At 41.4% G+C, this 243793-nt stretch overlaps 4 protein-coding genes, 1 long non-coding RNA gene and 1 other non-coding gene across 9 annotated transcripts; 4 read left to right on the top strand and 2 right to left on the bottom strand.

Moving 5' to 3' along the window:
• Window positions 1–3493: 3493 nt before the first annotated feature.
• On the bottom strand, window positions 3494–35360 carry CGRRF1 (cell growth regulator with ring finger domain 1). Of its 2 annotated transcripts, XM_047736857.1 has the most exons (6): window positions 35119–35357; window positions 21027–21166; window positions 13986–14163; window positions 13459–13606; window positions 5237–5344; window positions 3494–4841 (listed from the first exon to the last, which is right to left on the bottom strand). In XM_047736857.1, the coding sequence occupies exons 1-6, from the start codon at window positions 35220–35222 to the stop codon at window positions 4521–4523; spliced, it is 999 nt and encodes a 332-aa protein (XP_047592813.1). In that variant the 5' UTR covers window positions 35223–35357; the 3' UTR covers window positions 3494–4520. The 2 variants fall into 2 exon arrangements, with proteins under 2 accessions (XP_047592813.1, XP_047592814.1); XM_047736858.1 differs by lacking the exon at window positions 5237–5344 and having other exon boundaries at window positions 35119–35360.
• Window positions 35361–35499: 139 nt separating this feature from the next.
• Window positions 35500–61758, top strand: GMFB (glia maturation factor beta). 2 transcript variants are annotated; one of them, XM_047736859.1, is made up of 8 exons: window positions 35500–35583; window positions 39682–39853; window positions 51064–51160; window positions 53627–53676; window positions 54314–54363; window positions 54838–54923; window positions 56379–56452; window positions 58044–61758. In XM_047736859.1, exons 2-8 carry the CDS (start codon window positions 39791–39793, stop codon window positions 58113–58115), a joined length of 492 nt encoding a protein of 163 aa, XP_047592815.1. In that variant the 5' UTR covers window positions 35500–35583; window positions 39682–39790; the 3' UTR covers window positions 58116–61758. The 2 variants fall into 2 exon arrangements, with proteins under 2 accessions (XP_047592815.1, XP_047592816.1); XM_047736860.1 differs by having other exon boundaries at window positions 35509–35583; window positions 54841–54923.
• Window positions 61759–71169: 9411 nt separating this feature from the next.
• CNIH1 (cornichon family AMPA receptor auxiliary protein 1) lies at window positions 71170–85706 on the top strand. Its single transcript, XM_047737358.1, has 5 exons — window positions 71170–71375; window positions 76521–76589; window positions 80573–80685; window positions 82137–82280; window positions 84784–85706. Exons 1-5 carry the CDS (start codon window positions 71295–71297, stop codon window positions 84809–84811), a joined length of 435 nt encoding a protein of 144 aa, XP_047593314.1. The 5' UTR covers window positions 71170–71294; the 3' UTR covers window positions 84812–85706.
• A 5642-nt stretch (window positions 85707–91348) lies between these two features.
• Window positions 91349–113874, bottom strand: CDKN3 (cyclin dependent kinase inhibitor 3). 2 transcript variants are annotated; one of them, XM_047737356.1, is made up of 8 exons: window positions 113722–113874; window positions 104573–104655; window positions 103214–103269; window positions 102656–102700; window positions 99692–99914; window positions 95046–95077; window positions 93269–93372; window positions 91349–91579 (listed from the first exon to the last, which is right to left on the bottom strand). In XM_047737356.1, the coding sequence occupies exons 1-8, from the start codon at window positions 113728–113730 to the stop codon at window positions 91493–91495; spliced, it is 639 nt and encodes a 212-aa protein (XP_047593312.1). In that variant the 5' UTR covers window positions 113731–113874; the 3' UTR covers window positions 91349–91492. The 2 variants fall into 2 exon arrangements, with proteins under 2 accessions (XP_047593312.1, XP_047593313.1); XM_047737357.1 differs by lacking the exon at window positions 102656–102700.
• Window positions 113875–114032: 158 nt separating this feature from the next.
• LOC125103647 (uncharacterized) lies at window positions 114033–123455 on the top strand. Its single transcript, XR_007128455.1, has 3 exons — window positions 114033–114142; window positions 115953–116152; window positions 121119–123455. It is a non-coding gene; the product is annotated as an uncharacterized LOC125103647 (long non-coding RNA).
• A 24122-nt stretch (window positions 123456–147577) lies between these two features.
• LOC125105715 (U4 spliceosomal RNA) lies at window positions 147578–147716 on the top strand. The gene has a single exon (XR_007128998.1). It is a non-coding gene; the product is annotated as a U4 spliceosomal RNA (small nuclear RNA).
• The last annotated feature ends 96077 nt before the right edge of the window (window positions 147717–243793 follow it).

Here is a 243793-nt window from a genome sequence, read left to right as displayed (position 1 = left end):
CCTATTATTTTCACTGCTGTATTCTCATGCCCAAACAATGTGTGATGTCTGGAACTCAGTAATTACTTAATTATTGAAAGAAAAATCAAATGAGTTCAGGGAGCAGATATGTGATCAAGAACACAGGTAGAGGGCGCCTGGGTGGCTCAGTGGGTTAAGCCGCTGCCTTCGGCTCAGGTCATGATCTCAGGGTCCTGGGATCGAGTCCCGCATCGGGCTCTCTGCTCAGCAGGGAGCCTGCTTCCCTCCCTCTCTCTCTGCCTGCCTCTCTGTCTACTTGTGATCTCTCTCTGTCAAATAAATAAAATCTTAAAAAAAAAAAAAAAGAACACAGGTAGAGTGCTGGTCTCAAAAGTAGATAAAAGACACCTCCTCTTTTAAGGAAGAGAGAAAAGAAAGTCCACTGGCTATAAACAAAGCAGTAATAGTAGTACGCAGCACACATAGGGCTTCCTCTGTGCTCTGCCCAGGTCTAAGCACTTTACACATATTAACTGGGCTAATCATTTCAAGAGGCTACAGGTAGGTTCTATTATCACCATTTCTACAGACGAGGAAACTGAGGTGGAGTGAGTAAGTAACTTGGCCAAGGGCCAAGTGGCAGAGCTGGGATAAAAACCCAAGATATAGGACTTCAGGCTCTATCACCTTAACCTCCACACCACACTACATCTTGAAGTTCCTTTGCTGGAAGTGATACAGAACTGGTGGGATACAGAACGTGAGAAAAGTGGAGGAGGTTTGCAATAGCTATTGGGAATTATAGGGGGTCCAAGAGGAAAAAAAATGAAAGGATTGTTGAGCGGCACTGAAGGCCTGAACACAACTAAACAACATGGCTCTGTGGTAAACTCCATTAATTGCTTAGTTCACTTGACCTTCTGTGGTAACAGCAGTAAAGAAACACAGTGAGTTCAGCCAAGTTTGTGGGTTGATGGGGCAGGTAGAACAGAGAGATCAAGAAAGCAAGCTAAGATAAAAACACAATTTGCTTACCCAAAAATAAAAAAATAACAGATTCAAAGGGGCACACACATCGATGTTTACAGCAGCATTATCAACAATAGCCAAACTATGGAAAGAGCCCAAATGCCCATGGACTGATGTGGCATATATATATATGTATATATATATGTAATATGGGTGATATGACTAGTACTCAGCCATCAAAAAGAATGAACTCCTGCCATTTGCAAGGACGTGGATGGAGCTAGAGTGCATTATGCTAAGTGAGATATGTCAGTCAGAGAAAGACAAATACCCTATGATTTCACTCACATGTGGAGTTTAAGAAATGAGACAGATGAGCATATGGGAAGGGGGAAAAAAAAGGAAGCAAACCATAAGAGGCTCTTAACAATAGAAAACTGAGGGTTGATGGAGGAAGTGGGGAGGGGGATGGGCTATATGGGGGATGAGTATTAGGAAGGGCACTTGCTATGATGAGCACTGGATGTTGTATGTAAGTAATGAACCACTAAATTCTACTCCTGAAATCAATATTACACAATATGTTAACTAACTAGAATTTAAATAAAAATTTGAAAAGAAAAAAAAAAAACACATTTGAAATAGTGAGCAGGGAACCCAGGAGCGAGTTAATGAATTATTAAAATAAACTCAGGTACCTGGGAACTAGAGGTCATGCTGACAAGGATGAAGATTCAGGAGGAATATAATACAGAGAGGCAATTTCAAAATCTGGGAAATGGCGTTAGGGAATTATCCAGCAATAGGGCCCGTCTGAGGCAGAACGGGAGGTTGAAATCATCTCCTCCTACCCTTCATAAACCCAGACTATCTATGTTGATGCTTCAAATGGCCACAAACCAAGACAAGGCTCTTCAGACTACAAAAATGGGAAGCCTTAAAAAATACAATAGCCCTAGGGGCGCCTGAGTGGCTCAGTGGGTTAAGCCGCTGCCTTCGGCTTAGGTCATGATCCCAGGTCCTGGGTTCGAGCCCCGTATCGGGCTTTCTGCTCAGCAGGGAGCCTGCTTCCTCCTCTCTCTCTGCCTGCCTCTCTGCTTACTTGTGATTTCTCTCTGTCAAATAAATAAATAAAATCTTAAAAAAAAAAAAAAACAATAGCCCCATGGGAGGTCATTCAATGACTTGTGTTGAGTCCTTGAGTTTTTAGGTTCCTCCTCTAGAACTGGTTTGGACAGTAAAAGCCCTCATAGGCACTAAGTTGGGAAGAAAGGGTCACTGAAGGAGAAGGTGGCCAATCACCTGTCAGGTCTGCTTAATGTAGCCCTGGGTGGGATTTTTGGAAAGTAGCAACTAATCTGTATCAACCAAATATTTTCTCTAATAACCCATTCAAATAAAATGCTTTTGTAGATGTTCTCACAAAACATTACTTGTTCACTGCTACTGGAAGATTCTGACATAAGCCTCTAGGAGTCAGTGTACTTGTTTCTACTTGATTACCTACCAAATTCCTCGTATGTATTACCAGAAAGGGCAGGAAGATCAATTACTTTAGTCACAGTAAGAGAGGCTAACGGCAAATCATCTTTAAGAGTTATAAAAAATGATGGGCGAATAGAGAAACAAATTCCATACCATGGAATATTAGCTTTTAAAGTGAAGGAATTCTGACTCCTGCCATAGCACGGATGAACCTTGAAGACATTGTACCCAGTGAAATAAGTCAGACCCCAAAGGACTAATATTATGTGATTCCAGGTATATGAAATACCTAGAATAGTCAAATTCATAAAGACAGAAAGTAGAAGGGTGGTTACCAGGGGCTGAAAAGAGGGAGAATGGGGAGTCAGCGTTTAAATGGATATAGTTTCAGTTAGGGTGCTAAAACATTCTGAAGATGGTTACTGATGATAGGCACACAACCATGTGAACGTACGTAATGTTCCTGAACTGTACACTTAAAAAATAGTTAAAATGGTAAATTTTCTGGTATGTATATCTTACTACAATTAAACAGTTATGAAGAATGGAGGAAGATTGCAGGCAGGTGGAAATCTATCGCAGATGAGAAAGCAACCCACATGGCTCAGACCGTTTCAGTACGAATGGATCCATAAAGAGAAGCAGGATGGCTGAGATGGACAAAGTGATCTTTGAGCATTCCCCCAATTTACAGCACAGAGTGAGTTTCCCAGATGAGCTGGTATGAGCTAACTGTAGCTTTCCCCGACCCCTGCTTCCAGGGGCAGGGTTGGAGCAGAGGCCCTGGGACTTCCAAGGTGGGGACATGTTTCTAAAATGCTGTTGGTGCTCCTTTGAGGCCAGAAGTCTTGCCCAATTCTCTGTAGCCCAGATTGCCAAGAGGGATCTGACCCCTAGGAGGTATTTAATACATAGCTACTGAACAGAGATGAAAGTTTGATTTGGTTTATAAAATGGAAAATAGGTAATGTCTTTTTCAGTGTTATATTTGATTAGAATAAAATGACACTACGTAGAAACACTGATACAAAGATAAGGTGTTACTCTTAATACAAACAGGACAAAGAAGTCTTGAAAATTTCCCTGAAGTTCAGTTTATTTGCCATGATCTAATTTCTTGGTCAATGGAAGGTAATTTCCCCTGAAGACACAGAAAAGCTCTGATTTACCTTTTTTCTTCTTTGTCATCTTAGAAAGCAGGAGGGATGGGGCTTTTTGCCTATCAGGTTACTACTCTGGAGGATATGGGTTTATTTGGAATAAAAATAGAGTAGAAAAAAATAGTTGTTTCTCTTAACAGCTTTTCTGGCTCTAAAACTTTTTTGGTTTTAGAAGGATTTGCTACACAGGAGGAAATCTAAAGTAAGGCATTACAAGTCTCACAGTTCTTCCCTGATAGGTCACATTCTGCTAAGCTAATCATACTTGACAATAAATTTAATTATCCAAGACATTTTATTATCCAAGTTTTATCTATCTGCTTCCTATAGATGAGTATCATTTTAATCTATGGTACACTGAGAACAGACAAGAATTGTGTCTCACATTTATGATTTAAGATGCTATATTAAAATTAAGACTTGTGTTTATGTGACTATAAGGAAAATTAGATGGATCTTTATAAGAACTGTTATTTTAGGAAAAGATTTAGAGTTAGAAGCACTTTCCAACTCCTTTAGAAACTGGGGAACATACAATTACTTTAGGGAGAATTCAGTTTTTTCCCAATTGCAATCCAGATGACGTCAAAAGCAAAAACATCCAGAGATCTTGACTTTTACCTCCTCAGATTTTAGATGGACTGCTTTTCAGGATTCTTCCTAATCAGCATCATGTGAACTCCGCTAGCTGATAAAAGGCCAAACATTTACATTCTTCCCAAGAGTTGAATACATTTTTTATGTATTAACACAGATGGTATTCCAGTATTTAGCATATGGGACAGGAAGGAATTCATGTCATCATCCATGTACCATACAAAGGTGAAGTTAAAATAGAATTTTCACTGATGGTCAACGCTGTAGATTCCATGTTATGATCAATTCCAAGAACACAAATTTCTCCATCTTCAGTGGAAAGTATACTTTTCAGTCGTAACAACACTCTCAAAGAGCTTTCAGTTTGTCTTTCTCTGGCTCCTTTTGACTACAAAGTGTAAAAGACTCCTGAACGAACTGCCTGCACATGGGGCACTGCTGGAAATAGCGAACACAGCCGTCACACAAACACGCATGCCGACAGGGCAGCAGCACCCAGTTCACAGTTCCATTCTGGCAAACCACACAGTCCTTGCTGTTCTCCTCTGGAGGCTCCGCTTCGCTCTCGGACAGCCCGGCCTTTTCCAGCAAACTGCGCTCTCTGCTTTTTTCTTCTGGAGATGAATTGCTGGAGGGAGTGGAATTATTATTTGCAGACATGAAGAGTTGCTGAAAATCAAAAACACAAGGTTAAGGATAATCACAAATGACAATTACTCCTTTTTTTTTTTTTTAAGATTTGATTTACTTATTTGAAAGAGGGGAGGGAAGCAGACTCTGTACTGAGCGCAGAGCCTGATGTGGACTGATCCCACGACCCCAAGATCACGATCTGAGCAGAAATCAACAGTCAGACGCCCAAATGACTAAGCCACCTAGGCACCTAAACAATTACTCTTTAAATCTGGGAGTCATAAAAACTGCTAAAAATTTGTGAGCTAGCAAACCCAATAGCAAATAACAGCTAGTTTCTGAGATAACTGAAAAATTTTATCTCTTTATACTGGTCATTGTTTGAAACTCTCCAGATAAAAGGGACAGAAATAAGATAACAGGGTACTTACCTTAAGATCATGAAATTGACCTTGAGCCAGGAGTAAATATTGATACAATATTCTACACGAAAGTTTATACGTTTTATCAGGAATATGAATTACTGACACCATGGAAATCTAAAATAAAAATTAAACACTAGTCAGTACTTAACCTCCTTACATTATTTCACAGGTATGTAAAAGAAAAGTAAAAGATGGGGCGCTTGGGTGGCTCAATGGGTTAAAGCCTCTGCCTTCGGCTCAGGTCCTGATCCCAGGGTCCTGGGATCGAGCACTGCATCGGGCTCTCTGCTTAGCCGGAAGCCTGCTTCCTCCTCTCTCTCTCTCTGCCTGCTTCTCTGCCTACTTGTGATCTCTATCTGTCAAATAAATAAATAAAATCTTTAAAAAAGTTAAAATTTAACAAAAATTTTTAAAAAGTAAAAGGTTGATAAATTAGAAAACTTACAATAATTAATTTTTTTTAAAAAAGATTTTATTTTGGGGCGCCTGGGTGGCTCAGTGGATTAAGGCCTCTGCCTTTAGCTCAGGCCATGATCCCAGGGTCCTGGGATCGAGCCCCACATTGGGCTCTCTGCTCAGCGGTGAGCCTGCTTCCCCCCTCTCACTCTGCCTGCCTTTCTGCCTACTTGTGATCTCTGTCTTTCAAATAAATTAATTTAAAAAAAAGATTTTATTTTATTTTTTTTTAAAGATTTAATTTATTTATTTGACAGAGATCACAAGTAGGCAGAGAAGCAGGCAGAGGGAGAGAGAGGAGGAAGCAGGCTCCCGGCTGAGCAGAGATTCCGATGCAGGGCTCGATCCCAGGACCCTGAGATCATGACTTGAGCTGAAGTCAGAGGCTTTAATCCACTGAGCCACCCAGGCGCCACACAATAATTGATTTAAATAATAGTCACTAAAGGGGCGCCTGGGTGGCTCAGTGGGTTAAAGCCGCTGCCTTTGGCTCGGGTCATGGTCCCAGGGTCCTGGGATCGAGCCCCACGTCGGGCTCTCTGCTCACCAGGGAGCCTGCTTCCTCCTCTCTCTCTCTGCCTGCCTCTCTGCCTACTTGTGATCTCTGTCTGTAAAATGAATAAATAAAATCTTTAAAAAAATAATAATAATAGTCACTAAAGTGGAACCAGTTATGGAACACATTTTTGCCAGAGTTATTTTAAATTATACTCAAAGTTACAAATTTAATGCAATCCCAACAAAAATAACAATGAGTTTTTCCATAGAGTTATGTGAGTTGACTCTAAGATTCTCATGAGGAAAAAGAACACATAAGATTAGCTAGGAAAATACTGAAACAAAGCTGTGGGGAAGATCAAGCCCAGTCAGATATTAAGACATAGTACAAAGCCTCTAAAATTAAAATAGTACAGGCACATGAACAGACAGGTGGCTAGACCAGAACAAACAGTCCAGAAACAGACCCAACTATCTATACAAATATGACAAAGTTGCCATCTAAAATCACTGGGCAAACAGTCTTTTTATAAAAAGTACTGGGACTGGATAGCTATTTGGAAAAATATAAAATTAGATGCAATCCTCAGATCGTATGGAAGAATAAACTCCAAAAGCTTAAGAAGCCTATTTATAAAAAATAAAACTATGCAAGTACTAGAAGAAAACATGTGAATTCCTTTTTACTCTCAGTGTAGGGAAAGACTTTTTTTTTTTAAAGATTTTATTTATTTATTTGACAGAGAGAGAGAGAGATCACAAGTAGGCAGAGAGGTAGGCAGAGAGAGAGGGGAAGCAGGCTCCCCACTGAGCAGAGAGCCTGATGCGAGGGCAGATCCCAGGACCATGAGATCATGACCTGAGCCAAAGGCAGAGGCCCAACCCACTAACCACCCAGGCACCCCAGGGAAAGATTTTCTTTTCTTTTTTTTTTTTTTTTGGTTGTTGTTTTGTGTTTTTTGTTTTTTTTTTTTAAGACTTTATTTATTTATTTGACAGAGATCACAAGTAGGCAGAGGCAGGCAAAGAGAGAGGAAGGGAAGCAGGCTCCCCCCTGAGCAGAGAGCCTGATATGGGGCTCTATCCCAGGACCCTGGGACCATGACCTGAGCCGAAGGTAGAAGCTTTAACCAACTGAGCCACCAAGACGCCCCCAGGGAAAGACTTTCTAACAATGACTGAAATCCAGAGGCAGATGCATTTATTTGACTGTGTCAAAATTTAAAGCTTGTATGACAAAAAGCCCCATAGGGAAAGTCAAAAGACAGCTGATGTAATGGAATAAAATATTCACAATATCCATAATTTATGAAAAACTTTTAAATATTGAAAAAAAGTAACCAAAAATCCTATTTAAAAATGGGCAAAGAGGCGCCTGGGTGGCTCAGTAGGTTAAAGCCTCTGTCTTTGGCTCAGGTCATGATCCCAGGGTCCTGGGATCGAGCCCCACATTGGGCTCCCTGCTCAGCGGGGAGCCTGCTTCCCCCTCTCTCTCTGCCTGCCTCTCTGCCTACTAGTGATCTCTGTCTGCCAAATAAATAAATAAAATCTTTAAGAAAAAAAAAAGAGTAAATCCAGCCTTTATGACTGAATTATGATTGGAAATGGAAGTATCCCACAGTCTGAATATTTAAACTTTCAAATAGCAGTTAGTTCTTGAGTTCTTGGTCTAACAGAGTTCAAAAATAAATAAATTAATTAAAATGGGCAAAAGACATGAACAGACAATTCACACAAAATTATAAACACGATCCTCAGCCATATTAAAAGATGTTCAATTTCACTCATAATATGATAAGTGCAAATTACAACTTCACTGAGATATTATTTCCCACTCATTGGATTAATAGATTGCAAATGTTTATCAATATAATCTATGGGGAAATAGTCACTTTCTTATATTTCTGGTGGAAATGTATAAAAAAAGAAAAAAAAGGTACAACTCCAAGGATATAAACCGAATGGAGGGGAATTTGGTAATATGTATCAAAATGACATACCTTTGCCCTTCAACCATGCAACTTCAACAATATAAAAATACATATGCACAGGTTATTCAGTGTAAAATTATTTGTTACTGCAGAATACTGGAAATTACCTGAATGTCCAGCTGCAGGAGATTGGCTAAATAGCTATGGTACCTATCGATACAGTCTACATACCATTGAGTGCTACGCAGCCACGGGAAAACAATGTGAGGAAGAGCTCTATGAACTCATCTGAACTGATTTCCAGAGATATCATGAAGTGGAAAAAAAAAAACCAACAAAAAAACAACAACCCCAGAACATGTATAGTATAAAAAGTGTGATATCTTTTGAGTAAGAAAGAAAATAAAAAATATACATATCTGTATTTTCTCATCATTACAATAAGAAACAGGAAGAATAAACCAGAAAACAATGAACTTGGTTATCTACAAGAATTGGGATATATAAGAATGAGGGGCACCTGGCCTGGGTGGAGATGCAACTCTTGATCTCAGGGTTGTGAGCTTAACCCCCTTGTTGGTGTGGAGATTATTTAAAGGTAAAAGTGTTTAAAAAAAAAAAAAAGAAGGCATTGTGGGAAGGGATGAGAGCAACATCTGAGTACATTTCCTCTTTATATGGTTTTTTCACTTACAGGAGAACTAATCTAAGTAATTTATGGACACAGAATTTGATTATAAATCCTTGGGCAGAAAATAAAGGAGAGGGCAGTTGAGCATCAAAATAATTAAATTCAGTTATGAGTTATAAATCACTGGGGGAAAAAAGAAATTCATGAGGACATATGGATAATAAACAAATAAATGGTTATAGTATGATACTGTACTATAATATAGTACAATACTGCTTATAGTACAATACTTATACTTGCTTATAGTACAATACTGAGGGCTAAATGGAGAGCTGGAATTGGAAAATGATCATTTTGCAACCATCATGGTAAAGATAAAATCTGTTAAGAATTATCAATGGATAGGGGCACCTGGGTGGCTCAGTGGGTTAAGTCTCTGCCTTTGGCTCAGGTCCGGATCTTGGGATCCTGGGCTCAAGAGCAGCATCGGGCTCTCTGCTCACTGGGGAGCCTGCTTCTCCCTCCCCCTCTGCCTGCCTCTCTGCCTACTTGCTCTCTCTGTCAAATAAATACATAAGATCTTAAAAAAAAAAAAAGAATTATCAAAGGATATTAAATCCAGGGGGGAAATGTTCATAAAGACTGGGATTTTGTGTGGTCTTAAACGTGTCCTCTCTGAACTGCTTATCATTTGCAAGGGAGGGGGAAAAATACAGCGGAGGAGAAATGAGACAACCCCTTGCAAAGAGATAAAAATTAACATCACCAATGAGAGGAAAGAACTGCACATGCCTCCAAAGGGGGTGCCCTGAAAAGCCCACATCATCACCCATGCTAAGTGGACTGCCTAAAAACACACAACTCTGATCCAATCATGATGAAATATCAGACAAACAAAATGGGAACTGTCCTATTTTATAAAAAGGGTGTACATGACTTGTATTCTTTTTTTTTTTTTAAGATTTTATTTATTTATTTGACAGAGAGAAATCACAAGTAGGCAGAGAGGCAGGCAGAGAGAGAGGAGGAAGCAGGCTCCCCGCTGAGCAGAAAGCCCGATGCGGGGCTCGAACCCAGGACCTGGGATCATGACCTGAGCCGAAGGCAGCGGCCTAACCCACTGAGCCACCCAGGCGCCCCATGACTTGTATTCTTAAAAAATGCTAATATCGTAAAAGACAAACAGGCTGTGAAAATGTTCTAGATTAAAGGAGGCTAAAGATACATGACAAATAGACTATCTGACTCTAGACTAGAACCTGTACTGGAGGAGGAAACATGCTGTAAAGAACACTGATACATTCACTGACATATTGGAATACAAGTCATAGATTGGATAAAATATTTTATCAATGTTAGATTTATAAAGTTGATAACTATATTGTGTTTATATAAGAGAACATTTCCTATTATTAGGAAATACAAACTAAGGTATTTAGGGATCAAGAATCAGGCATACAACTTATTCTTGATTCATTTAAAAAAATACACACACGCATATGGGCAAATAATAGTGCCAATCTGGAAAATGTCAACAATGAACAACAGGAGATTGGGGTAAAAGGTATAGGGGTGTTCTTCCAGTTTCCTATTTTTGCAAGTTCCTAAAATTATGTCCAAATGAAAAGTTTAAAGAAAGAATCCTACTATGGTTGTAAACATATAATATTCTTTACAGCTTTATAAAGATTTAATAATTTGGCAATGGCTTCAGAAGTTGTAAATGTTGAACCAAAATGACAGGACTGGTAGAAGACAGTAATATCATCACCTCACACAAACAATCCTGCCATTCAATTTACTCTTAAAAGCTTCAGAAGCGGGCGCCTGGGTGGCTCAGTGGGTTAAGCCTCTGCCTTCAGCTCAGGTCATGATCTCAGGGTCCTGGGATCGAGGCCCGCACCGGGCTCTCTGCTCAGCGGTGAGCCTGCTTCCTCCTCTCTCTGCCTGCCTCTGCCTACTTGTAATCTCTCTCTCTCTTTCTGTCAAATGAATAAATAAAATATTTAAAAAAAAAAAAGCTTCAGAAGCTACTATCATGCTAGTTATAAATATATATGTAGCTGTATATAGCTCAACATATATATATAAATATGTGCATATTTATATATATATATATATATATATAAATAGTACGTCTAACAAAGTCATACTCTGAAGGAGCTGTTACATGTATAAAAATCATGCACCTGTACTTCCCAGGTATTCATATTTGATATGGAAAAGATGCTCAAAATACACTAAATGAAAACAGGTCACAAAATAGTACATATACCTTTACCCTGTTTTTGTTTAAAAACTTACATATTATAAAGGTCTGCAAAGATGCAAATATTGACAGTGGTTAACTTTGGATGAAAGAATAGAGGTGATTATGCTTTTTTCGTTTTGGCTTATCTAGATTTTCTAATTCTATTTCCTGCCACAAACATATTATTATTTGAGTAATAGAGAAAATATAATTGAGTAAAAATGAAAAAAAAGTCAAAATCAAAATATTGCAATAATAACCCCTGCTTCTACCTAAAATAAAAAACTGACTACACTATCAAAACATAATTTTTACTGCTACAACGGGAATGGTAGAGCTTAATGTTTTTTTCTTTAGATTTAGACTCTGATCCCCAGATAAAATAGTGAAAAACCAAAAGCTCAGTTTGCTTTTAAAATTAAGAAGGAGAACATTAATACAAACTATGCTAACAAATATGTTATAGTTCCAATATTAGGCCCAATCTGAGTGATAAGAGATGGAGAAGCAAGATTAACAGGAAAAAAGGGAGGGCATATGCCGATGAGAAGAAAAGACCCAGAGAAGGAGACTCCAAAAGGAAAAGAGAAAACGCCTATTAACCTCGAGGACCCACCGCCCCAGCTCCCCTATGGGTTTGCGCCTCCCACAGGTTCAGCCAGGCCACACCGTCTTCTTTCCAGTTGGATGGGGGGCTGAAAGCAAATCTTTCCCTGTTTGTAATGCCATTGACTTATACACTGGAAAGTGGTTAAAATGGTAGATTTGATGTTATATATATTTTAACACACACTCTGCTGTTTAGACTGAGGAAGAAAGTTAGAAAACGAAGAAGACTCTGAGTACCTCAAAGAGATAGCGATCACCCTCAGTGAGGGGGAAAGAAGCTAAGAGGAGAAGCTGAGAGGAAGGTGACAGATCTGACCCTTTCTGTTTTGAATGAGAGGAAGAAAGGAGCTTAGAAGACACGGGTGACATGGTGGTGACAGAAGGGTTACCTTGCTGGGGTAGGCTGGGTAATGAACAGAAGCTGGAAATATGAAACACCAACCTAACAGTTCTTATCTATCTTCAACTGAACAGGGTGAAGGGGAAGAGGGGAGGAGGGGAAGGAAACCAGATCTCTCATATGGGCTCCTCATGCACAAGTAACTGACTTGCTGTCAAGCTCTATGAGGCTCACTAACATTGCTTGGTATGACTTTGGGTTGTTTTTTGTTGTTGTTGTTGTTTTCACTTATCACATTTATTGACCACCTTCTGTGTTCCAGGCACTGTGTTAGGTTCTGGAAATATACTGCTTTTGGTATGACTTACTTAGAAAAACCAAATTGACTTCAGTTCACTGGAACTTCAATTTGGTAAGATTAAAACCCCAAACTGTGTATAAGCAGGGTCCGGATTTCTCAATAAGGGTCTGCACTTTCCAAATGCAAGAAAATGTACATTTGTTTTGAGGAGATATTCCTTTAAATTTTTTTTTTTTTTTTTCTGAAAGTACTGGTACAGGGTTGCAGAGGCTTACTGGTCCTATCTCTTCCTGAATGACTGAGAGTTCTCTTCGGACTCCCATTTCAGTCTTTATAAGAAGAGGATTTGCCCTAACACACAAGGTTGTTGGAAGAAATAAATAAGCTAATGCTAGCCAGTGTACTGTATATGTTAAAAGTATCATAAAAATGTTACCGTATCTTTATTAATGAGCATATCAATACCATGCATTTCAGAAAAGTAGTGAATTGGGTATGATGGCATTCCTACCATGAAATGGTTTTACCAAAAGTTTATTTCATGTACAAGCTTCTACCATACTCAGAGGAATGTCAGGGCTCAGGTCCTCTTAGATCTCTAAGATGCTTTTATCTTACTAATAGGGACAAACTACTAGACTAAAGAAGTAACGAGCACATAATGAGAAAAGGAGATCACTATAATTACTGAAAATACAAAGGATCGAGTACATAGAAGATGTAGGTGCAGCAGGGGCAATGACGGAAACAAGGTGACTTGCAACCATGTAGAGAAATGAGGGAAGATGGTCTTAAAACTGAGCACTTCAGATGATTACAAGGCTTACTCATTCGGTGCTAAAAATGGTAAGAATAAACATGCTTCTCAAGAGACTTTTTTCTATCTAGCAAACATGATAGAATACAGAATGATAAAATTAACTTAATTCAACTATAATGTGCCTTTTATTTTCTAAGTAATATCCTATTCTTGCAACATATATATATATATATAAATAATATGTCTAACAAAGTCATACTCTGAAGGAGCTGTTACATGTATAAAAATCATATACCTGTACTTCCCAGGTATTCCTTCTTCAAGAAAAATGTGTCTGGGCCAAACATATAGCCTCAGAAATTAAAATAAAACTTTTTCTATTCACCAAATAATTATGACCCATCATCCAAATCACTTAAAGGAATGCTTCCAGAATTTTAAAGTTACTTACAATGTCATAAATTTCTCGGTCTTCCTCATCAGCTAGGGTCAACAGCGCTACCAACGGATAGCGAGATCTGGGCACTGTACCAAAGTCTTCAATTTTAGTATCTCTTGGTAACTGGCAATATATTTCTTCTTTGCTGTCCTTCTTAATACTTTTTGAAAATGTAAAGGTAAATTGCCACTGTAACCCAAAATACAATAATACACAAAAAGTGATCAATAATAACTGAGCAAATACTTTCTCCATTAAAAAGTCTTATGTCTGGGGCACCTGGGTGGCTCAGTGGGTTAAAGCCTCTGCCTTCAGCTCAGGTCATGATCCCAGGGTTCTGGGATCGAGCCCCATATGGGGCTCTCTGCTCCGCAGGGAGCCTGCTTCCTCCTCTCTCTGCCTGCCTCTCTGCCTACTTGTGATTTCTATCTGTCAGGTAAATAAATAAAATCTTAAAAAAAAATAAAAATAAAAAAAAAATAAAAAGTCTTATGTCTGAGATTTTCACTGGTTAATGGATGTATCAGATAAAAGGATACAAATACTGCTCTTGATAGAGATATTCACTATACAGAGCATCTTCCAGGGCTCGGGGGGTGCTTATTCGGAAGCAATAAAAGTGCTTCTGCAGAGCTTCATAGAGTTTTTGGACACTACACCCCCAGTAGCATGTCAAGAGGCTATCTTCAAGGCAGTCTGTTGTCAAAGTTACGCCGGCTGTCAAAAACAAAGAAGAAAAGAAGACAAAGAGAAGAAAATTACCGAATATAGTTTTTTATACAGTTATACACAGCGAATGACAAAAGCTTCCTTTCAAAGGCTGGCCCGGCTGATGGCAGTTCAAGGAACTCATTAAAGGGCACGTGCCTGTAAATGAAGGAAGTGGTCCCTAAACAAGTACAAAAAAACCTCAACATCTATACACAATTCTGAAGCACGATCAGTAAACTCTTATTTGTACATTTACACGTGGAAATCATGAAGTTAATTTTTTGGCTGGGACTCAGAGCCTTCTCCCACATAGTGTTTAAAAACTGAAATATAGTTCACCATTGATAACCTACCATTCTAACTGCATATATAATCCTAATTACAAGAAATAGGAGCACTGTCTCTAAACGTGGAACTATACAACCTTGTAACTATAAGAAACAGAGCAGGACTGTCTCTGAAAGTGGATACACTTAACTCATGGGGTCCTCAGATGATCACTGGAGTAGAAAAAATATGAAAAAGAAATCAAGCCTTACTAATATTAATATGCACACTGACAACATTTATACTTTTTCTTTTTAAGATTTTATTTACTTGAGAGAAAGAGTGAGAGAGAGCATGAGAGGGAGCCCGATGCGGGACTCGATCCCAGGACCCCAGGATCATGACCTGAGCCGAAGGAAGTCGCCCAACGGAGCCACCCAGGTGCCCCAACAACATTTATACTCTTGTCACATAGTTAATGTCCCACATGATATGCAAACATCCTAAGGAAAGAGTAGGGATTCCAAAACATGTAGGGCTTAGTAGCAATGTCCTCGTTCATTTATTTGCCTTCAGCATAATAAAACATATTATAATTTGAATAAACCTGATTAAGTGGAAAAATAAATTATAAGTGGGCATACAAATTAGACTACTTTACCTATTTATTAAACACTCACATAGGACTTACTCTTACCACCCATATGATTTTCTTCCCCTTGCTCATGGCAGTTGCAGCAATAATAAGTTCAAGGGCAGCAATATCTAGGATCCTACACCGTTGGCAGTGGAAACTGTAGCATCTGGCGCTCAGAAGCAGCAGCGGACTTGCAAGACCAAAAGTACGTGGTCTGGGGATTGTTCCTTGCTGAACAGCCTTAGTCTCTGATCCTGGGTCTCCAAACCTAACAGCAATTCTGTAATCTACCCAGTATCCTTTGACTGGAGTCATTTTTTTTACTTACTAATAGGAATTCTGATGGATACACTGTGTTCTTTTAAAAAGGTGATCAGTGGGGTGGCTGGGTAGTTCAATCAGTTGGGTGTCTGACTCTTGATTTCGGCTCAGGTCATGATCTCAGGGTCGTGGGATGGAGCCCTGAATTGGGCTCCGCACTCAGTGGGGAGTCTCCTTGAGATTCTCTCTCTCTTCCTCCCTCTGCCACTACCCCCTGCGCTCACTCTCTCTCTGTAAAATAAATAAATAAATCTTTTAAAAATATATATATATAAATCATCCCTTAAGAAAATAAAATAAAAAGGTGATCAAGAGTATGTTTTAGAAGGATACACACAAATACAAGCAGATGCTCTACAGGACACCAAAAATTCAGTTTTTATTTTTCTTCCCCGTAGTTGGTAGTACACACGTAGACTTTCACATCTGGAGTATGTGTAGCAGCAGCGACATAGGATAATTTCCAATCATAGTTAAGCAAAACTTTTAACTGGCAGGAACACTGCACAGGTAATTGGAACAGAATTTGATTTCAAAGTTTTATATGACTCTAATCATCAGGTATTATTCAAGAATGGGAAATGTAATTAGCTATTATTTGTTAATTAGCTATTAAATAGCCAAAGAAAAACACCCCATCAATACAAATTTAAATATATTTATCTATATTTAATATATAATTACATTAATTTATTCATTAAATATCAAAACACATTAATGTCATGTTCATATATACTATTTATATTATGCTACATAACTGTGCTCATATATTTAAAATTAGTATACATATTAAAAATCATACATCCTTTTCTCTATGTCACCACAGAACCATGCAACATGAGGGAAGGAAAAAAAGCTGAAGTAGATATGAAAGGGAGAAATAGAAAAAGCATAGAAAAGAAAGTGGAGGGGTGCCCGGGTGGCTCAGTGGGTTGAGCCTCTGCCTTCAGCTCGGGTCATGATCACGGGGTCCTGGGATCGAGCCCCACATCGGGCTCTCTGCTCAGCGGGAAACCTGCTTCCCCCTCTCTATCTGCCTGCCTCTCTGCCTACTTGTGATCTCCCTGTCTCTGTCAAATAAATAAATAAAGTCTTAAAAAAAAAAAAAGAAAAGAAAAGAAAGTGGAAAAAGAAAGAAAGGAACCCAGAAAATGATTTCTTAATATTTTTGGCAGAAATGTGTAAATGTGAAAAGATGTTATGCATGGAGCTCTAGTTATATCAAAATGCCAGGATGCACCCAAGTGTCCAATGATAGGGGATTAAATGAATAAAATGTAGAACATTCTATAATGAAGCATTATGGAGCTCTTAAAAAAGAACTGAGGCATGGCAAAATACCTGCATATACTACAGTGGGATGATCTTCAGAATAAACACAAATGAAAAAAGCAAGATGGAGGCAAGTACATAGCATATTTCTGTTTATCTCATAGGAGGGGATATCCATATCTATGTGATTGTTTACACTAAAAAAGAACCATGGAAGGATGAGGCCTAAAACATGTAAAACTACCCAGTTTATTTGCTCTGTAATAAGCATCAGAGTTCTAGAGATTCAGAGCTGCATAAAAGGCTTATTTACAGACTGCATATGTGTGACTAAAGTGGGGAGAGCGCCAGAGACTACTGACAACTGGAAACTAATCAGACTTCAACATGTATGCCTCTGAAATTAATAAGTTAATGAGAAGGGAGAATACAATCTGTAAATTCTACTCTCCACAATCTCTCCTACACTTGTCCATGACATAGACTGAAAAGAGAATGTATTGATTAACACTAACTGAGGACAGTTCAAATCCCCCAGGCAAAACTGTTCTCCCTTTTGTTTTTCCCACTTCTTCTGCAGACAGTTCCCATTCCTACATTTTCTCAGTCTTCTAAGATTCAGTGCAAACACAATGCTGTCTCAGATCGACTGCAACAGCAGACTTGGAACACAGCCTTAAACCAGAAAAGTCAGAATCGAAGCTAACTGAAGCAGCACGGGGATGATTTCCCTCAACCTGCCCTTACATGCCTAGTTGTAACAGGCAAATGGAGCCCCGCATATGAGACAACCCTGCAAAAAACTGCAAAAAACAAGGACGAGAGTCAATGAGTTGAGGCATTAAAAAAAGAAGAAACAACAGAGCAGAAAAGCCACAGACTTTCTGGAGGAGAATCCCTGAGAAAGAACTAGAGTACAGGTGATCATGCATGAGGATAATAAATCTGGAGTATTGGGAGATGAAAGTTTTACATCGTAGGTTCACAAACTCCTCCGAAAATGTTATGTGTGTCATTTTGTCTAACCCTTTCACCTTTGTTAGGTCTCACCAGGGTGAATGAGCCAAAATATGAGGAAGCTGTCACAAAGGGACAAGAGAATTTCTGACCCAAAAGAATTAAACTCAACTAGCAAACCCTGAATACCTCCTTTCAATTTCATTAGAGCTTCTTACACTGGGGACATGGAAATACCATAAATCCAAATCCAGTATCATCACATAACAACAAAAGAAATCCCAACAAGCACCCATGCTAAAAAGAACCAGAGGACTAAGATTAAAACTGATTCTCTTGTTCATTTTCAAGTAAATCAGATCTCCAGATATTCCCCTTCCCTCCCTACATGCCAAGCACCTTGGGAACAGTGGTGAAAAAAGACCTGGATTTTTAAACTATCTGCACACCAAATGAAATAACCTTTTAAAATGTCACAACTATTGCTCAGAACATTATTTTAATGGCCTGGTTAGACATCTTTAATGATATCCTCTGTTCCACAGTTTAAACAAATGAATTTTATCCTGCGAAACATAATTCCCAACAAATTCCTTCTCCTTATTTACCCAAAGAAGACATATAATGAATGATAGGCACTGGTCATTTTATTTTTTAAAAGATTTTATTTATTTGATAGAGAGAGAGAGAGAACACAAGGTTGCGGGGGAGGGCAATGGGAGAGGGAGTAGACTCCCCGCTGAGCAGGGAGCCCAAAACGGGGCTTGATCCCATGACCTCGAGATCATGACCTGAACTGAAAGCAGATGCCTAACCGACTGAGCCACCCAAGGCACCCCAGCACCAGTATTTTAAAAATTAAAATACTTCAATAAGCATGTTATAAATCCACACATTTAAAAAAAATTTTTGTGGGCACCTAGGTGGCTCAGTGGGTTAAGCTGCTGCCTTCGGCTCAGGTCATGATCTCAGGGTCCTGGGATCGAGTCCCGCATCGGGCTCTCTGCTCAGTGGGGAGCCTGCTTCCATCTCTCTCTCTCTCTGCCTACTTGTGATCTCTCTCTGTCAAATGAATAAATAAAATCTTTAAAAAAATAAATAAAAATAAATAAAAAAAATTTTGTGTACAGCTGAGAGAGGTCTTCTACTGAGGTCTTCTTCTTTTCATTTGTTTCTACCATTTATAGAGGGGCAGGGGAGATTCTTTTTGATACTATTTCTGCCTGAAAGGAAGATTGGCAGATTTCCTCCCACTTTCTACCTCACAAGTATCCTGTGTTTGTTGGCTTATAATTTATCAGTTCTTACTTTTTCAGCATTTCCCAGCTTGTGGAACTACGTAGCAGAAAGGACAGCTTTGTATTGGCAACTTTTTGTATGGGCAGTCCTACTCAAGAGCCCAGTGTGACATGGCAGCAGGTGCAAGAGCCTGACCACAGAGGTCAGAGGTCACCAAACTACCACTGTTCTCTACATTTTAATTAGGCATGTTTTCTAAATAGGATAATTTTCTCGTCAGATCTTGAAATTTGGTCTTCCCGAGTGAAAAATGTCAGAACAAACCCCTTATCTATCATTAGAGGGGAAAAAAAGAGGTCCTTAGTTCTCTTCAATTCATAGGATAATAATATAGTATTTATAGCTAAAGAAGAATAAGAAATTTTGTACTACTTCATTATGAATCAGTATTTACTTAAGATTGATAAGTCCTATTGAGTAAGCACGCTGATGTTTTTAAAGACTTTATGTATGCATGTGTGTATGTATGTATTTATAGAGCGCATGTGAGCGGGGGAGGGCAGAGGGAAAGAGAGAAGGAAAGACTCTCTAGCAGACTCCCTGCTGAGCACGGAGTGACTCAGGGATCGATCTCACAACCCTGAGATCATGACCTGAGCCAAAATCAAGAGTCAGATGCTTAACCAACTGAGTCACCCAATACACTGATTTTTGATGTGATTCTGGAAGTTAGAGACAGAAAGATGACTAAACAAGAAGAGTCACAGAAGCCAGGGGAGCAGGCTATCAAGAAGGAAGGGTTGGTCAACTCTATTAAACTCTGCAGAAATAGTGTTAACTCAGGCCTACAATGCCTGAGGGTCAGGGTAGGGGGGCAGAAGTGGGGATCGGTGACCTCAGGGAAAGCCAGTTCAGCAGAGAGACATAGGCAAAAACCAGACTGCACTGATTTGAGGAGTGAAAGTAAAGCAGGCTAAGGGAAGAAGGCAAATGCAACCTGCTTTTGAGAAGCTTGACTGTGAAGGGAAGAGGAAGAAGGCAGTAGGTACAATATGATAAAACATTGAGAAAGTTTGGGGTGTTTTTAAGATTCCAGAAATCTGACCAAGTATAAAGGGTGATACGGTCTCAGCCCAAGAATCTTTGTAGAGCCACAGAACTGTACCTAGAACTTCCTACTCTGTGTCTCTACTTACCTGCTACAAGAGCATTTCTAAGTCCAGAAGTTCAAAACTGCAGTCATTACCTTTCTTCCAAAACCTGCTGCTCCTCCTGTATTTTTTATCCTGGTAATAGGATCTGTCTATGGAGGGCCCCTGTGAAGAACCTGTCTTCCCCTACTCTTCTCTCTTACCTGCTCTACCCTGTGTTTTATCCATAACAAACTACTTATTGTTTCTCTTCTGTCTTATTCTATTTCTGTACTGGTGCTTTGTTCATGCTTCTCTCTCTACCTAGAATATCTTCCAACCCCATGTGATAAACACTTACTTATCTTTCAAGACTCTACTCAAAAACAAACAAACAAATAAATAAGTAAATAAATAAGACAGAATCAGCACATTCTTTAATGAAGCTTTTCCTGAATATGTCCGAATTTAATCATTTCTTCCTTCCCTCCCTTCCTTCCTTCCTTCTTCCCTCCCTTTCTTTCCCTCACTCCAATGGTTCCTAGATAGTCTTGCAGACAATTTATTTTTCCAAGTAAGCACAGAAACAAACAATTGTCATCTATTATTACCATCTCCCAGAATAACATCTTATACTAAAATAACTTAGACCCAAAATACCACAATTTCAGATTAAAAACACTTGTTCTGGAGGTTAGCACCCTTACAGTAACTGTTTATGCTATATAATCCATACCTTTTTCACTGCACTCAAGACCCATGAAAATGGCAGTGTCCTAACAAACTATTCTCATTAACAGTTAAGATACTTGATTCCTCTCACACGAATGCCTCTGTTTGCTAGTTGATTAAGTTCCCGAGGAGCAAGTTCGGTGAATTATTAATCTTTGTAACTATAGTACAAAGCACTATGTTGTACAGCGCCCAGAATAAAATAGGTGCTCAATAAATACTTGTTGAGTCTAATGAAGAAAAAGCAATGTAGAAAGAAAAATGCTAGGAAAGGGGCATAGAAAGAAAACGATCTTTGGAAAATAGCCACCAACTTGTAATTGAAGCTGTAGATGGATTGGTGATCTCTAAGCCAAAAGGATTCTTGACTTGTCTCATTTGCTTTTTGAAAACTCTTGTGTTGAACTGGGTCTCTTCTGAATTTCTCAAAATTACTGGAACATCCCAACCAAACCTGAAGAAAAATAAAAATAAAATAATACATAATTCTAGCAAATGTTGAAACTTTGTTATATGTGAAGTATGTTGGGCTTCATTATTATTCCTTTTAACACAAGTACCACAAAAAGAGATTAACTTATTCAGTTTACATTATATTACAGAATTAATCTAGAAGTGACAGATGAGAGGCCCCATACAATATATTGTTCAGCTGGCTGAACTGACATACTCCTGAAACAAAGAGTTCTATTTTAATATTGTTGGTGATAACAAAGTAGTACAGTCATTAGAGATTAATTATACTTAATATGACAGTAAAAACATGATAAGAGTTAGTGAACTTTTTACATGATATAAAAGCAAATTCATATTTAACATGTAGACTATCTGATATTATTTATGGGCCAGGAGAATTTTTATTTGAACACCAAATATAGCACTTCATTTACATAACATGTTTTCTACTTTTAAATTTCAGGTAAAGCTATGAAAATGCACACTGAACAGATGAAAAGGAAAATGAAACGGACCCAACTCAATTCGTTATCAAGTTAGAAAGCAGCTTAGTTCACTCAATTAAGAAAAAGTAATTTAAAATTAATAGGATGGCATTCATACTCTGATGCACTCTCTTCTCTCCAGACACTTAGCAGTGGTGGATAAAAAATAAACATAGAAATCAAAAAGACCCCACTGAAATGAGCAAACAAACCATGGTGTGTTGAAACAAAGGAACAGTAGTATTCAGCAATGAAAAGGAATAAATTATTGCTAGAGCCACATGGACAAATCTCAAAAACAACATCCTGAGCAAAAGAAGTCTTACACAAAGGAGTACACGCTCTATGATTCTGTAATATAGAATTTGAGAGCAGGCAAAACTAATTCATAGTAGAAATATAAAACAGAGCAATGGTTGCATCTGCGGCAGGGGGAAGGGGTATGGACTGACCAGGAAATGGCATGAGGAAACTTTCTCTGGTGATGGTCATGTTGCATACCTTGTGAAGAGGTTTGAGTATAGATGATGCATTTAATAACACTGAAGACTTGTATATTTCATTGTGTATAAATATTACTTCGAAAGAAAAAGAAGGAACTATAAACAAAAATGTTGAGGGACACCTAGGTGGTTCAGTCGGTTAAGCATCTGACTCTTGGTTTTGGCTCAGGTCATGATCTCAGGGTCGTGAGATCGAGCTCCACATCGGGCTCTCTTTCCCTTTCCCTCTGCCCCTCTCTCCCCTTTCCTACTCCCTCCCCCCAAACAAAACAAAACAAAACAAAACACCCAGACGTTGAGCTCCAGCTAATAATACGCAATGCTTTAGTGTTTATGGGAAGAGTAACAATTTACTCTGAAGTGATCAAGAAATAAGATGGACAAATATGAAATAAAGACTCTATACTAAAATACTGATTGTAGAACCTAAGTGATGGGCATATATATATTCATGGTATAATTTTTTCAAGTTTTCTGTATGTTTAAAAATTTTAATAATAAAATGGTAGGAGAAAAAGAGACATAGCGGGTTCAAAGACAATCTTTACGGTTCTAAAAAAGGGAAATAAATATAAAGGAATGAGTAAGGCTGATGCCAGGGTTTGATAGGTCCCAAGTCTGGCAGCAGGCAGTGGCAAGTAAGCCTTCCCATAGTAAGAGGACTTTATAGGTTGTCCATTCAAAATAAGAGCCAGACCGAGGTTCATAATTTGAATCCAGGCGCTGGGTTAGGACAATATCAATATGGATGTCATCATAAGAGGTGTCTGGGTGGCTCAGTGGGTTAAGCCTCTGCCTTCGGCTCAGGTCATGATCTCAGGATCCTGGGATCAAGCTCTGCATCAGGCTCTCTGCTCAGCAGGGCCTGCTTTCCCCCTCCGCCTCTGCCCGCCTCTGTCTATTTGTGATCTCTTTCTCTCTGTCAAATAAATAAATAAAATCTTAAAAAAAAAGGAGAAGAAGAAGAAGAAATGTCATTATAATACCTGTCCTTAACTAGGAGGCATCTAGGAATTGGGTTGGAGACAATCGTAAAATGGTTAAGCAGCAAGGGTGATAACAAAGGGTAGGGAAGAAAACTATTAAAATTAAGTTTGCAAACCAAAATTTCAAACCACTTCAATAAATCTAATGCCAAGAGAAGACCAGTAAAAGTAACACACACTATAAAGTTACACTCTAGGGGCGCCTGGGTGGCTCAGTGGGTTAAGCCTCTGCCTTCGGCCCGGGTCATGATCCCAGCGGCCTGGGATCGAGCCCCGCATCTGCGCTCTCTGCTTAGCAGGGATTCTGCTTCCCCCTCTCTCTCTCTCTGCCTCTCTACCTAATTGTGATCTCTGTCTGTCAAATATATAAATAAAATCTTAAAAAAAAATAACAGCCATGCAAAGAAAAAGGAGAAAATAATCAAAAAGAAATAGACCCTATAAATGACAGGTATACTAGAACTAGTAGACAAGAACATTGAAATAATTGTTATAACTATACTCCATATTTTCAAAAAAGTAAGTAAAGATTGAGCATACTACATGGAGATGTGGAAAATATTTAAAAAGACCCAAATCCATTTCTGAAGATGAAAAAATACAATATTTGAGATGAAAAATACACTGGATGAAATTAATAGCTGACTTACCATTATAGAACAAAAGATTAGTATATTTGAAGACTTATCAACAGAAAGGATCCAATATGAAACAGAGAGAGGAAAAAGGCTAGACAAAAAAAAAAAAAAAACCAAATCACCCAAAACATCACTGAGCTGAAGGACAACTTCATGCAGTTTGCAGAGAAAGGGCAGAGATGCACAAGAAAACTACAGACGTGTATCACTCAGGAAAATAGATGCAAAACTTTTTTTTTTCTCAAGATTTTTTTTTTTAATTTGTTTGACAGACAGATCACAAGTAGGCAGAGAGAGAAGGAAGCAGGCTCCCTGCCGAGCAGAGAGCCCCAATGTGGAGCTTGATCCCAGGACCCCGGGATCATGACCTGAGCTGAAGGCAGAGGCTTTAACCCACTGAGCCACCCAGGCGCCTTGACGCAAAACTTAACAAAATGTTAACAAATGGAATCCAACAATACGTTAAAAGGCTAATATATCATGACCTAATGATGGCTTAACATAACATTAAAAATTTAACATAATTCACCATATTAACAGACTGAAAAAGAAAAACTATATGATCATCTCAATACATGCAGAAAAAGCACTTGTTCAAATCCAATGTCTCATCCTGATAAAAACTGTCAGCAAACCAGGAATGTAAAGGAACTTAACCTGGTAAAGGGCAGTGATAAATATATAGAGCTAACATCGTACTTAATGAAAAACTGCTTTCCTCCTAAAATCAGGAACAAGACACTTAATAGCTATGTGTCCTTAGGCAATCGCTCAACCTTTGTGTAATTGATTTCCCATCTGGAAACCCTTGTAACAGAGTGTGGCACTAAGTAAGTGCTAGCGATGATAATGCCGATGATGGAGTAGACACAGGGGTTGGCAGAAGAGCTAGAGGGAAAGAACAAATCCAGTAATTTCTCCTTTTTGAACCTTAGAATCATTACCCTGCAGCCACTGTGTCCACTGCCCAACACTGCCCCAGTGCCTTTTAGCGGTTAAGTCAGGAATGTGAAATGGTAGGACACAAGATATAATCTTCCCATGAGAGCCATAAGATAACACCTCCCTCTTCTTTCCTTCATCCCTTGGAGTGAAAAAAAACAAGGGGAGAAAACACCATTCTATGCTATATATACTCATTCTATTTCCTGGCCCCTTCATCATTTTAATTCTTCCTACCGTCCACCTACCCCCCCCCCTTTTTTTTTCTTTACCCCCACTGCCTGGCTTCTTACACCCACACTACCAGCAGTAAATACTGGAATTCAGAGCTCATTTTGTCCAGTTCTACTGTAGGTTCAACCATTATATTTCAGATATTTTATCAAATTGTACCTAACATTTTCTTTTCTTTTTTTTTAAAGATTTTATTATTTGACAGAGAGAGAGAGAGAGATCACAAATAGGCAGAGAGGAAGGCAGAGGGGGAGAGGGAAGCAGTCTCCCCACTGAGCAGGGAGCTTGATGTGGGCTCCATCCCAGGACCCTGGGATCATGACCTGAGCCGAAGGCAGAGGCCTAACCCACTGAGCCACCCAGGCGCCCCCAAACCACACCTATTATTAGAAGAAATTCATCTCCCTAGATTTTTTATTTCTCCGCCTCATGCTTTGTCTTGGGTCTGCATTTTTTAATGGCCTAAGGTCCTCGATTTGAGTCGGATATATCTTTTAAAATTGGTGTTATGGATCATGCTAAACCCTTGGCCTTTGTATCACACATAACCTTTTTACCGTGAAGGATAACATACAGAAAGTACATAAAACATAGTTCAATGAATTAGAAAGTAATTGGTATTCAGGTGAAGAACCCGAACAATATTCTCAGAAAGTCTCTGGTGTCCCCTCACAGGCACTATCCCTTCCCTCTCCACTATCTTGACTTCAATTGCTGTAATTTAGTGTACCTGTTTCTGAATTGTTATGTAAGTGGAAGGATGCTGTGTACACTTCTACTTCCTATTTTATAATGTTATGCTTGCAGATTTATCCATGTAGCTATACCTAGCACATCTTTGTAGCTATGTAATATTCTACTGTACAATCAATATGCTATAACTTGCCTCCTCGTTCTACTCTTTTTTTTTTTTTTAAAGATTTTTATTTATTTGTCAGAGAGAGAGAGAGAGAGAGCAAGCACAGGCAGACAGAATGGCAGGCAGAGGCAGAGGCAGAAGCAGGCTCCCTGCCAAGCAAGGAGCCCGATGTGGGACTCAATCCCAGGACGCTGGGATCATGACCCGAGCCGAAGGCAGCTGCTTAACCAATTGAGCCACCCAGGCGTCCCTCCTCGTTCTACTCTTAATGGACATTTAAGTTGTCCTCACTCTGGCCATCACGAATAATGCCTATATCAACATTGTCATACAAAGCACTTGGTGCACATGCATGTACCCCCATTTTTTCTTAGGTCCACATACACTGAGAATGGTATTTCTTGGCCAGAAGGTCTGTGCCTCTTCAACTTCTTGGAGAAGGCTAAAGATCACTCCACGGGGTAACATCAATTTACCCTCCTACGCTCCCCTTGCGCCAAATCCTTGCCAAAACCTTGTTAGCCACCTGGTAGGTATGTGGTGGCAGTGTACTATGGTTTTAATTTCTATTTCTCAGATGACTGATTATTTTTATTTATAGAAATTCTTCATATGTTCTGAATGTGAGCCCTTTGTTGGATATAGCTTCACCCCTCCTGCACCTTACCTTTCACGTTCATACTGGTATCTTTTGATGAACAGAGCTCTTAGTTTTCACACAGTTATTAACTTTTTCCTTTAAGGTTAATGCTCTTGCTCTTTGGCTTTCCATTACTGGTGTATCTGAATTATGTCCTGACACTGCCACATTTCTGAATTAAGATCTCGGACATTTTTGTACTCCTGTCCTCTTAAAGGACTTAGTCAAGCATGACCAGAACGGCCAATGCTGAATCAAGGCTCTGGGTCCATATCTGACTTCACCAGCCCTGTTACCTCAATATCCTTTTTTTTTTTTTTTTTAATTTATTTGACAGACAGAGATCACAAGTAGGCAGAGAGGCAAGTCAGAGAGAGAGGAGGAAGAAGGCTCCCCGCTGAGCAGAGAACCCGATGTGGGGCTCGATCCCAGGATGCTGGAATCATAACATGAGCCGAAGGCAGAGGCTTCAACCCACTGAGCCACCCAGGCGCCCCTTACCTCAATATCCTTACACTTTGAGGGAAACAAGTGTTGGGGAGTGAGGGAGGATAGAATTCACCATATACTAGAGTGACATTGCACACAGTCTGACCACACCTCTCCAAAGCATTATGTTTAATGTAGTCTGAGATCATGTAAGCTGGTTTTGGGGCAGCTGACAACACAGATGACTCATGGCGAACTTTCAGCCTACTATAATCCTAAACCTTTTCACATACCCGACCCAGCATGAAATTCCTCATTTTTGCACAAAAATTCACAACTTTCACCTGCTCGATGAGGATCAATGTTTCTATCCTTAACATATTACTCAAAAGCCTATATGCAGAGATGACCTGAAATAAGGTTAAAAATTGGAGACTGGTCAAATAGTAATCCATGATTGGTGCTGAAAAATAGTTCTGTGAAATACTGGTAAACAGACCCAATGACGTTTCTCTGGCCACCATCCTAACATCTGGTCTTTTCCACATTTTTAAAAAAGATTTTATTTATTTATTTGACAGACAGAGAAAGATCATAAGTAGGCAGGCGGGGGCGGGGAGGGGGGAACAGGCTCCCCGCTGAGCAGAGAGCCCGATGCAGGGCTCAGGGCTTGATCCCAGGACCCTGAGATCATGACCTGAGCCGAAGGAAGAGGCTTAACCCACTGAGTCACCCAGGTGCTCCTTTTTCCACATTTTTAATAAAAAACTAGAATAAAGACGTTGATGCCCTGTATATCAGATCACAGCTGATACGACATTACAAGGAATAATAAAATAGTAAAAGAGAAAACTGACAAGTTTTCTTTTCAATTTCTTTTCAATCTTTTCAATCTATCTTTTCAATGATAAATTCATCTTTATCTTTTTCCACTTGAAGTCAAGATGGCAACTGTTAGTAATGACATACCAACTAAACAAATGCTTCTAAACATTCATTACTTTCTTCTACCTAAACTTTGTCCCCCTTTTTACCTTAAAGAGGATTTTCTATTCTCTTTCCTTTACTGTTACAATTTTATACTTATTCCTCCTGGATTTTTCTATAATTCTGTTTTTCCCCATTTTTAAAAAAGATTTCTGTTTATTTATCTGACAGAGAGAAAGAAAGTGTGCATGCACAAGCAGGGAGGAGTGGCAGAGGGAGAGAGAGAAGCAGACTCCCCAGCAAGCAGGGAGCCCGATGCAGGGCTCCATCCCAGGGTCCCAGGATCATGACCTGAGCAGAAGGCAGACACCCAAATGACTGAGCCACCCAGGCACCCCTGCTTTTTCCTATTTCTAAATTGTTTATTATACTTGTTTATAATGTTTAAACTTCTAACACAGCAATAATCTGTGGACCTCCAATTCTTTTTTTTTTTTTTAAGATTTTTATTTATGTATTTGACAGATAGAGATCACAAGTAGGCAGAGAATTAGGCAGAGAGAGAGAGAGGAGGAAGAAGGCTCCCCGCTGAGCAGACAACCCATTGTGGGGCTCGATCCCAGGAGCGTGAGATCATGACCCGAGCCGAAGGCAGAGGCTTTAACCCACTGAGCCACCCAGGAGCCCCGGACCTCCAATTCTGACCACATTTTTTCTTATTGCTTATATAATGTCTTATACAGCATACACTTCCAAAGCTTTTAATCAGAGGCTGAATGGGTAGACCAGACCTCCTTTCCTTGTGTCTGGAATCTCATAGAGCTCCTCATGAATAAAGGTTACTTTGAAGATAAAATTTTAGGTTTAGCAGTAAACAATTTTTATTACCCCTTCAGCTCTGAGTCCTCAAGCCAATCAGAAAACAGACATGCAATTGTTAATTTGGGGGGCCTTCTCTCCACGGTGATCTCCCAAAGATGGTCTCATGCAGTAGCTGGATACTGACACTGGATCAGGATATAAAAGCCATTCGTGGGTAAACTCAGAGGATTGTCTCTGAGGGAACTGCTGTGCTAATGATAGGACTTTGGGACAATGACCCAGTCTTGAAAACTCCGTGCCTTTACTTGTAAAATGAGGATTTAAAATAAGTGACCTTAAGGCCCTCCGAAGGCTTGAAATGTTGTTTCTAACAGCTTCGTGTTTTCTTCTAGATTCCTCTAAAAAAAACCTTGCCAATGCAAGGGTGGAGTATTGTGCACTCTAAACAAATACAAACCAGTCATGTTCTTTTCCTAAGGAAGAATCTGTACCTCATCACCAACCTCATCATACACAGACATCCTACTGCATTCAACAAGTGAGATGAGAAATAGTCAAGGTCAGTCTATCAGGTAGGGTTGGCAGGAGACAGAAGCCACATCTATTATTTTAATGTAAAGAATCTAATATACAAAGAATTGTTAATCAAGTACTAAAGACTGAAAATGCAAGAAGGAGACACTAACGTATCCTAGCACGAAGCAGTTATCACTCCTAGGGTAGGGAAAAACAAAGGGAAGAGTGGGGATGGGGATGATGATGATGATGATGATGACTATTTAAGATTTTATTTCTTTATTTGACAGAGAGAGACACAGTGAGAGAGGGAACACAAGCAGGGGGAGTGGAAGAGGGAGAAGAAGGCTCCCTGCCAGGCAGGGAGCCCGATGTGGGGCTCGATCCCGGGACCCTGGGATCATGACCAGAGCTGGAGGCAGACACTTAACATCTGAGCCACCCAGGTGCCCCACAGAGTGGGGATTATTACAATTTAGAAGCTTAGATAAGGGATCCCCCAGAGCTGGCATGCAGACTTTTGTGGTAGGAGTGCTGCCAGCTGGCACTGATACCGCTGAAGGAGTGTGATGAGGCTAGTTCTAGGAAAAATTGTCAACTAAAATAAACCGCTGCTACTCAGGTCAACTGCCAGTGCCAGGGCAAAGGGCAGTGCCACAGGAATGCAGACTAGGAAAAGGAAGCAAACTGTTAAGAGGAAGTCCCTTCTTCCTCCTCCAGCCTTCCTGTTTCTTTCTAGCATCGTCTACTGGCAGATTCTAATAGGGAGCAAACGATAAGAGGAACATACAAAGTCCCCGTCCCAGTATTACCACGCAGAGTACAGAAGAGCATGTTTGCTTCTGAGAGACAACAGCTTTTGAGAAAGATCTGGAGGACGATTTAGAGTATGTCCTGTGGCAGCACAGAAGGGTACAGGGTCCTTTCTCTAGGGGACCCAACCTCCCCTTAATCAGACATTCCAGGTCTATGGATTGGCTTATATCTATAAACTGGGTGAAAGGTGGTAACTCGCCGTTGTGACCACTCAAGTCAGGTTTCTGGCTCCAGACATGGAGTTTCTCCTTCGATGTAGTTCATGTAGCATTTAGTAGGCTGCCCATCTATTTTATTCCTAGAGACACTCTAATCCATTAGCCACCGCCAAAAATCCTTGTGAGCCAAAACATTCTCTGCTTTGTCCTCCACTGCCCATTATGGAACATATGTCCAACTCGACTCCGGTGAGGTGCCACTGGACCTCAGGTCAGGAGCTCCCACCATCACAAACAGCCTAGAGAGAACAGAGATTTTCAAGGATACAAGTCTCCTCTCGGCAATTTATTTCTCAGTGCCCTCATGAAAAATGTGTCTTCTGTGAAGTCTTAAAGGATGCAGTAGGGGGATGGGTGTGCAGGTTGCACATAATAAATCCAGTCCAATATTCTTATCTTTCTAAATCGTTAGATTCTTTCCTCCTTATGCCAGGAAAGTTCTAGCACCTTAACCTTATTACATATAGGCCACCACTGAGTCCAAGTTTCAGTCAACCACATCTGAGTTAATACCTTAGATTCAGAATTTCTTTTTTTTTTTAATTAATTTATTTATTTATTTGACAGACAGAGATTACAAGTAGGCAGAGAGAGAGGAGGAAGCAGGCTCCCCGCTGAGCAGAGAGCCCGATGCGGGGCTAGACTCAGAATTTCTTGAGAAGACACCCAGATCAATAAATTTTATCTCCAGCACCCAGCTTGCTCAGTTGGTTAAGCATCTAACTCTTGGTCCCAGCTCAGGTCTTGGTCTCAGGGTCCTGAGTTCAAGTCCTGCCTTGGGCCCCACACTGAAGTGGAGCCTACTGAAAAATAAAGAAAGAAAAGAAAAGAAATAAATTCACTTTTTATCTGATTTACTGTTACATTCTATCCTTCCTGGCCTAATCTATTTATAATCAATTGTCCGCAATGGCACAAATTAGCAAAATTTTGCACATCTTTTAGAGGCTAAGCTCTTTCCAACCAAGTTGGATTTTGTTCCTGTCCTGTGGAACATGAAGAGATCTGGGCCTCACAGCAAAAGGTTATAAAGATAGGTCTTGAGTATAGACATCCTTTGCAAAGCAATTACTCTAGGAAAGGTTATAAAGGAGAGTCAGAGCGACCAGGGTTTCAAGACTCTCAGTTTTATCCAAGCCAATTCAGATGTTCCCATTCCAAGTCTCAGGGGTCTGGTTCTTCCCACTCAGTGTCCTCAACGAGACATCGACAAAGCTGTATAATTCTATTAGCAGCACAATTAAAACTGTGTTCAATGTTTAGTTCTGTGGCTACATGAAATAAAGTGCTTTAGAACCCAGAACCTCTCTGACTCTCTAAGGGTTGCCCTGAGTGTTTTAAGATGTTAGCTTCTCATTTTCTTTCTGTAAGGGCTCCAGTGATCTGAGAAGCAACCATCCCATCCATCCCTCAGTCCTTATAGTCAAAAAGTGCTTTAGCCACATTAAACACTTCAGAAATCATTTTATCACAATCAATCAAAGGTAGTAATCTGATGAATCACTATGCAAATAATTGCCATGGATTACTAGGACCTTATATCATGTTGGCAAGGAGCCAAAGATGTGACCAAAGCAATTGCTGAAGCCCATCTTTGAAAGCTTCTCCCCTCCCTGGGGTTTCCGATTGTAGTAACAATTTCTTTATTAATACCTTTTGTAAGTCCAACCAGGAGACCAAAACTACAAAAGCTATTTTAACAGAGGGAATTTAATATGGTTAATTGTTAACCATATGCTGAAGAACTGAAAACGCTAAAAGGGGACAGTGAGCATCATAGAAGTAGTACCGGTAGGAAGCAGCTATCACTCCAAAACAGGAATAAAGAGAATTACTACAGCTGAGAAATTTGGAGCAAGAACTGCCATGGAGCTGGGACTCAGATCTGAGGAAAGGGTATTGATATCTTCGAAGGGGTGTGATGGGCTGGTTCTAAGAGAGTGGAAAACTACAAATTGGAAAAACTGGGGCCAACTGTTAATGCCAGAGTAAGGCACTATCACTGTGGTGAGACAGACAAGAAAAGAATCACACAGGAAGCAGCAAGCCCTCTTGTCCTCTACCCTTCCACTCACCCTCCCCTGCTGGCAAAGCCTGCTAGGCAGCCAGCTAGCAAAGAAGAAATGTGGTTTAGAGGTGCTGCCCCAGATTCACAAAACAGAATCTAAAGGGGTGCTACGAAGCTGAGGGACAATAGCTTAATAATCTGTAGTCAAGAGGAAGCAGGGGGCAGCTGCAGAGTTAGGGTCCCCGATTATATGAAACTGTTAAAGGATGTATGGCCTTTTTGGTCTCCTTTCTGCACAGCACCTGGCAAATAGCAAGAACTTAATAAATGTGAGCTATTAGAGCTCACAAAACCACCAAGAGTTAAAGAGAAATACCATACTTCAGTGGCACGATTCTTTGCTATTGGGATTCAGATGTTCCTGTTCTTTCTCTACTCCCACACAGTGCAAGCAGACAAGGAGAACAGGAAAAAGAAGCAGTGGAAAAGAAAATCAGAGCAGTACTGCGATAATGGCGAAGACACAAAACCAATAGGGATTATATTTTGGGAGGTTAAAAAAACATGACACAGGTGAAAAGCAAAGTGGATTCATGGGTTTACCTTCTGGCTGGGGTACTATCAGAAAGTTGCTTTTATGAGATCTACATGGTTTTCTTTGTTGCTATTCGATGTACCCGTTGCCTTGGCTTATGTTAGCAAATAAACACTAGTAAAAAGTTTACCTATATAGACAAAGGTAGACCAGCTAAAGGGAATGGTTGAGTTAGGTTCAAGATAACTAGACAGAAAGTGATTGGGACTTACACCGTTTCACCAATACTTAGCCCAGACTTCCAAAAATTCTAGTTATCTGGCCTGCCACCCTTCAAAGTTATACCCAAATGGAGTGGTTAGGCAGTCATTACGTTTTCAAAACAAGTCCTAAACTTGGCAGAGCCAGAATTTGCATCTAGGTCTGTCTGACTCCAAAGTCTGTCTCTTAACCAGTACAAACATGAGGTCATGAGGTTCCTGACTACCCTTACCCACAGATACTGCCATCATTAGCCATGTGGCCCTCACTCATTTTCCTCTTCCCAGTACTATACCTAAGATATCTAATTATCTGGCCTACAGAAAATTATTCTTTTTAAAGATTTTATTTATTTATTTGACAGCACAAGCTGGCAGAGGGGCAGGCAGAGGAAGAGAGAGAAGTAGGTTCCCCGCCAAGCATGGAGCCCGATGCGGGGCTCGATCCCAGGACCCTGGGATCATGACCTGAGCTGAAGGCAGCCGCTTAACCCACCGAGCCACCCAGGCATCCCCAGAAAATTAAAATTTAAGGATAAAATGCAATGGTCAACTAGGTATCAATTTTTCTTAATGGAGGAATATCACATTTCTTTAAGAGAAAAACACTGACATTATAGTCATTAAGAAATCCTGTGTTAAGACTGCTTTACTGACTTAGGCAACCAAGTTGCAAATTCCAATTACAAACTTTATTGAAATGAACATTAAACAGCAGTGAAATTTGGTGAGTCAAGAATAACAAATTGTGGGGGTGCCTGGGTGGCTCAGTGGGTTAAAGCCTCTGCCTTCGGCTCAGGTCATGATCCCAGGGTCCTGGGATCGAGCCCCACATGGGTCTCTCTGCTCAGCAGGGAGCCTGATTCCCTTCCTTTCTCTGCCTGCCTCTCTGCCTCCTTGTGATCTCTCTCTCTCTCTCTTTGTAATAAATAAATAAATAAAATCTTAAAAAAAAAAAAAGAATAACAAATTGTGTAAGACTGGTTTTAGTCTTCTCCCACCCACAAACAAGGAATTTTGTGTTCAACAGCTGGCAGGGTGAGAGGCAGTATGGAAATATTAAGACTGGGCTTAGTTTCTCAAGAAGGCATATAGTTTCAGAAATTAACAAGGGCTTGTTTCCTTTCTGTAAAGTAATCCTATATATGTGATCAAAGGGTATTTTAAGATTCGTTTTACACAGGCAGATCTATTCACTAACACGCTTCCTCTGTCTCTCTGCTCATGCTGTACCCCTGAGATGTCTTCTATTCTCTACCATACAGATTTAACTTCATTTATTTCTCAAAACACTGATTCTTCAAAATCGAGCTCATGTTTCCCTCCGCAATGGATGAATTAGTAAAATGGTTTCAACTAGCTGTATTTATAAGGCTTCTCTAAACATGATACAATGGCATCTCCTCAAAAGAGAAATTTTAGAATCTCTAAGCTAGAACAATTGCTCAAGGATTATCTAACAGTCTATTCTCCCTGTCTCCAATGCGTAAACTGCCCCTACCCGTTAATGTAACTTATCTCAAAGGTCTTTTCCAGCTCTAAAATTATGACTTCACAGTTCCACCGACTAAATGTTACTTCAAAATGCGTGGAATGTATCTAGAAACCATTAAATTCTCAAACGGTAACGGAGTTCAGTTATAAGTTAGGCTCAAAGATCTGAGGCCGAGTCCTCAATTCTGGTGAGAACAACAATCAGCTGTGCTTACTGTCCACGTCTGTGCACTGTACCGCAGGTGACCAATTCACTCCGGGCACACCGTAGGCCCCAATCCGGGACAGAAGCCTGCCGGTCAAGCACTCTATCCCAACACCGAGACCAGGCCCTGACAGACCGCTTTATCTCTTAGAAACAAAGCTGGGTAAAATACCTCGACCCGGCACCACCCCCAGATACCCGCAGCGACGGGGACGACACAGCGATGCAGAGCAGTGATGCAGGTGCACACCGCACCTCGTTGTGCTCCTGGAGCCAGTCGGAGTTCACGACACCAGCTTCCCCACAGCGCCGGGCGCCCCAGCCCCGCTGGATCCCCCGGCGCCGATGCACCCCTCCTCCGCTGCCCTCCGCGACCACCACTACCCCAGCTGTCCGCCCCTACGTCCCTTGTTTCTAATCATGGGGCACTTACCATCCCAATACCAGGCCGGTGGTCACGATGAAGCAAGTAAAGACCACTGCGATGTAGAAAAGCGGCGAATACTCATACAGCGTTACCAGAAACACCGCAGCCATCAGGATGTCCTACACTGACCCGAGCTTCAGTCGCCCAGCCCGGCCCACCCGGCCGGGGTAAAAGCCACTACGGCGCCTCGGAGCTGACAAACTTTGTGGATACGCACTCGCCCGGGGTTCTAGGGCCAGACGTCGGGGCAACCTCGCCGGCTGCGGGAGCCGGAGTGCCAATCACGACGCCGCCTGCAGGGCTCGCCCCGCCCCTCCAGCTCCCGTCCCGAGCTATTGGCTTCGCAGAGGGGCGGTGCCCGGACTGACTCACGGGATTGGTACCCGGAGAGCGTCCGTCTGTCCTAGCGGTGAAGGCTTTTCTGCGGCAAATTCTAAACACGCATCGCGGCCAAAGCTGTCCAAGGCTCAGGTAAGGTTTTTCTGATGACACAGAGAGGAGGCACGGTCCGAAATCCACGTCACAGCGTCTAAATCCTGCATATTGGATCCGCGGCAAATTTGAGAGGAGAAGAGCCGGCATCTTGGGTTCTACAAAGCGAAGTAGTCCCGCACCTGCTCTTGTTTGATCTAGAAAAGTTACTACTAGAGACTAGGAAAGACCAGAAGGAGTCTCACAAACAGTTTATACGAGCCTTGTCGGCCTTCTCAATTTGGATTTAGTGATAGACGAAAATTAGCGTTGCGTATCGGGATTCTCATAGAAGTACATCAACTGTCCGCCCACTCCCCTTCCTTTTCTCCTCCCCCCACCGCCCTCAAATTAGAATTAGATATTTGAATTTTTTCTATCCATTTTTACTTTAACAATAATTTAAAATATGTATGTATGTATGTATGTATTTTTTAGCTAGAAGAAGCCTTTAAATAAAGGAGCGAAATGCTTATTCCTTCTCCTCCTCCCCGTTCAGCCAGCTCCACCAAGGTAGCCTCCGGGGAAGTCTCTCACACCTCCCCTGAGAGCTCAGCGGTTTGCGTTTAGCTCTTGGCCACACCCAGTTACCTCAGAGACAGGGGAACGTAGTCTTTTATTCTGAGCAGCAACACCCCTTGCTACAAATTAGGGTTTTGTTATCAAGGAAGAAAGGGACAGAGGACCATGGGGTAGATAAGTAGTACCCCCTCCACACTCCCAAATCACTAGTAAAATCAATGCTGGAGAAAGAGGAGATAAATTTGTTGTATGGCTTCACAGGTCTTTTGGCAAATGATCCTGTATTGTATGGAGTAGTGTGTGTATATGTTGTTGTATATGTATGTAGTAGTAGTATATGTATGGAGTGACGCTGTGTAACAACTTGGTTCAACAACCTAATTTTTTTTAAATTTTATTTATTTGACAGACAGAGATCACAAGTAGACAGAGAGGCAGGCAGATAGAGAGGGAGAAGCAGGCTCCCCACCGAGCAGAGAGCCCGATATGGGGTTTGATTCCAGGACCCTGGGATCATGACCCGAGCGAAGGCAGAGGCTTTAACCCACTGAGCCACCCAGGCGCCCTCAAAAACATAATTTTTAACAACTACATATATGATAGTATATGGTTTATCACTGGACAATTTTTTTTATCATAAACAACACTGCAATGAACATTTTTTTAAAAAGATTTTACTTATTTATTAGAGAGAGAGAGAGCGCAAGCAGGGGAAGAGGCAAAGGGAGAAGGAGAAGCAGGCTCCCCGCTGAGCAGGGAGCCGGATAGGGGGCTCATCTCAGGACCCAGAGATCATGACCTGAGTGGAAGGAAGATGCCCAACCCACTGAGCCACCCAGGCGCCCCTGCAATGAACATTCTTAAAGCTAAATCATTTCCTTAGGTGAATTCCTAGAGGTGGAACTTTTAGTTCAAAAAGTTTGTACGTTTTAAGCCTTTAGGGAAGCAATACTCCCCAGAAATACTGTGCTGATGTATGCTTCCACACTTTCATCCTCAGTTTTGCGATCATTTGATATTGTCACTTTAAAAACTTGGCCAGTGGCGGAAAAAATAAAAAAATTTAAAAAAATAAAAAATAAAATAAAAAAATAAAAACTTGGCCAGTGGGAAAGGCAATTTTATTGCAATAAACTATCGATAAAGAGTTTTCATAATGAAAACAGGGAATTCCAAGTTAAAGTGGCATATTAAACATATGCCTATAATTTTGCTCTCTCCCCAAACTCTACTAAAACTACAGTAAAGGGATGTAAAAAATAAATCAACAAAAACAAGAACAGGAAATAAAATAACAGCAGCACATACTGGAAGATAGAAAACAGCTGAACAAGGATTATTCACTAACCAGACTCACCTTAAAACCGACTCAACTTGATTTACACTGAAGAATTCTCAAAAGGAACAGGAACTAACACAAATTTGGATATCTGCTTTGGATATCTGGATATCCATTTGGATATCTGGATATCTATTTGGATATCCATTTGGATATCTGCTACAACTATTCAAACTTGTCACTTTACTTCCAACATTGATTCTTTCTAACATATACACAATACACAGTGCTGGCAAAAAAAATTTTTAACATGTATCTTCATTTTATTTTATTTTTTTTAAAGATTTTATTTATTTATTTGACAGAGAGAGATCACAGGTAGGCAGAGGCAGACAGAGAGAGAGAGAGGGAGAAGCAGGCTCCCTGCTGAGCAGAGAGCCCGATGCAGGGCTCGATCCCAGGACCCTGAGACCATGACCTGAGCCGAAGGCAGAGGCCCAACCCACTGAGCCACCCAGGCGTCCCTGTATCTTCATTTTAAAACATTATTTTATTCCACCATCTCAAATCCTTGATTGCCATGCTATATATCCTTGAAGATGAAGTATTGAGTTCCTTGTTTGACATACCACCCACTTACCTCTTACTTACTCACTCACAAAATGTTTATTGAGTGTCAGGTATGTGCCAGACACTGTAGAAGGCATTAGGATACAATAATAAGCCAAAATGACATATCTCTATTCTAATGGAGTTTATCATCTAATGGAAAAGACAAACATTAATCATAGAACCTTGGGGGCGACTGGGAGGTTCAGTGGGTTAAAGCCTCTGCCTTCGGCTCAGGTTGTGATCCCTGGGGTCCTGGGATTGAGCCCCACATCGGGCTCTCTGCTCAGCGGGGAGCCTGCTTCCTCCTCCTCTCTCTCTCTGTCTGCCTCTCTGCCTACTTGTGATCTCTGTCTGTCAAATAAATAAATAATAATTTTTTAAAAATCAAAGAACCTTGAACAAAATATAAAGGCACAATTATAATAAGTGCTATTAAAAAGAGATACATGAGCTATGAAGGCATATAATGGGAGAATGGTGAAACATAAGGAAAATTTGGAAAACCTTCCCTGAAAAACAGATGATTGAGCTGAGAGCTGATGGAGAGAGGAACAAGAGGGGAGGAAAGGAACAGGAGGGGAGAAAGAATTTAGGACAGAGCTCTAGCATGTGCAAAGGTCCTAAGGTGGGAGAAATCATAGCACACCTGAGAAAATGAAAAGCCAATGTGACTAAAGCATGGAGTGAGGAGGAGCATGTGGGGTATGAAAAGGAGAGATAAGTAGGGCCCAGACCATATGTGAGTCTTCCTATTTTAACTACTCAACTGTACCCTTAGAGCAATAAAAATCTACTGACATGATTAAAGAAGGGGCATGTTATGAACTGAGTTATATCCCCCTAAAATTCATATGCTGAAGTTCTAGGCCCCAGTGTAACTGTATTTGTAGATGGAGCCTTTAAGGAAGTAATTAAAGTTAAGTGGGGTCATAAGGGTAGGATGCTAATTCAATAGGACTAGTACCCTTATTAAAAAAAAGAGAGAGAGAGAGAGAGAGAAACCAGAGATTGCTCTCTGTGTGCAAGTGTACTACAGAGAAAAGTCCATGTGGGACACAGTGAGAAGGCAGCTGTCTGCAAACCAAGGAGAGTGTTCTCTCCAGAAAACCTGCTGGCACCTTGATCTTTGACTTCTCACCTCAAGGACTGTGAGAAAATGAAATTCTTTTGTTTTAGCCACTCGGTCTGTGGTGTTCAGTTATGGTAGCCAGGCAGACTAATACAGGGAGTGACATTCTGTTTGCATTTTCAGTCATTTTGGATATTGTATAGAAAACTTATTGGAAGGAGGTTAGGATGGATATAATTGAATATGGGGATATCAATTAACAGATTCTTTAAAAAGTCCAGGCAGTTTCGGCTCAGGTCATGATCTCAGGATCCTGGGATCAAGCCCCACATCGGGCTCTCTGCTCAGTGGGGAACCTGCTTCCCGCTCCCTCTCTCTGCCTGCCTTTCTGCCTCCTTGTGATCTCTCTCTGCGTCTAGTAAATAAATAAAATCTTTAAAATAAATAAATAAAATAAAATAAAAAGTCCAGGCAAAAGTATTGGTAACTCTAACTAGGATAGGGACGGGGACTTGCAGTGAAGTGGATTATTAGTTAGAAATTATTGCATTTGTAAGTGACAAAACTTGAAACAAAACAGTAATTCACTTGAGATAGGGATGTATTTCTCTTTCAGGTGAAAGTCTGGAGGTGGGTCAAGGCAGGACTGATATGGTGCACAGTACAAGAGACCCAGGCTTCTGTTTTCCTCCACCGTGCGAAGCCCCCATTCCCAAGGTCACCTTATGGTTCAAGATGCGTGTTGTAGCTCCAGCCATCATTTCCATACTCTTGCTACCAGCAAAGAGGTAAGAGAGGGAGGAGAGTACTTCTGTTTAAGGAAACTCTAAGGAGGCACCACTTATTCCACTGGCCACAGCTCAGCCTCATGCCCACCTTTAACTGGAAGGAAGGTTGGAAAATACAGTCTCCATTCAGGGCAGCCACCTCTACTGTTGAACGCTATTGCTTCTGTTCAAGGTGGTACAGAGCCAAATGCAAATCCTAGGAGGGGCACAGGGAGAGGGAGAATCTTAAGCAGGCTCCATGCCCCATCAAGGAGCTGAACAACGATGCAGGGCTCTATCTCACAACCCTTAGGTCATGACCGTAGCCTAAATCAAGAATTGGATGCTTAACTGACTGGGCCCCCAGGCGCCCCTCCTTTCCTTCTTTCTTAAAGAGAAAGTGGACTGCCAATTTCAGTCTCTTCAGCTTCTCCAGTACCATACCTATTTGGATGCTTTACTCCAACCCCCTCCAGTACCCACCCCCTTCCCATTCTGAGACTGCAGCCTGGAGGGGAAGCCTACATCGGTACAGTATGGCCTGCTGTACTTAGTCAAGCCCCACTTTCTTGCCATGCTCCAGCACATTGGAAGGGAAAGCCTTCCCCTCCTTAACACTCTGCAAATACAGGCCTTCTGTCCTGGCCTCAGTGTCCTCTACCACATGGCACAGACTGAATGCCACTTTGAATTTTGCCATGGTCTGGATTTTGAATTGTTAGTGGAGTTTTAAAATTTCTCAGTAGTTTCTGGCTTTTTCTAGATTACTGTGTTTCTGGGGATTCAAAAATCCCATTTTGGTAGCCAAAAGCTGCTTGCTTTCTTTTGCATTCCCAGCATCACAGTTCTGTTTATCCTTTGAGGCTTATGCATGCTTCTGACTGACCAAGGAGGAAGTCTCATAAGAGAAATGCAAGTAAATATTAACATGTTTTTAAAAATTATTATCTGCATTATATAATTTTCTTGGAGCTGCTAATCCTTTCATTTTCTATGGTCTCTCTATAGCCTACATTATTTCTTGGAAGGGCAAATTTATGTCTATGTGAAGACACCAGTAGGAACATAATAATCATCATAACTCTGAGTTTCAAACTTTGAGACTATTGCCCAAAAGAATTGAAAGAATGTGCAGTTGGGTATAATCCCATAGACAGGAATTGTGAAAAATCTTGTAGGTAGTACCTCGGCATAACCTGACTCCTAGTAGTCCATTGAACTTCCAAGTCCCTCTAGTAAAAACTTCTCATGGTTTGGGCTTCATCATCTATGTATATACTATGTGACGGGAGGCTACCTGAGACTCATTCCAACTGAGCTGACACTGATGATTTATGTGGTACATGGTCTATGGACCAAAGCTTAGGACATTCATCTAGGACGGTGGTTCTTGACTGGGGTTGCTTTTCCACCTCTCTGCCCTGGCAACATTTGGCAATGTCTGGACACATTTTGGTTCCCAGTGCGGGGAGGTGCTCCTGGCCTCCAGTGCAACCCCCACTCCCCCAAGCCCTGCATGGTATTTGATATTCTGCTAAACACCCTACAATGCACACCACATTGCACCCCACAACAAAGAATTATTTACCTCCACATGTCAGTATTGCTAAGTTGAGAAACTCTGAGACAGAAAATTCTTTTGGTTCTGGGCACTTCTCACCAAATAAATCACTGTTTCCATATTGGTCCAGGCCATGTCTTTCCTGGATTACCACAGTCGCCTCCTAAATGATTTTTTTGCTTCTCTATCTCCCATAGTCTATTCTTTTTAGATTTGTTTTACTTTTTTAAAATTTAATTTGTCATGTACATACAGTAAAATTCATTACATCTCATGTACAGTTCTGTGAGTTCTAACAAATGCCTAGAGGTCATTATTAGCACCATTAGGTCAACATTAGCACCATCAAGGTACAGAATGGCAGCTCAATTTTCCAGGTCTTTATTATGCTCTTTGGGTCTGTCTCTCCCAGGAGCCACTCTGGGGTTAATCTGAGTCTTAGCAATGGCTTATATTGTAGGTAAGTTGTCTAGTCTTCGCTGTGCTTCTGTGGGTGTGTTCTGCACACATGGACCTGGGGGTGTGTGCCTGTTGTCTGTTTCAAACCCTGCTCTTCAGGACTTCCCTTACATACTTGGGCTCCCTTATCCTTTTCTGGTCTGAAAGATGGGGCTCTCCATTTTACACTGTTGCACAGTTCTATGTGACTGAGCTTGTCCTGCAGATGAAATGGCAAGAGAAAAAGAAGAAAAAAAAATAACCGGCACACCTTCTTCACTACGCACAACAGGACCCCTTTCCAAATTCCTCACAGAAAGATGGATTTTCTCTCAGGTTTTAGGTGCTAGTGTTCCTGCCCTGCTGAGACAAAGCTAATGATTTTGGCGGTTGGTGTTGTTCTCAGGGCAGGGCAACGAGAGGGAAAAAGGGGAAGGGGGAAGAATTCCTTCCACATTTCTCCTGTTCCACAGTCTTCCCTGATCCAGCCTGCTCTCCTGTCAGGCAGTGGAGGAGGAAAATGTTGGGTCCATGGTCAAAGGAGTGAGACTGATAAAAAGCGAAGGTCAAGCAAAGCTTTATTTCGCGCCAAGCATCGAGAATCAAACTGACAGGCCAGGGCCGTCTCTTGCAAAGAGGCGACCTCTCTCTTCTTTACAGACTAGCTTTTAAGGGCAAAGGCCATGTGGTTGGGCCTGGCCATGCACAGGTGACCAATGAGATTGTAACACAGAGAGAGCTGCACAGTCCTGCTAGGTCACACATAAGTGAGCAATTGAATTACAATTTACCCTATAGTAGATATTTGAACTAGCCTATCATCTTGGTCAGAATTGGCACCCAAAGGGCGGGGCCCATACACCTTGGTAGCTGGGAAACAGTATGCACCCCCCACCGATCGGATACCTCCACCTGGCCTGACCCACCCTTATATTTGGGCTTTGTTACCTGGGACTGGTTTCCAGGACTTGTTTTTAAGTAAGTTCACTGAAGGGGTGGGGGGCAGGGTCAGGATGGAGCTGCTCTGGCTAAATAGGCCATTACAGAAAAAAGAACAAGAAAATTCACTGACACCCTACTGGTTATGCTTCAGGTTCTACCTTCTTGTGGTGGAAGACCTAAAATTAAGGTCTTCTGTTATGTGCCATCACGACATTTGGTAACATTGGGTATGACCTAATTTCAAGCTCTACTCCCTACTCTGCTCGTGTAGTTAAGGTCCTCTACCCAGACAACCCTCATCGTGGGGACCATGCACAGTGCCGGCTTATTCTTCAGCGACAGGCTTCCCGTGACCCGCCTGGGCACCACACCCTCTTTAAGCCTGTCTCACACAGTCTAGTTTTTTGTTCACTGTGTTCCCATGGGCAACTCCCTGGCCCTGCATGGCATTTGGTGTCTCCCTCCCCCAGAGTATATTTGAGGAGGAAACTGCTGTCAGTCTCATCTGCCTAGTGTTGAGGGTTATATGTTGGGCTATCTCTATAACCCCAGGGCAGGAATGCTCCTTCACAAACAGCAAGAAGAGGAGACCATCAAAACATTTCCTTCTTCAATTCACTGGCTAGTTTGTTATTATTTACTCTTCAGAGTCCTCAGGTAGTTGTGTTTTTACTCTGTCCAGAGATTTTAGTTATAATCAGTGAAAAAAAGGGATTGTAGCTTGGTTATTCCATCTTGCTGGCTCTGGAAGTCCCTCTGTCCCTACAGTCTAACAAAACAGCAGAAAAGGATCTTCCTAAAAGGACACTAAGTCAGAATGTTCCTGTTAAAATGTGTGACAGTCCACATCATTCCCCTGCTCAATGTCTCCAATAACACTATATCTTCACTCTGTAAAAGCCAGAGTCCTTATGATCATTTACAAGCCTGTAAGATCCAGCCCTCCAATCCCTCTATAACTTCATCTACAACTCACCCCAGCGCATCCACTCCAGTCATTTGATTGCTTTTTTTTGTCCCCTGTAATAGCATGTATGCTTCTGCCTCTGGGCCTTTGCAGTGTTGTTTCCTCCATGTGGAATGTTCCTCCAGATATCCTCATGGGTAATCTCCACAGCTTCAAATCTTTGTTCAGACATGACCTTCCTTTTTTTTTTTTTAAGATTTTATTTATTTATTTGACAGAGAGAGAGAGATCACAAGTAGGCAGAAAGGCAGGCAGAGAGAGGGAGCAGGAAGCAGGCTCCCTGCTGAGCAGAGAGCCCGATGTGGGGCTGTATCCCAAGACTCTGAGATCATGACCTGAGCCAAAGGCAGAGGCTTAACCCACTGAGCCACCCAGGTGCCCCAGACATGACCTTCCTAATGAGAAGTAGGACTACTACCCTATTTAAAATCACAAATCCCTCCTCCCCTGCACTCCCAATCTCTCATTTCCTAACCCCTCCACACACTAATCACCTTCTAACATACAATATTGTTTACTCATTTTTTATTCTTGTTTTCTGTTACCTTTCCTCCCCATTAGAATGGTAGTTCCGGGATGGTCGGGATGTTTAATCTGTTTGGATCTTGGTGCCCAGGACAGAGCTGATTACATAACGAGCCCTCATTAATATTTATTGCTGGAATAAACAATGGGAATATATAAATAATACAAATATACTTTAGCAGGCCTGCTGTTACAGAGAAAAAGGACTTAGAAAAAATTCAGGCCAGAAAAGATTTTTCTAATCCTGATCTTCCATTAATTTTTACTTAGAATACCCCTTTACCATTGACCCTGATCTTGTCTTCATGTCAGATGCTTCCCAGGGATAAAACACATTTCAGTGACTTCAACACATCTTAGTATTGATAGGTTCTTCACCATTTTATACAGGTTAACCAAGCAGAAAAGTTTTGGAAAACATTCTGGAACTTTGTGCCATACCCCCACCCACCCCCTTCATGAATAACCCAAGTTGGATGGCATTTCCAAACCCCATTTAAAATAGCTGTAATATTTTTTGTGGTTAAAACATTTGTATAGAATGAGTTAGAAGTTTCTGTACATAGTCTATATTAATTTTATACCTCCCATAAAAGAAAATAAATCACATTTTTACCAGTGTTTTTATCTTGTCAGTATACCCAGTCCAACCTTTCTTTGGTTTGATATAAAACCAGCCATTTCATAGCCAGTAACACTTGGGAAACGTTAAAAAACCAGAATGAAAGGGGAGGGGAAAAAATAACAATGGGTTTTCTTTTTATCAGGTGTGATGTTATGTAGCTTAATGTTAAATTTTTCACCATTTCCTCCAATTTCTCTTATAGATGGAGAGAGAGGAGATCTGGGGGAAAAGGTGCAGAGTTCGTGGGAGAATCTATGTTAAAGTTGAATATAATAAGCTGATGGACCACCAACATCATTTTCTCTTCCATCATTTGTTACAGATAGTATGTGTCAAACTTACCGGTCCCCTTCTCATAGTAAAAAGTATTATGGGGGCAGATCACTATGAGAATGTAGTTGAGCTGTGGAATTTCTTAAAGCTAATACTTTTTTCTAACTTATGAGCAAAGGTAGATATTGTATCAGTTTATGTATTTTGAGCCCTGACTTAATATTATTTATTAACATGCTAACAAGTTATTAAATGATATCCTGCCTCAGGGAGGGTTTTTGTTTTTTTAAAGATTTTATTTATTTATTTGACAGAAATCACAAGTAGACAGAGAGGCAGGCAGAGAGAAGGGAAGCAGGCTCCCCACTGAGCAGAGAGCCCAATGCGGGGCTCCATCCCAGGACCCTGAGCCACCCAGGCGCCCGTAGGGAGTTTCTTTATTGAAGGCAGAACTGCATGAATTTAGAGTTCAAACTTTGCTTCTTCCAAACTAGTTTCCTCACCACATTAAAAAATCAGCTTGCTCTCGTAAGTTCGCATCTCCTACAGAAACTTCTTAAAGTGTCATTAGGCTGTGGTTCATAACACCTACAGAGACAGCAGTCATCATTCAATTACACTTCAATAAACAAACACCGTTGAGAAAAGAAATGTATTCATTCAGTCCTGGAAAATGGTGGGGATCCGGGGTGGGATGTTCAGAGAGGGTGGAGGAAAGGCAGGCATGCCTACGTTTGAGGGTCCTTTGAGGGTCCTGGGGGCTTTGGTTTCAGTTCTGGGACGGGTTGAACTCCATGCTCAAAAATACAGTGGAGGGGCACCTGGGTGGCTCAGTGGGTTAAAGCCTCTGCCTTCAGCTCAGGTCATGATCTCAGGGTCCTGGGATCGAGCCCCGCATGGGGCTCTCTGCTTAGCGGGAAGCCTGCTTCCTCCTCTCTCTCTGCCTGCCTCTCCGCCTACTTGTGATCTCTGTCTGTCAAATAAATAAATTTAAAAAAACACAGTGGAGAGTTAAATTTGGAATGTGGGCTCTGGTCAATGTACATACTTGCCATTGAAACGACTGTCTTGACTTAATTATGTCAGCATGAAATTGCTCTCAGAGTTTGGCTAAAGCAGACAGAATCTCCTTTCCTAAAAGGAGCAGGAACGAGCGGGCGCTCGCGTTTTGGCGAATCTTGAGCCTCGCCTCCCGCCGTCCGCCGTCACGTGGCGGCCCGCGCCAGCCCCGTTGATGGGTGGGGGCGATCTACCCGGCGCCGGGGCAGGAAGGGAGGCGGCAGCCGTGCCATTCTTAAAGGGGCCCGAGGGAAGGCGAGGAGCCGCGGACGGCCGGAAGGAAAATGGTGAGTTGCCGCCGGGAGGGCGGGGGCCGGAGGGCTGGGCCAGCCAGCCAGGCTCTCCCGTTTGCCAGAGCCCAGTTCGGCGGGCAGCGCCCGGGGTGAGTTGGAGGCCGCTTCCGCCCCGGCTGCTGGCGCGTGCCCACAGCCAGGGACTTGGCCTCCCTCCGCCGCCGCTGCCACCCCGCCTAAGGGCAGCATCCTCCAGCCGGGCCTGGGGTCGACCCGCCCAGCGGATCTCGGGACTGGGGTGCGGCCAGTACGGCTAGGTTATTCTCGCCTGGTCTTTTTGGATGGAGGCTTCCAGCTCCTCAACTGCAGGGTCGGAGGACCCGGGGGTCTGGCACCTCGAAGGGCTGCCCCAAACACCAGTTTATTTGCCAGGACCCGGGCCAGGCCTGAGGGCAGACAGGCGCTGAGCTCCTTCCGCCTGGCGGCCTTTGCAGGAAGGGCTCGAAATTTCAGATTCCATTCTCACGGCCTCGCCTTAGCTTCTGTCTCCTCCTTCCCCGGCCTGCCTTTAAGGATTTTTACGTATTGCTTTCTTCCAGTTAGGGCAATTGGAAATCTTTTGACCTACGGTTTTGGTTCTTAGCCTTGAAGTGACCGTCAAAAGCTTTAGTTTGTCCTGGGGGCTTTCGCTTCCGTTCTCGAATGGATTGAACCCCTAACTCAAAAATAAATTGCCTAACTCAGTAAATAAATTGCCTAACAAGAATTTGCTGGATCTTTTCCTACCGGGTGTTTAAATATGTTCCTTTCTCTGATTAGAAACAAAACACAATCCCCCACTGTCTTATGTCTGACCTCCCACTCATTTCTTAACCCACCTCCATCTAATAGATCTTGTCGTGGTCACCAAATCCAAGGGACTGTCTTCAGTTCTTATCTTTCCTGACTTTTCATCTGCATTCTAGGCAGTTGACTACTCTCTCCTTTTTGAAGCATTCTCTTCCTGCACGCTTTCCCTTGGCTTCTCTTTTTTCTCTTACTTTTCCTATTGGACCGTTTGTGTCCCATGCAGACTGTTCTCCTTACCTGAATATCACATGTAGGAGTTCTAAGCTCCAGTCTAATGCTTTGTTTTCCATTCTGTATTCTTTCCATCTTTCCTTACACTCATAGCTTCAGTTAACTCCTATCTGTAAGCAGATGACCTGTGAATTTTTATCACGCTTGCTTCTGAGATCCAGTCCAGATCTATATATCCCATTATTTAGTTATCCTCTAGGAAGCTTTTCTCCACTTGGGTGCCTCAGAGCCACCTCAGTTTGTCCAAAGTAGAACTCGTGCTCTTGCCCTGCAGACCTGCTCTTTGCTCTTCCTCAGTGTTCTTAACTCAGTGAAAGCTATTGTTTGGTCTATTACACAAGTGGGAAGCTTCCCAGTCACCTTGATAACACTTTTTCGTAACTCACCTGTCCAATACCCAATCTGTCACTAGCGCCATCTCCATCAACCTCAGCTACTTTTCATCTCTTCTTTGTACTAAGCTTGCCAAGTAACTAGTCTTGCTTTATTCATCTTGGCACTCTGCCTGTTTCCTGCATGCAGATCCCGTCACGTTTCCCATAACCACTCTGCTTAAAACACTTTAGTGGCTTCCCATTGCTCATAGGATAAAGACCAAAATATGACCCACTGGGCCCTATGTGGTCCAGCCCCTGCCCAACTTCCTGTTATACCGTGTTCCAGCTCATTCTCTGTGCTTGAGTCGTGCAGGCCTTTCATTAACTTAGATGTGCTGTGATCCCTTTAATCAAAGAGTCTATGCATAGGCAGTTTTGGTCCTCCAGATACCTTTTTCAGGCAGATCTTTTGTGGTGGACTTCCTCAGTCGTAAGTTCTTGTAGCAGCAGCCTTTGTTTCTCCTGCCTAGTTCTTATCACAGGTGCAAACAAGTATGTTTTCTTACGTGATCCTTTTGATGTAGGTCTGTTCTGTGTAGACTATATTAGAAGCTCCCTGAGGGCAGACTCATATTATTTATTTATTTTATACGATATAATTTTATACGATTGTATCCCCAGCACTTAGCACAGTGCTTACACTCACTAAGTGTTCCTGACGTGGATAAACCAATAGGTGAGTTCAACACTGCCCTTAACTGTGTGTTAATATTTTCTCATATAGAGTTGTTTGCAGAATGTTACACTTATTCTTAAATGCTTCTACTAAGCAATTAGAATTGACTGAGCCTGGGTCTCTTTTCTTGTAGAAAGGAATCTTATTATGGTATTGGGAGGGGTGAATATGCCCCCAAAAAGAGCTATATAAATTAAATCACAGCATGTTTTTCACTTGGTGCCTGGTCCTTAGAAGGTCAAGATTGCACGAGCAGCTCTGAGTATGAGAGGTGGAAGATAAGACTTGTGATAAATTGGTCTTTGCCTGAAGAGGAATCTAAAATACTTATTCGTTTCACTGATGGGTTCTACCTTTGGTTGAAGAGAGAATGAAAAGTCTAGTTTTTTGACTCTACAGCTTTCTTCAAAGATAGAAAAAAATAGACTAGGATTGAAACTACCTTTAGGAAGCTCCATATGACTTAGCACCTCTTTCTCTAAGGAGAACTAATAGGATGCATGTACTTGACTCCTGCAGGAGCCTTATTCATTGGATAATAATTATTGATGGAATGCCCTTTTTTACTGTAAATAGCATATCCTGGGATATATCATACCTTACATATTACCAGTGTTCTGAGTTTAAAGGACAATTTAAATTGACAGCCATTTCCTGCTTTAACCTATGCTCTCATTTACCCAATATGAGGTTAAAAAAGCAAGCTTTTATTAAATTTGTGTTTTAACTTAAAATTGACAACATTAGTCCTTTCGGGTTATAATGACACATCTGTATTTAGCATTGGTCTCAGAACTCTTCTAATTCTCTTGAAGGAGTGGAGGTGGGGGGTTCGGGGTGGGGGCCTTATATATGAAAAGATTAAAGAATGTGGACCTTGTTTGGCACCTGACTTAATTAAACCAACTGCTGGGGGAAAAAAACAAAACATTGAGGGGAATTTGAATCCTGTTTGTTTGATACTGGAATTACTGTTAGTTTTTTAAGGTGAGATAATGTTTTTGTCCTTATATTCTTAATGTCACATACTGTCATTTTAATGATACATACTAAAATATTTGTAGTTGAAATAACTTTGGGCTTTTGACAGTCCATCAGGCAATGTGGAGAGTGATCATGTGATAAGATTGGCTGTGTGTTGATAATGTTTGAAGCTGAATTATAGGTGCATAGGGTTCCACGATACTATTCTCTTGTATGTGTTCAAAGTTTCACACATTGAAAAAAGGGAAAAAAAAAATCCATGCTTGTATTTACAATCAGTAATACATTTGCATTACTACGAGAAGAGTCCTCTGGTCATTTCCTTGCCACATTTCTGAAGATGAATCTCTTACTTTTTTCGTAATTTGTAAAAGCTGCTTTTAGTTGTTTTGTTTTGTTTTGTTTTTTTAAAGATTTTATTTATTTATTTGACAGAGATCACAAGGAGGCAGAAAAGCAGGCAGAGAGAGAGAGGGAAGCAGGCAGGCTTCCTGCTCAGCAGAAAGCCTGATGAGGGGCTCAATTCCAGGACCCTGGGACCATGACCTGAGCTGACGGAGGCAGAGGCCCCAACCCACTGAGCCACCCAGGCGCCCCTGCTTTTAGTTTTTATATTTGTTCATCTGGTTTTGTTTTCATAGTTCCCCTTTTTTTTTTTTTTTTAAAGATTTTATTTATTTATTTGACAGAGAGATCACAAGCAGGCAGAGAGGCAGGCAGAGAGAGAGGAGGAAGCAGGCTCCCTGCTGAGCAGAGAGCCCGATGTGGGGCTCGATCCCAGGACTCTGAGATCATGACCTGAGCCGAAGGCAGCGGCTTAACCCACTGAGCCACCCAGGCGCCCCTTTTTTTTAAAGTAATCTCTACAACCAATGTGGGGCTTGAACTCATGATCCCAAGAACAAGAGTTGCGTGCTTTACAGACTGAGCCAGCCAGGCATCTCACTTTCATAATTCTCAATAATTCTTTTTTAAAATTCCCATAGTCATTTCATTAAGATAGAAAATGTTATTGGTCTTTACTCTTGTGGTTCATCTTTCATACTTTATTTGTATTTTTTCATAGTTGTGAGACACAAAAATGAACCAAGGTCTTATTAATTCAAAGTATAATAAAGATTACTTTCCTGCCTAGTGCAAAAACGTCATACTTTGTAACAGCAGACAGTGATCCTTGAATTTCCTATATTCTCTTCCTCTATGGTTCTGATGAAGTTGCACATTATTGTATCTAGTTCTTTAAGCTATTTATTAGCCAAAGAGAAACTTAAAGTGTAGCCTAGATGTAAGATGATCAAATGTGTATAATTTAGATACAAACATTGGTAGATTTAAAACCTTTATAAGTTTTTGTGTGTTTCATGTTAACCCACATAACTGTGACATTTGTAGATGTCCGTAAATGTTTTTAAAGGTATTCAGTTTTATAACTTTAACATATACTTGTACTGAAGTTACGGTGTTTTATACATGATTTTTTTTCTTTTCTAGAGTGAGTCTTTGGTGGTTTGTGATGTCGCTGAAGATTTAGTGGAAAAGCTGAGAAAGTTTCGTTTTCGCAAAGAAACGAACAATGCTGCCATTATAAGTAAGCTACACGTGATTGCCTCAGTTACATGGTCTTCATTGATTTTTATCTTGTAGCTACATTGAATAAACTGAGCCATTAGGAAATAATTTGCCTCCTTCTGTTTTAATCTTCCCCCTTGCTTTTATTTATTTATTTATTTTTAAAAAGATTTTATGTATTTACTTGTCAGAGAGAGAGAGAATGCAGGCGCACAGGGGTGTGCACAAGCAGGGGGAGTGGCAGGCTCCCTGCTGAGCAAGGAGAGGGGGAATGGGGACTCCATCACAGGACCCTGGGATCATGACCTGTGCCAAAGGGAGAATCTTAACGGATGGAGCCACTCAGGTGTCCCTTCGCCTTGCTTTTACGTCACTTTAAAAAGTAAGTAACAGCTTTTATCCCAGAACAGAGGTGGAGCGCCCTACCTCTCTCCTCAGCTGCCTGTACAGCTCTGGAGAAGATGATCTTAGCCACCTGGTCATTGTAGTGACCCATCCAACTACAACCTTTAACTTCTCAGGAGGCTAAAAATTGCCTGGTCATTCAATCTGAGCCAGAAACCTTTGCCTGCACCTAAAACGTTAAAGTGTTCAGCATTGTCTTCACAGTGATTTAAGGCCTTATTTCAATTCTTGATTTGAGCTGCTAGTTTTTTTTTTTTTTTTTAAAGATTTTATTTATTTATTTGACAGAGAGAAATCACAAGTAGGCAGAGAGGCAGACAGAGAGAGAGGAGGAAGCAGGCTCCCCGCTGAGCAGAAAGCCCGGGCTCGAACCGGGGCTCGAACCCAGGACCTGGGATCATGACCTGAGCTGAAGGCAGCGGCTTAACCCACTGAGCCACCCAGGCGCCCCTGAGCTGCTAGTTTCATAGAGATTACTTTTAAGTGTCACTGACTTCTGACAGTGGGAAGAATGATTTGCATATTGCCTCTCCCACTGTGAGCTTATCTGATGTTATACAGATTTCTTTTATATTCTTTTTTTTTTTTTTAAAGATTTTATTTATTTATCTGTCAGAGAGAGAGAGGGAGAGAGAGCAAGCACAGGCAGACAGAATGGCAGGCAGAGGGGCGCCTGGGTGGCTCAGTGGGTTAAGCTGCTGCCTTCGGCTCAGGTCATGATCTCAGGGTCCTGGGATCGAGCCCCGCATTGGGCTCTCTGCTCAGCAGGGAGCCTGCTTCCTCCTCTCTCTCTGCCTGCCTCTCTGCCTGCTTGTGATCTCTCTCTGTCAAATAAATAAATAAAATCTTTAAAAAAAAAAAAAAAAAAGAATGGCAGGCAGAGGCAGAGGGAGAAGCAGGCTCCCCGATGAGCAAGGAGCCCGATGCGGGACTCGATCCCAGGATGCCGGGATCATGACCTGAGCCGAAGGCAGCTGCTCAACCAACTGAGCCACCCAGGCGTCCCAAGATTTCTTTTATATTCTTAAGTAGTATTTAATATGTGGGGTAGGGATTTAGAAAGGTGAAAGAAGGGCAAGGGGGTAACAGTGTAGATCTCTGTAGACTGTACTTAACAGAGAGGCATCTGGCAGAGTGAGTTAATGAGGTAGTGACAACTTGTAATGAGTTTTGGGAGCCTGGGTGGCTCAGTGGGTTAAGCCTCTGCCTCCCCTCGGGTCATGATCTTGGGGTCCTGAGATAGGCTCGCATCTGGCTCTCTGCTGGGCAGGGAGCCTGCTTCCCCCTCTCTCTCTGCCTGCCTCTCTGCCTACTTGTGGTCTCTCTCTCTCTGTCAAGTAAATAAATTTAAAAAAACCTCTTAAAAAAAAAACTACAATGTAGGCAAACAGTTCTTAAAAGTGAAAATTCGCGTCCGTGCTTTTGTGCTGTGAAAGGTAAAGCTATTTGAGACCTTAATATCTTACAGAATTTACTATGAAATTAGTGTAAAACCAAAAATGGCCAACTTTTTAGAGTAATAGAAAGAATACAGGCATAGATTATCTAAACATATTTCAGCTTGGCTTTGGATTATGTTACGTATATTGGGAAATGGATCTCACTGCTATTTGGTAACCCACTATCTCATAATAATCCCATTGCTCTATGAAGTCTGGACTCTGGAGAAGCTGGGAATTAGTCGTGGTTCTTCTATCTTAACTCCTGGTCTGCTTGTCCCTTGCAGTTCTAACCATGTTATATAGACCAGTCTCATTTACAGTCACCCTTTCGGACCTTATTATGTAGGAAGTTGCATTTGAGTTACAAAATTCTTCAGATACTCAGAAAATGTAAGGAGTTCACATAAAATTCTAAATATGCAAATCAGGTGATGGAAATTGTGGGTAAAAGCCTTTAAATGCTGACTGCTTGAAAAGCTCAGCTAGTTAATAGACCATAAACGAAACTGCAAATGAGGTTTATGTTTGTGTTTCTTAATGTTTTAATTTTAGATGCCTGAAAAAGGGCTGAGACTCTGGGTTGGGGAGATCAAGGTCCATTAGAATCACAGTTTACTTATACTGTATTTTTATTTTAGTGAAGATTGATAAGGATAAGCGCCTGGTGGTACTGGATGAAGAGCTTGAGGTTTGTTTGATCAGCTAAGTACATTTTTATAGTTAAGCAATTATTATTGCCTAAGAGTTGATATATTAGTTACATGTACTTTTACAATGAGTCTAAATAAACGCTCATTATGCATGAAAAGCCTGTGCTAATTATTAGGTAGCATGTTGTCTTGCTAATTGTATCACCTTCTTTAAAACATTACTGAAATCCAGTGTAATAAGTGATAGAAAATAATGCTACATGTCCGGTGTAACTTCTCAATTGCTTGGCCAGTAATTAAAAATAAAATGCTATAACCTAAACACTTAGTTTGTCAAATTAAGTAACTAATTTAGACTGAAAAGAAATTCACTTTTTCCTCCTAAATCAGACATTGATTTTTTTTGCTGGTTGGCTTATTATCTTATTCAGTTATTTCCCGATAGCTGGAACATGAGCACAACTGTTTTGTTAATAAATGGAACTGAACTAAGTGGGCTTTCAGTGGATTGAGGGTTGAGTAATCTCAGGTTATATACAATTTAGTAACATAAGATTTTATGTTGTGGTATATGGTTATGAATTTATATCTGTTAGTAGAATGGGTGCTTGGAATATTTCTTAAGGATTTAGGGGTCAGAAAATGCTTACAAGTTGTTTTTCTTTATGGTGCCAGGGCATTTCACCAGATGAACTTAAAGATGAACTACCTGAACGACAACCTCGATATCCTTTTCTTAGTGCTTTAAAAAGATTTGTTTTCTTTAGTGGTCAGAATTTTATTTATGAAGTTGGTTTGTTAAAAGTCCTGTATTTTACAAAATTTTCTCCTACACCATGATCACAATCAAAAAGTGCACACATATTGGACTAAGAAAAATGGGAAATTGACATACTAGTGGGATGAATTATTTCCTTTTTAAAAAATTCCCTTTATTATTATGTGTTTACAGTAAAAACTTAGAAAAAATCCATACTTTTAATAAATTTATTTTTGACAGATTATATGTTTTTATACCTTATCTTTGGGGCTCATGTATGCTTTTGTGGAAAGATAATGATAATAAAGGTATGGCTCAAATGGAAAGGACAGAAATTTACCACTCACTAGCTCTCCAGGTGTGTATTTTCTTTCAAAACTTTGTTGGTAAGTACTTGTGTCAAATAGAGCAGTAATTTTAGTTTCTTTAACTTGAGAAAAACCTTCATTGTGTATAGTTATAAATACCAACATGACGATGGAAGAGTTTCATATCCTCTGTGCTTTATTTTCTCCAGTCCTGTTGGTGAGTGAATTTCTTTGAGTAGTGCATGTTTGGTTCTGATCTAATTAAACCATTTTTCTAGGAGACTAATTGTGTGCTTGTTTTAAAGATGTGAAGTGTTGAATAACCTAAATAGAGTTACGTGTGCATGTGCACGTGAATTCATCACTAGAAAGAAGTGGCTATAAAGTGTCGTCTATTAGAACTTGCTTGTTTTCTAGGATAAATTTCTAGAAGTGTAATTGTTTGGTCAAATCATACATACATTTTAAGGAATGTAAAATGTAGTGACATTTTAAAACAACATACATTTTCTTTTTAGGTTTCGTGTATAAGTACGTGAACTTCATGTATAATTTTGATATATATTTGCATTTATCTTTAAAATAGTACTCAATGATGATATGCCTGTAACCTTACAAATAGTCCCAGAGTAGCTAATGTTGAATATTGAAGTCACTTCCTATTATTTAAGATATATCCATTATACCCAGAACTCCCAGTACTACTACCATTTAAGCCCACATTAAACTCTCCAAACTTTACTACTTGTATCATTTACTTAGCACTTAAAATAGCTACAGTACTTTTTTTTTATTTTATTTTTTATAAACATATAATATATTTTTATCCCCAGGGGTACAGGTCTGTGAATCACCAGGTTTACACACTTCACAGCACTAACCATAGCACATACCCTCCCCATTGTCCATAACCCCACCCCCCCAACCCCCCTCCCCCCATCAACCCTCAGTTTGTTTTGTGAGATTAAGAGTCACTTATGGTTTGTCTCCCTCCCAATCCCATCTTGTTTCATTTACTCTTCTCCTACCCCCTTAACCCCCCATGTTGCATCTCCTCTCCCTCATATCAGGGAGATCATATGATAGTTGTCTTTCTCTGATTGACTTATTTCGCTAAGCATGATACCCTGTAGTTCCATCCATGTCGTCACAAATGGCAAGATTTCATTTCTTTTGGTGGCTGCATAGTATTCCATTGTGTATATATACCACATCTTCTTTATCCATTCGTCTGTCGCTACAGTACTTTTTTAACTTAATATGTAAGCAGCCTGTAACTTTTTTCCAGAGCAGATCTCCCTACACTGATCCATCGCCATTCCCAAACCCATATATGTTAGGCATCCATAAAACTGAACTTGATATTTAATGTCAAAATTAAGATTGTGCTGAAAAGTTCGTAAGTATTTACAGAGGTCTAAAAGATCGGCAGAGATCCAGTCACATTTATTTTTATCAACCCCAGGGACTTGTTTGTCATTTAGCTATGGCTCTGTGCAGGCAGTATGCAGTGTTAAGACTCTTGAAATTCACCCATACACAGTTAGACTGAAGCTTTCTCTAAACCTGAGTGCATAAGAAAATCCTGAATGTGTCATTATAGAAGTACAAAATGAAAACCCATCACTTTTTCAAACTCTAAGTCTCATTTCTATACTAATCTCTTTTCCAGGGTGTAAGCCTGAACAACAGATGATGTATGCTGGGAGTAAGAATAAGCTAGTCCAAACAGCTGAACTAACCAAGGTGGTATTTGTGTTTGACTGGCTTGTTGAGATAATATTTTCCCTCATTATTAGAGTATTAGCTAAAGTAAGCTGAAGAGTTAGGTATTTTTTATTCAGGTGAATGTTATCTAGAGCAGTAAACTTAAAAGAGTTTTACTATTTGGAAATAGAATGATAGAAGTCTTTAATCAAAGTATGTTTTTTGAACGGAAATTATAAGTTGATTAGCAGAAATCACGTTTAAAATATAGGCAGCTTGAGAAAAGCCTCTGCCATTATTCAATCTATTGTGAGTTTTTCATTTTCCATAATGTAGTTTCTAGTAGATAAAAGTAAGCATTGAAGCTTCTCAGAGCTCTTTACCATGGGCTCAATGAACCACATTCTGTGCAGGAATTCCATATTATGTAGTTAACTGTATATTGTTCCCAAGTCTGAAATTGTTAAGAATACTTATAAGCTTTATTAAGCTTTCCTTAAAATTTAACATGCCCCCATTGTTTTACGGCATTATTGAAGTTTAACAATAAGAGGGGTACGTATTCTCAAACTTTATTTAACATCCATGTATTAGTTTAGTTGAAAAAAGTATATACTTTTAAGGTTTTGAGATGGGATATTATATCACTAAAATAATATTAAATAACCTTTCCTTTCAGGTTTTATTTTAAGTACAGCATCAGTGTTTTCCCCTTTAATGTTTAACCATGAGCCCATGAGATGTCTTTAAGTGCCCTCTGCCTTTTCCCTTTAGTTCAGGTAATTGTCATTGACACCAACAACTTATAGACACTACTTTTTCTCATTTGTACCATAGGAACACCCTGGAATTGCTCTAAGAGGGTTGGGTGATAAGAAGGAGCTCTGTTAACAGCCTCATTTCCATTCTAATCCCACGGCACACCATCAAGTGCTGGTATTAAGGCATTAAAATTTATAAGTTACTATTATAAATAATCACATCGAATCCTCACCACAGTCCTGAGGTTGATGATGTTATGCCTGTTCTGGAGATGGGAGAACTGAGGTTCAGAAGATGAAAGACTTGCCCAGGGTTGCATAATAGTAAATGACACTGCTGGGTTTCAAACCCATCCTTTCTGCTCTATTACATTGTTTCTGTAGAGCCTTTATACTTCCTGGGCCTGTGTGTGTACGGATTCTTGCAGAGATTGGTGGCTGTGGACCTGTAGTCCATCCTTTTCAGAACAATCTACAGCTTGTCTTTCCTCCAACTGTGGAAGACTAGAGTATGTTCTTCCATTTCCTAACTAACTAGATTGATTTTAGTTTTGTGTACTTGGGGTATCTCTTCTAATGGGTAAGATGTACAGAACTCTTAGAGTTCGTAGATTTGATCCATAGATTCTTTTAGAATATTCATAGCTTTTAAGAGAGTTCTGGTTTTATGCCATCTTACTGCTAAACTTTGGTAAGTCAGTACTTAGCATTTTAAAAAAGTAAAAGTATATCTAATTTACAAAGATAAGTCCTGACCAACATGAATGAAAGGAAGGAGAATTGGGTATTTAATACTCCTATATACAATGTGTTTGATTTTTTTTTTTTTTTTGAGAGTCTCAAAGTATGACCTAACGTTTTTTCTTAAGGTATTTGAAATAAGAAATACCGAAGACCTAACTGAAGAATGGTTACGTGAGAAACTTGGATTTTTCCACTAATGTGAACTTCTGTGTTTCTAAAGTATTTATGTATTAACCTGACCATACTGGAACCAGACATAAATACTTATGCCTAAAAATGCACTGTTACTTACAGTTTGTTTCCTGCAGTAAAGAAAAATTATTCATTTGTTCAAAGTTTGAACAAAGGGGAAATCATCTTCATAGTAATGAAATTTGTAAAGTGTTTCCTTATATTTGTAATTGTTAGGTGGACTACTTCTCTCCAGGGACTTTTTGCACTCTTGTGACTAATTTCTATAACCTATGGTTCAGAATTTGTTACTATTTACAGACACCGTTGGAAAGTGGGTATTAGATTGTGATAGACAACAGTTGCCTCCTTTTGACAAATACTGGATATTAGCAGTTTATATATGAAAATAGCATATTATCACTTGTCAAATCTTTAAAATTAATTTGGGGTAAAAGACTTGAATGACCCAATACAGAGCCATGAAAAATAATTTACTGTAGTGTAAGCTACATTACAGGTACACTTGTCATCAATTCCATACCTTCTGTGGTTTCCTGTATCTTTTAAATCAAGTGCAGAAACTTTGTTCATCAATCATTCATTCTTAAGGTCTGGTATTAGATTTTATAGTAGTTATGACTATTATGTTTTCTTCTTACAGAAAATAGCATCGTAGTCTTGGAAATTGATAGATTGGAACTAATCAAGAACTTCATTCCTGGTTGTGTCATAGCTAGTTTTGCACCTAGGTTAATAACACCTTATTTATAAAGCACCTCTTAATGTTGTCCTGTGAACACAAGTTATTTTAAATGTGTTAATACTGTGCCTTTGATTTGTTAGCTTTAAAGTTAGTTTAAGACTTTTACACTGCCAGTATTCCAGATTTGGTGAAATTAATACTTTTGTAAGGGGTCCAAGTAAAACAATTTTCTAATGTGTTATCTGAAATTTGTAATAAAATCAACTTCATATTTTTAAAAATTCCAACTATCTGCTTGCATTGGTGAATATATGGCAGTTGAAAGTTATAATTTGGGGTATATTTATGATTACCCTTGTGCCATAGGAAAAATTAACTTATCTTAAAATCTTGGCCGGAGTTAATAACATTAACACATCAGTAGAAATTACATCTTCTATCCTAAATGTCAGAAGATATTCTGAACTGGACATACGTCTTGTTGGCATCCTTGGCATAAAACAAGGATTTTAATATATAGTGTACTTTAAGAACAACATACAAGTAACTGTTCAACATTAATTTGACAAAAGGTCTTAGGACTCTAAAGACTAACCAAATTTGGTGAGTGAATTCTTATATTAAGAATATCTTAGTCATTTCAAAACTATAAAGGCATTATTTTATGTCGGTGTATTTTTCATTTTTATATTCTCTGCTTTTTTTTTTTTTTTTAAGGTTTCTGTGCCAGCACTAATAAAGAGGTAAAGATAGTTGGAATTTTCACAATATTGATTCTTTTGTGGCCAACACTGTTTGGCTTCACTAATCTAAAAAACGGGAAGCAATAGGAAGTTAGTTGGAGAAGAGGAAGTGCTAGAGTGGGCATTTGTTTTGGTTAATGAATGGGAAGGATTCTTTATTCCAGTTTTCAGGGGGCGAGAGAGAGAGAGAGAGAGAGAGAAAGAGACACCTTCACCCAGGAAGTTTACAAATTATGAATTCTTTAAACAGCTATTTTGATATTGGAAAATAATGCTTATAATTCTGTGGAAATGCAGATATAACCCAGGTGAATGAGAGTGTTTTTAATGTTTTTAAATGAAGGAAATAAGATTTCATTTCACCATGTTTGCAGCAATAAGAGAAACTAGTGCTGCAAGAATGTATTTTTTAATGAGGTTCTTTATTTTGTCTTGCATGTTTTAGTTGTTTTGTTTAGTTTTCAAATTTGAAAGTCCTCCATATTGTCAGAGGCTACTGACTTCTATAAACAGAACTTAGTTCCCCTGTTCTCTAACAGGGACAAAGAGCTGTGATAAATCATGCATTTTGAGCTTGTTTGACTCCTTATCAATAACATGTATTTTGCAAGACAACAACATGTTTTGGCTCCCTCTGTCCTATAGGGAGATTAGGGAGATTTACACATCCAATGCTCTAGAATGTTCTCAGACTTTTATGTAAACTTCCCTTCCATGTAACCAAATTTTGCATTCTTCTTTTCAAGTATATGTTCAATTTGCTCTCTTTTTCTGCCTTCTCTCATATAATAACTCCAGATTGGATAATTCCAGTTTTTACATTCCATAGCTTTCTGGTGCAGCCATTCCCATTTATGTCACAATCTTTCCCTTTTGGCATCAGCTTTTTTCCTGGGAACCTCCTTCATGGTCTTCTAAGTCAGCATTAGTTTTGAAATTGTTGGCCTTGCATAAGTTCTGCATAGCATCTAATAGAGTCAACTAGTAATCCTAGCATGTTTTTAGTACGGTTTTGGTGGCAACATAAATGACATATGAAGAAAACTGTTCTCAGGTTACTATGCTGAAATTCCAAAATGTCAGAGTTTTGAATAGTCTTCGCTTTGTTCTGGTATTGAAGCAATCATGTTAGGAGAAAGGTTGTTAGACCATTTTTTGTTTAATTGACTTCTAAAATAAATGTTCAAATTGTCTATTTCTAAAAAGTTTACCAAATGCATAGTGCAGTTAAACATACTCTTGTTTAAGAGGGTGTTACTAAATTTTTTATTACCGTTACAACCCTTTGTAGCAAAATGTCTGTCAGCACTTTTCTCTCCCCTTTTATCTCCTATTTTCAGGAGTCAAATGTAGCCATAAACTGTATCCTGGTCTGACACTTTAACTAAAAATTTCCAGTTAGAGGAATTCATTGCCAAATGAAATTTGGCTGTCTTTGTTCCCCACCTATATAGATAGTAAGGAAGGTATACTTAAAAAAACGTTTGGACTACTTTAAAACCTGAGCAATGTCATTAATCCATAATGTGGACTAGTGATGAATAGATATTTTCATGAGAGTTTAAATGCTGATATTTGGTGGAAGTAGAAAGTAACTTGTATTCTGTCAATTCAAATATTCTTAGTACGGTTGCTTTCCCTGTTTGTTCAATGGACTGATAATACTGGAATCTATAGAATTTGAGCCTTTACAACTTGTGTGGAAAAGTGTCTCAAACATTTCTGGACAAATCTATTTTGTATTTCTGGGAGAATGTAAATCTTTTTAGGTGACTTAACACCAATGGTCCCAAGTTGAATATTCTTGAGAAATTTGTTTCTTGTTATGCCGTTTGACATTTCAAATCAGTGACCATGTTCCTATAATATTCAGAACAACTATGTTAAGGTTGTGATAGAAACTGTGTTTTCTTGCTTTTTGGAGTATAGTTCATACACATATATTACTTGAATATTGTTTGAGATCACTAACTTGCCAGGGCAGTTCCCACTGATCTGGATGGTCCAATATAATCTCATTTAGGAGGCTTGAAACATTAATGGTTTAGTCTTGTGAATTTTAACAGTTCCCTGTCATCATTTAACAAACTCAACAACTGGCACAACTTCTTAAAGCTGTGATTTCAGTCTCTGCTAGTTCATATTGCATGTTTATTTTGGACAGTCTTCTGTTAAGCATGGTGCTTGTACTGGTTTAAATAAAATGTTAACATGAAAGGACTTCTGGCTTCTCATTTTTTTTCTCACCTCCTCTCCCTTTTGGAGTTGCCATTACCTGCCTGGCTCAGTTGTGGCCTTTGCGTGAGCCACACAGATTCAACAGTTCACTTTCTCTGGAAAAAACTGAGAGGCAAAATAAATAGGAACCACTTGGCAAAGATCGGAATGGGTGAGGGAGAATTTAACAAGGCTATAAAGATTTCTAAAACTTGTTCTGAGGCTAAAATGATTTGTTTGTAGTGGCAGAGGGCATTATCTCAAATGATGAACCCTTTGCTCTCAAAGGGAAAACCATAAGTTAAAGGGGCTGTGCACTTCTAAGAAATCAAATTGAAGGATCTTTTATTGAATATAGTATGTCACTATTTATTCGACATCGATTGAAGGTCCATCTTGCCTTTGTTTTAGACTATTCTGCATGGTTTGTGTTTCATAGCTGTCAAGTGAATACAAGACACCACTACTTACCTAATTTGTAGAGTCTACCATACACTTCCTGTGATTGAATACGTGCTAAAAGTCATGATTTGTTCATATTTGTGAAAGGAATAGTTTATTGTCTTCCTGTCTTCAAGAATCTCACAAGGAGAATTGCCCAGAGCTTGGAAACAGGTATTATTTCTCAAATTTGTCCATTTACCTATTCAAAACAGCCAGCTCCTAAATTTTTTCACGTTAGTTTTGTTTGTTTGGTTGGTTGGTTGGTTTTGTTTGTTTTTGCTTTTGTTTTTTGGTCTTTTCACTTTTCAGCAGCAAAAAGCATTTCTGACCACTTAATGTCCCAGGGTGGGCCCACTATCATTTGCATGAGGACACACCCTGAGTGGATGTTGAATCCTTTTACAGTATATTTTTCGCTAGGTTGGGGAGCCAAGTAAATTAAAGATCATACTGCTGAGTGTCAGGGAGTTTTCACACCGTCTCTTGTTCTTGATATCTGTCCCCAGGAGACTTGAAAGTGCCCTGCCTCGGTAACCCCCCTTCTCCAATTACAGGAAAGAAAAAGCAGAATGCCTAGGTTGCATTCAAAAGCCATGCTGTAGTCCCCAGAGAAAATACGCGTGTGTGTGTGTGTGTGTGTGTGTGTGTGTGTTTGCGCATGTGCGTGAGTGTGTGTGAGAGCGTGCGTGAGTGAGACACTCCTCTTCACCACCACCTACATGATTAAGCACAGATTCTCATCCTAGAATGTAAAGCCCTTAGCATTTTGGCCCACTTCTCACCTGTGGTGGACAGCCAAGCCCAAATGTTCTGTAGCCCATCGTGAGGTAGAAAGGCCCCAGCCACCCCTCCTTGCCAAAGCCCTTTAGGTCGCCATGACTTGTCCCACATGGCTGTACTTGCTGTCCGCAGCCCCTCTCCATCCTCAAGACGCACAGGGTCTCTCATTCCAGCACCCCCTGGTTGAACTCAAGAGGCTTGCCTCTGAGATGTTTGCCTTACTGGGACCAAACAAGGAGCTGGGCCAAATTCTCCCAGTGTCACTACCAAGAGGTACTTTTCAAATCCTGACTTTGGAAAGAGGTGCCCATTCTCTCCAAGTGGCAACTGAGTTTGGAAGAATGCCATTAGATAGAGAAGAGGGAGAGAAGATGTTGGCTGGGGCAGCCTAGAAGGAAGCAGGCTCACAGAGTAGCTGAAGCACGCTAAAGGCAGAGCCCCACGCTGAAGAGCCACACTCCCGCCTTTTAGCTTCCTAGGGCCTCCTCTGACCCAGGGCCGCTCCTCAGAGTACCTCTTTCTGAGGCCTGGTTGATTGCTTAGCTCTCTCTGGGTTCCTCTGAATGTCCACCCCTACCAGGAATGAAGTTAATGTGGACATGTCTGTTCACTTGCCTGCCAGAGAAGCTAATTCTAGTATGACTTCTGGTTTCACCTGCCACCATGACCAAGCCTAATTAAACACCCTCCTTTCGTGCAAGCATGCTCTGTGTCTCCTGTTCAGCTCCCTTCCTCAGGGTTCAGACTGGCCCTCAAGAAGCATGTCTCTTTGCCTTGCTGCCATAGGGAGGGTACAGTTTGCTTCCTCTGCCATCAGGGGCAGCTCTCAGATCTATCCGTACACGCTTCTCTGACCCTCTTCTGGCCTCTTCTCCTAGCCCACTACACCTGAGCCATTTTTGTTCTTTTTTTAAGATTTTATTTATTTATTTGACAGAGATCACAAGTAGGCAGAGAGGCAGGCAGAGGGAGAGGGGGAAGCAGGCTTGCCCCATGTGGGGCTCGATCCCAGGACCCTGGGATCACGACCCGAGCCAAAAGCAGAGGCTTTAACCCACTGAGCCACCCAGGTGCCCCGCCATTTTTGTTCTTTAAACATGCCGAGCTTAGGCGTTCTCACTAGCTGTAGCTTCTTCCCAGGAAGGTTGCCCACTCTCGCTTTTCTGCACCCACCTCCCCAGTAGTTGTTTGGCTGAGTCCTTTGTTCTGAACTGAGCTTCACTGAGCCCCTCCGGAGGCTCTCCCTGATCCTTCATCCCAAGGTAGCAACACCTTCCACCATGTCCCAGCTGTTCTAATTCTCTGTCCAGCACTGACCACCATCTGATCGTTGTCTAATTTTTGTAACTGGTCTGAAGAAGGACTCTCAAAAGTCATCACATAACAATTTTGGGAGTGTTTTTCAAAAAATGATACCTCCATTCCCCATCAGACCTCTCCTTTTTCCCTCAGGCTAAAAGGCATCCTTGGTGATCTATTCCATAATATTTCAGTTACAAGTGCCTTTTTGTGTTACTAAGATTTGGTTCTGTTCCTTTTAAAAATTCAGTCTCCTGTTAGATTCAAACCTCTTCTCTCCTTCTGTGCACATTAAATTTGTTCTGGGAAGGGCAGGAGGGAGCATCTGTCCTCAAGTTCTGCTCTCTTGTCCTGCTACTGGCGCTTCCCCCATGGTGCTGGGGACATGAGGGCAGAGACAGAAAAGACGTCAGCTTATGTGCCTGCCCAGGGCCACAGACTCTAACCTGCTGAGTCCATTTCCTTTTTCGCGCGTGCACATGTTGCTGGTAAGTAGGTTGCTGTTCTTTTGGATGTTGTTGCTTCTCTATTGAACACTAGGCCTTGAGTTCCCAGAGTAGGGCAAGCCTTCCAACGCTGATTCTTTCCTAGAAGTCATCTTCTGCGTCTTTGTATGGCATTGTAGGGTCTCTTCATGATTCCCCTTTCTATAACTTTTGTTTGACTTGAATTAAACGATGATATTTTGTCCCCGTTTTCTTAGTTTTGAATGTAATTATTGTTTTTTTTCCTCAGATACCTCCAATGGATTGCTCAAATGCCTAGCAATTCTACCAAATGCTTCAACAAATAAGAAAATCTGTCCATTCCAAAGATTTAAAATAAGAAAGGAGAATCGAAATTACGTATGTTTAAGAAATATGTAGTTAAATAATAGTTTCCAGGGAAAAGTAAAAAAGAAAATTTATTAGGTTTTCTTTCTTTCCTCCCCCTCCCCCGTCCTTCCTGGAGACGTCCTTCCCCATCTGTCTTCCCTCTAAAACTGTGCTGGAGGCTCTACAGGCATGAGCGTGTCATCTGGAAGCTTCCCTCCCTTGCTTCTTAGTTGGAGCCTCTTGGTTGGATCTCCCTATTTTATTTTATTTTATTTTTTTTAAAGATTTTTTAAACTTATTTATTTGACAGAGAGAGATCACAAGTAGACGGAGAGGCAGGCAGAGAGAGAGAGAGAGGGAAGCAGGCTCCCTGCTGAGCAGAGAGCCCGATGCGGGCCTCGATCCCAAGACCCTGAGATCATGACCTGAGCCGAAGGCAGCGGCTTAACCCACTGAGCCACCCAGGCGCCCATGGATCTCCCTATTTTATTAACTCATTTTGCTGAAGTCCATGGCACATGGGAGGAGAGGTTTCGTATTCTGGAAAATTTTTTCACTCCAACCTCGCAGTTGATCCATGGTTTGGCTCCTGAGCTGGATGTTTTCCGTTTTCCGTTTGCCTCTCCGGAATCACTTTCCACCTTTCTCCACTTTGGTCCCTGCCCCCAGAAGGCTGAGCTTGAGGAACTACATCAGTGGTTCCCTTGCCTCCCGATTTCTGCTCGAGGTCAGCCAATCTCCAGGGAGGATGGAGAGGGAAGGCAGGTACTTATTCCCTTCATCACTCCGTTAGGGGCTCTGCAGGCAATGGCCTTCCACGGAAAGTCATTCATCCACTTGACGGACTTCTCTTTCTGAATCCTCGTAACCACTATTTCCCCTCCTTCCTTAGGCTTAGTGATGGGAACAGCAGAACGTTGAAGACTGCGGTATCTCTTCCTAGTCTGTAGTCTGAGCCCTTTATCAAAGGCTCAAATTATCCTAATTTTTTTTTAAAGGATTTTATTTATTTATTTTACAGAGAGAGACAGCAAGAGAGGGAACACAAGCAGGGGGAGCAGAAGAGGGAGAAGCAGGTTTCCCACTGTGTAGGAAACCCTATGCAGCTTGATCCCAGGACCCTGAGGTCATGCCCTGTGCTGAAGCCACATGCCCCTAAAGGTCAACTTTAAAGTAATTTAGCTCCAGATCAATTGGGGTGTTGATTACAATCATGGTAATATAAATTAATTTGGGGGAAAATGACATTTTAAAATAATTTCGTTCCAAATCTCATTGAGATATTGATAACAATCGTAATATAAGTTAATTTGGGGAAAATGACATTTTTTAAACTTCAATCAAGGGAAATCTTTAGTTACATCTTTTGTATATCTGAGTGAGGTGGTTTAATTGTTTCCATATTGGTAGCACACACTCCTTGTTGAAATTTCTGGGGATTCATTTTAATCCGTCCCTGTCATGGCATTAGCTCATGACAGAAATGATAGAGCATGGGGATGACTCATGACAAGAGCCTGACCCCTGGACGGCTGTTCACCGGAGCCTCTCTGAAGTCGGAATATGGCCTGAGACCTGGAAGCACCTTGCTCCAGCCACACAGACTGAGTTTTCTGGGTTTACCCCAGAGGGTCCCACGCCTTCCCCGTTAGAGTCCTGCAGCCCAGCCCCCACGGTGCACTTAAAATGAGTACATTTTATTTTTTGTAAACCATATTTTAATAAAGTTGTTTCTTTAAAAAAATGAATTATTGATGCATGCATCAATGTAGAAGAATCTGAAAGAGAAAAGCCCCCAAAAGTTATTCTGAGCCAAGCAAGCAGACACAAAGAATGCAGATGTTTCTATTTCATCAAATTCAAGAACAGGTAAAGCTAATCTATGGTACTGGAAGCAGAACAGTTGTTGCCTATGGCGGTGGGTCATGACGGAATTATGTGGGGTGATGGCAATGTTCTCTGTCTTGCGTGGGGGTGGTTATCATGGACTTATGCATGTATTGAAAGTCCTCATACTCTTAAAATCTGAGTCTTTCACGATCTTTAAATTTTACTTTTATGTGATTTTATGAAAAAAAAAAAAAAAAGACACATAGGAACCATAACAATGAAGACATATTTTGCACACATGGAATTGTTGAGTGAGTCATTTCTGTACATTGATTCTTCTTGCAAATGGTTGTGTAACAGGTATTTCCAGGGCAAAGGGCACGGTGGATGACACAGCCACCTGACACTGAGAAGCCACAACCTGCTGGACAGACCAACGCCCTGTAGGGCATGTGGCTGTAACCCAACGTTTTAGAAATGTGTATAGTGAACAAAAAATTACACCGATAGTCATCAACTCAACTATATATGGAGAGCAACCGGGAGTCAGACATCACTCCGGAGACAAGAGTTGCCTTTTCCCAAAACCTTGGGCTTGGAAGGGCTCTTCCTCTAAGCACATGGCATGGGGGCCATGAATCCTGGACAAAAACCTGTGCTCCAGCAACAAGAAAGAAGTGGGTGGCTTTGGGGGCAACCAATACTTCCAGCTACACCTCACATTCTTCTCAGCTCCATAGTTATTCTTTCCAAGTCCCATGTCGCTGTCCAGATCCACGTGCCACGCACAACTCCCAGGTGACACTGCTTTTCCTTCAAATGTACAAACCTCTTCTGGAAGATTGCTAACTGCTGGCCTACAATTTTCTATGAGCAGGGTTCAATCCTCTTGGAAGTGCCTCATTACTCAGGCCCAGGGCCCAGATGCTCCCAAAGCATCATGGGGACCATATGATCTTTGTAACTAGGATTACCATTCACCTATTATTCCATATCTATGGGAAAGCTCAAGTTGGTTGAGTACAAATTCACGAGAGTCCAAGAGCTTTCCCTTTTATGTTACTATCATGCCTTAAAGTATCCTACTTACTGCTCCCCATTGTGTTGGGGGAAGTGTGTGGTTTATGAGTTTCCTTGGCCATAGAAAGAGGATTGTCTCCCTGGCATGGGCTGGATGGGGTGCTGAGTGGAGTGGCAAACATAACTACCACTTGGATGATGGATGAGCTGAGCTCAGGGGGGAGGACAGGCTACTCCCTGTGGATTGCCAAGGCTGAGGTTGTTCCTGTAGAGGCTTGGAGATATCTTGAGCTCACGTTCTCTTAACTGCTCAGCACCTTCCCTTTCCTTTTCCCACTACTGTTTTTATCTATCTAGTCTAGGGGCCTAGAAAGTTCTTTCAGGTGTGTGTCTGACCTTTTTGGGTCTCATTCTTAGACTGCATGCTTTGTATTTTTTTTTTTTTTCCTAGTTCTCTGGTGGCTGACCTGTGCCCAGCCATTTGGGTCAGGGGCATGGCCAATGTGGGTGTAATGGGACCAAACTGGTGAAAGGGAAGTTGAACAAAGGAAGTCTGAGTGGGATAAGGGGGGTGCAGGAGAGAGAGAGAGAGAGAACATAAGATTAATATTTCTTTGCCATATCATCCAGCTCCAGTCCTAGATACAAGTAGAATCAGGAACTTAATTCAGTATATACTACAAAATTACTCCCACGAGGTAAAAGGGTTAATGCAACTTATGAAGAATGCTGAGAATTGATTGAATGAGGATGGTATCGATTACTTGCTACTTGTAATGGTTCTCTAAAATGTCAAGTAAACCCATTATCTTCCTCACTGACTGCCTCATCTATAGTTGGTTGATCTCATTAGCTCTTTGTCCTCATTAAAATGGGTGTATTCTCTAACCAATCACCGCTGTGTAATATTGTCTAAAGCAGTGTGAACAACACTTTCTGTGGTGATGGAAATATTCTAAATCTACAGTGTTCACCATCGTAGCCACCAGCTACACGAGGCTAGTGAGCATTTGAAGTATGGTTAGCATAGCTGAGGAACTGAATTTTTCATTTTATTTAATTTTATCAATTTAAATTTAAATAGCCCTGTGACTAAATGGCTCCTCTACTAGACTATGCAAGTCCACAATTTACCTGCTTGTTCTGGTAAAATGGGAAAGGACTTCGAACTGCCCCAGCTACTGAGGGAATTGGCATTCCACATAATACAGAATGGGTGCTCAGTAAACCCTCACTGAAATACCTAAATTGTTACCCTTGAGTGGAGTGGAGGGGCTTGGATTTTATATAACAGCACTTATGGGGGTTGGGACAGATGAAATTTCTTTTGCCAAGTCTCTCCATCTCCTTGGGTGAAACTTGGGACGTCCCTTCTAGAGCCAAGGATTTGTTCTTGGGGGGCAGTTCCATTTTGTGTAGTAAGGTGCTGGACATAGTTACCAGGTAAGGGAAAGATATATTTCAAGTAAATCAAGAGAATAATTTGTTGCTAAAAGGTAGGAGGACCTGGAGGTTCTTAGTGATGAACCATCACTTCCCAAAGTGTAGACAGAATTTATGTATAAGAACCAGGCTGGATCTCATAGTCTGGCTTAGACAATCCCCACGCCCCCCCACCCGGCCCCCGAACTTCCCTGACACCAGGAAACTGCATCTACCCCTCATTAGATGATGAACTCTCTTGGACAAATATTGCCCAATGTTGTATTTTGCTGTAGTACCGAACACCTTCATCGAGGCCTTCCTTTCTCTCACCACTGCATCCCATCTATCCTGCTGAGCTTAACTCTCAGATGCTATCAAATCTATCTTTCTTTTCTCTCCTGGTTTCTGTTGCTTTCGCCAGAGCCACAGCAGCTTCTTCTGGGACCATTGCTGTGCACTCCTTTCTGCTGCTCTCGCACTCCTCTAATCAGGACTGTGGTGCACAGTTGGGCAGTTTGTATACTGCACAAACATCCTGCATTCCTGTGCCCTAGTGTGGACCTTTGTTTATCTGGAGAGAATACCTTCGTGATGTGCACGCAGGTGCCATATAATCCTGGTAGTATAGAGCTACTATCTAAGACAGTAGCCACTATCTACATGTGACTACTTATATTTTAATTAATGGAAATAAGTAAAATTTAAAGTTGAATTCCATAATCATACTAGCCACATTGTGAGGGCTCAGTAGCCACATGTGGCTAGTGGCTACTGTATTGAGCAGTGCAGAAAAAGAAAATTTCCACTATTGGTGCCAGTTTTGTTAGACAGCACTGGATGAACTCCACTTCTAAACCTATCTCTATACAATTTGCTAGGGTGAATGAATTTAATACAAATCTAATATGTCCCTCTCTTGCTTAAATGCCTTCAATGATTTCCACTTCCATCAGTAGAGATCAGTTAGCAGGTGGTGAATCAATTTCGTGGGTCACAACCGTGTAAGAACAAAACCAAGCTTATAAGGCCCTCTCTGAGCTAACCCTAGCTAACCCCTAACTCTCAACACTGTTTTTTGCTAGGTTCCACTAATTTAGAACTGCTGGTGGATTCACCTGAGACAGATCTTTCTTTCGTCCTCCTTTACTGCCTTCCTTCCCTCCCTCTCTTTTCCCCTTCCTTCCTCCTCTTTCCTTTCTTTCTTTTTCTTTCTTTCCTCCCTCCATCTCTCCTTTCTTCCTCCTTTCCTTTCCTCAACCCCCCTTCCTTTCTTTTCCTTCCTTCATTCCTTCCTCCTTCTCTCTTTCTCTCTCTCTCTCTGGTCAAGCTGAACCCTCTCTTAGGAGTTCTGGTTCTGCCTTCTCTTTGCCTGGACTTCTACTCATCCCATAAGCCTCAGCTTAAGAAACGGATACTCCAGGAATCCTGCTCTGAACGCTGCAGAACGGGATGGATGCCCTTCTCTGACCTTTCATCACGAGCCGCAGACTTGAGTTAACAGGGTTGTAATACCATAAAGATTTATTTAAGCGTTCGTTTCCGGCACTATACTAAGTTCTATAGGCACTATACTAAGCGCAAGAACTATGTTTCTCATCTTTGTATCTCAAAGGAGAAGCACGGCGCCTGAAACATACTAGGCACTCATTCAATAAATGTTTGTTCAAAGAATAAACGAGGAGAGGAAAGAAAAATCAGTCAGGGGCGCGGACAATGTAAGTGCATCGCAGGCTTTGGCCAACAGAGGGCGCAGGCGCACCTCAGCTGGTGCGCAGGCGCGCAGGGAGGGCGGGCGCCGTGGCGGCGGCAGCGGCGGCAGCGGCGGTCGTGGCTGCGGCCGGGGGAAGTGAATGGTTTTACCCAGAGGGCCCTGCGCTGCCTTTCTCCGCTGGCACCGGCGCTGCTCCCTGCTCCTCCTTCCCGGCCATGGCGTTCACGTTCGCGGCCTTCTGCTATATGCTGGCGCTGCTGCTCACCGCCGCGCTTATCTTCTTCGCCATCTGGCACGTGAGTAGCCGGGGCCGGGGGAAGAAGGGCGAGGAGGCGGCGCAGCCTCTTCTCGCCCCGGGTCGGCGGTCCGGGCGGCGACGGCCCGCCGAGGTGCGCACGCCGGGCGACGGGGCCGAAGCGAGGCAGGCCGCGCGGTGAGGGCTCTATGAGCACTCCTTCTGCGAGCCGGGGGCTGCAGGTCCGGGGGGTGCGGGTCCAGGCTGCGGTGGCCCGATGGATGCGCCCGCTGTGTCCCCTCGCAGGCCGCGCGCGCCGCTTACTCCTCCCTGGATGGGTGGGGCGGCCGCGGTCCTGCGGGGGCCCTTGCGGGACAGCGCTTCTCCCGCGCGGACCTTAGCCGGCCCCAGGCGCGGCATCCCCGGGGAGGATGTCAAGGGCGCACGGAGGCATGCTGCGTGCTTAGCGGGAAGAAGTTTTCCGGTTACTGTTATTTAGTCACATTGTCTTTCTTTCCGGGTTTCTGCCAGAGTGTGGCCCAGATGAGATCGGATAGCCTACTTTAGAGGAATTTCCAACTCTGTTTTCAGCACTTGTTGGGCGCTCTTTGAGTAGAACGCCCCCTTTTCCGGATTCTGTTCCCTTGTGAACTTTGATGCAGATTGGATTCATCACTTTGGTGACTGCGTCTCCGAACTTTTCCCCTAAATCATACTTTGACCGCCAGAGTTTCTTGAGAGACACTCTTCCTAGCCGCCCGTCTTCAGGGTAGCTGGGTTCAGTAGAGGTAGTTTTAATTTGATTTCGAAAATGCTCACAAATCTTAAACTTCCCCAGGGCAGTTTTTTGTTTTCTCTTTTCTTTCTTTTTACTCACATCTTGCTGCAGGTTAGAAGCACATCCTTACTGGTTTCTGTAAGGAACAAGTAAGTTCCTCGTGACAGTTCTACAACAGATTTTTAAGGATTCTTGTTTCTATAGCACAAAATTAGAAGCAGCCTTCTGGAAGTCAGCATTCATTAAAAATGTATCTTATATTTGCTTCGCCCTCCTCATATTCTTTTAGTGGCTTCTGGAATATTAGTCTTTTGAATGATTTTTTTTTTTTTTAAAGATTTTATCTATTTGACAGACAGAGATCACAAGTAGGCAGAGAGGCAGGCAGAGAGAGAGAGGAGGAAGCAGGCTCCCCGCTGAGCAGAAAGCCCGATGCGGGGCTCGATCCCGGGACCCCGAGATCATGACCTGAGCTCATGACCTGAGCTCAAGGCAGAGGCTTAACCCACGGAGCCACCAGGGGCCCCAGTCTTTTGATTGTACATGTTCATTCATGTACATTTTAAGTCAGGTTTCATCATGCCAATAACAAGGATTTCTTAGGGAACATAGCCTGGCGGAATGATTTAAATGGCAGCAGTGTCTTGTGTTAAAAAAAAAAATTCAAATGTAGAATGATAACCATAAATTATTCTCTTTAGATAAAGAGTGTGATTGTGTTTGCAGTTATTTTAGAACCTAACTGCAGTATAGTGGGGAATGCTTAGGTAAGCTGTTCAGTAACTGCTCCCTCAAAACGCTTGTGAGTAGGAACCAATAAATTAAGAGCAGTTTAGGCTCTTTGGTGGAAGAACAATAAATAAAGATAATTTGGAATGCAAACTAGCTCCACTTTAGTAAGCCTGTGGTGGAATTGAAATGTGTGGCTCCCTTCCATTTGTAGATGTGAATTTAAGTCATTTCCTGCTTGATGGGTACTCTTTGTCTTTTTGAGACATGAGGATTCTAAGCCAGAAAGCTGTGGATGGCTTTGTTTACATTTTGAACCTGTTTGTTTGGATTAAGGAAAATCTGAACTGCAAAAAAAAAAAAAAGGGTAATTTGGGGCCCCTGGGTGGCTCAGTCAGTTAAGCATCTGCCCTTGGTTCAGGTCATGATCCCAGGATCTTGGAATCGAGCCCTGTGTGGAGGTCCCTGCTCAGCAGGGAGTCTGCTTCTCCCTCTGCCCCTCACCCCGCTTATTCTCTCTCCGTCCCCTTCCCTCCCTCTCAAATAAATAAAATCTTAAAAAAATAATAAAAAATAAATTTTAAAAGTGGGTAACTTAGTTTCAGTGTTGAAATGAGAGTGTTTCTGATAATTTTAAGTCCTATTATAGAATTTTTAAAAATTCATTTATACTCCACAGATTGAGAGCTTTTATCCTTAGGGATTTCTTCATAGTTCAGATGATTATGCATCCTTTGGGAACAGATTGAAAACTCTAAAGTATATAATTTTGATTTTTCTATTAACTACATAACCTTCAGTTTATTTTCTTAGGTCATTTAAGTATCAGAAAACTCATTTTGGAAATTTCAAATAGAAATTCAAAGAATCCTGTTTACATTAATCATTGTATGGAGGATTTTTTTTGTGCTAATGGTTACATCTGTCAGTTTACTCCTAGTTCATGTGGTTGATACTCTGTGGAGAGTAGACGTAAGAGCATAGGTTTGTTTGAACAGAAGTCATTCCCTAAAGACATGCATCAAATTTGAAGGTATTCTGAATTGCATAGTTTGTTATCTTTAGGTATATATCTGTTCTGCCTTAACACTTCTGTGGGACTTTTGTGAATATCTTTGTCCAGATGCACAGTCACTAAAGATAACGAAAACCAGTAGGTTAATCTTTACAGAAGAGTTGAAAAGTCCAGCTTATAGTGCTCAAACGGAAGCTTATATAGTAACATACCTGTTAAAAGATCCCTTGAGGTCACCTGAAGAAAATGTCTAGTCAAAAGAGTTAGTTTTAAAACATTAGATTTATATTCTGCTATTAAATTGGATCTTACTATAGGCAAGTAATTTTATTTGCGATGAGAGTCCTTACTTTGAACTTTATTACTAAGATGCATTGGGGATATATCACACAGCAAATGTCAGGTATTTGGTTAATAATATCCGTAAGTAATCAGAAATTAGTATCTTCTAGTTGTACATTTATTTATTTTTTCTTTTTTAAAGATTTTATTTATTTATTTGACAGACAGAGATCACAAGCAGGCAGAGAGGCAGGCAGAGAGAGAGGAGGAAGCAGGCTCCCTGCTGAGCAGAGAGCCCGATGTGGGGCTCGATCCCAGGACCCTGAGACCATGACCCGAGCCGAAGGCAGCGGCTTAACCCACTGAGCCACCCAGGCGCCCCTCCTTCAATAGATATTGATTGAACATTTGAGTATGTGCCCCGGCTAGGGACATAGCAACCAGTACAGCAAAATTGTCATGGAGTTTACATCTTGATGTCTAATTATGTTTTTCTATTCCTATTTTAGTTAGAATTTTTATTTGGTCAGGTTGGTTCATTTTGTAAAATTCTAGAAATTAAAAAACAACAACATCTTTTTATGAAGTGAAGAACTTTAACAGGTAAATAAACCAGCATAGTAAAAGCTAGGAATATGGAACTCCATTGATTACTAGTAATATTGAGTAACACAACCTCACACACGAAGATACTATTCCTAATTCACAAGTGGAAAGGCAGACTGAGTTCTCTATCTCCTTCATGACCAGTGACAGCAACTAAAATAATTCTCCTATAAACTTGGTGCCTATGGCTTCTTATTTTGACATCTGACCAAGTACCACAAAGTGGTGTGTTGCCCTTATTTTGATTTTTAATACATTTTGACTTTGAAGTTGTGCATTAAGTGACCCTGTTTTACAGCCACATTTCTCCAGAGTGTAGACAGAAACAATCTTTTCATATTTTTCATAAGTGGATGAGATCTCTCTCCCGTTACCACATTTATAACTGTTTGACTCCTCTTACTGTGAGAAGTTGGTCTTACCTGGGTTATCCTTCTTCAGTCTTTAGTTTGGTGACCTCGGGAAATCATCCTCAAGTGCAGGAGATGTGCATAGGACCCAGAAGGAGGTTAGATGGATGACTTTTATCATGGCCTTGAATGGGGCAGCTCTTGCTTCTATGATGCCATTAGGTGCATTAGAACAAGATGCCTCTTGGGGCAGAAGAATTAGGAAAATCCTCCTGCCCACGCAGACAAGCTTCTCCGTGCAGAGCCTGATGTAGGGCCGATGCCAGGGTGCTTGGCAGCAGGAGCTCGGGCTGGCTTTGAGCTTCCATCCTGGCCTTCTTTCCCATGCAGAAATTGCGCTACTCTGTGTGGCAGTCCAGGCCTGGTATTCCTCTATTCTGAGGCCATTTCTTGTTATTCCCTATTGAAGCAGGACTTTGAAATGTATGTATTTGGGCACAGTGGGAACAAACTGAAGCATGTGAGTCCATCTCTAGTGTCCCACTGAGCTCTGATGTGGGTGGGGCATGCACAAATGATTAAAAATACTTCACCAGGGGGCCCCTGGGTGGCTCAGTGGGTTAAAGCCTCTGCCTTCGGCTCAGGTCGTGATCCTGGGGTTGTGGGATGAGCCCCGTGTCGGGCTCTCTGCTCAGCAGGAGCCTGCTTCCTCCTCTCTCTCTCTGCCTGCTTCTCTGCCTACTTGTGATCTCTGTCTGTCAAATAAATAAATAAAATCTTTAAAAAAAAAAAAAAACAAACTTCACCCCAAGGGGCACACAAACCTGTACACAGATACTCCACTGGAAGAAATGCCATATTGGTAGTATCATAAAGCCCTGTGCTCTGGGGCTGTTAGACATGTATGCAATTATTTCTGCCCCAGGGAGTCAGGGAAACCTGCAGAGTGGAGCTGATGTAGGAAGAGGGTTTTTAGATTACGAATTTTTTTTTTAAGATTTTATTTATTTATTTGACAGAGATCACAAATAGGCAGAGAGGCAGGCAGAGAGAGAGAGAGGAGGAAGCAGGCTCCCCGCGGAGCAGAGAGCCCAGGACCCTGAGATTATGACCTGAGCCGGAGGCAGAGGCTTTAACCCACTGAGCCAACCAGGGCCCCCTAGGATGACGAGTTTTGATAGAAAAGGTCATTTTAAGAAGAGAAAATAATTTGAATAGAGTCACTGAAAAATTGAAAATTGAAGATATTTATCACAGTGATACCAGATCATTTAAATGGTATTAGTTATTTATTAGGACATGGTGAATTTACTGTAAATTGGTACATGTAGTATTGATATACTTTTGCTTTTGTTTTATTAACTTTATTCAATTATCATTTGATGATGAGGCAGGTTTGTTGCTGCTTTTTATTAAAGGTCCTAACTAACTTTAATTTTATTTTAGATTATAGCTTTTGATGAACTGAAGACTGATTACAAGAATCCTATAGACCAGTGTAATACCCTGAATCCTGTAAGTTATAATATAGGATTTTTCTTTAGATTTTTAAACTGTTTTTGCTCTTAATATAATTTGAAAATGGCCAATATAGTCAGTGGCATGACATATTTGTTCTTTTTGAAGTAGGCAGGATTTACAAAAATACTCTTTCTCCTGCTTGACTGTTCTGACTATTATTAATCTGCCAGTGATCTTGTCAGCTGTCATACTAACATTCTTCCAATCTGCTTTTTACATTGTCGGCCAAAGACAGTTGAAAAGGTCAAAAAGATTAAAAGAGTCAAAATTGCATTAAAGGTGTGTACTGCTTTTTAGTTTAATGTTTTAATGCTACATTCATTTCATGGGGAGGGTTAGGGCATTTGTATTTGTAAAATGTTCTGTTTGGTGTGCTTGTTCATATGCCTGTTGAGGATTATGATTTCATGAAATTCTGCATTTTATGCAAATGTTTGCTTGCTGGCCCAGTCAAGTAGGGAAAGCTGTTAAATGCTTATGCATCTTTAAAAATGTTATAGCCATAGGCACTTTTATATTAAATTATTTGGTGCAGTGTTTGAAAGTTGATTAACAGAAAATGACTTTAATAGATGGTAAGATGGTTTTTCTGTTGTGACTTATTGGGAGATAGTCCCAAAGTGGAGTCTTCAGTACCATGTCTGCTTTTATCTTTCGTTATGTCTATTCTGGAATTAATTATTCACTCTTTCAGTGATGTTTATTCAGAACCTTTTAGGTGGATAGCTCTTTCCTTAGGCTCTGGAATCAGTCGTGCTGACCTTTGGACTCACGCTGCCAGAATTTTGTGGATAATAGTTGGTCTACAAATGTCTACATAGTTATTTCTAATATAGATCCATTCTAAATTTCTAAGCCAGATTTGTCTTACACTAAATTCTGAGCTCTGATGGATTTCGTTATAACATGGCTCCATTGTGCTTAGGGATTTATATATATTTTTGGCTTCAGTTTATTCAGTTAGGAAGATTCTCCTTTAACCTGTAGGTTTGATTTTGCCTAATTGGTCGGAAGCTGAAAGGTTGTTTGTAAGAAGACTGTGGGTATGTCTCCAAGAAATAGAATATAATAATTTATCTTAAAAACTACTTAAGATGAGAACTTGTGTAGGCTTTAGTTGTGTAAAACTATAAGACACTAGCACACCAAAGGGATCTTATTTAGAAAGGGGTCTTTAAAGTGAGTGTGCTACTTTATCATTGTTTCCTCTATAAATAGGAGTGATGCGATGGATTTTTAGTTTGTCTCTAGAGAACCACTACAGTAAGACTTGATGTCTTGATGACAATTAAAAGTGTTAACTTACTAGCTGTTTCTCTGTTCTTACGAAATAAAATAGGTGAAGAATCTGCTTTCTCATTGGAAAGTAATAAGGTTGATTGTAAAGTGTCTTAACCTACTGTTGAAACTGATTGTTACCAAGAGAATAAGGAACCAAAATTTCTTTTTTTGACATTTGTTCATTAATAGTATTCTGTCTTCTTTGGCTTCTCATTACTTAAAATAACCAAACGATGATGAGGATGATAAGAGCTAAAATCAGATGAGGGCTTTCCTAGGCAACAGGCGCTGTGCTTTCCTTGAGCTTTTTCATTCAGTGCTCATGATCAGCCTAAAGGGTAGGTGTATTGCCATTCTCTTGAATAGGAGGATAGGCTGTGGCTTAGCAGGGTTGAAGCACTATACCAGCAGGGTCACACAGCTAAGGTAGAACCAGCATTTGAACCCAGACAACTGGATTTTTACACTCATGCTTTGGTATTTCCCTAATTTACGGTAAGTTTAAGAGGGACTAATTTAATTTTTACATATGTGTGATTTCTGACTCTCCTTCATGGAAGGAAATTCTCACTTAAAAAAATACATGTGCTTAGGACCTCCTAATGCTACATAGATTAGAAGGAAGTTTTTGCAACAGCACAAGTTAGTGTTTGGATAGGGTGCCGATAATTGGCTTACTAGCGGTGCATCTGACAGTTTTCCCTATTTAAAATTTGTTTTGACAATTCTGCCAAAGTATGGGGGAAGACAAATATTATTTTTAAAAATGTGAGCCTTAACTAGAGAATATTATGATTTGCATTTAAGTACTATCATTTCAGCCATATTTGCATGAGGAATTTTTTTGGGTACTAGCTTTTGGGTAAACATTGGTTCCTAAATGGAACAATTTTTGTGCCACTTACGGGGAAATTTCACCATTAAAGAATGATTGGAGTGGACTGGTTTTTATAAGAGATGCATTATAAAAGTTTCTGGATGTTTTTGAGGAGAAAGGAGTGTGGCATGTGTTTCATATTAGAACTGGAAGAGTTGCAGATTATCCGTATTCTCACTCTTATTAAAGTATATTGTTTAAGAGCCATAGGTATTGTGCATTCAAAATAATTTTCTCCCCATATCTCAGTCTGGAAGTGTAGGATGAAAACTTGAATGATGATTTGTATTAGCTATCACTTGGCTTTGGAGAGTTGAGATAGACTTATTATATTATAAAGAAAACTCCTGTAATTTAAACTAGCATTATAAACAGCTCTAGTGGAACTCCTACTACAATATTTATTTTTCTTGGTTTATCCTGGTTGTAGTTCTTGTGTTTCAAAGACTTCCTGTGGACATTTTCTTGTTTTCTTGCAGATGTTTGATTTTGATTTAATTACATGGTGGCTTAATGGTTCGTATTATTTACAAGTTTATATACATATGCGGAGTTTATCTTTTGTTATTATATTGCTTAAGTTTGTAGAAGATACCTGGTTAGTAATATAGATTAGTTGGTTTTACTGGAATTTCATTTAAAATATTATTCATTAAAAAACTTTGCTTTACAGCTTTGAAATGGAAAAAGTGACTTGGGAGTATTATAAAGTGGGCTTGAATATGTAGTACAATTGTAATTATACAGCAACGGTTTCCTCTCAGGAATGATCTGATGATGTTGAGGATTCATATAATTTTACTTTGGTATGATACAGTCATTTGAGAAGCTGGCTCTGTGTCTGTGACTTGCAGGAAGTTATTTAGCTTAAACTTGCAATGAAAAGTTTGGGACTTTCATTTAACAGAGTCATTAGGCTGAATGAAGTCTTTAGGATGAAAAAGATTTATTAAAAATAAAGCATGAATTTTTGGTCATATTATAAAAGGCATTTTGCTTGAATTAATTTTTCTCATTTAGTACCACCTACAATAAAAAAAAAATCATTTTGTTTTTGAGTTCTGAGTGTCTCCTGGTCTGCTGTGTCTGTAGATGTCCACTGGAAAGCAGGTTTAAAGAAGCAGGAAGCCATGTTAGAATTGGAGCTCAGGAACCGGGAAAATTTCAATTTTATGGTTCAGAACTGTCTTTTCCCTCCTACATTGCAGAATGCACATTGTTTGCATCTGTGTATATTAGTATTCTTTCCCCCCCGACTGTGCTGAGATTATTGGCTTTTGGCTTTCCATTGAAAAATTACTTTTGTGATAATGTGATGTGGTTTGCTAAATATTGTTTATGTAGCATTCCTGGTTTCTGTTAAAAGCTTTAAAACACTAATGTGTAAAATATTCTGAAAGGGAGTTTTGTTTTGTGGATTTTTTTTATCATGTTGCATGTGACCAGATACCTCCTTTTTGTATTTTTATCATTACTGAATGGTGGAAAGAAAAAGTATTCCAAGTGATCAGCAAATAACTGAACTGTCTGGGTAGTAACTTTGTGTAAATTAACCTGTTACTGTAAGAATATGAGTTTTAAATTTTAGGTTCTATTTATTCTTTTAGGGTAAGCCATATCATCTGGACAGTTTGCTTGTGATTCTGCTTTTGGTAAAAAGTTAAATATGGAAACAGACCTCAGTACCATCTTTTGGGCCTGATTCTTAGAAAGCAGTGAATTTTTTTTCATTATGAACACTTGGTTGCCACCTGCTTTCAAGTTAGCATTTGACATACTGCCAAGGCATTTTGATAACTGGCTTGTATTTTTCTTCCAGCTTGTACTCCCAGAGTACCTCATCCACGCTTTCTTCTGTGTCATGTTTCTTTGTGCAGCAGAGTGGCTTACGCTGGGTCTCAATATGCCCCTCTTGGCATATCATATTTGGAGGTAATATTTAGATATATTTCTAATACTTTACCTAATTATATATATATATATATTTTTAAAGATTTTATTTATTTATTTGTCAGAGAGAGAGAGAGGGAGAGAGAGCAAGCACAGGCAGACAGAATGGCAGGCAGAGGCAGAGGGAGAAGCAGGCTCCCCAATGAGTAAGGAGCCCGATGCGGGACTCGATCCCAGGACGCCGGGATCATGACCTGAGCCGAAGGCAGCTGCTTAACCAACTGAGCCACCCAGGCGTCCCTTTACCTAATTATATTTTAATTATACTATGGTTGATACAGTTATCTTGCATGCTAGTCACCTAAATGAAAACTGAAAATTGGTTGGCATTTATTTTAAAAATCTAGCAGATGAACAAATCACTGTTTCAATACCATTTATGGTGCTTACTTTGTTACCCTTTAAAGGAGTTTTTCAAAAAGTGAGTTTTAATTTACATACAATAGTGTACATAAGTCTGACACCCTATCCCTGTCAGTTACCCCTGTACCTCCCTGGGACAGCAGTGACCTCTGTCAACTTGTATAAGTTTTGCCCATCTTTGAACTTCACATAATTCAAAATGTACAGAGTGTCTAACTTCTTTCTCCATGTTTATGATTTTAAATTTGGTTGTTTATAAAATATATTCACACTTCACAACTACTAAAAGTTATGTCTGATCTATATAATAGAGTTAGAGCTTTTTTTTTTTTTTTTAAAGATTTTATATATTTATTTGACAGAGATCACAGGTAGGCGGAGAGGCAGGCAGAGAGAGAGGGGGAAGCAGGATCTCCGCGGAGCAGAGAGCCTGATTCGGGGCTCGATCCCAGGACTCTGGGGTCATGACCTGAGCCGAAGGCAGAGGCTTTAACCCAGTGAGCCACCCAGGCGCCCCTAGAGGGTTTTTTTTTTTTTTTTTAATAGGAATATTAAAAATCTCATTGCTTTTGGGAAATATACTTAAGAAGTGTTTAGGTGTAAAGTGGTATCACATCTGTAACTGATGGTATCACATCTGTTTTGTAAAAAAATGTGTGCATATTTGGAGGTAAGACTAAGAAGAGGGTAAAGCTGTGTGATTAATGTGAGCATTTGGAATATTTTGGTGACGTTTTCTTGCACCTTTTCTGTAAGCCTGAAATTATGTTAAAAAGTTATTAAAAGGAAGAAAAATCTCACTTCATTTTTACAGTTATTTTTCTTTTTCTTGTGTTTATGAAATTTTCGGGGAGACCAGATAGGACTTGTTTAATTGCCCTGATCTCTTATAGGGGCTCTTGTTTTAAAATTAAGATAAGAGGAAAGAACTCCACCCTAGAACTAAAGTTACTCTTTCCTGTGTGGACCACCTCTCATTGCACCAAATGTTACTGGAGAAGAAAACCCTCCTTCCCATCTTAAAGGTTGTCTTTCCATTTGGAACGGCTAATTGACTGTGTTTATTACAGGTATATGAGTAGACCAGTGATGAGTGGACCGGGACTCTATGACCCTACAACCATCATGAATGCAGACATTTTAGCTTATTGTCAGAAAGAAGGCTGGTGCAAATTAGCTTTTTATCTTCTAGCATTTTTTTACTACCTATACGGGTAAGTTTAAAAATAAAATGAATATATGATTTCCTTTTGCTTCCAAAAAAGTCTGTAGGTATTATGGTCTTAACACCTTAAAATCCACTTAAAGAAGAACTCAGTGTCTTGCATGGTGGAGACTGGTAATGGCGCAGTGCATGCCCCAAATGCACGCACACTGACTATGATTATAAACTGGTACTTGTCAAGGCGGCCAGCTGGTGTGCAATCAGAGGCAAAAATTTTGGGCAGGGGAGCTGCTTCCTAAATTTTCGGACATAGTCAGTCAGTGAAGGATAATCCTCATTCTCCTGGCAAAGTGATGGCCTTGAGAGGATTGCAAAAAAGTGTGAGTTTGCAAAAAAATTTTTGCTTGGCCTCACTGTCTATTTTGAGATGATGTTTGATTTTTTTGTCATTCTTTACAAACTGTATGCTCTTACCCTTTATTTTCTGGCTTGCTTGACCTGAATGGGCTGAATGAAAAACGGATCTGTCCTATATGATGTTGCAGTTATTGATTCTTCTCCCTTTATTCCATGATGGACTGATATCATTCCTCTAGTTCAGGGTTTCTCAACCTCAGCACTATTGACATTTTGGGCTGGATAAATCTTTGTTGTGGGGGCTCTCCTGGGCACTACGGGGTGTCGAGCAGTGTCCCTGGCCTCTACCCACTAGACGCCATCAGTACCTCCTTTGGTCACCAAGACGAAAACTGTATCTAGATGGTGCCAGATGGGGCAAAACCCAGCCCTGGTTGAGAACCACCACCCTAGATGTCCTGTAGATTCTCATTAAAATGAGAAAAGGACACAAGTGTGGAATTAGATTTCTTTAAGCCACATAAATATACCTTCTCGTTTTATTAACATATATTCAACCAGAGGACATTCCACCTGATTCTTTTCTTTCTTTCTTTCTTTTTTAAGTTTTTATTTATTTATTTGACAGAGAGATAGAGTGCACAAGTAGGCAGAGCGGCAGGCAGAGGGAGCCCGATGAAGGGCTCGATCCCTCATGACCCGAGCCAAAGGCAGACGCTTAACCAACTGAGCCACCCAGCGCCCCTCTTTATTTTGAAAAAGCACTTTCTGTGTGTTGGGCACTGTGCAGGTAGCCACACATATACACAGCTGCTGTCTCCAGTTACCGAACAGACTGAGCCACCCAGGCGCCCCTTGATTTTCAAACTATGAAGAAAATTGGCTGTGTAAGATGGAATTGTAATCATTTAGCATCTTCCTATTCCCCTCTCCTTTTTTTACTTGAAAACTTGCTAAGTATTAGATGGTAGGTTTATATTCTTATTTCTTTTTATTTCATATAAGTTTCCATTATGGAAAACAATGAAGTATGAGGCTGAAATTTATGAAAAATGTATGTTTATGCTTTTAGAGGTTATAGTTGTGAAAATGAATAGACTTTAGAGCATTTGCAGATGCTCATTTACGAAACAAAAATAGTAAGTTCTGAAAAGTGAAATGCCAGGTGTCATTTTCATTTCCTGTTAATTTTCATTTTTTCAGTTTTTTTAACAAATGCCTAGAACAGTGCTGGCATATAGCAGACACTTCAGATGTATTTGTTGAGGGGTACCTGGGTGGCTCAGCTGGTTAAGTGTCTGACTAGATCTCAGCTCAGGTCTTGATCTCAGGGTCATGAGTTCAAGCCCCATGTTAGGCTTCATGCTCGCTGTGGAGCCTACTTAATTAAAAAAAAAAAAAAAAGACATACTTGTTGAAAGGAAGAAATGAATCATTGAATAAATGATAATATCGGAGATGTACAGTTGAGGGAAAATGTTCACCAGGAGATGGTGGCACTAGGTCATTTCATTTCTGCTTTAAATTGTTAATTGAGTTTACACAACCCTTTGCTTTGTATTTCCACATAGAGATCCGTGCTTTTGAAGCATGCCTTTCCCACATCATTCTGGTAAAATTGCCCTGAATTAAATGGTTATATTTATTTTGCTCTTTTGTGTACTTAGTCAGCCCCGTTGCTATTGTCTAGAGCCTTTCTCTAATGGGGAGGTTTCTTAATTGACCATTCCCATCTGTAAAATGGGGATAATAATGGCACCCACCTCCTGGGACTGCTTGGAGGACTCAGCGAGGTCATGTACATAAAAGATCTGGTGGAGGGCCCGGCATGACGGGAGCCCTCCGGAGATGCTCGCTGCTATTGTTAGACAACTCCGGAGCAGTGTACTGTTTGGATTGCTTCTCTAAGCTCTGGTCCCCTATTAAGCTTTCAGCTGTGCTGTTCTACTTGCTAAAATTGGAAAAGAAATAGGGGACAACCACAGCACACGCACTGAGCCAAGTCCTACCTTAAGCAGAAGTCCATAAATGCACACTGAGATCATACTGCGAACTGGTGGGTCGTTGGTCTTTTCACTTTCTGCGGCGGCGTGATACTATACACCGGTTTGCTGTGTGAAGCAGACTCAGCTTTTTGGTGTTTTTAGTTTTTCTAGTCAGAACGTTTGAATTAATAGGCTTTTTCTTCTTTTCAGCATGATCTATGTTTTGGTGAGCTCTTAGAACAACACACAGAGGAACTGGCCCAGTAAGTGCATGCAAAAAGCCACCAAAGGAAGGGGTTCCATCCGGCAAGGTCCTGTTTCCAAGAGGAGCCTATGGAATCTGATCAGTTACTTTAAAAAAATGACTCCTTATTTTTTAAATGTTTCCACATTTTTTGCTTGTGGAAAGACTGTTTTCATATGTTATACACGGATAAAGAATTTAAATGGAATTACGTATAAATTAATATAAAATGATTACCTCTGGTATTGACAGGTATGAACTTGCACTCCTTAAGGAACAGCCATAATCCCTTGTATGATTGCATTAATTATTGACTATCCTTAGTCCATTGGAAGCTTTTGTTATATATATAGGAACTTGTAGGGCTCATTTTGGTTTATTGAAATGCTGTCTAATTATAAATTAGCTGTAGATATCAGGTGCTTCTGATGAACTGAAAATATATATCCGACTTGTGGGAAGCTTCATGGGTTTCCTCATTTATCATGTATGTGATTATATATGGACACATTACAAAATAAGAAGAGTGGGATTTTTTTTCCCTTCAACTTGAATATTATCCCTGTATATTGCATGAATGAGAGATTTCCCATATTTCCATCAGAGTGATATACTTGCTTTAATTCTTAAGCATAAGTGAACATGATATAAAAACATATGCTGAATTACTTGTGAAGAATGCATTTAAAGCTATTTTAAATGTGTTTTAATTTGTAAGATATCACTTAATAAGAAATTGGTTATTATACCTACTGTTCTAATCTGGTGGTAAAGGTATTCTTAAGAATTTGCAAGTACTTTAGATTTTCAAAACTGAATGAGAGAGAACATTGTATAACCGTCCTGCTGTTCCTTTAGTGCAATACAATAAAACTCTGAAATTAACTTATTTTCAGTGCATTGTTTTAAGATTACAAATAACTATTTCTTACACTTGCTTAATCCATAATAAAGACATATTACTGTCAGTTTTTTAAAAAAAATAGTAGAGTACGATATCGTGTATGTGCATGTGTTGTTGTTGTTTTTAAAATATCATGTCTGCATCTAAAAAGGAGTATTTTTAAATGGCTAAAAGCACATTACCCTCTGTCACCACTTGACAAGACTTAGAAACACTGATGGCACAGCATCATCATTTTTCTTAACCAATTTAAAAAATTATTGTGAGACTTAAAATGTTAAAAATATTCCCCCCTTTCTGAAACAGCAGGTTTCAAGGAAAAATAACTTGTTAAATTTGACTTTTTATTGCTGCTTATAAGGCAGGTAAATTATGGCTTGCATGTTTGGGGAAGAATTCTTGGGCTTTATTTGGATTGAGGTAGTTAAGGCAATTGAAAATAGTGTAAGTGGTTCAGAAGTTCTTAAAAGATCAGAGAAAGAAAACCACATAATGCTCATGGGAGTTTGATGGATGAGTCTCTGGAATTCTTATTCTGAGAGCTCTTTGAATTAGATGCTGTTGAATTCTCAGCAGAGAAAATGCCTCCCCACCTTTGGGAGAGTAGATGATAACATTTGGGATCGCGTGACAGGGTGAGCGTGCTGAAGAAGAGGATGTAGACTCAGAAGAGTAAGGAGAGCCACACCGTTTCATAATGAGAGAAGCTTTAAAGACCTTATGTTTTATGGTTGGAGGACATCTGGAGGGATCTGGCTGTTGGGTCCGTTCATGTAGAAAATTATTCATTGACCAGTTGCTAGGCACTGAAGATTTGTGCTCAGAGTTTGAGCAGTCATTCAGTTTCTAATCCAGCTAATTATGTCAGCACCCACTCCTCATTTTTCTTTCTGGTTCACAAATACTTCTGATCATGAGAGACCTTGCCAAGTCCAGATAGGTTTCTTGGGGCCATTACTTTAATATTCCTGTCAAAGTATTTTCACAAGCCCTTGCTGTCTCTTAGCAAGCACTACTTTCTTTTATAAGTTTTAACACATCTCCTTGTAATAATGTATTCCAGAATATTCTCCAAAATTCTGCAAGGTTTACTGGCTGCGATTTGTGGAAGCCACCTTCTCATGCTTCCAAAATTAGATACATAGTCCTTAGCTGATTCCTCAAAGGTGGCTGACTGCCAGTGAAGTTTACCCATCTCAGTGGTAGGTTGTTGGTTTGTAGGCATGTAAGTGATTAAAAGATTGAGTACCTGGAAGCTCAAAAAAAAAAAAAAAAAAAAAAAAAACCCTGCCCCCTTTGATATTTTAGGAACTTAAATCACTCACCAGGAGGAAGCAGAAACAAAGTACTTGCATTAGGCATATCCTACTGGCTCTTCCTTGTTTGGAATCTATTTTGTGCCTGCCATTAATCTGGTTGGGGCAGCCCTTGTGTTCTGTTCCTTTAGGTCCAGCTGTGGCATAGTTAGCCTGGGTTCCTAACCCTTCCAGCTTTTACCATCCTGTTCCCTGTGTAGTGACAGCTGTTTACGTAGGTAATTTTTTTTCCTTGTTACAATTGCTTTTGCTCCTTTGTGCTTTGATTTATCTTGAAGAGTTTTCCAGCTTCCAGAAACCATTAGTATACCACACTGTGGTTTGTATCTATACTGACAATTCTTTGTTATGATACTATAGATTCTCCTGAATTAAAAATCTCAAATAATAAATGTAGTCTCTTTACCAGTTTTTCTATGGAGTAATAATAGTATATCAGGAATATGTCCCTTTAGTGCTAAGGAGGTTTAGGGGTAGAAACTTATTAATGATGTTTAATGATTTTCACAGTGCTTAACTGGTATCATCCAGTTGTCCCATGGTTGAGGAAAGTTGGGTCCCAGGTGATGGATGGAGTGCTAATTTGTTTGAAGTTTGGGGTTTTTTTTTATTTTATTTTTTTTTTTTAAGATTTTATTTATTTATTTGACAGAGAGAGATCACAAGTAGACAGAGAGGCAGGCAGAGAGAGAGAGACAGAGGGAAGCAGGCTCCCTGCTGAGCAGAGAGCCCGATGCGGGACTCGATCCCAGGACCCTGAGATCATGACCTGAGCCGAAGGCAGCGGCTTAACCCACTGAGCCACCCAGGCGCCCCTGAAGTTTGGTTTATTTTTCATGGAAGGGGGAAGTGATAGGAAATGACCAGACAGTTGCTTTTGACATGTGTCAAGTATTATGAAAGCATATGAGAAGCCTCAAGGGTTACACCATGAACAGCCTAACCTAGCAGTCAAGATCAGATCTGGGGATCTGTAACACAGTACATGGTAGTTTGTGGTATGTGTCTCCTTTAAAGCCTGTTCAGAGGGGCGCTTGGGTGGCTCAGTCGGTTAAGTGTCTGCCTTTGGCTCAGGTCATGATCCCAGGGTCCTGGGATCGAGCCCCGCATTGGGCTTCCTGCTCAGCAGGGAGCCTGCTTCTTCCTCTCCATCTGCCTGCTACTCCCCCTGCTTGTGCTCCCTCTCTCTCTCTGGCAAATAAGTAAATAAAATCTTAAAAAAAAAAAAAGCCTGTTCAGTATATTTGGCCTGAGAAGCATTCATGCTGATAGCTCTCATAGAGCTCTTCTCTGCTCTTCAGATCAACATGTTTTGAAAATATGTCAGATGTGTGCATGGAGAGGAGATAGACATGTAGATACACTCTGAAACTAGAGAAATATTTTCCTTGCTACAGCATTTCTCTTTTCTTCCAATTATATGTTTATGAACGGTATTCACGGAATATTATTGCCATGGTGCAAATAATGACTTCTGTGTATCTTACACCCTGTGGGGGTGTGAGCTTTCATTTTAGGTGTGGCTACGTCAGCAGGGTGATGTTGTATCACACTCAATCTGTATTTAAAAGTATTCATGTCATTTATTATTTATATGTCATTCAACAGGCATAGATGTGCATCTCAATAATCAGTTGTATGGTGTAATTGTAAGTTAGAAATTTTGACAGCAAAAATACTTTTTTTTTTTTTTTTATTTGACAGAGAGAGATCACAAGTAGACGGAGAGGAAGGCAGAGAGAGAGAGAGAGGGAAGCAGGCTTCTTGCTGAGCAGAGAGCCCGATGTGGGACTCGATCCTAGGACCCTGAGATCATGACCTGAGCCGAAGGCAGTGGCTTAACCCACTGAGCCACCCAGGCGCCCAGACAGCAAAAATACTTTAAACCAACTCTATTTTCAAAGGGAAAAGATAAATATATTGATACTTGTCAAGCATTGTTCATTAAAGTACTCATATTTATCCTTTTGGGAAACTACTAATGTTAGTCCCAAATTATTTAAGCTGTTTTGCTGAAACCAATCTCCGATCTGTGGTCATAGCAGCATCTAGTGAGTCCCTCGTTCCAGCGTTATAGCTCAGAAGATGATTCTGAACGAATGCTTTAGTGTGATGCCAAGAGAAAAAATGTGGCTCTGTTTCTGGATATGTTGAATAGCTTTCTTAGAACAAATTCCCTTTGATTAAAATGAAGAGTCCTGAAACTAAGTATCTAAAAGGAGTAAACAGCTCTGCTGCTTGTTCTGCTTAGTTTTGGGAAACAGTATCAACCGTATAAAGTGACTGATCTGTGGGACTAGAGTGAAGGTTTTATTCTACGTTAATTTTATTAATGCACATCGTGGACATGAAGATGTAGAGAGCATCTTCACACGGATAAGTTAATTTTACTGTATGATATGTTTTCTAAACCTTTAAATCTCTTTGCTTACCACGTTCACGTAGCCTGAGGAGAATTTTTTAAATAATAGGTCGATGACTAGGTAGACCCTAAAACTACGAGAGAAACAGAATGTAGCTAGCCATCTGTGCTCCTGGTTTGTTAAAATCTGAGTTAACCTGATTGGTGCTGTACCACTGTCCAAAGAACATGCCCTTAAGTAGTCCTGCCTTCTCAGAGCTTGACTTTTGCTTTTGTATATTAAATAAAAACCATTTCAAATGTTTCCTTGTGTAGTTTATGGTTAATGGCTGAGTCTCTGTTAATTCAGTTTCAGTAGCTAACTCTGGCTTGTGTGTAACCAGGACTCTAGGTTGTCTCTCTGCCTTCTCTCCCCCATTGTTTTGAGGGAGGTCTATCCTACAGGTTTGGTAGAGAAAATACTTTTCCAATAGTGTGAAATTACATTTTTTTTTGAATAGTGCCATTCCATGTTTCTCTGTTAATGAAATAATTGATGTTTTCCTTTGACGCTTAGTATTAAAGTTGTTAAGCATTTTAAACATGGAAGACTTAACTAGCATTTGCAGTAAAAACGAGAGAAGGATCCACTTTGAAAGTTCAGTTGATTATTAAAGGATTTGGTTAATCCATGCCAATAGCTTCCCTCTACTTTCTTAAGTGTTCATGAATAAGCTTTATATTCATATTAAGAGAAAGCAGTGTAAGATTTGGTAATGTCAGTTTCAGTACTGTGATTTTTAAATTGTATTTGGTACTGAAACTGTGAGGGAGGTCTGTTATTGCAGGCTGTACTTATTTAAAAAAATTTTCCGCTGTAACTTTTGGCATTTATTATCTTAGATAAGAAACCGCTAGTTTAAATATTCAGATACTAGTGGGCTATGTGTTTCTCCCATCTTCCTTCGTATTCTTATAAAATCTCAAATTCCTGAAGTAATGTATATATGAAAGTATTAAAATACTGATTTTATATTATGGAACATACTGGTTCTCTGGTCTGAAGATCCCAAACAGCACCAGTAATTGTTTTAAAGTTTTCCCCAGTGAAGTTAAAGTAGTTCATCAGCAGCAAGAAGACTGTGAGACAAAAGAGAACTTTTGGCAATTACATGGTTATTCAAAAACAAAGTTTTGATGTGGTGCCATTTACTTTATCTTGTGTGGAAGTGCCTGTGACCCTTGGTTCACCTTTGTGATCACCAGCAGCCAAGGGACTGCTGTGTGTGGCACTGAAGCCACCGATGCCGGATGAAACATGTTGTCTACAGTGCTGACTGCTCAACATTACAGTTGGAAGACAAAAAGACATTCCGTAGCATGGGGTGAGGTGAAGGAGCGAGAGAATTGGAGACTGTTAATCTGTGGATAAGTGCTTTCTTACATAAATGTGAAAGAGGGATTAAATTCATTGCATGTAGTTCCTAGGGTTAAAAAAAAAAAAAAATAGAATGCTCTAGGAACAGAGCAGCTATCTGACCCAGTGAATTCCTCTTACCTGAAAATGTTCTAGCAAATGCTGGCTAAACAAACACCTGTTGGGGATGATCCAGCATTGGGTGGGAGGTGACCAGATGAATCATAGGATCGCTCACACTTTGTGTCTATGAAGTAGAAAAAATCATGGGAGGAAATGTGGGAGGAATAGAGGGTGAAAGTTACTTGATTTTAGCTTGGGTATTCAAACCAATTTTTATGCTTATTACCATGTCATGTTCCACCGGTAGTTACACATAGTAAAAGGAGGTAAAAGTGTGGTAAATAATAAAAGTAGGCAGTCAGATATTTTTCCATATGCTTGTTTCAGCATTACTTCCAGGTAAAATATTCCAGAGAAGCCAGTTCATTTCTAAAAAGGAAAATTGTATAGCAATTTTTTGATTTACAAGAGATGAGAGACACAATCAGGATTTGTCAATAAAAACTTTAGAATTATCTGCACATAAACATTTACATTTGGGTTGGTGACACTGGTAAGTTTCATTTCCATACAAATTATGTTAAATAGCTCTTAAATTTCAGACATGGTCATATATATGTTATTTGAAATTCTTTTATCTAGATACAGATCTTGATAATGAATCTCTTGATGATAGATGTGCAGCTAGTTTGTCCCGAAACTCATGAAGATAATTATATTGCTGAAAAAAGTAAAGATAATTGAAATATATTGTAGAAATCTAGTTAGCAGAGTAGTCACAATACTAGTAGGAATCAGGAATCAAAAAATAATTGCTAAGTACAGTTCTACATCCTTTTGGATAAGGAAGTGTTTGCCTTATGAGAAGTTTTCCCTTTTAATAAAGCTGCATATAGTGTGAAGAAACTTGCTTTAAAAGTCAGAAGGTAACATGCAATACACATGAATGTTTTATAAATCTGTAAAATCCTTTTACTGGCAGCAGCAAATTAAAATTAAAAATAATATGTGAAGGCATTCTTTTTGCTAATGTATTTTCCTCTGGGGTATAAGTAGGGAGGAGAGGGTACTTTCTATAGCAATTAACAATGGTATATTTCAAGAAAATCTATTTCTTAATTTATGGAAGCCCTAGATTGCTGCTTCTTGTGATGATACAATCCATTTGGAACAATGTTCATAGTAAATCTATTAAAAACACGAATCTTAACAGATAAGTGAAATAAAACTTTAAATAATTTATTTGGAGTTTTAATAGTTTTCTGGAGGATATTCTTATTCTGCCAATAATCTCATTTTTTAAAGTTACCGGGAAGTTGAAATTGCCTCCTACAGCTCTAATCAGCACAGAAATGGGAAAGCCTGTCTGCTAGAGAGTGCTGAGGTGATCAGCAGACAGCCCATATAATGTGGGCTCAATTTGCTCCAAAATTAAAGATGTAAAACACACAGTCGGATATGTTTGAGCATTTGGTTTTGTTTCAGAGGGAGACCTGAAAACTTCTTGAATTTGAAGGATCCCTGGATCTTAAGAGATAAGAAGGGGAATTCTGTTTTCAGAACCTGTACAGTGAAGTGGATCCTGTATGGATTGTTTTGAATGACCTGAGTTAAGCCCCGAGAATCAGACTGCTTGGTGAATTTGTCAGTTACTGTAATAATTCACATTCATGGCCCTTCCATAGACCCCTGACCCTGGGAAGATGGACTCAAGCCCAGGAAGCCCCTGAAGGCCAGGACTCTTGTGCCTGATCTGATTTAGTTCTAATGCTGAGAACAGTGTACGTGGGAAAGGAAGGCAAATTGGCTTTACAAATCTAGAAATAAAGTGAAATCTGCAGGATCTTTCAGGAACATTAATACAAAATAATATCCTTGGGGCACTGCTACCGTAGAGATTTTTAAGTGTTAAGGGGAAAGTAAATGCGAAGTTGTCATTTTAGTTATCCACAGCAAAGGATAATTAGCATAGCTTTGTGGGTTTTTTTTTTTTTTTTTTTTTGTATTGTAGTCATTCATTAGCCTTTGTTAACTGTTTTGGTGATAGGAGAGGATCTTCACTAAAGATCTTTCTGGCCAAGAAACTACCAAGTTTATAGGAATACTTTCATTTGGAAAAGTTAAATAAATATTAAAAATTTCCCAATTTTTCCAAATAAGAGGATTCATTCTGAGACTGAATGGGCAAAAACTGAACAGTGGTAGATCCTGCAAGAGTAAACTGGAAAGGTCATATTTTTCATTAGCTTGTTAGAAACACGGTGAACTTCTTCAGACATTCAGGTTATATTTAAATGTAAGCAGGTGATATACGACTAACAGAATGCTTTGGGTTTTCATTGCCCTCTTGATGACGGGACTCCACTGTGTCTATAACCTTCCCTAAACCAGGAACACGCAGCCTCCTTACCTTGATCGTCTGTATTGCTCCAGACCCTCGCAGGTCTCTCAGGCTGTCGATGGCTTGCTGTGGTGAAACTGTGTCAGACAGGTAGAGGAGGAGACAAGCGGCCACTAATGGAACACGTTAGGAAAATAGTATATTATTAATTAATGATAAGGTAGAGTGTTGCATATTTAATTAGACTTCTGCTGGTGCAGAAGATGGAGTTTAGTGTCATTGTGCAAAATGGATGAAAAGACTTCTAGCATGTATTTTTGACAGTTAAATTATGATTTTAAATGACTGTGGTTGAGTTGAAGTTTAAACTGGCTTCATTCTTTATTGAGCTCTATTTAATATACCATAGAATTCATTCAGTTAAAGTGCACCATTCAGTGGATTTTAGTGTATTCACAGATGGGTGCAGCCATCACCACAGTCCATTTTAGAACCTTTTCATCCCCTCAAAAAGAAACCCTGTCCCCTCTTGTCATCATCCCCCTGCCCCCGTCACCCTGCCCTAAGCAACCATTAATCTGCTTTTTATGGATTTACCTAATCTAGATATTTTATATAAATGCAATCATATGTGTGCTTGTGTGACTGGCTTCTTAGGATAACGTTTTCAAGATGCAAACCTATTGTGACGTGTCACTACTTCATTCCTTTTTATGGATGAGTAATATCCCATTGTATGGATGGACATTCTGTTTATCCATTGTCAGTTGATGGGCATTTAGGCTGGCTCCATTTGTTGGCTCTTGTGAATAATGCTGCTATAAATGTTCTCGGACAAGTTTTTGTGTAGACGCGCTTCTGCTTGTTTTGGGCAGGACTTGCTGGGGCACATGGTGACTCTGTGTTTAACTGTTTGAGGAAGTACTGCCAGACCATTGTCCAAAGCAGCTGCACCATTTCACATTCTCTCCCGCAGTGTATGGAAGTTCCAATTTCTCCACATCCCAGTGGATTTTTTCCATTATTTGGATAATAGGCATCCTAATGGGTATTGAGTGGTACCGCTTTGTGGTTTTGATTTGCATTTCCGTGATGACTCATGATGTTAGACATCTTTTCATGTCCTTAATGGTCATTTGTATATTTGGTTTGGAGAAATATCTATTCAGATCCTTTGCCCATTTTTTAAATTGGGTTGTCTTTTTATTATTGAGATGTAAGAGTTCTTTTTATATTCTAGGTAAGCCCCTTATCAGATATATGATTTGTAAATATTTTTTCCCATTCTGTGAATTCTCTTTTTATTTTGATAATTTCCTTAGGAGCATAGAAGTTTTTAATTTTGATACTGTCCAACATTAAAAGGATTAACTGTTACTCCAGTATGCCACTTTGTTAACTATTTTTCTTCCTAACACATTTTTAAAAAAGTGAACAGTAAGTGCATGAAGTAATTCACTTTGGTTTTCATACTTATGATGGATATTATTTAGAATTTGCTGTCAGTATCATAACACCTGCATAGGGAAAACATTGGAAAACAAAAACCACAAGAATGCAGGTGCTAGGACTGCACTATATACACTATATATATACTATATACACTATAAGGTGTATATTATGTTTTGCAGAATCCTTCAAAACAATGTTGAAAATACTTCCCATTCGCACTCTAGCTTTCTAGAGAAGATCAAATTAAGGACCTTAAATAATTCCTTAAGTCTTAGCAGATTTATATTTTTTTGGTCTCATTTTAATACAAAGTGAGCATATGGCCCAGAAACTGATACTTTTGCCTACTTTGAGGATAAAGAAAAATACTGAATAATGAAAACACATTTCTTACCAAGACAAGATCTCCCAAGTCCTCCATAACAGCTGAAAGGGAAGCACAGTTTTGAATATTGTGTTCTCCTTCTACCCCACCAATTAGAACTGAAGACCTGCTCTTTCTGCCCTCTCTTTCTAATAGTGCCTACTAGCACAGCGCCTGGCACACAGAGGTTAATAAGTTTTTTTTTTTAATTTTATTTGTTTATTTGACCGAGAGAGATCACAAGTAGGCAGAGAGGTAGGCAGAGAGAGAAAGGCGGGTGAGTGGGAAGCAGGCTCCCTGCTGAGCAGAGAGCCCGATGCGGGATTCAATCCCAGGACCCTGAGATCATGACCTGATCTGAAGGCAGAGGTTTAACCCACTGAGCCACCCAGGTGCCCCAATAAGAATTTTTTAATTAACCAAGAGCAGGGTGTACTTATTTATTTGTTGGGAGGTATTCTGAACACCTCTAGTGGTCAATGCAGGCAGGGCCTTTTCATCGACCTCTTAAACACCAGGATCCACATCCGGGAAGTAGAATATGTTACTAAATAGAAATCAGACTATTTTGACCAACTGCCAGTTTGTTTTCCTCTGTCTAAACAAAACCATGGTTATGGAACAAGTCCATGTGATGACTCTTCATTGCCTAAAAAGAGTACAGAGGTGGTGTGTAACAGAGGTTTGGAGGCTGGGTTCTAGAGCCCCACTGTCTGGGGCTGAACGGTGAATCTGTCATTATGACATGCGTGAACCTAAGCAAGTGATTTAACCTCTCTGGGCCTCAGCCCTATCACCTAAAAAATGGTGACAGCCACAGTACCCGCATCATAGTTAGGACTGAATGAGGTAACTAAATTTGTAAAGGGCTTGCAACAGAGCTTGGCACAGAGTAAAAAGTCAATACATGTTTGGTGCTCTAGTCTAGCCCTGTGAAGAAATCAGCAGTACTGCAGAACTGGATTTTCCAGAAAAAAATCATGATTAAACCTCCAAGCAACAAAACCATTCATCCCAATTACTTTTGAAGATGCTTAAAAAATGTGTTACACAATTCCTAACTTTTTTTTTTTAAAGATTTTTATTTATCTATTTGACAAAAATCACAAGTAGGCAGAGAGAGAGATTGGAGGAAGCAGGCTCCCTGCCAAGCAGAGAGCCTGATGTGGGGCTCGATCCCAGGACCCTGGGATCATGACCTAAGCTGAAGGCAAAGGCTTTAACCCACTGAGCCACCCAGGCGCCCTACAATTCCTAACTTTTTAAGAGGGTTTATTGAACCTAAAGTAGTGCCGACAACTTCTCAGGACCATGAATGAGCGTGGGGTACCGTAGATGAAGCCAGGAGAGGATGTGAGCCACAGACCAAGCAGATACTGGCTCCTAGAGTAGTCACAAGTTTGCTTTATACGAAGTGTCCCAGATAGAGGCCCGTTTCAGAGATGAGGATCTACCATAGGAAGGTAGAGACGGGCACTTCAGTGTTTCTCTGCAAGGTGAATACTTCCTCATACCTTTATCTTTCCTCCTCTGATTCCTGCTTCATCCTTCAAAATCTAGCTCAAATGGCCTTTTCTGAACTGCGTTTGTGCCCCCATGAAAGCTCTCACTGCCCTTTGTGCTGCTTTGCGTATATCTTGTGTGAGTCTTCTGCACCTATGTGGTTGTGCTGTTAGCATGGGCTCCTTGAGGGCGGGGAGTGGACCTCACAGTGCCTGTTTTGTATTCATAATGTATGGTACACTGTGGGTGTTATGGGTTGAATTGTAGCCGCATAAAGGTGTGTTGAAGTCCTAATCCCCGGTACTGTGAAAGTGACCTTTTCTAGAAATAGTGTCTTTGCAGATGTAATTAAGTTAAGATGAGATCATAGGGGTAGACCCTAATGCAATATGACTGGTGTCCTTTTTTTTTTTTTAAGATTTATTTATTTATTTGTGAGAGAGAGAGAGCACAGGCAGTGGGGAGGAATATAGGGAAAAGCAGACTCTGCTGAGTAGGGAGCCCAATGCAGGATTCGATCCCAGGACCCCAGGATCATGACCTGAGCTGAAGGCAGATGCTTAACTGACTGAGCCACCAAGGTCCCTGACTGGTATCCTTATAAGAGGAAATGCTCCAGGAAGACACAGCAACACAGAGAGAAGCCTGTCATGACAGAGGCAGAGATTGGAGTGATGCAGCTGTGAACCAAGGAATGCTAAAGAGTGACGGCCACCACCAGAAGCTAGGAAGAGACAAGGAAGGATTCTACCAGAGTCTCAGAGGGCATATGGTCCTGTTGACACCTTGATTTTGGACTTCTACCTTCAGAACTGGGGGAGAGAAAATTTCTGTTGTCCTAAGGTACCCACTTTGTAGTACTTTGTTACAATAGTGCTAGGAAACAGCATAGTACAGTAGGCAAGCAGTTTCGCTGATTTTATAAAGGAATAAAAATGCACAGGGAGAATCAATGGGATAACACCAGCAGTCAACAAAATGGTAGAAAAAAATTTTACCAGACCCAGTTTCTGAGGCATAAACTGTAGAGCCATCTAGCAATGGAAGCACTCAAAGATGGCAGAATGGATAGAAAATTAGTCTATCTGTAGAACACCTTCAAAAGCTCTAAGATGATGAAAATTTCTAGTCAACAGATGCTTTATTTTATGGGAGCCAGAAGCATTCAACCTATGTAACCATCTTTCCATCCTGTTTGTATTCTGTTCGAACATCAGACAGCATTTGGTGTGCTAGAACCCATTCAAGTAAAATTCATTAAATTTCACTAATCTGAGCTAGTTTGATCTCTAGAAACTTTTCAGTAGAGGCTGTTTTCAAGGATGTATTAAAAAAAAAAAAAAAAGAGGAGCACCTGGGTGGCTCAGTCATTAAGTGTCTGCCTTCGACTCAGGTCATGGTCCCAGAGTCCTGGGATCAAGCCCCACATCAGACTCCTAGCTCAGTGGGGAGCCTGCTTCTCCTTCTCCCATTACCCCTGCTTGTATTCCTTCTCTTTCTGTCTCTCTCTGTCAAATAAATAAAATCTTAAAAAATTAAAATTAAAATTAAAAAAAAATCTCAGGGCTTCCTCCTCTCTCTCTCTCTCTCTCTCTGCCTGCCTCTCTGCCTACTTGTGATCTTTGTCTGTAAACAAATAAATAAAATCTAAAAAAAAAAAAAAAAAAAAAAAAAATCTCAGAACTGATTTGAAAAATGGGTCCCCAAATTGAAAAATATTTTTTGCAAGCCACATGTAATTATCTAATGCTATTTTACTTAGACTTATTAGATAATTTAGTATAGACAACTTTATTCTAAAATTTTGCTTTATAATTAGTAAAGCAATTAATAATTGCTTATAATTGTAGATTACGCTTTTCTCTAGAGAAAGGCTGGAAACTGTAGAATGTAGGATGGTGTCCAGTTCTCTGTACATTAGAGTTCATTTCAGCCACAGTGTGTGTCCCCAAAGCCCCATGCACTACTTTGTTCACCTTGGTAATGGGAACTGTGGGCACAGGGCCCCCCAGCTCTAGGTCTATGGAGAAGCTGGCTGGGCTCGCCCTTTCCCTTGGTGCCATGAGACTACCTGGTTATTTGGTATAGTCTGCATACTTTCTAGTTCAGAGCTTTTTTTTTTTTTAGGGCTTTTGAGGTATCAAACTATTTAATACTCTATCTTGTTCCAGGAAGGATTAAGCAATTTATTAGGATACAAAAAGTACAAAAATCACAGAACCTCTGCTGTGTGTCTCACTGCAGGCAGAGCATCTACTGCGTTATCCACAGCCTCACTTCTAATCTTTGTACTGCTACTGTCTACTGCTGATTGGCACTCCCTTTTTCCTTTCTCCAAGCTACTTTTCTCCTCTCGCCCCCCCCCCCCGCTTAGCTCATTTTATTTTGTTTTAAATTTCCATACCAGCAGCTTGTGCATAGCCATCAATAAACAATGAGAGTACCTCTTTTGGTCTGGTGGCAAATTGATATCATCAAGTACAATTTTACAGTCATATTATTAAGATTGCTCATTGCTTATGATTTCTTTGCTAATTTTAAAAAACTGACCTTTTTTCCCCTCAAGATTTTTTATTTATTCATTTGAGAGAGAGAGAAAGCAAGTGGAAGGGAAGGTCAGAGGGACAGGGATAAGCAGATTCCCCACTGAGCAGGGAGCCTGATGCAGGGCTCGATCCCAGGACCCTGGGATCATGACCTGAGATGAAGGCAGATTCTTAACTACATAAGCCACTCAGTGGCCCCCCATGCTGACTTCTTTTTTTTTTTTTTTTTTTTTTGGTAGTTAGAAGCAACTAAGCCACTGAAAGGCTGACCAGTGAGTGAGTAAGGGTATCATAAGAATGATGCCCCATCTTTTTTGGAAGGAAAAGGGACCCAAAATTATAAGTAATGCTCTAAGGCAAAAAGAAAGAATAAAAAGCCTGTAAATCTGTTCCGAAAATTTCCAAATCTACTCATCTATTGTTCTTACCCTTCAAAAGGACTAATGGCAAATATCTGAGTGCTTGCCCTGTAGCAGACATTATGCGAGTACCTGCCATGCTTTATCTCCTTTTGATCCTTTCACCAAACTGTAAGGTAGGTAGTAAGTGAATAAGGATGCAATAACTAGAAAAATCTTTCTGACTGGGGCATTTCTCATGTTATTTATGGAGAAAAGAATAACGTACTGTATTAAGGTTTTTCGGTTATTTTTAAGGCAGGTTGCAAGCTCCTCCATTATTTCACAGCAGCTGGTTATGTCAGGAGTCCCTCCATCTGGAATTGGATGATGATGAGTGATAAATCCATACTGATGGTAGAGATCCAAAAGGTTTGGGACTCTGTATTTTGACAGTTCTCCTCTGGTGCAGAAAACAAATATGTCTTGTATACCATAGCTCTTTAGTTCTTCTGCCAATAAACCAAGATACGGATACACATGTACAAAATATTACAAATTTAAATGCAGTCAAGACAGAGGATGTGGTGTTAAATTTCTTAAGCCAAACTAAAGTAAATAACAAATGATAATCTAAAATTTGAAACACTTATTAATAATCTAAAACAATATTGATCTGTCTTCAAAGAAGGGTAAAAATCAAGTCACTAAGCACAGAACAGGAATTGGAAACACCTGGACCAAAAGGTGATTAAAATTAATCACCTTAATAATAAAATCATACTATAATATAATAATCATAATTATATTATAATAGGATAATAGCATTATAATATAGTGATTATATTATCATATTATAATAATTATATATTTATAATATTATAATGACTTACTAATTCAAAATGTTTTAAACTGAATTTTAAGATGAGTCAAGTATATTGCTGTTCTTGAAAAAAATATTTTTTTCCATATGGCTTTAAAAATGAATTTAAAAACATCTGCTATTTCAAAATAACCTCTTGTGAAAAAACAAAAGCATATTTCTTTCCCATTTCCTTCTCCCAAAATCCATGTTTGCTATTTTCCTCCCTCTGCTGTTTTGTTTTACCCTAAGCATTGTATGTAAAATCTCCTGAATGCCCAGGCTGCCTGAGCTCATGTTCTCTTTTATATTTGTACTGTGTCTTGCCACCATGCATTTCATTTTATGGACTAGGTCTCTATGAAATAAAACGTTAACTATGCTAGAATTAGGAGACTTAGCTAATTTCACTATAATGAATATGAACCAAGCAATAGTACTATAGGTCATTCTATGCACTAAAACATTCTCATGGCAATATTCACTCTAGAGTCTTATGTTCAAAATGAATAATTCTGGCTGATCTCAGCCTCCTCTCTCTCTCTGCTAAATCCAGGGACTAATTTAACGAAGCGTCTTTTATCATGAACCTCCAGATTTGTACTTGAAATGTGGCTAGTCCAAATTGAGATGTATCCTAAGTATAAAATACATATCTGATCTCAAAGATCAAGTACAAAAAAATCTGTATCTCATTAATAATTTGTTTTAGGCTTAAGACCATTAAAATGAAACTATTTAGGCTCTGTTAGGCTAAATAAAATATATCAAGTTAATTTCATCTGTTTTTACTTTTTTAATATGGCAGCTAGAAAATGTAAAGTTACACACGTGGCTTCTATCTGTGACTCCGGACAGTGCTGCTTTAGTTAATACTATTATGTTTTCATACTTCTAAAAGAATTAAAACTGAAGTCTGCATACTTAACCATTTTTAAGAGTAGGTGATTTTCTCTTTGACTCTTGCACACAATGGATAATTTCTATTACACAGTGGTTTTCAAACTTTCCTAGAAAGGACTCTGAGGAGGGAACCATAGGGGTTGATGCAGGGAGAGTCTAGGTCTCTCCCACCAGACTGTCATCTTTTATACTTTGGATTCCATTTAAGATCTCACTGGAAAACAAAAGGTTTGGTAAAATATTGGAAACCCCATTTATAGAAGATACTAAATGAATAGGGCTTTCCAAAATGTGCAAGACTGGTTCTTGAACCAGTGATTTTCATTATAGTTTGCCTATAACCTAAATGTTCTCCAAATAAAAACTCCCTACCATGGCAGGTATATCTAACTCAGAGAATCTTTACAAGTAATTCAAGAGTCAACTAATCTTTTAGCCTCTGTAAGTCTTTTTTGGTAGGTAAGGAATAAATTAGAGAAAGCAAATTAATAAATTGATATCCCAAAATACCCAGGAAAAAACTTTAATATTTAAAAAATTTATACCAGTCAGAATCAAGATGTGTGTGTGTGTGTGTGTGCGCGCGCGTGCACGCACGCATGCACACACGCATGCACACATGTGTGTGTTTATTTATATTTATTTTGGTATATTATGGGGACATTGGTAGGACTATTAGCCTTGAGATATTCCAGGCCAACCAGGATAAAATGTTTTGAAAATCCAAGTTTTTTTAGTTCCATGGAATATGTAAATTCCAAATTGGGGTGGGTTATCAGGATATTTGTGGGGTGAACATCCTTGAACCGGGGAAGATCAGACCCTATTCCATCTTTCCTACCCAGATGCTAGCTCTCTAAATTTCCTACCCAGGATGGACAATTTCAGTACTACTTCTGGGTTCTTGGCTCAGGCTTATTTCTACATCACAAGCATGTCTGTAAAGGACAATATGTTAAAAGATCTGGGCAGTGAAATGGCAGTTTTCTATTTACATACTTTCTTCCCTCTAACTTACACATTTTAAACTCAAATGCAATTTCTTTTTTTTTAAAATTAATTAATTTATTTGACAGAGAGAGATCACAAGCAAGCAGAGAGGCAGGCAGAGAGAGAGGAGGAAACAGGCTCCCTGCTGAGCAGAGAGCCCGATGCGGGGCTCGATCCCAGGACTCTGAGGTCACGACCCAAGCCGAAGGCAGCGGCTTAACCCACTGAGCCACCCAGGCGCCCCTCAAATGCAATTTCTATGTGTAACTACAATGATCAGTGAAAAGCGATGCTGTATTTAGTAAATGAGGAGTTAGTTCTCTGTGCCCTTTGCAAATATCTCTTTGTGTGTCAGAATAAGTCTACAGTTTGAAATTATGAAATAACAAACATATTTCATATACTGAACAGAGACTAGCGTTTGTTCTTTTTGACAAAGAGATTTTCAGTGTTATTAAGGAAAAAACAATTAATATGGTTGTTTCATGTTATACCTACCTGTGTCTTTTTGGATATTTCTTCTAACATTTTTAAATTTACAACCTATAAGCAGTAATAAGGCAAGTGAAAAAGTCAGTTTTTGGTCACATATAACAATATATTTAAACACATACACAGTTACTTTACAAGATCATACCTCTATGATCATTTATATGTTTCAATTTCATTTTGAGTGTGGATTTCAATTTCTTATATTCCTAGGAATATAACTGAACGGATTCATAGACCCCAGGTGAAGGAGCTCCTATTCCATAGAGTCTTTTTTCTGTGTCCTTTCTGTAACAAGTACCTGCCTGTTGCCCTCAGCCGCACCTTGTACCCCAATGCTAAAGTTTTTTTTAAAGATAGGTAATCAGAAATGCAGAACTGTGAATGGGTCTGGAAGGGTTGAAGAGTGATTTCTGTTCTTTTAGCTAGAGCCCACATGAGGGCATCCTAAAGTGAGTTCTCCAGGCTGATGATCTAGGAAATTCTCTTCTTGCTCAGTACAATGATGTATTAGCTGATTAAAGGTTATCTTAAGTATCAACAGAAGTCAACCGTAGTGTTACCTACCTGGAAGAGCACATAAACCAAGAAACTGAGAACAATTCACTCGTGACAGGGGTAGCCTGAAAAGAATAAAACTTTAAGTTTACTTCAGTTTTTAAAAAGTTGTAAGTGGAAACTCAGTTCAAGAAATGGGTGCTTCATCGCTTCTCAGCCTTTTGGCTAAGATCAAGTGAAGAAATGCGTGCTTGGCATGGAACAAGGGTGTTTTAAAGTTTTACTGCAGTCACAAAACAAAAATGCGTATGCAAATATAATAGTATAAAACATATTTAAGTTACCCTGTGGTATGTTATCTGAGATATTTTGCATTAGTAATCTTGGGGACTTGTCTAGAAAATGACCTTCTGATGATTTCATCCCCAGCATTCATTCTCCATTACTATTTAAAGATTTCTTTGTAGGACTTCCTTAAATAGATATAATTTCATATGATAAAAATTGCAGGTCATTCCTTGTTGTAATGGATTTTGGTTCAAATAAAATAATTTCAAGAAACCATATTCCCAGTTTGCAGTACTCAGGGAGAGAGCAGATAAAGGCTAGCTTGGTCTATAAGACAGAAGATGAATTTAGAAGAAAACAGGGGGCATTGTATAAATACCACGTAACTCTGAAAATTAGATGAGTTTTTGGGTTTTAAAGGGGGTAGTGTAAGGGGAAATGAAAGATAATTGCTATTTGATGACAGAACAAAAGGAACTTTGGAGGTAACACACTCTTTTTCTCTTCCTATGGTTGGAAATGGTGTTTTCTTAGAGAGATTATTATAATTACAGGGATGAGAGAAAGCATTGATTATTGTAGAGATTCTGGTGTAATAAATCACTGCCAAGATTTGGAAGTTGATTCTATATAGAAACATTTGCTTTTGCTATTTTATCTATGGTAACATGGCATTTATCTTTAGTCAGTGTCTGCTAATAGATGCATTATTGTGGCAAGTAGTTCTAGGATTTGACTAAATGATAAACAATTAAATATCTCATCCTATGTTCGGTATATTGTTCTTTTGTCATAAAAGAATAAGTAAGGTTTGGGTACTAAATTGCAGATATGCTGATCCTGTCTCAAGTCCTTACTTGTTTCTACTATGGTTTTCTGAATGCATGAAGAATTGACTTCCTCCTCTGCCCATCCCCCATCCAAAAGAAAAGTCTTCTTCTATCATAGACAGTAAATAAATCATGGAGTTAGAGGATCCCTTAAAGATCAGAATTACCCAATCCTCAGAAGAGAATCACTAAATATTTTCAAAATGTGGACTACACTATCTACACGGACTATGATCAAATAATCAAATAATTAAATAATCAAATAATTTAGCTCATCATTGATCAGAAATGATCATTGATCAGAACATACCATGATATCTGAATTGGAGTCTGTTCATCTTCAATAGGCTCTTCGTCTGATGAGTCAAACTCGCTTGTTTGCAATGAACTAGGCTTCAAAAGAAATCAGTTATGTTAAATAACTGTAAAGAAGAGTACATATGTATAAGCTGATCCTTGCTTAAACACACACTGAATGCATATTTGCAATTTATTCAACTTGGAATATCAGAATGATCAGCGATATAAATACTAAATTACTGAGTTTACCATCCTATTAATAATTATAGTGTTCTGTAGTGGAAAGAGAGTTGCACTGGGAAAAACCAGGATCCTGGTTTTGGCTCTGCCACTTACTGTATAATCTCGGACAAGCAACCTCAGTTTATTCTGGGTTTCCGTTTTCTACAACTATAAACTGAGGAGACCTATTTGTTAATTCACAAACACTTCTTAAACACCTTCATTTGCCAAGGTCTGGAGATGCAAAGATCCATAAAATAAAAAAAACTTCAGTACAGTTGGAGAGATGTGTGCATAGATTAGAAAATAAAGTTATAAGTGCTAAAATGGAAGCATAAACTATGCATTTTATTTATTTATTTATTTATTTTTTTCTTGATTAATTTTTTATTTTTTCAGCATAACAGTATTCATTATTTTTGCACCACACCCAGTGCTCCATGCAATCCGTGCCCTCTACCATACCCACCACCTGGTGCCCCCAACCTCCCACCCCCCACCCCTTCAAAATTCTCAGATCGTTTTTCAGAGTCCATAGTCTCTCATGGTTCACCTCCCCTTCCAATTTCCCTCAACTCCCTTCTCCTCTCCATCTCCCCTTGTCCTCCATGCTATTTGTTATGCTCCACAAATAAGTGAAACCATATGATAATTGACTCTCTCTGCTTGACTTATTTCACTCAGCATCATCTCTTCCAGTCCCATCCATGTTGCTACAAAACTTGGGATTTCATCCTTTCTTTTTTCTTTTTCTTTTTTTTTTTTTTTTACAGCTTTATAAACATATATTTTTATCCCCAGGGGTACAGGTCTGCGAATCGCCAGGTTTACACACTTCACAGCACTCACCATAGCACATACCCTCCCCAATATCCATAACCCCACCCCCCTCTCCCAACCCCCTCCCCCCATCAACCCTCAGTTTGTTTTGTGAATTAAGAGTCACTTATGGTTTGTCTCCCTCCCAATCCCATCTTGTTTCATTTACTCTTCTCCTACCCCCTCAACCCCCCATGTTGCATCTCCTCTCCCTTATATCAGGGAGATCATATGATAGTTGTCTTTCTCCGATTGACTTATTTCGCTAAGCATGATACCCTCTAGTTCCATCCACGTCGTCACAAATGGCAAGATTTCATTTCTTTTGATGGCTACATAGTATTCCATTGTGTATATATACCACATCTTCTTTATCCATTCGTCTGTAGATGGACATCTAGGTTCTTTCCATAGTTTGGCTATTGTAGACATTGCTGCTATAAACATTCGGGTGCACGTGCCCCTTCGGATCACTACGTTTGTATCTTTAGGGTAAATACCCAGCAGTGCAATTGCAGGGTCATAGGTAGTTCTATTTTCAACATTTTGAGGAACCTCCATGCTGTTTTCCAGAGTGGTTGCACCAACTTGCATTCCCACCAACAGTGTAGGAGGGTTCCCCTTTCTCTGCATCCTCGCCAGCATCTGTCATTTCCTGACTTGTTAATTTTAGCCATTCTGACTGGTGTGAGGTGATATCTCACTGTGGTTTTGATTTGTATTTCCCTGATGCCGAGTGATGTGGAGCACTTTTTCATGTGTCTGTTGGCCATCTGGATGTCTTCTTTGCAGAAATGTCTGTTCATGTCCTCTGCCCATTTCTTGATTGGATTATTTGTTCTTTGGGTGTTGAGTTTGCTAAGTTCTTTATAGATTTTGGACACTAGCCCTTTATCTGATATGTCATTTGCAAATATCTTCTCCCATTCTGTCAGTTGTCTTTTGGTTTTGTTAACTGTTTCCTTTGCTGTGCAAAAGCTTTTGATCTTGATAAAATCCCAAAAGTTCATTTTTGCCCTTGCTTCCCTTGCCTTTGAGGATGTTCCTAGGAAGATGTTGCTGCGGCTGAGGTCGAAGAGGTTGCTGCCTGTGTTCTCCTCGAGGATTTTGATGGATTCCTTTCTCACATTGAGATCCTTCATCCATTTTGAGTCTATTTTCGTGTGTGGTGTAAGGAAATGATCCAATTTCATTTTTCTGCATGTGGCTGTCCAATTTTCCCAACACCATTTATTGAAGAGGCTGTCTTTTTTCCATTGGACATTCTTTCCTGCTTTGTCAAAGATGAGTTGACCATAGAGTTGAGGGTCCATTTCTGGGCTCTCTATTCTGTTCCATTGATCTATGTGTCTGTTTTTGTGCCAGTACCATGCTGTCTTGATGATGACAGCTTTGTAATAGAGCTTGAAGTCCGGAATTGTGATGCCACCAACTTTGGCTTTCTTTTTCAATATTTCTTTGGCTATTCGAGGTCTTTTCTGGTTCCATATAAATTTTAGGATTATTTGTTCCATTTCTTTGAAAAAAATGGATGGTACTTTGATAGGAATTGCATTAAATGTATAGATTGCTTTAGGTAGCATAGACATTTTCACAATATTTATTCTTCCAATCCAGGAGCATGGGACATTTTTCCATTTCTTTGTGTCTTCCTCAATTTCTTTCATGAGTACTTTATAGTTTTCTGAGTATAGATTCTTAGTCTCTTTGGTTAGGTTTATTCCTAGGTATCTTATAGTTTTGGGTGCAATTGTAAATGGGATGGACTCCTTAATTTCTCTTTCTTCTGTCTTGTTGTTGGTGTAGAGAAATGCAACTGATTTCTGTGCATTGATTTTATATCCTGACACTTTACTGAATTCCTGTACAAGTTCTAGCAGTTTTGGAGTGGAGTCTTTTGGGTTTTCCACATATAGTATCATATCATCTGCAAAGAGTGATAGTTTGACTTCTTCTTTGCCGATTTGGATGCCTTTAATTTCCTTTTGTTGTCTGATTGCTGAGGCTAGGACTTCTAGTACTATGTTGAATAGCAGTGGTGATAACGGACATCCCTGCCGTGTTCCTGACCTTAGCGGAAAAGCTTTCAGTTTTTCTCCATTGAGAATGATATTTGCGGTGGGTTTTTCATAGATGGCTTTGGTAATATTGAGGTATGTACCGTCTATCCCTACACTTTGAAGAGTTTTGATCAGGAAGGGATGCTGTACTTTGTCAAATGCTTTTTCAGCATCTATGGAGAGTATCATATGGTTCTTGTTCTTTCTTTTATTAATGTGTTGTATCACATTGATTGATTTGCGGATGTTGAACCAGCCCTGCAGCCCTGGAATAAATCCCACTTGGTCGTGGTGAATAATCCTTTTAATGTACTGTTGAATCCTATTGGCTAGTATTTTGGCGAGAATTTTTGCATCTGTGTTCATCAAGGATATTGGTCTGTAGTTTTTTTTGTTGGGATCCTTGTCTGGTTTTGGGATCAAGGTGATGCTGGCCTCATAAAATGAGTTTGGAAGTTTTCCTTCTATTTCTATTTTTTGGAACAGTTTCAGGAGAATAGGAATTAGTTCTTCTTTAAATGTTTGGTAGAATTCCCCCGGGAAGCCATCTGGCCCTGGGCTTTTGTTTGTTTGGAGATTTTTGATGACTGTTTCAATCTCCTTACTGGTTATGGGTCTGTTCAGGCTTTCTATTTCTTCCTGGTTCAGTTGTGGTAGTTTATATGTCTCTAGGAATGCATCCATTTCTTCCAGATTGTCCAATTTGTTGGCGTAGAGTTGCTCATAGTATGTTCTTATAATTGTCTGTATTTCTTTGGTGTTCGTTGTGATCTCTCCTCTTTCATTCATGATTTTATTTGAGTCCTGTCTCTTTTCTTTTTGATAAGTCTGGCCAGGGGTTTATCGATCTTATTAATTCTTTCAAAGAACCAGCTCCTAGTTTCGTTGATTTGTTCTATTGTTTTTTTGGTTTCTATTTCATTGATTTCTGCTCTAATCTTTATGATTTCTCTTCTCCTGCTGGGTTTAGGCTTTCTTTCTTGTTCTTTCTCCAGCTCCTTTAGGTGTAGGGTTAGGTTGTGTACCTGAGACCTTTCTTGTTTCTTGAGAAAGGCTTGTACCGCTATATATTTTCCTCTCAGGACTGCCTTTGTTGTGTCCCACAGATTTTGAATCGTTGTGTTTTCATTATCATTTGTTTCCATAAATTTTTTCAATTCTTCTTTAATTTCCTGGTTGACCCATTCATTCTTTAGAAGGATGCTGTTTAGTCTCCATGTATTTGGGTTCTTTCCAAATTTCCTCTTGTGATTGAGTTCTAGCTTCAGAGCATTGTGGTCTGAAAATATGCAGGGAGTGATCCCAATCTTTTGATACCGGTTGAGACTTGATTTAGGACCAAGAATGTGATCTATTCTGGAGAAATGTTCCATGTGCACTAGAGAAGAATGTGTATTCTGTTGCTTTAGGATGAAATGTTCTGAATATATCTGTGATGTCCATCTGGTCCAGTGTGTCATTTAAGGCCTTGATTTCCTTGTTGATCTTTTGCTTGGATGATCTGTCCATTTCAGTGAGGGGAGTGTTAAAATCCCCTACTATTATTGTACTCTTGTTGATGTGTTTCTTTGATTTTGTTATTAATTGGTTTATATAGTTGGCTGCTCCCACGTTAGGGGCATAGATATTTAAAATTGTTAGATCTTCTTGTTGGACAGTTCCTTTGAGTATGATAGAGTGTCCTTCCTCATCTCTTATTATAGTCTTTGGCTTAAAATCTAATTGATCTGATATAAGGATTGCCACTCCTGCTTTCTTCTGATGTCCATTAGCATGGTAAATTCTTTTCCACCCCCTCACTTTAAATCTGGAGGTGTCTTCGGGTTTAAGATGAGTTTCTTGTAGGCAACATATAGATGGGTTTTGTTTTTTTATCCATTCTGATACCCTGTGTCTTTTGATTGGGGCATTTAGCCCATTAACATTCAGGGTAAGTATTGAGAGATATGAATTTAGTGCCATTGTATTGCCTGTAAGGTGACTGTTATTGTATATTGTCTCTGTTTCTTTCTGATCTACTACTTTTAGGGTCTCTCTTTGCTTAGAGGACCCCTTTCAATATTTCCTGTAGAGCTTGTTTGGTATTTGCAAATTCTTTCAGTTTTTGTTTGTCCTGGAAGCTTTTAATCTCTCCTTCTATTTTCAATGATAGCCTAGCTGGATATAGTATTCTTGGCTGCATGTTTTTCTCATTTAGTACTGTGAATATATCATGCCAGCTCTTTCTGGCCTGCCAGGTCTCTGTGGATAAGTCTGCTGCCAATCTAATATTTTTACCATTGTACGTGACAGACCTCTTTTCCCGGGCTCCTTTCAGGATCTTTTCTTTGTCACTAAGACTTGTAAATTTTACTATTAGGTGATGGGGTGTGGACCTATTCTTATTGATCTTGAGGGGGGTTCTTTGAACCTCTTGAATTTTGATGCTTGTTCCCTTTGCCATATTGGGGAAATTCTCTCCAATAATTCTCTCCAATATACCTTCTGCTCCCCTCTCTGTTTCCTCTTCTTCTGGAATCCCAATTATTCTAATGTTGTTTCGTCTTATGGTGTCACTTATCTCTCGAATTCTCCCCTCGTGGTCCAGTAGCTGTTTGTCCCTCTTTTGCTCAGCTTCTTTATTCTCTGTCATTTGGTCTTCTATATCGCTAAATCTTTCTTCTGCCTCATTTATCCTAGCAGTGAGAGCCTCCATTTTTGATTGCACCTCATTAATAGCTTTTTTGATTTCAACTTGGTTAGATTTTAGTTCTTTTATTTCTCCAGAAAGGGCTTTTATATCTCCCAAGAGGGTTTCTCTAATATCTTCCATGCCTTTTTCAAGCCCGGCTAGAACCTTGAGAATCGTCATTCTGAACTCTATATCTGACATATTACCAATGTCTGTATTGATTAGGTCCCTAGCCTTTGGTACTGCCTCTTGTTCTTTTTTTTGTTGTGAATTTTTCCGCTTTGTCATTTTGTCCAGATAAGAGTTTATGAAGGAGCAAGTAAAATACTAAAAGGGTGGCAACAACCCCAGGAAAATATGCTTTAGCCAAATCAGAAGAGATCCCAAATCGTGAGGGGGGAGAAAGGGGATAAAAATGGGTTCAAAAAGAAAAAAAAAAAAGAAAGAAACTATTTAAAAAAAGAAAGCCGATAAAGAAAAAATATGAAAAGAGGAATATATATATATATATATTAGATAAACTATTTAAAAAAAACGTTAAAAAAGAAAACGGTAAAAGTTAAAAAAAAATTTAGCAGAAGAAGAGAAAAAGAAAAAAAAATTGAAAAAGAAAAAAAAATTAAATTAACTGCAAGGCTAAAAAATCATGGGGAGAAAGCCATGCGTTCCGTGCTTTGCTTTCTTCTCCTCTGGAATTCTGCTGCTCTCCTTGGTATTGAAACAGCTCTCCTGGGTAGGTGAACTTGGTCCTGGCTGGGTTTCCCGTTGATCTTCTGGGGGAGGGGCCTGTTGTAGTGATTCTCAAGCGTCTTTGCCCCAGGCGGAGTTGCACCGCCCTTACCCGGGGCCGCGCTGAGTAGCTGAGTAATCCGCTCGGGTTTGCTTTCGGGAGCTTTTGTTCCCTGAGCGCTTTCCGTAGAGTTCCGGAGGATGGGAATGAAGATGGCGGCCTCCTGGTCTCCGGCCTGAGGAGCCGATAGCCCGGGGCCCCACTCCTCAGTGCGCCCCCAGAGAACAGCACCCAATGACTCCTGTCACCCTGGCCTCCGGCCGCGCTCCGAGCTGGCCGAGCCTGCGACCGGTCCAAGGCAACCTGGAGCTGAGAGTCACTCCTCGGCTCTGTCTCTGCAGCCGGCTTCCCCGTTCTAATACTGGTAAGCTCTGCGACACTCAGACACCCCCGATCCTTCTGCGACCCTGTGGGACCTGAGGCCGCGCTGTCCCCGCCTGGGCTTCACCCCAGTTAAGCCTCCGGAGCGATGTCCCTCAGTGGAACAGACTTTTAAAAGTCCTGATTTTGCTCCGTTGCTCCGCCGCTCGCCAGCCCCTCCCCCCGCGGTCTATCTTCCCGTCGCTTTGGATTCACTTCTCCGCCAGTCCTACCTTGCAGAAAGTGGTTGATTTTCTGTTTCTAGAATTGCTGTTCTTCTTCTCTTCAATCTCCCGTTGGATTTGTAGGTGTTTGCAATCTTTAGATAAGCTATTTAGCTGATCTCCCGCTACCGAAGTAGTCTCAGCCTGCTACTTCTCCGCCATCTTGACTCCTCCCCCCATTTTATTTATTTTTAAAGATTTTTTTTTTCATTTGATGGGGAGGAGGGAAAGAGAGAGCACAAACACAAGCAGGGGGAGCGGCAGGCAGAGGGAGAGGGAGAAGCAGATTCCCCGCTGAGCAAGGAGCCTGATGTGGGGCTCATCCCAGGACCCTGAGATCATGACCTGAGCCAAAGACAGATGCTTAACCAACTGAGTGACTGCTTAGAGAGGCAGAGAAAATTTCAGAGGAGATAAATTAGCTGGGTTTTGAAGGACAAGCAGTAAGTTTTTAGGCAGATAAGGAAGAAGTTAAGGCAATAAAGGCAAAAGGAGAAAGAACTTGTTTTCAGGAACTGTGACATCAGAGCCGAGGTGATGAAGCCAGATAAGTAGTTTTAACTACCCCCATCTCTCAAAAAACAACCCCAATATGGCCTAGTAGTTTGGTTAATGGGGGGTGGACGGGTAGAATATCATACCCTCAACTTTGTGAGTTACTGGACTAGAGAGATCGAGATGGACTTTGTGTAAGGATCTAAGAAGTTGGAACTCAATCCTGTAGGCATAATTTCTACATAAGAGTCAGTTGTTTAATAGGACCAATTTAAAAAAAACACACACCTTTCTTATTATTTTCAAGTTGGAGCCACTGGAGAGATAAAACAGTGGAGAGGCAAATGGAGATTAATGTTAGTTTTATTACTGAGTGTCAAAGGGAGAATGTGGCTTTAAAAGTCAAGTGGGCCCATCAACTCTTCTCTCCAGAATTGGACTTACCTACCCAATCATGGGCAGCAGTGAACAACACACTGCAGAGAGAAGAAAGGGTTCTGCTATTTTGTTCAGCTCCTCCCAGTTTGGGAGATCAGATCTCTTGCTCTGTCCCTTCAGGGAACAAGGGGGAAAGGAGGCCAGGAGTGAAGGACAGAGGACGCCCCTCCACAAGGAAACAAGGGGATTAGCAAGGGTAACCAGCTAATGTGCTTTCTAGCTCTGAAGCTATACTCTAGAACGGTCTTGTTTGTTACGACAAGATCACATTGCAGAGCCATTTAGGCTATGGATGTGAGTTGCTTTGGATCTCTTTGCGTTATTATTACTATCAACTCAAATGAAGGTCCTTTAATATTCCATAGGTTGTCACCCCTGGTTGACAGGTGATTGAGTCGGGTGGGACCTCAGCTCCTTGCGTCTGTTTTTCCTTTCCCTTTAAAGCAGTTTTGACGATTCAAGATTTTCAGAGTATGGCTCCTTCACTAGGCTCTCCCAGCCAGGTTAACAAATCCTAACAGAGTCAGACGTTTCTTCTCCCCCAGGTCCAGAGATTCTGAACCCCAGAAAGGCACGCAGTGCCAGTTGGCCCCGGGGGATGGTGACGCGCCCACAAACGGGGGTTGGCAAAGATCTTTCCTCGAGTTTTCCCCATCTGCGGTGAGGACTGCTCACCAGGGGCGCGCGGGGCATCCCCGGACATCCTTTGGGGCTGGGTATGAGGCAGACTGATAACACTGAGACCTCTCAGCTCTCCGTGCCTCAGTTTCTTCCGTAAAACCGGATTCAGCCCTCTCTGGCAGGGCTGTCGTGAGGCTTAGGAGACTCCGCAGGCAGCAGTACCCAGCCGGAGCACAACAGGTGCACAGCGAATGTCTGTCGTCCCCATGTCGCCACCAACCCTGTTCCTTCTCAGTCATCGCTCTCCCCCGTCCAGGGAAGCGCCACCTCCCCGACCCAGGACGGTTACAGGGCGAGTCAGGCCGCGACCAGGCCTGGGTTGTCCCCAGGCCCGAGAACTGGCCTCGGAGCCGCTTCCGTCCCTGTGGCATCGCTCGTCCAAGCCTCGGCCCGACTCACCGGCTTCATCGCTGGCAGCCCCGGGTCCTGACCTGCTGCCGCCTCTCTCCAGCAGCACCGGCGTCCCAGCTAGCGCCCCGCCCCGAGCCCGCCCCTTCGCTCAGCTCATTGGTAGATCCTTCTGGGAGGTGGAGCGCGGCGTCTTCTAGGAGCCAATCAGACTCTCTCCCTGTTTTTTCCTCCGCCCCCGAGTGCCTGGGCTCGGCCTTTAACCGCCCATTGGTTTCTAGGGGCCTTTGAAAGACGCGCGGCTGGAGGGCCCTATTGAACGTTGATTGGCTGGGAGGGGGCCCTCCTCCCCCCAGGGGAGCCGGGAGAGGGCGGGAAGCCGGAGCGAAGAAAGCATCTGAAGGCAGCCCCAACCCTTTGGGGACGCTGGAAAGCCTTACTTTCTCATGACAGGATTCCAGAGTGGTACCAGGTTAGGGTATTTTGTTTCTTAAATTTTTAAAAATCTGAAGGGCTTAGGGGGAGCACTATCTTGGAGCATCTTATGAAAACACCCCCCATAGACTTTATACTCATGGTCATATCTAGTCATATAAGTACGATGGACAGGACTAAAAATCCAAAATACAAACATAACTTGTATGTTTGGTATTTTGGGTTCTAAACTATGCTAGAATCTAGACAAATTAGGTTGTAGATCTACTTTCGTGTTCAGTAAATGTGAATGCAATGGTATTGTGAGAAAGGAAGATAAGTCTCCAGATGATTTTTTGTGCTAGTGTTTTTACATAATCAGCTATAATCTTGAAAAACTGTGGTTGATTATCCTCTCCCCCACTCTTCCGTCCCCATTTAGCTGGCCAGGAGAAGGAAGTCATCGGGACCCATATTACCTGCACATCTGCAGAATATGTGGAAATTTCAGCTCCCTGACTCATGTTGTGAAAACCAGTGGGTGGAGAGCTAATAAGAGGAATTCTTTAGTAAAGAAGAAAGCATAGTTTGACTTGGAGTCTGTATTAGAGTTCTCTAGAGAAAGAGCACCAAGAGGATAACAGACAGAAAGAGATTTATTTTAAGGGAGTGGATCTCCTAATTGTGAAAGTTTGGTAAGTCTGCAAAGTCTGACAGAGTTGTCTATAGGGCTGGAGACTCAGGAAGGAGGTGCAGCTGAAGTTCAAAGGTAGTCTGCTTTAGAACCAGGACCAACAGATTTTGCAGATGAAGCTGAAAGGCAGATTGCTGCAGAATGCTCTCTTGTCTTGTTCTATTTCCTACCTTCAACTGATTGAATGTGGCCCACCCACATTATAGAGGGCAGTTGGCTTCACTCAGAGTCCCCCAATTTAAATATTAATCTTATCCAAAAACACCTTCACAGAAACATCCAAAATAATGTTTGACCAAATATCTGGGTGCAATAGCCCAGCCAAGTTGACACATAAAATTAGCCATCATAGACATGTTGGATTTGATCGACTGATTGATACATTCATTCAGAGAATATTTATTGAACACCCCTTGGGTCCTATGTACTATTCAAGATGCTGGGAGTGAACTGGAATGAATTAACCAATATCTTTGCCTTTATGGGGCTCATATGTTATAGGTGAAGAGAGTTAGGTAGTGATAGGTGCTGTGAAGAAAAATTAAAATAAGCAGAGCCTGATGAAGATGCTATTCTAGATAGAAAAGTGAAGGAAGGCATCTTTCGAGGAGATGTCATTTGAGACATCCAAATGAAAAGAGAGTGAACCATTTGTGGAAAAGTTTTCTGTCTGTCTAAAAAGTCTGTCAAAAAAGGAGGTGCAGGGACGCCTGGGTGGCTCAGTTGGTTGGACGACTGCCTTTGGCTCAGGTCATGATCCCGGAGTCCCGGGATCGAGTCCCACATCGGGCTCCCAGCTCCATGGGGAGTCTGCTTCTCCCTCTGACCTTCTCCTAGCTCATGCTCTCTCTCACTGTCTCTCTCTCAAATAAATAAATAAAATCTTTTAAAAAAAAAAAGGAGGTGCAAAGGTCCTGAGGTAGGAATGTGTTAGGTATATTCCAGAAACAGCAAGGAGGCCAGTTTGGAAGAAAATGAATGAGGCAGAAAGTGGTAGGAAATAAAGCAGGGGATTGCGGGAGGCTTAAGAGCTTCTTTTCTAAAGGATTCAAGAAAGAGTCCAAAGAAAGATTTGGACCTAGGCTCCAGGTAAGTCCTCCCTGGTGGCTATTCAATACTCCCTCATTCTCTAACTCTGACCTTCTTTCCCCTTCTCCCAACGTTGTCTTCACAGATCTCTTTAATCTTCAGCATCAGGGGTCTCTTCTGTTTCCTCAGAACATACCTTCTTCCTCAGAATGGATGAAGTCCCAGCTCCATTGAGTGTTGTGCAAGTTCTGCCACCTCTGGCCTCAGCTGGATGCAAACACACAATCAACCTATTCTGGCCCCTGCTGAATCTGCAGAGTCAGGAGGATGAGCTCTAGTCCCATGGTAGGAAGGAGATGGAGGATTAGGGGTCAACTGGGAGCATTTCAACTTTTGTTTGTTCTCTCCATCAGCAGGGCTGGGTCTGGGCTTTGTCTTTGCCTAAAGACAAACAAATCTCACTTCTATGATGTAGTTTTTTGTTTTTTGTTTTTGTCTAGTCCCAGGGTTAGCAAACTGTGGCCAATGGACCCATTCCTACAGGCCTGTTTTTATAAAGTTTTATTGGAATACAGCTACACTCAGTTGTATAAGCATTGTCTGTGGCTGCCTTTGCACTACAGAGCTGAGTGTCTGCAACAGGGGCTGTATAGCCTGCATAGCCTAAGATATTTACTGTCTGGCTCTTTACAGAAAATGTTTGCCCAACCCCTGATATATATAGCCTATGAGAGAAATGTATATTTCTTCTAACAACATGATGTTAAGTCTCTGCCTTATTATGTGAAATGATGTTCTCTGCTTGGTGTGGTCCCCTTGTTATGGAGGGTCCCACATAAGCTGACAAGGCCTTTGGCTGAGCCATCTGGTTAAATGGCTTTGTAGTAACCTGGTTCCTCTCTAATCTTCGAGATTGTCCCCTGAGAGGAGAAGTGAGGGCTTGGGCTCAGCCTGCCGCACTTATTGTCCTCAGTTAATTTTGGGTTTGTGACATCGTGGCTGTTAACAGAAATGTATGTGGTCAAAACAATGTGGAAGATTTGTCCAAACTGTTTTGTCTCTGAGACAAAAGTGTTAACGTATGTTCATATACAGATGAGTATTTTGAGAGATGCTCAAAGAGAATTGAAACATGGTTGCTACCAGTAGTTGCACTTTGGATGTGTGTTTTACAACTAGATCCATACTTTAAAAATGTTTTAATGTTAATACTAATGGATTTGACATGTGTAACACATGTTAGGGGAGAGAACAATGGAAACTTAGAGCGGAATGCCACTTGAGAGAACGTACTTCCTCATACTTGATATGCCAAGTTTTAGAGTTTCCTGTGATGATGACTGTCCGACACAGTCTATGACATGGCGGTAGGCATATGTTGTTTTCCTATTGCTTTTCCCTTTGGAGAGTTTCCCCCTTTCTCATTTCATGTGATCTTGTTGAGCAAGTGGTTGAGACTGACTCATAAATGTGCCCTATTCTTTTGGTCACAGTTACTGGTCCAGGCAAGGCACATGACACTGGAGCATCCTTTCTTGTTTTGTGTGCTTTGGTTGCTGATGCTCTTATTTTCTTCTTTACCTTCCTTGGGCTTCTGTTTTACCCTGGAATGATGCTTGATTTGCACTGCATAATTGGAGTAGATTATAAAATCTATTTAAAATATTTTTAAAATTTAAAATGCTATTGTATTTTATAATTGGAATGCCTATCACAATTTTACTCACCCCACATGCTCTTCTGCAATGAGATTTTGCCATGCTCCAGCATAAGGTAGAATATAATACTCCTCTTAAATATGGCTGACCTTAATGACTGGTGTGACGAATAGTGACAAATGATAAGCTCAAAAAGCACCCAGATCAAGAGGTGGAACATTACCAGGTCTTTTGGACTTAGGACAGTATTGATTAATTTCACTTGCTTGTAAATGGTATACACGTGGAATATCTTATGTCTGGCTATTTATGTTCAACTTGGTGTTTGCGAGATTCATTCATGCTGTCGTGTGTGGTTGTACGTGTCATTCTTACAGCGGTATTCCACTATATGAATACACTGCAATTTATTTATCCAGTCCACTGTTGGCAGATGCTAGGGAGTTTCCAGGGCTGGGCTATTATGAAAAATGCTGCTATAAACATTCTTGTCCATGTCTTTTGGTAAACATATGTGTGCCTTGCTGTTGGGCATATAGTCTACAGTGCCAAACAGTTTTCCAAAGAGGTTATACCTATTCACATGCCTGCTGGCACTGTGTCAGAATTCTAGCTCAACATCTTTACCAACATTTGGTATTGTCTTTTTCATTTTAGCCATGGGATGAGTGAGTCATTTTATTTCAAAGTGGTATCTAACTTCAAATTGTTGAAAAGCTACTACTGATCACTTGGATGACAGAGAGAACCAGGAGATGCCATTCTTTAAGAGGGTAGCAAAAGTTCAAAATTTTTAGGAATTTTTGGAAAATGTTCCTGTATAATGTGTTAATTACTGGTATACACATTTTTCTGTATTATTTTAGAAATATATGTATCACTGCAACATACATATTTGAAGTGTATGAGCTGACATTAGACTATGAAACTACTGATATGAACTGAGTGGCTCCAAATTAAGAAGGTTCTCAAATTTAGACAACATCAATGAGCTCCTCATGCTGTGGAGGAAGAAATATTAATATTAAGGCAGCCCTTCTATATTCCTCATGATAGTTCACTGAGCCCTCATGGATGACCTTCCATATGCTCTGGGATATCAGAGTAAAGCACCCACTGTCTTTGGCTCTCCTGCTTTTGCTTGCTAGGGTAATGTGTCTGGTCATTGCCCTAGCCTGGAGCAGCAGCCTTGTTGACATCCACCAAAGGTGCTGTGACTGTCTACTGCCATCCCACCCAACTATAGCACCAACCACACCTCCTCTGTCACTGCTGTTGAAATTGCTGGTGCAGGATTTCACTAACCCTTGCATCTTCATGTTCTTTTTTTTTCCTCGTGGAATCAGCATTTAATTTTTTTCTTCCCCAGGGTTCCAAGATTCATTGTTTATGCACCACACCCAGTGCTCCATGCAATACATGCTGTCCTTAATACCCACCACCAGGCTCACCCATCTCCCTACCCCCCTCCCCTCCAAAACCCTCAGTTTGTTTCTCAGAGTCCACAGTCTCTCATGCTTCATCTCCCCCTTCGATTCCCCCCAATTCACTTTTCCTTTCCTTCTCCTAATGTCCTCTGTGTTATTCCTTGTGCTCCACAAGTAAGGGAAACCATATGATAATTGACTCTCTGCTTGACTTAATTTCACTCAGCATAATCTCCTCCAGCCCCGTCCATGTTGATACAAAAGTTGGGTATTCATCCTTTCTGATGGAGGCACATTACTCCATTGTATATATGGACCATATCTTCTTTATTCATTTGTTTCTTGAAGGGCTTCTTGGCTCTTTCCACAGTTTGGTTATTGTGTCCATTGCTGCTATGAACATTGGGTTACATATGGCCCTTTTTTTCACTACATCTGTATCTTTGGGGTAAATACCCCGTAGTGCAATTGCAGGGTCATAGGGTAGCTCTATTTTTAATTTTCTGAGGAATCCCCACACTGTTTTCCAAAGTGGCTGCACCAACTTGCATTCACACCAATAGTGTAAGAGGGCTCCCCTTTCTCCACATCCTCTCCAGCAGTTGTTACTTCCTGTCTTGTTAATTTTGGCCATTCTAACTGGTATAAGATAGTATCTCAATGTGGTTTTGATTTGAGTTTCCGTGATGGCTAATGATGGTAAATATTTTTTCATGTGTCTGTTAGCCATTTGTATGTCTTCTTTGGAGAAGTGTCTGTTCATGTCTTCTGCCCATTTTTTGACATGATCATCTGTTTTTTGACTGTTGAGTTTGAGGAGTTCTTTATAGATCTTGGATATCAGCCCTTTGTTTGTAGTGTCATTTGTGAATATCGTCTCCCATTCCACGGGTTTCCTCTTTGTTTTGTTGACTGTTTCCTTTGCTGTGCAGAAGCTTTTGATCTTGATGAAGTCCCAAAAGTTCATTTTTGCTTTTGTTTCCTTTGCCTTTGGAGACGTGTCTTCAAAGAAGTTGCTGTGCCCGCTATCAAAGAGGTTACTGCCTATGATCTCCTCTAGGATTCTGATAGATTCTCGCCTCACATTGAAGTCTTTCATCCATTTTGAGTTTATCTTTGTGTATGGTGTGAGAGAATGGTCGAGTTTCATTCTTCTATACATAGCTGTCTAATTTTCTCAGCACCATTTATTTTCTATGGAAATTTTGATGAAACAGCTCTTTTCAATTTCACTGGCTTTTTAAAGCCATGGTCACAGGATGTTGGGTGTGGCCAACACTGGGCAGAACTGGAAATTTATCCCTCCCCTCTGGTCCTGTCTTGATGTCATGGAGCCCAGTGTGTGTCCTTTTCCTTTCCCTTCCTTTCTGATGAATTACTTCCCAGAAGTGCTCTGGCCTCTCCTGTCTCCAGTCCTGGCAAGATTATCTCACTCTCCATCAGCTGTGCCTGGTCCTGTCTGTCCTGAGTGCTTGGTCTCCAGCTAGGGTGATCGCACGTCTGGGTCGGCCTGGGTTAGTCCTATGCCAGTTACTCATTCACAGCTCTCTCTTTTATTTTCACAAGTTTCTGGGTTCGGATGGTAAAATATATGGTCACCCTCTCTCCAGCCATCTTTAGGGAAGTCTTTCAGAGGTAAAGCAGAATCAAGAGCACATTTTATTTTATTTTATTTATTATTTTTTAAAGATTTTATTTATTTATTTGACAGACAGAGATCACAAGTAGGCAGAGAAGCAGGCAGAGAGAGAGGAGGAAGCAGGCTCCCTGCTGAGCAGAGAGCCCCATGTGGGGCTCCATTCCAGGACCCTGGGATCATGACCTCAGCCGGAGGCAGAGGCCTTAACCCACTGAGCCACCCAGGCACCCCAAGAGCACATTTTAGAGCAGCCAAGATAGAGACAATATAGAGGAGGATTCTAAACTCCCCAAGGCTGGTGTTGACATTGCAATGACCTCGCTCACTCCCTGGCTCGCTTGCTCGCTCTCTGCTGTGCTATTCCGAGGCAGCCCTGCCGCTGGTGCTTGGCTCCACCTACAGGCTGGTCTCTGTTCTGGCCCCAGATGGTTTCTTCCTTGCACAGGGCTGGAGCAGAATACTCTGAAACTCAGTTGGAGGTTAATACTTGGGGTGGTGGGGCCCTCCAGTATGCCTTCATGTGCCCACATTTCCTAATCTGGCTCTGCCGTGCTCCTCAGACGGTTTCTCTTTTGTTTATATTTTAGTTCTGAACGGGGCCCTGATGATCTCTCGCCATTTCCTCTATCCCGTGGTATGCCCTGGAACTGGACTCTAGCTCCTGGCCTTCAGTCACATGGGTCCTGCTGTCCACTGCCAGTTTGTCCCACAGTCCTGTCCTGTGCCCGCCCTATTCCCCCTACCAGTGTACTCTGCCCTTTGTAATTTCTTGCCACGCTTGCATGCTAGCTTCCCACCTGGAAGGCAGGTGCTCTAGCGGAAAGGGCAAGGCCATCGACATCAAAAGACCTGGATTGAAGCCTTAGTTCTGCAATTACGTGTGCGACCTTGGACCAACCAGTCACTTAACCTGAATTACGATCTCCTCATCTGTAGCCTATGAAATGAAATTCCTGCTTGAAAATTGACCTCTGGGCTCAGAGAATTTTCCAGTGAATTTGGTATACGTCAGTTATCTGGGGCCTGATCAATCTTTGCGAAAATCAGATTTCTGAACTTGAGGAATCAAGGCTCTACATAAAAGAAGCTGGGGAAGAGAAACCAGAACAGCCAGCTTGCTTTCCCATCTTCGCGTTGGGAGAACGTTTGGCCAGCTCCTGAAGCCGAGCTATCCACATATCTCAAAATGACTTCAAGCCTAGAAAGTCCTCGAGTTAGATGGCTTCTCACAGGCAAGTGCGGTTAGAACCTTTTCCCCATCTCATCTCATTGAGTTTTGGGCAAACTACTCTGAGAAATTTGTCAGGAATGGAGAAGAATCCGAAACTTTCAAATCTCTGCCTTTCAGTAATACTTAGGTTGCTTTTCAGTACCATCTAAAATAAGGATAAAGAGTTATTTTCATCACTTTATACTGATGTGAGTTCAGAATGAGTTGGAAACATGTATGTTAAAAGCATCCATATTAATGACCTAAAATATAAAACAGAAATTGGCAAGGCCAACCAGATAATACTTTTGCTCTTCCTGGAATGGAAGGTGGCAGTGGAGAAAAGTAGTTTCAGTAAACATGTCTTGCCTGCGCAGAAATCCCCAGGGTAGGACGCGGATCTGATTAAATGAGTCAGGCTTACATTTATTACGGTATATTACGAACATTTTTCAGCATTCAGAAGCAACTGGTGTCTCCGTGGATTTGGCCAGTTCCTGGCAATTATGCACTTGGCTGCTAGTAGAAGCCAGCATGCCAAATGCCTGGAATGACGATCCACGTCTGAGTGGCTTTCAGTCTGGGAAGGATGTTGTTCAAACACTGCATTCCTTCCCAAGGTGGCCAAATCCTGGTTACAGCTCTGTCCTTGAAATCTATTTATCCAGAAACTTGACCGGAAAGGATATGGCTACATCCCTTGCCCCATTCAGCTTCCGCAGCACACACCTGGCAGACCTTGTGTGGGTTTTACAGGGTCTGTCTGTTGTATGCCTAGCGCCTTAATCAGAAAATCACATTTGGAACATAATGTTTCAGATGGATTATTAGAAAACACTAATTCTTTTAGAGACTGTGAAATCTGGAGGCCTGGCCCAATTCCAAACTAAGTAATGGCATTCTTTTTTGAAATGTCCTTCCAGTTTTATTCGAACGAGTGGGAACCAACCTGTCCTCCATGATTCCTGACCCGCAGTTGTTCTTTGTGCTTCCCCTCCTTTATTAGGAGGAGAGGCTGTTGCGTGGCGTGGTCTGTACAGCAGTGGAAGCTGGTGCAAACAAACAAACAAACAAACACACTGTTCAGGAATGTGAGCAAGGACTGTCTTGGCATAAATGGCAAGGACTAGAGGACTAGAATATGCATTCTACGAGGCAAGAATTTTTGTCTTTTTGGTTAATCATTGCTAATGATATCTAGACCCACATCTGGTTCATGGTACCACTTAGTAAATATTTGTTGGATGAATAATGAATGAATATATAATTGATTATAAGTCCAGCCTCTTCTTAATTGCACAGTAACTATCATAATGTCCATTTCTCGTCCATTTCTTATTTTCTTTTATTCTTCTTTTATATTCAATTTAGACAGAAGACAGTTACAGGCATCTCTCTACTAAATGGGGCAAACGGAAGGTCAGTATAGCACCTCGAAAGGGGTCTTGTGTACACGTTCCAGGCTTTTTCACTTATTTCTGCTTCTCTCCCTCCCCTAGCCTTTCCCACTCTGTTCAAAAAGAGGCCCTCTGCCCCCGGTTCAGCCTGTGGCCTGGCCTGTCTCCAAGGGACATTTGTCTGTACGTGTAGCATGACGTGGCCATGATGATGCTTACCTCTTTTGCTCCAGTTCAAACAAGGCATCCCTTCCACGCAAGACAGACCCCTTTCCTCTGTGGAATTTTGCAACATTACTGACTTCCTCTCCTCTGTCTGCTCCTCATTGCTGGCTTTTTTTTTTTTTTTAAAGATTTTATTTATTTATTTGACAGACAGAGATCACAAGTAGGCAGAGAGAAGACAGAGGGAGAGGGAGAGGAAGCAGGCTCCCTGCTGAGCAGAGAGCCTGATGTGGGGCTTGATCCCAGGACCCTGGGATCATGACCTGAGCTGAAGGCAGAGGCTTTAACCCACTGAGCCACCCAGGCGCCCCACATCGCTGACTTCTTCAGAGTCCACAGAAGAACTCAGGTTTGTCTGATACCAAACACACACACCACACGCACCCACCACCAACAACCCAATGACCCTCCAGCCCCTCCCAAATAGCCCCATATCACTTTTATCATCACAGCCCAGTTGTTCAATAGAAAGAGATTGCACTTTCTCACTTCTTATTTTCTCCTCTTATCCTTTGCAAAACTAAATAAGAAAAATTTCTCTCAGTAGGAAAATATAAAGTCAGAAAATATGTCTCTCTTTTAAGAAAAGAACCAGATTTTATTCTTCTTTGCTAGCTAGATTTCTTAGGATCAGAGCATAAATCCCAAATCTAATTGCATTTTGTTATCATGGAAATTTCCGTTGGCAAAAACCTCTTGATAGTAAAGGAGAAAAACACAAGAACAATCCATTATTGTAAAACTTGTTCATTATCCAATAAGAAACACTCATTTAGACCCCATCTACTAAAGTGGAAGGTTGATGGACTGACCAGGTGAGAGTAAATGATGGTTCTTAAAGTGAACCAGTAGATGTAAATGAACCAGCAGAATGTTTGCTAATCTTTCTCAAGGTGCATTCTTGAAAAAGGTTTAGAGAGACCTTGCAGACTCCTCCTGGTTAAAGGGAACAATTCTAATGCTCTCTTTCTTCTTCAAAAGTACAGTCCTTCAGAAAGTAATTTCTGATGCTTATTCCTGAATCCTAAACACATCCCAGTGTCTTTTGCTTGACTCAGTATTATCTTCCACATCAGCCACACTCAGGATTTTAGCCTGCATCTCTGGCATTCTTCTGATACACTCTGGGAAGACCACCTCCTGAGGATATCTACCTATAACACACAGTAGACACCTCAGGAGATGCCTCTGTAATTTTTTATCTTGATGACCAATCCCTTCTTGAGATTCTTTCTTCCCTCAGTTCTCAAGGAATAGGCTCTCCTAGCTTTCCTTCTCTGATTCCTCCTCCTCTGACTGTCCTGGAAACATTCCTCAGGCTCCTTTCTTTGGCTGTCTTCTAACCCTCTATACTCTCCCTGGGCTGTCTTATTGATCCTGTGGCTTCAGCTGCCAATGAGCCCATGAATTCCTAACCTCCACCTCTGGCCCTTACCTCTCTTCTGTGTTCCAGACATATCCACAACTGCCTTGCACTTTGATGGCCCTCAGGTGGTAAATCTCACCCCATATAAGGCTGGAATTATGATCTCTTTGTCAAACTTGCTTTTCCTCTGTGTCACTGTAGCCCCACTCCTGAGCATCACCCTAGCTCTTTTCTCTTCCCCACACTCAGTGACTAGGTGTTTATTGCCTTTTCAACTCCTTAATACCTCTTGTTTGGGTCTCCTCCTCTCTCTCTCTCTCTCTCTCTCTCACTACCACTGCCCCAGATCAGACCTTATCAGTTCTCACTTGGAATATTGAAAGAGTTTCGCACCTACCTACTTGCTTCTGCTCATCACATCTTCAGTGCATTTTACATGTGAATCTTGATGATTCCAGAGGGATCAGTTTGAGATGCTAATCTGATCATGTCATATCCCTATTGAATACCCTTTACCTTTCCCCACTATAGTGAGGAAGAAGTTCAAACTTTGAGCATAGCATAAAATATTATTTGTTAATTGCCCCCTCCCTGCCCTGCCCCACATAAACTATGCATCTTAGCCTTCTTGTTGGGGGAGTTCAGACTCAAATGCCTATAGTGAAGGGGATGGTGGGGACCAGATGTGGGTGTTGCGAACTGGAGAGTTCATAACCCCATCTAAAGGGGACATTCCTTGGCTTCAGCCTGTTGTTGCTGGGTGGGAATTTGGGCCCAGTCCAGCCAAATTAAAAATTTTTTTTCATAAAAGCTGGAATTTTTATGTTAAACTTTCTGTTTATTAAATGTTGGAAACTGATTTAAAAAATTAAAAAACACTGTGTGGTAGTTCATTATGAAAGTGAAAAAGAAAAACACATGATCTGTGGACTAAATTAAACACATCTGTGTAAGATTGTGCAAGATTGATGCCTGTGTCTAGAACTCCCCCTGAATTCTGCATCCTAGCCACATGGAACTGCTTCCAGTGCCCTAAACATGTGGTATGCCTCCTCACCTTTGTTTTTGCTGGCTTGCTGGTTTGGAATGGCCTCCTTCCTCCTCATGCTCCTCCCACCCCACCCACCCTTGTCCCAAATAAATGCTGAGGAGTTTGGAGTTTATCCTAATTTGTCAAGACTCCCCTCCTAGGTCCCTCTTCTCTGAAGCATTTCTTGGCATTCCTTCACTCCACTTTAGGGAGAACCAATTCACTTTCCTTTCCCTCCAACAGGTTTTGTGGAACTTCTTCTGTTTTTGTTTTCTATTGGTTTCCATAATGCAGTCTCTAGACCTTAAGCAGTAAGGGGACAGTTTCTATGACAGATTTTCCATGCATCCCCAAGACCTAGCACAGGAGTTGGTACATAGCTGGCACTTAATAGATATTTGTTGAATAGATAAGCTGGATGTGTACTTTCTAAAATTGACATTCACCGGCACCTGGGTGGCTCAGTGGGTTAAGCCCCTGCCTTTGGCTCGGGTCATGATCTCAGGGTTCTGGGATTGAGCCCCACATGGGGCTCTCTGCTCAGCAGGGAGCCTGCTTCCTCCTCTCTCTCTGCCTACTTGTGATCTCTGTCAAATAAATAAAGAAAATCTTAAAAAAAATAAAATTGATGCTCACTTGAGTTTTCATCAAGAAATGTCAAAATGTTATTTTATAGTTGAAAACTTAATATCTTTCCAAATCCGCATAATGGGTATTACAGTATCGGTGCCTCTTTCTGAAGCCAGTCTCCAAAGATGGCTGCCGGTGAACATGCCTCCCAGTGGGACACTGTATGACTCCCAGGGCTGGGTCAGAAGAGATCTTACGGCTCCCATCTGAGTTTTTTGGAGTTCTTGCTCTTTTCCAATCTCTCTGGCAACCCAGCTGCTCTGCTTTGTGGAGAGGCATGAAGAGGCCACATGGAGGCCACTTATGGACTCCTGTTGAGATTCAAGCCAATAGCTAGCATCAACTGCCAGCATGGAAGTGGATTATGTTGGACACCCAGGCCAACTGAGCCTTCCTACTGAAGTCATCGCCAACTTCACACTGTAACTGCATGATGCGCAGTGAGGTCTGCCCAGCTGAGCCCACTCAACCCACAAAACTGTGTGATAATAATAAAATTACATTTCAAGCCAATTAAACATTGGAGTGGTTTGTTAATATAGTGATGGACAGCCAGGATAAAGGAAGCTTGGAATTATTATGTCAAGAATAGTTTAACCTGTCGTGCTACAATTGATCTTGGAGCTCTGTGTAGTTTCCTTCACTGAATTATATCCCACTGTTACATTTATATGTTTATCAAAAAACCTGCATTAAGTTCTCCAACAAGCCCATCTCCCTCAAATTCTCTCACAGGGACTAATGTGATGATGAAAAATTGCCAGTATCAATTCCATCCTATAGTAGCAAGGGCACTTTTCATTTCATTAGCATGGAATTATAGAAAATATCTCCTGTGGTCCTTTCTATGGAGCAGCCATTCTCTAGCAAAATAATCTATGGCAGATTTTAGTCAATAGCATTTATTTGGTTTCTAGATGTTGGAGAGCTCTCTTTCCCCATTTTTTTTTTTTTTAAGATTTCATTTATTTATTTGACAGACAGAGATCACAAGTAGGCAGAGAGGCAGGCAGAGAGAGAGGGGGTAGCAGGCTCCCTGCTGAGCAGAGTCTGATGCGGGGCTTGATCCCAGGACCCTGAGATCATGACCTGAGCCAAAGGCAGAGGCTTTAACCCACTGAGCCACCCAGGCGCCCCTCTTTCCCCATTTTTAAAATTAAGGTAATTTATATACAGCGACGTACACCCTTTTTAGTATCAATTCTGTGAGGCTTGACAAGTGTGGGCACCTGTGTAACCACCATCGCGAGCTACAAAACAGTTCGATTTTCCCCCAAATATCCCTCTGCCCCTTTGTAGTCAGGTCTCCCCCTTGACCACTGATCGTTTTTTTTTTAAACAATCATTGATTGAGGTGAAATACATATAATGTCATATTAACTATGTTAAAATGAGTAATTCTGTGGCATTTTGCTACATTTATAATATCGTGCGTTCTCACCTCTGTCTAGTTCCAGAACATTTCTGTTATCCCAAAGCAAAACCCCTCACAGTTTTGTCTCTCATTCTCTCCTAACCCCAGGCCCTGGCACACACTACTCTACATTTTGTTTCTGTGGATTTATGTATTCTGGGTATTTACTATAGATGGAATCATACACTATATGACCTTTCGTGTGTGGCTTCTTTCACTTAGCACAATGTTTTGGCTGTTCGTCCTGTTTGCAGCATGTATCGCTACTTCATTCCTTATTGTGACTGAATAATATTCCATGGTATGGATATGATCTGTTTTCCGTCTCTCTAGTTTTGCCTTTGCAAGGATGTCATATAAATGAAATCCTATGATCTGTAGCCTTCCTAGTTCAAGGAGACGTTTTGGGGGCGCCTGGGTGGCTCAGTGGGTTAAGCCGCTGCCTTCGGCTCAGGTCATGATCCCAGGTCCTGGGTTTGAGCCCCGCATCGGGCTTTCTGCTCAGCGGGGAGCCTGCTTCCTCCTCTCTCTCTGCCTGCCTCTCTGCCTACTTGTGATTTCTCTCTGTCAAATAAATAAATAAAATCTTTAAAAAAAAAAAAGTGGGTTAAGGAGACGTTTTGATCTTTGTTTTAGAGGGTGTGGGTGCCTTCACAAGTCTCTATCACTCTATAACTTTTCTCCCAATGGTTCTGTCGAGGCATGATATTTTGGGGTTGTAACTTGTGTGTACTCTCCTTCCTTATGCTTCATCAGACTTCCTCATTTTTACATGGAGGCCCTGCCTAGAGTGTGGGCATCAGTGGTGTTACTCACCGTTGCTTTAGGAAAAGGTTGTTGGTGTGAAAGTAGAGAGCACAGGTGTCTGGCCCTTCACTTTAAATTAAAAAACCATTTTATGGGTATAAGTAAGATCTGTGAAGAATACTTACGGAGTTAGGTTTTTTCACTGGGAAAGTGAAAGTTTTTCACAGAAGTGGAAAACTATGGGCTGGGCAGCACGGGTACAGGTGCGGATGGTGGGGTGGGGAGGGAGCTAATTAGATGTAGAAGGAATGGTACTAGATGCTGTTTTGTTCCTGGAGAAAGGAGTGTTGCTGTGCCCCACCCCCTCTTTGGAGAGCATGGTTGGGGGAGGGGAGCATACCAGGACATTCAACTATGTAAGGGGATATGAGGACAGAGGGAACTGGTGATTATGTTCAGACTGGGGTGTGGGAAAGCAAGGCGGACCAGAGCTTCCCAACTGCACTGGTGAGATGTCCCCAAAGATGTGTAGATAAGGCCTCAGAATGTGTCAGCACAGAGAGGGGCTCGGTGTCCTGCCTAGTTTCCGGGCTGAGTGAGCCATGGGAGGGCAGACACGGTTTCACACTGAGAAGGACTTGGAAGTTAGCCAAGAGGCCGAGCAAGAGCAGGTGGGCCTGAAGGGGTCTCTTGGTGGGGAGACCAGCCGTGTGAGAATATATGTGTTGTGTGGCTGGAGACCAGATGGGAATTCAGCCCCCTCAGCAAATGCTGGCCTGGATGGTCATCCGTCAGAGCCAAGGGCCACCCGGGGCCGAGCATCTCAGCAGAAGCCAGTGTAGGACAGATGATGGCCATGAAGGACGAGATGCCTTCTGCAGATGTCATGATGCCTCGTGAGCCCCAGAAGCTTGGAAACCACTAAGGGGGATGCAAGGGGAGGAGATACTCAAGAACTGATTTGAAACTCGAAATGGCTTAATGTACTTGGAATTAGCTAGGAGGGTAATTTCCGCCAGCACATGGAATGGGAGCTTGAGATAGAGAATGTGAGTGGTGGACTGATTAGTCTCTCTGTGCCCATCTTTTCCTCTGGCAAAGAGAGGGGCAATCATAGTACCACCTTCATAGAGCTGGTTTGAGGGTCCGTACAGCATTTAGGATGGTGCCTGGCACACAGCAAACAATAAATCTTAGCTCTCATTATCTGCAAAATACATATGTACCTCTATATCACAAGCAAACAGAAACAGAGAGTGATAGGAAAATAAAGACCTTGTTTGCAAACCTTACCTGTTGTGGTTCTGTGCTGTTGTACAGGCGAGCCAGGAAGTCAGAGTTCCTGCCCTTTGGAGCATTCTTTTTTTTTTTTTTTCTTTCTTAAAGTTTGTTTTTAAAGGATTTTATTTATTTGAGAGAGAGAGAGAGAGGGAGAACACGCTGGTGGGAGGGGCAGAGGAAGAGGGAGAAGCAGACACCTGGCTCAGCAGGGAGCTCAGTGCAGGGCTCCATCCCTGGACCCTGGGATCATGACCTGAGCTGAAGGCAGACGCTTAATTGACCCAGGTGTCCCTCTTTCTTAAAGATTTTATTTATTTATTTGAGAAAGCGAGTGTGAATATGAGGGGTGGGGGAAGGGCAGAAAGAGAAGGAGAAGCAGGCTTCCTGTCCATGTAGGGCTCGATCTCAGGACCCCAGGATCATGACCTGAGCCGAAGGCAGCCGCTTAACTGAGTCACCCAGATGTCCCTGGAGCTTTTAGTTTAAGGCATCCTCAAACTTCTGACAGTCCTTACTGTTGTGGCTAAGGCTGAATTGATCAGTCAGTATTGACTGTGTGCTACGTGAATTCAGATGATGGCAGCAAGGAGCTGGATGGTTGTTTCAGACATGACTTTTAGGGTCTTCACATCTGGGAAGTCACTTGGATCCTGCTCTCAAGTTTGTGCCTTCACAAGCTTAACTTAACCAATTTACCCACAGTGTGTAGTCTTCCTATGACTCTTCCTCTTTGTTTTTCTCTACATATTACACTTAAAAAAATTTTCTGTTTAGAAGGTGTATTGGTCGGGGCGCCTGGGTGGCTCAGTGGGTTGGGCCTTTGCCTTCAGCTCGGGTCGTGATCTCAGGGTCCTGGGATCGAGTCCTGCGTCAGGCTCTCTGCTCAGCAGGGAGCCTGCTTCCCCCTCTCTCTCTGCCTGCCTCTCTGCCTACTTGTGATCTCTCTCTCTCTGTCAGATAAATAAATAAAATCTTAAAAAAAAAGGTGTATTGGTCAATTTTATAATAGTGTATTAGTGTTATTGCTAGGAATCAGTAGCCAAGATATAATCTGTCATGTAGTTTCCTTGTGGCTCTCTTGCTCATTCTTACTTTGCCCACCCTAACAATTTCAGGACTCTTAAGCATATTAACCCTTTCGTCCTTCACAGTTCTGTAATGATGTTTGGTGTCTATTGATGTCTATTATGATCCTGCCCTATTGGCTTGCAGCCAGTCAGTTACTGCTGGGTTGGTTTTGAGACCATTGGCCACCTTCCCCATTACTGGTGGTCGCCCTTCCCCTGATCATCCTCCTCTTCTGTTCCTCACTATTTTCGGGCAGGCAGGTCCTCTTACTTTGTGTTCGTTATGTTAAAGTTCAAAACTTAGTCCCGTGAAAAGAGCGGTGTGCCTGGTCTGATTTTCCAGCACTAGAATGAAACAATTAAACCATAAAGTCCATTAAAAAAAAAAATCTACCTTCTGTTTGGAAAAAGCTTTTTCTTTGATATCAAGTCTTCTCTAGGAAACCACTAGGCCTGAGGGTCCCACAAAACCTGCATTAGAAACTTATTCAGTAATTAAGATTGTATTTCATTGATTTGGGGGAATAAATTCAAAAGTTCAGATGCTGCTTCTCTGTTTGAGTAGGGGGCCCAAGATTGCCTTTTCTTCCCAATACTTACGTTTTTCTGACATTTAAAAATTCACGGGTGACTAAATTGTTACAGTGAAGTACTTGGAAGCCTTTTGATTCTGGAGAGTTCTGGGTACAGGAACATCCCATAGTGAGCATTAATACCAGGCTCCGAGGGAGAAGGATGAGCTGGGTAGTAAACCAAACCGTGGGACTCTGGCAGGCTCTTACAGCTCAGACAGAAGCGAAACCAAGGACACAAAAGGAGGCTTCCAAAGGCCACAGCAGGTTGCTAGCTGGAAAAGAGACTCAGTCATTTATTTTTAAACAACCTCTACCAGAAAGTTGCCTTTTCTTTCCCCTTCCCAGCTTTACTGAGTTATAATTGTGCTTTTCCTTTGCGCTGTTTCTGGACCCCTCACTGCTGTGCCATTGACGTGTAGGCTACAAACAGCCCAGCTTCATAAGAAAATGTAAGTGAGAACCAGTGAGGAGAAATTAATGTGCTTTTTTAGTGCTTTTCCTCACGTTGCTTCCTCAGTTGCCTTCACTTAGGCAGGAGTGCCAGTGTGAGCAAGGTCTCTCCCGTGGCTTGCTGGGCGGTGGAGTTCAAGTCCGCTGGAATGCCTGAGCCGGGAGCACATGGCGCTGTGCAACTGGGCTGATGGGAAGCCCCGAACAGCTTGCTGAATTATTACTTCATCCTCGGCCGAAGCAGCGGGAGGCGAGATGATGAGTGAGGGAAAGAGCCCGTGGACTTCTATGTGGGCTGAGGGAACCAAAACAAACACAGAGAAGACAGGCCAATATTTAAATCTGTTTAAAGGATGGAGCACGCAGGAATGTTTGACTCTATTTTGTCTAGTGTACAGATTTCATTTTTTAATGGCTGTGTTAGTCAGTGCAAAGCAGAATCGTGGAGTGGAATCTGTTTTTCTTCCCCCTCCCCTGAGCCACTTGTGACTCACAGGGACATTTGCCTTTTCCGGGTGGACAGAAGGTGGCCTGCAAGTCTTAGAGGGAGACCAGTTCTGAACTCACATGCTGTGCCCAGATGCTTAGTACATCTCTCCTTCCCGAATAAACCTTCCCTAAGAATATCGGGATGAGGAGAAGACCTTGCATAGAGCAACAATAGCATTTCACAAGTCGTGTTTTCCTGTTTTCCAGGCTGCTCAGCGCTGGTTGAAAAGCATCAATGTCCCGGACATAGAGCCCTTCCCTTTCCCCTCTCCCGCTGTTGCAGTGGGTGCCTCTCTGCACATTCTTCTTTGATCCCCCCATAGGATATTCTTCTTCTTTTTTTTAATCGCCTCACACCAGAGTTTCATGTTTACATTCATCTTTCCACTTCGTCACCCTCCTGGGTAGTCCATTGCAATTTCCAAGATGTCCACACCATTGTTCAGCTGTATGATTCCAGTTCTTCCCCCCGACCTCCTGCCATTGTCACTGGCCAGGGAAAGCCAGTCCCTTACCTCATTGTTCTATTGTTTTATGCAAATATTTTTTACTGACTTGAAACCAAATATTTTGATGAAGAGAAGATGACCATTTAAATACATATTCTACAGGCGCCTGGGTGGCTCAGGGGGTTAAGCCTTTGCCTTTGGCTCAGGGGGTTAAGCCTTTGCCTTCGGCTCAGGTCATGATCTCAGGGTCCTGGAATCGAGCCCCGAATCGGGCTCTCTGCTCAGCGGGGAGCCTGCTTCCCTCCTCTCTCTCTGCCTGCCTCTCTGCCTACTTGCGGTCTCTCTCTCTCTGTGTCCAATAGATTAAAAAAAAAAAACTAAAAAAAAAAACCCATATTCTATTCTTGTGATTACATAATGAGGCAGAATATTAGAGTGAGAATGTAGGTGTAGATGTGCACGCGCACACACACACACACACACACACACACTCCCTCCTTTTGGTCTATGGAGGGAGAGCACATTACCCAAAAGGGCAGACAAATGAATCCAATCTGTGTTTACATTATAATTGCCCAAGGAAACTGCCGATTTCACTTCTTTTTGATATTCTTCTCCACTTTTCAGGAAAATGTTGGAGGATCTAGCTTGCCGTGGGTGGCATGGGCTTGGGGGATGGTAATTTTTCAGTCACAAGGTTAATAAAAATACCTTTTTTCCGGTCTTAGTTTAGCAGTAAGATGCAATCTAGGCTCACAGCTGTAGAGGGCGCGCGTGTCTCAATAATAGCACAGCCATGGGCCCTAGAGAAAAGGAGCCAGGTGGTGAGGGAGAGAATATACTTTTCTTACTAGATATTTTATACGAAAGGAGATAAGGTGCATTTGGGAATAGCCACTAAAGCGTATTGTTTTCATATTACCTTTTATAGTATTTTTCTTCAGAATAAGCTCATCTTCTAATTTGTATCCTTTGGTGATGGTTTTGTTAGAAGTGCACAAGCCCCATGCAGTGAGAATGAACGTCTTTTAAGATTTTATACCTTGTTTGCTTCACACAAACTCCTCAGAGAGGCTTTCTTCTTCGCCAGTCGGGTCTAAAATAGGCCTGTCAACATTAAGCTTTTTTTTTTATTATTAGAAAAATTTAAATTGTGTTCTGATTAACAGGACGTTTTACATAGCATAGATGTCTCCATTTTAAAGTGTACTATTTGGTAGGTTTTAGTATAGTCAGAAGATTGTACAATCATCACTGGGATGCAAACCTCAGAACATTTCCATTACCTTAAAAAGAAACCCCATACCATTAGGGAGTCGCTGCCCACCCCCATTCCTCCCAGTCCCTGGTATTCACTAATCCACCTTCAGTCCCTGGGGTTCGTCTATTCTGGACATTTCATACCCACCTCTTTTGAATCATTAAAGTACCCTGTTTGTTTCCTTCCTGGAACACAGGCATTTGTTTGTTTACGTACCGTTTATTCTACTCCATGAAAACTTGTAGGGTTTCTTTCCAATTCAGTCTGCCTAGCAATGACGTGAGCTCAGCCTTGCAGTGTGGGGGTAAACCCCGCGGGGGTTCTGGGGTTGCTGGGCAGCATGACCTCTAAGGGCTCTTCCGATTCAAACTTTCCACATTTCTGTGCAACATCTTCCCATTCGTTACATTTCCAGTAACCACTCTTTGGGCTCCTGGTCTTCCCTAAGGATTTTCTGTTCTTCACTTGCAACCCACAGAGTCATAACCGATTTAATCCCATTTAACCAAGGGCTGTGTTGTGCTTCTAGAAAACTCTTTAAGGGCTGGGACCATGCCGTGGCAATAAAAATAGCAATGTTCAGGGAACTTAGGCCATGTGCCAAGCACAGGGATGAGTGTGCTACTTGCATTTTTTTCACTTATTTCAATGGTCTTCTTACCATCTGGTGGGATCGGCACTACTATGATCATCCCATTTTGAAGATGGGAACACTGTGGCTTAGGGGAAAGGACATATTTTACTCAGCTGGTTTGTGGTAGAGCAGGAACTTGAGTCCTGGCAGTCAGCCTCTGGGGTCACTTTCTTAACCACTTCATTCTCTCTTCAGCTTCCTAGGTTTCAACCTTGTGTTTGCTCAAAGTGCTGGTGTAATGTTTTCCTGTAATATATGAATTAATATTATTGTACTGTTAAGATTCTTCACAATAATGACATCATAAACAAATATTTCTTGCAGTTCTTAGCAGAGTCCTTGTTTTATGGGGTTCTCTGCTGTCCTCAGGGCTAGGGAAGTGACCAGCTAGTGTCCTTTGGCACATCTAGGGGTTATGTGAGCATCTGTGCATGGATGTGGGGAAGAATTCCTGTTGGTGACAGGAGCTCATGCGTCCAGAGCAGTTGGCTTGTAGAAGAAGGTGTTTTCCTTCAGGAGGAGATCCCCAAGAGAAATCCCCAAGAGAAATGCCTCTGAATGGCTTAGGGGGTAAATTAGCCAAGATTCTCCAGAGAAACAGGACCAATAGGACACACACACACACACACACATACACACACACACACACTGCATAAATGAAAAGACTTATTCTTTTTTTATTTTTATTTTTAAATTTTTAAAAAAGATTTTATTTATTCATTTGACAGACAGAGATCACAAGTAGGCAGAGAGACAGGCAGAGAGAGAGAGGAGGAAGCAGGCTCCCTGCTGAGCAGAGAGCCAGACGCGGGGCTCCATCCCAGGACCCTGAGATCATGACCTGAGCCGAATGCAGAGGCTTTAACCCATTGTGCCACCCAGGAGCCCCATGATTTATTCTTCTTTAAAATAAAATCTGCAAGATGGCCTGGAAGGTTCGAGATACAGCCATGAACCAATGCTGCAGTTCAAGTTTGAAAACTCTCTGTTGAAAAATTCCCTCTTGCTCAGGGAAAGTCAGTCTTTGGGTCTAGTCAGGCCTTCGGCTAATTGGATAAGGCCCGCCCGCCATATTAGGGAAGGAAATTGGCTTTACTCAATGTCCACCAGCTTAAATGTTAACCTCATCGAAAAACACCCTCACAGAAAATCCAGAATAATGTCAGCCCAGCTCAACTGGGCTCATAAAACTAGCCATCAAAACGTGGTACTTGGTGCTTGGGTTCTGCAAGGAGGTCAATATTGGAGAATGTTCCACCTCCTATATAGTGAAGGGAGTACAACTCCACCTCCTGTCAGGTACAATCAGTTGGTTTTCCAAGGGTGGTCTTGACAGATAAGGATGTGTCTCTGTCACTTGAGGTTTGCCCAGAGAACAAGTACTTGTTTGAGACCCATCATTGGTCAGAGGGTCTATGAGCAGATGGGTTCCTGCACTTTCTAGCCAAGTGGGCCTCAAGGACCTACTGACCACTCACCCAAAAAAGCCTCCTTGCTGTTGACTTTGTCACTTCTGGATCACATTTTTTTTTAAAATTAAAGTATAATTAACATACAGTGTTATATTAGTTTCAGGCATACAATAAAATGATTAAACAATCCTATATATGACTTAGTTCTCATCATGATAAGTGTACTTTTTTTTTAAAGATTTTATTTATTTATTTGACAGATAGAGAGATCACAAGTATGCAGAGAGGCAGAGAGAGAGAGAGGGGGAAGCAGGCTCCCCCCTGAGCAGAGAGCCCGATGTGGGGCTCAATCCCAGGACCCTGGGATCATGACCTGAGCCGAAAGGCAGAGGCTTTAACCCACTGAGCCACCCAGGTGCCTCTATCCCCCCCTTTTTTATACCACATCTTTATTTGCTCATCTGTCAATAGATACTTGGTTGCTTCCATATCTTGGCTATCCTAAATAATGCTGCAAGAAACACAGGGGTGCATATATATTTTCAAATTAGTGTTCTCATTTTCTTTGGGTAAATACCCAGTAGTGGAATGACTGGATCAAATGGTAATTCTAGTTTTAATTTTTTGAGGAAGCTTCATAATGTTCTTCACAGTGGCTGCAAAAGTTTGCATTCTCACCCCTAGTGTATGAGCATTTCTTTTTTTCTACATCCTCAACAACACTTGTTACTTTTTGTCTTTTTGATTCTGACAGGTGTAAGGTGATACCTCATTGTGGTTTTGATTTGTGTTTCCCTGAGTAGTGATGTTGAGTATCTTTTCATGTGTCTGTTGCCCATCTGTATGTCTTCTTTGGGAAAATGTCTCCTCAGGTCCTCTGCCCATTTTTGAGTTAAATTGTGTGTGGGTTTTTTTTGTTTTGTTTTGTTTTTGGTGTTGAGTGGTGTAAGTTTGGATATTAACCCCTTGTTGGATATATCATTTGCAGATACCTTCTCCCATTTTAGTAGGTTGCCTTCTTGTTTTACTGATGGTTTTCTTCACCATCAAAGCTTTTTATTTTGGTGTAGTCCCAGTAGTTTAATTTTGCTTTTGTTTCCCTTGCCCAGGAGACATATCTAGAAAAAATGTTTCTATAGCTGATGTTAAAGGAATTACTGCCTATGTTTTCTTCTAGGAGTTTTATGATTTCATGTCTCACATTTAGGTCTTTAATCCATTTTGAATTTATTTTTGTGTATGGTGTGATAAAGTGGTCCAGTTTCATTCTTTTGCATGTAGCTGGCCAGTTTTCCCAGCATCATTTATCAAAGAGACTGTCTTGTCTCCATTGTGTACTCTTGCCTTCTTTGTCATAGATTAACTGACCATTCAGGGTGTGTCTTAGTCCATCTGGGCTACTGGAATAAAGTATCATAGACCAGGTGGCTGACAGACAACAGAAATTTCTCAGAGATTTGGGGGCTGGGAAGTTCAAGATCAAGGTGCTGGCAGATTTGCTGTTTGGTGAGGAGTGCTTTTTGGTTAAAGAGGGCTGACATCTTGGTGGGTTTTCACATGGTAGAAGGGGTGAGGGAACTCTCTAGGGTCTCTTTTATAAAGGCACTAATCCTTTGGTGAGGGCTTTGCTTTCAAGATTTAATTGCCTTCCAAGGGTCCCACCTCCTAATACCATCACCTTGGGGGTTAGCATGCCAACATATGACTTCAGGGGGACACAAACATACAGATCACAGTAGGGAGTGTGAGGCAGATGCACAGAGGCCTGGCCAGAATTCAGGGGAGACACGGTGGTGCTGTGGACCAGACGGCCGTGAGAAGAAGCTGGGTTCTAGATGCGTTTTGAAGGCCAGGCCAACAGGATTTGCTGTACATAGCGAGGCCTCTGTGAAGTATGTGTGGGCTGGGGAGCACTGGGAGAGAGGTTTAACATTTACATTCCCATCCAGCCCTCTTTTGCACATTTACACTCGAAGTAGGAAGTAGATGGCCTTGAGATTTTTTAGGATTCTTGTCCTCAGCGAGAGAGGGTCTGAGGACTGCCTTTGGGGCTGTTTCAGGATGTTTGACCAGTTTGGTCTTAATGGGCAAGTAACACTTTCTGTGGCCAGTCTCTGTGGCTGAAAGTGGATTGTCTGACTGCCCATCTTCCTGGTCCTTCTGTGTGGTGGACATCCGTGGTCCAGTGGCCATTCAACAGAAGTGACCTCATAAGCCTGCCTTTCAAACCACACAGGATGGGTCCTTGTGCGACATTCAGCCATCTCTCTGGTTTACACCAAATTCAACAACGTGTGGCCTGCAGATACTCAGTATAAATAGCTGGAAAAGCCTGACCTTGACAACCTCATTTCTCATTCCTTTCTTGTTACAGGTAATAGAGCTGAAAATGTGGTTTTAATTATAGCACTAATGAAAACTGAAAATCCAGACAGACACTTGACGAACTCTGCTGTGCTTTATATTACATTTGTGCTAACTACAAAGTGCCCAGCTGGGTGTAACATTATCCCCCTTTCCTCGAGCATCCGCCTGACTGAAGCTGTATAATTGATGTGTACTTTGGCAGGAGGTCAGCTTAAAGGTTTTTTTTTTTTTTAAAGATTTTTTTTTTTTTTTAAACATCTTTAACGGTATTTGGGGAAAGGAATACGTTTATTACCTGGGCTGGGAGAACATTTCTCTGTACTGCCCGACCCTCCCCACCCCCTTTCCAAACTTCTTCTAGAGCATTCCACACATTATCTTCAGGGAATTCTAGGGCCAGAAGTGACCTTAGAGACTTACTTTAACTTGGAGCTCTGTACCTTTGTCTTTGGCCACTGATGTTGCCAGGGCAAAGCAATGCCTTACCAAACAAACCCGTTTAGCTCTCTCGTCTTTCCTGTCAGAGGGCATGTTCAGTGTCTATGAAAGGGAGAGTGATGGTGGCCATATCCCCATCTGCGTGGGCCCAACTGTCCTCACCTGCCAGCCCATGGCTGCCACGTGGCCTCTAAGGGAGTTCCTCAGAGGTAGGGTTTTGAAATAAAATACGGGACACCCACTTTAATTTGAATTTCAGCTAAGTAGCAAATAAGTAAAAATTAAAAAGTATTTAAAATCCCTCTTAATTATTGATTATTCACTATTTATCCAAAATTCAAATTTTAGCTGGGTTTTCAAGTTGTTTTATTTGTTGAATTTGGCAACCCTACTTCCAGAATTTCCGAGACTGGGCCCGGTTTCTGCAAGGACTCCTCAAGAATCCTCACCTATGACTTAAAGCAAATCTAAATCTTCTTTGGGGACAATGTAAAGTTAACTCTGTGCTAGCTCACCAGAGACTTCTAATCATATTTCACCTGGATTGGGAAATCACTCCCTCATCCTGCTCCTTCGGTCACATGGAATGTCAAGGTTCTAGAATGATTGGAATTCATGGCCTTGCTTGCTTCAAAAACAATGAAGGTTCTGCAGAGACCCGCTGATGGTAAAGGCGTCTTTAATGACTTGGTTGGCGACCCTGGTCAAGCTACATAATACTTTTCCTGTTTAATTTTTAATCTTTCTGTTTTCATTTGAATTCTTGAATAGGTAATCTATTTATATTACTTATATTGATTTCAACAAAATATAAAAGGCATGTGGTAAGAAGTTTCCCTTTCCTTTCCATTGTCCAGCCATCTAGTGCCCTACCCCAGAGGCAGAAACTACTATTAATTTCTTATTTCTTCTTCCAGATATATTTATACATACATATATATGCAAATAAGCACATATTTTCCCTCTTTGTCATTTCTATATAATTGTTAGCATACTGTACCCACTGTACTTATTATACTAAAAGCAACTTTTTTTTTCTTCCTTTGCTAGGTCTTGGAGATCTAGTCATATCATGATATAAAGACCTTTCTGATTCATTTTTTTATGGCTGCATAATAATACATTGCATAGATGTAATATTTAATCAGCCTCTTTTTGGTGCTATTTACATGGGTTCCAAATGTTTGCTGTGACAAACAATGTGGGACATGCATCATTTTGCATGTATGTGATTATATCTCTGGCTAAATTTCTCGATGTGGAGGCATTGGGCCAAAGAGCACCTGCATTTGTAAGTTGAGAAATTGCTCTTTTCATTTCCCATTGCTGCTGTAACAAATGACCACAAACGTGGTGGCTTAAAGCAACACACACAGAATTATTCTCTTGCAGTTCTGGAGGTCAGATATCTTAAGATGAAGGTGCTGGAGGGCTGTATCCCTTCTGGCGGCACCATGGCAGAATCCAGGTCCTTGTCTTTTCTGGTTTCTAAAGGCTGCCTGCTTTCCCTGGCTTGCAGCCCCCTCCTCCATCTTTATGGCCGGAAGTGTAGCATCTTCAACTCTCTTTTTCTCTGACCCTTGCTTCCATCATCACATTTTCTCTGGCTCACCCTCCTGCCTCTCGTTTGTAAGGGTTTTTGTGATTATACTGGGCCCACCCAGATAATGCGGGATAATCTCCCCATTTCAAGATCCATAATATTAATCACATGGACAAAGTCCCTTTTGCCATGTAAGGTGATGTAGTCACAGGTTCTGGGTTACCACGTGGACATCTTTTTGGGGTCATTACTCAGACTACTATACTTACAGAATTTGTACCAGTTTGAAATCACACCAGAGCCTCACCCACAAAGTGCATTCCAATATTTTGAAATTTGATCGGTCTGGTAGGTTAAATAGCTGGTGTTTCTGTGTTACATTTTAAGTTGCCTTCTCTTCTTATGAGTGGGTGGGTGGGGGGAAAGCTATCTAGGAGCCCTGTCTTCTTTTCTTTTTTTGAACTGTCCAGATCATGACTTATTTTTCTACCAGGTTGTCAGTTGGGAAATGATTATATATGTCAAAGTTGATGATGTTTCTGAGAAAAAAATTGCAAACTCTTTCTTACCAGTTTGTCATTAGTATTTCAATGTTGCTTATGAAGGCCTTTTGCCATGCACAAGCTGTTATTTTTATGTAGTTAAATTTATTAAATTTGCTTATGGGCACTGTGTCATGATTACAAAGGTCTTCTCTACTTCTAGACAATGAAAGAGACATAAGTTCTTTTTAAAATTTAAATCAGTAAAAAAACAACACAGGAACCACATGGTTTTTGTTGAAAAAGTAGAAAATAAAGATCGACAAGAAGAAAAATAAAAGCCACCTAAAACATGCATCCTGTTGTTTATTCTCCATGAGGGTGGTCTACAGATTATATATTACATGTGTAATGTATATTACATATATTTCATACATAATATTATATTACATATTACACATTACATATGTAATGGTCTACATATTACATATTACAATATGTTTGCAGGTAGAGGATGGGCCGTGGGTGCTAGAGCTGGTTCGTGAGGGTTTGTGAGAGTGCTGGAGCCCATTGTGAGTATCTATTCAATGCCACGTTCAGTAACATCAAGTTGGTAGTTCTAGGCTGATCACGTTGAGGGTCTTTACTCCATGGAAACTGATAACTGCATTTGCCAGAAATCAGATCTTTCCCCCTGGAGAACAGATTGTTAAACCTTTGCCAGCATACCACTAGAGAACTTGTCTAAAAAGCCTTTAAAAAAATCCAAGAAATTATTTTACTTAAATTTTTATATTTGGGAGTAGCTGATGTGAGGGAGGGCTCTTAGGAAGAATGTGGATTGGTGGTGCTTCTTTACACACACACACGCGCACACACACACACACACACACACACACACACACACCTGTTGTATATTAAACTGGTGACCTGTTTTTTGGTCTTCTTAATGGCATATTACTGCCATCTTTCCATCTCAGTAGACATTTATCCAAACCATTTTTTTAAAAGCGGTTGCATAGTATGCCACAGGATGATTTTGTGCCTTTGACTGATCCCCACTTCTGAGCCATTTAGCAAACTTCTGTTGGTTTTGGTTGTTCTCTCCAGTCGGTATGATAGGAGGCTACTCAGCTCTCAAGGATGTTGGGTTTATCCGCGAGAAAACTTTCGAGAAGTGCTTTCAGATATATGATGCCTTTATAGTGTTGGCATTACTCTTCTAATTACCCCCAGCCAGGCAGGCCTTTTGGGAAATGCCCTGGTTTCTTTTGGTGTAATTGCTCAGACTCCCTAGAAACATAAATTCTGGAGAGGTTTACGTGGCAAGAGCCACGCAGGAAGAAAGAATGCTGGCACTAGGGATGTGGATTCTGAGAGATAGGAGCCCGGCCATGAGGCAGACAGGGAAGGTGACAATTAAGCCATAGATAAAAATAAAGAGGATAAATCTCATCAACTCATAGAGAGATCTCAGGCCAGAGGGAATGGAGGATTCAGAATGGAGGATAATTAGAGAAGGTATTTTTGGGCTGAGACAAAGTAAGAGTGTTGTTTCCTAGTTAGCGTAGGCTTTTAAAAAAGTGCAACAAAACATTTATTTCTCAAGGATAAGAATATCCTTAATACCATGTTAGGTGTTTTGGAGAAGTTACGAGAAATGTTAAGAAAGGAATGGGTGGACTGTTTTTAATCAGGGAAAAACTGGAATTTTCAGAAGTCCTTAGGCAGCTTTGAACAACTATTTTGCAAATCATCGGTCTGATTCTGCTATGTCTGGAATCATTGGCTACTGAGTACGCTTTCGATGAAGGGATGCAGGATTGCTACACTCAAGTCAGCCCAGAGTTCTGTGATGTTATTTGAACAACGTAATTGCTATGAGTGGGATTCCCGTCCACAAAGGGAGGTAGGTGCTTTGAATTTTCTTAGCAAGTACTAAGAAAGAGTATTACTAATAGTGGAATTTTAATTAGTGCTGACATCAAGGCTTTGAAAATAATCTTTCGTTGTTTCCTTGAGCCTAAGAGCACACAGGTACTAACTACCTAGGCAAAATAGTATATACACTCTGTGGTTTTTGGGTTTTTAAAACCTATTGTTGCCACTGGAAGGCGGTGTTGCCTAGTCACTGTGTTCAGCCGAGCCACTGGGTGGATCTGAAAACTTGGGCTGAATTTGCAAGGAATCCAAAGGAGCCCAAAGAAGTACTTTTCTCTCCACCTCTTTCCTGAATCTGGCCAAGATCTTTTGCTGCCCATAGAAATACCATCCGTGTTGGATGTTTCCTGGTATCCGATGTGCCGTCCTTGATTGTGTGAGGTCTGCCTGTATGGATTAAAGGGTTGAGAATTGATTCCCTTTGGTCTCCACTTTTCTCAAATATACCATGGGACCACCAGCTCTTGCCATATCACAGCTTCATTAAAAGAAAAAAAGCAGATGGTGGAATTTCCATACAATCAGATAAAAGCAACCTGAATCAATGATTTATACAGGTAACCTTTCAGAAATCTTGCTTTGACTATTAACTTTCGTTAGACCAAATTATTTCATGATTATCCTAGATAATTTTTTTTTTTCCTGTCACCTAATATACCTGGTAAAATTCTAGGTCACCCACGAGTTCGCAGAGGATATTGGTTCAACAATTAAATAGTTTTTCTGTATTTTTTTTTCCTTTTTATCAACAAATATGCAAGTAAGGTTTTGATGTAGAAGCACTCTTCAGGATTTAAGGTAGAAAATATTCTGTCGACTTTTTAATTGTAGACGTATTCTCTTTAGAATCTTCATAATTATTCCTTATCTTTGTACAGTGCTTTAAAAATGTAAAGCCCTTGTATATGTTTTCTCCCTGGATTCTCCGCTCAGTCTGGTAAACTTGGTAAAGGAGGAATCATGATTTCCAGTTTGATGGAAATTTCAGGTTGGGTCATTCTCCCAGAGCCACTTACGTACCTTCCGGTTCTAAACTGTGCTCTTGCCTTCCCCATACATACTGCGTATAAACAAAGGCCCCTTCATCTTCTAGGCCATGATAGTAAGGCTGGAATTGGAGCCTTTTATCCGTGGGGTTTTTGGTCCTATCTTTCCTCCCTTGGTTCATAGAGAAACATACCTCTTTTTGGTTATGTCAATAAATGGTCAGCACAGCGTGATTTTTCATGGACTTAGGGTGAATGGGGCCTCTATACATTAGAAGCGTTTCTGCTTCTTAGGAGCCTTTATTCTAAAGAGTGTTTCTGTAGAAACGTTTTTTACTTGAAAGACGATGGATCACTTTTCAAAAGCGGAATTGTCTTATCTGAAATACATTCCTACCTGTGCTGAAAGACACAGGTATAATCAATGCCTTGATCATATGGACAATCTTTATCAAAAGTGCCTTAGATCCCAAGGAGCCTGAGGGGATGAGAGAGAGGGAGAGAGAGACAGAGAGAGAGAGAGAAGAGTGCTTTGCTCATGTCTGAATGTGGCGAGGAGCTTAGCCCCCTCGTGGACCAGGTGCAAAGGAAGGTTTCAGCAAACTGCCTCCAATCCCCTCTAATCCTTCCCATGGTTTCAGCATCAGATAATTAACATACTTCTAAATGCAGGCCACTTTACATCAGTTGATGACTTTCTGTTCAGTACTATCTTAGGTTTAGTGTCACTTTGAAAATTGAAAGATAGAATGTACTAGGCAGTAAATTAGTTAATGAGGATTCTTTAATTATGCTGCCTGTCGAAAGGGATTGAAAATTAAATTCACCTTCCTCACTGCCCTCCAGCAAGATTCATCAATGAGGAATCAGCCCCCAGGCGCTGCTTAGAAAAATCCAGGTCAGACTTACCAGTGGTATTCAGACACAGTCTATAAGTACTGGAGGGTAGGGTCCTCGAATCCACGAGGAATCCAGCTCCGTGCAAGGTGTGTTTTTGAGGAGACTGGAGAGATCATTGTTGGCATGCTTCCTTTTATGTTGACGTTGTGCATGATAGTGGAGTTTCTCACATTGTGCCCATACCATTTAATAATACATCACAAACATATAACATAATTTAAAATTTAAACTTTTAAAAAAATTTTGAATGTTTTTACTGAGGTGATCGTTGATTCACATGCAGTCCAAAGAAATAAGAGAGATCCAGTGAGCCCAGTTTCCCCCAGGGCTAACATTTTGCAAAATCCTAGTATATTTCACACCCAGGATATTGGCATTGATACAATCCACTGATCTGGTTCAGAGTTCTCAGTTTTACTTGAATGAGTGTGTGTGTTCCATATAGTTTTATCACTTACGTACACTCATATATCCACCACCACAATCAAGACCCTGGATAATTCCATCCCCACCAGGATCCCTCACCTTGCTCTTTTATACCCACCCTCTAGCCCCAATTCCCTAGCCCCTGGCAACTGCTAATCTATTCTCCATTTTTAAAATTCTGTCATTTCAAAAATGTTACATGCATGGCATCATACAGTCTGTAAACTTTTATAACTACCATCTTTTTTTTTTCCCACTCAGTGTAATTCCCTCGAGATTCATCCAAATTGTTTATATCCGTAGTTCCTTCCTCTCTATTGCCAGTCTTATTCCACGGCACCGAAGAACCACAATTTGTTTAACTGTTTGCTTGTTGAAGGACATCTGTGCTGTGTCCAGTTTTGGACTATGAGGAAAAAGGCATCTTTGAACATTTTGTATACGGATTTTGTGTGAGCGTTAGTTTTCATATCTCTGGAATAAATGCTTGACATATAGAACATTTTTTTTTTTAAAGATTTTATTTATTTATTTGACAGAGAGAAATCACAAGTAGGCAGAGAGGCAGGCAGAGAGAGAGAGGAGGAAGCAGGCTCCCCGCTGAGCAGAAAGCCCGATGCGGGGCTCGAACCCAGGACCTGGGATCATGACCTGAGCCGAAGGCAGCGGCTTAACCCACTGAGCCACCCAGGCGCCCCCATATAGAACATTTTTAAGAGTAACAGGAGTAGTAGAGTTTTCATGCTTCCTTCTAGGAGGTGTATTCTTCTAAAAGGTGAACAATTTCAGCATGTATAGTGACTCCAGACTTATAAACAGGTCTTGTAGCTCGTGTATATTATTTTCATCTTGTCCTAAGTGGAGTAGAGTTTTTATGCATGAAAGTAATTTGAATTTCAATTCATTATGTGGCTATTTCATGGGGAGATGAGGTCTAAGTACTTTTTAAAAAGGAAGTATAGGCAGAGTTATCCCTTCCTGCCTTGCCTGCCTGCCTCCAAGCTCTTCAGTCACTTAAGTCTGTCTTTGTTGCCATGTAATCATGTGTTTGCACACTGGATCCCCCCCATCTCTCAATCATTTCAATCTCCATTTCAGTAACAGATATTCTCAAGGTAGATATTTAATAACTATTTCTAAAAGAATGCATTTCTTTCTCATATAGGACAGTTTATAAGTCATCATCATATTTTTAAGTGTCATATAGGTAATTTGTTAAAAAGAATGTACTCTGATATTTTCCAATTATGCTATTATGATCTTATACAGAGAAGATACTCCTGATTATGACCATGCTTTGGAGAAAATTGGAGAGTGGTTTAATGTTTGTTAGGATAAAAGGAATTTATTAACGACCAAAATGATATAATCCAGTATTTTACATGAAAGAAAATTAAGATTAAGAATTCAACTCTTGGGATGCCTGGGTGGCTCAGTTGGTTAAGCGGCTGCCTTCGGCTCAGGTCATGATCCCAGCGTCCTGGGATCGAGTCCCACATCGGGCTCCTTGCTCAGCGGGGAGCCTGCTTCTCCCTCTGCCTCTGCCTACCACTCTGTGTGCCTGTGCTCATGCTCGCTCCCTCTCTCTCTTTCTAACAAATAAATAAATAAAATCTTAAAAAAAAAAAAGAATTCAACTCTTCCCTGGGTAATGTAAAAAAAAAAAAGACATAATCCAACATTATTAAGCCCAGACCTCAATTTTGTAGTGGGATTAGTGCATGTGTGACATTTAAAAATACTCTACATTTTAACAGTTAGAAGATATTTAATGTTATTTTAATTTGGGTTTCTCTGAGGTGTGATTTCAGCAACACTCCTTGGAGACTATAGCCATTATGGCAGAAGGAGTATAGGAAGTCTAGGATAATTTTATTTTACCACCAATGGTTTGAGCTTGATATTTTCTTTTAAACTTCATAATGAATATTGCATTTCTGGTATTAACACCATAGCCTTTGTGTATTGCATTGCTTTGGTCCTCACTCAAGATGGTAAGGCCCAGTGGTCCTGGAGCCCAGAGTCTAGATTTATTTATACAAATAAATTTAACATTGAAATATTTGCATCATAAGAAAAATATTAACACAGACCAGTGAAATGTACATATAATTATTCAGTTATTTTAAAACAATAAATGTGAACTTCTGTCGTAACACTTATGGGGATTTCTGAAGACAACGATAGTTAATAATTATCCTATGACCTCTCCTTTCGCTACCTTTATTTAGAGTATGTCTTTGTATGTAAAGCTGCCAAATGAAGGAACGATTAGAAAAACAAGGTTTCAAATTATATAAAAATTTAATTATCTGAAGTAGTCGATAGCTTTGCGCAGTGGCAGTATCGTAGCCAATGAGGTTTATCCGAGGCGCGATTATTGCTAATTGAAGTAGTCGATATACTGCTGCATGATCTGATATGAATGTTGCCTTTTTCTTTTAAATTTGTCATGTTTTATATCAAGGAGATTATAGGTATCCTCCTTATGTGAAGATGAGAGAAAAATTTCCAACTCTTCCAGTCTTGACATCTTTACTATTATTATATTTTAGAGAGTTTACAGTAGCAAGCTAATATGTGATATTGTTTTAGAAGCAGTAGCAATTTATAGTTTGGTTGAAGCAAGTTCTTGTAATAATGACAGGCACAGTTCAGCACTAATCCATGGGGATCTATGCAACATGGCAAACAATACACTTTCCAAGACATGTTTGAATTATGAATCCAGTGGTGGGCGGTCTCTACGTTCTGTGCAGAATAGCTTTGGTGTGAGTTGATGGAGCATTTTGTACCTGGGATTCAGAACTTTTATGAAGGCCAATACCCTGAAACTCATTCAAGCAATAAATTCACTTGTCTTTGAGTTTACAAGGCAATAAACAGTGAAGGCCTTTGACCTTAACATTTACTGAATACATTTGCAGCAGTTGTGTTTATTGACAACTATTTATAGGGAAGCATTGGGTACTGAATTTGTTAAGGGGAGGGAAAGAGCAATTTTGTAGGTCTTTTTCAAAAAAATAAAAATGATAAATTTAATTTTTGGCTATTAGACGGTTTCAGTTTTGGCGTTGAGATTTGATTCTAACTGCGTACAAATCATGCTTCAGGAATTTCTTTCTTATAGTAAAACTTCCTCAAAGAAGACTCACAGGGCAGAAGACTAACGTTGGAGTTAATGTTTGTCCGTTCCATTCCCTGGGTATTCCACATTTTGAAAGGAGGACAGAAGAAAATGTTGGAAGATATTTTAAGGTGTTCCCCCCGCCCCCCGCCCCCATAGAGGTGTTGCATGTCATGGAGTAAGTAAGTTCTCTTCTGGGTCAACAAACACTTCTATGGAACAGTTATACTGTGGCTCAGCAAGGATGTTGGGGGGATGTACTAATCCCAGGTATATTATGGATTTTTAGTTTCATGAGTCACAAACATGGAAGTAAGAGAGGAATCCTTACTACTGAAATAATGACTATGTCACAGAAAGGGCAGTCTGCAGTTATTCTTTATTCCTGAAAGTTCGGAGTGGTTTACTGTTGCTCCACATTGCAGGTGGGGAAGTTGGGTGCAAGGTGAAGTTTTGCTTCAGTTAGAGGTTGAGTCTGTGGCGATGGCTGAATCAGAAAAGATGCAGTAAGCCCCTGAGGTTTGGGACAAGAAACAACCGTAACGGGAAGGTCACCTTCATGCAAGGAGATTCCTCTGAGTGAAGTTTTTGCTGGAGACTCAGACCCCATTTACTTCTCACCACGAGGAAGCATGAGTCTATAACGGCCCCAGGAATCAGGGAGCCCCTTCTTCTGATCATGCTGTTTGAACACGATCGAGGCAGGGAGAAATCCCTTGCTGATTTTGGTGGGGCTCATGCCTTGGAGAACAAGATGTGTTGATCATTATCTTAACATCTGGTGATGGTGGGAGTACTTGAGGGGGCAGTTAACAGAATCCATCCCTTCCAGATTCCACGGTAACACTGACACCACATTCGTAGAAGAATTCTACAATAACAGCATTTGGCAGCCTTGCAGTTAGCTTAAAAAAACCTTAGTTCAGAAATTCTTAGCAAGTTTTCTTCTCGCTGAAGGAGCAAACTGCAAAGTAAACAAAAGAAGTATGTGTTCTTTGGGTCATGTTGTTACTTTTTATTAGACAGTGTATCTGTGGACCCACTCCACTGAAGCCAAGACTATATTTTGTCCACCAGCTTGAATGTGGGCTTGCTTATGTGTCTGGTTCAACAGGTTGTGAAAGAAAAGTATGTTTCATCTGCTTGTTGAAGGGAGTAGGGTAGGATCTGTTTGGGTTGGTTTAGTTAGGTAAATCTGGTGTTCTGGCGTCAGGGGTTAATGGTTCTAGTTAGCTCTGCCTAGAGAAAAAGACACGTTTCAATTGAACAGGCTGCCCTTCTTACAAATGTGGTCATTGTTCTGGGGAGGGAGGAACAGTGTAAGTGACTCGGGACACTTCATTCATTAAGACCGGAAAGGTGATTCCCAGAGCAGGTGCTGCTGTTAGAATTTGGTTGGTGAGGTTAAGGACCAAAAATGAAATCACAAGTTACTTTATAAACAAGAGTTTTTCATTTTCCTTTTCATAACGATCCAATATCTGGTAAGTGTTTAATTATACCAACCTTATAGTCCTATTCAGAATAACATCTCAATTTGGGCATGCCCCACTGAAATTAATTTCATCTCAATTTAGTTGTTTGGTGGTATGACTCTGGCCTGTAATTGAAGACAGCGCTCCACGCTAAGTCACAGTGTTGGGCAGTAATACTTGTTGGGCAAAGCAAGTATCTGCTTTCCAAGGTTATCATGTGTAATTCCTTTTTCCAGTTCAAGAACATATCTTGTTTTAAACAACTTTTTGAAAGGCAGCCAAAGAAAAGGTTGGCTCTGATATGCCCTTACTAGCCCTGTTTATGGGATGGAGTGCTCCACTTCTTGGAGGAAGACGATAAAACAAAGCTGGCTTTGGGAGTGTGCGTAGGAATATGGGTTCATGCATTTAAATTCCATGTGTAAGAGTAAAGCCCAAAGGGAAAGAATGAGAGGACTGTGGATGACTATCTCGTGTCCAGTTACAGGGACCGAGGTTTTCTAATAGTTGTCAGTGAGGTCAACATTGGTAAGAGCCATCCAACCCAAGACTAAGAGGCATTACTTTTGATGCATCAGATTTGCGGCACGAGAATGACGAAGGGCATGAAGAAGATTTGGAGGACTTCTGTTTTCTTTCCTGTTCACTCTTATCAAATATACAGGCAAACAATAAAGTTTTCTTTGAAAGCCAATTTCTCAAGGGAGGCAGAACTGTTTTTATGATTCAGCCGATCCCCTGTTAACTTCAGGACGCTCACCTCGAAAAACGGGAAGCTGAACTCCCTGAAAAAACTAGGAACTCCCTGAAACAACTAGAAACTTCCCAGAAAGCCATTCACTCTGCCTTGTGTTGGAAACAAACAGAAAACAAATCCGAAGCCTGCGGAAACCTGTTTGTTAAGCAGCGAGGGGGAAATGCCCTCAGCCAGACAGTCTAAACACAGGAATGCTGGGCGGGAGATCCTTTCCACAATCGGAAGGGGAGAAGAGGCTGATAAGGCTGCAAAGAAAGCAGCGTCAGTCACCAAAATTGGTTTCAGAGGTAAAGTGAGGAGGGCCAGGATGTTTGTGATACGATCACATTGTGCTGCTAAATCCTGGCACACACCGCGGGAGCTGTGACTAAGAGGCACCGTTTCAGCTACCCAGCCTGTGCACCTCTGGAGCCCAGCCAGCTGTGCCAAGGTGTGAAATGAGATCCCTCTTGGTGACTGTGGAGGAGTCTTCTCCTTCAAGACAGGGCGCCTGGGTTCTGCCCTCAGTGCCAACCTGTTCGAGGTATAACTAGGGTTATGGACGATCCAGGTCTTGAGCTCAAGACCCGCAAGGCTCATTTCCATGTGTGCACAGGGAGATCATTTTCTGTGCAACGGGGACTTTCTGTGGCATTGCTTACCCTTTCGTCAACCATAGACGTGCTTCAGGTAGCTTCAAGACGAGGCATTTTCTTCCTCTTTCTTTTCTTTCTTTCTTAAAAGATTTTTTTTTTTTTAATGTATTTGAGAGAGAGAGAGTGAGAGAGAGCATGAGAGGGGAGAAGGTCAGAGGGAGAAGCAGACTCCCCAGGAGCCCGATGCAAGACTCCATCCTGGGACTCTGGGATCATGACCTGAGCCGAAGGCAGTTGCTAACCAACTGAGCCACCCAGGTGCCCCCAAGACCCCGAGGCATTTTCATGCTCCTCTTTAACTTTTTGCTTTCTCGGAAGTGTCCTCTTTCTGGGGTAGATGGCATCTCTGAACATTTCCTGTGCATTTATGAGTTGCTAGGATTTCAGCGGAGGGCCCCATAATGAGGAGACGTGAAAATGGGAGCGACCCCAGATGTGCCTGAGGTGTCGCTAAACGTTGGGGACTCGCTTCATCACATCTGATTCTGCCCATTGAGGGCACAGAAGCGAAAAACCACCTGCTAGGTATTCAGCCAAAGCTAAAATGTATTTCAAGGTGTTCCGAAGCTTGTTTTTGGACATTCTAAGCACAGTGTGGCCGACGGGGAGGTGTTCAGGTGTCCATATGTGGAAGCCGAACATTGCTGCTGAGTGGGAATTGTCAGTAAGTGGAAATCAGTGGCAGAATACCTTAGCCTTTCTTCTTGTTCAACATTAATCTCAGGACTACGTTTATAGGCTGATTCCAGATGTGGTTGACTCTAAGGCTGAGTTTTCGGAGGTGACAGGTGGTGTGTTTACTTCAGCCTAAAGAAGGTCAAATGGTATTATAGATCTCAGGGCAAATGTCTGTCCATCCCACGGGAGCGCCTGACGGATCATTTGGCTGCAATCTGGCCCAGAAGCTGGAGGCCAGAGTGCTCCCTCCTGGGAGGAGTGAAGAGATGTTGTTCTAGATGGCCTCGATAGAGGTCGCAGCTTGAAAGGAAAGTGCTAAGTGAGGGAAGTGAAATATGAGCTTTTCACTTGGTGTCCCCCGGGGTCATTCCTCTCCGTGCCCCACTCTAAGCTGCTGGCTGGCTCTTGGTGGTGTTATCCAGCAGCCATGGTATTTGGTGAGCTCTGTTTTTAGGAACACTTAATTGGTTTGACCTGCCCCACTGCTTCTTACACGAAGGGGAGCAGAAGGGGAGCATTCCAGGAATAGAGCTTGAAACTCCTGCCTCTCAAACTTGAGAAATGTACGGACCTCTTTTAAAGGGACAACACTGTCTTCATGTGTTCCTGGTGTTGACTCACATCCTTTTTTATTGTACTCGACATACGCGTCCAGTTGGACATATATTCCCGATAGTTGCCGAACACATACCGTTCAAAATAACAACATCGGTCCAATAGAGTGGATGGTGGTGTTTTGCTCAATCCAAATCTCGGACTCGTGGTAGAAGCACAAACCTGAGATCCAGTCCTGTGTTTAATTTGTACTTTTAACTTCGGGAATGTTAGTTCTGAGATTTTCGGTACATGCAAGTGAATCGTAGGAAAAAGATTAGTGACGTCAAGGCATTGTTTGTGAGTTTAGGAAAGTCAGACCTCATGTTAATCTAAGATTGGCTGGAAATAAATTTTTCAAATGCCAGTTTGAATGAGGCATTAATTAATTGTGTGAAGGTATCTTCTGCAATAGAAAGTGAGATTAGCATCACAATACATTGAAATCTGCATCAGATGGGTGTTTGGTTCAAGGATTGTTGCAACTGGGAGTAGCAATATTCTTTTTGGGTTATTTGCTGATATACGTAGGTAACAAACTGGTACAGATAATTATATACGGAGACGGCGGATGCCGAACGCATTAGTGCACATTATAAATGGAATACAGACTGCTAGGACAAAGGTTCTTTTGAGCACTGTAGGCTTGTATATTACTGTGTGCCTTGTGATGACTCAAGTTCCCCTCTGTGGTTTTATATGTGGAGTACTAGGAGGCTGTCCCATGTGGATCACATACTGTGGAGAAGCAGAAGCAGACTTGGCCATCTCAGAGAAGGATTCACTTGTGGTTTACCAGCAAGATCATTCTGAATTTGCTTATGTTACCTATTTGAGATTATTATCATGTGAAAAAAAAAAACTTAAAAATTCGAATAAAGTACAATAATCAAAAAGATGGCAACAGACCACATGTCCAAGAGATGAATGGGTAGACAAAATGTAGTCTACACATACAATGGAGTATTATTCAGACTTTAAAAAGAAGGAAATTCAGGGGTGCCTGGGTGGCTCAGTCAGTTACGCGACTGCCTTTGGCCTGGGTCATGATCCCAGGATCCTGGGATTGAGCCTGCATCAGGCTCCCTGCTGAGTAGGGAACCTGCTTCTCCATCTCCCTCTGCCCCTTCGCCTGCTTGTATTCTCTCTCTCTGTCAAATAAATAAAGAAAATTAAAAAAAAAAATAAAGTAAATGCAGACACATGTTACAGCGTGGACAATCCTTGAAGATGTCATACTCAGTGAAATCGGTTAGTGATAAAAAGATAATTATTATATGATTCCACCATGAGGAGTACCTAGAGTAGTCAACTTCACAGAGACACAGAGCAGAATGATGGTTGCCAGGGGCTGGGAGGAGAGGGGAATGGGGAGTGTATTATTTTGTGGGTTTGGAGTTTCAGCTTGGGAAGAGGAAAAACAGTTCCTAGAAGTTGGACGCTCCCGATGGTTGCACAACAATGAGAATATACTTAATGTCACTGAACTGTGCACTTATAAGTGGTTAAAGGGATACACTTTATTTTACAGATATTTTACCACCATAAAAAGTTCTAACACAGCAAGTTCAGTCACCCAGCATACCACAGTCTCTGCAATGTGGTTGCCCAGCATGAGTCGGGGGACCAGAGCTGGTCCACTGTCTTCGGTGAAACACGGAAAAGACAGGCTGTTGTATTAGGGTTTCATAAAGCTATTTTTTACATTTAAAAGGTTTTCAGGTATTCTAGGCTTAGTTTATGGATTTTTTTTTTTTTTTTTGAGCAAGGGGTGCCTAAAATCTTCCTTTTGTGAAATGAATAGAGTAGCAGTTGGTAATGATGGTTATTCTTTAATGTTTCTGCCTCCAATTAAAAGTTTATTTTAAGAACTGATTAGTAAGATCTGAAAGTCTTAGAACTGCTGCTCTTTAAAACTGGCCTGTGGTCCTGTTATTCCTTCCCGTTTTGATGGCTGTATTTAACTCAAGGTGCATTGAACAAGAGAAAAATTATAGCTTAGCTTTCTAGAGCCGGATTCCACCGTCTCCCTCGGTGGCCTTTGCAAAACATAAGGACCTATACAGATGTATGCTGTTGCTAACTCTCTTTCCATATTTAGTGAACACCGATAGGCCTGGGGAAACAAAGATGAATAAGGTTTGGTCCCTGCCGTGGAGGAGCCCATGACCCGGCAGGGGAGACAGCCACAGAACCGAGTGTAACACAGCCTGATAAATTCTGCCACAAAGAGATGGACAGTGCACTAGGGGAGCACAAAGGAGGGGGTAATAAACAGTAACATTACGCCAATGTTTTACAACTTTTATAGTAAGGAAATATATTGTTATAAGACTTAAAGTCTTACAGCCTTATGGCTGAGGCATGGGCCAATTTCCCCTCATGCTGACCCCAGATTAGAAAACAAATCATCCCATCAGGATGTGGGCAGAAGTGGCTTGTGAATTCAGGGTGAGGATCTGTGACGGAAGTCATGTTTGGGGGATGTGGCATTTATCCAAGCTTGAGCATGTTGGAGGGAAGAGTTAGGGGATCGTGAATTGGGTGATCAGACAAGAACCCGGGTGGCCCAGACCCTAGAGAACAGAGTGAGACAAGCCTACACAAGGACCCCAAGGGGCAGGAGGACAGCTCTGGTACAATGTTAAGAACGGAGTTGATCACTGTAATGAAGGGGACGGCCCCAATGACAGTACAGTTGACCCTGGAACAGCATGGGTTTGAACTACACAGATCCACTTATATGGTGATTTTTACGATACAGGACTGTAAATGTGTTTTCTCTTCCTCATGATTTTCTTAATAACATTCCTTTTCTCTGGCTTACATTCTTGTGAGAATACAATGTATATCACATATAACACTAGGTGCTAATCAACTGTGTATGGTATTGGTAAGGCTTCTGCTCAAGAGTAGTCTATTAGTTGTTAAGTTCTTGGGGGAGTTAAAAGTTATGCATGGGGGAGTTAAAAGTTATGCATGGATTTTCAATTGTGTGGGGAGGTCAGTGACCCAAACCCCATGTTGTTGGGGGGTCAGCTGTCTAGGTTCTAGGCACTGTGCTAACATGTATTCTTTTGCTTAGACTTCACAAGGATGCTGGGGATATGAATACTGTCTTTATCCCCATTTTACAGATGAGATCATTGAGGCCTAGAGAGGTTACTAACTTGCCTGAAGTCACATAAGTAGGACATGCTAGAGGCAGACTCAGGGCTTGACTCCAGACCTGAAGGACCCCAAAACTCATCCTTTCCAGTCCAAACTCTCACACAAGAGCTGACACACTCTCACCTTCCAACTGAGTGTTTCCAGCTGGGTAGTCCACTGTTGCCTCAAATCTAATGTGTGAAAGTAAAATTCAGGCCTCTTCTGTGTGTTCCAGTTAGCATCCCTGTTTCTCTTCTCTCAGGCTTCTCTCAGAACCTCGGCTTGTTCTTCACCCTTCCCACTCCTCGCTTGCCACTCAAGAAGGTTTCCTGGTTTGGTTGGTGCCCAACCCACACTTTCCATTCCTGTTGCCACGGTGGCTGTCCAGCTACATGCTGCCTGTCACCTGCTAATTTGTCCGGGGCCACTAGTCTCCACCATCTCCATTTCACAAGAATGCTGCTGCCAGATAAAGCTTCTCTAAAAGCCCAGCTCTGATTGTCTCACACTCTGCTCAGAATCTAACCCATGAATAATGGAAGAGGGCTACTTCCTATGGCCTCATGAGAATGTTCAGCCTTGTTAGTTAATCATTTAAGGCCTTCAATGATAGTCTTCAGGCCAACTTTCCAGTGTTAAATTGCAAGAAGTTCTCTTCCTGTCTCTCGTTGCCCCTCACATCCTTTTATCCCAAGCCAACTCTTCCTGTTGCCTTACCCTTTGCCCCTGTGCTATTATTTATGTGCTCCTGTTGCCTGCATTGTGCTCTCTGTCACCTCTACCTGCTCAGGTCCTAATTGTTGGTCCAGCTGCCACTTCTTCCCCGAGGACCCCTCTCCCCCTGCTGGAAGTGAACTCTCTCTCCTTGGGATGTTGGTGGCATTTTATACAGTGGAAGGGGGGCAGTCCTGTGCTACCTTATGCTTCCATATGTACTTGCCTTCCCCCCTCCTTTAGACCTTCATTTCTGGAAGGCATTTTATTCACATTTCAGTTCTCCTCAGGGCCTAGTCCAGGAACTCGAATATTCACTGAGGGCAAGAATGGGGTTGGAAGAGGTTGGCCAATGGAAGAAAGAGGGAGCTGAGAGAAAATGGGGTTCTAGTCACATATTCAATACTTTAGATGCCTCCAGAATGTGTCTGAAGAAGTAACTCCAACTTCATCCACATATTTTTTAAAAACATTTGCTTATTTATTGAGAGGTAGAGCGAGAGGGTGAATGTGTGTGCATGAGTGGTGGAGGAGGGGCAGAGGGAGGGAGAGAGAGAGAGAATCTCAAGCAGACTCGAGTGGGGGGAAATCATGATCTGAGCTGAAATTAAAGAGTCAGATGCTTAAGCCACCCAGGAGCCCCATCCATATTTTAGTCTCAGACTTTGCTTTGTGGCTATCATGTCACACCATCTTTCTCCTTTTTCAGATTGTTTTCTCCTCATACTCTCTTACTCTTCCAGAAACTGTTCCATCTTTTAGGATTAAATCAACACTCTCCAATCACCTCCAAAATTCATTTATACTTGTTCCAAGGATTTGTGTTTTATATATTCTAAAAATATTCTTACAGCCTCTGCCATTTACATTTTGGGCGACTTAATCTTATATTCCCTAGTTATCTCTTTGCCGAGGGCAAGGTCATTGTGTGGAACAACTTCAGAGCCCCAGTATCGGTAGCTTGTAAGAATGGCATTCTCTGGAGTTGAGCAGTGCTCAGCCTGTTCCGTAGTATGTGGGAGCCCTGACTGTGGACTCATGAAAGTCAGGTGCACGTTTGCCTAGCTTCTGATTATTTTGTAAGTCATCATGGGCTCATTCAGATCTTGGGTATCTCTGGAAGGGTTGAATGAAAAGCCAACTGGTTGCTGGTTTCTTCAGCTACTCATAGCGTTTCAGGAAAGCAGGCTCCTGTTGGGACATCCAGCCCTTGTCTGGTCTGTTACTGCACATGCAGAGACTCCACAGATGGTCGATGTGAGTGCTGGGGCCTGAGAAACCACTTGCAGGTGCTAAATTTCACATTTGGGTGTTCAGATTGGCACCGAGAGGAGCAAATACTTGGAATCCAACAGGACTGCCAATTATGAGAAGTTCGTTGTTGCCTTTTGTGTCAAAATTATGTCCTTGTTTAAGCCCTGGGTACTATGGTGATCGGTCCTGTGTAAACACAGAGACAAATAACACTTTATATTAGTCTACCACCTATGCCTGTCAAGTCACCTAATTGCCCCTTCGTAAGCCTACTTCTTGTAGGATAAATGTACCAGGCAGTGTAATGAGATGTTTCCCGTTTGAGTGTTGGGATCGCTTACTCCCACTTGAGATGCCCAGCACTCTGAATGCCACGGCAAATAAGGACAGGGGCCTTCCTGCAGAGGAGTCATGGTGTGCAATTTTCTTGGAACTCCTCATGAGTTTGAAAGGAAAAATGACCCAGAGGAGGACAAGCAAGAAGAGACAGCCCATTAGCAGCCGAACCATATGACAAAGTAAAAAGCAACTTTGGAGCTGTCAGCACAACAGCTGGGGGATCATGCCAAGAAGCCAGATGCTGCTGCTGAAAGACTATTTTCCACAAAGTTTGGGCCTGTGATGTTCATCTCAGCCCCATGTGTGGCCCTGGGCATGGGGGCTTTATTGCTGGATAAAATAACAAAGGCAAGGAGAGGCGGGGAATTGGGTGCATGGCTGAGGGCTGACTTACAAAGTTAAGGAGGACAATAGGAAGTGGAAATCCTGTTCATACAACTTCCCAGCACAATCAGGAATTAGAACTCTGTACATACCTTTCTCCAAGGGATTTGTTTATTTGGAAGATGACCTAACAAGTGGCATATTTTAATTTGAAACTAGACATGAGGTCTGTGACATCCCAATGCTAGCTCATTCTATCAGACTTTCTAGCTTCTTTCTGTGGTCCCCAGAATATTCCTATATGTGAAGTCTTCTGCTATTGATCATTGCTCCAGACAAGAGGAGTTTGTTCTCATTTTACAGATGAATGAACTGAAAAGAAATCTTACCCACTTAAAGGATTGTGATGTGGCTTGCTTAAAGTTATTCCATTGGACGTCTCTAGGAACAGAGCTCCTGAGTGCTGAAGCCCTGTCTTCAGTCTTAACCACCGGACTGTAGCCTCCCACTTTCTCCCTCTACTTTACCCTTTCTTCGGGTTCACCTGTTTCCATCACCTGTTCTCTCTCTTTCCCCTTCACTCTGGACTACTGATGTAGGAAACCGGTACAGTTCCTTTCATACTCAAAAGACTACTGGAGGAGTCATTTCTTGATTTCCTGGAAAAGCAAAGCTTTTTTTTTCTTTCTTTCTTTTTTTTTTTTAAAGACGATTTGTACCGGGAAAAATTTCTGGAAATAGGCTGGATGGTAGTTACAAAAATCTTGAGGTGTGAGGAAATGATTCTTTGTGCATCAAACAAATAGAACAGTCAGAAGATAAGTTGTAGAAATCAAGCTTTGTGAGTTTCCTGATGAGAGAATTTGGCCGCTCTATTTCTAGGGTGTCCATTCTTGGTTTATTCCTCACTCACCCCTCCCCACCACTGAAAGAGAGCAGATGTGGGACAAACGTAAAGTGTTGGCTCCTCTAAAACTCAGATACCCTGTACATGGTGTTGCAGTGCGGCTCAGCCTTGACACATTTGCATAGGGTTGGGGGAGGTCTCAAGATCTTGGGGTTTGTGGACAGGTCATTGAGACCTGGGGGAGTGAGTTTTGAATAGGCATAAGAAAAAAGGTGTTTTCTTCATTGTTTTTCCTTTGCTTCCTGAGGTTCTCTTCTGTTTTGGAGCAATAAGAAGTTCTCACTACCTTAGCTTGGGTTCTCTCCAGAAAGCAGAGAGAAAGGCTTGCTTGCAGATCATTTATTTCCTGAAGTATCCCAAGGAAAGGGTCGGGGGGAGAGAGAGAAGGAGAGAGAGACAAGGGAGGGTTGGGAATAGTGACAGGGAAAGAGGGAAGCCAAGGTAAGGTACATCACTGAGCCGGTGGCCAACTGCGACTCAGTTCATTGGGAGCGCTAAGAGGAGCCATGGAAAATGCACGTCAGGATTATCTGCCCATGGGACAGAAGAGGGGACCATTCATCCACTAGTTCCCATGCTCTGTAGGTCAAGGTTTGTCCCATGCACTTAACTTCTTCCAACTTCCAGGTCTGTGAAATGTGAGGGACAAGATGTCACACGCTGCCACGTCAGAGAAGGCTCCCAGAAAGAACATGCGAGACTGTGGGTGCAGCTGAGGCCGAGTTGCTGCTGGGCATACCCGTGTGCCCCTGACCATCACAGCAAAGGCTTGGCTAAGAGGTGGGCTGAGAGGACCTGCAGGGAACCCAGAGGTATCTGAGTTATGCCTCCATCCAGGTGTGGCCCTGGCATCACAGGGTGGCCTTGAGATTCAGGGAAAAGCACAGTTCTTGGGCACATAGTAGGCCCCCCCACAAGACGGTTGAATTCCACCGGTTTCTTTGATTTTTCCCTGAAGTTGTCCTGCGGTAGGACCATAAGATACTCTGCTTTCCCCCCACTGGCTTTAGACACAGGATGAAATGGGAGCATGACTCGTGTTGGACAGTTATTTTCTGCATTGCCTGATGGATGAATCAGGGTCCCAGCAGACACCAGTGGCATACCTGGTTACACAGGTTTGGGTATAGTTAAGGGAAATCAGCAATATTGGAAAGCCTCACCACCTGTGTTAGCCTGCTAGAATGAGAAGAGGGCACAGTTCCTGAGCCCTGAGAATGGCAGTTGTAGCCAGAGTGGAGGGCTTCTGGAGGAATGACGTGTCCAATCTGTAGAGACAGGGAGGGAGGTGGGGGAACAAACACCTTGACCTCCATCTCCTCTTTCCCTCTGTTCTCCTGCCAGTGTCTTCCATTGGCTCACCTCAACTAGAAGCCAGAGGGCAGGGGAGCCCAAGATGAAGCCCATCCAGTCAGCCTTCCTGAGCACAGAGCAGACTGGAGAAGGGTAGGGGTGGACCTGGAGAGGCCAGTGGAATATATCCAGCAGGGCCGGTGGGCAATGCATACTGGCAGTTTATGGTCCAGCTCTGTCTTACTGGGTATTGGGTACTAGTCATACCTTCTTGGAAGTGGCTTGCTTTAGTATGGATAAGGAGTCTTTAGGCCTGAAAATGACTGGCTAAGTACAGATCTAACTGGGGGGATATGGCTGAGAGTGTGGCTAGACAAATCACTGTGGGACTTTAATATATTCAGTAACTTGGAAAACATTTTCTAACAATGAGATTAGAGAGACATTTATTTACTATGTAAAAACTGTGTTGGCCCATGGACAAAGAATAAAAGGGGGAAGATGAGATTAAAACAAATTCTTGGTTTGTGGTGAAAGTGAAGAAACTTTTCTCTCTTCTAATTTCCTTGGTTGCTATTTTAGTGCAGTTTTTGCAATAAATTAAAAATAGGGAAAAGCCACCAATCACCTCGATGAGCTTGTTTAGGCTTCTGGACAACCATGCTGGCTTTACCAAGCATCTTGGAGGAAGAAGGCTTTAGACATGAAAATTTCTTGCCTGAGTCTTGGAAACTTAAACTAGAATCCATGTGAGGTTCATTTTAATAGAGCCCTCTAGGTTTTTAAGCATTTTTTCCCATAATTACTTCTGTTTTCTTTATAAGCAGTTTTATGGGGAGTGGAGGGGAGGTATTTTCCTTTACCCCTTCAAGTGGCTTCATGCCCAGTTCCCAGGTCACTGTGGATGCACGGAGTGAGATCCTGTCTCTTGCACAACTTCGGATATGTGGGATATCCAGTGTTCTGAGTCCCATCCTGTCTTCTGGGAGGCACAGGGAGAAAGGTGGTGATGGCTGAGTGTGGTGAGAGGGGGTTGGGGGATCCAGGGCTTCCCAGAACGCCGCCAACAGCAGCAGCTTTCCCATCTCAACCCCCCACCCCCCCACCCATGGGGAGGCTGCCGCGCCTGCCAGTCGAAGCTGGTGTCACTACCGTGTATCAGTGTCCACAGCCTGAATGCCAGACTATTTCTGGCACATGACCCTGTGAAGTGGAGACGGGCAGCTTCAATCCTTCTCTTTCTAACCACAACTGCAAACCTGACTCCAATATCTTTGGACTGTCACAAGAATTTACCCTGAGAAAAATGTTTTAGTTGAAAGGTACTGTTTCTGATCTCATAGACTCTGACCAGTTGACAAGTTATCTGAGCTGAACTGGATCAGGGGCCTGGCTTCCAGATGTGAACTGGTAGTTTGGCTTTCCATTCTCCTCTCACCCCTATCTGCCCAAAAGGGACAAAAAAGAAAAAAAAAAAAAAAAGCACGTGTGTGTGTGTGTGTGTGTGTGTGTGTCCACGTGTGTGTGCCGTGCGTCTGTATTTGAGGGGAAATATACAGCTGGCCGGTTCCTGGCATGTATCTGATGTCTTCAGGTTGGGACTGTATCTAAAGGGAATTTTGTTTGTATGAAACAGAAGTGCCTACTATTCTATCTGAACTGGGGCAAGAGAGTTTTCTCTCTTAGCTCCGTGCAAGGAACCAGGTTAGGCTTATGGCAGAATTTATCAGCAGCCAATTATGGCCTCCAGATTTGTAGCAAAATTAAAAACTTAAAAAGACTACCTGGTAAAGTTTCTTTGCCTCAGCATGGCTGCTTGATATTCTTATATTTGGTAAGAAATTAATTTTGACAGACACCCGGGTGGCTCAGTTGGTTAAGCGTCTGCCTTTGGCTCAGGTCATGATTCCAGGGTCCTGGGATCAAGTCCCACATCCGGCTCCCTGCTTTGTGGCAAGCCTCCTTCTCCCTCTCCCATTCCCCCTTCTTGTGTTCCCTCTCTCACTGTCTCTCTTTCTCCCTGTCATTTAAATAAATAGATAAAATCTTCAAAATAAAATACATTTTGAGTTGTCTCAATGTCTTGAATGTCAGCTGTGTTTTTGAGATGATTGAGATAGTGTTTGAGTAAGACAAAGGGTGGGCCCTTCACCAGTGAGGGGCAAGTGAAGGGAAATGGAATAGAGAGGCCTCGTTTAGGGTTTTTCATGGGTTCCGGAGACAAATTCACAGTCTGCAGACAAGTCCCTTTTGCTTCCATGCCAGCCTTCCTGCCCTTTTGAAAACTGGAATTTTGTCTGTGTGTCTGGACTTCTAGCAACAGAAGATTCCTGGTGGAAATCCTAGCTTTGGGGGCTGGCCATAACCTGAAAACAGTCCAGAGAACTAAAGGCAAGATAATAGACTTTTCGGTGTTTCCTTCTCTTAATTTACAAAAGAGAATACTAATTGCTTACCCTGTAAGATTCTTGTGGTGCTTAAATGAAAAGTCTCGTTAGCCTACATGAAGGTCGTTCTTATTTAAATTATCTATCTGAAACTAGATCATCTCAGGCCTCACTCTTGCCTGACTTCCTGAGCCCTCAAAAAAAAAAAAAAAAAAAAAGTGAAATGCAGGAGACAAGGTGCTAGACCAAAGAGAGAGCGCGCGTGTGAGGCCGTTGATTAGGAAAGCTGCATGGCTCCCCATTCCGAGCGGGGGAGATGGACAGGGTTAGCCTTGTCTGTGAAATGTGCTTTTGCTAGTCCAGACCGGGTTCCAGGCTGTTTCTCAGGAGCAAACTAAACTCAAATGTCAGAGGTGGTAGTCCGATTTCCCGGAGGGTTTCCATTCTCTCTCCAGGCCAGAGCGACGGGACCAGGGATTCTCAGAACCGGCCTTTTCTCAGGCCCCGAGTCTCTGACCGAGAACTCTCTCTGGCTCTGCTTTGTACACGCGAGACGCCGTGCAAGTGCAAGGACAAGACAAGAACATTAGGAATTGTTTCAGAATCAGAGACGAATGTAAACTAATATAAAAATAACAGCACTCTCTTGACCCTGTATCTTTGAGGTTTGCGGGGCCTCCGAGCTCTCTAACGTATTGTTTCATGGTTTAATCCGCTTTGCATTGCTCTGAATTTAGTGATGCCGGGAGAGCAGGACACAGGACTCTAGGAACTGAAACAAAAAAACAGAAAAGCAGGGAGTGCTTGGAACATTAAATTTTTAAAATATTTTTTGTTTTCTTTTCAGAAAGTATCTCATTGTACTGTTGGGAAAGAAATCCGTACAGAACGTTTTTTTCAAAGAAATCAGTGTGTGTGTGTGTGTGTGTGTGTTTGTATGTGATCTCTATATATTTATGTTTGTCATGGATAGATTTTGCTTATAACATTAGAATAATAAAGAATATATAGAGAATATATATATATTCTATAAAGAATATAGAATAATAAAGAAAATATTAGTATGGAACAATAGAGGACTTTAGTGCTTTCTTCCCTTCCTCCCTCTTTCTTTGAAAATGTCTAAAATATATCTCAAGATAAAATTCAGGGATGTAAAACAAAACAAAACCCACACAAATATGCTTTAAAAGTTGATGTTTAACAGTTTGGAAATGAGCTATTTATTTCTTGTAACTTTAAAATTCAATTTGTTGTGTTTATCAAACACCTACTAAGTGCCTAGAAAAAATAAGTACATAGCTCAGTTCTTATTCCTAAGAGGCTTACGGTCTTTTTTTTTTTTCTTTTCAGTGTAACAGAATTCATTGTTTTTGCACCACACCCCGGTGTGCTCCATGCAATACGTGCCCTCCTTAGAGGCTTATGGTCTTGTCAGAGGTAGTGGGAGTCAGGGTGGGTGAGAGCCTGGACACGCAGGAGATAGGGTTACACAGATGTGTGTATACAAATGCTCAAGAACCTTCAAGGTCGTGAGGCAAAAAGTGACCCAGTGACGACTAGAAGGCTGGGAACGCCAGAGGTGGAGTTGGAGATGGACTTTTGAGGGATTTTCTTCTTCTTCTTCTTTTTTTTTTTTTTTAAGATTTTATTTATTTATTTGACATAGAGAGAGAAGCAAGAGCAAGCACAGGCAGACAGAGTGGCAGGCAGAGGGAGAAGCAGGCTCCCTGCCAAGCAAGGAGCCGGATGTGGGACTCGATCCCAGGACGCTGGGATCATGACCTGAGCCGAAGGCAGCCGCTTAACCAACTGAGCCACCCAGGCGTCCCGAGGGATTTTCTTCTTACAAAAGGGCCTCCACAAAGCAATTGCTTGTGTCCCCTGCTAACCTTGGCACATGGGGAGGCCAAAGAGTGAAGCAAATATGTGCCACATTTCCTTCCTCTCCCGAGCAGAGGATGTAAGCAACTGGAAAGCCCTCCTCGCTTTGCTTCAGGAGACAACAGACCTAACTGATTTTAAGTGAACCCATCATCACTCCGGATCCACCAGAAACAATGACCAGATCTCAGGCTTCCAAGCCTGGGCTGTTCTAGAAGAGACTTCAGCTCTGAGACTCGGAGCTTTTGTTTATTCTCCCTGAATGCCCAGAGTGGGGCTTTGGTGCACTGTGGTCTGTGCCTGATTTGAGCTGGTTGAATTGTATTAGTTCTGATGCCACGTTTTAAATTTGAGGTCCCTGGGATCCTTCCAGTCTTTCAGTTTAAATGTCACCACTCAGGGAGGTCTGTCTGGATTACCCTACCTTATGTGGTCACAACCTCTATTATTTTTCAGCACAGCAATCCTGTTGATGTTGCTGGAGGCACTTGTCACAAATGAATTATTTTGTGCATTAGTTTTTTTTCTTTTTAAAGATTTTATTTATTTATTTGACAGACAGAGATCACAAGTAGGCAGATAGGCAGGCAGAGAGAGAGAGAGACAGGGGGAAGCAGGCTCCCTGCTGAGCAGAGAGCCTGATGCGGGGCTCCATCCCAGGACCCTGGGATCATGACCTGAGCTGAAGGCAGAGGCTTTAACCCATTGAGCCACCCAGGCGCCCCTGTGCATTAGTTTTGATCAAGAGAGTGGTCCCTCCATTCTAAGACAGCATTATGTGTCGGTAGTTTTAGATAAAGAAAGGTTAAAGTCTGCACAGGGTTTTAACTCTCTTCTAATAGCCTTCTGGAAGCTTACATATGACTATAAGTCTGCCTCTCTTCCTTCGCTGAGTATCACAAGGTTTCCTCTTTCCCATCTGAGTGTCATGACCCCAAGGCCTTCCTCTGGAGGTGCTTCGGCCCCTCTGGGGTAATTTCAATGCAGCCAGACACTGGGAGTGGTGGGCCCAGTCTCTGGGTAGTTGGCACTTGTGTCTATCCCTATGGCACATTTCTGAGCAATGCCAAAAACGTATTTTCCAGGTTCTGAGTCTAGGTTATCTTTCTTTCCCCTCTACATATATTTGGTACTCAACGTTTGTCTTCCATACTGGATTATTCATACTCTGAGGAGAAGGACCATGTATGTCTTGCTCTTCCGTATATTCCCAGGGCGCAGCACAGTGTCTGACCCATCCCAGGTTCCCAGTCAAGGTTGGCCTTTGCTTCTTCCTGCCCCCTCTAGCCAACTTTAACTTCCAAAGTGCCCCGTCCCCCCATCTCCCAGCCACCCAAACTTGCAGGGTAATGAGGAAGGAGTGGTAGAACAATTGCTTCTGCTTTTCCCACTAACGGGTGACAAGCTGTCTTCTGGAGGGTTTGGGGAAGGGGTGAAGGAATACAAGGAGCCCCCAGAAGTCACCCCCTACTCCCCCATGTTCCTCACTCCCCAACCCAGCTTTCTGATTCAGCCTGGCGTTGTTTGTTTTTAATCGGCCTCTCCTGTCCTCTTGCAGTCTCTCAGCCCAGCTCCCTATGTGGGCCCTTCTTGTTCTTGGATGCTTGGATCGCTCTTTATCTCCTCGCCATCTGTGTAAGGGGATCCTGCCAAGATGATCAGATGTGAACTCAGCGCCAGAAACATTTTAATTAATTTATGGTGATAAAATGCGAAAAGAAAACCAATGAGGAAAGTCTGGGCCAAAGAAAATTAAACATAAGAGGAAACAAAGAAACTGGAGCCATGCGGCCTTGGAAGGAAGGGTCTGGTTGGCAAAGGAGCCAGCACACACTTTCTCTCTCTTGCCCTCCTCACTTTTTTAATGACGCCCAAGTGGAAAAGCCACAGAGGACCCAGGAACTGGAGGGGCCGAGGGAGAAAATTGAGTCGCTTGCTGTTTGCCTTGACTTCTGGATTAGGTCAACTGAACGTGGGTGTGTAGAAGACAGCAAGGCTGTAGGACTGCAAACCCCCGTTGTAACTGGTGGCCGTTGTCCTTAGGGAAGCCAAAGAGGGAAGTGTCTTAAGCTCCAATTCTGGAAAAACCTTTAGCAGATGCTTAAATAAGTCAATATTTAGTGAAGTATGGCTTCATTGCAGCCTGGCAAACACTACTTGGGTCGGGTAATTCCTCTATTGGGAAAACACTAAAGAAAACCAGTATTAGCAAGCTTTTTCCCAGCTGAGACAGAAACAGGCTAGCAATATTTATTTGTAGGCTACCAGGTCATTTGACTTATTTGCAAGTTTGATTTTTTTCCCCCCTGCTGCCTTTAAAATGTGAAACACTAGGTGCTGAAGAAAGACAGATTTTGCAGTGACTCTTTCCAAGTGAACTTTCGATGAAGACAAGAGAAAAAAGGGAAATACTGTGAATCAGCACATAGGAATTCTATCAAAATAAATGATTTTTTTTTCTAATTTATTTGGATATTTAAATAGATATAATTGTCTTAATCCAGTTGGTGTAATTCAGGGACAATAATATACTGTTAAAAGCAATCTGGAGAAGAGTATAGTAGTGACAGGAAAAAGGGGGACACAATAGTTGAAGACAAGGAAAGAAATTAGACAAACTTCTCAGTGACGTGAAAGAATCCAGAGCACATTTTACCTGTTTTTCCTAATGAAGAAGAAACTATTTAAAATTGAGTAAATTTTTGTTGGACTTAGTAATGGATCATTTTTACACTGATTTAATAGGATTTTAGATCTGTGACTTCTTACTATGGGTCTGAATCAGAACTCCCTGGAGAGGTTTCCCTTTTCTTTTTAAAAATTTGCATGCTTGGGGGGTGCCTGGGTGGTTCAGGTAGTTAAGCCTCTGTCTTTGGCTCAGGTCATGATCTCAGGGGCTCCCTGCTTAGCAGGGGGTCTGCTTCTTTCTCTTCCTCTGCCCATGGCCCCCACTCATGCTCTCTCCCTCTCAAATAAATAAACTCCAAAAAAATTTTTACATGATTGGGCTTCACCTACCAGGGCTTATGGGTTGAGGCATTGGTATATATATTTGAAAAAGCCTGCAAGAGATTCTGATACGTATTCCCATTCATTCATTCATTGATTCATTGATTCAACACTTACTAGGTTCCTACTACAAGCCAGGCACTATGGCAGGTGCTGGGAACGCTATGATCAGGAGAGAAAGACATGGTTCTTGCCGTCATGGAGGGATGGTCCGTGGGTAAGACACAACCCTTCCATTTTCAGTCAAAGACACTATTACTCTGAGAGTTTAAGTGACTTTCCCTGGGTCACCCAATTAGTGTAGTAAACTGGAATTGAAGGTTAAACGCAGATCTCTCAAGTTTTCCTTCCATATTCTTTTCATTAGCTACCCTTCCTGATTTCCTGACTCTCTTCTATTTAGGCTAATATTAAAATGTCTGAGCCTCCAGTTGTACTGGAAACCAGCTAGTTTTGGATCTTGGTTGAAATTCTTGCTCTGCCGTGTGTTAGCTTTATGACACTGGGAAGTGTATAACCTCTAGCAACCTCCAATCCCATCATCTGTAAAATAGAATTGTACCTACCACAATGAGATGGAGAGACTAGATGTGACTATTTTATAAGATGATATAAATGGAAAAATCTGTCCAGAGGCTACAACTTTGGGAGAACTCAATTACTGGATACTCTCTCCAGTTCTATGCAGGAGACCCCCAACCTCGGTAGGTATTCCTGGGGGTGGGGTGTGTGGGGAGCCAGCCTGAGAATTTGCAGAGTGACCGAGTCTCCCTCACCCCCTCACCCTCTGGAATGTGCTGAGTCAGTGTTGGGTCCCTTGGCTTCAGGTGAATCCTGCCATGCAAGCAGCAATGGTATGCCTAGGATGCCAGTGGTTGGTCTCTGCAGCCCATGACAATACACTGGCAGTCCTTTCAGAGAAAGCCAGACATTCAGAGTTGGTACAAAGAGAGTCTGAAATCAGAGGGAGCCATCAGCCCTGGAGACAGGGCCTGGAGGGTCGTGGCAGGGATTTGAGAAGTCCTTACAGAATGGCTTCTTGGTTTTTGGTGCAGACCTATCAGCCTTGCCCCAGGGTTACTCCTCCACACTGCTTATGTTATGTTATGTTAGGTTATGTGTTACTCCCCACACTGCTTCCTGCTGACCAGCTCAGCAACCTTGGCCATGGCCTGAGTCTTGAGTGCCAGGACAGAAGTCACCACCCAAACTTGCTCCAGGTACTGGAACCTCAGATCAGGACACTGAATTAGTAAGGAAGATAGGAGAAGAAATTGGTTGGATCAAGAAATTAATTGGATAGATCTCCAGCAGCAAGAATCAGCCTTATCATGCACTTTTCCGAGACTTTTACATCTTTATTATTTAAGAGAAAATATCATCTCTCCTAGGTATATGGCCAAGGGAAATGCATATACACATGCACCAGAAGACCCATAAAAGAATGTCCGTATATTCTGTATACTCAAGGACAGCAGCATTGTAGACAATAGCCCCCAGCTGAATACAACTCAAATGTTCATCAAGAGTAGGATGGATTAAGTACGTGGGGATATAACCACACAATGGGATGTACAGCAACAATGAATGAACAAACCAAAACTGCATGGAAGAACACGGTGGATTCTCACAAACTATTGGGCTCTCACAGGAACCAACCACGGAGACCAACCACTGGCATTACATGCACTAATTCCATTTATGCCCAATGTTCAAAACTAGGCAAAACTTATCTATGATGTTAGAAGTCCACAGAAGGGGGTCGTAACTGGGAGGACACGCAATGCAAGTTTCTGGTGTGCTGTGGTGATGGGTGCTGTTTCTTGATTAGAGGGCCGGTTGGGTGGGATTGTGAAGTTGGTGAAAATTCATTGAGCTGCCTATGTAAGTAGGCAAATTTGGTGAGAAATTTTGGCCTCAATATCTGTATATTGGGTTTCAATGAAAAGGTGAGAAAAAAGATGAATGTGTGAATGTCTCTGTACCATTATCCTCATAGATTGCTGCCTGGACTGGAAATCTGCACTGTGAATTTTCTACCAGTAAAATAATGAAGCAGTGCTCAGCATTTGCTTATGTCTGGCACAGAGTAGGCCCTCCAAGGATTATTTGTTGAATAAATGAAGAATAGGTCTTGGCTCTTCCATGGGACAGGTAAGCTATGAAGTAATGGTGGCAGGGCGTTAAATAAGAGCGCCTGGGGGAAATTTCTATTATCAGAGATTTTCATTCTCAAAACCACTGTGTCAGACGTCCAGGAGGGGAACCTCACACCTCCTGTGCACCATCTGGCTTCAGTCGGCATGTGCAAATCTAAGATCCTCTTCATTGGCAGTAGAGACAAGCCCACACTTAGGGTAACCTCCGTGGAAGGAGATCTTCCTCTGTTCCACAGCCCCCGGAGCCCTTCCCTAGCCCCAGTTCAGCTGGATCTTTGATGTCATCTCCGTGTAAATGCTACCCGATCATTTTCTTTTGGTCTTTGATGAGTAAAATATTGAATGGGAGATGTTTGACCTTGGGGCATGGCTTGTGGCAAGGCAGGAAATGCCTCATCTCGTGGGGGTACACGAAGGGGAATTAAAAGGAACCATGAAGTGGTGTACACGGACTGCCTCTCAGGTCTGCCAGACATCTTTTAGGAAGTGTGACTGGGGCATGAATGCAGAGTTGCCAAGAGGGGCACATGGGGGGTGGCAGCAGTTCAAGTTGCCCTCACTCCAACCCAGTTGGAATCTCTCTCAGTCTTATGTGCCCTCTAGTCAGACCTCTTAGGAAGCCAAAGGTGTCAAGTGTTTGAGAACTGGTTTAATTAAGCCACAGAAAAGACCTCTTTGAGGTCATTTTCCATCAGAAGGTTGTGGGTGGTGAATGTGCAAATATGCTTCACACGTAGGTCCAGTCCTGCCCATAAAGCCTGGATTTTGCTTCCTTTTCAAAGGCTCAAAGAATGTCATACTATGCAGCCCAAATCCAATAAACAGCACAATATCAACAAACAGCACAAAAGTGTGCCTTTTGAAACCTGGTTTCCAAAGATGTGATTCTTTTGTCTTTAAACATAGCTGCCCTTGGGGCTCAGTCAGTTAAGGGACCTACTCTTGATTTCAGCTCAGGTCAGATCTCAGGATTGTGAGATCAAGCCCCATGTTGGGCTCCACATTCAGTGGGAAGCCTCCTTGAGATTCTTTCCCTCTGCTCCTCCCCCTGCTTGCTCGCTCTCTCTCTCTCAAATAAATAAATAAATCTAAAAAAAAAAAGCCCTTCTTTTGGCTCTGGTGGTATAGACCAAGAAGTCTTGCTTTTCAGAGCACAATCCCAGAACTGGGCTCTTTATACCACATGGAATTGTGGTGAGCTAACGAACATTCTACTGCGGTCTCTCAGAGGTTTTCTTCTTCTTCTTTTTTTTTTTTTTTTTTTTTGGTTTTCTTCTTTTTAATGATAAAATTGTTTAACCAGCTTGTGAAGCAAGAGTATCTGTGTTTTACCAAATGTCAAATAATGATGACATTTGCACAGAATGAAGTCAAGGGGTAAAATCTGTCTTCCAAGAGCAGTCTGGTTCAGAGGGTCTCATGGAGCCCATCCTGGAGATATCCCAACTTTCAGAGCTCAGGTCTCTCCTGGCTCTGGACATTATCCTTGGGGGATAGCTATTAGTAGGGTAAGATGGTGGCGTCCCCCTCTGCCAAGGGCCTGGGCGATCAACATAATAAGAGAGGGCAGATGCAATGGTTGGGGAGGATAGTGAAGAAAAGCTGGGTAGTGCAGGCTTTGGAAATACCAGAAAATGCCAGAAGACCCAGGGTGTTGAAAGACAAACCAACAAATGTACGGTTAGCATTAAGCCCTATATTAAGCCCTGCTACCAATAACTCTTCCTCTTTTTTTTTGCTTCTAACACTTGCACCCCTAGATCCATTTGGGGAGTGACAAAAAAGCTTCCTTTTTTTTTTTTTTTTTTTTTTTCCATTTGAGAGAGAGAATGAGAAAGCAAGATTGATTGATTTTAAAGATCCCTGGAGATCTGGCCATGTGAACTTGGGAAGGTCTGTAGTCATGTGTCTGCCTCGAGTCTTTGTTTTCTTCTCTGCTGCGGGGCAAGGATATTAGACTTTCCGATCCCTTTTAGCATGAAACTTCTGCGTTCCATGGTGTCTTCCAAATAGCTTTCTAAGGAGGTGTTACCACCAGAGGCTTCAGTTAAATTCTAAATGTGTTTCCTGTGAAGAATAATAATGTTGTAAGCCTCATTAAAACGAATACCTCTGGTCAAATGTGCTTGCCAGATATACTTGATACTGAGATTCAGGACACAGGCTTGGCTCATTTATACTGGAAGAGAAGGGAGGAATGTTCTGGAGAAAGGGGAACTGACCAAGGAGTTCAGGATTGAGTGACGTTCTATGGAAGATTTCTGCCCACTATGTTACAAGAAGGATTTCTTGAGGCAATTGGAAGGATTCTAGAGGCCGGATTTCTTTACTCTCATAACTGACACCAGGAATCTGGAAACTTCAGGATAACAGAAGGTAGCCAGCCTTTGCAATGACCCTCAATGATGCCCACCTCCTGATATTCACAGTCTTGGGTAATCTTCTCCCATTGGGTATGGGTAGACCTCGAATCTTATACCTAGTTCATGCAAAGAGGGAGATCTCTAACATATTCGTCATCAACACGTGCATACTGAATAATCCTAATTTCACCAGTGAAAACCTAACAGCCATGATCCTAGTGGACAGACCACTACTTTTGTTTAAAAACAGTAACCCATTGACATTAAATATGTCAAACTTGTGAGCCTTGAAGTGAATAAGCATTTGTAGTAGCTGCCTTCAGAGTATGGGTTTCCTGAAGAGAACTCTAGCCAAAATGCAGGTCTGTGCATTTTTTAAAAGGTTTATTTAAGAGAGAGAGCGAGCGAGCAAGAGTGAGCAGGGGGAGGGGCAGAGGGAGAAGGAGGGAGACAGACTCCCTGCTGTAGACGCACTGCTGAGCACAGAGCATGATGTGGGGCTTGATCTCATGACCCTGAGATCGTAATCTGAGCCAAAATCAAGAGTTGAATGCTTAACTGACTAAGCCACCCAGGTGCTACGGGTCTGTGCATTCTTGAGTGGAATGCTCTCTTGAGCCTAGGCAGCTCAAGCTCCAGACTTAAAGCTTAAACAAAGTCATACACAATGTCCCTCTGCACATGCAGAAGTACCTGAAAGCAAATTATAGACCAGTGGCAAATAAGGGTAGGTTTGCAGAAGGGTTTTAATTTCTTGTTCATGTTGATGGCCAAATCTTTAGTCTCCTCTTTTCCTTTATATTTCTTTTTTTCTTGCTTTCTCCTTCTCCATCTAGTGCCCTGGTGTCTTTCTGACACCTGACAGGAGTAAAAGAGAAGATTCTTTGGCCAAAGATATCAGTTTTTTACCGCTCCAAAGCAGGGTTCAGAAAGAGATGAGGAGTGAAGGCAGGGGTTGACGTGGTGGACCTGAACTAACCACTTCTGGATCACCCAGGACTACCCAAGGTAGCAAGCCTCATTACTAGATGGAGTTTTGGGATTTAAGGCCCCAGGGAAGGTATCCTGGAACACCCTTATAAAATATTCCTAAACTGGGGTTCCTAGGGTGGCTCAGTTGATTAAGCGTCTGCCTTTGGTTCAGGTCCTGATCCCAGGGTCCTGGGATCTAGTCCCACATCAGGTTCCCTCCTCATTCTTTCTCTCTTTCAAAAATAAATAAAAATTTAAAAAGGTTTTTTTTTTTTTTTAAATTCCTAAACCAGTAAACAATGGAAATGAAACAGATTAAAGTTTTGCAAAATAAAAAAAAAATAATAAATTGACCATCAAGCTTCCTTCCGATTTTCAGAATAATTTCTTTTTCCTTTTTTTTGAAGGAAGCAGCTGGTGGTAGGCAATGGCTTAGACTTGCCTCCTCTAAGCTCTTCAACCCACCCTACCCCCACGGGCTTCAGTCACTCATTAATACTCTGCCTTTGCGTATGGCTACTTATTCCCTTGCCCCGGCAGATCAGAGTTTTCATAGCAATCCTCAATCCGTGGAGGAACTGACTTTCCGCACATGAGCGCACAGATTTGGTGGACGTGGGTGATACAGGTGCAGAGCTCCAGTTCACGTACTTCCTGAGAGAGAGCCAACAACCCTTAACTATGACTTGTTTAATGAGCAGAAACAGCGAAGCCCCCTGGAAGCCCCCCAGCCTTTGGTCTCTAGGCCACTGGGCCGGTGGGGACCGCTTCGATTGTGCCCACAGAAACACGTGCTCCCATTGGCTCCTCTCTTCGGGGGCTGAGTTTGCGCTGACCAAGCTCTGGTTGTGTTTTGCTTTCTAGCCCACCTCGGTGGGTGAGAAAGGAGCAGGTTTCTTTTGGGTGGGGAGGAACATTCCTTTCTTCCTGTGGGGAAGGTGGTATTTATGTTTCTCAGAAAAGAGGTTCCTGGAGAATAACAGATTGCTATATGCTTTGGCTGTTTGGGATAAAAAGAGAGCAGTTTAAGCAATCTATTTCTCTTCTGAAGTGCTGTCAGAAGGGTCAAGAGGGAGTACAACCTAGGAGAGCCCTTCTTCAGATTGTGTGAAGAAAGCAGCGGTGCTGAACTCTGCTTACAATCACCTTGGAGCTTTTTTATAAAAAACAAAACAAAAACAAAACACCAGTGCTGAGTTCCACCCCAGACCCATTAAGTCCGACACTCTGGGTGGGGAGGCCGGAGTCTTGGTATTTTTTAAAAGCTCCCCAGGTGATTTTCATGTGTGGCCAAGGTTGAGAGCCACTGCAGTACAGCGTTGCGTAGCTTATATTAAAAGTGTGAAGGAGACAGAATCGTGATTACCTGAGGTGAAGGGAAAATGAAAAATGTTTTCTCTGAGTCAGGCATTGTGCTGGGTACTTGCTTTATATTGTCCTATAATGCTCACAGCAACCGCAAGGTTGGTGATGTGTCTGTGTGGCCATCTTACGGAAGAGGAACTGAGGCTTAGAAAGATGAGTTGACGTGTACAAGGTCACCCAGCTGGGGAGCGGGAGAGTTAGAATTTGAGGTAAAATTTATGTGATTCCAGAGCCACTAAATCACGTGTTCCTGCAACGGACCCACGTAGGTGCCAGTGTAGAGAAAGGGCCACAGGCTTTGGGGTGTATGTTTGTGTGTTTGTGGTGATGGTAATGGGCCAGTCAATAAAGACAGGCAATTTCGAGATGGTTTTAAGGGCGAATTCCAAGTGTTCATCTGCTGTGCAGCTTTCATTGGCGCTTGCCACATTTCCTGCTGCTGTTATTTTCCTTTTCCCCTCCCATTCATTCCTGCTTCTTCTGGCTTTCCAGAAGGTAGTCTGGGCCAGAATATAGTACATATCAAAAACAGAATTCATTGTCTTTCTGTCCAAACCAGTTTCTTCTCCTGTGAGCTGTGTTCTCCAAGTTGTACTCTATTCCAGTGGGCACGCTAGCTGGAAAACAGAGACTGGTCTTCAACCCTCTCTGCATCCTTATATGCTCCTCTGTTGATGACAGGGCTTGGTCCAAACCCAGCTCGCAACTATGTGACCTCCCTCTCCTCTCTGCTCCCTATTGCTATTGGACTACTGCATGATCCTTCTTTTTTTTCTCCTCCATCTTTGGTAATGTCATGATGGGAGAATGCTACTTCTTTAAAAACAGTGATAAGATAGTGTAAGCTTCTCTGAGTATGCTCTTTCATACAGCTTTGGCTTTTGAAAGCATTTTCTACCAATTCAAACAATGAAATAAAATCAGCCATGATGGAAGGTAAAAAAAAGGATCCTAAAACTAGAAAAGAACTAGAGCAAATGAACTCAGCTCTATTTCATATGAATGACAGTACCATAATGAAGGGGGAAAAATAACTGATGGAAGTAATTTATGAACACAGCATAACTATATATATACAGTCTGGGGCAGGTGTGGGAGATCGGAAGAAGAGCAAAAAGTCCTGAACTCTTCACTGTAGATTTGCTTTTGGGAGAAGCCTTTCTGAAGCTCTTTTAGATGTATTATAGGTTTGAGTAATGAGTAAATTAGTTCATTTTTTTGGAGGAAGTGTTGTCACTGTGCAATAAGAGTTATGTAGTCGTGATGTCTAGAAATGTGGAATAGGGAAGTCAAGAAAGAACCTGGGGGAATGGATTGGAATTAGACACTCTGGTGTGAACTCAGAATTGTGTGTGTGTGTGTGTGTGTGTGTGTTGTGTATGGATACATATCTATGTATATTTCCCAGCTTTGTTCACTAAAAAGGGCCAAGAAGCAATGATACCTCAGCAGCAATGAGCACATTTAGTGTTCAAATCTTGTTGTCTAATGCCATTCCCTTGTAAAGGGAACTAGAGCTCCTTGGAGAAATGGATGATTCCAGGGCTGAAGCAGTGTAGGTAGAAGATAAACCTGGAATATCCTGTTATTCTAGAAAGTAAGAAAATACCAAAAAGAAAGAAAGAAAGAAAGAAAGAAAGAAAGAAACCAACAACAAACAACCAATGGGAAACATCACTAGGACACTAGAAATTCCCAGTGATAGACTCAGAGGTAATTTGAGCACTAAAATTAAAGATGGTAATGAATTACAAGACACTGAGGAAAATTTAGGAATCCATGAATATATACCGATCATACAGAAATGAATAAAGAAATCAGTGGAGGAGAAGGGAGGGCTCTTGCTTATAATGGAATGCCAAGATACCTGTTGGTAAATGTGGAAGGGGTGCTGAAGTTGGAAAGTCACCATTCTGCAACCATTATAGTAAAATTGCTTCAGGTAAAAATCATCATTAGATGCTAAATCTAGAAGAGAAAATTTGATTAGGAATAGTATATTTATGTGATCTTAAAATGTCTCCTCTCAAATCACTTATTAATAGCAAAGTGAGAAATAATAACTATACATAGAATGGAGAGATTGAAAATACTTTGGAGATCAAAATTAATATCATGAAGGAGGGACACTCATGTATCATCCCTCCTGGGAATGCATCTGAATCTAATCAGTAGGGAACATCAGACAACCCCAAATGAGCAACATTCTATTAAATGAAAAGTGGGTAGGAGACCATTATTCAAAAATGCCAATGTTACGAAAGACAAAGAAAGCCTGAGGAAATGGTCCAGACTAAAGGTGACTAGAGAGACATCACGACTGCATATAGTATGTGGTCTGAGACTGGGTGCTGTACTGGCAGGGGGTGGGGGAATGTGACAAATGACAGTTTGGGGATAATTGACAAAACTGAAATTAGGCTGGAAGGGTGAAGTTTTGCATAAATGTTCAATTTACTGGAATGGATAACTATACTGTGGAAGGAATATTTCCACTTAGAAAGTACACATTGAGATGTTTAGGGTTAAATAGACTTACTTGTATATGTATATATGTAACTTACTCTCAAACGGTTCAGAAAAACAAGTATACACTATACCTACGTATATACATTTATACATATTTTTTAAAAGAACGAGCAAGAAAATAAATGACAAAGCAAAAAGGGTAAAGTATTAACAATAGGGGAATGGATGTGCTTTGTATTATGTGTGCAGCTTTTTTTTTTTTAAGATTTTATTTATTCATCTTAGCACAAGCTGGAGGGAGGAGCAGAGGGAAAGGGACAAGCAGACTCCACACTGAATGCAGAGTTCGATGTGGGGCTTGATCCCATGACCCTGAGATCATGATATGAGTGGAAATCAAGAGTGGGATGCTTAACCAACTGAGCTACCCAGGTGCCTCACTATGCAAGCAACTTTAAGTTTGACATTATTTCAGAAAAAAAATCATTTGAGAACAAACAGTATGAATTCTCTCAAATGTAGTATATACTAAATTTTAACACTCAGGACACCGCCAGTTCACAAACTCATGTTCTCATCAAACGGAACAATCACTTTATTTTTCATACAATGAGTATGCATTAACAACATAAGCAACATAAGGAACTTATTTGTTATATAAGATGAGATCATACTTAACATTTCACAGGAAGAAGTTTCTGTCTATTGAAACAGGTTGAAAATCACGGTGTGATAGGATAAAAATCCAAATTCCTTAGAAGGTGTCCAAAGTCTTCGGGACTTGTCCCAGATTCCTCTGCCCTCACCCCTTGGCCTTGTGTGTGTCTCTCAGCTTCTTGTACTTTTCAGCCATTCTCTTAGCCCCTTCACCTCCCACTTTCTGTTCCATTCCTGTGGGTTTTTGTGCATGGTGTTTCCTCTGCATTCCCTTCCCCCACCACACTTATAAATCTGGTGAACATGTTCTCAACTGTAAAGGCATCTCTTCTGTCGAGCCTCCCCTGAGCGTCCAACTCCAGGCAAGGCGGAGGGGATTGCCCCCTTCTTTGGACCAAAACTGAGCATCCTGGGTGTGCCTGTATTATAGGAGTTACTGCCCTACATTAAAATCATTTATTTCCTTCTCTGTCTCCTTTGAAATAGTCTTTGAAATCAAGGACTTTGTATCATTCAGTTTTTTGGTAGGTGCTTATGGAGGGGTTTGTGATATAATGTAGTCAGTGGTGTAGGGAGGCAGGGTCACACCTGCTCCCACCCACTCCACAAGGCTCAGGAGAGTCTTGTGTGCCCATGTCTTCCCTTTTCCTCAGGGTGGAGTGACCTCAGGGACATAGCTGGAAACGGGGCAGGGAGGGAGGATTTTCACCAGGAAAATTTGCACACTTCCTTCCTTTTTCCTTCCTTCCTTCCCTCCTCCCTCTCTCCCTCTTCCCTTCCTTCCTTCCTTCCTTTCCTCATTTCTTTCTTCCTTTCTGTCCTCCTTTCTTTCATCCCTCCTTCCTTCCTTCCTGCTCCCTTCATTTCTTCCTTCCTTCCTTTTTTTCTTTCTTTCTTTTCCTTCCTTCCTTCCCTCTCTCCCCCTTTCTTCTTTTTCTTTCTTTCTTGATTTTATTTATTTATTTGAGAGAAGAGGACAAGTGGAGGGGAGGAACAGAGGGAGAAGGAGAAGCAGACTCCCCTGCTGAGCAAGGAGCCCGATGTGAGGTTTGATCCAGGACCCTAGGATCATGACCTGAGCCAAAGGCAGATGTTTAGTTGACTGAGCCAACCAGGCACCCCTAGAGAACATATTTTCTGAACCCCAAATCTGGACACAGCAATAGGTGGGAAGCAGTTTAAAAGACATATTTTAGAAGTGAAATTGTGATATTTCTGGGATATTTTGCTTATTTGTGGGGGATAATTAACTCAGGGATAGCCACATGTATTATATGTTTATTTAAAACTTGTTTTAAGAATATTTTTAGGAATTTTGCAACACCATTGGGTTAGATGTTCCCAGAACAGGGCTGGAAATGAGAGGCACCCAATGGTGATGTCTCTGAGTCAGACACCCATCAAAACTTTATCTCTCGAGGAGGAGTCAAGATGGCGGAGAAGTAGCAGCTGAGACTACTTCAGGTAGCGGGAGATCAGCTAAATAGCTTATCTAAAGATTGCAAACACCTACAAATCCAACGGGAGATCGAAGAGAAGAAGAACAGCAATTCTAGAAACAGAAAATCAACCACTATCTGAAAGGTAGGACTGGCGGAGAAGTGAATCCAAAACGACGGGAAGATAGACCGCAGGGGGAGGGGCCGGCTCCCGGCTCCCGGCGGAGCAACGGAGCACAAAATCAGGACTTTTAAAGGTCTGTTCCGCTGAGGGACATCACTCCAGAGGCTTAACTGGGGTGAAGCCCAGGTGGAGTCAGCGTGGCCTCAGGTCCCGCAGGGTCGCAGAAGGATCAGGGGTGTCTGAGTGTCGCAGAGCTTACCGGTATTAGAACGGGGAAGCCGGCTACAGAGACTGAGCCGAGGAGTAAGCTCTAAACTCGGGGTTACCTTGAACCGGTCGCAGGCTCGGTCAGCTCAGAGCGCGGCCGGAGGCCAGGGTGACGGGAGTCATTGGGCGCTGTTCTCTGAGGGCGCACTGAGGAGTGGGCCCCGGGCTCTCGGCTCCTCCGGGCCGGAGACCGGGAGGCCGCCATCTTCATTCCCGTCTTCCAGAACTCTACGGAAAGTGCTCAGGGAACAAAAGCTCCCAAAAGCAAACCCAGCAAACCTGAGTGGATTACTCAGCCCGGCCAGGGTAAGGGCGGTGCAACTCCGCCTGGGGCAAAGACGCTTGAGAATCACTACAACAGGCCCTTCCCCCAGAAGATCAACGGGAAACCCAGCCAGGACCAAGTTCACCTACCCAGGAGTGCAGTTTCAATACCAAGGAGAGCGGCGGAATTCCAGAGGAGAAGAAAGCAAAGCATGGAACTCATGGCTTTCTCCCCATGATTCTTTAGCCTTGCAGTTAATTTAATTTTTTTTTCTTTTTCAATTTTTTTTTCTCTTCATCTGCTAAATTTTTTTTATCTTTTACCGTTTTCTTTTTTAACGTTTTTTAAATAGTTAATATATATATATATATTTTTTCCTTTTTATATTTTTTATCGGCTTTCTTCTTTTAATAGTTTCTTTCTTTTTTTTCTTTCTGAGCCCCTTTTTATCCCCTTTCTCCCCCCTCACGATTTGGGATCTCTTCTGATTTGGCTAAAGCATATTTTCCTGGGGTTGTTGCCACCCTTTTAATATTTTACTTGCTCCTTCATATACTCTTATCTGGACAAAATGACAAGGCGGAAAAATTCACCACAAAAAAAAGAACAAGAAGCAGTACCAAAGGCTAGGGACCTAATCAATACAGACATTGGTAATATGTCAGATATAGAGTTCAGAATGACAATTCTCAAGGTTCTAGCCGGGCTTGAAAAAGGCATGGAAGATATTAAAGCAACCCTCTCGGGAGATATAAAAGCCCTTTCTGGAGAAATAAAAGAACTAAAATCTAACCAAGTTGAAATCAAAAAAGCTATTAATGAGGTGCAATAAAAAATGGAGGCTCTCACTGCTAGGATAAATGAGGCAGAAGAAAGAATTAGCGATATAGAAGACCAAATGACAGAGAATAAAGAAGCTGAGCAAAAGAGGGACAAACAGCTACTGGACCACGAGGGGAGAATTCGAGAGATAAGTGACACCATAAGACGAAACAACATTAGAATAATTGGGATTCCAGAAGAAGAGGAAACAGAGAGGGGAGCAGAAGGTATATTGGAGAGAATTATTGGAGAGAATTTCCCCAATATGGCAAAGGGAACAAGCATCAAAATTCAAGAGGTTCAAAGAACCCCCCCTCAAGATCAATAAGAATAGGTCCACACCCCGTCACCTAATAGTAAAATTTACAAGTCTTAGTGACAAAGAAAAGATCCTGAAAGCAGCCCGGGAAAAGAAGTCTGTAACGTACAATGGTAAAAATATTAGATTGGCAGCAGACTTATCCACAGAGACCTGGCAGGCCAGAAAGAGCTGGCATGATATATTCAGAGTACTAAATGAGAAAAACATGCAGCCAAGAATACTATATCCAGCTAGGCTATCATTGAAAATAGAAGGAGAGATTAAAAGCTTCCAGGACAAACAAAAACTGAAAGAATTTGCAAACACCAAACCAGCTCTACAGGAAATATTGAAAGGGGTCCTCTAAGCAAAGAGAGACCCTAAAAGTAGTAGATCAGAAAGAAACAGAGACAATATACAATAACAGTCACCTTACAGGCAATACAATGGCACTAAATTCATATCTCTCAATACTTACCCTGAATGTTAATGGGCTAAATGCCCCAATCAAAAGACACAGGGTATCAGAATGGATCAAAAAACAAAACCCATCTATATGTTGCCTACAAGAAACTCACCTTAAACCCGAAGACACCTCCGGGTTTAAAGTGAGGGGGTGGAAAAGAATTTACCATGCTAATGGACATCAGAAGAAAGCAGGAGTGGCAATCCTTATATCAGATCAATTAGATTTTAAGCCAAAAACTATAATAAGAGATGAGGAAGGACACTCTATCATACTCAAAGGAACTGTCCAACAAGAAGATCTAACAATTTTAAATATCTATGCCCCTAATGTGGGAGCAGCCAACTATATAAACCAATTAATAACAAAATCAAAGAAACACATCAACAATAATACAATAATAGTAGGGGACTTTAACACTCCCCTCACTGAAATGGACAGATCATCCAAGCAAAAGATCAACAAGGAAATCAAGGCCTTAAATGACACACTGGACCAGATGGACATCACAGATATATTCAGAACATTTCATCCCAAAGCAACAGAATACACATTCTTCTCTAGTGCACATGGAACATTCTCCAGAATAGATCACATTCTTGGTCCTAAATCAAGTCTCAACCGTTATCACAAGATTGGAATCATTCCCTGCATATTTTCAGACCACAATGCTCTGAAGCTAGAACTCAATCACAAGAGGAAATTTGGAAAGAACCCAAATACATGGAGACTAAACAGCATCCTTCTAAAGAATGAATGGGTCAACCAGGAAATTAGAGAAGAATTGAAAAAATTCATGGAAACAAATGATAATGAAAACACAACGGTTCAGAATCTGTGGGACACAACAAAGGCAGTCCTGAGAGGAAAATATATAGCAGTACAAGCCTTTCTCAAGAAACAAGAAAGGTCTCAGGTACACAACCTAACCCTACACCTAAAAGAGCTGGAGAAAGAACAAGAAAGAAAGCCTAAACCCAGCAGGAGAAGAGAAATCATAAAGATCAGAGCAGAAATCAATGAAATAGAAACCAAAAAAACAATAGAACAAATCAACGAAACTAGGAGCTGGTTCTTTGAAAGAATTAATAAGATCGATAAACCCCTGGCCAGACTTATCAAAAAGAAAAGAGAAAGGACCCAAATAAATAAAATCATGAATGAAAGAGGAGAGATCACAACGAACACCAAAGAAATACAGACAATTATAAGAACATACTATGAGCAACTCTACGCCAACAAATTGGACAATCTGGAAGAAATGGATGCATTCCTAGAGACATATAAACTACCACAACTGAACCAGGAAGAAATAGAAAGCCTGAACAGACCCATAACCAGTAAGGAGATTGAAACAGTCATCAAAAATCTCCAAACAAACAAAAGCCCAGGGCCAGATGGCTTCCCGGGGGAATTCTACCAAACATTTAAAGAAGAACTAATTCCTATTCTCCTGAAACTGTTCCAAAAAATAGAAACAGAAGGAAAACTTCCAAACTCATTTTATGAGGCCAGCATCACCTTGATCCCAAAACCAGACAAGGATCCCAACAAAAAAGAGAACTACAGACCAATATCCTTGATGAACACAGATGCAAAAATTCTCGCCAAAATACTAGCCAATAGGATTCAACAGTACATTAAAAGGATTATTCACCACGACCAAGCGGGATTTATTCCAGGGCTGCAAGGTTGGTTCAACATCCGCAAATCAATCAATGTGATACAACACATTAATAAAAGAAAGAACAAGAACCATATGATACTCTCCATAGATGCTGAAAAAGCATTTGACAAAGTACAGCATCCCTTCCTGATCAAAACTCTTCAAAGTGTAGGGATAGAGGGCACATACCTCAATATTATCAAAGCCATCTATGAAAAACCCACCGCAAATATCATTCTCAATGGAGAAAAACTGAAAGCTTTTCCGCTAAGGTCAGGAACACGGCAGGGATGTCCGTTATCACCACTGCTATTCAACATAGTACTAGAAGTCCTAGCCTCAGCAATCAGACAACAAAAGGAAATTAAAGGCATCCAAATCGGCAAAGAAGAAGTCAAACTATCACTCTTTGCAGATGATATGATACTATATGTGGAAAACCCAAAAGACTCCACTCCAAGACTGCTAGAACTTGTACAGGAATTCAGTAAAGTGTCAGGATATAAAATCAATGTACAGAAATCAGTTGCATTTCTCTACACCAACAACAAGACAGAAGAAAGAGAAATTAAGGAGTCCATCCCATTTACAATTGCACCCAAAACTATAAGATACCTGGGAATAAACCTAACCAAAGAGACTAAGAATCTATACACAGAAAAGTATAAAGTACTCATGAAAGAAATTGAGGAAGACACAAAGAAATGGAAAAATGTTCCATGCTCCTGGATTGGAAGAATAAATATTGTGAAAATGTCTATGCTACCTAAAGCAATCTACACATTTAATGCAATTCCTATCAAAGTACCATCCATTTTTTTCAAAGAAATGGAACAAATAATCCTAAAATTTATATGGAACCAGAAAAGACCTCAAATAGCCAAAGGAATATTGAAAAAGAAAGCCAAAGTTGGTGGCATCACAATTCCGGACTTCAAGCTCTATTACAAAGCCGTCATCATCAAGACAGAATTGTACTGGCACAAAAACAGACACATAGATCAATGGAACAGAATAGAGAGCCCAGAAATAGACCCTCAACTCTATGGTCAACTCATCTTCGACAAAGCAGGAAAGAATGTCCAATGGAAAAAAGACAGCCTCTTCAATAAATGGTGTTGGGAAAATTGGACAGCCCCATGCAGAAAAATGAAATTGGATCATTTCCTTACACCACACACGAAAATAGACTCAAAATGGATGAAGGATCTCAATGTGAGAAAGGAATCCATCAAAATCCTTGAGGAGAACACAGGCAGCAACCTCTTCGACCTCAGCCGCAGCAATATCTTCCTAGGAACATCGCCAAAGGCAAGGGAATCAAGGGCAAAAATGAACTATTGGGATTTTATCAAGAATAAAATTTGCACAGCAAAGGAAACAGTTAACAAAACCAAAAGACAACTGACAGAATGGGAGAATATATTTGCAAATGACATATCAGATAAAGGGCTAGTGTCCAAAATCTATAAAGAACTTAGCAAACTCAACACCCAAAGAACAAATAATCCAATCAAGAAATGGGCAGAGGACATGAACAGACATTTCTGCAAAGAAGACCTCCAGATGGCCAACAGACACATGAAAAAGTGCTCCATATCACTTGGCATCAGGGAAATACAAATCAAAACCACAATGAGATATCACCTCACACCAGTCAGAATGGCTAAAATTAACAAGTCAGGAAATGACAGATGCTGGCGAGGATGCAGAGAAAGGGGAACCCTCCTACACTGTTGGTGGGAATGCAAGCTGGTGCAACCACTCTGGAAAACAGCATGGAGGTTCCTCAAAATGTTGAAAATAGAACTACCCTATGACCCAGCAATTGCACTACTGGGTATTTACCCTAAAGATACAAACGTAGTGATCCGAAGGGGCACGTGCACCCGAATGTTTATAGCAGCAATGTCTACAATAGCCAAACTATGGAAAGAACCTAGATGTCCATCAACAGACGAATGGATAAAGAAGATGTGGTATATATACACAATGGAATACTATGTAGCCATCAAAAGAAATGAAATCTTGCCATTTGTGACTATGTGGATGGAACTAGAGGGGATCATGCTTAGCGAAATAAGTCAATCGGAGAAAGACAACTATCATATGATCTCCCTAATATGAGGAAGTGGAGATGCAACATGGGGGGTTAAGGGGGTAGGAGAAGAGTAAATGAAACAAGATGGGATTGGGAGGGAGAAAAACCATAAGTGACTCTTAATCTCACAAAACAAACTGAGGGTTGATGGGGGGAGGGCGGTTGGGAGGGGGGGGGTGGGGTTATGGATATTGGGGAGGGTATGTGCTATGGTGAGTGCTGTGAAGTGTGTAAACCTGGCGATTCACAGACCTGTACCCCTGGGGATAAAAATATATGTTTATAAAAATTAAAAAAAAATTGAGAGTATACATTAGAAATGTTTCCAGCAATGTTATGAAATAATTTGTTGTTGTTGTTGGATCTGGTAATAAAAAAAAAATAGGGGGTTTTATTTTTTGTATTTTTTTTAAAAATTTCATCCTTCTGGGGCACCTGGATGGCTCAGTCATTAAGCGTCTCCCTTTGGTTCAGGTCATGATCCCAGCATCCTGGGATCAAACCCCACATCGCGCTCCCTGCTTGTGGGAAGCCTGCTTCTCCCTCTCCTAATTCTCCAGCTTCTATTCCCTCTCTCACTGTCTCTCTCTCTGTGTCAAATAAATAAATAAATCTTAAAAAAAAAACAACTTTATCTCTCAACATCCATGCCATAAAAAACAGCATAGCTTAGCTCCAAAGTTCTATTTTAGATTTGGTTGCTCAATTATGTTAAACCTTAAAATAGAAGTGTACCAAGCAGACACCTCATTTTTCAATATAGAATTAAGTTCTGCCTGATAACGGATGGATACTTTCCACATTAATGTAAAATGTGAGTATGCATTGCGAGATAGTGTAATGCGCGCCAGGAACAGACCGTGATATATTTAGATACTGATTAGAAGTAAAACTGATACATCATTCCTTATAATGTACATGAATAGTACCAGTGCATAACGGTGCCTCTTGGGACTGAGGTCATTTATTTTTCCTCCTGGATATATTGTTTATATCATGTTCTCTCCCTCATGTTATATATTAAATTGTTTAATGTAAGCCATAAGAGAGCAAATGTCACTAAAGGTCTTTCCCCCACACCCCCTTAAAATCTGAAGAATCAAATCTTCTAAAGCAGGTGATCTGTCAGTTTTCATTCCTGAATGTCATTGGTACGTACAGCTTTTCTTATCAGTTCATTTCACATTCCCAAATCAAATGACTGTTAATCTACAACATCTGAGCAGAAAGACTGGGGGCTTCCTGGCTTTTATGCAGGCTACTTTCTGGGTTCCAAACGTGTGTCTATAGGAATGAAAGCTTCTTTGAAGTTACAGGGAAAAATTAATTTATTATTAGAAAGTTTCCTAAGAGGTGAAGCCCATTTAAAGTCAAATTGATAATAACGACTACGATTATTTCCAGCAGTGTGTGTGTGTGTGTGTGTGTGTGTGTGTGTGTAGTGGTGTAAGAGAAAAGCAACTGTATGTCTTCGAAAATCGGATGGGCAAGAATTAAACTGTTCTGCTCTGTGATTAGCAGCCCCTCTTCCGTTGAGAACTACAACAGTAATAATCACCATTGTTGAGGTTATGGTATGTGTGGCAGTGGGAAAACAGTTCCTATACATTATTTTATTTAATCTGCACCCAGAGAACTCTGTGGTGAGGTGGTTATGATTATTCCACATCCAATCCATCAGCAAATCTTGTTGTCTCTGCCTTCAGAATACCTTCTGCATCTGTTTCCTAACACCTCTCCTGTGACTGCCTGGTTTAAGCTGTTCTCATCTCTTGCCTGGATTACTGTAAGAGCCTTTTAATTGGTCTCTCTGCTTCCCTCTGGTCTCTGTGGTATTTGTTAGCGCTGCTCACCCAATATCCCATCTTGCAGGCACATGGTAGGATTGTACTTTCCTGCTGCCTTTGAAGTTAGATATGGTCCAATGATCTGCTCTGGCCAATGAAATATGAGTGGAAGTGATGCATGTCCTTTCCAGGTTGATGTTTCTGAGTGTGTGCATGAGTCCCTGCGCTCCCCGTTCCCTCTGTCATGGTGATCTGTGGTGATTTGAATGGAGGCTGCTTCACACCTGGCTCCCAGAACAAGGAGAGGTGGAGCAGACCCCAGCTAATCTGCAGTGGACATGATGTATGAGTGACAAGTAACGTTTGCTTGTTTGTTTTAAAGACTTTATTTATTTATTTGAGAGAGAGACAGTAAGAGAGAGTATGAGAGAGGAGAGGGTCAGAGGGAGAAGCAGACTCCCCATGGAGCTGGGAGCCTGATGTGGGACTCGATCCCAGGACTCCAGGATCATGACCTGAGCTGAAGGCAGCTCTTTAACCAACTGAGCCACCCAGGCGCCCCATAACCTTTGTTTTTATAAACCACTAAGATTTTGTGGTTGTTGCCGTTTCATTTTATAGGTGTAGAGAAGCTGAGGCCAAGGAATTAAATTCATTTGGAGATGATTATGACAACTTGCAACAGCGAAAGATGACTTAGCCTATTCTGACTGATGCACTCCTCTCCCACCCCTACCACCCCAGTCAAGACAGTTTGAATGTGCATCTTTCCGTGCCACCCAGAACTTCTATTGGCTCCTCATCAACATAGAATGAGACCCAAATTGCTCACTTTCAGACCCTCTACGGTCTGGCTTACCTCCTCAACCTCTTTCTTACAACTTGCCTCCTTACTCCCTTTTCTTAACCCACACTTGCCTCCTTGCTGTCCCTTGACATTCCTCAAATTCTCAAATGCTCAAATTCCTCAAATGCTCAAAGGACTCAGGGCCTTTGCACCTACACTTTGGTTCTGCCTGGGTGGCTTTTGTCCAGATGCTATAAGGCTCCTTCTTCATTTTATTCTGGTCTCTGTTGAAATGTCCCTTCCTTGGAGAGAGCTTCCCTGACCACCTGATCTGAAATAGCAATCCATTACTCTAACTTCTCTCCCTGCTTCACTTTTTATCATAGTGCGTGTGAATTTACTACTACCTAACACTGTAGTTTCTATTTCTTTTTCTCCTCTCTGTGTTCCTCCTGAGGCCTGGGATTGTTGCCTGTTTGGCCCCAGTGCTTGCACTTATTACATAGTTATTGGTCCACTCTAGGCACTCAGGACATACTTGTTGTGTAACCATAAGCCCCATTTTATACATAAGGAAACTGAGGCTCAGAGAAGTGAAGTAGCTTGGTCAAGGTCACACAAGCAGTTCGTAAAGGAGTTGTGATCAAGTCTTGGTCTCTGACTTCAATATGTTCATGAGCTGGACTCATCCCTACATAGCACCCTGTAAATTCCATCAGCACACGTGAGCCCTGGGCCTCTGGGTCACACCAGCCACGCACTTTCTCTGTTTTTTATTTATGAGACTTGAGGTTAGGATGAGTGGTTTTGAAAAGTTCCACACTCAGTCATGGTTCATTTGTCATGTGGGTTGTCATCTGTCTTCCAACTGCATCTCTACAACATTCTCTCATTGTGCTAATGGAGGAGGCTTGTCTTATAACACATAAAAAGTCTTGGGTGATCCCAAAGTCACTACTTGCCTTTAAAATGAATGGTTTCTGCACTTAACCTTGAAAATGCAAGTGTCTGCTGTTTGGGGAACTCACTTTGAACACAAAAGGGATGTAATATTTTGAAGAGCCCTGTCTGTGTCTTTGAGGCTGGTAGGAGCTCATGGGCTGGGCTGGAGTGATGTGCTCAGTCCTTGGAGGACAAAGCTGCCACCTACAGCCTGCTCAGCCTCAGCCCCCACCAGAGCTGGTGTTGCTGGTGCACGAAAGAGACACAGGGAGTGGAGATGCTGATGAGGCTGCGCTGGATGAAGATAGGTCAGCAAATGGAAGATTTGCCCAGATAATCAGCTAACACCTCATGGGACAGTTTTATGGAGTCACAGACTACTGGACGAAGAATTGGAATAGGATCACCTCGGAGTTCATCAGACCAGTATTCTCAGAGCGTGGTCCATGGACCGTCTGCAGTAGACTTGCTAATGGGAAGATGGAAATGGAATATTCCCGGCTCCTGTTTCAACACTACTGAATCTGTTCTGCCAGGAGTAGAACTCTGGAATCTGCATCTGAACAGGTGTTTCTCACGAACACTCTGACATCGGGTCTAGTTCAACCTTTTCATTTAATAGGGTTTAGAGAAACAGGCTTTTAGGGATTTGCTTCTTGTGGAGATGTTTATGGCAGATTATAACAAGAAAGGTGAAATTAATTTTCTGGGTAAAATAAAAATAAGAGCCATCATTCATTTTTGGGGGGCTCCTTAATAAAACAATATAAACAGAAAACCCAGGCTCCTATATAAAGTATGTGGTAAATAAAGTTTTCTCGAATATTCCTTGAAGTCCATTTTCAGATTCTCTGCATCGCCCCCCATGCTAGAGCTGTTGACCTTGTCTAAAACAACAGCCTTCCATGAATTTGCTCCTGTGTTTACCTGCAGAATCCAGGCTGCGAGGACTTAGTCAGCAGCTGAAGGAAGAGAAGAGTGAGAGATGGGAGAGTGAAAAAGAAGAATGAGTCAAACCCCAGTAGATTATTCATTCAAGTAAATGCTATGCAGGATTTCTTTAGAGACCCTTCCTACTTAGGGAAGGGAATAAAAGTAGGGCACATTAGAGAAGCCATTGCATCTATGTGAACCACCTAATTTTTTTTTTCCTCCAGTGATGTGAAATAAGGCCAAGGACCTATCAATCAGCTCAGGAATGACCAATGATTGGAGAACAGAAGATTCTCTGTAGTTTATTCTTTGTATCAATATGTGAAAAAAAAATCCCTAGAATTTTGTGGTCAAATGTGGCCTTAAGTGAACAGATAAGGGCCCAAGTAAATGGAAGCACTCCTCCATTCCTAAGGGAAGTTGTTCAACTGCCCACATAATTTGCTGATAAAAGCCCATCTGTTAAAACAAAGTTGAGTTGCACTGGCAATTCATTCCAGCCAGAGACCGTAAGTGGTTATTTTTTCTTGACAGCCTTGTTGGCTTTTTTTTTTTTTTTTAAAGCCCAAAGAAACAATCCGAGGGTGAAATATAGATCATGCTATTGGCTTTAAGTTAATGTTATATTTCCAGCTCAGAGAGAGAAAAACCCATCGGCACAAGTTCTCTGGTAAACACGGTGGCGTGATAAATTGTTATGAGAATAAAGTCATAAGGAAAAGTCAGCTTTGCAAATGACACACGTAGAAAAACAGCAGATGTCTGATGAAGTAAAGAACCGACTTATGGCCAAGACCTTGAAAAACAAAATTAATTTCCTTTCGTCTTTGATAATGATGATGTAATGTAGTTAAGAGGAAGAGCCTGCCACGCTCAAGTAGTTATAAAAGGAGAAACGTTTAGCAGGCACGGGGTCAGAGTCCTCAGTTTTCGTGCTGTTATTCTCCACACGTTGGTTGCTAGATGAGGCGAGTCCGAGAAGCAAGGAACTTGTTTCGTGTTGTTTGTGATGGAAATGGGCTCAGAGGCTAGTCATATTTTTAAGCAGCTCTTTCATACAGAGGAAAGAAAGCAGTTAAGTCAGAGTTTCGCCTTGGACAGGGATTTCAAATATTTGAAGCCTTGGAAAATTACTGTTGGGGAAAAAGATATTGCGCAAGGATGAAAGTCATAGTTTACAGAATCAATACATTTCTGTACAGAGGAGGTTGCTTGCTTTTTAGGTAACTGAGACACATGGCTGGGGTCCTTTTCCATACAGAAGAAATTTTGAAGTCCACTCTAAAAAAGACTGATCTGCAACTTAAGCCACACACAACCCGTAAGTAGGTCCAACTGCCTCTTTTCAGCCCCATCTAGAAATAATCAACACGAAAGCTTATTTTAAGGAACATCTGACCATCGCTGACATCTTGTATTTCAGGATGTAGAAGCTGCTGAGTTTGCTGGCCCCGGTAAGCTAAGTTTTAAATAGGCAAAGTGCCAGGCAGCCCTACTCTGATCTCAGCATCAGAATTGGCCCCATTCTACTGCACATCTGAATTTGTTTTGTCTGCTCTGAACCGTGTGCCTTGTGAGCAACCTTTCAGTGACATTGCTTTGAATCTCAGAGAGTGAGATAGCGCTCTTATGACTTACTGGGGGCCAGAGGGTCAGAGTATTAGGCATTGAAGATACCAGCTTGGTGGGGTTGGTGAAATTTGTCCCCCCAGTGCGTTCCCTGGAGAGGGTACACGTGTCTATCTGGGAGTCGCTCTTCCAGTGGCTTGAGCAGCAGAAACTGGAGATTGGTTGCTGCTCTTGACCTACTGCTCCTGACTGCTCCCTCCATGAGAAGGCCAGAGTTTTACTTCCTTTTGGTATTTTGAGGCCAGTCATTATCTCTCTTCTCTGGGGGAGATTCTTTCTGCTCCCTTGATAAAAGAACTTTGAAGAACTAATGGATGAGTCTCTTCCAAATCCATGATAGTTTATGTTGAAATCTGGGACAGATGCAAACTTTATCTGTTTTGTCTGTCCTTTTCTTCTTATTTTCTCTTTTCTGCTTGTAGACCGTTTATATTGGAAACACATTTAAAAGGGCCTTTGTTTATTATTTTTCTTTTTTTTCACTTAATTCATCTGGTATAAATTTGGGCTATCTAGAGGGAAACCTGACCATATACCTGTGGGCCTAAACTCCTTTGCTATCGTGAGAAGCTGCCTGGTTCAATGATGTTGTAGCGAATAAAAACATTGATGTTACAGCGAATAAAAACAAGCATGGTACCATAAGAGTATGAAGTGTTTTTTTGTTCTATCTTGTTAAATTGTGACTATTCTGTCACAACAAAATGACGGATTACAAACTATAAATAGCTCCATTTTACAGATTAGGTAACTAAGGAGTTAATTAATTTGCCCCAGATTACACAATTGTTTTGTGCCAAAACCAGGATTTCAAGGCCTTTACTCTTAACCAACCATCCATACCACTCCCACTTTTCTCTAGCATTGTATTTTCACTACCTCTGGGGTTTTTGACCTCTTATCCCCCATAACCAGAAGTTGGGAGATGTCCTATGAATGGATACTCTCTATTCTGAACTGGAGTGAGAGAGAAGGTCCATGTGCATCTAGGCTCTCCCTATTCTGAAAAGGTTCTTATTAAAATTCAGTCATTTGGTTAATATATCTTGGAGGCTGCTGAAAGTGCCCTTTTTGAAAGAAGGTCCAGGCTGTGGAACTCCTTCCCCACCATAATGTAACGAGTTTGAAAGCGGTTGCTTTTTTGGGTTGAACTGGGAGATTTGGATATACCTTCAAAACCTTCCGTCTTTGCTGTTTCAGCTGGGGGATTTTTCGCTCAGGAGTCAAGCCCCAGAAGAGTTGGAAAGAGAGCCCGCTAAGCAGAGTTGTAAATCCTACACACTTGCATTTTCATACAAAAGCAAGCAGAAGGGAGTAAGAACTAGGAAGACCATCTCAAGAGGAAAAAAATTAAGGGAGGAGCTGGAAAACTTCATGTAGAAATTGTGTGGGGTGATATCAAAAGGTGGGTAGAAGGGACAAAGTTTAATAAGTAGATACTCTTGGGATGAGTTCTAGGCAGGAAGAAAGGAAAAGAATGAGACTCAGAATGAGCTATATGGTGGACAGATTGAGAAAGAAAACTCAGGTATCAGGATAAAAGCAAAATAACTGCAAGTTTGAAGTTCTCTCCTTCTCTATTTTTCTCTGAAATATTATCCTAATGTCTCTTACAGCTTTGTTTGAGTAGTATTGATGACAATATAGCTATTGTTATAGAAAAATCAGAACTCGTAAACTTCTGTATAAACTTTACTTCTAGGAACATTCATTTTTTTCTTTTTTATTAGCCTTACCCATACTGCTGGTAGAAGCTTACTACTAAAGAGAGAGGGACTCAGTTTATATCCTCCAGAAGTTGAAGGTGTTTGTCACTTGGAACAAAGAGCAGCAGTTTCTATAGGTGCCAAATCTCAGCTAATTCTGCTTTTTTCCCTTGGGGTTGATGGGATGAGAAAAACTCACAAAAAACCTGATGCGGTTGTATTTCTATCTTGCAAATAAGCACTTGTCTAGAATGGTTATGAAGGGGTTGGAAAATTATCACTATAAGTGAGATTACACAAACGTCTTCAAACCTTGCAAGGACACCATATGTATGTGCAGCACGAGCTGATTTTCTTTACTATATTGATGTTTGGCTTCCCAGAACAAAGAAGTGGTTAAAGATTAATTTATTTGAGAGAGAGAGAGAGCCTAAGCATGAGGGACAGAGAGAGAAGGACAGAGAATCTCAGGCAGATAATATGGGGCTTGATCTCATGACCCTGAAATCATGACCTGAGCCAAAATCAAGAGTTGGACACTAACAAAGAAGTGGTTAAAAGTATGAGCCTTCAGGGTGCCTGGGTGCTCAGTGGGTTGGGGCCTCTGCCTTCCGCTCAGGTTGTGATCCCAGGGTCCTGGGATGAAGCTCTGCGTCGAGCTCTCTGCTCAGCAGAGAGCTGCTTCCTCCTCTCTTTCTCTGCTTCCTCCTCTCTCTCTGCCTGCTTCTCTGCCTACTTGTGATCTCTCTCTGTCAAATAAATAAATAAAATCTTAAAAAAAAAAAAGTATGAGTCTTCAAGATGGATGAGACAGGCAAGGTTCAAATACCAGTTGTAATACTTATTTGTTCCATGTGTTCGTGCAAATCACTTGGGACTTAATCTCCTCATCTGTGAAGTAGGAATAATATCCCTAACTCATTGGGTTACTCTGCGGACTAATGAAAAACGCATTACATACATTCTTGGCAGGGAAGGTACAGACTAAGTGGCAACTGTTACCATTATCTAGATGCTAAATATATCTAAGCATTCTAATATGCAGTCAATTTTGTGTTTGGAAACTAGAGGATGCCCTTAAAGTCAGGGAGGTTCTCACAACATGTAGGCACTGAGCAGAGTGTCAGGGTGATTGAAGTTGTTAACATCCTTCCAAGTCCCTAAATAACAAGCCAGATATTTGATAGTGTCTCTTGAGAAGTTCTGCCTTTCCACTGAGGAACACTGGGAAATTCATTCATTCATCCGTTCATTGTTTCTTTAGTTCCTACTATATGCCATGCATTGCCTAGGTGCTTGGTGTTTGAGAGGGCAAAGAATTGGTGAAGTTTCCCCTTCATTGAACTGATATTCTAGTGAGAGGAGAGAGCTAACAGTGAATAAATAAATAAACACAGAACATTTTTGATGATCATAAGTACACTAAAGAAAAGTCTTAGGGGGATGTAATGGACAGTAACTGGATGGAGGTGGAAGACTGCTTCAGGTGGGGAGGTCAAACAAGTGTCTCTGAGCTGCTGTTGTTGTTGTTGTTATTATTATTATTTTATTTTTATTTTTTATTTTTTGGGGAGAGAGAGGGAGAGTGGGGGGGTGAGGGCAGAGAGAATCTTAAGCAGATCCCACACCACTGCAATCTGGACATGGGGCTCGATCTCACAACCTTAAGATCATGACGTATGCCAAAATCAAGACTAGGATGCTTAACCAACTAAGCAACCCAGGTTCCCTGACCGAGCTGGTGATTTGGGGGGAAGAATTGAAAGGTGAGGGGGACATAGGGAAGAGTCTTCCAGGTAAACAAGGAAATGAAAGCACCTGTGGGGAGGAAGGAACTTGGTGTGTTTGAAAAAGAAGGCCATTATGTCAGGAATGTGGTGAGGGAAAGGGTGAGTGGAGCAGGCTGAGGTCTCCGTGAGAAGACAGAGATAAGGAGCAAAGGATTAGAAAGGCGAAGGAGGGGCCCAGCAGGAAATTACTCCATTAAATCATAGGCTTCCACTGTAGGGGACTCCTTGCCCTTTAGGCACCCAACAAAGAGAAAGACCGAGAGATTAAATAAAAAGGGGACTCACTGGGAAAAGAACCCTAGAATTTTGGTGGTGATTTGACTTTGGAAAACGAACAAAAGATCTTCATTTCTCCAGCCTTCCTGGTGCACCTGTGTGTAATGGAGCCACTGGAAAGCTTCTGAAACATCTTATTTCAGTTTCTCTCCAAGAATGTCATAACATTTAATATATGTTTTATAGGTATTCTACTTACATATAAAAATATTATATATTTACATACATTTTATATATGTGTATATATGTAAAGTAATGTAATTATTGTGTTTATGTGTATGTATAAATCCACCTACCTATTATTTCAACTTCTCCTCAAGGCTGTAAAATTATATGTATATTTAAGATATATTATATATATAATACAGTAATTACGTTATATATATAAAGTATCTATCTACCTATTATATGTGTAGTCCATTACAAGGTCAATAATTCATTAATTCATTTATTCATTTAACCAGCTTTGGCATATGTGCCTTTGACCATGAGGAGTACAGGTGATAACATGTCAGTGGGCAGGGAAGCTCTGCATGGCCACAGGCACGTGAGAGAGCAGGTGATTGCCTCACTGTGGCCTCCACAGAGACACTCTGAGCTGAGGCTTCTCTGCTGTCAGCAAAATCCCCTGATATTTGTGAAATCCCATAGAAAGTCATATTCTAGGAAATGTTACTCTTTGTGGCTCATTTGCTGGGCAAGTTAGTTCTCCCTCTATTTGCTAAGACACTCTTGTCCACCCACTATCTTTTTTGACTCTACTCAACAACTTGGTTTGGTTATATATATATTTTTAAAGATTTTATTTATTTATTTGACAGAGAGAGATCACAAGTAAGCAGAGAGGCAGGCAGAGAGAGAGAGGAGGAAGCAGGCTCCCCACTGAGCAGAGAACCCGATGTGGGGCTCGATCCCAGGACCCTGAGATCATGACCTGAGCCGAAGGCAGAGGCTTTAACCCACTGAGCCACCTAGGCACCCCGGTTTGGTTATATTTTAACATAAATCTCAACATATGGCAAGACTTTATTTAAGTTATGCACTATTGAGGGCAGGGAACTAATTTGACTCTTTTTCCATAGAATGGAAAAAATATTCCAGGAGAACACAGAAATAAGAAATTTGTGGTAAAAATACACTTTTGTGAAATTTGTTTAAGTTGAAGTATGGTTGGCACACAATGTTACACGAGTATCAGGTGTATGACATAGTGATTTGACAAGTCTATACTTTATGCTATGGTCACCACAAGTATAGCTGCCATCAGTCACTTTGGTGTAATTTTGTTGAGTCAGATCTTCTCTTTGAACATATTCTTCTATCGACTGCCCCACTGGAGTCTTAACTTGTCTTACTTGTGAGCAAGTAGGGGCCATATTCAAATACATAGATTCCAAGTAGAGACCAACATATTCTCAGAGGAATAACATCTTCGATCTCAGAAGGGTACATAAATATTTTATGGAGTTGGCATGGTTTAGGTTAAGTAGGCACATAATTTATCAAAGTACAAAGAAGTGATAGGAAAAATGCTGCAGGGGTGCCTAGGTGGCTCAGTTGGTTGGGTATCCACCTCCTGATTTTGGCTCAGGTCATGATCTCAGGGTTGTGGGACTGAGCCCCATGTAGGGCTCCAACACTCAACAGGGTATCTGCTTGAGATTCTCTCTCTCCCTCTCCCTCTGCTCCTCCCCGCTCTAAAATAAATAAATAGATCTTTAAAAAATGTTGCATTGTAGGTTAGATATTCAAATGTAATGTGAGTATTTTAAAAGCAGTTGATGGCCAAAATAAGTCAGTCAAGGAAGGTAGTCTCAGTTTGGAGATGGTTTTACATCTAGAGGAATTCTCTCCATGACCTTTGGACGGAGCATGGGAGAGCAGGTCTTCTCCTTAAGGTGAATGATACTTGAGATACCAGACAGTTTCATTTTGCAGCTGTGGTTTAGGAGAGGGTTGACTTGGGCCTGAACTGAAAGTAGCCAAAAGAGATACCAGCCAATTGAACAGGTCACCAACATGGTGATAGCAGATCACTTCTTAGGGATAAACCAAAGCACTGAGAAACTGACAAAGCCCCAGAACACATTCATCAAGATGAGAGGCCTGTGAGGCCATTACATACCATGGCTGCCACAGGAGCTTCTGGTCCCCATCCCATGGACTGCTTTCCTTGACAGGGAAAAGAACTGTGTTTTGGCTGGCTTGGGCTTTTTTTCCTCCCTCCACCACTTTGGTTTTGTATGACTTGGCTCAGAGACTTACCCACAAGGTGGACCGGTGGTGCTGATCAATCAATCTTAGGACAAGGGTGCCAAGTTCTGTCTACAGCCAGCCCGGCCATTCTAGCATCCAAAAGCTATTTGACCCTGAACTTTCATGGTGAACTGCTTGAGAGGACTGACAAAATAGTCATTGGACACAGGGTCAGAAAACAATGGCCCATTACCTTGATAGGACAGAAGGCTTCCTGACTACCCCTCTAAAGGATTAGTACAAATCATGTGTTAAGAGGAAGAAGAAAGTGAGAAAAATGGATCTACTCCTGTTGGGGGACAGATGTCAATAAATCATGCCAGGGTTCTCTCACACGTTGTGCTTGAAAACTAAGGAAATTAATGTAAAAGATACATTTCTCCAAAGTCATAAGACTCAGGAGGAAGGTGCAAGGAATTGGTGGACCTGTTTCTAGGTCCCTGCCAATGCACTTTATGATCCATGTTCTCCTCCATGAAATACTGATTTTCTCCTGACTTAATTAAGAGATGCAAGGATGAGGGGAAACTGTTTCAAGAGTAACATAATTGGAGATAGGCAATGCAGATATACCCATGAATAAAACAAACTGCTAAAGTCATGTGAAAGCTTGGCTGGAGAAGCCTGGGAAAAGATGTAGAAGAAAGAGGCTACAGCCTCTTGGTGGGCTAGTGGGGAAGCTGTAGACATTTTGGATTTAGGTTGGTGGTTCACGGGCTGTCTCTGAAGTCAGATGCCTTCATTCAAATCCCAACATTTCCAGTTACTTCCATGTGACCTTGGGGAAGGCAATTAACCTCTCTAAGACCACTTACCTCATCTGTTAAATGGCAACCTACTTCATAGGACTCTTGTGAGAACTAAAGGAAATAATATAAAGCTTGTCAAGTGCTTAGCTCCATGCGTGGTAAATGTAAGCTCTTGATAAATGGTGGCCATCAATATTAAGTCATGCTTTAGAAAGAAATAAACAAAACAGCTTGGCAAGGAGTCTGTATTCTTCCTGGAGGCTATAAATGTAAAGACGACACACCTTTTGGTCCGTTTTCTGGGCTTAAGCTCTGTCATGGTGTCATTTTTCCCAACTTTCCCTCATTTTCTGGCCCACGTCACTGATCCACTTTGTTTCTCTTTTCTGGGTCCTGAACCAAAGTGGTTTAATATGTGTTGGCGATCTCTGTTGAACATTTCCCATACTTACTAATGAAAAGCCCAAATCGACCTCTTTATATATAATCAAAAAGAAGGATTATCCAAGACTTTATTTCTAAAATTATAATATGTATGTGATATATATGAAAGCTTGTGTGAGTAAACCTAACACCTTAGTTAATGAGGCAATCTAAGCGGCTCTATTCCAAAATGAATCCCGTGGACTATTTTAGCAACTTAACTCTCTATATTCTCTCTCCTTCAGTTTCATAGATTAAAGATTTAGAAATCAAAGCGACAGTCATAAAGCGATATAGGAACCAACAGAATTGGTTTTTTTAAATGAATATTCTCATGGTTTAAAAACAATTGGTATGTCCCAATGCACAGGTGTTCTGGATTTAATTTTTTTATTTGTTTGTGGTGCTTTTGGGTCCACAGTTTCAGACGGTTGTCTGTGAAGCACTTATAAATTCTTTAGGATGAATAGTGAGAGAAGCATATAAATTTTTCTTATACATCCTAAATTGCAAAATGAGTTGTTAAAATTAGATCTACCTGTATGTAGCTCTTTAGTAACTCTCATAAACTTAGTTGGAATGGAAGGAAAGTTGCTTTGGGAAGATTCAAGACGTTCAATTGTACCGCTAGCTTCCTCTCATGGTTTGTGTGTTGAAGACCAACAAACACCAGAAAAGTGTTCTTGGAGCTACTTGGGCATTTTTGTTTTTTTAATTCAGAGAGCAAACTATTTTGAACTCCACACTAAATCCCCCTGCTTCTCAGAAGGAAAGGGATAGCAATGCACGGCTCTACCACGGACCAAATAAACCCTGAAGGAAATATTGGATCGTTCTGTTTATTCCTGTGTCAAGAGTTTATTGATCGAGTGAGTTCTCCTGTAGCTTGGGCAGCCTTTGATCTGCCAGGGAGAAATTGGGTTTGGGGTTTTGGCAGAAGGGAGGGGAGGAGGTTGGGGAAGGGTTTGGAACGTAATGGCCCTTGTTATCTATAGTGGCCAGAGACACCCCGACACGGGCCAGCTCGAAGCTGCTGCCCCAGCAGAGCGGAGGCTGGGGGATGGCTGGTGGGAGCTGAAGGCAGGCCTTGGGCATTTTCAGCAGGAGAGGCACTTAGTTCAAGCCGTTGAAGTGATTTCTTGCTGCTAATAGATTTGTTTCTTTAGAGGCAGATAAGTAAAGGAAATGATGACTTTTAAGTGAATAGTTCCCCTGCTTGAGGCTGGTTACTGTCAGCTAGTCCAGTGCCAGGAAATACCGATGGTTTTTTTTTTTTTTTTTTGGTAGCCTAGTGACAAAAGGCTTTGCTGTCTCCCCTCCCCCCTCTCCCCCCACACCCCCTTTCCCACCCTCTTACCCTCTCTCTCCCGGCCTACAAAACCCAGACGCCGGCCCTTCTGCCTGCTGGTGGAGGGCCAAGGCTTGTCTGAAAGCCGTTTAAGTAATTGCTCATAATTGCACATGTTTCCCCGAATGTGCTTTTACCTCTCCACCCCTGAAATTAAAAGGGGCCAAAGATGTGTGACCTTTTTCTAATGGGATGGGTTCTGGAACAAAGGAATTCAAGGAGGAGGCCCAGGGCCTTTATCAGGGCTCATCTCTGACAGCTGGCCCAGGCCTGGGGGAGAGGCAGGATGGTCTTTTTTCAAGTTGGAGAGGAGCAGGGTTGGGAGGGAATTTCTCCTCCCCAGACCTCACAGTTTCTCTGGGTGTCTTCTGACGTTCTTGCTTCTCTCTCTTCCTCCACTCTGCCTGAGGCCGAGCACCACTGAGTTCAAAAAGGAAGGTGACCAACCATACCCTGTGGCAACTCGGGAGGTCTGCCTTTCCCTGGGTAACTCCTTGTCCCTTGGATAACTCACTTCTCTGAGCCTCAGATTTCTCATCGGAAAAACAAGGATAATGAGATAATGTCACCTGTTGGGGGGATTGGACTAGTAGGGCTTGGCCCCAGGGAAACCAATAAATGGTCATTATTTCCTAAACATGATTTCTTGATGTCATTTCTCTCCTGTTTTTCTCTCTCAGCTGGGGAGAAACAAATTCTAGGCCTTGAATTTTATGACTCAAATTAAAATCTATAGAGTTCTTTTTTCTTTTTTTTAAAGAGGGAGGTCAGGAGGGGAAGACGGGGAGAGAGAGAAAGAATCCTAAGCAGGCTCCACGCCCAGAGCAGAGCCTGATGTGGGGTTCAGTATCATCACCCCAAGATCATGACCTGAGCCAAAATCAAGAGTCAGTTGCTTCATCAACTGAGCCACTCAGGTGCCCCCAAATCTATAGAATTCTAAACCCAGGAAGGAATTTTAAGATTGTCCAGTCTACATTAGAACACCTATTCCACTTACTGATGTCCAAGTCCCATGTCTAGAGATTCTGATTCATCTGGTCTTGGGTAGGATCTGGGTATTAGTATTTTTATAAAGAGGTTCAAGGTTATTCCATTGTGCAACCAAAGTTGAGAAAAACTGATCTTGTTGAACCACAAATGAGAAACCTGAGGCCAATAGAGATTTGTTTGCTGATTCCTTCATTCACTCACTGATCCATCCATCTAGGCACACAGCACCAAATATATAGAGAGCATTTACTATATGTCAGGTGATGTTCTAAGCCCTGGGGATGAAGTTAGTGGATTGCTCTAATTGCAGGAGAGTGTAAGAACCAGACAGAACTGAGCTCTGGTAAGTAATCTATCAACTGTTAGCTTGTTGCTCTAAGTTGCTTCTTTATTATTTTTTTTAAAGATTTATTGATTTATTCATTTTTAAGGGGGTGGGCGAGAGAGAGAGAAGGGACAGAGGAGAAGGGGAGGAAGAGAGAATCCCCAGGCAGACTCCTCGCTGAGCATGGAGCCAAATGCCAGGCTCACTGTGGAACTCCAGCCCACGACCCTGAGACCATGACCTGAGCAGAAACCTAGAGTCCAATGCTCGACTGGCTGAGCCACCCAGGCAACTCGTTGCTTCTTTATATCTGTAGAAGTTACACTTGGGGCAAGGAGAAATAGGTCATTCAAGATGAAGAGTTGATAGGGATTTAAGCTTCTAGAGCAGATGGTGTCTTCCCTATGCTGAGATTCCTGTGATCGTCACTAAATGCAAACATCACAGCATATCTTACACCTGAGCGGACTCTGCATGTCCTGAGCTATTTTCTCTGGGCTGTCCTCTTGCCCTCAAATTTGCCTTAACACATTAGGGCACAGTTCATGAGCTACGACCAGATTCTGGTCTGGAAATCCTGCTGACACAAACAAAATGGAGACAACGTGAAAATTCTGTGCCTTGGTTTATGCTATTAGAGTTAATGATCTGTCAGTGTTTCCATTATAAACCTCTATTTTCGGGGATGTATAACCCAGTCATAAACGTTCTCTCCAGGTAGGGCTTTGGCACTTGTGATTTCAGCCTGGGAGCACATGTGTGTGTTGCTGTGTGCATGTGTTTTTATAAGGATATGAGAGAAAAAAATAAGTTAGCCATTTTTAAGCAAAGGATGGTGAGAAATGGGGGTGGGGTGGGGGAAGGCGGTAATTGATTGCAGATGCTCTTTTGATGCCGCCAGGACTTGAAAACTGCTGAGTTGCTTTGCCCCCCAATTGGGGACCTGAAGAGTTGAGATGCTATTCTGTGTCTTAATTCTGTGCAACAAATGTTATTTGACAAAGTAAAAATCCACACATGGAGGGTAAAATATGGACCTGGGTAGTTTCCCCAAGAACAGGAACGGATTCAGGTCCAAAGGCTGTAGAGACCAGAAGCCAAAGAATCAGGACAATATGCTGCAAAGACAAGTTCCTTTCACCCGGGCCTGGCTTCCCTTCAACCACTCTTGCTGTACCCCTAAATCGTAGGGGATGGAGAAAGTGTAGGCTTCCAAGAACCTGCTTCCATTTAGTTTTTGGTGGTGGCCATAGTTGTCTTGGTATGTGGTTTCTGGATGGAGTTGTCCATTTTTCTTTTGAAAACAGAATTCCAGAAGACTTCTGATAACTTGGATTTAATGAGATTATAGAAAAACATTCATGTGGAAGGCCCCAGGGTGACCCATGTTGGTTAGAATCAAATGGTCTATAACACTCCTAATGTCGTAAACCCTGAAGTGACCATTATACATAAAACAAAACCAGCACAATCTTAATTTGGGAGCTGCATCGTCCACAGATTTCCAGAAAGATGCTGTTGTTCAAAATCTAAGAAGGACTAACCTTGATGTATGTATTTTTTATTGTTAAAAGCCAATTTTGAGACCATGTGCCTCAAGAAACACTCATCTCCTACAACTTTCCCTCTTGTTCACTGTATATTAGCTAATCCAATCATCTTTGTTGCTTGAGCATGTCATTCTTTCTGTAAGGCCTTTGTACCACCCTTCCTGTGCCTGGAATATTCTTCCCTCTTTCTTTGCCTGGCTGGTTCCTTATTCTCATTTTAGTCTAGCTCAAATGTACCATTCCAGACAGAGCCTCACTTTTTGCCCTGTCACTCTCTTCCGGGGTTCTGCAAACTGTGCCCTGGGCGCCCAAGCTGGCCATCAACCTGTTTTTATATGGCTTGAGAGCCAAACATGGTGTTTACACTTTTTTAAATGGTTGATAAAAGAAGACAAGAGTAATACTTTGAAATTATACTTTATATAATTTTACAGATAAATTATATAAAATGTAATTATAAATTAAAAATATAATTTTTATAATTATATTTAAAATATTATACATTAAAATTATATGAAATTTGAATTTTAGTGTCTGTGAATGAATAAAGTTTTATTTGGATGTAGCCAGGTTTGTTCATTTACATAATGTCCCTTCATGCCTCACTGGCAGAGTTCAGTAGTTGCAACAGACTGTCTTTGGCTGACAAAACCCAAGATATTTTCTCTCTGGCCCTTTCAAGAAAAAGTTTGCTGACCTCTGCTCTAGTCTAATCCTACATTTGACTTTCTGTGTAGCATTTGCTATTGGTTATAAATTACTTCACTATTATTTACTTGAATATTTATTTGTCTGTGTCTCCCCACTAGAAGATCTGGAGGGCAGACCTTTTCTGTTCTGTTCACTGATGTCTAGTTGCCCATTTCAAGACATAAAAGGAACACTCAGAATGTATGTGCTAAATGACCAAATGAATGAATGAATGAGTGAATGAATACAGTTCCTGAACCAAATGATTAGCTCCAAAACTTTAACTAGCTCATTCACCCAGTCCCTCAGTAAATAATTACTGAGGGCCTGCTATGTGTCATGTGGCAAGCATTTGTGACTTTGGCTTATCCATTCATTTGTTCTCCTGGAGGTTGACCTATCAAGACCACTTCCTTCCTGGGCGGCTGTGGGGTTAGGCCAAATGGCTTGGCAGACTGTTCAAGTTGCCAGACAATTCTTACTCTATGTGATGAGGCAGTCTCCCTTCCTGCGGCATCCTTCCCTGACAGCAGCATGGAGCTTGCATAGCTCAGAGCTCTGCATTGCCTCTCAGACTGACCCCTCCATCCTCTCTTGGGAAGAAGCATCTGTCCTCTTCTCGCTCATCCAAGCACAACTTTTGCTTCTGCTTGTGCCCCAGAAATCCTCCCATCCCCACATTCCCATTCGTCTGGGTTTGCCCCTGCAGCCTCCCACTCACACCTGCAAATCTCGTTCCTGTGGTGTTGGATTCATCATTACCGGCCTGAAAGCCTTTTCCTGAACTCAGGCCACAGATTCCGAGGGAGAGGAGGGCAAGAGTCTGGTGATCTGCAAGCTTTCCTCCTCCTCTTGCCTTCTCTGCAGATGAGTTTCTGGGAAGAAGTCTCTGGCTGCTTTTTATGGAGTGGATGTGTAGTTTACTAATGGTGCTTGTAGAGCAGGAGGATGTACGAGTCTACTTTTATATATATATAGCTCAGTTCCTGGCGATGATAGGAAGATAATTACCCACACTGAGTTCACATAGCCAGTTGACATGCTGAACAAGATGTTGAAAGATCTCAGGTTCAGACACAAAAGAAAGGATGCGATTCATCTTTAGAGAAGCCTATCTCCTTTCCTCATGTGTTAGGATAAAATACCCGTTTTTATACTTACCTTGTTTGTGCTTATAGTGACTGTATGATCTAGATTTTCCAGGCCAGCTCTGGTTAGAAATGTACTTCCTCATTGGAAAATCATGAACCCCAATATGGAGTTGGTGAGTCTGGTCCCTCCATCATAGAGATTTTTAACAGGAAAAGTCTGTCTCTTTTGACACCCTTTGCAGGACTTCCTGGGTTGTTCAGTTTTCCTCCAAGCAGTAAGGAACTGGAAGGGTTCAGTCAGGGTGGGCAATGGCCAGAGAAGTTGAAAACCGCTGTTGGACAGGGCTGATGGGGATGAACTGAGATAATAGGAAAGTGACCCGTCATAGCTCACTGATTTACATGATTAAGAATTGGCAACTACTTTCCATGTGTTGTATATATCCCCCTTTTTTGTTCTTGCTTTAAATATGAGCCTGTTCATGCTGCTATGGAGCCTCCAAGAACACCAGAGTAGTAAGTTCAAATAAAGGGTAACACCATTATGTTGGCCACCTGGCAACCCAAGCCCGGAGAAAAGCTCGAGGCCCATGTGGGTGCTTCATAAACATCAATTAACGTTTAATGGAGGGAAGAGACTAGTAAATGTGCTCTTGGTTGGCAAGAGGATAGGGAATCTGATCCCTTCCTTCTGACATTTAAGCTCTGCTTTTTCCACACACAAAAACACACAGAGCCAGGGAGAATAGATGAGACACATAGAAGAGATTCAGGAAAGCCATTCATAAGGAAAAAAAATAATAATTCCTGTTTTTGTTGTTAAATGGGCATTCAAAATGCCAACCCCACAGTGCAGAGGTGGCTACATCCAGACATCATGAAGTATAAGTTCTGAAAATTATACTGCCCAGTTAGATTTGGACGAAGGTAAAATAAGAGAGTCTTTTCCCAACCTCTGTCCCTTGTTCCAAAGACTTCAGGACTCTTTAGAGCAGAGCATCTCAGAATCTGGAGTGCATATGTATCACCTATGGGTCTTGTCAAAAAAACACACACACAGATTTCCTGTGTCTCCAGTGGGGCCTGAGATCTTGTGCATCGAGCAAGCTTCCAGCTGATGCCCGTGCTGCTGGGCCACCGTCCACACTTTGAGTCACGAGGCCTTTGAAAACAAGTCCTCTAGGGTAAATTGCTGGCTTCCTCTAGGCCTCAGGTCCAATTTGATTCCTGGGCCAGAACTCTGAAGAGGGAGACATTGTGCTTGGGCTGGATGGTTTGAAATGTGTGCGCATATAGCAGAGTTTGGGTTCCTGATGATCCCGCCTTTGGAATTCCTCCCTGGCCAGGTGTCTCCTCAGCTGCCAGTGAGACTGAGATGTCCTTTTGCCCTCTCTGGTCTTTCTCCAGGCTCTGTCCACTGTCCATCAGGGCCCCTGGTCATAGGCTCTGCCGCTCCCTGGCCGTGAAAGCTAGGTGAATTCTTAGCATTAGGCCTCAGTTTCCTCATCTGAAAAATGGAAAAAAGAATACGACCTACAGCATAGTGCTTTTAGGATTCAGTGATTCAGTGAGTTAACCCATGTGAAGGGCTTAGTATGGTGCCCAGCTCCATGTTAGCCCTCAGGGACCTCTGGTTTGTACCATCACATGCACTGATCTCTGCCCCTCTCAGGGAGCTGACGGTGCTCAGGGAGGATGTGGTTGTTGCTGTATTTGTGGCCAAGTTTTCCTTGTATACTTTGGTCTTCAGTGACCCATTCAGGTGCATTGTGATTAGGAGATTTTGAAGTGAGCAAGCTCTAGGGGAAGGGGACAGACCTAGTTCTGCTACCTCTTTGCTCTGGACCACTCTCTCACTCTGACATGGTATCCCTCTACCTTCCTTCCCTCATGCCTTCTGCTTGCCTTCTCTGTGTTGGTCTCCTGATTCTGCTGCCATTCTTCAACTTCCTGTCTCTTTCCCTCTGTCCTGAGTCTAAACTCTCCCAGAGATTGTGTGACCAGTTGAGCCAAATCTAGAGTGAAACACCTCAAGGAGCCACTGACCAGCAAGTAGTCCATTCGGCTGGGCCAGGACCCCCTGGTTTTGAGGTGCAGGTCATGACAGCCTCCTCTGATTATTTAAGTGCCACAGGCAGTCACATGGAAGCCATTTAGGACACTTTCAGCAGAAAATCTGATTCAAATGGCGTACAAAATAAGGAACTAATTATCTAATATAAGAAGTCCAGAGGCAGGGTGGTTCCTGGGTGGGTCACCATTGGTTGCCTGACTAAACCTGTTTTTCTCTTCTCTCCTGTTGGAAGAGCCTGGATTTTTTTTTTTTCCATGGGAAAATACATGGTTAGGTGAGATTGTACTTTGCCTATAGCTATAGAGGTGGGTTTTGATGAGTTTTTTTCCCCGTTCTTTCTGACAGAGATTGGTTTAGGCAGGGGCTTGTGACTCAGTTCTAACCAATAAGATACATATGGACTTCTGGGAAAAGTTTTATTGATCTTAAAAAGTAGTGTCCATTAACCTTCCAACTCAGCAATCCCACTCCTAAAGATTTACTTGAGAGAAATGAAAACATACATCTATACAACAGATTTATTCATAATAGTTAAAATTGGAAACAGCCCAAATGTCCATTAACTAGTGAATGGATAAACAAATTATGGTATATCTATACAAAGGAATACCAGTCAGCAATAAAACAGAAGAAATCACGGTATACGCAATGATAGGGATGGAGATCATATGTGTTATGCTTTGTGAAAAAAACCAGACCCAAGTAGCTAACCCTAATGTATGATTCCATTTATATGACATCCTTGCAAATGCAAGTTATAAGGACAGAAACTAGATCAGTGGTTGCTAGGTGCTGGCTTGAAGGAGACTGACTACAAACAGACATGACGGAACTTTCCGGTGTGATGGAAATGTTCTACACCTTGGTTGTTACATGACTGTATACATTTGTCAAACCTACAAGCTTGTATATTAACACTGTTGAATTTTACTGTATGTCACTCATATATCCATAAACCTGATTTTAGAAAAAGACGCAAGTGAGTGGAAGCCAACCCATTTTGGCCTTCCAGACAATGCCTCCGGCTTGTGTTATTTGAAGCTGCAGTGGCCTCTTGGTGCCATGAGGGGGAGCCGACCTGGAAGGTCACACCACCCACTGAGTATGGTGGAGTGGAAAAAATTGCTGAGCAGCTGAATTAACAAGCCTTAGAATCACCCTACCTCTGACTTCTTGTCATGTGAGATCGGTAATTCCTTATTGTTTAAGCTGGTCGAATCAGGCTTTCTGCCCAGAGCATCCCATCCTAAATGACACTCATGTATGTGTAGAGAACTGCCTGCACTAGCGCTGTCCACCAGAATGGGACTGAAGACGTGGAAGAAACTCCATCAGGCATCATCCATCCAGGCAGTGAGCTACAGGCACTGTGGTGATTCATGCTTTTTATGTCTTGAGTCTCTCAGACTGTACTTCCCATGAATTACTACGCAAGTTTCTGGTCTTTCTGCTTTCCTTAGACGTCTGAGGCATATACATCATAGCTCCATGAATAACGTTTTCCCATGAGGAGGACCAGGGACCTACAGATGTTGGCTGGTAATGCTCTGGAAACCCATCGGAGCACAGAAGGACTGAACTTTCCAAAGTGAACTTAAAATTGCCGTTTGGTGCCCCCAGTGGTCTTCTGATGAAGAGGGGTTCCAGGCTGAGGATTGAGGAGAGAGGACCATGTGTTAATGTATTCTGAATAGGAAGGTAGAGGTCTCTGGGGAAGGTAGAGGTAGATTTTTTGTTGGTAAAATTATAAGACACGTTTTAGAAACTCACTTATAAAAGTAAGATGTGGCATTCAGCCAACATGACTCTGGAATTGAGGTGAGAGACTTTTCTTCTTTTGGTTTCAGAGTCAAGGGTAGGGCACCCATGACTCATATAAATGAGTCAAAGCCACAGATACAAATGATGACCGAGGTAGTATCTGACACTCTGGGGCACTACGTTGCATGTATGTGGCTCCAACCACTGGGCATAATTTTGTGTCAAGAATCCTATTCTAGGACTAAAGAGAACCCTACACACCAAGGCTACATTGTGTCACTTAATTTAGCCGGAGTATAAAATTCTCCCAGGAGAGCAAAGCCATCTTTCCTTTCTCTCTCCATCCTCCATTTAATGCCTCCTTCCTTTTTTTTTCTTTTTCTTTTTTCACTTGGTAGATCTACATCGTTTTACACATCTGATGACTGAAAAATTTTCCATGGACTGGCTTCTGGGTCCTTACATATCAAACCTTGTTTCTCCCATTACTCACATACTTGGGATATGGGGTCCAGTAGGACACATTCAGATTATGATATGACCTCTGGCCCTAGGCTGTTGTCTTGATGCAGAGCTAGCCATCACAATGGGTAGAGGAGCATTCCTGGAATGAGGTCCTACACTGGGATGGCTAGCAATGACTTAACTCTCTGTGGAAAATGACTGTGAACCACATACATTTCTCTTGCTATACACAAATATACTCCCAATTTAACTTCTTAGCCAGATCCCCCAAATGCCAGTAGCCACTCGGAAGAAAACACCCAAACTGAGGGTGAGTATGGCTGAAGGAAAGCCAAAATGGAAATACATAATGGATTTAAGCCTATTGTTGTTAACATATTGTACATTTGCACATTTCATAAACCATACAACTATGTAAGCTTTTTGCTAAGTTCCCTCCCAGGCTCTTGGAAAGTACCTATTCTAGAAAGATGTCCCAAGGTTTAAGCTTTATTAATTTAGTGTGCCTCCATCTCTGATTTAATTAAACTGTGTCATATGAGTCCTCTCTGGCCTTCATGTGGTAAATCATTGTATGAAATACATGTGCTGCTCACACATTAGGGCTCTAAGGATGTTTGTTGAGTGAATGAATAAGAAAATGGATTAGCCCATTGCCATTTGAGTTGGCTTGAAGAACTAGGAAAATTCACAAATATTTATTTTCTTTCTTTCCTGCAGCTTCCCTTCTGCCTCCAGGTTGTAGGATGGGAATTAGGAGTTGGACTAGTTAGCTTCTTATAGTCTATCAGTGAATATTTAGAGAAATTGGGGTTTGTTTACCTTTTTGTCACCACTATAAATAGAACCTAATCAGCTTTGGTTGAAGAGGTCCAGAAAGAGGGTTTGTTTATCTGTAGTGAGTGGAGCAAAGGGGCCCCTTTGGGAAGTCAAAACTGGGCTCTGAGTTTGACCCCTGTTCCCCAAGAAACCAAATAGGAATGGTCATGTGGAATGACATAGTGTAGAACTCCGTCCACCACTGGGTGAGATTATCCATCGGCTGCTGGAAACGAAGTGAAAACCTCTTCCTCTACTTTGAGACAGTTCTGACAGCCCACAATGCTCTGTGGCAGCAGAGAGTCTGAAGCAACTGAAATGGGTCTCCCGGAATCATGCTGTTCCGCCTCCTGGATGCGGTGTCTCGACCCTTCTGCCCTGTGTCATGTTAGCTTTTCACCACTTCCAAAACCCAGCAGGTAGTTACCAGAGCCTCTAACCTGCAGGCCTGGCTGGAACCCCTGAGTTGGCACACAGCCTTCATGGGTGGCTACCCATCTCCTTCTCAATGATGTCCAACTTCGGCTGGATATGGAGCTTCCTTCCACCGCTACCTGTCTCCTCTCCAACCCCAGCTTCCAGACACCTGTTCTGAACTCTGCACCTCGTGCTCTAGTTTACTTCAGGAACCACTCCCTATCGCTCCTCAGTGCCTTTGCTCAGCCATTTGTTCCTCTGTTTGGAAGGCCCAGACCGTCTGCTTCTCCAGGGCACATCCCCACTCAGTTTTGAAGTCTTGCCTCACATAGCAACCTGGCAAGGGGTCTTTCCAGCCTGTGTCCCCAAGTGCCCATTCTCTGAGTGTTCACTTTCTGCTCCGTGCATTATCTTCCTGGCCCCAGAGCTGGAAATACAATAACTGCTCCTAACGTGCATTTTGATGTATGGTTTGGAATGTGCAATTTTGTTGTAGAAGAGAACACATGGAAGTGGATGAAACCCATTAAGATGTGCTAAGCGTAGAGTAAGTAGTTCGACAAATCAATTACATAGGGCATATTTGTGTGAACGCACAGAGAAAGGGTGGACCCAGTAGTTACCAGATATCCATGATACACTGAATATAAGAAGGAACCAAACACTTATGAGGTCTTAATTTGGATGCTCATCGATATGCCTATTTTGGCCTGTGTGTCCTCTCCTCAAGAAGTACAACTATAATCATGCACGGCTGCTCAACAGGATAATTGCCAGACTACAGCTCTGGCCAGATAGGATTGCTCTGATAGAGCGAGTGTGTGCCCTTGAGTCTAGGCACTGTCACCTACGGGACCCTCTTGCTCACTAACTCTGATCCTCCCACCAAGACCATCCACAGGAGAGGCAGAACCCGCGATTCAGCTCCTGTAGTTTCTTCCCACCTGCTGGCACTCTAGCCTAAGTGTGATAACTTACACCCTATCTTTTTTCCCTCGCTTCTCACTGTGTGCTTTAAATTCACTTAATGAACCAGCCACGTGATTCAAACATATTAATGTAGTCTAAGAGCTTTTCTGTTCCCTGATCCCTGGGAGAGCTTGCCTGCTAGGGTACCTGGAGGTTACCATTATGTCAAGGTAGTTTCTCACCCAATGCTGCTCAATAAATATTTACTTAATGAGGGAATCTGTGAGGGAACAGAGTGCAGATTTCAGAATTGTCTTTCAAGGCCTCCCAGGCTCTTTCATGGTTCTACCTACCATCGGAGAAAAAAAAAAAAAAAAGTTTTGAAAACCAGACTGCTGTTCGTGCCTTTTATGCTTCCAAGATGATCTGTTGGGTAGGGATGGGAAATTCTTGCAAGGCTAAAGGCAGGGTAAGCTGATTAGAGGCAGGTGGATTCAGTATGAAAAATGAAGATAGAAGAACTAGGTGGGAATGCACGGTAGGTGGGGATGCTGGTTCCCAGAAAATGGGAAGAGGATAAGATGGGCAGAGGATAAGAATAGTGGTTTAAACAACCAGTAACCAAATGGAATGGTTCAGGGAAGGTATGGAGAAAATGCGGGATTCGAGACTATGACTGGGAGTGTGAGAGCAGGTGAAATTGAGGTGGGGTACTGAGCACTGGTAATGTGCTGGGCTGGTGTGGAAAAAAATTCTGGGGTAGTACAAGGTTAGGAGGGGACTCAGGGGATCTTTGCTCCATGAATGTACAAGGACAGACAGTTTCTACTTTATTGGTCTTGTGCCTCTGTTTGGGATAGGTTCATTCTCTGGGTGCACTTCACTTACTACTGCTTTTTAGCTGTAGTTCTATGTTGTTTGATATGTATTTTAATAATACAGATCACCTCAGACTCCTTTTTTCAAATTAGTTCCTTGAAGTATAAATAAGCAAATAAATACCCAAACAATTAAACGAGATTTCCTTCTATTGATGGTCTGTGACCATTCTGAAAAATAACATCTGCCCTCTACTCGGCTCCGGGGGACTTTTATGAGCGTTAATGACATGTCTGAAAAGCGTTTCATTTCCTTGGAAACAAGCTTAACAAAGTGTTTTTCTCTCCACAATGATATAACAAGCCACTCATGCTGTGTCCCTGATTTATAATAATTGAAACTTTGGTTGCTAAAAAAATTTAAGTAGTTTGATGGCAGTTCAAAATAAAATTTTAGATATTTTTTTCTATCTCCTATGTGTTTTTAAGGTGATAGTTAGGTACGTGGCCTTTTCATGACTTAAAAAAAAAAGTTTTGTGATATTTACTCTCTCATCATATTTTAACTAGTCTTTACATTAGTTCACAAGGTCACAGGCTTGGCCTGTTTTTCATTTTGCAAACATCTGGATTTATAGTAAATGATTCATGCAGCCTGATACATAACTACTCTCTTTTTGCTCTCTCTTATTATCACTTGTGGAATTGGATTTACCTCCTACCAGGTGAGCTATTCTTTTCATTTGGAATGGTTTCCTCAGTTATCCAAGTCTCCATCCAGTTCGTGGGATAATCATGATTAATTTGCCCATAGTAATGGAAAGTGCTATCTGGAGTGGGTGTTCTCATTTTTAGATAGAAAAATCCATGTCATCCTTTACAACGGACACGAAAAAGAGCTGAGACAATACAGCCCCAGAGCAGAAGGTTGCATATAGGATAGAAGGGAGGAGACCAAGTAGGAATTTTTTAGATACAGTGCTCCTGCCTTCCTTTCCTTCTTCTTTTCACCATCTGACAAGTTATATGATTATTAATAGACCTGTTTTTCTGTTAACCATCTTGAGAGCAGGAACAATATTGCTAGCACCTATAACTGTGTCTGGCACATTACAGATACTGAATAAATATCTGACTTAATCAATGAGAGGCCCATCCATCCATTTGCCAATAAAATAAGTTGATACTGATAGTTATTATTTTTTGGATGCCTCTGTATTGGGTTGAATACTGTCTCTCCAAAATTCATGTCTACCTAGAACCTCAAAATGTGACCTTATTTGGAAGTAGGGTCTTTGCAGACATAATTAGTTAGATTGAGATGAGGTCATGCTGGTTAGGGTGGGCACGCAGAGGGAGACACAGGGAAGAAGTTCATGTGACAATGTAGGCAGAGATTGGATCTAAGTAGCTGCAAGTCTGGGAATGCCAGGGGTTGCTTAGCAGCTAGGAGAGAGGCATGGAACAGATTCTCCCAGAGGGAACCACTTCTGCTGACTTACTGTTTTCCAACTTCTGGTCTGAAGAACTGTGAGAGAATAAATTTTGGTTATTTTAAGCCACCCAGCGTGTGGCACTTTTTATGGCAGCTCTAGGTAACTAAAATAATCTCTCTGGTGACAAGCCCTGGGTAAGTATCTTTATATGACAACTACCAACTTACAGCTAAGGAAACTGAGGCTCAGAGAAGCTGAATGTCTTGCTAGTTGGTAACTGAGCCCAATCCAGGCATTTGCATATAGAAAGTGGGTTCCAAACTCTTGCCAAGCTTGGCCAGTTTGGAGTCAGGAGCTTAGGGAGATTGTAAGTTTAAAGATAGGGTCCCTACCCTGGGGTCATTCCATGGCTGCTTTTACCAAGTTATGATTAGTAAAAGGGGTATGGACAAGAGGTTATGTACCTTATTTATTAGGAGGTTTGTGCCCAATGGAGTCAATGAGAATGCAAGTCAGATAGAAACCAGAGAATGTGATTGCTGGGTTTCCAGATTTTTTCCAAGTCTGTGATTCCATTACCATTTGTGCCTTTCCACCAAATGGCTAAGGCTTTGAAAACTATTTGGCAATATCTACTGAAATTGAACATTTGCATGCATATCCCATGACCCTACAATTTCACCCCTAGGCATATATAACCCACTGAAGTGCATACACATGTTCACCAAAAGGAAAGAAAGTGTAAGAAAGTTCATAGGAGTGCTGTTTATAGTTGCCTCAAGCTAGAAACCACTCAAAGGGCCATCAACAGCAGAATAGAAAATAAATTATAGTATTTCCATTCAAAGGCAGATGATACAGCAATGAGAAAGAACCATTTATGCCAAATGCAACAATATCTCACAAAGACAATATTGAATGAAAGAAGCCATCTAGAAAAGAATACTTATTGAGTGATTTCACTGTTATGCATTTCAGAAACAGGCAAAACAAACTTCAGTTTTAGAAGTCTACATAATAGCTTATCTCCGGATGGGTAATGAAGTACCAGTAATATTTTATTTCCTGATCTGTGTGCTGGTCACACATGTGTGTTGAATTTTTTAAAAATTTACAAGCTATGGGGCGCCTGGGTGGCTCAGTGGGTTAGGCCTCTGCCTTCGGCTCGGGTCGTGATCTCAGGGTCCTGGGATTGAGCCCTGCATGGGGCTCTCTGCTCAGCAGGGAGCCTGCTTCCCGCTCTCTCTCTGCCTGCCTCTCTGCCTACTTGTGATCTCTCTCTCTCTCTCTGTCAAATAAATAAATAAAATATTTAAAAAAAAATTTACAAGCTATGTATTAATGATTTGTGTACTTCTCTGTGCATAGATAATCCTTCTATAAAATAATATTAAGAAAATTGCAAAAACACTTTGCCTTCCTGCCTCTTTCACTGGAATGATTTTCCAGCCACACCTGGGAAGAACAGCTCTTGGTGGGTTGTACTCTATAGTTACTAGAGAGTTTTCAAATGACACTTTACTCTGCCGTTAAGCTGTCCTCTGTGAGAAATGGGCCTTTGAACACCTTTGTGCTGAAAAAGGATGAAGGATCATTTCCTAAGGTCCCGACCACAAGGGCTCTTTGTAGCCTTCCTCATGGAGCAAAATACAGTGCATATTTTCAGTGAACTGCCAAAAGAGAATTGTCTCCTGGACTGAGGAAATAATGTTAAAAACTCATCTTATCATTGGAATTCTGGTTTAAAAATAAGTCAGGTAAATAAAAATGTCAAAAGAGTATAAGCCTTACCCATTTGTTTTTTCAACCAGTTAATTGGGATTCTGAATTTGACTACTTCTCTTCTGTTCACTCCATGTAATATGACGGTGGGAGAGGGGAGGGAGAGCTGTGTGCTTCCCCCAACACCCTCCTAACAACTATCCCAAGTAATCTTGATATTATTAGGAAATCAAGTCACTCAGAGTTGGAGATGTGGAATGAAGTAAGATAAAAACACACCCAGGAAAGGACACTTGGCTTTAATTCACACTAATGGATTCAATGAATGAGTGCAGAGTCTTTCCAGATTCTGAGAAGATGAATGAAATTCAGAATGCTGGTTGCCTCAAACAGAGGGATAAAGACACTGACAGAGAAGCCAGGATTCAAACTCATCAATTTCAAAATTATGTTATGAAAGTAGATGTAAGGCAAAGAGCTTGGGAAAAAACCCTTGGTCTTGAACAAAGTGGTAGAATTAGATGGTTGTCAGTGCAGTTCTGGTGCTATAAGAATACTTTCCATATCCAGAAAGCATTCTTGGCCTAAAGTAAGAGAAGTACCATCTTAAATGGGCTGTGTTCATAAGGCTGGCTCCTGAATCCCTAGAACCCAACCCCATCTCACTGTATTCTTGCCTGTCCTCTACTGGGTCTGCCCTTCCATTCTGGTACCTTGCTACTTGGCTGCCATGTTAAGGCCACTTCTGCATGGAACTAACCTCATGGAGAATGGGTCCCTCTTTGGTGGAACCACTGAGTTCTCCCATTGGTGTTTTCCCAGAATTTTCACTATTTCAGCACTGAAAGTCCTGTGTCCTGAGAAACCCTTCAGACCTGGGGAAGCCAGGATGGTTGGCCACCCTCGTCCTGTTGGATGGGGCCACTCTGATTACCCAGTCTTGACCACTTCCTGGCCCAGTTCTTGGGATTTGGTTAAACAAGGTATGAATAAAACTTGATAGAAATAGGAGCTTGAAAGTACTTTTTGTTTAAGAAATGGGCCTTTGGGAACCCTCCTACACTTTTGGTGGGAATGCAAGCTGGTGCAACCACTCTGGAAAACAGCATGGAGTTCCCTCAAAAAGTTGAAAATAGAGCTACCCTACGACTCAGCAATTGCACTACTGGGTATTCACCCTAAAGATACAAACGTAGTGGTCCAAAGGGGCATGTGCACCTGAATGTTTATAGCAGCAATGTCCACAATAGCCAAACTATGGAAAGAACCTAGATGTCCATCAACAGATGAATGGATAAAGAAGATGTGGTATATATATATATATATATATATATATATATATATATACACACACACACACAATGGAATACTATGCAGCCATCAAAAGAAATGAAATCCTGCCATTTGCAATGATGTGGATGGAACTAGAGGGTATTATGCTTAGCGAAATAAGTCAATTGGAGAAAGACAACTATCATATGATCTCCCTGATATGAGGAAGTGGAGATGCAACGTGGGGTGTTTGGGGGGTAGGAAAAGAATAAATGAAACAAGATGGGATTGGGAGGGAGACAAACCATAAGAGACTCTTAATTTCACAAAACAAACTGAGGGTTGCCAGGGGGAAGGGGATAGGGAAAAGGTGGTGGGGTTATGGACATTGGGGAGGGTATGTGCTATGGTGAGTGCTGTGAAAGGTGTAAACCTGGTGATGCACAGACCTGTACCCCTGGGGCTAATAATACATTATATGTTTATAAAAAATTTTTTTAAAATTATAAAAAAAAAAGAAACAAATGGGCCTTTGGAATCCCTGACTTTGGGTCACCAGATATGGTAATGATTCCCAGCTATGTATTTACTGGCTATGTGACCTTGGGGATGTCACCTTTCTTTTCTGAAGCTCATCTTGTCTATGGGCAAAAATGTCCTATGAAGTGAAGAGGTTTTATGGCTTTGATAAGATAGGGCATGTCAGAGTGCTTGGCTCCCAGTAGTTGCTCAACAAATATCCCTCTCCTTTCCTATCAGTTTCTTTCTTTTTTTTTCTTTCTTATCCATGTAGTTCTCATTCCTCCAAATATCCATATGTATTGTTTATACTTTTTTTTAATGACACTTCTCTCCATTGCAAGGTAGTATGGAAGAAGCTTTAAAATTAAAATTAAATATCTCTAGATTCACGTTCTGGTTTGGTCACTTTCTAATTATAGCCGTCAGGGAAGTTAACTTCTGAGAGCCTTGATTTCATGACCTATAAAGTGGGAATAAGAAATTCTTCTTTAAAAACATGTAATAAATGCAGATATTGTAGTTGCTTTTGGTAGCCTGTGCCATCCCTGCTTAGTTACCCTGTAGTTCTGGTTCCCTAGGAACTGAGACTCAAACTGCTAGTACCCCATGATGTGCGGTCTCTGCTGTTTAGCCTCTAGTTTTGTTGAAACTACCCTAAGACAAACAGAAAATGAGATACACAGAATTTCAAATGAAGTCAGATACTAAATTATTAGATTGGGGGTAACAATATATAAGAGTTTGAATTTCAGAAACAGAATACAGATTTTAAAAAGAGGAGGGACTCTAATTAATTTGCCATGATCTGCATCTACCATGTTAATTTGGGCTATATTTCCAATTTACTTAGCAGTAGGATGCAATGTATTAACCAAATACCCACTGATATTTATGTCTGTCTTCAGAACTTTGTGTTGTAGTAGGTCCTGAAAATCTATCTGGTACACAAATTCAAACATTTGCTTCAAAGAATGTGGTTTAGAATTCATTCCCATCATTAAGCCCAGAGCATTACATTGTTTTGTGGGATCTTAATGATGTTCTGGTTCTCTTACTCCTAAACAGATCATTTAAGTGTGCAAGGCATTACATGTAATATGCACTTTAAAAAGATACAGTTTCTGCCTCTTTAGAGGCACATCTCATGTTAGTGAGATGAAAAGCCAAATGCAGGAATACTTTTGTTGAGTGTCCATATGACATGCACATTATACGTACCACCTCTAACCACCACCCCCCAAGTGTGTGTATATAAAGCTTGGGTTCCTTTAAGAGCAGACACCAAGAATTTGAAATGGCTTAAAATTTTATTTAAACCTTGAGGTGGATTACAAAAAATATGCAAAGTATAAACTATACGGTTAAAGGAATCCAGGGAAAGGCAAATAGAGCTAGTTTGTGATAAAATAGTTCACAAGAATATATCCCATATGGTTCTGTGAGCTGCTTGAGGGGGACTTGGAGTTTCCTAAAGACCAGTGTAAGAAAGAAAAACAGGCATAGTTTCAAGAGTTGTATCCTAGAGATAGGACTGAATCAGTTAGGAGAAGCACAGTTTTTCTGGAGACTTGGAAGCAAATCCTACTGTAAGCCTTCATGAAGACCACACTCTACAGTAGGGGACACTACCCCAGATGGTATCCTTACAGCAAAAACTGTGGATAGCTGTTATATGGCTGTTTCTTATATGGTCCCTCAATAGAAGTCTAAGACAAAAGCCCACTTAGCAAAATGAATGGAAAAATAAATATTTGTTGTTCTTCAAACAATTCTCTATAAATATAATTTTTAAATAATATTGTTTGGCTTATTTGAATCTGGATCCTCACATTGCATTTGGTGGTGGTCTTACATCTCTCTTACTCCATAAGAGTTTCCACACCCTTTGTTTTCCTTCTTGCCATTTGGTTGTTGAAAAAACAGGTCACGGGGCGCCTGGGTGGCTCAGTGGGTTAAGCCACTGCCTTCGGCTCAGGTCATGATCCCAGGTCCTGGGTTCGGGCCCCGCGTCGGGCTTTCTGCTCAGCAGGGAGCCTGCTTCCTCCTCTCTCTCTGCCTGCCTCTCTGCCTACCTGTGATTTCTCTCTGTCAAATAAATAAATAAAATCTTTAAAAAAAAAAAAGAAAAAACAGGTCACTTGTCCTATTCAATTCCCCACGTTCGGTATTTGGTTGATTATATACTTGTGGTTTCATTGAATTTTAAATCACAATTATTCTACTAATACAACTGAAAATTTTATTAAGTTCTTTTTCAAATTTGTCTGATCATTTTATCTGTTTTTTGATAGTCTCTGCCTCCTTATTTATAGCTTTGATTCCTTCATTTATTAAAAAATATTAAATGTACTTCTCTTTTATTTAGAATCTGATAATGTCACTATCTGAAATCTTTTTGGGTCTAGTTCTATTATTTGTTGTTTCCAATGACTCTTGTTTATGGGTGCTTATCTCCTGGTAGATTTTGTGATTTTTTAAAAAAGATTTTATTTATTTATTTGACACAGAGAGAGACATCACAAGTAGGCAGGGAGGCAGGCAGAGAGAGGAGGAAGCAGGCTCTCCGCAGAGCAGAGAGCCCGATGCAGGGCTCAATCCTAGGACCCTGGGATCATGACCTGAGCTGAAGGCAGAAGCTTTAACCCACTGAGCCACCCAGGTGCCCTGATTTTGTGATTTTTGAATGTGAGTTTGTATAAGTTCTATTTGTTGGCATTATCTCTGACAGAGCTCCATGAGACCTGGGTGGAGGGTTTGTTTCTCTAGGTGGATTTTCTCTTCTCCTTCTTCTTTCTTCTTCTTCTTTTTAAAGTAGGCTCCATCCCAGCATGGAGCCCAACGTGGGTCTTGAACTCAACTACCCTGAGATCGAGACCTGAACTGAGATGGAGTTGGACACTCAACTGACTGAGCCATCCAGATGCTCCTCCCTAGGTGGATTTTCAATTTTCTTTTCCCATGCCTGCAGGCACCACAGACATAGGTCCATCTTAAATGAAATTCTCCTCTAGGTTTTTTTGGGCCACATAGATAGTATAATTTCTAACCCTGAACCCCTGTGCCTGGCCAATTTGGATTTTTGAAACATCAGAGGATGATTTTTTGTTGTTTTCCCTTTTTAACCTCTAAATGGAGCCAAGGTTTCCTTTGTGCTTGCCATCACTGGACAGACTCCCTTTCAGTTCACCATTTCCCTGAAGGAATAGCCCTTGTGAATCTTACCTCTATGCAGATGGCTCTCCAATCAGGCTTCCTGTCTTACACAATGCCAGCATTAGAGCTCTTACCTCTCTGGTCTCAGTGTCAGCTCCTTAGCAGATCTGTAGACATTTCAGTTATTTTCTAAAACTGATTAATGTGTGTCTGTATAATTGAGTAACTTACATATAATTATATAGCATAATATATGGTGATATATTATTGTTATTGACATATATCATATAGATAATCATACCTAATAATATTTCATATATATATATATATAATATTAAACTTTTATATATTAAACCTTTTTGTGGCTGGTAGATTTCAGGATCTCTAACTTACCATTTTTCCAAAATAGAAGTTTTTCATTCTCTGTCTTCAATCCAATCCAGATCCAGTATGTCTGTGTCAGACCTAAACCCTAAGAACCCTTTCATACTCTTCTGAGCTACCCTCCTATGCTGACCCAAATCTCTTATAGTGACTACAATTCAGCTCACGTAACTACTCTTGGCTGATTCTCGCAACTAATGAGAATAAGTTGCAATGGGCGGCCCTGCCGTGAACAGATCTTCAGTTGCCCTCCCTGACGTTGCTCTCTGGAATCCTCTGATGTTTCAGCTGCCATATTGGACTTCTTGATTCTGAAGATTGCCTGAATCCAAGCTTGCTATGATCTTTAGATACCATATTTGAACAGCCCCTCTGTCTTCAGTAAGTGTCAGCTTTTCTCACCTTTTTTATCTGCCGGACTATCCCTACCCCTGGCCTGCCCAACCTCAAATATCCAGCTCCACTTTGGGTACCAGTCATTAGATATACTCCAGGCTCCTTCGCTACCCTGGGGTTGCTGAGGTTAACGGCATGCCTTTGGTCAGGCTTCCTTGAGCTGTGATAAAGGTGATATTTGGGAAAACGAAAAGTATTAGCACACAGCTCTCCTGGAACAATGCTGTCAAAGAATCTCTCTTCCTTGAATTATGTGTACCACTCTTAGGGCACTGGTTCACCTTCCTCTTTATGCTGTAGTTATTCATAGGTTACTTTGTCTTCCTTTCTAAAAAAATTAGCTGTTTAAGGGTAAGAAATGGAATTGGGGTCAAAACACTTGTGTTCAAATCCTGACCCTATCATATTCTAGTTATGTGACTTTGGGCAAGTTACTTTCACATCTATTCCTCAATGTTTTCCCCTATAAAACTGAGTTTAATGTCTAATTCTTTATCAAAAAACTTTGGGCCCACTTATGTGCAGGGACTTATAGGTTTTTTTTTTTTTTTTAAGATTATGTGGATATAAGTAATACAGTACATAGATATTATGGAATACCTCAGCGGTTCCTTGCAATAGTTGTCTTATTTCTGTGACAACACATGTAAGCATTCATAGTAAATGGACTAAATAACAATTGTAATTACACTCATATTATTTCATTCAGGCCAGGTTTTGCCACCAAGAGAGTTAAAAAATAACTTAGTTTTTGGAGATTTGACTTTTGTAATTGGAGAAAAAGAACTGTGGGCCTGTATTACTTATCTCACAGAAGTGTTTCAAGGATTGAATAAGATAATATAAATAAGGTCTCCCAGCATTGAGTTCAGTATGTATATAGTAAGCTCACAAAGTTTCAGGTGAAGCTGATTTTGACCTAATAAATACTTATTTATGTTGTTCATGTGGAGGCTGATGATAGGGATTTTTATGTGAATGACAAAAGCTTTCTAGTCCCTGGCTTTCTTTCTTTGGAGATTTATTGGAAGGCGCCAGCCACCAGCTGGTTCTTCTGATCGCAAAGAAGACCTTCCGGTTACCTGTGTAAGTCAGGAGCAGGTGACCTACAAATTCAAGTGTTCTGGAATGTTACGACTGGAAGGGGCTTCAGGGACCATTTGACCTGTGATGTGAACTGCTTTCCAAGGCTGGTTATCCATATTGCCATTTAGCCTTTTAATTTTATTATTAAAGAAATTGACTTCTTAAGTGGAGAGAGATGTGAACGTGATTTGCCCAACATGTACAGGTGAGAAGGCGTGCATATCACATGGAAGAAAGGAATTCTTTTCACAGCTATACTATGGTGACCATCCCTCCCCGCAGAGAACTACTTTCAGGAAAAAAATGGAAAATTGTCCCACTTTTTCAGTTATTCACTTGGTTAAAAAATATTACATTTATGGTTTTACATATGTCTGGTCTTTAAATACTGTGCATTTAGTTGTATTATTAACCTAAATCATTGGTAGCTACAGTACATTCATTCATTCAATAGGCATTTGAGTTCTTACCATGCACCAGATCTTGTTGTCTCTCGGTAGAAAGGCTGAACAAAAAGAAAGGTTTTTCTCTAATGGATCCTATGTGGGTGGAGAGGGGGAAATAGAAAAAATCAAGTAAACAAATAAACAGGCCAGGTAATGTCAGTCCCTGATGAGTGGCATGAAGACCTTCTCTCAGGATGGGTCAAAGAGACTGACCAAGGCTGGATGGGGTTTTCTTCAGTTTGATCAGTCAGAGTAGACTCCTGTGAATGGTGATATTTGGGTGACATCTGAGTGTTACCCAAAGGAGAATCCAGCCATTTGGAAAAAGAGCACTGAAAGATGAGAGGACAGAAAACACAACATCCTGAAGCCAGAGGGCACTTGGGATGCCAAGCAACATGGAAACATGGGGGCCAATGTAGCTGGAGAGAGTGGTTCAGAAGGAGATTGTGGTCTTGTCACCCAAGGCTCATAGGCCATAAAAAGGAGAAAGGAGTTTGTTTTCTGAGTGTACAGGAAATGGTTGGAGAATGTTGGGGCCTAGGAGTGATGTCAGGAAAGTAAAGCACAAAATTCCAGGGGGTCCCCTAAAATTCAATAATTGAGATCAATTCTGTATATATATATACATATATATATGTACACAGAATTTATTTTTCTGACAGAGAGAGAGACACAGTGAGAGAGGGAACACAAGCAGTGGGAGTGGGAAAGGAGGAAGCAGGCTCCCCACTGAGCAGGAAGCCAGATGCGGCACTTGATCCCAGGACCCTGGGATCATGACCTAAGCTGAAGGCAGATGCTTAATGACTGAGCCACCCAAGGGCCCCTAATTGTATATTTTTAAAAATATGGAAATGAATGAAAAATCCTTGATGAACAAAACATCACAATTTTAAATAAAGACAGGGTCTGATCCTGCATATAACTGATGCTGAGAGCGAGTTCCTTACCCTTCTCACCCTGGTCTCAGGTCTGCCTGGGTGTGAGAGTGACCTGATTTGTGTGTCAGAATGATGGCCCTGAGGCTCTGTGGAGAGGGTGCCAGCAACACAGGGCATGGCCAGGGAGGGAGGCGGGGAGCGGGGAGGGAGAGCCTGTCGTGAGAGAACAGGGAAAAGAAGGTGCTGTAAGAGGGTGAGAGAAGCAGATGAATTCCAGATATTTTTGAGGTAGAGACCTCAAGACTTGCTGGGCCTAATTATAATATTGAGCTCTATTATTACAACTGGTTTTTAAGTTCCTTTCTGTGTTCTGCAATCTGTGCTTCCATGTTTTGTTTTGTAAAGTGGGGAGTTGACGAGCATGCGTGCTTGACATCAGATAGCAGTGTCCTCCCATTTGAGTGCTTTGCCTAAACCAACGTGGACTCTTCATATCTCGGTCCTTGGTCTTCAGAGCAGCTTCTGGGGGCTGCTCTGACATTGGCTTCATCCTTCAGTTCAGGCAGGCCAATGGCTTTTCCTTCAGGCCTCAGATTCTCCTTGGGGCCCCGGGCGGTATTCAGAGTAAAGCCACTGGATGCCAGAGCATGGTCCGAATTTTGGGGCCTGCTTATCTGTTGTTTCATATTCTGCACATCCTTCTTCACAGGGCAAGAGGCAAACACTCAGCCCAGACACCGCCCCCAGCCCTTCCTCACATTCGCGCTTGGTGGAAATAAAGGCTGTTCCTTCCTCACCCTCTCATGGAAGCTACTCTCATCCTTACCCTTTGGGTAAGTACACAGCTAGGACACGGTGGGGTAGAGAGATTATACTGTGTGCCCTGCTGCAGCAAAATTTTCACTTTTGGACGTGGGCTTTGGTTGAAACTTTGTCTCTGTTAAAATGGACTCTTTAAACATGAGTTAGGCAGTAGACAATACATTCAGTGACAATGGGTCACGTTAACAATAACAGAAGAGTTCTCTTTTTTGGTAGAGTTAGGAATGAAGAGGCCCATCTTTTGGGGTGGATGAAAAACGTCTGAGATGGAGTAAAATGAAAGTAAGGTATTTTATATGATTATTTAAATTTTAAGTAATGTTCCTAGCTTCCAATTAGCTTGAAATTGAAGGCCTTGTAGTCTTCACCACCTCCTTCTAGGACATGCCTGCTTCCAGAAGGAGATTGAGAAGACCAGCAAAGAGCCACAGGCAGTTGTGTTTTCCAGCACACTGTCTGGAACTACTCTACATTTTGTAGAGCAGTTCCTGATATTTATGTGACAAAGTATGTGACTGGGTCGCTCTTTCTTCTTGTTGAGTTTTGCCAGAGGTCACCCTCATAGAAGTCAGAAGAAATGGGGTGTGTAGGAATTTGGGGCTAGTAAGTTATTTATTTACTTAACCATATTTTAAAGGCTGGAGAGCCTTCCATGAAGTCTGTGGAATGCCTTGTCATAAGAGGTCGGCAAGCCAGGTTCTGTGACTGCATTTTACAAAGGATCAGGTTGTTTCATAACCAGTGCTATTCATAGTTATGACTATACCTCAGGCTTGGGTAGAGCTTGAATTTGGGGGACAGGGTGGGGAAGAAATGTTACCACCCTTTTCTCCTCAATCCCAACCTCTGAATCCCAAACAATACCCCCGGCCTCATATATCCTTCGGAATAGAGGCATTGGAGGGAGAGAAGGCTATCACAGAGGAGTTATGAAGACACACATCAGAGGACATTTAGAGGGTGGGTCTGCTGTTCTCCGAAGTAGAATCTCATGTTGTCCTCGACAAAAGACCCGGAAGGCCAGTAGTACATAAAGAACGACTGTAATTGTAGGATGGGGGTCTTGTACTGACAGGTGCTAGGGCTACAGAGATTACCTAGAGCAATCCCCTCATTAAAAACAAAAACTAGGGGCACCTGGGTGGCTCAGATGGTTAAGCAGCTGCCTTCAGCTTAGGTCATGATCCTGGGATCCTGGGATCGAGTCCCGAATCGGGCTCCCTACTCAGTGGGGAGCCTGCTTCCCCCTCTGCCTCTCTCTCTCTCAGTCTCTCTTTGTCTGTCTCTCATGAATAAAAAAAAAAAAATAAGATCTTGAAAAAAAAAAAAACAAAAAAACAAAACCCAAAGAGCCATGTGCAACTTGACGTATTTTCATTTTTTCGTGGACACAAGTTATCTTCAGGGTATCTGCTCTGTGACATGCTCCTGCTCTTGATATTCATCTTACTTAATCCTTACAGCCAGCCACTGAGGAAGGGGCTGTCATTGCCCATGTCTCAGAATATGGAAACTGAGGCTCAGAGAGTTTAAGTCAGTGGCTCTAGATCAGATAGCTGATTCGCTTTCACACCTATGGTCTGAATGATGAAGTTATCTAGCTTCCAAGGAAAAAAATGCATAAAGAGACAGAAATCAAATAAAATGCTCAATTATCCCACCACCTAGGAGAACTCCTGTTAGCCTTTGGCATTCAACAGATTGGGAAAAGGACAACCAGCCTGCTTAAATGGTTTGCTTGCATTCTGGTTTTGTCATTGTTGTTCCACGGAGCACTTTTCATGGTTAAGTGTGCAAAGAGTTGGGTAATATTTGTCTCTGCCAGTAGGCAATAAATTATCTGAGTGAGGGGATTATTTCGATTTGCTCCTCTGTGTCTCCCCAGGGCTTGGCTTGTAGTGGACTTGCATCGACTTTTCCAAATGAATAAATGAATGGACAGAACTAAGTTGTGGCAGGTCCAGCGTTTTTCCTGCCTTCCTAGAAGTTTTGTGACAGGAATTGGTTTCCCTTTGATCTCTGGGAGTAGAGAAGTGTCATAATCTTGTCCCCCCAGGGAGCTTGACCTCTTGATGACATCTTCAAGGCTGTGGTGAAATGTTGCTGGGATGTCGGTGTGCAGACCCCTTTCTCTCCCATCCTCATCTCAGGGCAAAAAAAAAAAAAAAAAAAAAAAATCTTCCGGGTGGGAAGCCCCTGTGCCCCAGGAGGCAGGATCTGGATCCCCTCTTGGAGCTTCAAGGAATAACTAAAGGGATGTTGGCAGCCTGGGGCCAGTTGTGAAGGGGCCCGCGGGCTGGTAAGAGTGTATTGTGAACATGGACATATGGCGGAAATGGTCGTGTGCAGGACTCCTCATTGAGAAAGTCTCCCCTGATGTGATATTCCTTATTGCAATGTGATTTGGGGCACATCTTGGAATTTTCAAGAGAGTCCAAGAATAACAGAAAGGAAAATAAAACGTTCCTTGTGGGAATACTCTCTAGAATTGAAGAATAGATGTGCTTCTCTGGTTTCTAGACAAAATAATTCCGTACGATGGTATTTTATGGAGAAACTTCTATCTCCCAGAGCAAAAGGAAGGGAAAACTATTCTCTAATAGATCTATTGTGTTCTTGTTAACATACAGCCAGACTTCAAGGGAAACTTGCCCTGAGGATTTCGGTGCAATTAATTACATAAATACCAAGACATGTAGTCTCCCCCCACCCAGACTAAAAGGCCTCTGGAACAATTAGGAGACTGTGGCCCCCTTGCCCCCTTGTCATGCACATGAATGTCACAGGCCTCAGCAGAGGACTTGGGGTGCTTTGATGCCCAATGTGCTCAATTTGGTTTCAGAGATTTCCAATTCCTCGTACCTAAGCACATGTCCTAAACAAACAAATAGCACTGGCACAGAATTCTCTAGCAGGCTGTGGAGACATAATGACCTCAACTCAGTGGTCTTCCGCTGTTGAGAGCCTCCCAGATACTTGGCAGCATTAACATTCCTGGGATTGTATTTAGCTGGCCTTTGTGAAGGAGTTGAATGCCGCCTCATTAGCTCAGGCTCGTGGGGCATTTGTGTCTCCGACAACAGTTTAATTATGGACATTGTTTACTAATCAGTATTACCATGGCAGACTAGAGGGCTAATCTGAAGAAGAACACAATAGCTTGCTTTCTTTTTATTCTTTCAGCCAGTGACCGTAAGAGTTAAAACAAACCTGTTTTTGTAGCCCTTGTTTTCCCTAATAAGATTGGGGGACACATTCTGAGGCAGGCAAGGGTTTCTCCTTCTCTCTTCTTCAGTTTAACTTGAATTTAGCCTGCTGTGTCTCCCAGAGAGAAAAGACAGTGTTTGGAAATGTGCTGGTTGGACAACCAGAAGATGTGGGGGACCGGCTGGTGAGGACAACTGGATTTACGAAGCTTTGTCAGGAGCCTTTGTCAGCTGCCATGAAAGCCTCTTCTCAGAAGGGATTTTGAAATCCCGAAGGGCGAATTTTACAGAAAGTTGATGAACTGAATCAAAAATTTCCCTCTATGCACATTCGCTTTGCCACATATGTAGTTCAAGATTCAGCATGTTTCTACTTAGCACGTTGGGAACTGTGAGCCCAAAGTGTTGTGAAAACATTCTTTACTGGGGAGAAAAATGGGTCATTCTCCGTCTCCAGGACTTCAGGACTGATTCTGAGACATTGGGAGGAAAGTGTTTCTGTCATTACTTTCGCTTAATTAAGGAAACAGCCTTGAGCGTTGAAAGCCTCAATACCTCCAACCTCTCACATAGTGAAGGTTAGAGGGTAGCTGTTGGAGAATTCAGCTTTCCAAAGTCAGACTTGTCTCCAGAACAGAGGATGAGGGAGGGATGTGGGTGACCAGGGCGAATTTGGGCTGGATCTTGGAGCCAGGCCTGGGATTGTCTTGAACAACACATGGGCTGGGTGGTAGGCGTCTGGAGGTGGCTGAAGAAGTCGAGAAGAAGCAGATGTACTCTGCTGCATAGATGTAGGCAGAAGCCTGGGCCCCAAGCCCACCAGGAACATGCCTGTGTTTCATATAAGCCTCGGCTCTGTTGTTGTCTGGGGGGAGGGGATCCTCAACTCCACTGACCAAAACAGGGTGTGGGCATGAAAATCCCTTTGCTCTTCGCTATCGTTAGTGACCAGGACTCTTTCACATGGTTCTGGAGACCCCGAACCTTTGCACGACTGGGCCAAAGGTGAGCAAGTTGGCAACCTGGGAGCCACAGCAGCTGGTTGATGGCGGTTGTTTGCCCTGGTTCACTTTATTTTTCTGTTTTTCAACCGAATTAGGAACTAACATGGAAATTTTGAGATTTCACATGAAAAATCTATAGTTCTGGCTTTTCTGGAATCATTGGAGTCTCTGAGAGCAGGGCCAGTGTTCTCACAGGGAGATAACACCTGTGATCTGTCTGTGGTCACAGCTGCATGCCCCCTAACCTCCAGAGGTCTGGGTGTGTGCTCTCCTGTGCCCAGACCCCCGCAGCCATTCGGCCTTGCTCACTCACATTGCTGGCTGGCCCCAGGCACATGTTCTACAAGAGCGGACCCTCTTACACAGGGTTAACATTTGGAGGATGGCATTTCAGGTTATAATTTCCACCTCTTTTATAGTATGATACTTTGGTGTCGATGTCCACTAAGTCTCTCATATCCTAGCTCCTAGTATGAATTATCTTGTCAGATGGCACTCAAGAGTAGGAGAAGCATCTATGAGGGGAGAGAGGGGAGGACGAAGGCTCAAGAAAAGTCACTTTGATCACTTTGCGAATGGGTTGAGGATGAGGACTGGGCAGAAAGCACAGTAGAACGGATTCCTCCACAGCCATTTGTCTGAGCCTGATCCCAGGTAAGTGAGTGAGAAGAAAGCTGTCTTGAGGCCTGCTGTAGACTGAATGTTTTTGTCCCCTTAGAATCTATGCATTGAAATCTAATCCCCAATGTGATGGTATTTGGGGGTAGGGCCTTTGCGAGGGGATTAGGACTTGAAGGTGGAGTCCTCATGAGTGGAATTACTGCCTTTACAAGAGACCCCAACAGAGCTCCCTTTCTGCTTGCATCCTGTGAGGACATAGCTAGGAGATGGCCGTCTCTGAACCAGGAAGCTGGTCCTTACCAGGCCTTGAATCTGCCAGTGCCTTGCTCATTGACTTCCCGGCCCAGGGACCTGTGAGAAATAAATGTTTATAAGCCACCCAGTCTATGGTATTCTGCTATATCAGCCCAAGACTAAAGTTAAGACCCATGGAGGCCCTCATGCCTCTGGTTAACAGAGGTACTGAAACCATTTTATTTTCTTAGGTTTCTGGAGTATTTTGAGAGGACAGAGAGAGTTATATGGTGACGATAAGGAAAACAGTTATGCAGATAGTTTTGAGCATTTTATACATCACCTGTGCTGATAATTCTATAAGTGTTATTATATTTATAAATATTATAATATATTATATTTGGTCATTATATAAGTCACCTTAATTTAGCCACTTTAAAGAACCAAGGTGACTATTTTAACTTCACATCCTCTTAACTCTCCAGTATTAAGGGTGTTAGAGTGGCCAGAAGCAGAGAGCCAGAATAGGGAGGGGAAAAAGGGATAGGCTTGCACGGTCCCTGCCTTCACATCCTGGAGCACTGGCCCCACAGAGCAGTCACATGGGCCTTGCCCCATGGCTCTGTCTGGGGGCATCCCCCGCAACTGTGTTTGTCCCACTTGCAAGAACTAGTCTCAGAATTTTTACTGGCTTCCACCAATCCATGCAGTGTGATTCAACGTCTTAGAAGAATAAATCAACATTTTCAAGCCTGCTTGGATTTATTTTAAATAGCCTCTCTCCACTAAAAGTGGCCCATAGTTGAGTTGGCCCAGCGCTAGGATGGTGGCTTCATTTTGGAGACTTATTTGACTTTAAAATAACGTGGCCATCAGGAAATGCACCTCTCTGTGGGCCATGCACGTGTTTTCTTGAGAAATTGAAAGGACTTCTCTCTGAGTCACCTTCACTGCTCTTCTGAGTCATTTCTGGGAGTCAGGGAGGGAAGGAGGACAGAGAAGTAGGCGATGAAAAGGCCTGGGCAGACTGCACCCTCGCCGCTGGGACCTACCTCATACTGCCCTGGCCTGCTTTGACTTGGTGACATGTGCCCAGATCTCCTCTGGCCTTAAGGAAACTCAGAAGGGACTAAACAGATTTTCTATCAGGCAAGTGTGTTTAGGAGTGTCCTGTATTGTGGCCTCGTAAAAAATGCACTGTAGCTTTTCCAAGACTGCCAGACTGTATCCTACCCCTTTGAGGTTGGTCCCAGGGGGATGTGACCTTCTCCTGCAGCACCTGTATCTTCCGCCACCAGCACAAGGAGGCTGCCTGCATCCCCTTGCTTGTCCATGAGGTGTACATGAATTTGGGGCTCCTTGAGTCCTAGTAAAACTGGTGCCCTACCCTCCTTCCTTCTTTGCTTGTGACTTGGAAGCCCCTACAGCCCCTGGGAGATGCCTCTCCTCCTCTGACAACTGCTCAGGCATATTTCAAAGGTGTAACCTACTTGGTGAGATTTCTCTCTGGAAATGTGCATTTCTAGTTTCGTGGTTCCCCAGGATCAGAATAAGTCTTTTTTTTTAAAAGATTTTATTTATTTATTTGACAGAGAGAGATCACAAGTAGGCAGAGAAGCAGGCAGAGAGAGAGGGGAAAGCAGGCTCCCCGCTGTGCAGAGAGCCTGATGTGGGGCTCGATCCCAGGACCCTGAGATCATGACCTGAGCCAAAGGCAGAGACTTAACCCACTGAGCCACCCAGGCAGCCCAGAATAAGTGTAATCTAAGTTTTGCATCACTATTTGTTAGTTTGGTGAACTTGGGCAAATTAACTTAACTGTTCTCATATGATGGAGATTGTAATAATGGTGACTATGGCTTGCTTCACTCATTTACAGAACTCTACTTCATAGGGTTGTTGTGGGAATTAAATAAAAAAAATTTCTGTAGAGTACTTGGGTACCAAATGGGTTAAGCGGGTCAAGTAAATGGGTAGAGTAATGAGTACCGAACAGCCATTGAGTATTTAGTAAATGCTACTGTTGTTGTATCTTCATGGATGTGGGAGCTGGAATGTACACTGCTGAACATCCTGGGGTGTGAATCATTGAAAAACTTCCTATCTGCTGTGGGTACCTGAACCTTCCAAACCAGGCCTGGACACGAGTCTTCCTGGCAAGTATCTCATGCTGACCTCATGCAGGTCTGAGTTGGGGAAAGGTTGTTGCTGGTAAAGGGAAGATTCCAAATTCACCAGCCAGGCTTCAGTCAGCTGGCTGGGCCCAGAGTCTTAGGCGGCCGTCTTTTGCCGACTTCTTAAACGACATAAACTGCTGCTTCCTTCTGCATCCTTGGACGAATTAAAAACAGTGTACACACAGAACTCTTTGGCCAGTGTTCACAAGCTGAGCCAAATTCAGAGTTGAAGGTTAGACACAAAATAACAAACAGAAGCAAAGCAGACAGGCGCTCACACCTGGCTGCTAAGAATGAACAAAACAGATGCCCGGAAAGTCAGGAAGAATTTGTATGTGAATGCAGAGTCTTATGGATTTACCATTTTTACTCCAGCAGCTCCTAGAAGGCTTTCAAAGTGAGGGAATGCCCCCTTAGGATTTCTGGAGCAGTCGGGCACCTGCGTGGGGAGCCACGCCCGGTGATTCCCGGGAGGACTCTGATTTATGGAGAGAGGGATTCTGAGCTCAGCTGCATTCTTGTGGCTGGGATCAAAAGGGCTTTCTCACTGACCACAGATCACATCCCAGGAATCCTCCCTAGACAGCACATTCCTGAGAACAAATGTGGCCTTGGCCATAGCCCACGGGGTGGAGTAAGACTGGGAGGGCACATAATCCAGGAGGATGGCATTTTTAATACCCTAAATTACAGGTTTTATGTACCCCCCCAAAAAAGAGAACTCAGGTCTGGGGAAAGTTATAATCTTCCCTTCTTATCTAAGGGCAACAAATTTAGTGGAAAATAAGCTAACCTTAATTTTCATCTTGACAAATTACTTTACCTTTTTTTGGACTATGTTTCATCATCTGTGAAATGGGTATCTTAGGTTAGACTCAGAAGGATGTTTTTAGGCAGTATGCCACAGCCACAGTCTTCACTGCTCTCTATTGTCTCATACGTGGCTTGCTTTACTCATGTACTCCCTGACCCCATTAGGAATTTAAATTTTCAATCTTTGGACTAGATAATCTCTAAATTCTGTTCTTCCCCTCCCCCCACCACTCCCCAGATAAAACTTTCTTTAAAATCATAGTTGGGAATAGATTTTAGAATATTTGTCCATATAGGCAGGATGCTCATGTATCTTCTGGACCAAGGTGCTCAGAGCAGTAGAAAAAGGGAATGGACACAACTAGGGCTGGGGATGGGTTAGGCATGACAGTGTCATGCCTGGAAATTAAAAAGCAAAGAAGAGCATCAGTGTGAAGTAGGAAAACCTGTGTACAGGGTTGACATACTCAAAATATTCCACTATATGCTTTTCCTGAATCTTTTCAAGAGTTGGCTTGCTCACCTGTTCCAGGGCAACTTGGCTTTGAAAGGGTCCACGAAGTTGTACTTTCTCCTCTAATGGGGTGTGTTGACTTGGCAGAAGGGGATGAGGGATGCTGGGCTTCCTCCTGCCAGGCAACACCATGGATGCCTACATCTGTAATGAAAAGAAGAAAAAAAGTGCTCAGTTAGAGCTCCAAATCCCCTTTTGGAGGATGGAAGAGATATTGTACCCAAAATGAGCTAGTGTAATGAGGAGGAGTCTGTACAGAACTCCCTTTGTTTTTAGTGCATTCTTGATGAAGTCACAGTCAAAGATTTTGTTTGATGAGGAAATAAATTGTATACTGCTTCTAAAGTTTATAGAGACAGTACCAGTCATATTTAAAAGACTAATAATACTAATATTTAACACAAATATTAATATTTATATCTGGTTTGTGAGTTCTATTTTTGGCACAGTAGCTTGAAGTTGTACTTAGATAAGAATCCTGTACATAAGAGGAAAGTTGATACTTTACTTAATTACAGATTTATCTCTTCCTAATAGATTGAACATTTGATAATTATGTAGTATTGATAAGTTGTCTTTCTCCCCAACCATGGGGCTAAGAGAAGACATATGGGGAAGAGGGCTGGGTGTTTTGGGAAGAATATTGTAATGGGAGTATATGATCAGTGGCCCTTAGCTCATGATAATTATGCCCAAAAACCCAAGAAAAATAATATTCTGAATATACAACCTTTAACTGAGGGATAAGATCTCACTCACAGATTGGGGACATTGGAAAAAAGAATAATGCATGCCTCTACATCCAACATTTTCTTGTTTGTATCAATACATTTGTCTTACAGACTTCTTTCTGCAAAGAAAACTCATTGAATCAGAGAAGGTAGGCAATCCATTTGGAATCTGGTTGTGCTAAGTACCAGAATAGAGAAACAAGGCCCCTTGAGGATTCTAGCAATCCAGTGACTTACAGGAGGCTCTTCCAAAGCAGGACTTGATGGTGGCCCATAATACAGCTAAGTGTCTATATTTCCAGGGGTTAGAATTTTCACTTTGCAATGAAAAGATCTTTCAAAAAATAAAGCACTTATATTAAGTTACAGGGATATAGATGAATGAGTCATTTGTCTACATAGAGATACAGATTTTAATTAATTGATTGATTGATTAATTTTTTAAGTAGGTTCCAATGTGGGGCCTGAACTCACATCCCTGAGATCATGATCTGAGCTAAGATCAAGAGTCAGATGCTTAACAGACTGAACTACCCAGGAGCCCCAGATGTAGCTTTTAAATGTAGTTTGTATATGTATTCAAAATCACCTACTATATAAAATAATTTGAATTAGAAATATCACATTTTTCACTATCAAAGTTTATGAAACAATTTTATTAAAACTTTTCACCTATATCTTTGACATCCAAGCCTACTGAGTCTTCTTTTTTTTTTTTTTTAAAGATTTATTTATTTATTTATTTGACAGAGAGAGATCACAAGCAGGCAGAAAGGCAGGCAGAGAGAGAGGAGGAAGCAGGCTCCCTGCTGAGCAGAGACCCCAATGCGGGGCTCGATCCCAGGACCCTGAGATTGTGACCTGAGCCGAAGGCAGCGGCTTAACCCACTGAGCCACCCAGGCACCCCAAGCCTACTGAGTCTTCTAACATGATTTGAAGCTGCACATAGTCCTCACCTTTCTGTTTCAGACACAGCTATGCTTAAAATGTTTATCCCAACCCACAGTTAGCCATTTACAGAATATTAGAGAGCTATTTTTTAAAAGATTTTATTTATTCGAGAGAGAATGAGAGAGAGAAAGAGAGCATGAGGGCAGAAGGGTCAGAAGGAGAAGCAGCCTCTCCACCAAACCAGGAGCATGATTTGTGACTCAATCCCAGAACTCCAGGATCATGACCTGAACTGAAGGCAGTTGCTTAACGAACTAAACTACCCAGGTTCCCAAGTTATTTGTTTTTTTATTCATTCTCTACATGTATAGTTGTGATCCCCACAATACAACCTTTATGACTTTTATTTTTTTATTTTTTATTTTTTATGAAGTTCAGTTAGTCAACATATAATACATCATTGGCTTTTGATGTAGTATAATGAACACTACAATTAGTATTGACTAATACTCAATCATTAGTTGCATATAAAATTATCTTTGAAAAGTTCCTTTGCAGTGATACATAATATTTGCAATTAATCTGGACTTACTTTCTTTGCCTCTCTGCCTTTTTTTCTTTAACCACCTCTATCAGGTGAATTGTATAATATTCAGATTAGTTTTGATTGTGTTCTATTAATCTAATTATTTATCATTTGATTAAACAATGTAGTTGAGAGCATGCTCTATAATATAAAAGACCCCGCTCCTATACATGTGTACCCTCACTGCTCTAAAAGTCCTCTGTGCTCCACCTATTCGCCCCTCCCCACTAACCCTTGGCAATCGCTGATCTTTTAATTGTCTCCTTAATTTTGCCTTTTCTAGAATGTCATACAGTTGGAATTGTATAGTATGTAGACTTTTTAGTTTGGCTTTTTTCAGTTAGGAGTAGCATTTAAGTTTCCTTCCTGTCTTTTCATGGCTTGAAAGTTCATTTACTTTTAGCCCTGAATAATATTCCATTGTTTGGATGCAGCACAATTTATCATCTACATAAGGGACATTTTCTTTGCTTCCAAATCTTGGCAGGTATAAAGAAAGCTGCTATAAACATGCATGTGCAGGTTTTTGTTTTGTTTGTTTGTTTTTTTGTAGACATACGTTTTCAGTTAATTTGGGTAAATACTAAGGAGTTCCGTTGCTGGGAGCATATGGTAAGAATATGTTTGATTTTGTAAGAACTGCCAAACCGTCTTCAGAGTGACAGAACCATTTTCCATTTCCACTAGCAATGAATGAGAGTTCATGTGCTCTCCATCCTTGCCAGCATTTGGTATTGTCAGTGTTCCACATTTTGGCCATTCTAATAGATGTGTAGTGATATCTCATTATTGTTTAATTTATATTTCCCTGATTACATATGATGTGAAACATCTTTTCATGTGGTTATTTGTCATCTGTATATCTTCTTTGGTGAGGTGTCTATTAAGATCTTTGGCCCATTTGTTAATCAGGTTGCTTGTTTTCTTATTGAGTTTTAAGAGTTCTTTGGATAAAAAAATCCTTTATCAGATGGGTCTTTGCAAATATTTTGTCCCAGTTTGTGGCTTGTCTACTCATTCTCTTGACATTGTCTTTCACAGTATGGAAGGTTTTTTATTTTAATGAAATCTAGCTTATCAATTACTTCTTTCATGGATCTTGTCTTTGGTGTTGTATCTAAAAAGTCATTGCCCAATCCGAAGACATCTAAGTTTTCTCCTATGTTGTCTTCTAGAAGTTTTATAGTTTTGCTTTTTATATTTAGGTCTGTGATCCATTTTAAGTTAATTTTTGTGAAAGGTGTAAGGCCTATGTTGAGATCATTTTTTTGGTGGTGGTGGGGGGGTCTGTGGATATCCAGTTGCACAAGCACCATTTGTTGAAAGAACTTTCTTTGCACCATTGTATTGTTTTTGTTCCTTTGTCAAAGATCAGTTAACTATATTTATGTAGGTTTATTTCTGAGTTCCTTATTCTGTTCCATTGATCTACTTGTCATTTCTTTTGCTGATACCACACAGTCTTGATTACTATAGCTTTATAGTAAGTCTTAAAGTCAGATAATGTCAGTCCTCCAGGTTTGTTCTGCTCTTTCAATATTAAGTTGTTATTTTGAGTGTTTTGCTTCTCCACATAAACTTAAGGATCCATTTGTCAATATCTAAAAAATAACTTGCTAGGATTTTGATTGGGATTGCATGAAATCTACTGATCAAGTTGGGAAGAACTGACATCTTGATAATATGAATCTTCCAGGCATATGAAATATCTCTCCATAATTTAGTTCTCCTTTGATTTCATTCATCAGAGTTTTGTAGTTTTCTTCATATCAATCTCATACATACTTTGTTAAATTTATACCCAAGTATTTCATATTTTGAGTGCTAATATAAATGGTAATATGTTTTTAAATTTCAAATTCACTTGTTCATTGCTGATATATAGGAAAACAATTGACTTTTTGTATGTTAGCCTTGTACCCTATAACCTTGTTGTAATCATTTATTAGTTCTAGAATTTTTTTTGGTGAATTCTTTCAAATTCTCTACATAGATGGTCATGTCATTTGTGAACAAAGTTAATTTTTTTCTTCTCAATCTGTATGCATTTTATTTCCTTTTCTTGTCTTATTGCATTAGCTAAAACCTTCAGGAAGATGTTGAAAAAAAAAGTGAGAGGAAACAACCTTGTCCCATTCCTGATACTACTAGGAAAGCTTCAAGTTTCTCATTATTAAGTATGATGTGAGCTGTAGGGTTTTTATGGATAGTCTTTATCAAGTTGAGGAAGTACCCTTCTATTCCTAGTTTACTCAGAGTTTTAATCATGAACAGGTATTGGATTTTGTCAAATGCCTTTTCTGTAACTATCAATATATTATGTGATTTTTTTTTTAGGCTGTTGACGTGATGGATTATATTAATTGATTTTTTGAGTGTTGAACTAGACTTGCATACCTGGGATAAATCCCATTTAGATGTGGTGTATAATTTCTTTTACCCATTGTTGGATCTGATTAACTTGTTTTTAATCCAGTGCTTCCCAAATAGATTTCACTATGAAAACCTTTGCTTAAAGCAATGGCTAACAGATTGTGTAACAGCAGGTCTGTGGCACTAATCTCCCAAGAAAAAGTGGAGAGAGGGAAATGAAGAGGAGAGATGTCACATGGAATCTGGAAGGGTCCCCGCAGTCTTTAGAGAATATGGATATGCATCCTCAGGTACATGTAGGAAAAAGTCAAGTGTCAGAAGACATTTCTTTTGTAAAGAAGAATCTTGCTATTTTGTGTGCTCCTCTAAGACACCTGGTTATGCTAGAGCAGGCTGCCAGGAGCATGTGTCCATGAGGCCTGTAGAGACACCTAAAAGAGACCTGGATCTCCTTCCTGACAAAGGAGACCAATAAGTATAGCCCCAGTACTTCTGAGAAAGCAGGGGATACCTGTGAAGGGGTAAAGGTGGTAAGTGAGGGATACTTTCTGGTGTTACATGGGGTGACATCGCTCAAAATCCTATTTATCTTTGAACAAAGACTCTCCTCCCTCACCTCTCTCCACCGTGGTCTCAAGAAAACTGGTACCAAATTACTGCAGAACAGGAATTTTGGGAACATTATTTAAATGCACAGCAGTCCTTTTATTGTAACTCGATGAAATATTTTAAACCTTGTGGGAGGAGGACAATTTCCCAGCCATGACAGGAGAGTGACTTGGGTTATCCCACTCTTGGTGACTTCAGGTAGGGAGTGCTAGGAGCATAGTTTTAGCCAGGAAGGGTGATACCCCTGTGAGCCATGTGGGGAGCACAGGCATAGAGAAAGAGAATAGATTCCAAGGGACAGTTAAGAGGAAGGGCTAAAATTGTAGACAAGGAGCCCTGGTAAGACACTGAGAAGACCTGAGAATAGGAAGGAAGGTGCTGCGGACTGTATAATTCAGATCCGACAGCCACACATTTTTTCAGGTCCCCCCCAAACCAGTTTATCTAGGGCAGCAGTCCCCAAATGTCACTGGTGACCAAGAAACCATGCGTGACCTTTGAAAAAATGCAATTCCAAGCAGCATCCCTGGAAATTCAGAATCAGTAGATATGTTCTGAATGGATTTTTAACAAGTTCCCCAGGTGATTCTGATGCACATTCAGGTTGAGGGACTATTAAATGTGAGAGAAGGGCCAGGCTTTATACTGAACATATTTCTTGGAATTTAAAAATTTATGTTGTGAAGTAAACTTGGAGAAATTAAAATATATTTTCTTAAATTCATGGCACTGTTTATTAAATGCAGAAATCTTAAAAAATCAAACAATTGCACATACTGAATGGTTTAAAGAGTCTCTTATTCATCCATTTGACTGCAGACCTCGATCCTCCCCTTTCTCCTCTACCCCCATCCCTTTCTTCGTTTGTGCTAGTTTGAGACAATTTCCAATTCGTAATTTTAATTTTTTGCTCTTGCTTGTATTATCTACCCTTTGATACTTTTAAAATAATCTTTACTCCCCATTTTTGAGTCATTGAACTGGAAATGGCCAGGCACCAATTTTCTCATTTGAATAATAGCATTCATGATACCAAAGAGCTGGACTCTATCCTCAGAGGTCAATTTCATGCAAGTCTCACCAGGCAAATCCATCCAAAAGGAGATTCTGGCCAAGAGGGAACACACTGCAAATTTACACCTCCAATCAACCTCTTTATGGTAGATCTCTTTTAGATTTTGTCATTTGCAGTAGACAGCTGTCTTATGTTTTCTGTGTCATTTTCCAGAAATTTTGCACAAGATGCTTGTGCCTCAGTTTCCCCATCTGTAAAATTGAAGCAATCATGTAATATTACACAATACAAACCTTTTGGAAAGAATGTTGTAATACAAATGTGGCTGGTTCAAGTGTAACTAACCCAAAATGTGTTTATCATTTAAAATGGAAATCTGCAAAGAACAATTTGATAGTAACTGCATTTTCAATGAGTGGCTTGAGGTCACAGTTCATAAAATAGTCCTGTACCACTTGGGTCGTTTTCTGCAGAATTTGTAAACTGAAAGGATGGAATGCTCTCTGCTGTGTAAATTTTGCATCTGCTATTTCTTACAACTGCTTTCCCTAGAGCACAAGTGACCGAAGCCGCAGAGTTAGTAGAGAAAACAGGTGTGCTTGTTCAAAGGAGGAAAGTAAGTGTATTCATGAAAATGATCTTCCCAGCACCCCAGCCTCTCTCCAGGAGAGATTCACAATCCAGGCATCCCTGTGGGCACAGCCAACTGACTGGTGCAGAGCTGACTCCTTGCATGGGTTTTTTTCAATGTGGAAGTTCAGCACAGAAGATTGACTCCTGCCTGCAGGATAAGACATGCATGCTTGTTCTTTGTGGTACTGCAGAGTTCCTTTGGTTTTAACTTGTTGAGGTTTTGCCAGTTAGAGTAAGAGAACTGTGCTTACCTGGGTACCTGCTTTCAAAACTTGAACCCTAGAGATGCTCATTGGTAGGTAAGGTAGATCAGGAATTTGTGTTTTCATTTCATTTCAACTGTTTCTTTGAGAATCTAGGGCTTTAGGGGAAGGCGAACGAGGGCCAAAGCATAAGGAATCTTAATGTTTAATCTTTTTTTTTTTTAAAGATTTTATTTATTTATTTGACAGAGAGAAATCACAGGTAGGCAGAGAGGCAGGCAGAGAGAGAGGAGGAAGCAGGCTCCCTGCTGAGCAGAAAGCCCGATGTGGGGCCCGAACCCAGGACCTGGGATCATGACCTGAGCCGAAGGCAGCAGCTTAACCCACTGAGCCACCCAGGTGCCCCGTTAATGTTTAATCTTAAAGGAGCATAACAGACCCTTAAAGGGATGTCTACACAGTGCTGAAAGGGTCACATTTCCTTGGTGAAGACAGTAGGGCCCAGGTTCTGTCTGGTCTTAACATTTGCAGCTTTGGAAACTGGATTTTGTTAGTACCTAGGAACTCTTGAAGACTATCTCATACCCACAAAACTGACAAGTGACGATGGTTTGACTTATGCTGAAAAATTATCTGCCTAGTGGACTGGATACTCTTACTGGCTGGGTGGAATATTTGTATCAATTTACAACAAGAAATACAACTGTCAAGGGCACCAGGCATTTATACCAGCTTGCCCAACATTTCTCCCTGTAGGATGGCTACAGAGGAAGCTAAAACTTAATCAGAAGGTTGTATGTTGAACATGGAACCTGATCTTGTCAATATCAATACTGAGTACAACTAGTCATATAACCTGATTTGTCCCTCCATGGTATCAGAATTCATGCCAAGCATGAATTTGATATTTGATATCAAATATCAAATTGATATTTGAGCCAGGGGACACCCTATTCTGAAAGGGATATGTTGGAAGTTTCCTGTCACACTTGAATTATCTCATTTTTTTTTCTATATTCAGATGACTAATTTCTTTCCTCTCCAGTGTTTCTCAAATATGTCTTATGGTTCCCTAATCCTACCTGATTCTTTGGGAAAAAAGGATTTTGTGGTTAAAAAATTCACCACTGCATAACAGAGCTCATTTTTGTGGGTTCCCTATGTTCATTGGCACATTTTCTCTAGCAAAGAAACTTTGTTTAGTAGGATAGGGAAGATTTTCTGAGAACCCTTATGAGCCATGATGAGTTCTTATTTGCAATGGCTTTTAAGGTTTAGCAGGTGGTATGGTGGAAAAAGGCCAAGCTTGACATCGAAAAGCCTGGGTTCAAATTCCAGCGCCGTCTTGGTGTTAGCTTGGGCACACAACTTCAGCTCTCCAAACTTCAGATTCATTTTTATCAATTCAAATGGGGATAATGATGCCAGTTTGTAATGTCATCATAAGGATTAAATAATTGTTGGATAATATTCAACAGTGCTAATCCCTGTATGGAGTTTTTTATGTGTTTGTTTCTTTTTAATCTTCCTAAATAAGTCTACGTAGTAGGTGCAACAGAAGCAGAAACTAAGGTGTAGGGAAATAAAGACACATGGCTAATAATAAGGGGCCTGGAATTTGAATCTAAAGGTTGATTTTCTTTGCTACAATGTTCCACACAGAAGCCTAGAATCTATCACGTAAGTATTTAATCCATGTTTTCTTTTTATTTAACATAACAACTGGACTGATTCATGTTAAGTATGAAACTGTGGGAAAAGGCAGAGACTATAACCCTTTAGGGAAGAAAAGCTCAAGCCAGATAAACTTTGTATAATGCTTAACATAAAATTGTTATCAGATCGTGTTTAGGAAGGTCTGCATGACATTGGTAATCACTGCCTATAGATTTTTGGTTTTGTTTTTGTTTCCATACTGTTATGCTGGATTGAATGCACCATATTGTCAGACTCTGTCCTATCTTAGAGCAAACGTTTGTGGTCACCCAACCTTTTGGTGATTTCCCATATTTGAGGTTTACCTTTCCAATGTAGAAGGCAGAAAATGCGTATCTTCGATTCCTCTGGGGCCAGGGGGCAGGACTGTGACCTGGGCTCTGTGACACAGGCCACGCAAGGTAGATTTGGAAGTGAGCCGCAGGAGATGGCAGCATGGGAGGGAACTGATCTTTTGCTAAGGTTGATGGTAGAGAGATGCAAAGGAGGTGACAGTGGGATATTTCCTTGCCTAAGGGTCCTAAGTGTCTTTGGCACTGAGTATTGGTGCAGTGGATTTTCCTTAGGGACATCAATAGGCTGTGGATGGGCATTATTCCTGGGCATATAGCTTTAAGGCTTGGCTTCCTGGCCCTTGTGGAGAGATATGTACTACTGTTTAATCAATTTCCTTTTGCTATTGAAATTGGCCAGGATGGATTCTGCTGTTTGTAACTCAAAATTGTCACTGATAACACTGCTTCACTGCACTGTCTGATACTCTACTGGGTATACAGTAGATTCTCAATGAGTAATTGCTGAATGTGTGAATGGAGGGTAATTGTGAAACTGGTGGTGGTGGTGATGGTGGTGGGGTGTGTGTGTGTGTGTGTGTGTGTGAGACTCCTGCTCTATTTCTCTTCACTTTGATCTCAATCCCTTGGAAGCTTTTTGCTGGGGTTGGTATGATCCATTTTTGTTTCTGTCTGTGACTTTGGAATGTAGGAGCATTGTAAATATTAAGTCCATTCTTCACTTTGTTTTGAGGGGCTGTTACTGAAGATATGTGGATAAATTTATACCAGGTTTTTCTTCCCTAGAATTATGTGGACAAGTTTTCCTCATTTTTGCTTGTCAGAAGGAATTTTGGAATGTATGGGGTCTGGGGTTAACTTTTGAGTTAAAGTTGACATTTTTCTAGTGAAGAATCTTCCCGAACATTGCTTCATTCTTTGAGAGATGTTTAACTATGAGTCTTAAAGAGTCACAGGGAGAGTTTTTTAATTTATCATTTTTGTTTCATATTCAAAAATACATTTTATTATTTATAAGGGATTATTCAGAAGTTGATCCAATTTAGTCTTATGTTTTGTGGTAGTTAAGGATAGTAGATCCTTGCTTGACATCCATCTTTTAGACCCTAGAAAGCCCCAAATAACAAAGTTATATGCCTGAAAAACATTAAAGATTTATCCCAGAAGCTATATGAAATGGGACATTTATATGTCCCATTTATATGTTGGGTCAAGCTTTCACTTACTTGCCTTAAAATTTCTGTAGTTCTGTTGGAGCATCCATCAGTTTCTTGGGGGATATCCTTGAAGAGGAGGTTCACAATAGAGAAGCCCTACTAAATTTTGGATTTGGCCTACTCAGAAAGAGGCAAAAGGAGGCCAGTGAGTAGCAAGGAAGGAGACCAGAAGATCACATCCCCACCTCCCCACTCTCTGAGGCCAAAAGGAAGATTGGCTTCCCTAGGGAAACCCACCCACTCCCGTCTGGTCCCTACTACACATAAACACTTAAGATCTTCTCCAAGAGAAATGTCTATTTCCTGGAGTTTTAAGATACCTTCTGTATAATTTGGTTATTTTGGGTTCAGATAGATGTTAATTAAGGGAAATTTCACCCCAAATAGCTAATACATATGAAGTTGTTTTGCAAAGGTTATTTTTTCCCCTAGAGGAAAAAGAGAGAGAGAGGGAGAGAGAGAACTGATGGCCTTGTAATCACACATTAGGATGCTCTTAAAGGTCTGGCTTATCTGGAAAGAGGACATTTAAAAGATAAAGTTGACACTCCACTTTAATCCCACCCCCAGCAGAGCCTAGTTTTTGTGGCCTTTCTGTTTGTCAAGAATTAAGGCTGAAATGGGTAAGAAATCGGTTTTTGTTTTTAAAACAACAGCTGCTAAGCAACCACTATCATCTACCTTCTGTTACCAAGTTTTGGGCAGATAGTGGCCGGGTGGGTACTTCCAGGAGCTCTCCCATATTTTGGTGCTTTGATCCCACAATAATCTTTGAACCTCTGTTTATACACCCACTGAGCTGTTTCTCCTCTCATGTTTAAATCTGGCAGTGAAACCACAATTTTGTAATTCTGCAAGGGAAGTGTAGTGGGAAACGGTATATCACTGTGTTTATAAAAAAAAAAAAGTGCAATGGAAATAAATACTAAATGTGTAGTATTTCTTTCTTTGCATATCTGAATTAGATTCTTGCTAATTAGTTAGTCATTTCTTTGGGTTTTGCCGCTGAAAGAAGCCTATATTGCCTTGAGGTTGCTATAGAAATCATGCTGTGCTTAACTAAGAACCAGGCAGCTGGTCT

Source organism: Lutra lutra, chromosome 7 (genome assembly GCF_902655055.1).
Source record: "Lutra lutra chromosome 7, mLutLut1.2, whole genome shotgun sequence".
Classification (NCBI taxonomy): domain Eukaryota; kingdom Metazoa; phylum Chordata; class Mammalia; order Carnivora; family Mustelidae; genus Lutra; species Lutra lutra.
The sequence above is the reverse complement of the archived record's forward strand: the minus strand, read 5'-3'. Positions and strand labels throughout refer to the sequence as shown.

Excerpts from the sequence above, each read along its gene's own strand:
- CGRRF1 (XM_047736857.1), bottom strand. The coding sequence starts at position 35,222 with ATGGCTGCGGTGTTTCTGGTAACGCTGTATGAGTATTCGCCGCTTTTC. Across the intron at positions 14,164-21,026 it reads ATCTACAGCTTCAATTACAA|CCGGCGTAACTTTGACAACA; the intron begins GTTGGTGGCTAT and ends TGTTTTTGACAG. Across the intron at positions 13,607-13,985 it reads CTCTATCAAGAGCAGTATTT|TATTAAGAAGGACAGCAAAG; the intron begins GTATCCTTTTAT and ends ATTTTCAAAAAG.
- GMFB (XM_047736859.1), top strand. The coding sequence starts at position 39,791 with ATGGTTCAAGATGCGTGTTGTAGCTCCAGCCATCATTTCCATACTCTT. Across the intron at positions 51,161-53,626 it reads GAACAATGCTGCCATTATAA|TGAAGATTGATAAGGATAAG; the intron begins GTAAGCTACACG and ends TTTTTATTTTAG. Across the intron at positions 53,677-54,313 it reads TACTGGATGAAGAGCTTGAG|GGCATTTCACCAGATGAACT; the intron begins GTTTGTTTGATC and ends TTATGGTGCCAG.
- CNIH1 (XM_047737358.1), top strand. The coding sequence starts at position 71,295 with ATGGCGTTCACGTTCGCGGCCTTCTGCTATATGCTGGCGCTGCTGCTC. Across the intron at positions 71,376-76,520 it reads TCTTCTTCGCCATCTGGCAC|ATTATAGCTTTTGATGAACT; the intron begins GTGAGTAGCCGG and ends ATTTTATTTTAG. Across the intron at positions 76,590-80,572 it reads AGTGTAATACCCTGAATCCT|CTTGTACTCCCAGAGTACCT; the intron begins GTAAGTTATAAT and ends TTTTTCTTCCAG.
- CDKN3 (XM_047737356.1), bottom strand. Across the intron at positions 103,270-104,572 it reads ACTCCAATTCAGATATCATG|GCTACCCCTGTCACGAGTGA; the intron begins GTATGTTCTGAT and ends TATTCTTTTCAG. Across the intron at positions 93,373-95,045 it reads ACTTGGGAGATCTTGTCTTG|TGGCCGCTTGTCTCCTCCTC; the intron begins GTAAGAAATGTG and ends GTGTTCCATTAG.